The 288358-nt window shown below is 42.7% G+C and overlaps 1 protein-coding gene across 1 annotated transcript; it reads left to right on the forward strand.

The window, feature by feature from the left end:
• Positions 1–13659: 13659 nt before the first annotated feature.
• TMEM47 (transmembrane protein 47) lies at positions 13660–169629 on the forward strand. The gene is made up of 3 exons (XM_077482556.1): positions 13660–14346; positions 122960–123100; positions 156032–169629. The coding sequence occupies exons 1-3, from the start codon at positions 14130–14132 to the stop codon at positions 156208–156210; spliced, it is 537 nt and encodes a 178-aa protein (XP_077338682.1). The 5' UTR covers positions 13660–14129; the 3' UTR covers positions 156211–169629.
• Positions 169630–288358: the final 118729 nt, after the last annotated feature.

Raw genomic sequence — 288358 nt, forward strand, 5'->3', positions numbered from 1 at the left:
ATCATCAGGATTATTCTCCCGGATCTCACGAAGCAAAGGCATGTGCGAGAACTGGTCACGCTGGAGCAACCAATTCTTCGTCCATGAACTCCTCAACACCCCGTCCACGGACTGTTCTTGGGTTGAAGAATGAACTACAACACCAAGCGCAAGCAAAGCACGAACTCGACGACGAGTACGTACACGCAACATGGCTTCAAAACGGTCGGCTTGTCAGAACGAACTTAACAGAAGTCACTGAAGAACAGCAAGGCCTGTGAAGAGCGAGCTGAAAGTCAGCGAGCGCAGTAGATCGCACTGCAAAATACAGAGACGAACTGACTACACGCACTAAAAAACAGATACAAACCTCACAAGCACAAACTGAAAAGCAGTGAAAAACGTTCTGAAAAATACGAGTCTGAAAAACGCGAATCGTCTCTCTCCAAACTTCTACTAACACGAGATAAACACGAAATTAGCAGAAGGAGCCCAAAGGGTGGCGCACTTGGTATTGAACTTCCGTTTTATAGTCTCGTGGGACCTGGTGTACGTCACCGCGTACCAGACGGGCGGACTTTAGTGGGATCGTGTGTAGGCAAGTCCGTTTCCACGGAACTCTGTCGGAACTCTGTCGGAACTCCGGCGGAACTCCGGCGGAACTCCGTTGGAAATTCCTTCGGACTTAAGTCCGCTCGTGTGTACGGGGCTTAAGAGTCCGGCGGACTTAGGAAGTAGTTTTGACTCAAAATTTGGCTGGACTTGGCTTTCAGCGGACAATCTGTTTGTCAGTGTGCTAGTCTGGCAGACTAAGAATGAAGCATGCTCTGAAGCAAGTACGAGAAGGAAGCTATTGGCTACTGGCTATTGAACTGCCTTTTTCTAGTCCCGTCGTACGTGCTGTACGTCATCGCGTTAGAAATCGCTTGACTTTCGGAGTGTCCGTGTGTGGCCAAGTCCGTTCGTTATAAAGTCTGGCGGATTGTTTGCCGGACCAAGTCCGCCGGACAATTCGATCGTGTGTACGTGGCATTAATGTTCATAAACATGTGCAGGACACTTAGGGTTCCTCCATTTATATTACAATAATGCATTCACAAAATATGTGAAATTGTACCCCAAATTCAACAAGAGAAACACGTTTTTGCACGTTAAAAAAAAAAAATGGGCTACAAACATGCAGCTAAAGCTAAAAACACTTGATCTTCTTTGCTAAATTTGTCATGTGTAGGGCAGCTCATTGAACTTAACGGGCATACCTGTGTTTGAAGCACAAAAACGAGCATGCATACAACACATTACATGGTGTGAACTGAGCTAAGTATTGTTATTGCTTTAATTTTTATTTTTTTGTATGAAAAGGTTTTCTGAACCAAAAAGGTTTTGAGTTGCAGGTAACTGGCCTTGCCATCAGCATGTGTGGGTGGTTTTGTTTCAGATGATTTAACTGGATTAATAAATGCTTTCTAGTACAGCACAGCAAGGCATGTCCATCCCAACATTAAAACACAGCAACAAATAATAGTATTAAAAGTTCAATGGTTATTACCTATTCCCCTCCACATAGCTAACTCATTGAAAGCAGCTAGCATTCATTAGTCAGCCCACAATAAGCTGTCAAAAGCCTATTGATAATTTTTTTTACATACCACTGTTCCCCACACTGCTGTGTTAAATAGTCAAAAATTCACTGCTGACACTTCATTATTACTTTTCAGATCTCACTAATGCAGCTATTCAAAGTAATTATATGCAAAAGAGAAATTTCTAGCTATTCTGTGTGATGTAAGATGGACATATCTCCCATTTAAAGTTATAAGGAAATTAGCTTAAAGTGGTTGTAAACCCTTACAAACCACTTTGACCTACAGGTAAGCCTAGATTAAGGCTTACCTGTAGGTCCAAGAAATATCTCCTAAACCTATACGGTTTAGGAGATATTTGCCCGAAGACGGGCACCACTGTCTACAGCGCATGCGCAGGCGCACTAAGCGCGACATTTCCAACAACGGAGCTGCCGCGCGTGTCAGCTCCTGTGCGCATGCGTGGGAGTGACGCCATCGCGGCTCCGCCGAATGACAGTGGCAGAGCTGCGAGACCCCACCGAAAAGATGGATGCACCGCACTACAGGGGACAGTGGTGACATCGCTGGCTCCTGTGTCAGGTAAGTGACACATAATGGGCTACTATGCGATGCATAGTAGTCCATTATGCTTTGCCTTTGCAGGAAATGAAAGAGGAAGTAAACCCATCAGGGTTTACTTCCTCTTTAAATCATACATTGTATTGTGTCAGACCACTGTTTGTTTCATTTAAATGTGAACCCTATATAGTGTTGGTGGTAGGTTTTGATTGACCATATTGAAACCTGGGGACCTATTTCCATATTTGGTTCAGATTCTGAAAACCTTTTCAGACCAAACTAAAGCCATGGTCATGTAGAAGTTTTTATCACTACGGCCTCGTTTACGTGCATGTTGCCATCTGAAGAGAGATCCGTGTATGAGAGCATTTGACAGGTGGTGAAGAGGAGTTATACTGCCTCCTCATTGCCTGTTTTAACCTCTTAAAGCCTGAACTAGTGGACCGCAACTGTCTGCATTGCAGGTTCAGGGCGGCTCATTCAGTTAAATGGGTTGTATTTAGAGTTGAGCGGACACCTGGATGTTCGGGTTCGGCCAAACTTCGCAAAAAAGTTTGGGACCCGAACTTGACCCCGAACCCGAACCCCATTGAAATCAATGGGGACCCAAACTTTTGAGGACTAAAATGGCTCTAAAAAAGTAATGTAAAGGGCAGGGCTAGAGGGCTGCAGATGGCAGCAAAATGTTGTTAAGAGCATGGCAAGTGCTCTGCAAACAAATATGGATAGTGAAATAACTTAAAATAACATAAAATACATAAAAATAAAAAATAATATGCTGGAGGCCCCCTTCTCAGAAGAAGAGGTACAAGAAGTCATTAAGAACCTCATATCAGGTTCTGCTCCAGGCCCCAATGGTCTCCCTAACCCCTATTACAAGACATTTACCACCACCCTGACTCCACATTTGACAAAAATGTTTAATGAAAGACACAGGGAACCCCACTTGATCCTCACCTAAACACAGCCTACATTGCAGTAATACCGAAACCGTATAAAAACCTGCAATAAGTCAGTAATTATAGACCCATCTCCCTCATCAATAGTGACTTAAAAATCCTTATCAAACTCCTTGCAAGTCGTCTAGCTTCCCTCATTAACCAATATGTTCATAAGGATCAAGTGGTGTTCATTCCAGGCAGACAGGGCCCTGATCAGATCAGAAGAGCCATAGACATAGTCTCCATCCTCCAGACAAACTGGCCAGGAGGTCCAAAACAATTAGGCATGCTTTTATCACTGGACCTTCAAAAGGTCTTAGATTCTCCTGGCCATACATCTTTACAATCCTTGAACGTTGGCTTTGGCGATAAATTTATGGGCCTGATCCAAGCTCCTTATTCAAATCCTAAAGCCTATATTAGGCTTCAAGGCCACTACTCTAAACCAACACATATAGCCAAAGGCACCAGACAAGGCTGTCCTTTATCTCCACTAATCTTTGCAATAGCAATTGAGACACTCGCCATCTCCATTCGCCGGGGGCCCCAACATACAATGTGGCTCTCAGGTTCACAAATGCGGCCTGTTTGCAGACGACAAACACTGATGCCTAGTCACGGATTCCTATCTTAGGGAAAAAGACATATGGTAATATCCGTCCCTCTCCTTACATTCACTCCTAGGGGTCGGTGGTTAAGTTCCTCCTCTCGGATACAGCTAGCTCCCATTGGGGGTGTCCAGGGAGGAGGTACACCTCCAAGCTTTAACAGGAATACCAACCCTTCACTCTAACACTACCATGTCTGTCCAAAATTATTTTACATTTTATATCTCTGACGTGTTACACAACTCAAATCATTTTGTTGCGCTGCCTGTAACCTTTCTATGTTTTGACTGAATCAATATTCTGAATGTCACTTTCAAATGTATTATTCTTGTGATACAAAATAAAATACTTTGAATTTAAAAAATAAATAATAATCTTGACCTAGGAGGACCAGGTCCATATGGAATAGGAGGTTGAGGTGGCGGTGGATGTGGTGGTGTAGGTGGAAGCGGCGCTGGAGGAGGACAAGGTAGCCAACACTGGTTTTTGTTTTAAAATTATTTTTTTTTAAATTAGGGTACACTCCAAAAGAGAGAGAAAGATGAAAAATACAACAATGGCTGGATAAGGCCGGTGATGTGTCAAATTCTGTCCCCCGTCGGATAGTGTCCGCCCTGTACTGCACTTGCGCAGTACGGAGGACAAGGGGATTCCGAAAATCTCCAAAGACGAACAGCACCTGCACAGTGAGTCCAAGTTCAAGTCCCACCATCCAAGTGGACATAGAGTTAGAATAAAAAATAGCATAGCGAAGCGAGGCCGTGCTCGAGGCGTGGCGAGCGAAGTGAGCCCGCGAAGGGCCCTGTTACTATGTACTACCATATGTCCACTTGGATGGTGGGGCTTGAACCTGCACTCACGGCGCAGGCGCCGTTCATCTTTGGAGATTTTCGGAATCTCCTTTTCCTCTGTACTGCGCAAGCGCTGTGCCTGTGCAGTATGGGGCAGACACTATTCGATGGCCGGACAGTTTTTGTCAGAATACCGGTATACATCTCAAATCTGCACAAGGTATGGACAAGTCCTATGGGATCCATGCCTGGTTCATTTTAATGAACGTGAGCTTGTCCACATTGGCTCTGGACAGGCGGCTGTGCTTGTCTGTGATAAAACCCCCTGCCATGCTAAATACATGTTCAGATAATACACTGACTGCAGGGCAGGCCATGTGCCCAATTTGGAGACCCAGAAGTTGAAGGGGGCAGACCCGTCATTCAGTATGTGTAGGTGTGTGCACACATACTGCTCCACCATGTTGGTGAAATGCTGCCTCCTGCTAAGACGTTCCATCTCAGCTGGTGGTGCTGGTTGTTGTGGCGTGCTGACAAAGCTTTTCCACATTTCGGCCATGCTAACCCTGCCTTCTGAGGTGCTGGAGGTGCCACGGCTGCGTTGGCAACCTCTTCCTCCTCCTCTGCCTTTGCCTTGTGCTTCCACCGTGCCCCCACTCAATAAGAGTTTTTATTGAGCCCCAGAAGAAGTGTCATTGGAACGCGAAACATGTCGGGCATAATCATGGAATGCTAAATCAGCACATCATTTCAGTGAATACACATGTGAATGTTTATCCTGAACGGGTTATGTTTTATCTATTATATACTTACCATCATATTGTGCTGTATTGTGATGTTATTGCTGATATAGGTCCCATTGAATGAACAGAATCTCTGTTTATGGTTTTTAATCATTTAATTTTGCATTTTTTTGAATAAATTTATAAAAATTTGCCTATTCTATTTTGATTTATACTGGTGCCTTTAAAGTCCCCAAGTCCATCTTGTTTTGTATCTGCTGTATTCATTATGGATGGTGGCACCTTCTTTTCCCTTTGAATGATTATTTTGAGATATCCACTACCTACCACAAAGTGTTGTGAAGATATCTCCTAGTCCTCAATTTATTGTTTCAAGGACGGTATGTTGTCCTTGTAATGGAGATTCAGCAGTGTGGCCACACAGTAATCAGCACCAGTTAGAATGTGGTCAACTCGGCGGCCATTGCAGAGACACTGCAGCATGTAATCGCTCATGTGTGCCAGGCTGCCCAGAGGCAACGAAAAGCTGTCCTCTGTGGGAGGTGTATTGTCTGTGTCCTCTGTATCCCGCCAGCCACGCACCGGTGAAGGCCATGAGCTGGTCTGGGCACCACCCTGCTGTGAACATGGTTCCTCCTCATCCATCTCCTTCTCCTCATCCTCCACCTCGTCATCCTCCAGAACTGTACCCTTGCTGGACAATTGTGTACCTGGTGTTTTTTGGTGCAGGAACCCACCCTCTGAGCCACTTGTGAATGATTGCACTGAAAGCCTTGGAAATGATCCCTCTTCCTCCTCCTGTGCCACATCCTCTTCCATCATCGCCCGAAGTGTTTTATCAAGGAGGCATAGAACTGGGATAGTAACGTTGAGAACGGCGTCATTGGCACTGGCCATGTTGGTGGCATACTCAAAACAGCGCAACAAGGCACACAGGTCTCGCATGGAGGCCCAGTTATTGGTAGACAAGTAGTGCTGTTCCACAGAGTGACTCACACGTGCGTGCTGCAGCTGAAACTCCACTATCGCCTGCTGCTGCTCGCACAGTCTGGCCAGCATGTGCAAGGTGGAGTTCCACCTTGTGGACACGTCACATATGAGGCGGTGAGTGGGAAGGCCGAAGTTAGGCTGCAGCGCTGACAGGCGAGCAGCAGCAGGGTGAGTGCGCACAGACGGCCCACACTTTCTGCAGCAGCTCTGGCATATGGTGGTAATTTTTAAGGAACCTCTGGACCACCAAGTTCAGCACATGTGCCAGGCAAGGGATGTGCATCAAACCGGCTAGGCCCAGAGCTGCTACGAGATTTTGCCCATTATCACACACCACCAGGCTGGGCTTGAGGCTCACTGCCACCAACCACTCATCGGTCTGTTGTTCCATGTCCCTCCACAACTCCTGCACGGTGTGGGCTTTTTCCCCAAACAGGAAAGTTTTAAAACTGCCTGCTGTCGTTTACCCCTGGCTGTGCTGAAGTTGGTGGTGAAGGTGTTACACTGACCAGATGAGGAGGCGGTAGAGGATGAGGAAGCAGAGTAGGAGGAGTTAGCAACAGGAGGCAAACTGAAGCACCCTGCAATCCTCGTTGGTGGAAGGACATGTGCCAAACTGCTATCCGCCTCAGGCCCAGCCGCCACTGCATTTGCCCAGTGTGCTGTTAGGGAGATATAATGTCCCTGACCGTGCTTACTGGTCCACATATCGTTAGTTAGGTGGACCTTGCCATAGATGGCGTTGCGCAGTGCTCACCTGATTTTGTCCCCGACTTGGTTGTACAGGGAAGGGATGGCTCGCCTGGAAAACTAGTGGCGGCTGGGTACGATGTACTGTGGGACAGCCAATGCCATCAGGCTTTTAAAACTCTGCGTCTCCACCAGACAGAATGACAGCATTTCAAAGGCCAGGAATTTTGAAATGCTGGCATTCAGGGCCAGGGATCGTGGGTGGGTAGGGGGGTACTTCCTCTTCTGCTCCAGTGTTTGGGAGATAGAGAGCTGAACGCTTCCATGTGACATTGTGGAGATGGTTGGTGACCCAGATTGTAGTGCTGCTGGCAGATCCTCTGTTTGCGGGTTGGCAGGTGCCACTGTCACTACAGAGTTGGATGAGGAGGCAGAGACTGCAGCAGAAGAGGAAGCAGGAGGAGACCTTTCTTGATTTTTGAGGTGTCTACTCCACTGCAGCTCGTGCTTTACACTTAGATGCCTGGTCATGCAGGTTGTGCTCAGGTTGAGAACGTTTATGCCTCACTTCAGGCTCTGATTGCACAGCGTGCAAACCACTCTTGTCTTGTCATCAGCACATTGTGTGAAGAACTGCCACGCTAGGGAACTTCTTGGACCTGGCTTTGGTGTGCTCGGTCCCTTGCTGCGTTGGGCAGTAACAGGCGTACTGTCTAGGGGACAGACGCTCCGCTTTTGCACCCCGCTCCCTCTTCTGCTGTGCTGGTGGCTCTGTGGGACAACTGCAAACTACACAGGTCACCTGCATGATGATTCCATGTGGGGTCGAGGATCTCATCGTTTTCCACATCATCTTCCACCCAGTCTTCACCCCTGCCCTCCTCTGCACAACTGCGAAAGCAGCAGCAGTTGGCACCTTTTGTCCTCATCCGAGACATGCTGCAATGGTCCTCCCATGTACTCATCTTGAAACATAAGTGGTTGGGCATCAGTACACACAATCTCTTCCACTTCTGCAGTAGGGATAGGTGGATGGCCCTGAGAAACCCTGCTAACAGAGTCATCAAAAAGCAGAAGAGACTGCTGCATGATTTGGGGTTCAGACTGCTTGACTGATTTGCAAGGGGGTGAGGTGAAAGACTGATGGACATTGGCTGCAGGTGCCAACTCTGTTCTTTCAGCAGGAGACTGGGTGGAAGACAATGTGAAGGAAATGGAGGCACTGTCAGCTACCCAATCTACTATCGCCTGTATTTGTCCTGGCTTCAACATTCGTAGAGCTGCATTAGGCCCGACCAAATACCGCTGCAGGCTCTGTCGCCTACTCGCACCTGAGGAAGGTGTTTCACTTGTGCGTGTAGCTGGCACAGATCGACCATGTCCTCTCCCTGCAACAGGAGCTCCACCAGTAGCACCACGACCGGGGCCATGTCCCTTCTTTGACGTTCTCCTCATATTTCTCAAATTTAGGATCTTGCCCTAAATGGGTGTTTTTTGAATAGCAGAATAGAAGAACAGTATCTAAAGGGTGTATCTCACACCTAAAAATATTCAGGAAACACTGTTAAATATTTTTTTGGGCCCTAAATGGGTGTTTTTAGACTAGCAGAATAGAGAAACAGTATCAAAAGGGTGTATCTCACACATACAGATATGCAGAAAATGCTATTCAAAAAAATTTTTTTGCCCTAAATTATTATTTTTTTGAATAGCACAATAGAAGAACAGTATCTAAAGTATGCATCTCACACGTAGATATGCAGCAAACACTGTAAAAAAAAATTTGGCCCTATTAGAAATAGAGCAACAGTATCGAAAGGGTGTACCTCACACGTACAGATATGAAGAAAATGCTATTCAAAATTTTTTTTTTCCCCATAATTATTTTTTTTGAATAGCAAAATATTTATTTTTTGTTATATTCTTTTATATTCTATTTTTTTTCTATTATATTCCTTTATTTTCTATTCTTTTTATTCTCTTTGGAAATTCAAAAACTATTAGAAGTTGAAAACTATTCGAATTTGAAAACTTTTCGTATTCGAGTATGAAAACTATTCAAATTCGAAAAGTTTTCAAAAACTATTCGAAAACTATTTGAATTCAAATTTCGTCCAAATTTTTTTTTTTTTACTTTGGAGTCATTTAACCACTTGCTTACTGGGCACTTAAACCCCCCTCCTGCCCAGACCAATTTTCAGCTTTCAGCGCTGACGCACTTTGAATGATAATTGTGCGGCCATACAATACTGTACCCGAATGAAATTTTTATAATTTTTTTTCCCACAAATAGAGCTTTCTTTTGATGGTATTTAATTACAGCTGGGAGTTTTATTTTTTGCTAAACAAACAAAAAAAGATGCAAAAAAAAAAAAATCATGTTTAATCATTTGTTATAAAATTTTGCAAGCAGGTCATTTTTCTCCTTTATTGAAATGCGCTGATGAGGCGGCACTGGTGGGCACTGATAGGCTGCACTGGTGGGCACTGATATGCTGCACTGGTGGGCACTGATAGGCAGAGTTAAGGTGGCACTAATAGACACAGATAAGGTGGCACCGATAGGCACAGGTAAGGCAGTACTGATGGGCACAGATAAGGCGGCACTGATGGGCAAAGATGGGCACAGATAAGATGGCACTGATGGGTGGCACGGATGGGTGGCACTAAGGGGCACTGATAGGTACCACTGATAGATGGGACTGATGGGCACTGATAGGTGGCTCTGATAGGTGGCACTGCTGGGCACTGCTGGGCGGCACTGATGGGCACTGGTAGATGACACTGATGGGCACGTATATGTGGCACTGGGGTGCAGCACTGTTGTTGAGGCAGATTGTGGGCACTGATAGGTGGCACTGTGGGCACTGATGGGTGGCACTGTGGGTACTGATGGGTGGCACTGTGGGCACTGATGGGTGGCACTATGGGCACTGATGGGTGGCACTGATGGGGGGCACTTTTTTATTATTTGGGTGGCACTGGCAGGGGGCAGGTGGGCACTGATAAGCTGGCCATGATCGGGACTGATGTCCCGATCACGGCCGCCGGTGATCATCTTTTTTTTTCTCCTCGCGCTGTTAGGAAAAATAGCCGATTACCGGCTCTGTTGTGTCACATGATCAGCTGTCATTGGCTGACAGCTGATCACTTGGTAAGGGGTCGGGATCGACCCCTTGCTCCGATCCGTGATCAGGCGAGTCTCATAGACTCGCTGATCACAGAGCGTGCCGCGTGCACCCCTCAAAGTGCGCGCAGGCCGCTCGTGCACGGGACGACGTCAATAGATGTTAACATATGAAATAGAGAGGTACAAAGTAACATTGTTACTTTTATATCCACTCTGTTTAATTCATCTGCAGATCAAAGGGATGAGCTTCAATCTGCAGATTTTTCAGTTAAAGCAACTTGACATGTAAAAAATGTAAATACAATTTGTCTCTCTTTCAACCCTATTAACCCTTATTTTACCCTAAGCAGCCCCAATTGACTTCTTCCTTCAACTAGTATTTTCCTGCAGATTTTTTTGTTTATTGCTATTTTATAATTATTAGTAACCATTGATATTTGAGGGAGCTCTTTTGGTCCTGTTTCTCTTGTGGGTTACAGGAGCACACTTAGTTTTGCACTCCTGTCACCCATTTTTAGCCAACAGCAGGCTAAAGTCCACTGTTGGTTGATGTCACTCCAGACTCTGGAGGAATCTCGACTTCTATATCGGGCTCCACCCAGATGCCTAATCGACAGCTGGCTTAGCCTCTGAGCACGCTGCTGAGATTCTGAGCCAGCCGCTTTCACCACCTCCCCAGCCCAGCGCTTCAGTGAATGCTGGAGGGGCAGAGCAGTGAGCAATAATTTAGGATCGCTACATGTCAGGTAAATGTTGCCACAGGTACAAAGCATTGTAACTGAGGAATTTAAACACCCTTGATCTCCTCCTAATGTGGCTTGAGGGGCAGTTGGCAGGCTGAAAAAACACGGCTCAACGAACATTTTTGCATCCTCCCACCCAGCTGCATGTCTAAAGGGAGCCTAAAAAACGATTTCATGAAATTAGATAACAGGGCTGTTTTTTTTTTTAAAAAGGCTAATTTTTTTCTCAGTTTAGGCCGATATGTATTCTTCTACATATTTTTGGTAAAAAAATCGCAATAACCGTATATTGATTGGTTTGCACAAAAATTATAGTGTCTACAAAATAGGGGATAGATTTATGCCATTTTTATTTATTATTTTTTTACTAGTAATGGCAGCGATCTGCAATTTTTATCGGGACTGCGACATTATGGCAGACACTTCGGACTTTTGACACATTTTTGGGACCACTGGCATTTATACAGCAATCAGTGCTATAAAAATGCACAGATTACTGTAAAATGTTACAGGCAGGGGTTAACACTAGGGGGCGATCAGGGGGTTAACTGTGTTCCCTGTGTGTGTTTCTAACTGAAGGGGGACTGACCTAGAGGAAATGACAGCTCATGATTCCTAGCTATTAGGAACTCATTATCTGTCACTCCTTACAGAACAGAATGTGGATTTGTGTATTTACACACACACGTTCTGCCTCTCGTGCCCATGATCGCTAGTGGCCAGCGGCCATCGCGACCATCGGCACCCCTGCAGTGCAGTGGGCGCATGCACATACCTGCTAACCCGCTTAAAGGAGTATAGCTAAGACGGCTCGCGGTATAATGATGGCAGCTGGTCGGCAAGCGGTTAATCAGTACAATTTTCATGTGAAAATACAATACAAATACATTAAATACATCACTTCCAAATTTTTATTCTGTGGTATTAACATTTTTGTACTTTAGTAACCTCTTAATTTTCCATATGGAGACTAGTATTCCAAAAAAAAAAAAAAAACATACGGTCATTTATCTGGTAATCTCATTGTGTGTACTAGGCTTTATGCCCCATACACATGATCTGAAAATCGGATGATGGATTGTCCAACTTTTTTCGCTTGTTAGTTGCAATTAGAAATTGAATAGGTTACTAAAGTTGCAAAAATTCTCATAAAACAGAATAAAAATGTGGAAGTGATGTAATGTGTTCTGGTGTTATTGTATTGTATTTTCGGATGACAACTGTACTGATTAATCCCCCCTCTGTCTCTCAGTGCCCCCTCTCTGTCTCTTAGCCCCCCTCTGTTTCTCAGTTACCCCTCTGTCTCTCAGCCCCCCTGCTCTCTGTCTCTAAACCCCCCTCTGTCTCTCAGCCCCCTCTTTCTCTCAGCTGCCCTTCTGTCTCTCAGCCCCCCTCTCTGTCTCTCAGCCCCCCTATCTGGCTCTCAGCCCCCCTCGTTCTCTCAGTCCCCCTCTCTGTCTCTCACCCCCTCTGCTTATCCGCTTCCCCTTTGTCTCTCAGCACTCCTGCTCTCTGTCTCTCAGCCCCCTCTGTCTCTCAGCCCTCCTGTCTCTCAGCCCCCCTGTCTCTCAGTCCCCCTTCTGTCTCTCTCCCCCTTTGTCTCTCAGCCCCCCTGTGTCTCTCACCCCCATCTCTCAGCCCCCCTCTCTGTCTCTCGGCCCCCTTTGTCTCTCAGTCTTCCCCCTCTGTCTCTCAGCCCCCCTCTGTCTCTCAGCCCCCCCCTCTCTGTCTCTCAGCCCAGCGTCTGTCTCTCACCTCGCTCTCTCAGCCCCCTCTGTGTCTCAGCCCCCCTCTGTCTCTCAGCCCCCCTCTCTGTCTCTCAGCCCAGCGTCTGTCTCTCACCTCTGTCTCTCAGCCCCCTCTGTCTCTCAGCCCCCCTCTGTCTCTCAGCCCTCCCCTCTGTCTCTCAGCCCCCCTTGTCTCTCAGTCTCCCTCTGTCTCTCAGCCCCCTCTGTCTCTCAGCCCCCCTATCTCTCAGCCCCCTCTCTGTCTCTCAGCCCCTCTCTGTCTCTCAGCCACCCCCTCTCTGTCTCTCAGCCCCCTCTGTCTCTAAGCCCCCTCTCTGTCTCTAAGCCCCCTCTGTCTCTTAGCCCCCTTTGTCTCTCCCCCCATTTGCCTCTCAGTCCCCTCTCTGTCTCTCACCCCCCTCTCTGGATCTCAGCCCCCTCTGGATCTCAGCCCCCCTCTGTCTCTCAGCCCCCCTTTGTCTCTCACCCCCCATTTGCCTCTCAGCCCTCACTCTCTCTCTCACCCCCTCTGTCTCTCATCCCCCTTTGACTCGCAGCCCCCCCCCTCTGGATCTCAGCCCCGCTCTGTCTCTTAGCCCCCCTTTGTCTCTCACCCCCCATTTGCCTCTCAGCCCTCTCTCTGTCTCTCAGCCCCCCCCCTCCCTCTGTTTCTCATCCTCCCTCTGGCTCTCACCCCCCTCTGGCTCTCAGCCCCCCTCTGGCTCTCAGCTCCTCCTCTCTCTCAGCCCCATCTGTCTCTCAACCCTCTCCTCTCTCTCATCCCTCTCTCTCACCATCCCCTCACACACCCATTTCCTCCCACCTCTCTCTCTCACCCTCTCATTATATACAATAATGGGTGTGGGTGCCTTTTGGTTGGCGTGATTTTTTTTTTTTGGGGGGGGGGGGTGGGGTAGCATTTTATTCAATTAAAGTGGTCTGGGTGAAGTCCATGGTCACATTTTTGCCCCAGTGCAGCCTTGGCCATAAGGCAGATTTTTTGGAGAACGGTGATCTTGTTCAGTGTGACTTTCAGACAAGGGAAGACTTTGGTGGAGTTCAGCTTTTCAGGGAACATTCCTCCTGCACACCCCAATGAACGGCTGATTACTAGACGAGACTGGCATCTCTAAAATAAGCTACCAGGAGGAGCCCAGAGTGTTCCTATCACCCCCCGATGTGATTCCCGAGCCGGGAACATCTTCTCTCCATGTCCACGCATGTCGTTGTCGTTGTCGCCGTGCTCCCTGGCTGTCTGTCCCTCCTGCCCGTGACGTCAGCAGCTTGGCCGGTGCCCCCTTTGCAGCCAGCAGGAGGAGAGAGGGAGAGAGCCGAGGAGAAGAAGGCGAAGAAAGGAGAGGAAGGAAAGGAGGGAGGGAGGGAGTTATGCAAAGACGGAGGTCAGTGGGGAACAGTTGGCTTGTGTCCTGGAGCAGGGTGCAGCAGAAGAAGAAGCAGCAGAGGAAGGAGCCTCTCCAGCCACTTGTTCTCCCCATCGTACAGCAGGCAGCGGAGACCTACACCCCGCCTCACATCACTCACACACTTACACAAGTGTCCTGGGAGTTGGAGGCAGACGGCGGCTCGGTGTCCCCTCCAGCACCTTCCATACATCGTCTAGTAGCTGATCCTGGGAGGGGAGCATGGCTTCTTCTACCAGCGGGATGGAGGAGGTGCGCTCCTCGGTACTTACCCCTCTCAAATTGGTGGGACTTGTGTGCATCTTCCTTGCCCTGTGTCTGGACATCGGAGCCGTTCTGAGCCCAGCCTGGGTGACGGCGGACAATCAGTACTACCTGTCCCTCTGGGAGTCCTGCAAGAAAGTGGGCGAGTGGAAATGTGAGAACACCCTGCAGAGCGGTGAGACACTTGTTCCCACATCCTTGCACTCATTCCTCTCTCCACCTCATCCCCCCCATCAGCCCTGATATTCACTATTACTGGATGGGTTTGTTCCTGTGTGGGAACCAAATGTTTGCAAATAAATCCCATCACATCATCAACATCACTCTGCTGCTAGTTAAGGGTCATACCAAATACAATGTAAAACTGCTTTACCCTACCTTTGCTTACCTTCAGGTCTGGGGAACCCCTATTAACATGAATTTATTGGGGATTAGTGGGAAGAACCCCCCTTACCTTGGTTGTCAGTGGCAAGAATGCCTTTTACATTAGTTGTCAGTTGCAAGAATGCCTTTTACATTAGTTAGCACTGGGAAGAATGCCCTTTACATTGGTGGACACTGGGAATAATTTCCTTTACATTGGTGGGCACTGGGACGAATGCCCTTTACATTAGTGGGCATTGGAAAGAATATAACCTTACATCAAGGATCGGGGGAAGAATGATACCTTACACTGAGGATCAGGGGGGAAGAATGCCCTTTACATTGGTGGGCACTGGGAAGAATGCCCTTTACATTGGTGGGCACTGGGAAGAATTATACCTTACTTTGGTGGACACTGGGACGAATGCCCTTTACATTAGTGGGCACTGGGAAGAATATAACCTTACATCAAGGATCGGGGGAAGAATACCCTTTACATTGGTGGGCACTAGGAAGAATGATACCTTACACCGAGGATCAGGGGGGAGAATGCCCTTTACATTGGTGGGCACTGGAAAGAATGCCCTTTACATTGGTGGGCACTGGGAAGAATTATACCTTACTTTGGTGGACACAGGGAAGAATGCCCTTTACACTGGTGGGCACTGGGAAGAATGATACCTAACTTTAAGGACCAGGAGGAATAATGTCCTTTACATTGGTGGGCACTGGGAAGAATGATATCTTAAACTGAGGATCAGGGGAAAGCATGCCTTCTTACATTTGTAATCAGTGGGAAGAATGCCTTTTACATTGGTGGGCACTGGGAAGAATGCTCCTTACATTGTAGGTCACTGAGAATACCCCTTACATTGAGGATCAGGGGGGGGGGGATGCCCCCTTACATTGGTAGACAGTGGGGAGAATGATACCTTACACTGAGGATCAGGGGGAAGAATGGCTCATTACATTTGTGGTCAGTAGGAATAATGACCTTTACATTGGTGGGCACCGGGCATGATGCCCCTTACGTTGTAGATCACTGGGAATAATACCCCTTACATTGAGGATCAGGGGGAAGAATTCTCCTTTACATCGGTGGACAGTAGGAAGAATGCCCTTAACATTGGTGGGCACTGGAAAGAATGTTCCTTACATTGTAGGTCAGTGGCAAGAATGCCCCCTTACATTGGTGGACAGTGGGAAGAATGCCCTTAACTTTGGAGGGCACAGGAAAGAATGTCCCTTGCATTGTAGGTCACTGGAAAAAATCCCCTTATATTTTAGGCCAGGGGAAAGAATGTCCCTTACATTGTAGGTCAGTGGGAAGAATTTCCCCTACATTGAGGATCGGGGGGAAGAATGCCCCCTAACATCAAGAATCAGGGGAAGAATGCCCCCTTACATTAATTGTCAGTGGGAGGAATACCATCCCCCCTTACTTTGGTGGTCAGAGGGAAGAATGCTCCCCATGGGAATACTTTCTTTCTGTGTTTGGTGGTCAGTAGAAACAATACTCCCCTTACATTGATGGCCAGTAGGAAGAATGTCTCTTACATTGGTAGTCAGTGAGAATAATGTCTCCTTACACTGGTGGTCAATAGAAAGAATGCTCCTTAGATTAGGGGTCAGTGGGAAGAATGCATCTTACATTGGTAGCCGGAGGGAACAATATTCTTTCCATTGAGAGTCAGTGTGAAGAGGATCCCCTTACACTGGTGGTCAGTGGGAAGAATGCTTCTTACATTGGTGGTCAGTGGGGAGAATGCTTCTTACATTGGTGGTCAGTGGAAATAATGCTTCTTACATTAGTGGTCAGTGGGGAGAATGGTTCTTACATTGGTGGTCAGTGGAAAGAATGCTTCTTACATTAGTGGTCAGTGGGGAGAATGGTTCTTACATTGGTGGTCAGTGGAAAGAATGTTGCTTACATTGGTGGTCAGTGGGAAGAATCCTCCTTACATTGGTGGTCAGTGGGAAGAATGCTCCTTACATTAGTGGTCAGTGGGAAGAATGCTTTTTACATTGGTGGTCAGTGGAAAGAATGCTGCTTACATTGATGGTCAGTGGAGAGAATGCTTCTTACATTGGTGGTCAGTGGGAAGAACCCCCTTACATTAGTGATCAGTAGGAATAATGGTCTCCATACCCCAATGGACAGTGTGAAGAATATTCCCTTACAATTGTCATCAGTGAGAAGCATGTTACTCTTAAAGACAGCTAAAAAGACTGTTGGCAACCTTCCAGTGACTCTACCAAGTGGCATTGGCACTGCAACCCTGCAGACACCAGCAGGTAGAAAGGTCAGTCAGTTCAAGGAACCCCTAACAACCTCTTAAGGAACCCTATGGTTTCACAGAACCCTTGTTAAGAAGTTTTGAGAGTTTTAGCTCAGTGTGTTTTGCTTTTTAACTAAGCTTTTTTTTTAAGCTCTTTCAGATTTGAAGTTTTTCGAATTTTCTCTTTGTGCATTGAATTAATATGTTACTTGAATTACTGAAGAATATTTAGATTTTTTGAAAAATGGTCAGTGGAGAGAATGCTTCTTACATTGGTGGTCAGTGGGAAGAACCCCCTTACATTAGTGATCAGTAGGAATAATGGGTCAATCATTCAAATGAGTCAGCTGCTGTATGATTAGTAGCTTTGGATTTTTGCACATCACTGCTCTTTGCACTATGCTGTTAAAATGTACCTCTCTGGCCTTTTTAAAAAGAAAAAATTGATAACACATAGAGTAACCACTTTTAAAAAAAGTAACACATAACTGACCCGGCAATCATTTTGCATTGCACTGACAGCAGACAAAGGGTGAAATCTGAATGGTTACTATGGGTTACTGCACACCGCAGTTTTTTGCACTGCCTTGCTCAATAGTATGTGTGGGATCTAAAGTCTTGTACACACACTAAGATTATTTGACATATTTTCATCAGTTTTTTGTTTGACACTAGTCAAATGGAAAGTGAAGAGGGTTTCTCACCATCAGAAAATTTTCTGATGACAGAATTCAACGTCAGAAGTGACGTAATGTGTTGAAGTGTTTTGTATGTGTTCTTTCACTTCTGAGCATGCCTAGTCTTGCTCTTCAGATTTTTTTTTTTTTGTCAGAAAACCGTACTAATGAAAAGAAAATCAGACGTTGTGGTCACATCAGACAAAAATTTTCAAGCCTGTACATCCAGTTTTTGTTTGTCGAAAATTCGTAATCGGCTGTCAAAAGTAGCATACTAACGATCAGAAAATCGGCAGATCGTTCATCGGACAAAATTTATCTTCAGATTTTCTGACTGTATGTACAGGCCTTTAGACTGAGTGCCGACTTGCCTTTGTGTTGCTGTTTAGATACCAGTTTACTGCTGCCTGTTGTGATACATATCACATTTCCCTACAGCTTGTGCCAAGCCACAGCACCCCCTCTACTCCCTGTGTATATTGTTATCATGTATGGTTGATCTTGACGTTCTAACAATTGCCTGAAAATATTACCTATTCTACCTTAAGACCCAAAACCTCTTGATGCACAATAACAGGAGCATCAATCTGTCTATTACTTTGTGTCATCAAGTTGGATGTAAATTGATTTAAATGTCTCTTGGTGTACTGGAACCTTGTGTGCTGTCATATGTGACAGATACATATACAGCTTCTTTTTTTTCTGTTACATGGCAAACAGGGAGGTGTATTATCAGATATTTTACTGGATAGTCTTCTGTTTGCTATTCACATTCATTGTTTGTGTATTTACATACTATAAATGTTACATGAGTAAATAATCTGGGATTATTTTCTTTTGGAATTCCATGTTATGATATGTGTTTATTATTGCTAAATTCATTGGATACATAATAACTTTAAACTATGCCTACGTTCTAGTTTAGATTAGATGAATCATCATCTAGATTTAGCATATTCCCTGGTGAATTTAATGCTGCACCCAATGGCACTGCATTTGTTTGAAGCCTTTTACATGAATCCATTCAGCTGGAATACTGATGTATAAAATGACAAATCACTGATTTGTATCTCTCAGGACTGGATTGCAGGAAACACACTTTTATACAGAGGGCAATAGTATAGCAGGCTGGCAATAGTGTGTGATAGTATAGCAGGCTGGCAATAGTGTGTGATAGTATAGCAGGCTGGCATTAGTGTGTGGTGGTATAGAAGGCTGGCAATAGTGTAATAGTATAGCAGACTGGCAATAGTGTGTGATAGTATAGCAGGCTGGCAATATTGTGATAGTATAGAAGGCTGGCAATGGTGTGTGATAGTATAGCAGGCTGGCAATAGTGTGTGATAGGATAGCAGGCTGGCAATCGTGTGTGATAGTATAGCAGGCTGGCAATAGTGTGTGGTAGTATAGAAGGCTGGCAATAGTGTGATAGTATAGCAGACTGGCAATAGTGTGTGATAGTATAGCAGACTGGCAATAGTGTGTGATAGTATAGCAGGCTGGCAATAGTGTGTGATAGGATAGCAGTCTGGCAATAGTGTGTGATAGTATAGCAGGCTGGCAATAGTGTGTGGTAGTATAGAAGGCTGGCAATAGTGTGATAGTATAGCAGACTGGCAATAGTGTATGATAGTATAGAAGGCTGGCAATAGTGTGATAGTATAGCAGACTGGCAATAGTGTATGATAGTATAGAAGGCTGGCAATAGTGTGTGATAGTATAGCAGGCTGACAATAGTATGTGATAGTATAGAAGACTGGCAATAGTGTGTGATAGTATAGCAGGCTGGCAATATTGTGATAGTATAGCAGGCTGGGAATAGTGTGTGGTAGTATAGAAGGCTGGCAATAGTGTGATAGTATAGCAGACTGGCAATAGTGTGTGATAGTATAGAAGGCTGGCAATAGTGTGTGATAGTATAGCAGGCTGGCAATATTGTGATAGTATAGAAGGCTGGCAAAAGTGTGTGATAGTATAGAAGGCTGGCAATAGTATGTGATAGTATAGAAGGCTGGCAATAGTGTGTGATAGTATAGAAGGCTGGCAATAGTATGTGATAGTATAGAAGGCTGGAAATAGTGTGTGATAGTATAGAAGGCTGGCAATAGTATGTGATAGTATAGAAGGCTGGCAATAGTGTGTGATAGTATAGAAGGCTGGCAATAGTATGTGATAGTATAGAAGGCTGGAAATAGTGTGTGATAGTATAGAAGGCTGGCAATAGTATGTGATAGTATAGAAGGCTGGCAATAGTGTGTGATAGTATAGAAGGCTGGCAATAGTATGTGATAGTATAGAAGGCTGGCAATAGTGTGTGATAGTATAGAAGGCTGGCAATAGTATGTGATAGTATAGAAGGCTGGCAATAGTGTGTGATAGTATAGAAGGCTGACAATAGTATGTGATAGTATAGAAGGCTGGAAATAGTGTGTGATAGTATAGAAGGCTGGCAATAGTGTGAAAGTATAGAAGGCTGGCAAAAGTGTGTGATAGTATAGAATGCTGGCAATAGTGTGTGATATTATAGCAGGCTGGCAATAGTATGTGATAGTATAGCAGGCTGGCAATAGTGTGGTTACCAGCTCAGCATTTGCTAGGAACGTTTATTTCCCATCTATAAACTGGCAGTCATTCCCTTTATATTTTGTAACCTACTGCATCATTAGGTTTTACAAGATGCTTTTAATATGCATTATGTTCATTATGTCCAACAAAACCGAGCCGTAATAACATAGTTTTATAACTTGGCTGCTTTCGATGTTACCCCAGCCAAGCCTTATACCACCACATAAACCCCACATGTTGGTTTGCATATTTTTTCCAGTCTGCAGCTGAGTTTGTGTTCCTGAAATGTGCTCACTGCAGTTTTTACTTTGCACAGATCAATAAATGTATTTTTTTTTTTTTATTCTAGGTACAGCTTTTTTATTTATTTATTTTTTAAGTTTTTGGCATCAGCAGTCCGTTGGCTTCTGATTGTAGGCTGCTGGATGTGCAAACTTATGGGAGAAAGGCAACTTCAAAAAAAGGTCTCCGTAGCAACCGCAATCCATTATTCCAGCTCAGTGACTTTCTGCTATAATATCCATGGTTTCCAGACAAATTTTCTATATGGCTGAGAGGGGAATGAGTTTAAAAAGAAGTATTTGCATTTCTTAGCAGCTGCATTTTTAGCGTGCTTGTTGGAGTGTCTGTGTGCTCAAGACAGTATGGGAATAAGAGGCCGTGACAAAGCTTGTTGGGAATAATGCAAGGTGGCTCATGCTTATTTTAAAGCTCAATTCATGTCAGCTTTTTATGGTGGAAAACAAAAGAATAGCAGAACAATAGTCCTTTTTTCACACAGTTACGGGAGAATTGAGAACCAGATGTGATTTTTTTTTTTTTTTGGGGGGTTTCTTTCAATCCACAGGTCAATGTTTTATCATATTGGTGTTCACTTTTGCAGAAGTTTCTGAAATGAGCTCCTCTTATAACTTGTGCCTTTCAAGGTCATCACACAAACTGACTAGCAATTTCTTGAGTAAATGAATAATTATGCCTGAACAGGCTCTTTATGTTTGACATCTGTGGCTGTCTGATGGGACATAAAGGCCCGTTGTGGGACGAGGACCCCCTCCTGACACTGTTTTATTTTAGTAGTATGTGGCGAAAAAATACAGTACTATACAAAACATGCTCAGTGTATCTTTGCAAAGAAAGATTTGGGATAGCTAATCCTGACAAAGACATGCCAAATACTGCCCTTCTCTCTACTATGGTTACCACAGGATATTTCCTTTGCTTGTTTAGCTCCTCATGTGGTAGAATTGAAAGTTTCACATATTTGTTATCTGGATTCCATTCAAGTCCTTGCACAGTAATTGAAGCCTTGTGAGCTGCGTTTTAAGTAACTTGTTTTTGTTTTTTTTCATTTGGGCTTGGGAATAATGTCCTATCTCAGTTATATGAAGTTGGATTCCTGTGGCTGTACTTGGCAAAAAAGTTGATAGTCCTGGATTCAAGTAAGAATACCACAATTTCTTTGTGTGTGCATGCCTTGCCATGCTTATTATTGCTTTTTATTTTAAAACTTTATATATATATATATATATATATATATATATATATATATATATATATATATATATATATATATATATATATATATATATATATATATATATATATATATATATATATATATTATACTGTATATACACTCACAGGCCACTTTATGATGCCCTGTACACACGATCAGTTTTCCCGTCAGAATAAACTCTGAAGGTTTTTCCGACAGAGTTCCAATGGAATTCCGCTGAAACTGGCTTGCGTACACACGATCACATTAAAGGCCAATCGTCAAGAACGCGGTGACGTACAACATGTACGACGGGACTAGAAAAAGGAAGTTCAATAGCCAGTAGCCAATAGCTTCTGTTTCATACTTGCTTCAGAGCATGCGTCGTTTTTGGTCCGTCGGAACTGCATACAGACGAGCGGTTTTCCCGATAGGAATTGGTTCTGTCGGAAATATTTAGAACATGTTCTATTTCTAGGTCATTCAGAATAAAAAAAAAAAGAAAAGTCAGATGAGACATACACACGATCAGAATATACAATGAAAACCTTCCGTCTGACTTTTTCCGCTCATGTAAAGGGATGGACATGGTCAGCACTCAGCAACAATACTCAGGTAGGCTGTGGCGTTGACTGATGCTCAATTGGTACTAAGATATACTTGTTCAATTGCTTGGTAACACAAATTGCTAATCAGCCAATCACATGGTGGCAACTCAATGCATTTAGGCATCTAAACGGGGTGAAGACAACCTTCTGAAGTTCAAACCGAGCATCAGAATGGGGAAGAAAGGGGATTTAAGTGACTTTGAATGTGGCATGGTTCCTGGTGCAAGATGGGACATTCTGAGTATTTTAAAAACTGCTGATCCACTGGGATTTTCACACACAATCATCTCTAGGGTTTACAGAGAATGGTCCGAAAAAATATCCAGTGAGCCGCAGTTGCATGGAAGAAAATGCCTTGTTGATGTCAGGGGTCAAATCATTGAACCTTGAAGCACATGGGCTACAGCGGCAGAAGACCACACCGGGTGCCACTCCTGTCAGCTAAGAACAGGAAACGGAGGCTACAATTTACACAGGCTCATTAAAATTGGGCAGTAGAAGATAGGAAAAATGTTGCCTGGTCTGATGAGTCCCGATTTCAGCTGCAACATTTAGATGGTAGGGTCAGAATTTCGGGTAAACTACATGAAAGCATGCTGCCAGGTGAATGCCTGTTTTTTTTGGCCAAACAGGAATTTTCTATTGAAATACTGTGCTGGTCACATTGGGCAGGCCGTAATATCGCCAAACATGACACATTCAAGTAAATGAATCCGCGCTGCAATCGCAAGACAAACACTTGGCTTATGGTTGTCATGCAGCTTCATTTACTTGAACGGGTTGTGTTTGGTGACAGAAATTTCTGCCAAATGTGACATGTTGTATAAATTATGCAGCAGCGCAACCGTGGCAGTGTGTACTGACATGGACGCTGGTCATGTTACCTTGCAGCTTGGGAGTCAGGGGATGGTAAAACAGCTGCTCAACCACCTGTTTTTACCAGTCCCCGGCTGACTGTGTAATTGAGGCCTAAAGAGAAGCAAATCACAATGAATGGCAACATACTACAACACATATCAATCTAATATAACATGTACAGTAATGGTTTTATTATGTGTGTTATAATGCACCTTATGGTGAGAATCAGCCCTTTAAACCTTGGTCATGTTTTTATTGCTGTATGCCTTATTGTCTTGGTAACCCATGAGCCCTTCATTTCTTGTCCTGGTCTCTGAAATAAACAGTAGCGGTGTAGCCAGCAATACAAAATCTGAAAACAGTTCTCATTATTCTATACTATATTTAAAATAAACAACAAAGTCTTATTGGAGCTGGGTTTTAATACAATTGGCTAGCATGTTTCCCTTTTTCATAATGAGACAAGCTTGTCACAGCATGTGCTGAATGCATGGTGGAGAACCCGTCTATACACCAGATTTCTGCTAAAGCTGCTACAACACTTCCGAATGGGGATTTTATATCCTAGCACTACACCCTATGGAATGGTCTATTATTTTAAGATTTTCAACAAATTAAACCCTTTGGGTAGACTTCTTCTTTAATTGCTAATTGTTTTTTTTTTGTCACAGCCTTTACAGTCATTTAGTAAAACAAAAATAAAAAGAAAATAATGCTAACATTAGATCTGGCTACCTGCCAGTTTGAACAAAGAAAAAGGAGAGGGGGTCGAGCATGGCGCAGAGTTCTTTTTTTAAGTATTCTCATGTGATACTTGTTATTGACATAGCACCAAGGCAGGAGAGTTAGCAAGCAGCTGAGAAATTGTTTAATCTCAGATTTTTTCATACACTCCCAATGGTCATTGTTTTCTTATTCTGTTCAGACTATTTTAACCATTGTGTGCCTAGTTAAAGATAGGAAGAACCACTGGGAACCAAACAATATGCATTATGGTTTACAGAATTAGCAGTTCTCTAATATTTTTTCAGTAGAGCAGAATGGTTCAGCACATTTGTGCAAGAAACATAATAAGGTGAAAAGCTCAATCATGCAGATGCATGCTTAACTGAATCCGGTGGTCGTGGCCTACAGGAATCTGTATAATTCTTTGGCTGAAGTGTTGCTGCTGTCGGCCACACGTGTGCAATCAATCCTCATAGACTTCTATAGGGCGTTTAGGGGATGGCCCCATGAAAGTCAATGTGGATTGAATGTGCAGACATGGGCAGTGGCAAGAAGATATCATCTGGAGGTTGTGAAGAATGATGCTGCTCTTGGCCATTGGTTTTGAGTAAGAATGTATCAGGGGCAGGAGAGGGTGGGCTGAGTTTGTTAAGACGGTAGGCACAAAAGGTTACTGTAATTTTTGTAAAAGTACAGTTATCCCTAAAGTGGTTGTAAACCCTTACATATACCCAACTATGGGATTGGCCTCGGGTGATACACAATGATTAAACACATCCTCCTACATAAGTTATACCTGTTTATTAAGTGAATTGTCAAAAAAAGGTGCAGAGAGCTGAGGTTACACTCTACAGAGCTCAGTGAAGGGAGCTCTAAAGCCCCATACACACTATCAGATTGTCTGCTGATTTTTGTATTTTTGTCTTCAAATTCACCAAAACCATGTAGTAGAAGGGCCTGCCTGATTGCATACAAATTGAAACTCCTAAGGTTTGACCTCATATTATATGGTTTTGGTAAATCGGAAGACAAAAATCAGCAGAAAATCTGATCGTGTGTATGGGGCTTGAGAGCCAGAGGTCCCTCCCCTGACACCTTTTTTTTCCTGGTGTCAGGAAAACTTGTCAGAAGTGATGTTGATACCAGAGGAATGAAGCAGCAGCCAAAAATGACACTTAAAGGAGTTGTAAAGTCTCAGGGTTTTTCACCTAATGTATTCTATGCATTAAGGTGAAAAACCTTCTGTGCTGCAGCTACCCCGCAGAGCTCACCTTTATCTTACCTGAACCTGATCATTCCAGTGACGAGCTCAAGCCCAGAAGCTCCATCCGCTTTCACTGGCTCCCTCTGCTGTCAATCAAATCCAGTGATACGAGAATGGGGGGGGGGGAGCCGAGTCATGCTGTCTGTGTCAATAAATGCAGCACAGGACTAGGGAGCATGCCTGCATGGGTGCCCCTATGGAAACGCACTCGCCAAAGAGGAAGAGCCAGGAGCACCATCGGGGGACCCCAGAAAAGGAGGATCGGGGCTACTCTGTGCAAAACCCTTGCACAGAGCAGTTAAGTATAACATGTTATTTAAATAAATAAATAAATAAATAAAAGTTTACAATCACTTTAACGGTAGATTTACTAAAACTGGAGCATAAAAATCTGGTGCAGCTCTGCACAGAAACCATATTACAGTTTTTTTTGTCAACGCTTAATTGAACAAGCTGAAGTTAGAAGCTGATTGGCTACCATGCACAGATGCACCAGATTCTGAGTGCTCCAGTTTTAATAAATCTCCCTCACTTTGCTCTTAATGGAGACAAGTATACACTATAGAGGGATATGCTTTGTTCAGATTCCATGTCTGAGGTTTACAACCACTTTAGGGTTAAGCTAACTAACTACAGTTCTGCTCATACGTTTACATACACTGGCAGAATTTATGATTTCTGGGTAATTTTTCAAAGAATATGAATTATAGCACAAAAACTGACAACGGAAACTACCCAATTGACCCTGATCAAAAGTTTACATACCTTGGTGATTTCGGCCTAATAACATGCACACAAAGGGGTTTGAGTGGCTATTAAAGGTAACCATCCTCACCTGTGATCTGTTTGCTTGTAATTAATGTGCGTGTGTAAAAGGTCAATGTGTTTCTGGACTCCTGAAAGACCCTTACATCTTCCATCCACTGCTGCGCTGACGTTTATGGATTCTGAGTCATGCAGAAAGCAAAATAATTGTCAAAGGATCTATGGGAAAAGGTAGTTGAACTGTATAAAACAGGAAAGGGATATAAAAAGATATCAAAGGAATTGAGAATTTCAATCAGCAGTGTTCAAACTCTAGGAAGTGCAAAATGAGAGGTTCTGTTGAAACCAAACCATGCTCAGGTAGACCAACTAAAATTTCAGCCACAACTGCCAGGAAAATTGTTCTGGATGCAAAGGAAAAAACCTACAAATAACTTCAGGTGAAATATAGGACTCTCTGAAAACAAGTGGTGTGGATGTTTCAAGATGCACAATAAGGAGGCATTTGAAGAAAGATGAGCTGCATGGTCGAGTCGCCAGAAGAAAGCCATTACTACGCAAATGCCACAAAGTATCCACTTGCAATACACCAAACAGCACAGATACAAGCCTCAATCCTTCCGGCACAAAGTAATTTGGAGTGATGAGACCAAAATTTAGCTTTTTGGCCACAAACATAAACGCAAAATTTGAAGAGTCAACAAGGCTTATAATGAAAGGTACACCATTCCTACTGTGAAACACGGAGGTGGATCACTGATGTTTTGGGGATGTATGAGCTACAAAGGCACAGTAAATTTGGTCAAAATCGATGGCAAGATGAATACAGTATGTTATCAAAAAATACTGGAGGTGTTTAGTAATGTTTGTAAGATGGTTTTCTTCAATGTATAACAAACTTCACGATTGAATGGAATAACCCAAAGGAGAATGGAGTTGTCTGCAGCCCTGGACACAGTCTTGAACCCAAAGGTGTGTCCAGGATGGTAGTCAACCCATACCTCCAGTGCACAGCAGAATAAAGTGAAGGTTCTGGAGTGGCCAACTCAGTCTCCTGACTTCAATATCATTGAGCTACTCTGAAGAGATCTCAAACATGCAGTTCATGCATAACAGCTCAAGAATTTACAGAAACAGGAGGCTTTTTGCCAAGAGGAATGGGCATCTGAGAAGAAAAAAGCCTCATCCATAAATACCACAAAAGACTTCAAGCTGTCATTGATGTTAAAGGGGGTAATACATGGTATTAAGAACTGGGGTATGTAAACTTTTGATCAGGGTCCTTTATGTAGTTTCTGTTGTCATTATGATTTAAAAAAAGGAAAAACACAGTTGATTGATAATATATGGCTTCAGCCAAACACTAACCATGAGTGAAAGAAAAGTTTTTGTGTTATCATTCATATTCTCTGAAAAATGGCCAAGAAAACATGAATTCTGCCAGGGTATGTAAACTTAGGAGCACAACTGTATATACATTTATAAAGCACAGCATTCGGCTTTATACATGAGATCTAGTCTTTGTTGTCTTTGGGACTCTAAACCAGAGAGGAATCCATGAGGCCTTGCCGACCATACACCAATGCTTGATTTTTCTGAACATGATGGGCCACAATGCGTAGTGTAGTGGTGCATAACGAAGTGGGGATAGTTTATCCATTATAAAGCTTCTCCTTAGAATGCACAACATAGCAGACCTGTCCAAAGTGAAGTGTAAAATGTTTCTGCGATAACATAGCGTGTACATTGAGTGGGAATTGTTAGCGAGGGCAGCAAAATATGAGGTAACCTCACCTGCAAATTTGCATCTTTGAAAATAAATATTCACTGATTGGTAGCAAATTGCCTTATTTTCGTTATCTTTCCAAGACATTTTGTATCTGTTACCACTGCTTTTTATTAATTAATTAATTTGTTAGACTATATTGATACATTTTCTCTTTTTTCCTTGTGTCTGTTCTTTTTTTCTTTTTCAATTTATATATGTGTTTTTTTCTCTTTACCTTTTTCATTTTGTTGTTTCATTTGTTAAATTGTATTTATTTTATTATGTATTTTTATGACTTATTCATAGGTCTGCTTTTTGCCTCTTTTTTCAGCTTTAATTTTTTTTACTCTGCTTTCTTACATAAAAGTGTGAGAAGTGGACACAATTTACTGTTATCTTAGATGTCAGAGAAATGTGGCTTACTTTTTTTTTTTAAGAAAACCATGTTCATGTTTCCTGGAACAAGGATAAAAATGACACTACGGCTGAAGTTATTTCATATTTCAGTAATCGCATGGTATATGTTGCAGATACTTTGTGATTGTATGTACCTTGCTATTTTCTTGTTTTACTGTGTCCGATAACATAACCTACCTTACCTTTCTGTATTCCTTTATCCTCTGTTTTGTTATATCTGTATGTGATAAAATCCAATAAAAATCTATTGAAATAAAAAAAAAAAAATGACACTACGGCTACACCTAGTACAGATTTGGCTGAAAGAGGGAAACTGAAATCTGTTCTATTCCTCATTTAGACATCACGCACCGTCACCTAAAAGACTGAATGGAGACTTAAGGTGTGTCCCTCTGAATTAGGGTAGGCATACAAAAAAGAGGGGAGAAGGAACATTTCCCAAGTAATTCTTCAAAGAGGAACAGCCGGTATTATCAAAAAAATGTACAATTCTTTACTGGAAAATCCACATGAACACTGAGAGCTAGTAAAAATATATCTATAACATACCGACACCACATTCAATAAAACTGAAGATACAGATGGCCACCACAAGCAGACATACACTCCCCACAAATCTAATGAACTTCTAGTCCTCATAGATGGATCCCAGTGGGAACATGAATAGATATAGTCTTAGCCCTTGTACACACGGTCGGACATTCCGACAACCAAATCCGTCGGATTTTGTCCGACGGATTTTGTCCGAAACTGTTGCATACACACAGTCGGAAAAAGTTGTCAGAAAATCCGATCGTACTTAACGTAATGACATTATTTCGTTAGGAGGGGACTAAGTTCAGGCTAGTAGCCAATAGCTTTGGTCTAGGAATTTGATCTGAGCATGCGTGGCACTTTGTCCGATCGGAATTCTCTACACATGATCGGACGAAGTCCGATCGGATCATGTTGTCGGAAAATTTTAAAGCCCAGCTGGAAAACTTGGTCCGTCGGAGTATCAGTCCGATGGAGCCCACACACTGTCGGATTACCTGACAACACGGTTCTATCGGACATTGTCCATCGGAATGTCCGACTGTGTGTACAAGAGCTGAGAGCGATTTGCTCAATATCTCATAGATGCAACACCTTGAGCTTTTAACCATTCCACAGCTGGGTTAAATAGGACATATTTAAGAGCAGTTCAAAGACTTGACCCTGGTAAGGCAGATAGAAAAATAATAATGCATCTATGGCAAAAATAATAATGATATTGGAATACGGTTTCCTAATGATGTAAACAGAGCAGGAATAGACACGGCAGGAGTATTCAGGGTTCCCCCAGGTAGCAGGATGTACAGCAATTGTCCGGAAAGTTCCTGTTACATGCTCATGTTTCAAGATAATTTAAAATCTTTGAAATAAGGTTGCCAAGAGATATTGTTTTCTGGGTGATCAGCAGTTTCTCTGAGTCCCAGCACAGTTGTGATAGCATATTAAGGTAGACTCTGACAACCCCAGCTGACCTGTTATTGTGATTTAAACAAAAGCAGCTTCTTGGAATTGCTATGTGGGAATTCAGGCACACGTGAAGAGAATTTTTATGTTAGACTTAAAAAAAGAAAATTAATGGATGCATTATGCATACTGTAGTCCATTATGCATTTAGATTTCTGCAATAGGTAAATTTACTGAATTTTAGCCTGAATTCATACCTGAACCGGACCCAAAGATGCACAATGTCTTCTACTCCTATCTGTCAATCCCTCCGCTGGCTTCTGCTCACCCAACAAATTAAATTCAAAATACTAACAACTACTTACAAAGCCATCCACCACTTATCCCCCAGCTACGTCACTAGCCTAGTCTCTAAATACCAACCCATTTGTTCTCTTTGTTCCTCTCAAGACCTCCTGCTCTCTTGCTCCCCCTATTACCTCCTTCCATGCTTGCCTCCAAGACTTTTCCAGAGCCTCTCCAATCCTATGGAATGCCCTACCCCAATCTGTCTGATTATCTCCTATTCTATTAGCATTTAGGGGATCCCTGAAAACACTTCACTACAGAGAAGCCTACCCTACCCACACCTAACAACTATATTTTCATTCATCTCCATCAGCTCATCCCCAACAGTTATTGACTTTTGTTCCACTTGACCCCCCCTTCTAGATTGTAAGCTCTAATGAGCAGGGCCCTCTGATCCCTCCTGGATTGATTTTTATTGTGTTATTGCACTGCCTGCCCCATGTTGTAAAGTGATGTACAAACTGTTGGTGCTATATAAATCCTGTATAATAATAATAATATCGCACCGGACCCTTTTTCAAACCCGGGCCACAGCTGCCCCGTAGCTGTGTGAACTAGCTCCATTGAGAGCCAGTCACACTCTCCTGCCATGCGAATTGGATGTGGGGAAAACTGCATCCGATTCGCATATGTTTGAACCCGGCCTAAGAGGCCCATATCAAGATATAAGTTTGATTACATTTAATCAATATTAATGAATAGTTAACTTCTGGAGTTTAGTCCTAATTTCTTAACTGTCCTAATAAGCCATCAGTTTTGGTTGTAAAGTTGGAAATAACCATAAAATAACGATTTTGCAACCCAACAATTTATCAGTGAAAACCTCATTTATCATTTTATGCATACATAAGGCAACAGAAATGCCTTCTATTCCAAGTGGGAAACTGTTATATTTCACCTTTGAAAGTCAGAAAAGAAATGTAGTAAATTTCCAAAAGCCTCAGATTAATTAATCACATAGTCACAAGCGAGTGTGTGATCATAGAGCAGCAACAAACCCTGTAGCCTGTGGCAACACTGTGTTTTCCATTTGTGACACTTTGCAATGACAGGTTTGTAAAATATCTTCACCCTGCCAAGGCAGTAATAAGAGGACAGAACCAGGCTGTTTTATTCTGAGAAGTGGCTAAGTCAATTAAAGATACCATGTTGCTAGAGCATTCATTTCAAGAATAATCTCCCAATACATTTTTATGTGCATTTAGAACTGCATTGTGCTTGTTATTTACTTGTAAAAGCCTCCCTTGTTCTCTTAAAGTGGTTGTAAAGTATTATTTTTATTTTTTTAAATAACAAGCATGTTATACTTACCTCCACTGTGCAGCTCGTTTTGCACAGAGTGGCCCTGAACCTGCTCTTCTGGGGTCCCTCGGCGGCTGTCTCGGCTTCCCCCCGCAAGTACTTCTCATGTTCATGTGAGCTCCCTCGCATGGTGAGAAGCACTTGCGGGCGCGCTCCCGTGATACAGCCGGCGGCTATAGCCGCTCACTGTTTCACTCGGGCCACCCCTGGTGCACCGCCTCATTGGATGTGATTGACAGCAGCGTGAGCCAATGGCTGCGCTGCTTTCAATCCATCAACTCTAGCCAATCAGCGGCCAGGCTGAGTGGCGAAGAGGATGTCGGAGGCGAGCGCGGGACTTTCGAGGGGTCAGGTAAGTAAAACGGGGGGGCCGGCACTGTCAGATGTTTTTTCACCTTAATGCATAGAATGCATTAAGGTGAAAAAATATTTACCTTTACAACCCCTTTAACTTGGATGTGGTTTCAACAGCTCCAGCAGACTCAATGCTGTCACTCGGGGACCCTCTATAGGTGTATTGCCCCCACAGTCACAATAAACCTTTCCCTGCCAAAAATGTTTTTTAAATGTTGTTTATTGCATTTATATTATCAGTAAAAAATACAATGAAATTCATTTTAGTGCACACAAACACAAACTGATGTAATCCTTGCATCAACTGCAGTGAAAGGTTATTCTGAGAGGGACATAGAAGCTGTGCTAGAACACACGAGTAATTAGACACTCCTAGTAAAGTAGAGTGCTATGGTGAGGCAGGGTGGAGGGGGAACTGTGCCAGGGAATTAACTCTTTTTGGAGTGATCAAATTCTCAAAAAAGCATATTAACCACTTCAGCTCCGGACCAATAAACACCTTAAGGACCAGAGGTCTTTTTCCAATTTCGCACTGTGCTGCTTTAACTGGTAATTGCGCGGTCATGCAATATTGCACCCAAACGAAATTTGCGTCCTTTTCTTCCCACAAATAGAGCTTTCTTTTGATGGTATTTGATTGCCTCTGCGATATTTTTTTTTTGCAATATAAATGGAAAAAGAGCGAAAATTTTGAAAAAAAAAGATATTTTCTTCTTTTTGTTATAAGAAAAATCGAATAAACTAAATTTTAGTCATACATTGAGGGCAAAATTTATTCAGCCACATGTCTTTAGTAAAAAAAATGTCAATAAGCGTATATTTTTGGGTTTGCGCAAAAGTTATAGCGTCTACAAACTAGAGTACATTTTCTGGAATTTACACAGCTTTTAATTTATGACTGCCTATCTCATTTCTTGAGGTGCTAAAATGGCAGGGCAGTACAAACCCCCCCCCAAATGACCCCATTTTGGAAAGTAGACACCCCAAGGAAATTGCTGATGGGTATGTTGAGCCCATTGAATATTTATTTTTTTTGTCCTAAGGGATTGAATAATGACAAAAAATAAAATAAAAATGTTTTACAAAAAGTTGTCACTAAATGATATATTGCTCACACAGTCCATGGTTATATGTGGAATTGCACCCCAAAATATATTCCGCTACTTCTCCCGAGTATGGGGATACCACATGTGTGGGACTTTTTGGGAGTCTAGTCGCGCACGGCACCCCGAAAACCAATTACCACCTTCAGGATTTCTAAGGGTGCAAATTTTTGATTTAACTCCTCACTACCTATCACAGTTTCGAAGGCCATAAAATGCCAAAATAGCACAAAACCCCCCAAAATGACCCCATTTTGGAAAGTAGACACCCCAAGCTATTTACTGAGAGGCATGTTGAGTCCATGGAATATTTTATATTTTGCCACAAGTTGCGGGAATATTACAAACTTTTTTTTTTGCACAAAGTTGTCACTAAATGATATATTGCTCACACATGCTATAGGCATATGTGAAATGACACCCCAAAATACATTCTGCTGCTTCTCCTGAGTACGGGGATACCACATGTGTGGGACTTTTTGGGAGCCTAGCCGCGTACGGGACCCCGAAATCCAAGCACCGCCTTCAGGATTTCTAAGGGCATACATTTTTTATTTTACTCCTCACTACCTATCACTACCTATCACAGTTTTGAAGGCCATAAAATGCCAAGATGGCACAAAACCCCCCCAAATGACCCCATTTTGGAAAGTAGACACCCCAAGCTATTTGCTGAGGGCCATGTTGAGACCATTGAATATTTTTTTTTTTGTCCCAAGGGATTGAATAATGACAAAAAATAAAAAAAAAATTTTTTTTTACAAAAAGTTGTCCCTAAATGATATATTGCTCACACATGCCATGGTTATATGTGGAATTGCACCCCAAAATATATTCCGCTACTTCTCCCGAGTATGGGGATACCACATCTGTGGGACTTTTTGGGAGTCTATTCGCGCACGGCACCCCGAAAACCAATCACCACCTTCAGGATTTCTAAGGGTGCAAATTTTTGATTTAACTCCTCACTAGCTATCACAGTTTCGAAGGCCATAAAATGCCAAAATAGCACAAAACCCCCAAAATGACCCCATTTTGGAAAGTAGACACCCCAAGCTATTTACTGAGAGGCATGTTGAGTCCATGGAATATTTTATATTTTGCCAAAAGTTGCGGGAATATTACAAACTTTTTTTTTTGCACAAAGTTGTCACTAAATGATATATTGCTCACACATGCTATGGGCAGAAGTCAAATTACACCCCAAAATACATTCTGCTGCTTCTCCCGAGTATGGGGATACCACATGTGGGGGACTTTTTGGGAGCCTAGCCACGTACGGGACCCCGAAAACCAAGCACTGCCTTCCGGATTTAAATATAAAATGCTACCAAAAAAACTGTTAGCGATCGCAGGGATCAGGCCTGACTCTGCGATCGCTGCAGTTATGTGTTTAGTGTTTTGTAAGTGACAGTGATCGATCGATACTGCACTTGGGTGGGCTGGGCAGAGGGGCAAAACGCAGGTGCTAGCAGGTATCTGGGCTGATCCCGCTAACAATGCGTTTTTTTGGAACCCTAAACTGCTGGGGATGCTAGTATAGATCTGATCAGATCAGATATTGATCTGTTCAGATTTTATACCACTACGGGAGGTGTATGCTTTGCGCGTGGGTGTTAGCGGTACTGGCACTAACCTAGCGCTGCCTGGGGCGACGCAGACCCTGACCCTAAAACCTAATTGATATCACCCGCCGGGTGATCAGGGGGTTAAACCTTTATTGGGTAATAAATGGTGGGTGCCCTGATGCTATAAAAAGCAAACTAACCAGAGTCACCCGTAACACTTATACGGTGATCAGTGGTGAAAGGGTTAACTAGGGGCAATCAGGGGGTTCAAATTTTTATTAGGTAGTATATGGGGGTCCCTGGCGCTATATAAAAACCTGACGGGGAACCTAAATAACTAACTGGCTAACCAGCGTCACCAGTGACACTTATACTGTGATCGCTGGTGAAAGGGTTAACTAGGGGCAATCAGGGGGTTAAAACCATTATTGGGTAGTATATCGGGGTACCTAGCACTATAAAAACCTGGCGGTGAACCTAAAAAAATAACTAGCTACCTAGCGACAGTAGCGACACTGATGCAGCGATCAGAAAAATTATCGCTTAGTGACACTGGCAAAAGGGGGTGAAAGGGTTAACTAGGGGCAATCAGGATGTTAAAACCATTATTGGGTAGTATATCGGGGTACCTAGCGATATAAAAACCTGGCGGTGAACCTAAAAAAATAACTAGCTACCTAGCGACAGTAGCGACACTGATGCAGCGATCAGAAAAATGATCGCTTAGTGACACTGGCAAAAGGGGGTGAAAGGGTTAACTAGGGGCAATCAGGATGTTAAAACCATTATTGGGTAGTATATCGGGGTACCTAGCGCTATAAAAACCTGGCGGTGAACCTAAAAAAATAACTAGCTACCTAGCGACAGTAGCGACACTGATGCAGCGATCAGAAAAATGATCGCTTAGTGACACTGGCAAAAGGGGGTGAAAGGGTTAACTAGGGGCAATCAGGATGTTAAAACCATTATTGGGTAGTATATCGGGGTACCTAGCGCTATAAAAACCTGGCGGTGAACCTAAAAAAATAACTAGCTACCTAGCGACAGTAGCGACACTGATGTAGCGATCAGAAAAATGATCGCTTAGTGACACTGGCAAAAGGGGGTGAAAGGGTTAACTAAGGGCAATCAGGATGTTAAAACCATTATTGGGTAGTATATCAGGGTACCTAGCGCTATAAAAACCTGGTGGTGAACCTAAAAAAATAACTAGCTACCTAGCGACAGTAGCGACACTAATGCAGCGATCAGAAAAATGATCGCTTAGTGACAGTGGCAAAAGGGGGTGAAAGGGTTAACTAGGGGCAATCAGGATGTTAAAACCATTATTGGGTAGTATATCGGGGTACCTAGCGCTATAAAAACCTGGCGGTGAACCTAAAAAAATAACTAGCTACCTAGCGACAGTAGCGACACTGATGCAGCGATCAGAAAAATGATCGCTTAGTGACAGTGGCAAAAGGGGGTGAAAGGGTTAACTAGGGGCAATCAGGATGTTAAAACCATTATTGGGTAGTATATCGGGGTACCTAGCGATATAAAAACCTGGCGGTGAACCTAAAAAAATAACTAGCTACCTAGCGACACTAGGGGGGGGGGGGGGTTGTGTACCTACGTGTACCTATGTGTCAGTGTAGTGTTTTGGTGCACTTACTTTGTGTCTTCTCCTCGTAGTCCGGTCAAAAAGACCACCCCGAGGAGAATGACATCACTTCCTCCTTCCTGTGTAAACAATACACAGTGGGAGGAAGTTCGTCATTGGCCAGGAGCGATCGAGAGGGGGTGGCCAGAAACCAACAGCCATCCCCTCATCACGGATCGCTCCCGGAGGGAAACGGACCGCCGTAGCCAGCGGGAGGGGGTCCGATCGGACCCCCCACCCGCTGGAAGGCAGGCACGTACATCTACGTGCTTGTGCCTGCCTGTGCCATTCTGATGACGTAGAATGGCAATACGGCGGTCCTTAAGTGGTTAAATGTGAATAAAAATAGTTTATGGAAAAAGAAAATGCTGCATTTAAAATACTTTTTTTTTCCTGCAAAAAAGGTTTTTTTCCCAACTCTCCCTTCCACTCCCTCTAATCCATGCTACCAGATGTTAAAGCAGAGCTCCATCCAAAAGAGGAAGCTCCGCTTTGTCTGTCTCTTCCACCCCTGCTGCCACATTTGGCACCCTTTGACGGGGTGAGCAGGTAGCTGGTTTTGACAGTTCGCTGCCCCCCCCCCCCTCCTTCCCCCAGCCAGCCCATTCAAATTTCACGCTTGTGCAGTAGAAAACCAGCTATGAAGCCACAAGGCTCGTGCATCCAATAGCTGATTGAAAAATCGATTTGGGTGAGGACACTGCTGGATTCATGGACAGGTAAGTGCCCTAATGTTGAAAGTTAGCAGCTACAGTATTTGTACAAAAGGAAAAGACAGTGTACCGGCCCCTAGTACATGACCTGAAGAAGGAGACCATGCCCTCATACACGTGTTGTCATAGCGATCCTTAGCGTCTCTCATGAGCTATTCCAGCTCATGCAACAGGTGTCTGTGCAGTCAGGCCAGATTCCCTTAATACTGGAGGACCTCCACTGTGAGCGGGCAGCTTGTCGGTGGCTGTACGCCATCCCACTGGAACTATCCATCACTGCTCTCCCTGGATCCTGCCTGGTGCCCTGCGTTCCGGAGCAATACTACAGCCTTAGGCCTCATGTACACTGCTGCTGCTAAACGGACGTTTAGGAGCAGTTGGGCATTTTTTTCAACTGCTCCTGAACTCACCTCTATAGTATCTTATCAGTACATGTACACAGGTTCGTTTATAGTCGTTTCTAGGCAGTTGTTCAGAAGCTGCGTTTAGAGGCATTTCAAATGACAAATGCCGCTAAACGCAGTAACTCGCGTTAAGGTATGTTTTGTTTACAGGCGTTTTTCATTTTTGGCTATTTAAAAAAAAATATCTTTTTCAAAAGCTTCTAAATGCAAACATGGCAAAACATGCCTAAACGCAGCATGTAAACGCGGCATGTAAACGCGGCAAAATGGAAGGTTTAAACATGGGTTACTATCGGTCAAGTTAAATCGTTCAGGAGAGGTTGTAAAAAGTAAAACGTCCCGTGTACATTAAGCCTAAGGCCGCGTACACACGGGCGGATTGTCTGCCCAACTTAGTCCGCTGAACCGTGTTTCAGCGGACAATCCGCTCGTGTGTGGGCTTCAGCTGACTTTTTCAGCGGACAATCTGACGGACTTAGGCCGCGTACACACGGGCGGATTGTCTGCCCAACTTAGTCCGCTGAACCGTGTTTCTGCGGACAATCCGCTCGTGTGTGGGCTTCAGCGGACTTTTTCAGCGGACAATCTGACGGACTTAGTCTTTCGGAATTTCTGTAATTTTGTCCGTCCAAACTTGGTTTCAGCGGACAGTCCGCTCGTGTGTAGGCAAGTTGGACGGACTAAGTATGGCGCATGCTCAGAAAGGATTTACACGGCCGAAGGTTGCATTGCAGTGTATTGGACGTCGTTTTTCTAGTCCCGTCGTACGTGCTGTACACGTCATCGCGCAAGTTTTCAGCGGACTGTCTGTTCATCGTGTGTGGTCAAGTCCGTTCATTCAAAAGTTGAACGGACTGTCTGTCGGATTGTCTGACGAACTTAGTTGGGCAGACAATCCGCCTGTGTGTACGCGGCCTAACACAGACACCTTTGTTTATAGAACACAATTGGGGGTTATTTACTAAAGGAAAATCCACTTTGCACTGCAAGTGCACTAGAAAGTGCAGTCACTGTAGATCCGAGGGGGACATGCGGGGAAAATAAAAAACAGCATTTTAGCTTGCACATGATTGGATGATAAAATCAGCAGAGCTTCCACTCATTTCAGATCTACCCCTTAGATTTAGAGCGACTGCACTTCCAAGTGTACTTTCAGTGCAAAGTGGATTTGCCTTTCATTAATAACCCCCATTATGAGTGTTTAGTGAGTGTAATTTGTTACTTTTTATCTCTATCTATTAAACGGTGTTGCACTAGGAGCCGGTACGCTCCGTCTTTTACTTTGTATTTTGCAACTGTCAGTTTCCCACTGGTTGATGGAGCAAATAAGCACAGTGCATATCACACTAAGTTAACCTCTTCCTTGGTGAACTGTAGAGATTTAAAGACCATTACAATCTTATAAGATCATATATATTCTTGCTAGAACTTTGACCATTATTTTTTGCTTTTATTTTAACAACTTCATGGACTTTATCGCTATTATGGAACTTTTGTTTTAAAGCTACAGTATTTGTAGCTGCTGACTTAAAATGTATTTATTTATTTATTTGGGGGGGGTCGGGGGAGCCTAGAGCTCCTGTTTAAGTTTTCCAAGTTTTCCTACATGGTGAATCCAGTTATTCTCACTTGAGTCTGCCAAGCCAGGTCTGTTGCTTATGCTGTTTCACCTGTTAACCCTCACCAGCTGGCCCCCTTCACTTCCATTGGTTCAGAATCTGGTCTTCTGGATTATGGGAGAACCCAACGAAATGCTATGATACCATCTAGTGGCCAAATGCAGTATTTTACATTTTAAATGGATGACAGATATTTGTTGGGCATTGGAAATTAGCCTAATAACATTATTTTTGCCCTATTTGCACAGAACAAATGTACTGTACGTGTACTTTCACTGGGCAAATTGCTATACACTGTTTTAATAATTAGGCCCTGAAGTGTATTATGAACAGAATTAGCTTGAAAAAAAGGAAGAAAAGTAAAAAAAAAAAAAACGAATGTAGCAACCACATCTGGTAAGCTACAACATATTCATTTTTTGTTTATGTCCAATCTTATATGGAAGGATACTGCTATGGGCCTCCTTACCAAACAAAAGACTAAATAACAATGTTGTGGGTGGACAAAATAGTGAATACACATAAAAAGGAAGTTTAACTTTCAAGCAACTAAATTAAAATTACAAAATATATCTTTAGGTGAGTTATATTAGGTTGATTGTCAATTTATGGTACATGTCAGCTATGAAAGAAGTATGTCAGCTAGTAGTTAGAGTTTTCAAAGCAGCATGAGAGAACCTGTTCTGTAAATCAAATTCCAGGTGTCAAAAATGTACAGGTATAGAAATGACTAGAAATAAATCTGCTGTGTCCCATTTGTAAGCTGCTTATGTCCAAGACCAGTGCAAACAGATGTCTGGATAGGCTTTGTGTCAGGAGAAAGCCCTCACTTACAATGTCTGTTGCTATCTGTTATGGGTGAATTAACACTGACCACCAATGCCCCCTATTTAATGGCCTCCAGTGCAAATACCCCTATTACACTGTTGCTCAGTAAAGATGCCCCCATTACATTGGTGCTTAGTGAGGGAAAGGACCTTTAAAGGGTTTGTAAAAGTTATGCTTTTCTTTTTTCTCTTTTTTTTTTTAAATAATAAACATGTCATATTTACCTGCTCAGAGCAGCCCTGAACTTCTTCTCGGGTCCCCTGCTGGCACACACAGAGCGTGGCTCGACCCCGCCCCCTGCTCCTTCCTCACTGGCTGTGATTGACAGCAGCAGTAGCTGCTGCTGTGTCTCAGCCAATGAGGAGGCAGAGACCCTGGAGGGCTTCTGCTCTCGTGCGCATATCGGGAACAAGCTAAGGTGAATATAAGGCTGGGTGGGGGCTGAGGCAGGGAAGCTGCTTGCTGAAGGTTTTTTACTATAAAAAACCTTCAGCCTTTAGCCTTTAGAACCACTTTAACAGTGATGACCAGTGTAATGGGAAAAGGGGCCTTCATTTATTGCCTTATTTACCTGAAGCAGGTGCTCTGCTGGAAATCCTGATTCCTACAGGAAGAAAAATGTATGCTTACTGTTATAAGAGCCAGTGTATCTTTTTGTGTGTGCCATAACAGTTCAGGGACGAGTACAGACATACCCCACTTTTAAGTACACAATGGGGTTTATTTACTAAAGCTGTAAAGTGTGAAATCAGGTTCACTTCTGCATAGAAACCAATGTGCCTCTAAACTCGGCTTGTTCAATTAAGCTTTGGCAATAAAACCTGAAAGCTCATTGGTTTCTATGCAGAAGTGAGCCTGATTTGCACCTTCAAAGTGGGTTTAGTGTGAGTTTTCCCTATTCCCTTATATGAGTTTAGGAAGCAGCTTTGTCAGTAAAGGCAAACTGATGAGATACCTTACCATGTATCTATGTAAAATGAGTCAAATATATTGCAAATGTGCAGAGGTAACGCTGGCCATACACTATAGAATTTTATTGTTCAATTTTCTTTAGATTTACCTTCAACTATGTAGTGCAAGGGCCTGCCTGACTGCATACACATTGAAAGTGTTTAGGTTTGACTTCATATTATATGTTTTTGGTAAATCCAAAGGAAATGTAGATAATACAATTGTATAATGTATGGCCAGTCTTAAAAAGCAGGCAGCCCAATTAGTATTGATTTCTATAGAGTGAATTGATAGCTGTGCTTGTTTCTATTCATGGAATTAATGGTGTTATACATTGTGCTGTTATAAGCCTGTCTGGGCTCATGGTGTGTGTTACTAAGCACTTCTACATCCATGCTGATGCTGCATAGAGAAGTGCACCTTCATTTCTCTCTCATGTGTGTATCACCTTTCACAGTCTTCCACCCATGCATGCTCAAAGATGGGCTACTGTGTGTCAATTGTATTCTTGTATATAAGATGTAGAAAAGTGTGGTGATTGTTACAATAATAGCTTCAGCAGATTCTTACTCAATTTCAATTTTTTTACTTAGTAACAGGACAACAGCCTCCGAAAAACCTCACTGGCTTTTTAGATCATATGTATATAGACGCAATGTTCGAAATCCAGGTCACTGACTTTGCTTCCTTATGTGTTTGTGCAGTGGTTCATCAAATGTTGCAGATAAACACTGGTAATTTCAAAGCTTCTTCTCCGTGGAGACAGACTATAATTTCTCTAAAGATCATTAGATCACTGTGCACATGCCATACTAAAAAAAAAAAAAAAACAGCTGACGAGATTAAAATCAAGTAGACGTAACTTACATGGCTGTGTGCTGCATCTGCCTCCCCGATGATATGATAAAAAGCTGTATTATGAATGCTATATGGCTAACTCTACATTTCAGCACTCACTCTCACCAGTTAAAGGGTGCTTTAGGTTGTATTGCTGAGGGCAAGCTAATTGATTTTAATATTTTATGAGATTATATCTCATGTTTCCAAATGGACCATTGACTTTTTTCATTGCTTGCAGATTTGAATTGAATTAAAATTATATTCACTTAATTTTTACTTTCTATAGATTTTTTACCCTTTTTAACATTATGAATGCTTTTCATTAAAAGATTTACCATTCTTTAGCATATATTTGTTAGGCTAGGTTCACACATGTCTGGTGCGAGTTTCCCATCTGTTTTCATTGCGAATTTCCAAAGCAGCTGTTCCGTTGTTCAGCTGCAATTTCAGATACATTTCAGTTTTTTTCGGAGCCGGTGGCCACAGGCATCTTTAACAATAGCTGTTTGTTAAGGAGTGGGCTGGGAACTGTCCACTACATCCTTAACAACCGAAGATTCATCAGCTGTCAGTGATTTCCCTGCTTACAGCTGAATGTAAACAAAAGAATTGCCAGCAATAAACTTGAGAAAAAACAGCATGCCCCCCCCCCCCCCCAATCCATACCAGGCCCTTTGGGTCTGGTAAAGATTTTTTAGGAGAACCCCATGCCAAAGTTTAATATAAAAATTGCGTGGGGGTAGGGTTGCCACCTCATCCTTTTAACCACTTTTACCCTCTTAATGACCAGGCCATTTTTTGCAATACGGGACCGCGTCATATTTAACTGACAATTATTGTGATTACAGTGACTTTTACCGGGACTGCGGCATTGCATCGGACAGATCAGACACTTTTTACACTTTTTTGGGACCAGTGACATTATTACAGCGATAGGAGGTAAAAATAGCCACTGATTACTGTATAAATGGCACTGGCAGGGAAGGGTTTAACACTAGGGGCGATCAAGGGGTTAAGTGCTCCCTAGGGAGGTGTTTCTTTTTGTGGGGGGGAGTGTACTGACTCGGGGTACAGAGGGATCGCTGTTCCTAATGACTAGGAACAGATGATCGCTCTGTACTTCCCTGTCAGAACAGTGAACTGTTTGTTTACATTGACAAATCTACGTTTTGGTTCTCTGTGGAGCGATCGTGGGTGGCTGGCAAACATCACGGCCACCGGGCATGTGCGACTGCTGTAGCTGTTAAAGGGATTATTTATTATACACATGCTTTTTGGACATTGTTCACTTTATTCATTCATGTTTTATTTATATTTTTGCACATGAATTTATCTAAGAGCACACCGTATAATCACATTTGTTAGTCAAGGTTTGATTGTGTTCACCACACTTGAGATCTCAGGTGATCAATTTTATTGGATTTTATTGATCCAAGAAAATTGCCTCAATTTAATAGAAGACTGGATGACCACCAACTCCCTCAAACTCAACGAATCAAAGACAGAGCTTCTTATCCTACACCCAAACCATAATTCCACATCTAAAACCCCCTGGACAGTGGACACCACCTGCCATCTTTGGGCAGACCATCCCCCAAAGACCGAGGCCAAGAGTCTCGGGGTCTTTTTGGACAAATGTCAATGGATGCGCAAATGGTAGCAGTAGTCAGTGGTTCTCACCATCTGCTACGCCTACTATGCAGACTCATCCCTTTTATCCCAAAAATGACAAAGCAGTCATCAATTCACCACTGGATTACGCAAACTCGCTTCATATAGTCTTACCACAATATAAACTTGCGTGACTACAACTTATCCAAAACACGGTGGCAAGGCTAATAACGGGAAAAAAACCCTGGGAATCAATCTCCCCCTCCCTGAGGGACCTACATTGGCTAACCGTAAAGAATCGGATCACATTCAAAACCCTCTGACTCACCCACAAATGCATGCATAGAGATGCTCCTCAGTACCTAATTGAGAAAATAAATCATTACACTCCAAACCGCAGTCTTCGATCGGCCAACAAAAACCTCCTCCCCGTGCCCAAATCCCGGTACAAATCAAAGGGGGATCGGAGATTTGCTGTCCAAGGACCTGGGCTATGGAACGCTCTACCAACTAACATCCGCCTGGAAGAAAACCACCTGGCCTTTAGGAAAAAACTTAAGACCTTCCTCTTCTAGATGATGGACAACCAAGCTCCTCACAGCGACTTGAAGCGATTCAGTTCGCGTTGTGCACTATACCAATATTTCATTCATTCATTCATTTATCAGCTAATTAAGCAATTATCTAGTCACGTGGTCAACAACAAGAATTATTTATTTGAAATTTTTTCTTGTGATTATTAGCTACGATTAAGCACTGTCTATAGTGTGAAACACATCAGCTCTTCTGTCCGTTCTGCTGTGGAATGTATTTTTGATCCTGGTTTTTTAATAAAAGGCAATTTTTGGAGTGCGGCTGTCCAGAATTGTTTCCTACTTTCTATTGATATATGCATTGCCAGCACCTGTGGCTTATAAACTGGAGGAGAGGTTTCATTTTTGGTTGCCCCACCTGGAGCGGTGATATTCTCTTCCATAGCTTATAGCTATGGTGACTTGTGCAGCCGAGCCAACCTGCTGCAGTATAACTGCGACGGCTGGTCGGAAAGCAGTTAAAATTTAACATATATTATTTACACAGGTTATGAGGCTAATTTAATGCAGATAAACCACTAAGAGAGTTGAATTACCACTTTAATCAACCACAAAACCTGTGTAAGTAACGTGTTTGGTTTTGAAGGATTTGAGGTGGCAACCCTATGTAGGAGTCCCTCCAAAATCCATACCAGACCCTTATCTGAGCATGCAGACTGGCAGGCCATTGAAGGAGAGCGAAATGAGTGAGCACCCCCCCTTCTGAACCATACCAGGACACATGTGCTCGACATGGGAGGTGCTTTGGGGTAGGGGCTTCCTCCCAAAGCACCTTGTCGCCATATTGATGGGGATAGGGGCCTCTTTCCCACAACCCTGGCCAGTGGTTGTTGGGCTCTGCAGGAAGGGGGTTTATTGGAATATGGAAGCCCACTTTAACAAACGGGTCCCTAGATCCCTGCCTCCCCATGTGAATTAGTAGGATCACCTACTCATTCACTAAAAAGTGTAAAAAATAATTAAGAGCACAAAGACAGTTTCTGACAATTCCTTTATTTAAAAAAAAATAAAACATGTCCCCCAGCATCAATCATGATGAATGCCGCAGCAAACCAGAAAAAAAAAACAGCTCTGTAACAGTCTCTGACTCCCGCTATCTGCCAGCTCCACCATCTGCCAGTTCTTGTGATGTGATCGACAGGAGCATGCTGGGTGGATGACATCACAAGTGGCGGGACCATCAGTGGACGTTATCTGTTGGCCCCACTCCTTAGTTATTTAAAAGAGATGTATGATTTTTTTTTTATTAAGAATTATACTTACTTAGGTGGATGCAGCATTGCTCCAATGCTGCATCTGTTTCTGTCAACGTGACCCTCTTTTTGCTACAACTTCAGGAAAATTTTATTGATGCTATTTTGGGGTACAGTGAACACTGTTTACAGAGAGCCTACTTTGTATACAAACACCCAGCTTTAGGTCTCATGCACACTAGAGCTGCATGATTCTGGCTAAAATGAGAATCACAATTTTTTTGCTTCGAAGAAAGATCACGATTCTCTCACGATTCTTGCGGCGTAACATCTTTTACATTAAAACAAAAAAAAAAAATCAGGCTAACTTTACTTTTTTTTTTTTATTCATTGAAGTGTATTTTTTCCCAAAAATTTGAAAGACCGCTGGGAAAATACAGTGTGACATAAAATATTGCAGCAATTGACACTTTATTCCCTAGGGTCTCTGCTAAAATTTATATAATGTTTGGGGGTTTCAAGTAATTTTCTAGCAAAAAATATTGATTTTAACTTAATAAACAAGTATCAGAAAAAGATTAATGCCGCGTACACACGGGCGGATTGTATGGCGTACTTAGTCCGTCGAAACACATTTCAGCGGACAATCCGCTCGTGTGTGGGCTTCAGCGGACTTTTTCAGCGTGCAGTCCGGAGTACTAAGTATTTCGGTTTTTTCGAAATTCTGTCCGTCGTACTTTGGTTTCAGCGGACAATACGGTCGTCAGTATGCTAGTTCGACGGACTAAGAATGGCGCATGCCCAGAAAGGATTTACACGGCGGAAGGGTGCTTTGCTGTGTCTTGGACTTCCTATTTCTAGTCCCGTCGTACGTGCTGTACACGTCATTGCGCAAGCTTTCGACGGACTGTTTGTGTATCCGTGTGGGGTCAAGTCCGTTCAGTGGAAAGTACGACGGATTGTATGACGGACTAAGTACGCCATACGATCCGCTCGTGTGTACGCGGCATTAGACTCTAAGTGGTTAAACTTCCTGCATTTACACGTTGTTAAAAACTTGGCAGATTACCTGGATTTTTTCTTTACACAAAGAAGTTTATCCCTTTGATCTAAGAAGGAAGAGTTAGTTACAATGTTTCATGTTAAAAACTTGGCAGACTGCCCGGGTGTTTTCTTTTGACAGCTGAGTGAGCAGATAAGTCTCTCCACTTGTTATATGAAAGAATCGGCAAACTCTGCAATAGAGATTGTCAGGGGGGTTGGATTGAGATCACGATTTTTTAACGATTAGTTGTGCAACTCCTATGCACACTGGGCATCAAAAACAGGGATTTGATTCTTTTTCTGCATCTAAATGACCCTCCATGTTAGCCTAGGTGTCCTTGCAAACAAAAGCGTTTAGGAATTTAGAGGCAGGAGCATTTACAGGCAGAAAGAAAAACCCAGTGTTAGCGTATTCAGGAGAGGAGCATTCCATCAATAAAGCACTAAACACATGTAAACGCAACTAAACGAGTAGTAGATGAGGACTTGTTTTATGTCTTTACTGTTTGTTTTAAATATTTAAATGTTTTACATGTTTTAAATGTTAAATGCTTTCATGTGCATATTATAGACACAGGTTCACTCTAAATATTGCACATCTCAGGTTATGTTAATATTATCTTTGTCTTCAACTGTAGGGAGGAATAAATAATGTATTGATTATTGTTCTGGTATTTTTTTCCTACATTTTAAATGATAAAATTAATTAGCAAATCTTGTGATGGCTGAAATAAATATGCTAATATCGCTATGAAAATCATTGAACTGACAGTTACCTTGCCAAAATTTCTTATAAGTTCTACTGAGATTATACTGAGTAATTAATCATGGATGAATCAAGGGAAAAGGCAAGTAAAATCAATTAAAATAAAACATGATGACAACAATGTAAGTGAAATATATGCACATGTACAAAAAATTACAGAGTGCTCAAATGTCACATTCCCCCATTTAAATCACATTGTCAGAATTTATTAAGTGCTCATCCTTGTCTACTGTAAATGTTATTTAGATATCTGAAATCTCAAAACGCCCCATGGCAAGTAATAATGATGACATCCAAAATAGTATTTCCTTATTAAGCACATGTACAAACCTGTAAACAATCTTACATGTTTCGGACGTTAGTCCTTAGTCATGGCTGAGGACTAAATTCCAAAATGTGTAGGCTGTTTTACAGCTTTGTACATGTACTTAATAAAGAAATACTATTTTGGATGTCATCCTGATTGCCGATCATCCCTTTCCTTATTTTGGTACATTGGAGGTGTCAGCAGCCTCTAGGTCTGAGCATCAGGCGGAACTTTTATGTGGGAAGGTTGCAGCGCCGATACACCTGTTTTCCAAAAAGGAAAGCGAGTTTATAGATAACCAGTCAATTGCTGCAGGAAGCCATCATTTGATATTAAATTAGTGCAGCTGTACCTTTAAACAGCTGTGTGAGCTGTTACTTAGTTGTAAGATCCATGTTAGAACAGAAATGCTAGCCTTATATAAGGCTTAGGCAGAGATGTAAAGTGTTGATGTAGAGCTCACAAAACTTTAGGGTTCTTGGTGTGGGGGTGGCTTCACGTATTTTGGCCAAAATACAAACTAATGTCTACTGATTTTGCATGTTTTTGTCTTTTAGGAAAAAAGTGGAAAGATGTGATTAACCCCCCTAGCGGTAATCCCGAGTCTGGCTCGGGGTAGGAATATACTGATAGGAGCGGTAACCCCGAGCCAGACTCGGGATGGCTTCGCTCGATGCAGGGGAGGACACAGGGAGAGTTACTTACCTTGTCCCCTGGATCCAGCGATGTCCGTCGCGCTGTGTGATCGAGCTGTCCTCCGCTCGATTCACAGTGCCGAATGCCGCCGAGCTCCGTTCTCTGCGGCGTTACGGCGCACGGGAGCGGAGAACGGCGGCAAATTTAAAAATGTAAAAAGACACAAAACACACACAGCACTGTAATCTTACAGTGTAATCTTACAGATTACAGTGCTGTATTAAAAAATACACACCCCCTTTGTCCCTAGTGGTCTGTGCAGTGCCCTGCATGCACTTTTATATTATAAATACTGTTTTTTACTGCCTGGAATTTGGAGATTGTCCATAGCAACCAAAAAGTGTCAATTTTTCAGTGTTTTAGGATTTGATTACATTATTGAATAATTTTTATTATTCTTTGTTATATTATAAACTTTATCATACCCGAAATGTCTGCTAGACTCTGGTTTGAACAGATTTAAGAGAGTTATTCCTAAGAATTACAGGACTACTAAATAAAAGCCAGATTTCCGTGCAAAATAATTGTACCGCTTTCAGCACCTAATTCCAGACTGAATCATACCGCCAGGGAGGTTAAAATGCATACTAGTTGCCTGCTTAATGAATGGCATAGCAACATTTAGAGGCTTGTTTACAATTATTTTGCATACACAATTTAAGTCCCTGCTTTTTTATTTTAGTATGTTGCTAATAGGGTTGTTTGGGCATTTTTGGGACCGTGCTTTGGTAACCCACAAAAAATATTGTTTTTTATGTACAGGAGATGGACTATCTCCAGTGCTAACATTCCAGAATGTACAGGTAAGGAGGTTGGAGGGCACCATTACACCAAAATTGAAGGTACAGATTATTTTGAAATACCCATTGGTAAGGCCGCGTACACACGGGCGGACTGTCTGCCCAACTTAGTCCGCTGAACAGTGTTTCAGCAGACAATCCGCTCGTGTGTGGGCTTCAGCGGACTTTTTCAGCGGACAGTCTGACGAACAAAGTCTTACGGAATTTCCGTAAGACAGTCCGTTCAAACTTGGTTTTGTCCGTCCAAACTTGGTTTCAGCGGACAGTCCGCTCGTGTGTAGGCAAGTTGGACGGACTAAGTATGGCGCATGCTCAGAAAGGGTTTACACGGCCGAAGGTTGCATTGCAGTGTATAGGACGTCGTTTTTCTAGTCCCGTCGTACGTGCTGTACACGTCATCACGCACGCTTTCAGCGGACTGTCTGCTCATCGTGTGTGGTCAAGTCCGTTCATGCAAATTTTGAACGGACTGTCTGTCGGATTGTCTGCCGAACTTAGTTGGGCAGACAATCCGCCCGTGTGTACGCGGCCTAAGGTTGCATGATTCTGGAAGAAAATGAGACGCATGATTTTTTGTATTAAACCTTATTTTAATAAAGTTTTCAGTTAAACATACAGATTCACTTTTATAATATACATAGTAGAGATTGTTTTGCTTAGAATAAAGATCACAATTCTCTCATGATTCATGGTGAAAGATCATCTTTCACATGCAAAAAAATTGAGCTGTTTCGTTTTTTGTTTTTTTTAATTCATTGAAGTGTGGTTTTTGTCCCCAAAACTTACATTTATGACTGCTACGCAAATATAGCGTGACATAAAATATTGAAACGACCGCCATTTTATTCTCTAAGGTCTCTGCTAAAAATATATACCGTATTTATCGGCGTATAACACGCACCCCAAGTTTAGGAGGGAATTTTAAGGAAAAAAACTTTTAGGAGGGAAGTTTAAGGAAAAAAAACGTACAGTGTCATTTGCAGCCTTGTTAGTGCAGCCTTGCCCCAGTGTCCATTGCAGCCTTGTCAGTGCAGCCTTGCCCCCAGTGTCCATTGCAGCCTTGTTGCAAATAATTGAAGAACTCTGGATGGCCGCACTCCAAGATAAATTCAGATGCCTTTTATTTGTGAAGCAGAATCACACAAAAGTGGGTCACAGCAAAGCACAATAGCTAACACGTTTCACACTACCAAGAGTGCTTACTCATACAGTAGCTAACAAACATGGAAACATATGACAAATAAATATAATTCATAGTTAAACACACATTGAATTGGTTAATTGATAAATTAGCTGAACAGCTTTCTTGGATTTGGGGACTTACCTGGAGCAGTGGTTCTCTCACATTTGGATTTCTCTTTTCAAATATTTTATTGAATATAATGCAATAAAAAGACTGAAATTTGGATTTCTGAATTTGCGCGTCCATTGCAGCCTTGTCATTGCAGCCTTGGATGAATTTAAAATTGGCGCCGCCGAGATCGCCTCCGAGACTGGGCGGAGCAGAGCGAATGCCACAGAGATCACAGGGACTGGGCGGAGCCGAGATACACATAGCCGAGTGTACTTGGCTCTTCTCGGCTCCGCTCACAGTCACGCCCAGTCCCGAGGCTGAGGAGAGCTGAGTACACTCGGCTATATGTGTATCTCGGCGGCAATCGCTCCGCTCACAATCAGCGGAGATTGACGGGGATCAGCGTATAACACGCTCTCGCGATTTTCCCCTGATTTTAAGGGGAAAAAAGTGTGTGTTATATGCCAATAAATATGGTATATTATGTTTGGGGGTCCTAAGTAATTTTCTAGTAGAAAATTCTGATTTTAACTTGGAAGCAACAAGTGTTAGAAAAAGGCTTAGGGGGTTATTTACGAAAGGCAAATCCACTTTGCACTCCAAGTGCACTTGGAAGTGCAGTCGCTCTAAATCTAAGGGGTAGATCTGAAATGAGTGGCAGCTCTGCTGATTTTATCATCCAATCATGTGCAAGTTAAAATGCTGTTTTTTATTTTACTTGCATGTCCCTCTCGGATCTTTACTTTCAAGTGCACTTTAAGTGCACTTGTAGTGAAAAGTGGATTTTCCTTTAGTAAATGACCCCTTAGTCTTTAAGTAGTTTAACTGACCTAATTTACAGACCGAAGTTCATCCTTTTGATCTAAAAGAACTAAATATTACAATGTTTCCTTTTATCTCAGCACTGAGCAATGTTCATAAACGTTTGCCAGATGGTTGTTTTTGTTTTTAACAGCTTTGAGTGAGCAGAGAACGGCTCTGCACTTGTTACGTGAATGAATCGAGGACATGCTGGATTAAGATCTTAAGGGGGTTGAATCAAGATCACAATTTTTTAATGATTAGTTGTGCAGCTTTACCCATTGGTGCATTTTGCTCTATAAGAGACCCTGTCGTCATACCATTAAATTCTGAAAAAGTCTTTTCATAAGGTTATATGTATGTTTATTATTATTTATGCATGTTATTCAACTGTAAAATACTTCTGGTAATGACATCCAAAAGACCGAAGTCTACTGCTGGGTGCTGCCATCTTGTTGATGGGAACAGCCCAAGCAGACTGAGAGCTGCTATACAAGTGACACTCTCTAGCAGCCTTTCCCAATTAGGAATCCTCTAGCAGTTTTTAGGAGGTAACTTGAGGATTGAGCAATTTCTGCCTCCCAGATAAATTAAAACTAATGATCTTTTTAGCTATCGAGGGAAAGATGAATGGGGCCAAGTAGAGGGATATCCTGGACGCAAACCTACTCCAGAGTGCTCAGGACTTCAGACTGGGCCAAAGGTTTGCCTTCCAACAAGACAATGACCCTAAACACACGGCTAACATAACGAAGGAGTGGCTTCACAACAACTCCGTAACTTAAGCCTAATTGAGCATCTCTGGAGAGACTTAAAAATGACTGTCCACCAATGTTTACCATCCAACCTGACAGAACTGGTGAGAATCTGCAAGGAGGAATGGCAGATGATCCCCAAATCCAAGTGTGAAAAACTTGTTGCATCTTTCCCAAAAAGACTCATGGCTTTATTAGATCAAAAGGTGCTTCTACTAAATATTGAGCAAAGGGTCTGAATACTTAGGACCATGCGATATTTCAGTTTTTCTTTTTTTAATAAACCTGCAAAAATGTCAACAATTCTGTGTTTTTCTGTCAATATGGGGTTCTGTGTGTACATTAATGAGGGAAAAAAATGAACTTAAATGATTTTAGCAAACGGCTGCAATATAACAAAGAGTGAAAAATTTAAGGGGATCTGAATACTTTCCGTCCCCACTGTATTTGTGGAATTTATTTTTACTAGTAATGGCAGCAATAAGGGACTTATCGCGGGGCTACGACATTGCGGTGGACACACTTTTTTGGGAACTAGTGACACTAATGCAGTGATCTTTGCTAAACACGTGCACTGTCACTGTACTAATGATGCTGGCAGGGAATGGGTTAACCCCAGGGGCGATCAAAGCATTAAATGTGTGCCTAAAATGTGCTTGCTTAATGTGGGTGAGGTGCTTGTTCTATGGGAAGGCAGAGATCCGTGTTTTTGCTTTGCATTCATTTTTTGCACCAGCAAGAGCAGGTCTTTGACGGCGCACGTGTACGTGCCCCAGACCCGGAAGTGTCAGATCATGTACTAGGTACATAATCTTGTACAGAGCAGCCGTCCTGCCACAGTAAATGTACATGGGGCCACCGCTAAGCGGTTAAAGGGAATATGGTTAATATGCAATTGACGCTATAATTGTAATGTTATTCTATCAATATTTTTATATGAGAAAATGTGTGCAGGCTTGATGTCCTACATATTCATGATGACTCATCATATACAAATTTACTTTTCTCTTAAGAGGCTATCTTTCCTGCAGTAGGTGTTGTCAGCATAACTGCTAAACTAAGACTTCATGTACACTAGCAGCTCCTAAACTTAAGTTTAGGAGCTTTTGACGTTTTTTTGCCACAGCTCCTAAACTCGACTCCATGAAAGCCTATGTGTCAATGTACACATACTGTAGGCTTTTAGCAGAGTTTAGGAGCTGCTGCTGTTAGGTGAAGTTCAACCTCCCTCTAACTCCATCTCCTGAACGAAGAAGACTCGCATTCAGGTTAGGAACGTTTTGGCCGCCGGCCGGTCGCAGGAAAATACAAAATCACAGCCAAGTGTACATGAAGCCTAAATCTAAACAGACTACAAAACTTGCAATGAGTTGGTTGAACTTTGAAACACAATCACTCTACCACACTACACCACACTACCACAACAGGAGTCAACCTCCTCCAAGTACTGTGATACACTGTACCATAGTTCTTGAGAGGTCCATCAGGAGGTTGGTTTTTGCATGTTGGATTTGAAACAAGTCTATTTAAAACCATAAGTGTTTAAAACGTTTATTTTTTTTTATGTTAACACAGTTATAGATGATAAGCATTTATTTGTTCTTTTCACATTTTTAAAATCAGTGCTACAATTCTTTAAAATTGGAATGTTTCTAAATATATTTTAAAGCCTAAAGCTAGTTTTATGGTATTATGTATTTGAAAACAAAGGTTTTAAGCATTTACTCTTTCTTGCGTACAGTTATTGTGATTTCTGAGCCATTTACTAAACACTTGTATGAGTTAACATTGTTTCCCACCAAAGCTTGTAATATAAACATTTAAATTTCAGTTTCCTAACAGTGCTACCATGAAGCCAGTATAACATAACCATTTATCCTCATAGACAAAGAATGCTTTTAGAAATAAGCAGCATTGCACTGGAATGAAGGAAAATTGGCCAGGCTTTTAAAATATTTAACATCTGGTCCAGGCCACAGAATCAGCAACAATTTATGAGTGCATTTTCAAAGTAAGCAACCATGACTAAAGGAGTTTTAAAGACCCTTTACAAACTACATATGATTGAGAACACACTTCATAGTTATTGGATTTGTTCTTTCAGCTTCTGATAAATCATACACAGTGTAGAACTGGAATAAAAAGGAAACAATGAAACATATAAAACCAAGAACCGTATGACCTAGAATAAAGAAAAAGACCCGAGGGCATGGCATTTAGCTTCATTTATTGTGACTCACTGACATACAACAAAGTGTGTTAAATGCTCAGATTGACAGGAGCAGAGCATTTATTATTCCATAAACATTATAGGCTAGGATGCATGGTACTGGAAGTAGGCTTGGTCATGGTTGATTAACAAATGTCAAACTCTATGTTAAAAAAACAGCCTTCTCTTATATTTACTGTACAACATTTGTGTTGCTCCAACTGGCAATAGTGAATTGGTACAAGATTTTATATATATATATATATATATATATATATATATATATATATATATATATATATATAGTACTGTATATATATTAAGTACAAGTTTAAGGCAGGTTACAAGAAAAGCTGTAAAGTAAGAACGCTTTCGAAACTGTATATTTTAATTGTTTATTTTTATCAATTTACAAAATGCAAAGTGAGCAAACAGAAGAAAAATGTAAGTCAAGATTTGGTGTGGCTAATGATCATCAATTTCATATGTAGAATACTCAACAGGATCTAAAATTACCCTCACTCCTCAGTTGGTCCTACCACTGCACCAAAAACTAGATAAACATTCAACATTTTTGAGTCTGTCTAGGATTAGATGAAGAGACAGAATGATTTGAGGTAGTCTACATCCATAGATGATCTGTGGTTAGTTCTCCAAAATGTTTAAAACAACCTTCCTATCCGAGTTCCTTCAAAAACTGAGTGCAAGTGTACCTAGATGAATTAATACTGTTTGGAAGGCAAAGGGTGGTTACACCAAATATTGATTTGATTTGGATTTCTCTTATGTTCATTTACTTTCCATTTTGTTAATTTATAACAAACTATCAGAGCCCTTTCACACTGAGCCATGGGCAGCATTAACGGTAAAGTGCTGCTAGTTTTAGCGGCACTTTACCTCTGTTTTAGCAGTGATATTCGACTGCTAGCATGGTGCTTTTAACCCCCTAGTGGCCGAAGAAAGTGTTACTTGTGCCCGTGTTGCGCTGCTGCCTAAGTGCTTTGCAGGGGCTTCGGCAGTGGTGCCCATTCATTTCAATGGGCAGGGGCGATGGAGGAGCGGTGTATATGTGGCTCCTCCACTGCCCCAAAGATGCTGCTTAAGTTTAATATCATTTTCTTGGGTGTTCACATTCAGTGATCTTTTGTGGATGTATAAGTGAATACAGTCCCAACTGGCATCGTCTATCTCTGTATTTAGAGCGAGCTCCCAGAATGTAAGCTCAGAGCGCAGAGAAGCATATGGCTTCCCAAATATGGAGGCGTAAAGCGCTGAGATCACTTGGTTCCGGTGAGCTGAGACAGAACACAGAGATTCAAAAACTGTGGGTGCCTTGGCATAGCCCTCTCTGCTAAACTGGTTGTCCAAGTAATGCTTCAATTGTATTTAAGTCCAGAAAGGAAATGAGTCTGTATCGGACAATTCTGCAAGCTCCCTCTGACTAATGAACTAACCTCTGCGAAAGAAATGTCTCGCCTGCATCGCCTCATAGGGATAGAGAGATATTTGGTATCAGATGGCACAAAGAATCAGTCACTGTATAGTCTCTATTTGAGTATGAGTATTTTAAAATGTCAATAACCATAACATTTGTAATAATATAGGGGAAGCACCGTCGGCAGCAACAGTCTTGAGAGGAGAAGCAGGGCTCTCTAAAGAATTCGAAAACACAAAGAACAGGGAGAAGGTGCGCCAGACTAAGTGCAGCATAAAATATAAAGTATTTATTAAAATAAAAAACATATGGCCAAATGGCTACTCACAAAGTTCAGAGTGATTTAGGTTTCCAGCTTAACAAAGCTGGAAACCAATGAAAACCATTGGAAATACAGAGGTGCTGCTCCAAATCAGCTTTTGGAACACAGAGGCAAGCCTATTGTCGTCCCCCCTGTCTGCTTTTATACTCCATCAGCTCTGCAAACCCCGTGGACCGGATTGAGACATGGATACATCTCTATTTCATTTACATGCCTAAATCACTCTGACCTTTGTGAGTAGCCATTTGGCCGTATGTTTTTTATTTTAATAAATACTTTATCTTTTATACTGCACTTAGTCTGGCGCGCTTTCTCCCTGTTCTTTGTGTTTTCACCTCATAGGGCCATTTTGTTGCCAAGTAGGCCTTAGACATGCCCAGAGGGAAGTCTGGGTTACCTTTCACAGGGGTAATAGGGCACGCTCTGTCAAAGCTGGAAAGGGTTGCCCCAATAAGGGGATGTGAGTCAAGAGCAGGCGGTACATGTTCCTTATAGAACCAAGGCACTTGAGCCCAATTCAGAACCTGATATTAGGCGTTCAAGGTCTCCATCACCCACAATAAATGGACCACCCAAAAGTAGCGTTGCAGGTCAAGGAGACCAATTCCACCACTTGACTTTGGCAAAACCAACTTCACCCATCCTATTCGCACCAACTTGCTTCCCCATATAAGTGTCCTTCACATTGTTTTGTAGGTTGCAAAGAAAGAAGGTGGTAAGCGAATCTGAAGAGTCTGTACTTTATACAATAAGTGTGGAAAGACCGTCATCTTCAGGGTGGAGGCCTGTGCAAACCAGGAGATGGTGGCCACGCCCCATCATTCTAGTGTAAGAATATAGAGCAGGGGGGGAACGAGGGCATCCCTGTCTGGTCCTAGTGTGGATAGAGAAGGTGCTCGATAAGTGCCCATTAACCTTTACTTTGGCCGTCGAATTGGCATGTAAAGATTGAATATAAGCTTGCATATGTTCTCCGATCCCCAGGGCACCCAAGACAGCGTCCATATAGTCCCAGGCCACTCGATCAAATGCCTTCTCCGCATCCATTGCTAAAAAGAAACCCTTCCGCTGCTTGGAGGTAAGCCAGTGATGGAGATTCAGGGCTTTAATAGTATTATCAATGGCTTCCCTACCAGGGACAAATTCTACCTGATCTAGACCAACCCAAACCAGGACATGGTAGGATAATCGGGTTGCCAGAATTTTAGAAAATAGTTTTACATCCACATTTAAAAGGGATATCGGCCTATAGTTAGTGACATTTGCAGAGTATTTTCTTTGGGTATCACTGATTTGTAAGCTTCTAGCAAGGTTTCTGAAGGGCAGGAGGTAGTAGCCAAGGCATTGAGGGCCTTGAGGAAACCTCAGGCAAGAAGATCTGCAAAGCTTTTGTAGTATTGTGCAGAGAAGTCATCTGGTCCTGTTCTTTTGCCCGATTTTGCAGCCTTCGATGCCACCTCCCATTCCTCTAACGACAATGGACATTCTAGCGCTTTCCAATCTTCTGTAGACATGGCACAGGGACTTTAGTTGTGTAAAAAGTCCTGGATCAGTTCTATACGTGTGTCATCTGCTAGAGGGTCTAATTCACTCCCTCTGAGATTATACAGTTTACTATAAAAGCATTGGAACTGCTGCGCTTTATCCTCATTTTTTAAATGGATCAAAGCTGATGCTTCAGTCACATGGTGTACCATGGAAGCAAGGGTTAGTTTCTGCATAAATCTGGCCAAGAGCCTGCCCAGCTTATTTCCCTGTTCATAAAACAGCTTTTGAGATAAGACCTGTCATCTCGTACTTGTGAATAATTCTTCCAACAGAAGAGACCTGGTGTCTGCTAATTCTCTGGCTACCTTAACTGCCAGTGAGCCCTTATGTTGTGCTTCTAGTTCTTCTGATGCTCCCCTTTCTTCCGAGCCACTTTGGCTAGCAAGTGGCCTCTCACAAGGCCCTTATGAGCCTCCCATTGAGCCATGGGAGAGACATCTGGCATGTCTTTATGGTGAAAATAGTCGCTAATAACTTGTCTAGTTGTAGTTAAATCACTCGGATCAGTGAGAAGGGAAGCACCTAATCTCCAGATCTTAGTGGACATTTCCCTTTGACGGAAATGAAGAGTCAGTGTGACCGGGTGATGGTCAGAGAGTATCATATTTTCTATGGCGGCATCATAAAGGAAAGATAAGTCAGATTGGTGTATGAAAAGGTAATCTAATCTCGAATAGCATTTGTGCGGAGATGAGGAGAAGGTGTAGTCCTTTTCTCGAGGGTTAAGAGTTTGCAAGGTGTAATGGCGTGTGAGAAACAAAGAGCAGAGAAGGGGAACAATGAGGTACCATTAGAGGTATCAAGAAGCAGGTTCAGAGCCATATTAAACCTCCTAGAATCAGGAGGCCTGTCTGAAAGGTTGTAAGTAGAGATGGCCTTGCGGTTCGCCCGACGGTCGGTTCACAGCAAATTTTGTACAGTATATAGGGTTGTACACGTATAATATACTTTCTTTCAAATATATAAAGTATATTATGGTGCACTGCTGTCTGCTGTGCTGCTAAGTGCTGCCCGATTCTGCAGTTGTCTTTTATCAGTGTAGTGACTGAGGGACAGTTTGGTGTTCTGAGCAGGGACAGTCTGCAAATCACTAGCTACTAGGTCCACAAAGGTCCTTTTATAGGTGCACAGTATATAGGGTTGTACACGTATAATATGCTTTCTTTCAAATATAGACAGCATATTATACTTGACTGCTGTGCTGCTGAGCTGATTTCTGCCCGATTCTGCAGCTGTCTTTTATCAGTGTAGGGGCTGAGGGACAGCTTGGTGTTCTGAGCAGGGACAGTCTGCAAATCACTAGCTACTAGGTCCACAAAGGTCCTTTTAAAGACTGGTATAGGTGTACAGTATTTAGGGTTGTACACGTATAATATACTTTCTTTCAAAAATAGACAGCATATTATACTTGACTGCTGTGCTGCTGAGCTGATTGCTGCCCGATTCTGCAGCTGTCTTTTATCAGTGTAGGGACTGAGGGACAGTTTGGTGTTCTGAGCAGTGTTTCCCGGATCCCATTCAGATCCTCCATGAATACACTAATGTAGCATTCTCATATATGGGACGCCACTAAATATTTCAGTAAGCTAATCTCACCCCATTTACTTCTCCTACACCTTCTAGGCCACCTATTGTTCTCCCCAGAACTGGACTTCCCCATTGCTTTTGATAGGTGGCATCTTCACAAATTTCACTACGCCTACTTCTTTCTTAACCCGTTTATGCCGACAGAACGCATTTATGTGACCCTATTGGGTTTTGCTTTTTTCCTCGAGGCCTCATATTTGCATATCTGTGCTGGGATTGCGTGCACACAGCGTGCTCTCTGCACAGAGACCTGGGTCTCAGCAACAGCCCCGGGTCCCCATACTAATGATCAGTACTCAGAACTCACGATTCTGGGTCACCTGAATACTGTGATAGCCTCTGGTCACTGTGAAGCCTGCTCCTGTGTTTCTCTCTCTGTGAATGGAGGGGAGAGATACATTAGAAAAAAAACAACTGAGTGTAAAAAAATAATAATAATATTCATAATAAAAAATTTGTATTTGGGTCAAGTAAGGGTCAAAGGTTAGGGTCAAAGGTCATGGTCAGTATATTTTGGGTAGGATTTTCTTTTTTTAAAGCATTTTTTTAAATTAGTATCAGTGTCAGCATCAGTGTTAGTTTGTTTTAGGTAGGCAAAAAAAAGCAAAATGCACACTATTGTTTTTGGGCTGTACTAGGGGTACATACAACAACTAACATACACATATGTGGTATCACTGCGATCGGCCGGAGCAGGAAAATTAATTTTGGGTTGTTTTTTGGTAGATTATGGTAGTAACAAAAAAATATACAGCTAAATTTAAAAGAAATATTTATTTTTTTACTATTTTGGGCAAGTTTTCCTACGATAATTAAAAAAAAATCAGTAAATATCCATTACTATTTACCACCAAATAAAAGCCCAATTTGTGCTGAAAAAAATAGATATAATCCACTTGGATGCACAAAGTAGTTGTGATATGTACAGTTTTACTAATGCATGCCAATATTGGAAAATTGTGCTTAGGCATTAACATTTGTTTTACTCTTATGCCGCGTACACACGACCAGACTTTTCAACATCAAAAGTCAGATGGAACAATTCCGGCAGACCATTCGATCATGTGTGGGCTGCAGCGGACTTTTGATTTGCAAAAGTCTGACAGACTTTAGAAATGGAACATGTTTCAAATTTTTCCGCCAGAACTCCGCCGGACCCAGTTCCTACCAAGAAATCCACTCGTGTGTATGCTAGTCCGACGGACAAAAACCGAAGCGAGGGCAGCTATTGGCTACTGGCTATGAACTTCCTTATTCTAGTCCAGTCGTACGTCATCACGTTCAGATCCGTCGGACTTTGGTGTAATTGTGTGTGGCCAAGTCCGTTCATTCGGAAAGTGCGTCAGAACTCTGTCAGAACTCCTTCAGAACTCCGTCGAAAGTCTGTCGGACCTTGTCCCTCGAAAAGTCCGGTCGTGTGTACGTGGCATTAGGTGTGAAGGGTTTAATGGCTTAATGCTTATATTTCACTTCCTGCAAATAAAACACTGTCTTCCCACCCAAGATCATATGAGCCAGCTCTCTTTTTTTGAATTACTTCTATTATACGCCTCCCTCTTCCAAATTGATACCCAAATTGATATCCATCGTTTGTTTAGAACTGAATAACTCTAACAATCATGCAAATCACACTTACATTTCCAAGTGGAAAAATACCTTTGTTGCATTAAAGATAGAAAATAATAATTAATATAGCAGCTCCTACAGAATTCAAGTTTACAAAGATATTATGTATCCTAAACTAGCTATCCTACCTATTGCAGAGAGTGGTAGCTTTTTTTTCTTGCCAAAAATGTCATAAGGCTCTGTTCGCGTATTTGCATGTGTGTTTGCACAGACACATCATGGGTAGAGCAGCCATTTATTTCAAAGGGCTGCCCTGACTGAGAGAAATGCGTAGAAAGAAGTCCCTGACATTTTTTTGAAATCATGCTCTACTGCTGTGACACATGCAGTTTAGTGTGCGAAATCTTGCCAAGGTTCATGATGTGTGGGAATGCCATTAAGAATTATTTTTTGTTCAGGAAAATCATACATCATACTTGTGGTGTCATACAATCAGAACTATGAATTAATTTAATAGCTCTGGAAAATTTTCATGAAACTGATTGAATTGCAGAGATGTCAGCCTGGACACTAGGTGCCTTCTGTTGTTAAGCTCTGTTTAAATGACCTTGGGGGTTATTTACTAAAGGCAAATTCACTTTGCACTACAAGTGTACTTGGAAGTGCAGTCGCTGTAGATCTGAGGGGGACATGCAAGGAAAATAAAAAAACTGCCTTTTAGCTTGCACATGATTGGATGATAAAACCAGCAGAGCTTCCGCTCATTTCAGATCTTCCCCTCAGATCTACAGTGACTGCACTTCCAAGTGCACTTGCAGTGCACAGTGATTTTGCAAAAACAAAACAAAAAAACAGGCCTTTTAAAGTGAAAAGCCAAAGATGTTCTTTGAAATTATGCCTGCATGTCCGTATTTCTTCCTTTAGCTCAATTCTTCCAGTGTCCAGGTGGTTGTAGTATAAATGTTGCAATCAACTGTTTATGGGGTTTATTTACTAAAGGCAAATCTACTTTGCACTGCAAGTGCACTTGGAAGTAAAGTCGCTGTAGATGTGAGGGAGACATGCAAGGAAAATAAGAAAACAGCATTTTAGCTTGCACATGATTGGATGATAAAATCAGCAGAGCTTCTACTCATTTCAGATCGACCCCTTAGATTTAGAGCAGCTGCACTTCCAAGTACACTTTCAAGTGCATTTGCAGTGCAAAGTTACCTTTCGTAAAAATAACCGCCAATCTGTCATAATTGTGTGAGGTATTTGTGAATCAGAATCCATTGTCCAGTCCATGGGGTTCATTATCTTGACAAGTAAGAGAGAGAGAGCAAGAAAGAGTTTTCAATAGCCTCTTAGCTGTTAGATAGGATAGCAAAATAAATGGCATGGGTCACTTTACGTTTTGTTGCTGTAGTGAAACTATAGTGCTGATCACCTATTATGTGTAGAGAGTAGTGGCAAAACTATTGTGGAAATATTTCTGTGATTGTATTGGAGAGTGATAACTATTACCGTCTGAGAACATCATAGTGATTACTCCATACTGCATTTGCATTTTATGTTTAAATGTATAAAATGCAGAGCGGGGTGTGGACATGTAAAAGTTATTTTTTGCCTAAATGCAGAGATTGCAGCAAGGTAAAAAAAAAACAAAAAAAAAAACCTTTTACCATTACAACATCTTTAAATTTGGAAAACAATATTCAGATACATTTTAGAAGTAAGGAATGGTTTTGGAGAAAGTGGTCTGATAATTGATGCAGAAATGACACTCCTGAAAATGGAATTCAGAAATGAGAAAGTTAGCATTTCCCTGCTATGCCTGTTCCAGCATCACATCTAATAAATCATTCCCAGCAGATAGTTGGCATGAGAAGATTTCAATTTAAAGGAAACCTGTTGAGAAAGACATACCGTATATACTCGAGTATAGGCCGACCCGAATATAAGCCGAGGCCCCCAATTTACCCCCAAAAAACTGGAAAACTTATTGACTCGTGTATAAGCCGAGGGTGAGACATGGCTGTCCATCCCTGTGTGTCCGTCCATCCCTGTGTGTGTGTCCGTCCATCCATCCATCCATCCATCCCTGTGTGTGTTTCCGTCCATCCATCCCTGTGTGTGTATCCATCCATCCATCCATCCCTGTGTGTGTGTGTGTGTGTGTGTGTGTGTGTATTCATCCATCCATCCATCCCTGTGTGTGTGTGTGTGTGTGTGTGTATCCATCCATCCATCCATCCCTGTGTGTGTGTGTGTGTGTGTGTGTGTGTGTGTGTGTGTATCCATCCATCCATCCATCCGTGTGTGTGTGTGTGTGTGTGTGTGTGTGTGTGTGTGTGTGTGTGTGTGTGTGTGTGTGTGTGTGTGTCCGTGCAGCCTTGTGTGTGTGTCCAGCCTACCTGTGTCCCAAGCCTCCGTCCCGAGCCGCCGTCGTCCCGAGCCTCCTCCGTCCCGTGCCGTGCCTCCTCCGTCCCGTGCCTCCTCCGTCCCGTGCCGTGCCTCCTCCGTCCCGTGCCGTGCCTCCTCCGTGCCGTGCCTCCTCCGTCCCGTGCCTCCTCCGTCCCGTGCCGTGCCGATGGATCGCCGCTCTTCTCGGCGGCCATTCTACAATTCAAAATTCCGCCTCCGCCTGTGATAGGCGGAACACTCAATTTCCCAGCAGCCTGTGTTCCGCCTATCACGGACATCCTCTCATACTCGTCCGTAGTATGAGAATGAGCGGATGTCCGTGATAGGCGGAACACTGACTGCTGGGAAATTCAGTGTTCCGCCTATCACAGGCGGAGGCGGAGAAGGAGGCGCGGCTTTTGAATTTTAATGTCCGCCGTCTGTCTGCTCGATACGCTGATCGAGCAGTCAGACAGCGGTGACTCGAGTATAAGCCGAGGGGGCACTTTCAGCCTCAAAAAAGAGGCTGAAAATCTCGGCTTATACTCGAGTATATACGGTACAAACCTGTGCTGGCATTCTTGATCCCTTTTACAAATGCCTGATGTCAAGACAATCCTCTGGCTTCACAATTTTGTGAGTCGGTAACCAAGAAAATTTTAGTGTAAAATGATGTCAGAAATTCTGACCTGCATACTTTTTGAGAGGATTTTTGGAATGACAGCTCATGACAGGTTTACAGCCTGTAAGCTCTGTTTAAATGTCAGACTATTCCAATGCGTATTAAATCTAATAAAAGGCAAGGCCTGTTTTCTTTTTATTACAATCGTGTATATTGTATATACCGGTAGTTTAGAATGATAGAGGCAGCTAGAGTGAGCTTTTTAGAAATGTTTGGCTTTTGTATATTTTTTTTCCATTGTGATGTACTGCATATAGCACTGATTTAGTAGATGTTGATTAAATTATCACATAAACACTTAAAATATATCTACAGCCAAAACATTTTTTTTAAAGAAAGTGGAAAAATAGCTCTGGACCCTTTAGGTTTTCTCACAGGTATTGCTATCCTAAAGTATTGATCTTGATGTAAACCATGGGTCTTCAAACTATGGCCCTCCAGTTGTTCAGGAACTACAATTCCCATCATGCCTAGTCATGTCTGTGAATGTCAGAGTTTTACAATGCCTTATGGGATTTGTAGTTTCGCAAAACAGCTGCAGGGCCGTAGTTTGAGGATCCCTGATGTAAACAATCTGATTCCTGGCCAGGCAGCTTCTATTCCTCAGTGGAGCTCTTGGCTTCTAGTGTAATATAACAAAAATGGAAAATGAAGTGCCACAGCACTGCTAAGAGGCCCAGATCCATTTTTCCCCCCAAAAAGTCAAGAGGAAAATCCAAAAGGTATCCAATACAATCTGATTGTAGAGTCTCCTTTGGATCCACCTCTAATGGATCAGGTTGTTTGGATTTATTCTTATGATGCATGATGCTGTTAAGTATGTGGTGGATTGTTCAGTGATTGTGCAGTCAGATTGTATAGTGTATAGTTGTTGGCTATATCATGTTTTATTAGGTCTTGTAGAGATGGGTCACTGCACACGCTTGTAGGTGTATTGGCCTGGGTGCAATCCATGAAAAAAAGTAAAGGCATACCCCACTTTTAAGTACACAATGGGGTTTATTTACTAAAGCTGAAAAGTGCAAAATCAGGCTACTTCTGCATAGAAACCAATGAGCTTCCAGGTTATATTACCAAAGCTTAATTAAACAATCTGGGGATAGAAGCTCATTGGTTTCTATGCAGAAGTGAGCCTGATTTTGCACTTTCCAGCTTTAGTAAATAAACCCAATTGCGTACTTAAAAGCGGGGTATGCCTGCACATAGAATATGCAGTAGGTGCACTGAGTGGGACTTACAGCAGGAGGAATTTTTAAATGTAGTTTAATCACCAAATACATTGCTCAAACTACTAAATTCCTCCTGCTGTAATTTTGAATGTATTTTCATTAGGTCTATATTTTAATCAAAACGTTTTATTTTAAGTATTATTATTATTATTATTGTTTTTATACCCAACTGATGAACTAAAATAGTATGGTTTATTAATCATGTTCTCACACTTGGTTGAGGTCCTTGCATATTGGTTGTCCATTCAGTGTTACCACTTACCTGACACAAATTTTTATACTTCCAATACTATTGGCCTTTGGATATTTGGTTTTAATTATGACCCTGAGAAGAAGACATTGTATTGATACAGGACTGATATGGAGATGTCCCTGATGAAAGGGGCTCTCTTGGAACCCCGAGATATGTTGGCTACTTCTTAGATTGTTCCCCTAACTTTTATTGTAATAAAGTTGTATCTGGACTTCTTAGCAGTGGTGCGATGCTCAATTTCAATTTTTGTTGCAAAACGTTTTTTTGTTTTGTTTTTATTTTACATGGAATAGGCTGTCAGTTTAACTTTTGGATTTTGTTTTTAGAACTGTCACATTTTGGAATTTCCATCACTTTCTGTTACTCTGACATTGGCACCAGGAGGCATAGATAGGGTATATCTAACCAAGCAGAACACAGATGGCAATAAAAATCTGATAGGGGTTCTAACCCTTCCACGTTCTATAAAAAGTAATTCTGAACTATTTAACTTTTTTCTTTGCTATGTTTATATACATTTACTGTACTGTTTGCTAATATCAAATTAGGATTTTTATTTAACCAACACTTCAATTCCACGTTACCCCATAGTTAAAAAAAAAAAAAACTTGCAGTTAAAATGCCCTATACTGTAGCCTATTTATTAATGCCTAAAAAAATCGAATTAATAAAGTTAAGTTCTTAAGAGAATGTCGGCTGCTCACGATTAGCATTCAGTGCTTACCTATCTCTTAAATCAGTTACATAGACTTAAAGGTAGAACATTATCCTGTGGTTCAAGTGGTTATTTCATGCTTCTTGATAATTAAAAACACCCAACTTGAAGGCCTTTTTTTGAAAATGAAAGGCAGTAATATACCTGCATTTAATTTTCTTGTTTCCAAATAATTTGAGCAGACAAATATATATTTTAAGTGCTAGAAAACTATATAGCTTTATTATTTTTTGATCTTGTGTACATTTTGTGGATATTTTAGACTGAAAGAGACACTATTGTGGAAGTTTTGGGTATAGTTGTAACAATTCCATAGATGTAAATAAATTCCTTTTTTTGTTTTTGCATGCACACTGCTTTGTGGAACATTTTTTTAAAGATGTTTTTTGTACACTGGACAGTCTCCTGCTGTACTAGCAGGGGCGTACCTAGAGCATTTGGCACCCAGGGCCCATCCTATATCTGGCACCCCCCCCCAACTGTAAAAAAACCCACAAAAAAACACCCTCCTCTGCCAAGATCAGCGTTTTTTAATCCTGCTTTCTTTTTTAAATGGCGCTGTTGGCTACCGAGTAAACCGGAAGTGCCACTGTGCTGTCGCTTCCAGTTTTCTACATCGGAGACCTGATCAAAGGCAAATTCGGCTTTGTTCGGGTTTCTGGCCAGCTGGCTGGTGGCTCAGGTCTGCGGGTGGGATGGGAGACCTGGGCGGAGCTGTGGGGGGATGAGGACGTCCCCTCCCGCTCCTTGTAATAACAGCCGATGCTGTTCATCCATGGTAGCCAGTGACAATTGACGGGAAAGGACAGAGGTGTCAGTCACTCAGGTGTGAACAGATGCCAAATTTTTGGACAGATTGTGCCACGGTCAGGAAAGTGGAGAGCCGGACTGGAGCTGCTATGAGGGAGACATCAGAGTGAGACAGCTGACAATACAAAGTATGGCCCATACTTTGCATTATCTACTGTCCTCAGGGACAGATCTGATCCAGAGATCCCACTGTATGGCAATCTCTGGTTCGGATCTGTCCCTGAGGACAGCATTGGCATTGAGGATTTGATTCAGATTTGGGAACTGACCTGCTGACAAGGCGTGTTGCTTGCTGGACCGTGGATGGGATCTGATGGCCGCAGGGAAGATGGCAAGATGCTGCTGTGACCTGCTACTTGCTGGATGGATCTCATGGCTACAAGATGTGGGTGTAAGTCCCCCCTTTATCAGACCAGCTCATCTACTCTATACCTGGTTTGTGAACACAGCAACACCACCCCCCCTTAGCAGGTAAGCTCACAGCTCAGCTACTATAGGTGGGTGGTGGTCACACAGCAATATACAGCACACACATGGATTCTAAAACCTGTATACAGCACCCACTTGGATTCTGCAACCTGTACATAGCACACACCTGCATTCTGCAACCTGTACATAGCACATACCTGCATTCTGCAACCTGTACATAGCACACGCCTGCATTCTGCAACCTGTACATAGCACACGCCTGTATTCTGCAACCTGTACATAGCACACGCCTGCATTCTGCAACCTGTACATAGCACACACCTGCATTCTGCACCCTGTACATAGCACACACCTGCATTCTGCGCCCTGTACATAGCACATGCTTGTATTCTGCAACCTGTACATAGCAAACGCCTGCATTCTGCAACCTGTACATAGCACACGCCTGCATTCTGCAACCTGTACATACAACACGCCTGCATTCTGCAACCTGTACATAGCACACGCCTGCATTCTGCAACCTGTACATAGCACACTCCTGCATTCTGCAACCTGTACATAGCACACTCCTGCATTCTGCAACCTGTACATAGCACACGCCTGCATTCTGCAACCTGTACATAGCACACGTCTGTATTCTGCAACCTGTACATAGCACACGCCTGTATTCTGCTACCTGTATATAGCACAAATCTGGAGTCTACAACCTGTACATAGCACACGCCTGCATTCTGCAACCTGTACATAGCACACACCTGCATTCTGCAACATGTACATAGCACACGCCTGCATTCTGCAACCTGTACATAGCACACACCTGCATTCTGCACCCTGTACATAGCACGCACCTGCATTCTGCACCCTGTACATAGCACATGCTTGTATTCTGCAACCTGTACATAGCAAACGCCTGCATTCTGCAACCTGTACATAGCACACGCCTGCATTCTGCAACCTGTACATAGCACACGCCTGCATTCTGCAACCTGTACATAGCACACACCTGCATTCTGCAACCTGTACATAGCACACGCCTGTATTCTGCTACCTGTATATAGCACAAATCTGGAGTCTACAACCTGTACATAGCACAGGCCTGCATTCTGCAACCTGTACATAGCACACGCCTGTATTCTGCAACCTGTATATAGCACAAATCTGGAGTCTACAACCTGTACATAGCACACGCCTGTATTCTGCTACCTGTATATAGCACAAATCTGGAGTCTACAACCTGTACATAGCACACGCCTGTATTCTGCTACCTGTATATAGCACAAATCTGGAGTCTACAACCTGTACATAGCACACGCCTGTATTCTGCAACCCCCCCCATCAGGTCAGCTACACTATACCTACTACACAGAAACCCCCCCCCTTCCCCTTCTATGACAGACCAGCACAGTAAGGATGGCAGGACAGACACACTCCTCCAACATCTTCTCACAGCTCACACACACCCTATCACCGGCTCACCTCGGCTCTCAGCTTCAGCTAGGGGGGTTTAGACTCCAGAAGATGGTGTGGACACAATGTGTAACAGCAACCACCCCCGCGCTGAATGATGACACACTCAGTTCGGCTGCTCAGCAGTGGTGGGTGGAGCTAGCAGGTGAAAACAGAAACTAGACCATACTATTTCGCCACAGTGCTGGGGGTGTTCCAGCTCACAAAAAAACTCACAAAAAACAGAGCAGCCAGAGCCAGGGATTCCCTTCAAGATACTGTCAGACAGTGTCTGAGTGCAGAGTGAACCCCATAGCAATGCCACCCAGCCACTTACACCCCCCTCAATGTGTGGCACCTGGGGCGGAACGCCCCCCCCGTCCCCTGCTTGGTACGCCCCTGTGTACTAGTACTCTAGCTAAATTTAAAAGTGATTGTGAGTGTGTGTTTCAAATATATATTTAACTGTAAAGTCTGCAGTACTTCATAAAATATTCCACATTTGATAAGGAAGGGCCAAGAGTGAGGAGAGGAACTATTAATATACTAATTGATAGTTTATTACTGAGCCAGTGGGTAAAAAAACAAAAATATATATACTAAATAGTTCTTAAGCAGAAAAAAAAGATGTATTTATGGTATGTTTAGCCTCTCTTGTGATTCACATACTTCTGCCACACTGCAACACAGTTGTTGTTTTTTTTTAGGGCTATTTTGTAGTGACCTTTGTTAGCTGGCTGTTCACTGGATTACAAATGAGCATGATCACACTGCTACAATCTTCCCTGTGCTTAGTCCATAGCTACCTACTCCTGCCAGTCCTGATCCTTAATGGCTTAGAACCTATTACCTAACTTTCTTTTACTGATTTTTAATGTGCAGGAGATGGTAGGAATTCAATTTAAATAAATACAATGTTTCAAACAGGCATGTCAACCATGATTTAATCCACATACTGTATGTAGAATACGTAACTGAAATAAAGGGTGTTTTTTTTTGTGATTGCCTGGAATTCTTCCTTATTAAAGTAATCTTAAGTTTTAGAATGGTTCAATTGGCAGTTTTAAGATTAAGAAAAGTGCCATCTGGGCTAATTATGTTCAGAGTATTGTGAACCACTTTATTGATTTTTGAGTAAAATCTATATATTTTAATGAACAGCAATGAACCCCTACTTTTTTATTTATTTTTTATTTTAGAAATGCTGTATACTTACTTTCTTGTTTGAAGATACAGTATAAAACATCTGGAAATGTTGTATAGCAGGGAAGGGTTTTAACATCTTTCAGGCTTTTATTGCTCTTTGTGTCCCTGCTGGGGAAAGTCACCCTCTTTATTTGTCACATTGACCAATATTTTGTTGTGTTTTTAGGATAGGAAATAAAGGGAGACATCACCAATTATGTGTTCTAACCATTACTCTACTCTACTCTATTCAAAAATAAAAAATAACATTTTTAAAGGATCTGTTAAAGCTTTTTTTCCCTACAATGTGTTCTGCACTCCTGTAAACCAATCTCAGCTGAAAGAGGGCTAAAGCCCACTGTTGGCTGATGTGACTAAGCCAGTCTAGGCTCTGAAAAGATCCAGACTATAAAGTAGACATACACTCCGATGCCTAAATCAGCAGCTGGCTTAGCCTCTTAGCGATCCACTGAGAAACTGAGCCAGCTGTTCCCACCTCCACAAGCTCAGGGTTAAAGGTCAGGGTTTGGGGCAAAGGTCAATATATTTTGGGCTGGATTTTTTCTTTAAATTAGCATCAGTGTCAGTTTCAGTGTGTTTACAAACAAAAAAAAAGCAAAATGCACACTATTGTTTCTGGGTTGTATTACGGGTACAAACAACAAATAACATAAACATATGTGGTATTGCAGCAATCGTCAGGAGCAGGAGAATTTATTTTGGGTTGTTCTTTGATGGTAGGGTATGGTAGTAACAAGAAATATACAGATATTTAAAAAGTTTTCCATTGATAATAATAAATAAAAAAAAAGAAATTCTTAGTACGCCGGACTGCACGCTGAAAAAGTCAGCTGAAGCCCACACACGAGCGGACTGTCCGCTGAAATGTGTTTCGACGGACTAAGTACGCCATACAGTCCGCTCGTGTGTACGCGGCATAACAATAACTTACAAAGCCATCCACAATTTGGCCCCCAGCTACATTACTAACCTGGACTGAAAATACCAACCAAATCATTCTCTTCGTTCCTCCCAAGGTTCCTCCTGCTCTCTAGTTTCCTTGTCACCTCATCCCATGGTTGCCTCCAGGACTTCTCCCGAGCCTCTCCCAACTCTGGAATGCTCTTCCCCAATCTGTCCGACTATCTCCTACTTTGTTCAGTTTCAGACGATCCCTGAAAACTCATCTTTTCAATGAGGCCTATCTGGTCCCCATCTAACAACTGTACATTTATTTTCTCCATCAGTCACATCCCCCACAGTTATTACCTCTTGTATCTCTTGACACCCCCTATTAGATTGTAAGCTCTAATGAGCAAGGCTCTCTGATTCCTATTGTATAAAGTATATTGTAGTAGTTCTGTCTACCCCCAAGTTGTAAAGCATTGTGTAAACTGTGTGAGCTATATACATCCTGTAAAATAATAATAATGAAATAAGTAAATAGGCAATTGTGCTTTTCACATAAATAAAGTGAATCTTTACACAATTTATTTTGTGAACATTCTCAGCACCTTTAGTAAATAGGCTTCTTTGAATGTAGTTACCAGTGACCCATGTGGTGTATAAGGCATTAATCCTGCATGCTTTTAACCATTTTTAAACCTAATAAAGTAAAAGCAAACAAAATACTGTGCAAATATAGTTGGAGGAATGACAGAGAAATAAGATGTAACATTAACTAATGAAGAATTGGTACATGGAATGGGCAACTTAAACACAGGTGGAGTTTAACCTCTTGCTGACCCCCGCCGTTAGTTGACGGTGGCAGAATGGCTCCCTTAAACGAATCGCCATAGCTGTACGGTGGCTGCTTTAAGGGGTATAGGGGGTGCGCGTGCCTGCTGCGTCACTGAGAAGCTGATGTCATGATGTCTGCCGGGCACCCGCGATTGCTCCTGACACACCCGGATGGGGATGTGTGTATGTGTGTGTAAACACACACACATCCCCATTCTGGCAGGGGAGAGGAGTCAGCTCATGTGTTCCTAGCATATAGGAACAATGATCGGTCTCCTCCTCCAAGCAGTCCCACCCCCCCTACAGTTAGAACACATTAAGGGAACATATTTAACCCCTTGATCGCCCCCTTGTGTTAACCACTTCCCTGCCAATTACAATTATACAGTAATCAGTGGCTATTTTTAGCTCTGGTCACTTTATAAATGTCAGTGGTCCCAAAAAAGTGTCAAAAGTGTCCGATCTGTCTGCCGCAATGTCGCAGATCGCTGCCATTTCTAGTAAAAAAAAGTGAAATAAAAATGGCATAAATCTATCCCCTATTTTGTAGCAATAACTTTTTGCAAACCAATCAATCAATCAATATACACTTATTGCGCTTTTTATTTCAACAAAAATATGTAGAAGAAAATATTGGCCTAAAATGAGGAAGAACTTTTTTTTTTTAATTTTGGGATATTTACTATAGCAAAAAGTAAATAATTTGGTGTTTTTTTTCAAAATTGTCTGTATTTTTTTGTTTATAGCACAAAAAATAAAAACTGCAGAGGTGATCAAATACCACTAAAAGAAATCTCTATTTATGGGAAAAAAAGAACATGAATTTTGTTTGGGTACAGCGTTGCACGACCGCGCAATTGTCAGTTAAAGCGATGCAGTGCCGTATTGCAAAAAAATGGCCCGGTCAGGAAGGTGGTAAATTCTTCGGGGGCTGAAGTGGTTAAAGAGGAATTCCCTACCCAGTATTTCTACGGGGCTGGAACATGAAAAAAAGTATTCTACTAAATGTGTGTATTATTTGAGTGAAGGCCCTCTTTTAATTTAACATGTGCATTTATGGGTTAGGTTAGCAATTCCTGGACAAGTGTATTTATTTTTGAGGTTGTAAAGGCAGAGAGAATAGAAACATATCATGTTGTCTGCTCTGTTCAAGATATAATGAACTTGAATGTGGAGACTGAATCAAAGCTTTTTTTCTAGGCTCCCCATACCTTGTGCAGGGGCTTATAAAAGACTGAGAGGAAGCTACTAAAAGCCTAGAAGGGCAGGAGCCAGGAGCCAGGAGCCTCTGCACATAGTTTAAAGCTATGGACTACTGATCCAAAAAAAAACAACACAAATTAGTAGTTTTTTTTTTAGCTATTTGGAATTCATCATACACAAAATAGAACTTTGTCTCTCAAATGGTAAATTTTGACCTTACCCATCGTACTGTATCTATTATTCATATCATGAATGCATTGTACACACGACCAGTTTTCCCATCGGAATAAACAATGACATTTTTTCCAACGGAATTCCGACAGAATTCCGCGGAAGCTGTCTTGCTTACACAGGATCACACCACATTCCGACCGTCAAGAAGGCGGTGATGTACAACACGTACGACGGGACTAGAAAAAGGAAGTAGAATAGCCAGTACCCAATAGCTTCTGTCTCATACTTGCTTCAGAGCATGCGTCGTTTTTGGTATGTTGGGACAGCATACAGACGAGCGGTTTTCCCGATAGGAATTTGTTCTTTCGGAAAAATATAGAACATGTTCTCTTTCTAGGTCCGTCAGAATTTTTGAAAAAGTCTGATGGGGCATACACACGATGAAAAGCTCCCGTCTGACTTTTTCTGTCGGAAATTCCGACCGTGTGTACGGAGCATGAGGCTAGAATTAACGCCTTTACCCGAATCTGAAAAAAAAACTCACATTGAATGGGACTTTATAAGGAAACTTTAAAGCAATAATACATTTTCCATTTTATTTTGTTTAAAAATATATTTTTTTTTTATTTTGAATACTTAATTAAAAAGATTTTTTCATTAAAAATCTTTTTGCATGAGTTTCTATTTTATATATAATACAACCTATATAGCCTGGGCTAGTGCCTTAGTTATACTAGATTGTACATAACATATATCATGTATGAGACAGACAGTGGTATTCCCCAGCCTCTTGCGATCATACTCCACCACCATGGAGCACAGTTGATGGTTTCAGAAGTTGGGGAAATCCAACACGTTTTAATAAATTCAAACAATATCTCCCTCAGGGACTGTATACCACTCTGTAATAGAAACATCTTATTTTAGAGCCATTTTAACATATACAGTTAATTCCATATCATCCATCATGTAGGAAGAAAAGACTTACATAGTATTTCTATCTTGACTAGGGTGTCTATTCCATAGGCATATTGTACCCATGCAGCACTAAAAGCAATACACAAGGAATGCCAAGTCATCCAGTTCATGTGAGTCACCACTGCCAAAAAGGGGGAGCTGAAAACAAACATATGTTTATGATCACCCATAGGGTCATGTAAAAAAGGCAATCTATGGGGAGAATTAAATAAAATCCCCCGTGTCCTCCATACTCACATCAAAAAATAATTTATCAGGCTGAATTTGTCACTCAGACTATCCAAAGAAAAGGCAGTCATCCCTCTGCATGGTTGTTGTCCTCCGCTGGAGACCTCCACGGACTTCCATCCACTATCCACCAATAATGGGGAGGAATTGCAGCCGTATCACTTCCGGCCTCTTCAGATACCATCCAACGACACGGAAAGTTGGCTCCTCCCTATCTCAAACCAGGAGCAATACGCATCGCTGCACATGCTCCACCAGGTGCAAAAGCTCCCATGGCTTGAAGGTGGGGTTGATGCAGTGCGACGATATCTCATGGGGCCTTACCATGCCGGTTGTAATTGCCATCAAATCAGTACTGCAGTAACCATGCCTTGTGCAGAAAAAACACTCCAGTCATTACAGTTACAATGTTAATCTTAACCTCCTCGCGCCCGCCCTATAGCCGAATTACGGCCGTAGAGCAGGCGCGTTCGTTCGGGCGGTCGTCCCTGGACGGCCTGATGTTTACTTCCGCAATGCGCGCCGCCGCGGGCGCGCATCGCGGAAGTTCTGTGTTCGCCGTGTCCCCCGGGGACAGGCAAACACAGATCGCTGTAAACGGCCAATCACAGCGGCCGTTTACAGCGTGATCGGCGTGTCCAATGGGAGATGATCTCATATGTAAACATATGAGATCATCTCGCAGCACCGCTCTCCTTCCTCGCACAGACAGTGCAAGAGGGGAGAGATGAACGGCTGCAGCGGCAGCCGTTCTGATTCTGGAAAAAAAAAAAATTAAAAAAATGAAATAAAAAGTGCCATCCGCCCCCAGCAGTGCCATCCGCCCCCAGCAGTGCCATCCGCCCCCAGCAGTGCTATCTGCCCCAGTGCCATCCACCCCAGTGCTACCTGCCCCCAGTGCCATCCACCCCAGTGCTACCTGCCCCCAGTGCCATCCACCCCAGTGCTACCTGCCCCTAGTGCCATCCACCCCAGTGCTACCTGCCCCCAGTGCCATCCACCCCAGTGCTACCTGCCCCCAGTGCCATCCACCCCAGTGCTACCTGCCCCCAGTGCCATCCACCCCAGTGCCACCTGCCGTCAGTGCCACCTGCCCCCAGTGCCACCTGCCCCCAGTGCCACCTGCCGTCAGTGCCACCTGCCGTCAGTGCCACGTGTCATCAGTGCCACATAGTGCCATCTGTCATCAGTGCCACGTATCAGTGCCATTTGTCATCAGTGCCACCTGTCAGTGTCACGTGCCATCTGTTGTCAGTGTCACGTGTCATCAATGCCACTTATCAGTGCCATCTGTCATCAGTGTCACGCGTCATCGGTGCCATGTATTAGTGCCATCTGTCATCGGTGGCACATATTAGTGCCACGTATTAGTGCCATCTGTCATCGGTGCCACGTTTCAGTGCCACGTGTCATCAGTGCCACGTATTAGTGCCACGTGTCATCAGTGCCACGTATAAGTGCCACGCGTCATCAGTGCCACATATTAGTGCCATCTGTCATCAGTGCCACATATTAGTGCCATCTGTCATCAGTGCCACCTGTCATCATTGCCACGTATCAGTGCCATCTGTCATCAGTGTCACGTGTCATTGTCCTGGTGCTTCAAAAGTGTAATAAATAGTCAACAAGTTAGATGTGTAACTTATGTTCCTAGAACACATGATGGCGCTACCTGCATGTTGGGCCTCTCTATGTGGCCAGGCTGTGAAAAAGTCCCACACATGTGGTATTGTAATACTCAGGAGGAGTAGCAGAATTTTTTGGGGGGTGTCATTTGTGGTATACACATGCCACGTGAGAGAAATAACCTATTACAATGACAATTTTGTGGAGAAAAAAAAAAAATGAAAAATCTTAATTTTGCAAAGAATTGTGGGAAAAAAATGACAACATCAAAAAGCTCACCATGCCTCTTACTAAATACCTTGGAATGTCTACTTTCCAAAAAGGGGTCATTTGGGGGGTATTTGTACTTTCCTGACTTGTTCGGGTCACAAGAAGCGAGATAGGCCACCAGTACATCAGATGTGATCAATTTTGTGCGATTCGCACCACAGCTTGTAGACTCTCTAACTTTCACAAAGACCAAATAATATCCACTAATTTGGGTTATTTTTACCAAAGACATGTAGCAGTATAAATTGTGACCAAAATTTATGAAGAAAAATTAATAATTTGCATAATTCTGTCACAGAAACAAAGAAATATGCGTTTTTTTTCAAAATTTTCGGTCTTTTTTCATTTATAGCGCAAAAAATAAAAACCCCAGAGGTGATCAAATACCACCAAAAGAAAGCTCTATTTGTGGGAAAAAAAGGACAAAAAATTCATTTGGGTACAGTGTTGCATGACTGAGTAATTGTCATTCAAATTGTGAGAGCACCGAAAGCTGAAAATTGGTCTGGGCAGGAAGGTGTTTAAGTGCCCTGTAAGCAAGTGGTTAAACCTACATCATGTTTGCATTGCAAAGCAATAGCAATTTTAAGTATATACTACAAGAGTAAATAACCCAACAAGCATTACATTGTTTTGTACATCAAAAAAAAGGAACCCTACAGGGATAGGGTGAACCTATGGAGATGTTGATATTCTCAATACAGGGTTCAGATGGAAGTTAAATAATCCATCAGTTGTTCATCTCTAGATCGGTCTAGAAAACCCTCCAAAAAGGGCCTGAAGCTTTCTGCTTGAGTCCTGGAGGAGATGTGGCATTCAGAGATCTGATTCAGCATACTTTGCCCTGGAGCAGCGCCTTATTCCAATCTCCATCTCTCATTGGAATGTGTACTCTACTTCTAGACTAGAAACATGCCATCTTGTCTGTGCTGTTCAAGATATAATGAACTTGAATGAACTTGAATATGGAGACTCAAAGATTTTGCTCTAGGCTCCACATACCACGTGCAGGGGCTTAAAAAGACTGTGAGAAAGCTACTAAAAGCCTGGAAAGGCAGGAGCCAGGAGCCTCTGAACACTGTTTAAAGCTATAGACTACTGATCCAAACAAAAAACATAAATTAGTACTTTTTTGATCTATTTGAAAATCATTGTACTTAAAATAGAACTTTGTCTCTCAAATGCTAAATTTGACCTTACCCGTAGTATTTATCATTCATATCAGTGAGGCTTGAATAAAAGCCTTTACTCTTAGCTCCATGTGTAATTGTGTATAGGTTTAATGGTGTAACAACTAACATGTAATGGTTGCAGGTAACTGGTAACAGCAGTTCTTTAAAGTGGATGTAAACCCAATTTTATTTAAAGCGGGAGTCCGCCGGGAGTCCGCGTTTTTTTTTTTTTAAAAGCCAACAGCTACAAATACTGCAGCTGCTGACTTTTAAAATAGTGACACTTACCTGTCCAGCATGCCCGCGATGTCGGCACCCGAAGCCGATCTCTCGATCGTCTCTCGGGTGCTGCCGCCGCCATCTTGGGTATGGGAAATAGGAAGTGGAGCCTTTCGGCTTCATTTCCCGGCTCCCTACTGCGCATGCGCGAGTCGCGCTGCGCAATAAGGATGGACCCGCTGCCTCTGGGATCTGTGTGTTTCCCAGCAGGCAGCGGGGGACTTTCGGAAAGGGGCGTAATCTACGCCCCTTTCCGCAGAGAGCTATCCCGGAAGTGGGTGCAGATACCTGTACTGTACAGGTACCTGCACCCCCCTCCCCTCTGAAAGGTGCCAATTGTGGCGCCAGAGGGGGGGAGAATTCCAATGAGTGGAAGGTCCACTTTAGGGTGGACCTCCGCTTAAATTTTTTATTATTATGTCATAATGTAGAGTATAAGATTTCCTATCATTTGAGCCCAGTCTTGCCACAAAGAGTTCAGCTCTGAGCAATCCTCTTTTATTGTTCAGTGAGATAAATTTTGACAAACAGAGAAAAACTTTGTCAAATCCTCCCCCTTGCTGTGAGTAACAGGTGATTTACATATCTCGTGCACTACCCTAAGAGACATGCATTATTTTTTAATTCCCTCCCACTCCTTTCTTCTGCTGCTCTGAAAGGATTGGCTGTTCCACACCTCAGCATGATTTGGCATGCTGAACTCATGTGGAGACTTTTCTGGGTTTTGACTGGATGTTTGTGATCATAGCAGAAGTTCAGTGTAAGAAATACACAGTAGAAAATGCATGTTGATAAGGGGAGTGTAGAGGTGTAGAGGTGGGTGGGGAGTCTACTGACATCACGACTGCACCCACTGAGCCCTGAAAAACAGACACACCCACAAAATCTTCAGTTTTTCGGGTCTCATAGCAGACAGAGGGGAGACATTTGACAGATAAGTATACATGCAGGAGGCATGTATATCCTTCTAGATAACCAATATTGCAGTAGTTTAGAAAGGATGAGAGTGGGTTTACATCCACTTTAAGAAGGCTATGTTTCATTTTCTTCTACAAAAGGTAAAATACTTTTGTTACATTTTTTATAAGAAACAATAAGCTGGACAGTTGAACCAGCAGTGGAACATCCCCATAATATTTTTATGTAGCAACTGACATACAGATTATTACATTTGGAAGTTACTTATTTCCAGTGTGTAAAACTTATTATTTAACTATATATATATCAGATTTTCTGATACATGAGTACACACATACCTTGCCCAAGGGCAGTGGTCTCCTGCCACTTGCTCAGTATGTTTGACTTAATGAAGGTGTTGACAAATTTTCCTTTGCAATGTGTAGAATATTACTTATCTTACACCCACTGCTTGAGTCTCCAGTCTTTGCTCTCCTTCACTTTTGTCTCAGGGACACACTCGCAGCATAGCGGTTGCTGGATTTAGCCAAAAAAATGGAGCACAGGGTGCAGGCATCTAACACACCCTGAAGTGTCAGATGCCAAGATTCTCCAGCTGGTTTTATAAGGAGCCAAAATCAGAGGCATGGGCAGCAGGACACATATGAGTATTTTTCCTCTTCTTTTGTACATTGCTTTTTCTTTTTTTGGATGACAGAGTTTCTTTAATTAACCGGTTCCCGACCAGCGCACGACGATGTACGTCGACAGAATGGCACGGGCAGACATATTGGCGTATGGTCCCGCGCTGGTCGGGACCCCCGTGAGTCCGGTCGCGGGACCCGCGGACTCGATCGCCGCGGGCATCCCCGCGATCGTCTCACGGGACGGCTGAATGGAGGAAATGCCGTGTAAACAGCATTTCTCCATTCTGTCTAGCAACTAGTGACGCTGATCTCTGCTCCATGTGATTGGAGCAGAGATCAGTGTTCACTAAATGAAAGCCCAACCCCCCCACAGTTAGTGACACACCCCTAGGAACACTTAACCCCTACACTGCCACCCACTGGTTAACCCCTTCACTGCCAGTGTCATTTACACAGGAATCACTGCATTTATATAGCAATGATTACTGTATAAATGACAATGGTCCCAAAAATGGGTCAAAAATGTCCGATGGGTCCCCCACAATGTCGCAGTCACAATAAAAATCGCTGATCGCCGCCATTACTAGTAAAAAAAATAATAATAAAAAATGATTAATAAAAATGCTATAAAACTATCCCTATTTTGTAAACGCTATAACTTTTGCGCAAACCAATCAATAATCGCTTATTGCAATTTTTTTTACCAAAAATATGTAGAAGAATATGTATCGGCCTAAACTGAGGGAAAAAATGTTTTTTTATATATTTTTGGGGGATATTTATTATAACAAAAAGTAAAAAATAATGTGTTTTTTTCAAAATTGTCGCTCTATTTTTGTTTATAGCGCAAAAAATAAAAACCGCAGGGGTGATCAAATGCCACCAAAAGAAAGCTCTATTTGTGGGAAAAAAAGGACGTCAATTTTGTTTGGGAGCCACGTCCGCGCAATTGTCCGTTAAAGCGACGCAGTGCCGAATCGCAAAAAGTGGTCTGGTCTTTGACCAGCAAAATGGTCCAGTCTGTAAGTGGTTAAATAAATATGTGTTTTTTTATACTTCTAGCTAGTGTTTCTCAAAGTTTTCTCAGTCACGACAGCCTTTGAGCATCACGAGTCTCCCTATTCTAAAATGTAAAAAAAACTATACTTACAGGTGCATCTCATAAAATTAGCATATCATCAAATTTTTTTTATTTCTTTAACCACTTGAGACCCGCGCTATAGCCAAATGACGGCTACAGCGCAGATCTCCTTTTCCGGGACTACGTCTATTGACGTAGTCCCGTGCACGAGCGGCCTGCGCGCCTCCTGAGGGGCGCGCGCGGCGCGCTCTGCGATCAGCGAGTCTACGAGACTCGCCTGATCACCGATCCGTGCAAGGGGTTGATCCCGACCCCTTATCACGTGATCAGCTGTCAGCCAATGACAGCTGATCATGTGATATAACGGAGCCGGTAATCGGCTATTATTCCTCCTCACGCTGACAGCGCGAGGAGAAAAAAAAAAAGCCGATCACCGGCGGCCGTGATCGGGACTTCAGTCCCGATCACGGCCAGCCCTGCCAGTGCCCACCTGCCCCCTGCTTTGCCTGCCTGAATTAAAAATGTGTCCCCCCTGTCAGTGCCACCCAGCAGTGCCCATAGTGCCACCCAGCAGTGCCCACAGTGCCACCCAGCAGTGCCCACAGTGCCACCCAGCAGTGCCACCCAGCAGTGCCCACAGTGCCACCCAGCAGTGCCCACAGTCTGCCTCAACAAAGGTGCTGCACCCCAGTGCCACATATCCTTGCCCAGCAGTGCCGCCCATCAGTGCCCAGCAGTGCCACCTATCAGAGCCACCTATCAGTGCCACCTATCAGTGCCCATCAGTCCCATCTATCAATGGTACCTATCAGTGCCCCTTAGTGCCACCCATCCGTGCCACCCATCTGTGCCACCCATCCGTGCCATCTTATCTGTGTCCGTCTTTGCCCATCAGTGCCGCCTTATCTGTGCCCATCGGTGCCGCCTTATCTGTGCCTATTAGTGCTGCCTTAACTATGCCTATCAGTGCCCACCAGTGCAGCCTATCAGTGCCCACCAATGCAACCTATCAGTGCCCACCAGTGCAGCCTATCAGTGCCCACCAGTGCAGCCTATCAGTGCCGCCTCATCAGCGCACTTCAATGAAGGAGAAAAATGACCTGTTTGCAAAATTTTATAACAAACTATTAAACATGATTTATTTTTATTTTTTTGCATCTTTTTTTGTTTGTTTAGCAAAAAATAAAACTCCCAGCTGTGATTAAATACCACCAAAAGAAAGCTCTATTTGTGGGAAAAAAATGATAAAAATTTCATTTGGGTACAGTGTTGTATGCCCGCGCAATTGTCATTCAAAGTGCATCAGCGCTGAAAGCTGAAAATTGGTCTGGGACTGAGGGGGGTTTAAGTGCCCAGTAAGCAAGTGGTTAATTCAATTCAAAAAGTGAAACTTATATATTTTACATGGATGTGTTACACACAGAGAGATATATTTCAATCATTTCTTTCTTTTAATTTTTATTAATATAGCTTACAGCTAGTGAAAACCCAAAATTCAGTATCTCAGAAAATTAAAATATTACATAAGACCAATAATAAAAAAAAAAAGGATTTTAATACAGAAATGTTGGCTTACTGAAAAGTATGTATTTGTACAGTATAGTATGCACTCAATACTTGGTCAGGGCTCCTTTTGCACGAATTACTGCATCAAGGTGTTGTGATAAATCAGTGCAGTATGTCACCTCCGTGACACCAGCCACTTGTCTGCAATTTCTCCCACTGGGGGAGCTTACAGTACCATCCTCCTAGCCCCTTCCCTAATCACATGGTACAGGGTGCTGTGATCTGCCCAGGTACCATGTGATAGCAGTGGGACAATCACAGCATAGGAAACACAGCTGTTATGAATTAATTAATTCATAACAGTTTTGGTGACATTGTGATCACCTGACTGCTTAGCCATGGAAAAGAAGTTGAAGTGAAAGGGAAGAAGTAGCTGTTCAGACCTTGAGGAAGCTTGCTGCAGGAAAATTGTGTGCATATCGGTGTTAAAAATAATATTTTGTACATGCTTCAGTTTTGTAAACAAGCAGTTCATATGGCTAACAAAAACGATGTACCTCAACATACTTCAAGATAAAGATTTTATGTTTTTTTTTTTTTTTTAAATCTTATTTTTCTATCTCTCTTTGTGAGACACCTGAATTTAGTATAGACCAGATGCTCAAAAGCAGTCTAGCTGAGGTGTAGGCAATAACAACTGAAAGATTTTACAGATGTTGACAGCATACTACCAGGATATCTGAAGAGATTATTCCCAACATAACCCAAATTAGGCAAATAGTAAGACTTCTTGGTGCGATGCCCAAATTTAAGATTCTGTAACTGAGAACAATAGATAGAAAAGGATAGGGGGACAGCATGAAAAGAAGGACTACGTAGAACCAAATTCTCTAACAATCTCCATCTCAACAAACCATGAAAGAGGTGAATTGGACAAAATATGCTATGGTGTACACAAGGAGTGTAATGATGGGACCCTCATTTTACAATGAATTTAGAGAGTCTAGGGCAGGGGTGTCAAACTGGCAGCCCTCCAGCTGTTGCAAAACAACGTACCATAATGGCTCTGCCATGCTTGTAACTGTCAGTATTACAATCCCTCATGGGACTTGAGTTTCGCAACAGCTGGAGGGCCACTAGTTTGACACCTGTGGTCTAGGGGGATACCAGTAGAGTCACAGTGGAGATACCAGTAGAAGGCACTATGGTACATATAATGTTCAGTGCTATAGGTTGGGTCCCATACTGTTGGAGATTACCAATGAGTCAGGCTCGTACAAGGTAAGGAACTGGTCCTTGTTGATACTGCAAGTCACAGGATCCTTCATAATAAGGAAAGGGCTAAAGAAAGTCAAGCACAGCAAGCGGTGCAACTATCCATGATGGAAATGGAACCCCCTGAGGAGAAGACTGTGGGATCAGTAGTAGGAATCAGAGATCCCATGGTGCAAAGAACACAAACAAACCAGGCAAGATTCCTAGTAATGTGCAGCAATACCAAAGGAAACGGCTAAAAGATGTGCTAGCTCCAGGAGTATACAGTGGAAGTTACAAGGTGAAGCTGAGCATCCAAACTGCTAGGAGATAAACCACTCAGGCATCCAGTAGGATTAAAATACAGCCTGGCATGGCAAAAGTGGGGGCTCACCTTCATGCAAACAACTGAACAGATGAGACAGAGAACTTTTGACCTAAAGATCTGCTGCTTGAGTGGGAGTTAGAAATGATCATTTATGACTATAGTAACAGATGAAGAATGGAGCTGTTCTGACCCATCCACAGATCACCTGCATTGAGGTGGTATGCACTCTGGTCACCAGAGATATTGGGAATGATATTGCTAAAGAGACACCTTCCCTTAACCACTTCAGCCCCGGACCATTTTGCTGGTTTAAGACCGGGCCACTTTTTGCGATTCGGCACTGCGTCGCTTTAACTGACAATTGCATGGTCGTGCGACGTGGCTCCCAAACAAAATTGACGTCCTTTTTTTCCCACAAATAGAGCTTTCTTTTGGTGGTATTTGAGCACCCCTGAGGTTTTTATTTTTTCGCTATAAACAAAAATAGAGCGACAATTTTGAAAAAAACGCATTATTTTTTACTTTTTGTTATAATAAATATCCCCCCAAAAATATATATACATTTTTTTCCCTCAATCTAGGCCGATACGTATTCTTCTACATATTTTTGGTAAAAAAAATCGCAATAAGCGATTATTGATTGGTTTGCGCAAAAGTTATAGCATTTACAATAGAGGGGATAGTTTTATTGCATTTTTATTTTTATTTTTTACTAGTAATGGTGGCGATCAGCGATTTTTATTGTAACTGCGACATTGTGGCGGACACATTTTGTAAGGTTGCCATGTCAAATATTGTATGACCTCAAATCATCATTGTAAGCTAACCATGAGTTATGGTGTCAGTCTATAACATCAAATTGCAGCAAGCCAACCACTTTCATGGGATTCTGTCTCAGGTTGCTTACTTTTATTTACTGGTCATTTATATTTTTGGTGGAGTAATGCTTTTATTATGCAACCTAATAGAATGTCTCTTGGGTTATTTTTGTGCTTTCTGCATCTTGTGAAATTGGTCATTCCTTTTGCTTACAAAACAAAAATAGCTTTGGAAGGAGATGGACTTCAAATTACATATTTATTGCAATGCAATATCTTAGCATTCAGAATGTTAATCTTTTATTAGTTACTGAATGTTTTACTATGTTTGCAGAATTCTTGCATATTCAATGAATCTTCATACCAACTAGGAAAATGTATACCTGCAGAAACTAATTTCAGTAAAAATAATAATTTTTGTCAATATATCATTATGCTAGTTCAGATTTAATAGTCATTTAGCAAATTAATATGCACCATTTTCCCGCTTAACTTATTATCAAATATTTAAAATAAAATAACTTTTGCATAAATAAACATTATAACATTTTAGCATCTCATTGAGCGTTGACATACTGTTTAAAACAGCTTTATTAGATTCCAGTTTTGTGATCAAATTTTCTAATATAAAGCAACATTGTATAACATATTTACAGGGAATTTTTAGTCTTTTAAACATATTATACTGCAGATAGATTGATGATAAGCTTAAAGAGAACCTGCAACGTGGAAGCTGTGTCTGAAAAAGGTAAGCAATGGGGAAAGGACTAGTCACCAGGGTTTCCTGTTGGCTCCCTGCAGCAGAATGTTTTCATGATTTACCATGTCTTGTTTTGCACTGTGTCTCTGTGTGGAGGTAGCCATCTTATTGGTGTAGCAGGGCTTTGCTTCCTCGTGTCAGAGCTTCCCTCTTGAAGACTGGTGGTCTAATATTCAAAAATTAGTAGGAGGAGGGCAGGAAGCAGATTTGCACAATGGAAATAGCAGAACAAGTGAGATCCTTGCACTACAGTTATTTAGGTACAGCTTCCCCTCCAACAAGAATAGTGAGCAGCACGGTAGTTACATCACCAAGCAGTCAGGGGCACAGTGCTTTTGATGTTCTTACACCAAAGCTTTAAGCTTGTACTGCCATTCTAAGCAAATATATATATTTTTGTAAATACCTTGTATTTAGCATTGTATATGAAGACTCACATATTTTCTGACATACAACTTGCAGATGCTGTGCCTTTTTCAGCTGTGCAGTTTTATGACTGTGTTTTTCTTTCTTCTTATCTCAGTCTGCAGCTAGTGTTTGGATTTACTTTTTTTTTTACTTTAACATTATAGGCTTTCCTGGCTGTCCGTTTTGAGTGATGAAGCACTGATGTACTTAACCACTTAAAGTGGTTGTTAGCCAACTCATTTAACTTCATATAATCCTGTTTGTTTGCTAATGATAGGTGCTCCTGTCTGTGTTTTAAAGAAAAAAAATGCTGGCTATACCTGATTTCAGAGCACCTCTGGGCGCTCACATGACCGACACAAATTTAATTTTTTCAGCAGCCTATAGGCCATTGGGAGCATTTTTTTTTTTACATTTTACTACTATTTTGGGCTAGCAGCATTTTGTTCTCACCCAGGTGGGTTGTTTCTTTTTTGAGTGCAGCTGCAATATATTACATTCTTGGATTTGGGTTTAATACCACCTTAATTTAACATACTTTGAGTATGATGAACATTGTGCTGAATAAACTCTAAGGCCGCGTACACACGCGCGGACTGTTCGCCCAACTTTGTCCGTCAAACAGTTTCGGCAAACAGTCCGCTCAAAATTAGCATGGACGGACATGGCCACACACGACGGACGAACAGTTTGCTGAAACCGTGCGCGATGACGTGAACGGCACGTACGACGGGACGAAAAATACGACGTCCTATACACTGCATTATAACTTTCGGCATGTAAATCCTTTCTGAGCATGCGCGGAACTTAGTTTGACCAACAAGCCTACACACGAGCGGACTGTTCGCTGAAACAAGGTTTCAGCGGACAGTTTTTCGGAAATTCCGTAAAACCTTGTTCGTCAAACTGTCCGCTGAAACTGTCCGCTGAAACTGTCCGCTGAAACTGTCCGCTGAAAGCCCACACACGAGCGGACTGTCCGCCCAAACACTGTTCAGCGGACAAAGTTGGGCGAACAGTCCGCTCGTGTGTGGGCTTTCAGCGGACAGTTTCAGCGAACAGTCCGCTGAACAAGGTTTTTCGGAAATTCCGAAAAACTGTCCGCTGAAACTTTGTTTCAGCGAACAGTCCCCTCGTGTGTAGGCTTGTTCGGCAAACTAAGTTCCGCGCATGCTCAGAAAGGATTTACACGCCGAAAGTTATAATGCAGTGTATAGGACGTCGTATTTTTCGTCCCGTCGTACGTGCCGTTCACGTCATCGCGCACGGTTTCAGCAAACTGTTCGTCCGTCGTGTGTGGCCATGTCCGTCCATGCTAATTTTGAGCGGACTGTTTGCAGAAACTGTTTGACGGACAAAGTTGGGCGAACAGTCCCCGCGTGTGTACGCGGCCTTACTCTGTGATGGTACTTCTTGAAATTGCTGTAAAAGCCTTCAATTACATTTAAATAGTGAAAAGGGCTCATAGGCCCACAGAGCATTAATGGAAGTCAAAACGAGAAGGTTAAATTATTAAGATTTCCATGACATTTAAAATCATATTTCCAACAGTTACGTCTGATTCTTTCACATACTGATGATTGCTGAACTTGTCACAACTCTCGCTTTGGTTCTATTATACAAAAAGTTGTCCCCCCCTTTGATTTTCCCTGAGTTTATTGTAGCTCAGGGCTGTACTATTACAATTCTCAACACCACAAAAGAACTGATTGTCCTTAGACACCCTCGTAATTACTTCACCATACTTTCATGAAATGACACAATTTAAAGAGTAACTCCACTTTTGTTGAAAAAAAAATATCCCCCTCTGGGTGATCTACAGTATGTACATTGCAAAAAATGTAACACACTTTCTTACATATTCCTACCTTTTCTTTTTCTGAAGAAATCACAGTTTGTCTGTGCCCATGTGGAAATCTAATAAGAGTGGTTTCTTAATTAACAATCAGCTGCTGCACTTGCAGGACTCTAATGAGAAAAAATGTTAGGATCTGAATTCCTATTAGGAGTATCTCACTAAAAATTATATTTTTGTTGCAGGGGATGCCTGAAATTGGACTTGTATGTTATTGTAGACTTATGGAAAAATTTGTGAGCCAATCACACAAGCAGGAAATTAGGTTTCTGGGTGGCGTTCTGTACACATTCTGTGTAGAGAACACCTCCAGGTATAAATACTGCATTGCATTTTACTGAAAATTTACACTGCTGCAATATGACTTGTGTCACAATTGTATATGATATATATATACCGTATATATATATATATATATATATATATATATATATATACTTTTTGCTCTTTTTTTTTCCTATGAAAGTGAAGTTACCGTTTAATAAATATTGCCAGGATATTAGTCACAATTACTACAAAAAACTAAAACAAAACACAGTTACACATATACACATTTAATTATTTTTAAAGATCGCTGACACTGTGGACTCTGTAATTACATGTCTTATCTTTAGTGTTTCATAATATTAAATTCCTATAATTGATTGCACACCATCTAAGGTTTCAAATTAGGCTTTCTGGGATTGCTACTGCTACATGTAGGACAGACTTTAAATGTATTACATTTAAAAGGTAATTTTATTGTCCCATTTAAATCATGGTTTCTCTGGAACAATAAGGACAATCATTATTATATCCTGCTTTCCCAAAAAGTCAGTAGCTAGAATGTCTTGGAATGGTAGATGATCTTTGCTGCTGGAAGTATTATCATTGAAAGCTATAACAAAGAAAATGAAATAAAAAACAGAGCACAACAAACACTGCCAGTAAAACTGTACCTTGCCATTTCAGTGTTCAATAAACACCTTACAGTATTTATTGAGGATGGTCCCTGTTTTAGGGATGCTGGTCATAGGAATCTGGGAGCCCACCTAATGACCTTCTTTGCCCATGCAGGTCCTGCTCTGCAACCAGGTATTGCTAAGTGGACACTACATATAAAAAGAGACCAGGGACCTGTCTTTGAAGGCTTTGCTACCCTAGAACATTGAAGCTAATTCTATCAGCATTATTGTTTTGTATTGACGCTCTAAAGAATGTAATTCACCAAATCTCTAAAATGTCCCTTATCTTTGCGCTTATGTGCAGGATTGTGTGATTGGAGTTTTGTCTGCTGAACCTGCTTGTACAAAGCTTCTTTTACGCAGGCCTTTTGTTGGTGAATGTGTATTTGGGGAATTCCTTGATAAATTAATCAAGGAAGTCATTGGGAGGAAAGTACTCCTACCTGGTAACAAAAAGCCTAAGTCTTCTACTCCTACCGCTACTACCTCAACTCAGCAAAAGGGACATTTTCTCTCTTCCCAGACATCAACTTCCAAACCATGGCTGAACATCACCTTTCTTCACAACCTATGTAATCTCAAGTCCACTAAGCGTGCTGAGAAGCCCTTCTCACAATGAAGGGGATTATTCATTGTTTGGAATGCAGGGACATCTGTTTTCACCAGTCTGGAGCCTGGGCATATCAGACCTCTGGGTCCAATCTGGGATTTTAAAGAGGTATAAAATACACTTTCTATGTTGGACCCCTCCCCATATTTTTGCCTTCCAATCTGCCAGCTTCAGACCAAAAGAAAGCAGATTACTGACCACCTTGAACCAACTTCAGGCACAAAGAATGTTTACACCAATTCCTTCAGAAGACATTTTTCAAAGTTCCAAAATCAGATGGGTGCATTTGCCCCGTACTGGACCAAAAATCTCTAAACATATTTCTTTGTGTAGCAAAATTTCAGATGAATCAACAAGATCTGTCATTGCTTACCTCAGACAAGGAGAATTTTTGGCATCAGTAGGCTTACAAGATGGATACCTACACACTCCCATCTTCCCCTAACATCAATGCTTTCTTTGTTTTGCTATGGGAGATGTTTCTAATTTGTAGCACTATCTTTTGGCGGGGTAATCAAGTCTCCAAAGTCTTCGCTTCAGCCCTCACACTGTAATAGAATTTTCCTGTGATTTGTTCTGAATTGTGTCTCTGTGTGGAGGTGGCCCTATTGGTAAAGGCAGGACTTTGCCCTTCTCATACCAGAACCTCTAGCAAGGAGAACACTGAACAGCATAGTAGTGACATCAACAAATCTCACTGCAAATCTGGAGACACTGTCTAGCAGTCAGAGGCAGCAATCTTAGGGTCCTTTCACACGGGTGTTCAGTTTTTTAGTTCAGTTCAGCCACTTTTTTTTTGGTAAAAAAAAGGATACTTATGTAAATTTTTACATCCGTTTTTCATCCGTTTTTTACAAAAACACCATCCAAGAGGCTTGCTGGTCAGACATGAAAGGAGGGTGCCATGAGCCATGTGGGGGATGATTAAAGCCCGGTGGAAGAAGGTGGTATTCAGCCCGCTGCCTGCAGGCTTGTTGTCGCACTCCGCTAGTGTCCTTGATGGAACCTGCAGATTTCTGAGGGACACTGTGGTGACTACTGTGATGTTTGGAGCCAGTAGCGGGAGATAACCAGGCTAGGCTGTGGGTGGTAAGGTGTGACAGCTGCTGTGAGAAGATGAAACCGAGGAGCCAATCAAAGCCGATGGATCTGGGCACACTGGATGATGTTGGTGCCGCGCAAGAGGTGAGTGGAACAGGAAGCCTGTACGGTGTGGTGGACTGCAAGCTGACTGTTTTCTGAAGCCTTCTCAAGTTTCTACAACATTTTGCAGTTCTTGTTCATCTTCCCACAGTGCAAAAGCTAAAATTTCATATGTTCTTTCTGGCTTTTACCCATAGAGTGCTGCTTTGTAGTTTGTTCCCTGGTTAGTTCTCAGAGAACAAATGTACATGCAGTTTTGTTGGATTGCTAGCTATGCGTTGTTTTTTACAAATACACCCCTTTTTACATGATACTTATAATTTCTTTTGAGGCAACAAAAATGTTTTAAAATGAGGAAAAGGACAGATGTGAATGTCTTTCAGCTATCAGTTTGCATGTAGCGTGGTTTGTGTGTGGTTGTAGATAACCGTATAAATATGCATTTTGTGGTTCCTAAGTAATTAGATGTAACGTTCAGGCTTCTTGCCAAGAAAACATAATTGTGATCTTTAATGTAGTGCTTTTTTATCAAAAGTAGCACAACTGAATTTCTGATGCTAATAAAAAATAGTATCCCTTTTTTTAATCACGTTATGAGATAAGGAGCAGAGAAGCCATTTGCTTTTCTAACACTGCATTCAGCAATAGTTTTTTTTGGATTTGTGATAGATGGCAGGCATGAATATGGAGAACTACAATCATATATACCTACCGGTTTGCATTCAGTTGCCCATTATTGCTGTAAATTGGCAAACAAATGGTTTGTAAAATAGCATACAAAATAGATATCTGTCCATTTCTACCTAAAACTTTCTTTCGAACAGTGAGAAAGGATTACAAGAATAGGTTACTTTTCGGACAGCTTTCAACCACGTATTTGTTTTGCCCCTCTCTGCTGACCTAGCAGATTTCAAACTCCCCTTTGCAAATGCAAAGGGGAGATCTACAAAGATCCAATATCTGCAGCTTCTTGTGTTTTTTGACATCCAGCACCACATGTCCTCTCTCCCTGGCTGTTCAATCACTCTTGCTATCCACTGTGAGGTATCTGAATGCTTCTAGCTGTGCATTGCAAGTCTTCACTATGAATGATAGACATTGCACACCATGCACAGCAGTCATGTTGAATTGCTGTCACTGAAAAAGTGTTATGATGCTGTTGACATCAGAGACTGTAGGATATGTTATAACCATTTGTGAAGGAATAGTCATTAACTACTTCCTGTTGATATTTTTTTTTCTCAAACTGAACTACATTTTTAAAATGTTTTATTGGTTTTACAATGCTTCACCGTCAACCTTTGCATAAATGTATACTTGCCTTGGTCAGGGGTTACAATCTTTTAAAGTAAACCCACTGTCATTCTTTCTAAACTACTGCTATTGCAATATTGGTTATCTAGAAGGATATACATGCCTCCTGCATGTATACTTATCTGTCAAATGTCTCTTCTCTGTCTGCTATGAGACCCAAAAAACTGCAGATTTTGTGAGTGGGTCTGTTTCCCAGGGCTCAGTGGGTGGACTTGTGATGTCAGTAGACTCCCCCCTTCCTGTACACTCCCCTTATCAACATGCATTTTCTCCTGTGTATTTCTCACACTGAACTTCTGCTATGATCACTAACATCCAGTCAAAACCCAGAAAAGTCTCCAAATGACTTCAGCATGCCAAATCATGCTGAGGTGTGGAACAGCCAATCCTTGCAGAGCTGCTGAAGAAAGGAGTGGGGGTGGGAATTAAAAAAATAATGCATGTCTTAGGCTAGTGCATGACCATATGTAAATCACCTGTCAATCACAGCAAGGGGGGAGAATGGACAGAGATTTCACAGTTTGTCCATTTTATTTCACTGAAAAAAGATATGAGGATTGCTCAGAACTGGATTAACTCTTTGTGGCAAGACTGGGCACAGATGATCTGAAATCCCATACTCTATATTGTGCCAGACAAAAAAAAAATAAAAAAAATGGGTTTACAGCCACTTTAAGCTTTTAGCTGACAAGGGCTTTATTATATTTTCTCTATAAAAGTTGAGTTTCATATTAAGGTGTATGTTTAAAAAAAAATTAAAAGTGTGTAATAGGTGGTAATAACACTTTTCACCACTTACCATGGTGATAAGTTCCTAGTAAGGTAAAAATGTAGGTAATACTAAAAGACAGGGAATATCTCATTCCTTCTCTTCACTGTGTATTCTTGCTGATAAGAAAAGAGAAAAAGAGAAAGTAATAGGAATGTACCTGTTTAATAAATTGCAAAGGGTTCTGTTGACTATAAGTTTCAGCAAATACTCTCCGTACAGCCTTAAGCGACATACACATTTGCTTGTCTGTACCGCGTTATTGAGTATGATGTCGCAAGTTGATTGTTTCATTGTTTTGCATACTTTGTTATACCTAAACCCTTTCAACAATGTACTGTGTAACCTGTCTGTGAAATGATAATAAAAACTTTTTGAAAGAAATAAATTGCAAAGGGCATAAAAGTGGCAAATCAATGTGATAAGTATCGACAAAAGCCTCTAGATTCATCACCAAGTCAGATTTGATGACACAGTTTTTTTGGCAAAATAGTGAGAAAAAAGCCAGGAAGTTACCATTTTACACATTCGTAAGTATACCCACAGGATTGCTCAGGCTTTTCTTTATTAATTATAGGACTAGCTGCATAGCTGCACCAGGAAGGACACATGACAAATTCACTTTTGTGAGTGGCAAATATTTTGCCATTTGCAACTGTAGCACCAAATTCACAAATACCCTTTTCACATGGACACCACCATCCAGAGGTGGGCTGGAACTCTGAGACCCACAGGGTGAAAGAGGGCTTTTTTCCACGCAGGAAATTCTCTGTGCTATAAGTAAAATTGAACACACCGCAGCCAAAAAACTAAAATATTTTGAGGTGCACAATGCATGTGTTAGCAACACTAGGGTGCACAGTGGCAATAATTGTGATAATGTTGCAGTGAAATTTTGGCTTGGTGGGAGAAGAGTGCATGGATCTAGTGCAATATCACTCAAAATGTTTATGAGATAAAAAGCAGCTTTGAACCACGGACTGGACATACTTTTCCAGAGGAGACAGTCACTTGGCCAGCTGTACACCTGCAGACAGGAAAACAGTACAGGGAAGAGATGGCACACATCTGTAGCTGTATCTGTACACTCCATGTGGGAGCAGAGGAATGCAGTATTCCAGCCTACTCCCATCAGACAATTGTCAGATTTTCTGAGCGTGTGTACACAAATCAAATCATTATTATTCAACCAAAAAATAAAATAAAAGCCTCATGCATGTGCCCTGTTTCTTAATATAGAGGGTCAACAATGCCAAGAGTTGGTGAAAGCAGGAGTCCGTTCCCCGGAGATAAATCCAAAAAACATCTGGATTATTCTTCTAGAGCTCCCACAGCAAAGGCATATGACATAATTGGTCACGATTAATAAAGCAACCAATTTTTGGTCCAAGAACTCCTCCTCCTGTTCCTGGATTGGACTTGGGTCAAAGCAATAACTCCAAGGCCAATAATAAATAACACCTTATCTCCTCTGATTCCGCAACACATCTGGTTGAAGAACGGCCGTTCAGAAACAAGCTGAAAGGTACGAAATTAAAACCACAAACTGAAAAGCACTAAATGAAAAGCACAAAATGAAAAGCACAAATTAAGACTCCCCAGACTTCTACTAACAAAAAAATTAGCAGAAGGAGCCCAAAGGGTGGAGCTAAAGAGCTGAAAATCCACATAGAATGTCACTATGTTCGTGTTTGTTGGCCAACAATTCCTTGCCGTTTGTATGCAAGACAAAATCCAGGCACATGCCTTTGGACAAAAATCTGAGGTTTTGATCGTGTATATGAGGCTTAAGAGTACAGATAATATTTTTATTTATTAAAAAAAGAAAAATAGGATCATTGACAACTCCCGCATTACGCGGATCAGAAACCGTCTCACCAATTAGGTGGGGTCCTTAAAACAGAAACAGATACATGTCAAAGATGACCACTTACAAAAGGACGTTTTAATTTATGACCATCAGTGGTGTTTTATTGAGTAATGGAAAATCATTATTGTACAACAATGTAAAGTGATAAATAGACTGCTAGGCCATTAGCCAGCAACCCTCCAAAAAAAAAAAAAAATTTAAATTGAGACAACATTGTCACAACATTAAAATAGCACACAGCTGAGCTCAGAGCCATGCAGACAGGAGCCAATCATTCGCCATGCATTCAGCAAAGCCTCACAAGTGCAGGATAATAACTATAGTGTCTTAGCAGGTGGGTCTTGGCAAGCCCCCATGGGCTGATTTTGTGTATTCAATCCAATCTTTATTGGCTAGTCAACGCTATGGACACACAATATTGAGAGGTCACAGTGTCACTCTTGCCGATGATTAGTCTATATTTATGGCTTATAGATAATATGGGATTGGGGACATACTGAAAAAATCCTGTAATTGATGGAATTTTGAGACCTTCTGGTCGCTTCTCAGGTAAATGGATAAAGGTAGTCCCACTCCAGGGGGTTTAACAGTCTGATCATGATTTTGCTATCACAACATTTCAATATACTAAGAGATAGCATCACCCTGGCATAGACATACAAGCATGACAGTTCCAAAAGGTGAATTCCAACCGAGACAGCATTGTGGTGATAAAGTAGTTAGTCGTATGTAGTGCTACAGGTTGGAAGAAAGTGCATGCATGGGGCATGCACTGGTAGTGTTCCTAACAAATCTACTTTTCTAGAGTAAATTTGACCATGTGTTATAGCATATTGCAGGTTTGTTTTAATTGGGTAAATGCATTTTTGCAGCCTATTGAACTAGTATAGCATTTTCATGATGCATCCCAGCACCCTTGCCTTCTAAAAAAATTCAAGCACCATCACCATTTTTAACAATATTTTAAATTAGCAATGCATGAAGTGAACTGAAATACTGTAGTATATCTGTATAATGTATTTATCATTTGTTTTCTGTTACTAAAACTTTGAGGTATCCTAATTATTTTGCTGTTGCTTTAATCTCCCTAGAGGTATTCCGAGTGTGGCTTGGGGTGAATTTTCAGTACCAAAAGAGGTAACTCCCGAGCCACACTTGGAATCGCATCACAGGATCCAGGCAAAGTCACTTACCTTGTCCCCAAGATCCTGCGATGTCCTCCCGCTGTGTCCTCCGCTCGATCTATCACAGTGCCAGGCTCCATTCCCTGTGAGCATCACGACGCACGGGGACGGAGCATGGCGCCAAATTCAAAAAGTTAAAAACACATTACACGTATAGTACACTGTAATCTTACAGATTACATTACCGTATCAAATTATTTCACATCCCCTTTGTCTCTAGTGGTTTTTCCAGTGCCCTGCATGCATATTTATATTATATATACACTGTTCTTTCTGCCTGGAAACTGGAGATTGTCCATAACAACCAAAAAGTCACCCTTTACATCAAAAGTGGTTTTAGACCAGCTAGAAAACAGCGATAATAAATTACATCTTTACATAGTTACATAGTAGGTGAGGATGAAAAAAAGACACAAGTCTATCAAGTCCAATCTATGTGTGTGATTATATATCAATATTACATTGTATACCCCTGTATGTTGTGGTCGTTCAGGTGCTTATCTAATAGTTTCTTGAAACTATCAATGCCCCTCGCTGAGACCACCACCTGTGGAAGGGAATTCCACATCCTTGTCGCTCTTACAGTAAAGAACCTTCTACGTAGTTTAAGATTAAACCTCTTTTCTTCTCATTTTAATGAGTGGCCACGAGTCTTGTTAAACTCCCTTTTGCGAAAAAGTTTTATCCCTATTGTGGGGTCACCAGTACGGTATTTGTACATTGAAATCATATATCCTCTCAAGTGTCTCTTCTCCAATAAGTTCAGTGCTTGCAACCTTTCCTCATAACTAATATCCTCCAGACCCGATATTAGAATCACTTGCAGAATTGAGCTTAAATCATGGGGAGATCCATCATCAAACACTGAAAGTAACGACAGCGACAATTCTGCAACTGAGCATATTTCAGTGTTTTTGATTTGATTACATTATTGAATATTTTTTATTCTTCTTATATTATTATTTTCTATAATTATTTATAGTTATTTATTATATTATAATTTATGATTTCGTGTTTCAAACTTTATTACACCCGGGATGTCTACTAGACTCTTGTTTGGACAGATTTAAGTGTGTTATTACTAAGAATTACAGGCCTACAATATATGCGAAACATTGTACCACTTTGAGCATCAAAAATTTGACATAATCATACGGCCAGGGAGGTTAATGAATGCTTGTAATATGAAAGCCCTTTTCACCTAGGCCTAAACTCCGTGAGAGGAATTAATCAACCCAGGAGCATACAGAATCTGGAGCAATTATGCTTGACAAACAATGTTTCTATCTTTAATGTTAGAGAAAATTGAGTACTGTCCGTGATCCTTTTTTTTACTTTCAATCAATTTTTATTTTTGAAAAGGCACTTACAAATATGCAAACTTAATTTTAAACAGTTTACAGAAGAGTAGGCCTTCTGCCATATGTGAACAAGACAGCAGTCAACAGTCGACATAACGAAGGTGTGTACACATCAAAGTGGTGAACCATATATAGCTCTGTGACCGGCTAATGAAAAAAGAAGAAAAAAAAAGAAGAAAAAACAAAACCAAGGGAGTGTTGTAGGGCTCTGACCCGAACCGAGACTGGTGCATTAATCTGATGAGCTGGACACCCCTATCAGGATCTAACTGTGTCAGGAGAGAGAGGAAGACCCCCAAAACCCCTGACCCTCACGAGCTGGCCACCCCTGCACAGTCTCGGGACGGGACGGGAGATCTCCTATTGAGAGCCCGGTCTGAGCTTGGTTTATGTTGGTCACAGACCTATCTGTATTCAACTTAAGAAAGTGATAGAAGAGAAAGGAAAGAGAGAAGAAAGGAGGGGAGTGGACAGAGGGAAAGGGATGGGGAAGCGTCTGAGATCAGCATGGATAGATGACGTAATGATATGCCACTTGCTGAGTAGGAGGCCGTCAGGGCCATTTTAGGGCTTAGAGTCATAGAGTGTGCGGGGAGGCACTCCCAGCACAAGAGAGATGCCAACATAGCTGGCCAAAGGCCCCCAAACCCTGCAGAATTTTGTGGAGGTATCCATCAAAATGCTGGTCATTTTCTCCTGCGTCACGATCCACGATATCTTCCTCTTAACTGCTAGGAAAGAAGGTCTGGGTTGTTTCCATGCCGCTGCTATTGTAATTGTTGTGCCCAGGAGCATAAAGTGGATCAATATCTGAGCTTCCCTGAGCAGTGAGGGGGCTTGAGCGTTGAGCAGAGCTACCTCTGGTGATCTGGGGAGCTGGCAGCCCGTGACCCTGTGTATCATATTAAAGATTTTTCTCCAAAAGTGCGGAGCCTGGGGCATTCCCACCAAGTGTGGGCCATGGATCCCAGGAGTTGGCATCCTCTGAAGCACATTGGGTTTGCCGTAGAGTAAATTGCAGCCAATTTGGTAGGGGTGAGGTACCATCTTGTTAACAATTTAACACTGGCCTCTATGAGGGAAGTGCTCTGGACCCCTTAAAAGGATCGAGAGAAAGCAGTATGCCAGGTTTCCAGGCTGAGGTTGAGTTGGAGGTCCGCCTCCCAGGCTTACATATAAGGGGTTTTGTCTGTCGGGCGAGTGAGGATTACCGAAATGCTGCCCCTCTGCTCCTTAGCCTGTCCGCACCATAATTCATAACCGGTAAATGCGGGCGGGAGGGGCTTTTCTTTCCAGATTGATTGAATGAACTGAGAAATTTGGTGAAAGCGGAACCTTTCCCTGTCAGTGAGCTCCAGGTGTTCGATGCAGTAGGTGAGAGTGAGCGGGCCCTTGGAGGGGAAATAGTGCCCTATCCGGTATAGCCCCTTGTCCAGGCACCATTTGAAGGCTGATATATTTAGGCCAGGTGGGAAGTCTGGGTTGTGAAAAAGGTGAGCTAGGGGGCGTATTGCTGAGAGGGGATTTGGAAGAAGGAGTAGGGAGTCCCATAGGGAGCATGAATGGGAGAGGGTGGGAGAGAGGATGGGCGGTCTAGTTTTAGGGGGGCACCATAATATGAAGTCCAATGTATAGGAGGGGGTGGCTTTTTTGTATTTAAAGTAGATCAGGGACAGTTGGGATAAGCGGGCTGCTAGGAAGTATTTGTGTATGTTGGGGAGACCCAACCCTCCCCTGCACCTGTGGAGGAAAAGTATGTTCTGTGAGAAGCGGTAACCCTCATAGGCCCATATATATTTTAGTATCTTACTTTGTAGGGAACGCATATGATCCTTCCACACTGGGATAGGGAGTGCTCGAAAAAAATAAAGAAGTTTGGGGAGAAGGGTCATTTTAATAGAATTGATCCGGCCCAGCCAGGATAACTCGTGTTTGGACCATGAATTAAGGTTGGTCTCCAATTGCCTGAGGAGTTTGGGGTAATTTTGTGCGTAGAGCGTCTCTATCTTAGCTGTCAATGAAATACCTAAGTATTTGATGGACGTGTCACTCCATTTGAATTGGAAAGATTGTTGTAGCGTGGAGACCAATTGTGGGGGAAGGGATACATTGAGAGCCTGAGATTTAGAATAGTTGACTTTTAGTCCTGAGATTTTGGCAAATTCATCTAGAACTCTACATAGGTTGGGGAGCGAAGTAATGGGAGATCAGGAAGAGGAGGATGTCATCGGCAAAAAGCCCGCATTTATGTGCTTGGTCGCCACATTGTCCCCCCTAATGTCAGGGTTATGTCGTATAGCTATCGCTAAGGTTTCAATGGCTATAGCGAAAATGAGGGGGGATAAGAGACACCCTTGTCTGGTGCCCCTCGTGATGGGTATAGGTTTGGAGTAGTATCCTCGAAGTCTTTTTTGGGCCTTAGGATGGGAGTAGAGGGCGCGAAGGAGGCCAAGGAAGCGAGCCCCAAATCCCCACCTTTCAAAAAGTTGGAAGATGTACTGCCAGGAGACTGAATCAAAGGCCTTCTGAATATCTAGGGATAAGAGGAAACCTAGTTGTCACCCTTCCAACTTAGATTGCAAAATCTAGACAATATCAATCACCAGTCTAATTTGATCAGGTCCCTGTCTACCGGGTATGAACCCGACTTGATCTTTTTGGACGTACTGCCCAATGAAGGATGCCAGCCTATTGGCCGTGACCTTAGTAAGAATTTTAAGATCGTTATTTATGAGTGATATGGGCCTGTAGTTACTGACATCTTCCAAGTTCTTGTCTGGTTTAGGTAAAACTGTGATAAAAGCTGTGTTTAGGTGGGGATCTAGGGGGCCTCCAGTGGTTTTATGATTGCAGAAACTAGTTAAATAGGGGGCTAGGGTGTTGGCAAAGGCTTTGTAGTATGGTATTTATTGAAAGTCCATTGGGTCCTGGAGCGGATCCCTTTTTGAGATCTTTAATGACTCCCAGTATTTCTTTCACCGTGAAGGGTGATTCCATCTTTTGTTTGTGGGTGTCAGACAGAGAGGGTATAGGGAGGCCCTCCAGGAACTGAGGGATACTGTTTGCGCTGGGGGGTTTGGACTGCTGTATAGGACAGAGTAGAATTCCTGGAATGTGTCCAGGACTTTTAACGGGTTGTACGTGGGGGCTGACCCGTGGACCTGATTTTGGGCAGAGTGTTAAATTTAATTCTGGGGGACAATCTGTTGGCTAGAAGTGTGCCTATTTTGTTTGCCTGCGTGTAAAATTTATGACCATCTGACAGACTTTTCGGCTTTAGTGGTTAGGGCTAGATTGAGTTCTAGTCTCGCCTTGTCAAGAAGAGCAATGGGGACACGGCGAGGATCTGTCTTGTGCAGGGCCCTAAGAGAGGAGTACTCTTTATCTAGCTTAGAAATGTCCACTTGCCTTTCGCAATTGATGTGTGTGGCCACCTGGATGAGCTTGCCCCTAATGTATGCTTTGTGCACTGCCCAAAGCGTTTTTGGGGATATATCTTCCATATTGTTGAGGGAGAAATATTCCTGTAAGGCCTTATCTAGATGAACAACCCTCGTTGGGTCGGAAAATAGCGATTCGTTCAGTCTCCAGTGTCCAATGGGGCCACCCTTGGAGCCAGAAAGGATTGTCACTACTGGAGCCACAAGGATTGAGACTACTGTATCTTTAATGTGAGCTTTAGTGATCTGGGGTAAAAGTGGGGTGGGGACTAGGAAGTGATCAATCCTAGCGTAGGACTGGTGGGGTGAGAAAAAATGGGTATAGTCCCTTTTCGAGGGATTGAGCTCCCTCCATGCATCTGACAGGCCGTAGGAGTGGAGCAATTTGGCTATGCGCAGGCTCATTTTGGTGGGGCGAGTCAATCGCGAATGTAGAGGTGATGATTTGTCAAGGCCCTGATCAAAGTGTTGGAGTCTCCTCCAAGGATGACTTTCCCTTCTAAAAGAGGGGCCAGGGTGTGCAAGAGGGAGTCAAAGAACTTGGCTTGTCCCGTATTGTCCCCAAACGTGCCCTTCACCAGGAGAAACCTGCCCTCTGGATCTGCCAGTTCGGAGGTCTTGACAAATTTGCAGGTCTTGGCTATCACTATGGCAAATCCTTTGGTTTTTGTGTCAGCGCTAGCTAAATAAAATTGAGGGAAGTGGGGGTGTAGGAATTTGGGGCTATACCAGGATGGGAAATGAGTCTCCTGCAGTAGTAGGATGTCTAATTTAAGAGACTTATAGAATTCTAAGACTTTCCTCCGTTTGGCTCTGAATATTGTGTGAGGCCACCTGGAGACTAATCTCTGGACTGTCAGCCATGGAGCAGAGGGGAAACCCAGCATCTTGAGCAGCCCCCACTTATCCGAAGGAGAACAGGGATCCGGGCAGCAGTAGGGAGATTTACCACGTGTTTCGTCAGAGTGGAGGGTTGCTTCACATCGGGGTGACGTCTAGTTCCTGAGTAGAGAAAGCGCATTAGGCACAATAATGGAGATAAAATCTTTCGGTATGAAGAGGGGGAGAAGAAGATCAGGATAGAAAAAAGAAGGTCTCCAGAAAGGGAAAGAATGGGTTCGGAGGAGGAGAGGCCCCCCGAAGCCCATTAAGAGCAAAGTATCGGCGTCTGACCCATGTAGGGGTCGACCGCCCAACCCTCGGGCGCCCGAAGGAGGCTAAGGATGGGGGAGATACGCTGGGGTTCCCTCGCAGAACCAGGTAACCCATGAGGGGTAAAACCTCAACAGATGAATATACTTGTAGAGTGAACAGTATGGTAACACAAATGCTTATATAAAAGGTAAAATATGAGAAAGAGCTATCAAACACAAAAAAAACAAGGAAAAAAAACAGCCAGGGTCCCTTAAGATGAAGATCATCCAGGCTATACAGACCCTCACATTAACAGCAGAGCGTTCGTTAGGGAAAGCTGGGACATTGTACTGGGGAGGTGTGGGGCCTGCTGCAGCCCAAGGCTGGGGATAATGTGAAGTTAACCATCAGGGAAGCTACGTAAATCGGGGTATTACCAACAGCAAACCTGAGCTAACCCAGGGCATATTGATCCTGGAAGATGTTGGGAGCCGAGTCAGTGTGAGGATCTACCCCCCCCCCCCATGTTAGGGGGACAGACCTCAGGAGGTGATCACAAAAGAGAGGAAAGCAGTCAAGGCTTGAGCTCGCTTCAGGAGAGTGTGCATTGTCCTTGACCTTCTTAGCTCTTCCTGATGTCCACAGAGGGGATTGCAGGCTGGTAGGCGTTGGTCTTTTGTTGGAGCTGTGCCCTGAGTTAGATGTATCCAGCTCAGCTTCCTGGGCGATGATTTTCAGGCGAAGGAGTAGTTTCTCCCCCTCATGGAAGGTTTAAAAAGCGTAGTGCTTTCCATTATCAGCAAACTTGACCGCAAATGGGAAGGCCCATTTATTATTTATGTCTCTCAGTGTCAGCGTGTGTAGGAGGGGATCATGAAGGGGGAAAGGTCCACAAATATTTGCACATGGTGGCCCTGGCAGAGCACTTTTTGAGTAGACCTGGTGCGTTTCATTACTTCCTCCTTAACAGAGTAATGATGGGGCTTGGCTATCACATCTCTCGGGGTGCCGTCTCACCTGGGAGGTCCAAGAGCTCTTTGGGCCCTGTCTAGTTCCAAGTGCGGGGTTGGGATGTCAGGTATTAGCTGCGTGATGAGGTCTTGAACTGCACTGGCTACATCTGTCACCACCTCAGGAAGGCCGCAAATTCTTATGCTGTACCTCCGCGACCTATTTTCAAGGTCGTCGATGCGGGCCATAGCCAGGTCAAGTTGTTCTTGCACCGTGTAGATGTGCCTGGAATTCTGGTTGGTTAGGGCTATGGTGTCCTCCATTTTGTGTTCGATCGTTTCAATCCGTGATCCAAATTAATGAAGTCAGCTTTTAGTTCCCCTGTAATTTTCAGCGCTGTTTGCGATAGGCCTTACTCCAATAGCTCAGAGAATTTGTGGAATAAAGCATCCATGTGTGATACTGGGTCTCTGAAGGAGCCATCCTGTGAGGGAAGTCCAGCATGGGCTACAGAGTGAGGCCCTATAGGAGATGGTAAAAAGTCCTGCAGTGTTCTTTCCAGCAGAGATTCAGTGGATACCAGGGAAGGTGTGGTGTCCGGGGAGGGCTCTCTGCGACTGCCCGGAGTAGCGTGGACAGGAGTGTGGGCTGGCTCTGACCTGTAGTCCCCCAGGCCTTTGGAGCATTGTTCCTGTAACTTGGGCTGTGCTGTAGCGCCCATCTTGGATTTTCCCCCCTGCTCCTATCGATTCAAAAATCGGCCCTAGATTTCTCTTGGCCGGTCCCCCGTTCATCCAGTACTATGCCCGGGGGTGTCAGGGAGCCATCAGAGTGGTTTAGGGCCGAATAAATTACTGTGTCATGCGCTGTGGGTCCCGGTGTTCCGCGAGGCAGCGGAGCTCTAGATGATCGCGGCCATCTTGCGAGCCCCGTGCATGCGCACTCCTCCTGTGATCCTTTTTTTTTATTTGCACTAACATACAATTTTTCAGGACAAGTTTTCGGGGTATGTCCCCTTCTTCAAGGTCCAAGCAGTACTGAATATGGCTACAATCACATCACAAGTATCTTTAATGTTCAAAGATTTACTAAACAAGCTGACAATAGAAGCTGTTTGGTTGCCATGTACAGCTACTCCACATTCTGGCTGCTCCAAATTTTGTGCAAGCCCCATCACTGTATTTAAAAAAAAAAATCTCTGTGGAAGAATGAAGAAGAATGAAGCCTCCTAAATGTAGTAATTTAGAATATAATAGTACACAATTCTGCTGCACTTTTCTTCTCACTACTGCTTGGGGAGATGACTTTTGTAATTTAACTCACTTACACCATCTACAAGGGCATTTCAGCAGATGGATAATAAGATCACGCTGTTACATAAAAAAGCACTTTGTAATTGTACCTCTGTAATTGTGCACCTTTTATAGACATCAGCACCTTTTGGCAAGATTGAACTGTAAAGCTTGCTGAGAGTTTTTTTTCCAAGGTAACACTTCAACAATGCTTTTGCTTTACATTTGTCACCATATAAAAAGAAGAGGTAACATGATGAAAATATATTGTGTTCATTGCAGACTGCTGAATACAGACAATATCATTTACTTCATATTTTTCTTCTGTTTGTGCAAGAATTGTTTGCCTCATTTTGCATATGCCAGCCAGAGAATGTTCCCATTCCTTTATTGCTACAGCCTTTCTTCAGCAGATAACTTAGCACATTTACATCATCTGCTCTTGTTTATGACGTGGAAAGCATGTAGTAAAATGCAATAAAGTGAAATCTAATCAACATCACGTAAACCAATTATCAGAATCTTCGCAAATTGCATTCTGCTAGAAAGAAGCTTTAGGGTACATCAGATGAGCTGTTCCTTTATGTGCTGTAGTATAAAAGACAGATGTGAGAATGAATGGAAAGTGAGTGCACAGAATTCTGGAAAACCCTTCAGATAATATGTGTCTAGGACAACGTACATTAACGTGTACTCCGGAGGATCATATCCCATTAAATTACAAATAACATAAAAAGTTGGCATATGCCCTCTTTTTTATAGGCACATTATATCGTCATAATCCTGGAAAATGCTTTTATCAGAAAAGTTAACCTTTGTTTAAAAGCTTTCTGAATGCATCTGTCATTATATATTGCAATATTTTTTCTCTAAATGCCATTATATCTATTTTAAATTAGAATTCCAGGCAGACCCCTAAATACACAGTTTCCCAGTTGAAATACAGGTGCACTGTCTTGTCAAAGGAGCTAGTCATGTAAGTCAGATCCTCTATCAGATCTCACAGCTGTCATACTGCTGTCTGCATTGAAATGGACAGAGAATGACCAGCAGCACACTGACAAGATAATCCAGAAGTCTTAAAAGATAAGTTCACCTCTCCAGCAGTGAACCTATCCCTCCCCCCTCCTCCCCCGTGACAGCAGGTGGGGGGTCTTCTCCCTGCATCCACTGCAAAATTTAGAAACAGTGTGGCCGTGCAGGGCTCCACCCACATTCAACCCTATCATACACTAAAAAAGATCTGTCAATAAATGAACTACAGCTACAGTCTGCCATTGAGGCAGGTGGCTTGTAGTTGTCAATGAACTGCAAGGGCACTAATAAACACTCTCACAGTTCATTGATTCTTCCTACAGTTCAGTAATCGTCTGCTCGTACAGTGATTGTAAAGTATATTTTTTTAAATATCAAACATGTTATACTTACCTGCTCTGTTCAGCAGAATTGCACAGAGTGGCCTGATCCTCCTCCTCTTGAGTCCCTCGCCAATGCTTTTGGCTCCTCCTCTTCTAGGTGTGCCACTTCCTATTGTGGCACACCTGCAGGCTCGATCCCAAGCTGCACTGCCTACATACATAGACACTGATAGCACAGCTCTGCCCTCTACTCCCCCAACACAGGATTTGAGTGACAGAAGTGGGGGCCACTGGTTCCTGCTGCCTCAGCAAAGCCTGTGAGAGAGAGCTGCTAGAGGTAAGTGTGGGGGTGGGGAGGAGGGGAGTTGCTTAATACAGGGAATGCATTAAGGTAAAAAAATGTTTAGGCTTTAGAACCACTGGAATGGCTCACAGTGCTAACCGTTCCTCTCTCAATATGATGATACTGGGCAGGAGACCACACTAACCTAAAATAAATATCATTAAGGCTTCATGCATTCAACCACAAATGACTGTATAGCATGCATTACGGAAATATTATTACTAGGAGTGGCACATGCAGCATAGAGCTGAGGCCAGTCAGCCAGTACAAATCAATGGCAGGAGGCTGCAATACACATATATGTGTGAGTTCAAGTGCTAGTGGTTACATCTGTACACAATTGTATACACCTTCCCTTAACACAGACTGCTTGTGTTTGAGGAAGCACCCATAAACATATAGTAGCTCAGATTCATGTATATTTGCTAATATCAGTGTATAACTTCTGCCTGCCATTTATTTTTTACAGACTGACTAGCAGTGACTAGCAGTGGTTATACACTGTACCTGTCAATCCCAGCAAGAAAAATGGCTGTATTGCTTGACATGTATAGCCATGTACATGAAGCCTTTGGTAATTTTATTATACTTTTTGAATGTATTGTATTTAGGGTTGCCACCTGCCCGGGATTCCCCTGGACAGTTCAGGTTTGGAATAATGCATCCGGGTTTCAGACTCCCTGAAACCCGGACTTATTATTCCAACTAGACTATGGCCTCCCAGCAAGGTTGCTGGCTGCAGTTGTCTAAGCTGAGAATGTCTGCTGCAATCTTTCATGCTGCCCAAAGCCAGCACTAAAAATCCCCCCCACACACACAGACAGGAGAGGAGTGAGGGCTTGATCTGCACCTCTTCCTCTCCTCCCCCACCCCTCCTGAGAAAAGGAAATTTGGGGTCGGATATTTGAAGTCCAGCACCCTATCTGTGACTGAAGTCTCCCCTCTTCTCTCTCCTGCCTCTGAGTATACTAAGGTAAATCAGGGTTCTCAGAGCCCCCCTTACATCAGAGTTCCCCTTTACAACAGAGTTCTCAGGGTTCCCAGAGCATCCCTCGTGTTAGAGTGCCTAGAGTTCTCCCTTACATCAGAGTCTGAAGAGTCCCCCCCTACAGTGAAAGGGAACTCTGCGAGTTCTGATGTAAAAGGTGAACTCTGTCGACTCTGATGTAAAGGGAGGTTCTTGTTATTAACCTTATATGATTAGAAATGTTATTTATTTGTAAAATAGATGTATAAAAAAAAAAATTGCTGTGCGCCGCTAAAGTGTTTGGGTTTGATTGCATATCTGTTTTTTTAATTTTCTGTCTGTAGTTCAATTCAAGGTGCACAATTTTTTTTTTTGCTCCTGAATCTATTTAAAAAATGTGTGAATCTTAAGTGAATGTTGTGTGACTCTTGCAAAAAAACATTGATAAATAGACCCCCGTGTGTTATCTCTGTAATTTCTGTAGTGATCTCTTGCACTGGATATCAGTCTATACATCAAGCCACAAATTCATTTGTATTCCATTATACCAAATATAAGCGGGTTTGATTTTTCAGTCGGAATAGATGGGGAAGTTATGACATGTGGAGTGTAACTGGGGGTGTAGGTGGAAATTTGGTGGTAGAACTCTCAGCTCTTTCGTTAATGAGCTTTGTCGTCCCTAATACATTGTATTTTGCCAAATTGTGGTTAAAAAAAACATAATGTGGCTTTGTTTATTATTGAACATTTGGGGAGGAGACAAAATCCAAATCTTTTACTTGCAGGCCGATGAGTGCAGTGAAAATACCTAGAGCCGTACTATGACTTTGTGTTCAGAGTTCATTTGTTTACTATTTTGTCTACTACTCCTTTTAGGCATAAAGAATTCCACATAGTACTAAATTGCCTAACTTTATTTGAGCTTTTTCCCATGTCTACGAAGATTGGAACTTTAATATTCACATACATTTGTAATACCAGTTTGTTGGTATAGTTTTTTAACTTTTTCAACTTTTTTTTTTTTAACTTAAGATCCATAAGAGCATAATTATTGATCATATGTATCATAAAAATATTTGCTGTAGGTAATGTGCTTGAGTAATAGTAGGACGATAAAGCATTTCAGATAATGTCTTTGCCGTGTCTGGAGATATAATAGAATTCATTGATCTTTGTTTTCAGCAGAATGATTGAACGATAGAGCATGATGAAGTATGAATGTTTAATGCTCTATATGGCATTCATAACTTAGCCATGGACTATTGGTGTTGCTTAACAGTTTTTTAGGTCTTCTTTTTTCTAATATGGAATACATCAATAAATTACAGTGCAATTAAATATATGGATAAACACAAAATACGATGCTTGTGGCTTTGTATGTATATCATGTGCATGTTCACAAAACAAGCTAAATATAAAATATATATTATTATGATACTTAATTTAATAATCCATAATTAAATCTCTGTACACATTTAAAATCCTTAGACACAATTGGCTATTTTAAGAAATGCTCAAACATAACGTTTTCAAAGTGCTTAGGCACAATGAACTCCAGGCAATAAATAGATACAATATATATAAGAAAAATGTTTTACCTGCCATAGAAATTGTATTTATGTCCAGCTAGTCCTGAGGTTAATACATTACTGCCACACACAGCACAATTCTCTCTGGAATGGCAGAAGGCCTGCTTTTTCTTTGTTGCAGTTAAAGCACATCTAAACCCAAGAACAAAAATTGATAGTATTTGTACATTATACTAGTATACTGTACTGAGCTTAGCTTCTACCCTGGGAAAGGGAGTGGGCTAGGACTACATAACACTGTGTTAGGACTACCTAACACCTCATGTTCATTTCCCTAACAGGGGAAGGTCTTTTGTAGCCCATGGACAACTGATGCTAACTGATGGTAACAGATGCTAACAGTCCAGGAGCAGATAAAATGCTTTAAATTTTATATTATATATATTATACCTAAGGCAAAATACTCACAAAAGCCCAAACAGTCTGAAGCCCGCAAGGTCCCCGGCTGACACTGATATCCTCTCTTAAGCTTTTTCTGGGTGCGTCTTGATTGACTGGCATGAGATGGCTTTACTCTAGTGCATATGCATGCAGGAGTACAGTCACCCTGGCATCAAGGTAGTGTGCTAGAATCGCTGCCACTCTAAGACAGGTAGTGTGTTAGGACTACATAACACTGTGTTATGACTACATAACACCTCCCTTTCCTTTCCATAACAAGGGAAGGTCTTTTGTAGACCATGGACAACTAATGTTAACTGATGCTAACAGTTCAAAAGCAGATAACACACGTTAAATGTTATATTTAAAGCTATACTAAAGTCAAAATACTACCTATGCCCAAACAGTCTGATGCCCGCAAGGTTCCTGGCTGGCACTGATATCCTCTCTTAAGCTTTTTCCGGGTGCATCTTGATTGGCTGGCATGAGATGACATTACTCTAGCGCATGTGCAGGAGTGCAGTCATCCTGGCATCAAGGTAGTGTGCCGGAATGTAGCATGCATAGCTCAGTGTACATTCTAGAGAGGTTTACATACAGTTAGGTAAGTGTATTTTATTGCACAAGATACATTGCATGTCTCTTGTGCAAAAAAAAGCCTGCCTTTTCACAGTTTTTTTTTACTTTTTGCCTATAGTTTCACTTTAACAGATGAAAAGGGCTCAAATAAGAGAATTGTATTATTAGAGTTTACATACAAAATAAAGTTGCTGTAGATCCGAGGGGGACATGCAAGGAAAATAAAAAAACTGCATTTTAGCTTGCACATGATTGGATGATAAAATCAGCAGAGCTTCCACTCATTTCAGATCTACTCCTTTGATTTAGAGAGACTGCATTTCCAAGTGCACTTGCAGTGCAAAGTGGATTTGCCTTTCATAAATAACCCCCTAAGTTACGCTTACAGGTCTTGACCCTTCCCCAGCCTGTGACTGGACTGTGAAATGAGAAGCAGAAGACTTATGAGCCCATCTCTCTGTCACTCTGCTTTCTTCTTCTAGCAATGTGTTTCATGTTAGCGTATTAGCTGTGCAGTAAAACTGATTGGCCCTGTGTTCTGTTTCTCCCTATTAGAGTCTGGTGTTTGCTGTACAAGGGATTGCAAGAGGCTGACACCAAGTCAGACTCAGGTACTTACACTGCTTGTACTAAAAAATATAATTAATGATGTATTAAAGAATATAGAGCTGAATTAATTTGTGTCTTTCGTATCTGCCAGGAGGTTAGCTTTAAAAATGCTCAATTTAGCAATGTATAATTGCTAAAGAACCATTACCACATTTCAAAACATTCACTTAGGATTTTGTGGGCTATGTGTGAATCTGTGTAATAATTAGCAAAACATATTACGGAACTTTTGATTAATCTGATGTAAAACACTTTCACTAATATATAATGAAATATGTTTTTTTTCAATAGTCACATATGACAAGAAAATCTGTCTAGTGCTGACTGAGTTACCGACTTGTTACAAAGTGTTTGAATGTGGCAGACACAAAACAGAATAAATATCCTCAGCTGTAGACTGTAGTGCTAACAATTTAGAACTGAATACTCGGGGAGTTCTGAAATGGCAAAGCATGAAGCCCCATGCACACAGGGTGATTAGTATTTGGTGGAGGTGGAGGGCACAGGCCCCCTCTCCAGCCCTGCTGATGGCATCCTATCACATTTTATAAAAGGCTAGCAGCAGCTGTGGATGGACTGTGCACCTAGAGGTAAACATGAATACATTTGGAGCTTCTGTCCCTGGGCACATACTGCCCTAAGCATTCATGCCACTGTTAGTTAGTTTCTGTGGAAATTAACTCAGAAAGCTGTGCCAATAAACAGCAAGAAGAGGGCAAAGGACTAGTCACAACTGTCGGGTTTCTCCCAGCACATGATTTTACCCATTACTAACACACACTGGGGGTTATTTACGAAAGGCAAATCCACTTTGCACTGCTAGTGCACTTGAAAGTGCAGTCGCTGTAAATCTAAGGGGTAGATCTGAAATGAGGAGAAGCTCTGCTGATTTTATCATCCAATCATGTGCAAGCTAAAATGCTGTTTTTTATTTTCCTTGAATGTCCCCCTCAGATCTACAGCGACTGCACTTCCAAGTGCAATTTCAGTACCAAGTGAATTTTCCTTTAGTAAATCACCCCCACTGTGTCTCTGTGTGGAGGTAGCCATCTTACTAAAGACAGGCTTTGCTTCCTGATGTCAGAGCATCTAGCAAGGAGAACAGTGATATCACCAAATCTCCTGAGACAAGCAGTCAGAGACAGCAGTGTCTTAGGTCTCACACTGCAGATATACAACTATGAGACAGTTGGCATGGGATTGCCTTGGCATTTGCAGATACCAGAAAGTGCACTACTATTTTTCACCAAAATAAGGCATCTTATTCAGAGTATAGCTTAGACACAATTAACTTTTCCAGATGTTCCTTATAACATAGCAGATCTTTACTATTTGAGTTCAGGGGGGCGTATAACTTTTCTCAGGTTTTTATTGCTATCAGTGTTTCCCCGTTGAAGAGATTTACCTTGCTTCCTGCTAGAACAGGAAGTCGAGAGAGAATATTTCCAACAGGGAGACAGAAATATGTTTTTAGCATAGTCAGGAACTTTTGACAAAGTTTTTATTGTTCTCTGTGCCTCCCTGTTCTAGTGACAAATGCAATCTGTATTTCTTCTATCAGCAGGACAGGAAGTATAGGACCCCCCCCCCCCCCCCCCAATGTGACCACAGATAGGAACTTATGTCTGACAGAGATTTTACAGCCCAGCTCGAGGAATTAGAAGAAAAGTTACCTTGCAGTGCCCCCCTCACAATTCAGGGTTTAAATGCTTATTATGTCTAGGGGGTAGAGGAACAAGCATTTTTGTTATCTTATCCCCCGCTCTGGTGCTGCCCTCTTCTCCCAGAAGCTGTGGTTTGTGGGTGATCCCTTGGTGGCATCATGTACAATGTAGGGCTTCTAACCCTGCATTGTATGTGGAGAAGCAAGCATGCAAGCACGTCTGTGAGTAACTTAGAGTGGAGGCTGTGGGGGGTGGTTGGTCACACTTCAGGAGGGACCCTGCTGGAGCATAGAGTACCAACAACCAATTCCAGCTCCCCTAGAAAAAATGATAATTTATCCCTTGCAGTGTGGGGGGGGGGGGCTCACTGCAACAGTTTTTTTTTTCATTGTGCTCTGAGCTGGCCTCTAACTCTCCCACACTCTATCCAAAGCTTTAAAAATGGGTGGAGTTAGGCTTTAAGGTGGCCCTAACAGCTGAAACTCTGTAAGACCAGAAACCCCCTTGGAATATTTCCTCAGGCTTGTATATCCATATGTGGCTCCATTTCTCTCCATTTTCAAAAAGTGGCTGTAAAGCTGCTGGATAACTTTTACAATATCACCAACAGCCTCCTTCTAAATGGAATCAAACTCATATGCTGCTGTTACTCTAAGTCAGCCTTTATCAGCAGTTTACCACCAAGAAACCCGTGAAGTAATTGAATAGGTGTCATACTGCTGGCAGTGACCCAGAACTATGCAGGTACCATCAAATGAAAGGTGAACCAGCCACAGCTCAAGAAACCCCTAGCAACCACTAGAAAAACCCTGGCTGAGAATGGATACTTTAGACAGATTTAAAAGACAATAAAAAATACCTCCTCTTCTCAGGGTTCTCCGTGGGCACTCCTGGCCCCTGCTATTTTTTGAGTGCCCCCAAAGAAAACAGCTATCTGTGTCCATAAGACACACAAAACGGGGCTTGGCAGCAGTGGGAGCCAATGGCCAATGAGAAGTCAGCCTCTCTCATGCACATCGCTGGATCACAATTGGGCTTAGAGAGTATTGGGGGTGATGTTGGGGAGCTATATACTAAAGGTTATTTACCTTTGTGCATAGAATGCATGATGGTAAAAAAAAACCTTCATCCTTTAGAACCACTTTAACCACTTCAGCCCCGGAAGGTTTTACCCCCTTAATGAACAGGATATTTTTTGTGATACAGCACTGCGTTATTTTAACTGACAGTTGTGCAGTCGTGCAACACTGTACCCAAATAAAATGTGTGTCCTTTTTTTCCCACAACTAGAGATGTTTTTTGGTGGTATTTGATCACCTCTGCAGTTTTAATTTTTTGCTCTATAAATCCCAATAAGTGTATATTGATTGGTTTGTGCAAAAGTTTTAGCTTCTACAAGCTACGGGTCATTTTTATGGCATTTTTATTTATTTAAGTTTTTACTAGTAATGGTGGCAGTCAGTGATTTTTTGTAGGACTGAGACATTGCGGCGGACAAATCAGACACATAACTGACACTTTTGACACTTTTTTGGGGACCATTGACATTATTACAGTGTTCAGTGCTAAAAATATGCACTGTTATTGTATTAATGACACTGGCAGGGAAGGGGTTAACATCAGGGGCGATCAAAGGGTTAAGTGTGCTCCTAGCTGGTGCTTGCTAACTGTGTGGAGGATGATCTGACTGGATGGAGATAGAGATCTTAGCAGGAACACAAGATCTCCATCTTCATCCATGTCAGATTGCCCTTCTGCCTCTCTGGGGAAGGATTTCAGGAAGCCCGTTGGACATTGTGTCCACCAGACCCACTGATTGGCATCCCCTGTGTCCAACACACACCACCCAGTGACTATTGAACAACATTGCGTACAGGTAAGTGATTTCACGCAATAGAGTCGACCTGCCACAGTAATGATGTGGTAGGCGCTTGACAAGTGGTTAAATGTTTTTTTCATGCAGTGAAAATATTTGAATTGACCTGGAATCAGACACTGCAGTCTAGGTCCAGGAAAACCTGAGTCTAGAGGTATAAGTTTGAATTATGCTGCACATTAGACATTTAGTATCAAAAAATATTGGCGAGAAAATTTTTGATTTGAAGCTGAATAGTACAACAAAACTTGTTTTGTTATTTTACTGTATCTTTTAATGTGCTAGTCATTTGTATCTAGTAAACTTTTCCTGGAGTTCTGTTTTAATTGAGAGTGGCAATGTTACCATACTTAGTTGACAGAAGGCTACTTTAACACAACCGTAAAAAAAAAAAAAAAAATTTACAAGCATTTTTGTTCTATAAATCTGAATGCAGCTGCATTGTTTTTAATAGAGACATTCATACAAGTGTGTAAACATACACTTCGTACAGATCCATAAGGCTCCATTCACACATGTGTGACTTGTCATGCAACTTTGGACATCAAAGTTTCATGACAAGTTGTCCCCCATGTTTTCCAATGATAATCATTAATTTATACAGGCATACCCCACTTTTAAGTATACGATGGGGTTTATTTACTAAAGCTGGAAAGTGCAAAATCAGGCTCACTTCTGCATAAAAACCAACGAGTTTCGAAACCCCAGATTGTTCACTTAAGCTTTGGTAATAAAACCTGAAAGCTCATTGGTTTCTATGCAGAAGTGAGCCTGATTTTTCACTTTCCAGCTTTAGTAAATAAACCCCATTGTGTACTTAAAAGTGGGGTATGCCTCTATGCAATTTAAAGTTGCAGTAACTTCAGAGTAGTTCATGCAATACTTTGGTCTGACTTTCATGCAATTTGAGGGCCATAGTCTTCAGTGTTAACCCTCAGAAGTTGCATGAGAGTTGTACCTGAATGTTATTGATGAAACTTGTGTGCAACAGTTGTCCATTATCACTGGTCAAAGCCAAAGTCATATCCAAGTTGCAACCATCCAAAGTTGTGTCAAAATTGCATCAAAGTTCCACCAAAGTTGCTTTCCAAAATTGGTGCAACTTTGAAATCGTGTGAATGGAGCCTAAAACAAAATCCAAAAATCTGCATCTGAGGACATAAGTGTTTCAGATACAAGTATTCAAAAAATAAATAAAATAAAGCAGGACAATTTTATGTAAGTATTTACTTAACGTTACGCAAAAAAATTTGTGCAAGAAAAAACATTTGTAATAAGATCAGTAACATTTTTACGCCCATGTGAATGTAGCCTAAAAACTGGGCATGTACACTGTTTATGAAATAGTAAAAATAGTTTTGATATTTAAAGACTGCTGTTATGTTTACTTTGTTACCGAACTACAAAATAAACAATGTGATTCTAGGTTGTCATGGAACAGTTCCCAAATGATATTGAAGAAACATAAGTATGAGCATAGGTCAAATAAGCTAAGAGTTTGCTATTACAGGAAATGCTTGTTTATCTGTTTTCCTTGGTCTTAGATAAATGAATTGGACTGGCATCAGCCGTGAACAGGACTTCACCCATTAAAGTCATGTCAGTATGTGCTGTAAGTTGGAAGATTCAAAGCCCCATCATATTCAAAATTCAGCATGAGTAAAAGCTAAATTGGAATATGTAGTTAATGTCACAGGCACTGTTAACAAAAATATCACCTATTTATTCCCTCATCATCTAAATGTAAAACAAAATGGCATGAATGATTGCACTTAATTACATGCAATCACCCAAAGCTAAAAAGAGGCATACAACACTTTTTTTCTGAAATACTGCACCGCTCAAACCACATTTCTAAAGATACAGTGGGCATGCTCTGTGCCAGTAATGGGCAGTTTTACCTCACTCTCATCATCAATATTTATATTATATCGTTTGCTGGAACGCTAAGCCCACAAGCAGTTTCCTATAACATAAACTAGTATGCATTCTGGAGTCATTTGCCACATAGATGGCATTTCCATCTTACCAAACATGGTAACATTTATTATTTCATATACCGTGACTGTTGAAATTGCACAATGTGGTATTTGAAAGCAGACTGTCATTATTTTTATGGTTTCTCATGAAAAATCCTGTAGTGTATGGGGATTGTTAAAAGCAGCCTTTAACACTTCACTTATACATGTAGTTTTTTTTTTTTTCTCTTTCATTGTTCCATGTGAAAAGAAGATAATGCGTCTGCTGTTTTGTTTTGTGCTCGCTATAACTCATGCATGCACCAGTTGTCCAAGGCTGCCAGGATTGCATTTCTGCTTAAAATTGATTTACTTCTGTTCAGAGCGAAATTGGCATAGTTTACATGGTAAATTCTTTCCCAGGAATGAGCTCTAATAGTTGTCATTTTTCTGCTCTGCCATACTGAAAATTGGAACTGTACAATAATTGTTCTGGGTTTTCTACTCCTGCAGCACTGTGTAAACCAACATTTTGTGCTGTATATGTTTGTGCCAGGGTTGCATGCTAGATTTCAGATTTCCATTTGTTACTACTATCATTATTATTATTGTTACTATTATTATTATTATTATTTTTATTATTAAAGAGGAAGTAAACTCTCCCACTCTGATGCTTCTTTTCATTTAGTCTATTATAATAAGCAATTATCAGACTATAGCCACTGTAATCCAGCCCAAATCGCATATTACTTACTTTTTAAAGAAACTTTAAAAAACTTGTTTCCAGGGGTTAGGCAGCGCCATCTTAAGTATTGTTTTCTGAGTCCACAGTGGAGTGTATTTCTGCCCTTACATTGAGCACTTCCTGTACTGTTAACCAAGCCTCCTTCTCAGTCCAACGTTTCTATGGCAACCCTGCTTCCCTGTTCATAGCTTACTTGTTTATTTCATAGTATTTACTTGTGCCGATGTCTAATGTTTGCCTTTGTCAGACTTATCAGCTTCAGCTGATAAGACTGCAGTAATGGCCACGTTTAGACTGTATGTGAGGTCACATGGTGTGTAGGAGGAAGCTCTGAGTGATTAGCAGATCAGTAGTGTGCCATAGGAAGTCCTGATAACAGATAGATAAGCACATAGAGAGTGTGCCGTAAATCAGGGGAGATCTGGGCATACTCAGTGACTTCCTTCTACAGAACAACAAGGATTACAACAATACTAAGTAAGGAGATATCTACAAGCAGTGTTCATTAGGGTTTTTTATGCTGATTTACATGGGACAAGGTTGTGGGGGAGGGTTTACAACCACTTTAACAAGATTCAAAAAATACTATCATTAAAAAGTGATTATGTTTGATGGCATGAATGAAATACATATTTGACATCACTCGTTTAAAGAGGAACTGCAGTCTGCTCACATAATTTGTAAAAAAAAACATCTTTGCCATTCTGAAGCTTCCCTCCAACCACTTTGCATATTATTTTATATATACTGTGTATTCTGTACTTATCAAATACGATGCAGAAATCACCCTCCACTGAGTCTGGCTGCAATCATTTTAACTGTGAACAGCTGAAGCTGCTGCCTGTTCATTTCCTGGATTTACACAGACATACAGAGGCACACCTCCAGCTCTGCAGCTCTCATTGGCCATCTTATGACTCGCCCCCCCTCCCTTCCTGGCAAACTCTTATGAGTGTTTGAGAGAGAGAGCTGTGCATGATGTCATAAGCCTAGGATTTTTTCCAGACAAGAAACAGGAAGTGGGCTGTATAAGGTATTCACTGGCAGAAAAAAAATGTTTTACTATCCAAAGTTAAAACAACAGGGGTAGACAATTTAACAGATGGAAAGATGAAAAACATGAATGAAGTTTTGCTTTAAGAAGCAATAGTACCCAGGTGATATTTCAGTGAGAGCTGACGTTTTATGGCTAACTACTTGGAGATTTCTACCTCAGTTCCTCATCTGTTCTTACCCACCATGAAGTTTTGGGTATTGCATACCTCCCAACTTTTGAACTTGAGAATGAGGAACACTTGGGGGGATAAAGGAGTGTGGCTAAAAGTATGCTTTATCTGCTTTGTCTGAGCCTACCTTAAAGGATAAGTTCACCCTTTTACAAAAAAATAATAATTTTTCAAGTAAAAAAATGTGCATTTATTATTTTTGTTGTTGTAGGAGCCTGTAAATCATTGCATTACATTCTGTACACTGACAGGAAGAATCAATGAACCAACACTGCTCTTTGCAATGGTGTGGTAGTTGATTGAGTATTCCAAGGTGACAGCTGCAAAAACTTCCGGGACTTGTAGTTTCCCATTCACAGAGGACTGTAAATAAATGAAGTGGCCGGGGAGGTGGAGCCCTACATTGCCACATTAGTTTCAAAGAGTAACAGTGGGCACCCGGATAAGATGCCCACCCGCTTTCACTCTGGGGCAGGGAGTGGCTACCCTAAATATGGGTGGAACATGTAACATATTCTAAAAATTGAACTTATCTTTTATAGAAGAATTTCATAAAACTAGTCAGGGATTGTATAGCAACAAGTAACTGCTGAGACAATGAAAACTTTGGTGAGAAGTATATAATATATATATATATATATATATATATATATATATATATATATATATATATATATATATATATATATTGTATATAGTGCAGGAGTGTGTAAGGCAGAGCACATGGGGTTGGTGCTGCAGTCAGTATTGGGTTTAGGATACATAACACAGACTGCAGGGGTTCAGGGTGTGTAATGCAATGTGTTTAAAGATCTGGAGTATGTAATGTATTGCTGTAGTCAGTACTGGGTTTAGGAGTGCATGACACACAGAGAGTATGGTCCAGGAGTACATAATGCACAGAATACAGGGGATAGGAGTATTGTCCACAGAATGCAATGGTCATGAGTGTGTACATCATAGTAAGAAGTGCAAAATAAAATAGTGTATGAGTCAGGGGTAACACACAGTGTATGAGGAGAGTGCAAAATTCCTTCCTCATGCAATGCTCTCCTCACACTTTACCCTTTCAGCAAAAAAACCCAATCCCTCTCCTCCAAAAAAATAAATAAAAATCCAGCACTAATTTGAACGCTCACCTCCCCTCGAACAAATCCTTCTCGTGCACATAAATCTTCTTCCCCCTTCCTCAGCACAAGTCCTCCTCAACCCTCCTCAATTCCCAGTTCCAGCACAATTCCCCCTTCTTCCCTACCATTTATCCCCACTGCCCTCAGTTCCCCCTCACATCACAAATCCTCCCCGCTTCCAGCACAAAGCCACCCCACCCGCCACCCCAGCACAAACCCTTCTTCTCCATCATCAAAACCCTCCAGGACAAATCTCCCTCCCAGCTAAAAATCCCCCTCCCCACTTTCAGCACAGATCCTCTCCCCCAAGTCCTCCCTTCCATCACATCCTTCCCCCCATCCTGGGTCAAATCCTCTCCCCCTTATCCTATTCAGGCCAAATCCTCTTTCCCCCATGCCAACACATGTCCTCACCCCAGTTTTATCACAAATCCTTGAAGTGATACTTATAAACTTGCCTGCCTCACCTTTCTCCACATGCCCCCTTCCCTGCAAGTCTCATGCATGTTGTATATCTACTACAGACCTCAGATCAGCAAGACTCAGGCAGAGCGGTGTGCCTACCCCTCCTCCTGTCTGTGTACCAGAAAACATCACAGCCAAAGAGGAGGTGGCGAGTTCAGATGCTCTGCACTGTGTGTGTGAGCAGGGAGAGATGCCGGCTGCTCGCACAACCATGTCCACTGCAGCATATTTTCACCCAGTAGTGCAAGCAGGCAATGGGGTGCAGCATTGTTGCTACCCCATTACAGAAAGCTGCATTAGGTGGACTTTAATGGCAGGCTCAACATGTAAGAAAGCAGTGTGTAAACATACAGTATTGGCAGACAAAATATCATTAACAGAGGACCAGCTGATTAATAGTAATATTTAAATCCATGTGGAACATTCATGTGGGAAGAAATACAGACTTTCAGCAATGTTCATGTGGGTGGGAATACACAGTCTTTCAGCTTCAAAATGGCCAGAACTGTAAAGGCAAAAAAGGTTCACCAAACTACAAAACACATCAGGTTTGTAATACCTGTGTTGTATCAAAAGTCAGAAATACACTTTCAGTGTGCTGGGTTTTTAAAATCTTTGCTGAATTCTACCCAGTTGCAAAGAGTTTGCAGAAAAATTAGCAATTCATGTTGTTGACACTATGACCAATGAGAATGCCTCCTATATGTACCTTTACAAGGCACGTTTAGGAGATTAGGCCGTGGGGATTTTCACAGCGGGTGATTGCAGGACTCAAGGTCAGCGGGACTGGGGTGGATGGGGAGGGGGTCCTGTGTAAGTTCACCCTAACATATTTTCTGTAAAGGTGAACTCACCCTTTAAAGTTTTTCCTAGAACAGGAGGTAAGGGGAAATATTCCAATGGGGGACACCTGTTCTCTGGAAAACTGCCTTAGCCCTTGTACACATGGTCGGAGAATCCGTTGGAATGTGTCCTATCGGACCGTGTCGTCGGATAATCCGACTGTGTGTGGTATGCATCGGACTGATTCCGTCTGAATATCCGTCTGAATATCCGTCGGACCCAATTTTCCAACATGTTGGAAATATTTCCCGACCAACTGGGCCGATCGGACATACTCCGATCATGTGTAGAGAATTTTGATCGGACCAAGTGCCACGCATGCTCAGATCAAATTCCTACATCAAAGCTATTGGCTACTAGCCTGAACGTAGTCCCATCGTAACGAAATTACGTCATCACGTTCTGAAAGATCGGATTTTTCGCCAACTTTGTCCGACCGTGTGTATGCAACAGTTTCGGACAAGATCCGACGGACAAAATCCGAAGGGCAAAATCCGACGGATTTGGTTGTGGAAATCTCCGACCGTGTGTACAGGGGCTAAGAGGGGAGTTTTCCTCACTTTGGGAGATTTCCTTTAACTTTCTGTTGCATCTGGGACAGAATGTGAAGGTACATTTTCCCAATGGTACACTGGTGGCAAAAAAAAAAATACCTGGCATGGGTTCTAATCCTCCACTTCTCTCACAAAATTACTTTTGCAATTACTAAGTCTAGCCAAATTGCAAACTGTTACAGTATGTTGTGTTTGATAGCCATAGTTAATTGTATTTAGTAAGAGGGCAAACCCAAAAACAAAAATGGAGAATATTGCAGTTTGCCAATTCTTAGTTGTGGTGTCTGCATTCGTTTTTATTTTTTAGGCCTTTTCCCTTTATTTCTCCTGGTGATCCTGCCTGTAACACATTTCCTATCCTTGGGTGTCTGCATTCCGGATGAAATAGTAATGAGGCATCTTTGGACAACAGCATTGTCAGTCCCAGGAGAGGGTAGTATTAGGCCGCGTACACACGGGCAGACTGTTCGCCCAACTTTGTCCGCTGAACAGTGTTTGGGCGGACAGTCCGCTCGTGTGTGGGCTTTCAGCGGACAGTTTCAGCGGACAGTTGGACGGACAAGGTTTTTCGGAATTTCCGAAAAACTGTCCGCTGAAACCTTGTTTCAGCGAACAGCCCGCTCGTGTGTAGGCTTGTTCGTCAAACAAAGTTGCGCGCATGCTCAGAAAGGATTTTCACGCCGAAAGCTATAATGCAGTGTATAGGACGTCGTATTTTTCGTCCCGTCGTACGTGCCGTTCACGTCATCGCGCACGGTTTCAGCAAACTGTTCGTCCGTCGTGTGTGGCCATGTCCGTCCATGCTAAGTTTGAGCGGACTGTTTGCCGAAACTGTTGGACGGACAAAGTTGGGCGAACAGTCCGCGCGTGTGTACGCGGCCTTAGACTAGCAGATTTGATTAACAATTTGAAGTTGAACATCAGATTTGACAGCAGGACTGAACTCTGGACTTGACTAAATAGTTCAAGCAGAATTCTATCTAATGCTTTATAAGCAGTTAGAGCAACAACTTTTTCTTTTGGGTACACATGTCAGTTTTAAATGGTTTGTCTCACTCCCTGCTACTTTGACTGGACAGATTGGCTTGTTAAAGTAAGTTGAAAAATAACAAACTTACTGGCTGGATTACCAGGTGAAAATAAAGAAAAACAGCCTAAAAAAAACAGCCACCACATCTAAGCATTGGTAAGCTGCAATGTAATGTTTTTGTTTTTGGGTTTAATACCACTTTAATTTCCCAGAAAACTGTCATCTATACCTTTTGAGTTAATAGATCCTGTCATGAATACAAATTCCTCTTTTCATCTTGATGTTTTACATGATGTATATCAAACTAATTTATTGATTAGCTGTAAAATGTGCATGTAGCTCTCATATGTATTTTACATATGTATTTTTATATTGATGTGGACTTTGGTATCATTGCAATATGACATTATGTTCAGAATAAGATTATGTGGTTGATTTACTAAAGGCAAATAGATTGTCCACCTTCCAAGTGCAATTGCCCTCATTTTCACCAGAGCTTAGTAAATGTGGTAAACATACAGTTGTGCTCATAAGTTTACATACCCTGGCAGAATTTATGATTTCTTGGCCATTTTTCAGAGAATATGAATGATCACAAACACTTTTCTTTCACTCATGGTTAGTGTTTGGCTGAAGCCATATATTATCAATCAACTGTGTTTACTCTTTTTAAATCATAATGACAACAGAAACTACCCAAATGACACTGATCAAAAGTTTACACACCCCAGTTCTTAATACTGTGTATTGTCCCCTTTAACATCAATGTCAGCTTGAAGTCTTTTGTGGTATTTGTGGATGAGGCTCTTTATCTCCTCTGATGGTAAAGCTGCCCATTCCTCTTGGCAAAAAGCCTCCAGTTCCTGTAAATTCTTGGGCTGTCTTGCATGAACTGCACTTTTGAGATCTCCCTTGAGTGGCTTAATGATATTGAGGTCACAAGACTGAGATGGCTACTTTAGAACCTTCACTTTATTCTGCTGTAGCCAATGACAGATCGACTTGGCCTTGTGTTTTGAATCATTCTCATGTTGAAATGTCCAAGTACGTCCCATGCACAGCTTCCTGGCAAATGTTCCTCCTGTATATTTTGATAACATACTGCATTCATCTTGCCAACAATTTTGACCAAATTTGCTGTGCCTTTGTAGCTCACACATCCCACAGCACAAAACATCAGCGATCCACCTCTGTACCTTTCATCATAGGCCTTGTTGACTCCTCTCCAAATGTAGTATTTATTGTTGTAGCCAAAAAGCTAAATTGTGGTCTAATCACTCCAAATGACTTTGTGCCAGAATTTGAGGCTTTTCTCTGTGCTGTTTGGCATATCGTAAGTGGGATACTTTGCAGCATTTGCGTAGGAATGTCTTTCTTCTGGTGACTGGACCATGTAGCACATTTTTCGTCAAGTGCCTCCCTATTGAGCATCTTGAAACAGCCACACCACGTTTTCAGGGAGTCCTGTATTTCACCTGAAGTTATTTGTGGGTTTTTCTTTGCACCCCGAACAATTTTCCTGGCAGTTGTGGCTGAAACTTTAGTTGGTCTACCTGACCGTGGTTTCGTTTCAGCTAAACTCCTCATTTTCCACTTCTTGATTAGAGTTTCAACAATACTGATTGGCATTTTACATTCCTTGGATATCTTTTTATATCCCTTTCCTGTTTTATACAGTTCAACTACCTTTTCCCGCAGATCCTTTGACAATTATTTTGCTTTCCATATTACTCAGAATCCAGAAACATTGGTGCAGCACTGGATGAAAGATGCAAGAGTCTGTCAGGAGTCCAGAAATGCATCAACCTTTTATACACACACACACTAATTACAAGCAAACAGATCACAAGTGAGGATGGTTACCTTTAATAGCCATGCAAACCTCTGTGTGTCAACTTGTGTGCATGTTATCAGGCCAAAATCACCAGGGTATGTAAACTTTTGATCAGGGTCATTTGGGTAGTTTCTGCTCTCATTATGACTTAAAAAGAGTAAACACAGTTGATTGATAATACATGACTTCAGTCAAACACTAACCATGAATGAAATAAATGTTATTGTGTTATCATTCATATTCTGTGTACACCCCAAAGCTCAAACACATGAGTGTGCATGTGTGTGTGTGTGTGTGTGTGTGTGTGTATATATATATATATATATACAGTATCTCACAGAAGTGAATACACCCCTCACATTTTTGTAATTTCTTTATTATATCTTTTCATGTGACAGCTGACAGCACTGAAGAAATTACACTTTGATACAATGTAAAGTAGCGAGTGTACAGCTTGTATAGCAGTGTAAATTTGCTGTCCCCTCAAAATAACTCAACACACAGCCATTAATGTCTAAACTGCTGGCAACAAAGTGAGTACACCCCTAAGTCAAAATGTTCAAATTGGGCCCAAAGTGTCAATATTTTGTATGGCCCTCATTTTCCAGCACCGCATTAACCCTAATGGGCATGGGATTCACCAGAGTTTCACAGGTTGTCACTGGAGTCCTCTTCCACTCAATGACGACATCATAGAGCTGGTGGATGTTAGGGACGTTGAGCTCCCCCACCTTCTATTTGAGGATGCCCCACAGATACTCAATAGGGTTTAGTTCTGGAGACATGCTTGGCCAGTCCATCACCTTTACCCTCAATATATCTATATATATCTATATATATATATATATATATATATATATTGATAGATATACACACACACACTCTTATGGCAGAGATCAGTGGGAGGTCTTTCCAATCTCATTGCCAGCACACAGAATGCTAATGCACATGGAGGGTATGCATTAGTGTGTGCCCAGGCACACCCAGCACACCCCATGTGCACACCTATGGTGGTAAAGTTCTGCTGATTTCCATCATCTAGTCGTGTCTTTTTTAATTTACTGTACACCTGATTAGGTATGCTTTACAAAGTGAAGATTATCCACATTCACTAAGATATGGAAAAAATGAATGGAACTGCACTTGAAAAGTGCACAGTCTATTTGTTTTAAGTAAGTCAACACCTAGGTATTTTAGGTCCTTTGAGTTTTGTATCAATGTAAACTAAAAGATCACTATAGATAGCATTATAGCCTGGGGCCATTTGGACACTGGTTTAGATATTGATTCTTGTAGCTAGAAGCGATCATGCACAAGTGCATGATAATGTCATGGTTTGGAAAATGACACACAATGAATGAAGTCCCAGTTCAGTCAACCTGCCCACTCCTTTAATTTTATTTAAGGTTAGACAGAAAACTGGAAGTGTTTGAGTGTCAGTCAGCCTATTAGTAGTAGATAAGAGTGGGCAACTGCCACTAGAAGAGGATTTAAACCAATTTGTTAAGGGGGGGGGGGGTTGGGGGTTGGGGAAAGGTTGCAGATGGGAACTCTGTGACTGTTGTATAAACATTGTAAATAACATGTGCACATATTTGTTTTTTTACTTATTTCCTATCAGAAATTTAGGTATACTGTACCTAGGGATATAGCAAGTGAAGATTGAATAACTACACTTTTACAGCTAAAATGTTCCCCACTCTTCAGTTTCAGAAAATTGACATGCATATGAAAAGTAACAGTATACATTAAAAAAAGCACAAAGCTGAATGTAGAGATTAAAAATAACTATTTTTTTGTAACTATGCTGTTTTTACTAACTTGCACATTTTATTTTCTATTTCAGATTGGCAGATTGCAACACTCGCTTTACTACTGGGTGGAGCAGCCATCATTCTCATTGCATTCCTGGTTGGTCTAATTTCCATATGTGTGGGATCTCGCCGGCGGTTCTACAGGCCCGTGGCGGTCATGTTGTTTGCAGCAGGTAATTTTGTCTTATTGTTACAGGTGCAGAAGCCTCCCATTCTAACATTTAAACTTGAAAGTATCTTATATACTTGGATCTGTTATCGGTAGCCCCATGCAGACAGAACTGTCACTGAAATGACACTCTGTGTTATAGAAAACCAAAAATCTGAAACAAAAATATAATCAGTGCAATATTATACTAAATGCAAGTGAAAATACAAATAAAATATTCAGTGCAACTCAATATTGAACTATTGCCAATATTGAAATATTGAATATATCATGATTGCTGCCAGCACCTTTCAGAGTGTATCCACATGTGAAAAGTACAATACTAATAAACAAAATATAGTGTAGCGCAACCAGTGAAGCAATAAATCATTTCCATATAATGTAAAAATTTCACCTGCTGACCTGCTGAAGGAGCTAGTTAGAGAGCATAACATGTACAGGTGTAAAGTGGTGCCATTCAAGACTTTTTTTCATTTTATATCAACGTGGAAAGTTGATGATATGCATGTTTTTCACATACCTACAGGAATATTTTAACCCTTTAAAATCCACATTTTTCAATGAGTTAGCGTGACTCAAAATGTGCGCTACCAAACGCTGGAGCAGAATTTTAAAGGGTTAATCCCTGTGTATAGTTTTAATAAATATAAGCACTAATGCACTACACCTGAACCATCCCATGTGCAAGGGGTCTTATAGGTAGGCCTTCCTCTAAAAGCTTTCTAGTTCAGAAAACTGCTAAGGACGGCTATACACTGTTCGAAACTCGGCCGGTTCAGCAGGAACCGGCCAAGATTCGAACCGTTAGTGGGCAGGCTGAATGTACCAAGTCGATCGGTTGATCAACTTGGGTACAACCAGCCTGCCAGATTTGCTTGCGATTATAGGTAGCAGCTGCTAGAACCTGCTCCCATCCCCATCCCCAATACCCTCCCACAGGGAGAATACAATTGTTGATTTCCCTATAAGCACTGTCTGTGTTGATGGGGACATTTGCACCACATATGGCCAGCCTAAGTCTAATGCCGTGTACACGCGATCATAATTCTCATCAGAAAAAGCTCTGAAGGTTTTCCCGATGGAATTCCGATGGAATTCGGCTCAAGCTGTTTTGCCTACACACGGCCACACCAAATTCCAATGTTTATAACGCGGTGACGTGCAACACGTACGACGCGACTAGAAAAAGGAAGTTCAATAGCCAGGAGCCAATAGCTTCTGTCTCGTAGTTGAATCTGAGCATGCAGGATTTTTGGCATGTCAGAATTGCATACACACGATCGGAATTACCGATAGAAAGTTTCTCCGTCTGGAAAATTGAGAACATGCTATCAATTTTGGCTGGCGGGAATTCGGACAGCTAAATTCCAATAGTGCATACACACAGTCGCATTTTCCGATGAAAAGCTCTCATCTGTCTTTTTCTGGCCGGAATTCCGATCGCGTGCACGCGGCATAAGTGCATTTTACTCTTAGGTAGGGATAATTAAATAGTTTTATCCAAATTTTTACATCAACAGAACATATAGTATTTGTGGATGGATATCTTTTTTGGGTAAATGAAATTTTGGTGATGATATAACTGTGTATGCGATGTGTGAATCCCCTTTGACAATTTCTGTCTGGGAAATAGTTTGAATTTTCTATTTTTTTATTTAACAATATACATACATTTGTGTGTGTGTGTGTGTGTGTTATAATTCAAAAGGAGTGGTGACATTGTATAAATGGAATATGGGAAATTAACTATTTTTATATACTAAGTTCTAAATAATGAGAACATTTACTTGTGAAAAGTGTCTTGGCAACAATGGCATAAAACATAAAGAGAACGACAGCCATATTGGTAAATTACAAACTATAAATCGGAAGTTCAATTTGGCAGTGCAATAAATTCCTTATATCAACCACAAATTTCACATTTTAGCCCACCAAGCATTGCTCCTTACTAAACCTATCCCACACGGAGCAAACATACTGCATATGCTATCTTTTCTTTTTCAATCTCTCCTCCAAGTTATTGTACAGTATAATGGAGTATTGTCAATGTTTTTCCTTTGATTTCTGCTATCTGATGACAGAATGCCTGCAACTCCATAGGGCACAGTTTCTTTATTTTCCCTCCTTTCCCTTGGGTTTCTCTGTACTAACACTGACAAAATTATTTGTGGCAGGCCAGGGGTTGGGGATGGCTTTATCCTGCTCATACACAGGCTTTAACTTTGTACAGCAGGGATATGCAATTAGCGGAGATCCAGCTGTTGCAGAACTACAAGTCCCATGAGGCATAGCAAGACTCTGAAAGCCACAAGCATGACACCCAGAGGCAGAGGCATGATGGGACTTGTAGTTTTGCAACAGCTGAAGGTCCGCTAATTGCATATCACTGCTGTAGAGTATACCTTTAGCATAAAAGAGAACTCAAATGCCCCGTACACACAAGTCTGAAAAATCTTGGTTTTGGTTTTTCTGACGGAATTCCACTCAAGCTTGGCTTGCATACACACGGTCACACAAAAGTTTGCTGAACTTTCGACTGTCAAGAATGCGGTGACGTAAAACACTATGGTGAGCCAAGAAAATTAAGTTCAATGCTTCCGTGCATGCGTCAAATTGTTTCCAAGCATGCGTAGGAATTTTGCGCATTGGAATTGGTACAGACAATTGGAATTTCTGATCAGAATTTTTTCTGACTGAAAAATTGAGAACCGGCTCTCAATCTTTTGCTGGAAGGAATTCGGCCAGCAAAAGTCCGATGGAGCATACACACGGTCACATTTTCCGACCAAAAGCTCTCATCTGTCTTTTTCTGGCCGAATTTCTGATTGTGTGTATGGGGCTTACTTCTCAAGTACTGCAAAGCAATATGTGAATGGAAGATTTGACAGGTGCTTTATCAAAGACATGATTGCTCTGCCCTCTGCTGGGAAAAGCAGTGGCAACCGCTTTGGTATAGCCTACTCAGCAGTGCTAAAAAAAAAAAAAAAAACTGGAAAGCCAAACACCTTCAATCCTTACTTGGTTGTGTTTTGGCTAATGCAGCTCTCATATAATTTGTAGATGGATACTCACACATGAATAGCTATGAGTGGGGCCAGTCATTTATTGCAAATAAGAAATATTTGCAATAAATGACTGGCCCCACATTTGTTTCCTGCGATCTTTAAACTTTGGAAGCACTGCAAACAAAATGCAATGCTACCACAGTTGCACCTGAAAAAGATTGGCAGATTAGTTGCTTTTAGAACCATGGAGCCTGCTTAATGCATTCTCATTGCAGACAAAGCAGCTCAAACCCAGATCCTGCTGCATTGTGCATTTAATTGCATGTGGTTGAGTATTGATGCCTGCAAAGTGCAGTGTTTAGTAAGCAGATCCTTTCTTTATGAGCTCTAAATGCGATGCTTAAAAATGAGTGATTTGTTATATAGTTGTATATAACCCATTGAAGTGGATTATGGGAAAAATAAAGAAATTGCTTATGACCAAAATGTTATGAACTATATTTTTCCATGGTGTTAGAACTAGAGGCAATTTTATGTTAGAATCAGCCTCATATAACCCAGCCCTGTAAAAAAAAAAAAAAAAAAAAGCTGCCGCTCACCATCTGCATTTTGTAAGGTTTCATATACATGTCTCTTGAAAATGACTTTGCTATAGCTGACAGCATTTCTCATTTTATATTCACATATTTTCTGCTTTTGTTGTTCCTCCTTCAACCACTTGAGACAGAAAAAAATGAATTTGTAAGTGTGAGCCCTTGAAGCAACAATGCCTGGGAAAACTGCAGCTAAAAATAGCTCTTTGCTAACTCACAAAGAGCATCTCTTCTCTTTCATAGTCGGTAGCAGGATATTCCATGTATTAATGGCACTTACCTGGCCTGTGTTGCCTGGACAACAGACACTGAATTGTGCTCTAAACCATTTCCTACTGAAGCATCAAGAGATACTTATCCGCTAAGAGGCAAGCACACACCATTTTCCATATTTGTCAAAGATGCTCATATATAGGAATGTCATTTAGGAATGATATTATGGTATAGTACCCAGCAATACGGGTTTGATCAGTTTTGGGTCCTTACCATACATATCATTTTCACTTTATATATCCTGATCAAAGTAAAAACAGGCCATCCCACAATCCCATCTGCTTACGTACAACCTCTAACTTTCTTTTAGGATTCAAATGCATTTAGAAGCTGTCTAGGAAATCTAATCCTTCCAGTGATTTATTAGTTGTCTCTGAGAATTCATTACCATCAATTTTGATTGCCTGGAAAAGCTTAAGCACACGCAATGGGGGGTTATTTACGAAAGGCAAATCTACTTTGCACTGCAAGTGCACTTGGAAGTGCAGTCGCTCTAAATCTAATGCCGCGTACACACGACCGGACTTTTCAGCAGAAAAGGTCAGATGGAATCATTTCATTGGATATTCCGATCGTGTGTGGGCTTCATCTGACTTTTTCTTTCGAAAATTCTGACGGACCTAGAAATAGAACATGTTTTAAATCTTTCCGACGGAATCAATTCCTATCGGGAAAAGCGTTCATCTGTATGCTGTTCCGGCGGACCAAAAATGATGCAAGGGCAGCTATTGGCTATTTAACTTCCTTTTTCTAGTCCCATCGTACGTGTTGTCACCACGTCTAAACGATCGAACTTTGGTGTGATCGTGTGTATGCAAGTCCGTTTCAGCGGAACTCAGTCGGAACTCCGTCAGAAAAACCACCATGGCGCGTACACACAACCGGACTTTCCTGCAGACTAGGTCTGACGGAATCAGTCTATCGGACAATCCGATCGTGTGTGGGCTAATCTGATCGTTTTTCACATTAAAAATCCGACAGACCTAGAAATAGAACATGTTTCAAATCTGTCCGACAGAAAACCTGAAAACCGTTCGTCTGTATGCTGGTCCGATGGACCAAATACGACGCAAGGGAAGCTATTGGCTACTGGCTATTGAACTTCCTTTTCTAGTCCCGTCTTACGTCATCACATTCAAAATGAAGGGACTTTCGAACGGACTTAGTCCTAGTCTGCTGGAAAGTCCGGTCGTGTGTACGCAGCATTAGAGTTTTTCTGACGGAAAAACCGGTTGTGTGTACGCGGCATAAGGGATAGATCTGAAATGAGTGGAAGCTCTGCTGATTTTATCATCCAATCATGTGGAAGCTAAAATGCTGTTTTTTTTTTTCCTTGAATATCCCCCTCGGATCTACAGTGACTTTACTTCCAAGTGCACTTGCAGTGCAAAAGTGGATTTGCCTTTAGTAAATAACCCCCAATGTTTGATTATTTAGTAGAATTTTTTTTCCACACTACAAACACACACACATTTTCACATACAGTGGTTAACATATTCATAGTTGATGTCTAATAGTAGTTCTAGGAAATATTTTAAAGCATATATAAAACCAAAAAATGATATGCAATATGCTTCAGCTTGCCAGTCTTTAGATATGGGGGGTTATTTACTAAATGCAACTCCACTTTGCACTACAAGTGCACTTGGAAGTGCAGTTGCTGCAGATCCGAGGGGGACATTCAAGGAAAATAAAAAACAAACCCCATGGCATCATATGGTTACCATGCTTATTTACCATTCTGTGCCTATAAAGGAATGCTGTTGTCACTCTAGGAAAGAACATGTATTCGGATTACAGAACACCACCCTCTTTCCTCTTCATCATAAGGGAGAGGCAAGAGGGCACAGCTCAGAAGATATCTGTCAAGATCAACAGGTGTTTTTTTCACTTGAAGAATAGATTTAACAAAACACTTTTAATGGTATTGTTATGAGACCAAAAAGGAACACACAGGAGAAGATCATTCTTATGCTTTACATATACACTATATTACTAAAAGTATTGGGACGCCTGCCTTTACACACACATGAATTTAATGGCATTCCAGTCTTAGTCTATAAGTTTCAATATTTAGTTGGCCCACCCTTTGCAGCTATAATAGCTTCAACTCTTCTGGGAAGGCTGTCCACAAGTTTTAGGAGTGTTTCTATGGGAATGTCTGAACATTTTTCCACAAGCGCATTTGTAAGGTCAGGCACTGATGTGGATGAGAAGGCCTGGCTCGCAGTCTGCACTCTAATTCATCCTAAAGGTGTTCTATCAGGTTGAGGTCAGAACTCTGTGCAGTCCAGTCATGTTCCTCCACCCTAAACTCACTTATCCGTGTCTTTATGGACCTTGCTGTGTGCCCACTGTCCCACTATTTAACTAATAAAATTATAATTGGCCAATTATTAAAAACCCAACCATTACAGCTACAGGTAGGTTGTGTGAGACTTCCTCCAAAAAAAAAAGGGGGGAACAAATAGTTATGTATACCCCGGGGGGGGGCACAGTCTAGATGAACTAGGTCAAAAAATGAAAGCCTCTCCTCCATATCGATGTTCAAGATTAGATAATTATAAGTAACTGAATGTTTTTCAGAACTCCTTGAAAAATCCTTCAGTAGGATGTGTTCTGGGGCCAATATGTGGATGGATGTCATTTAAAGTTCATTAACCCCCCCTAGCGGTAATCCCGAGTCTGGCTCGGGGTAGGAATATACTGATAGGAGCGGTAACCCCGAGCCAGACTCGGGATGGCTTCGCTGGATGCAGGGGAGGACACAGGGAGAGTTACTCACCTTGTCCCCTGGATACACACGCTGTGTGATCGAGCCATCCTGCGCTCGATTCACAGTGCCGAATGCCGCTGAGCTCCGTTCCCTGCGGCGTTACGGCGCACGGGAGCGGAGAATGGCGGCAAATTCAAAAAAGTAAAAACACACAAAACACACACAGCACTGTAATCTTACAGATTACAGTGCTGTATTAAAATATACACACCCCCTTTGTCCCTAGTGGTCTGTGCAATGCCCTGCATGCACTTTTATATTATAAATACTGTTTTTTACTGCCTGGAATTTGGAGATTGTCCATAGCAACCAAAAAGTGTAAATTTTTCAGTGTTTTTGTATTTGATTACATTATTCAATAATTTTTATTATTCTTTATTATATTATAAACTTTATCATACCTGGGATGTCTGCTAGACTCTGGTTTGAACAGATTTAAGAGCGTTATTCCTAAGAATTACAGGACTACAAAATAAAAGCCAGATTTCGTGCAAAATAATTGTACCGCTTTCAGCACCTAATTCCAGACTGAATCATACCGCCAGGGAGGTTAAGGGATCCTCCAATGGAATATAGAGTAAGACCAACCTACATATGTGTTGACGGGCCACTACATGTGGCTGAATAGCATTTAAAGTCCGTCAGGGTGTCCTTTAACCACTTGCTTACTGGGCACTTAAACACCCTTCCTGCCCAGACCAATTTTCAGCTTTCGGTGCTCTCACACTTTGAATGACAATTACTCAGTCATGCAACACTGTACCCAAATGAATTTTGTGTCCTTTTTTTCCCACAAATAGAGCTTTCTTTTGGTGGTATTTGATCACCTCTGGGGTTTTTATTTTTTGCGCTATAAATGAAAAAAGACCGAAAATTTTGAAAAAAAACGCATATTTCTTTGTTTCTGTGACAGAATTATGCAAATTATTAATTTTTCTTCATAAATTTTGGCCACAATTTATACTGCTACATATCTTTGGTAAAAATAACCCAAATTAGTGGATATTATTTGGTCTTTGTGAAAGTTAGAGAGTCTACAAGCTGTGGTGCGAATCGCACAAAATTGATCACATCTGATGTACTGGTGGCCTATCTCGCTTCTTGTGACCCGAACAAGTCAGGAAAGTACAAATACCCCCCAAATGACCCCTTTTTGGAAAGTAGACATTCCAAGGTATTTAGTAAGAGGCATGGTGAGCTTTTTGATGTTGTCATTTTTTTCCCACAATTCTTTGCAAAATGAAGATTTTTCATTTTCTTTATTTTTCTCCACAAAATTGTCATTGTAATAGGTTATTTCTCTCACGTGGCATGTGTATACCACAAATGACACCCCCCAAAAAATTCTGCTACTCCTCCTGAGTATTACAATACCACATGTGTGGGACTTTTTCACAGCCTGGCCACATAGAGAGGCCCAACATGCAGGGAGCGCCATCACGTGTTCTAGAAGCATAAATTACACATCTAACTTGTTGACTATTTATTACACTTTTGAAGCACCAGGACAATGACACGTGACACTGATGACAGATGGCACTGATACGTGGCAATGATGACACTTATACGTGGCACTGATGACACGTGGCACTGATGACAGATGACACTAATATGTGGCACTGATGACACGTGCCACTAATACGTGGCACTGATGACACGTGGCACTAATACGTGGCACTGATGACACGTGGCACTAATATGTGGCACTGATGACACGTGGCACTAATACGTGGCACTGATGACATGTGGCACTAATACGTGGCACTAATACGTGCCACCGGTGACAGATGGCACTAATACGTGGCACCAATGACGCGTGACACTGATGACAGATGGCACTGATAAGTGACATTGATGACACGTGACACTGACAACAGATGGCACGTGACACTGACAGGTGGCACTGATGACAAATGGCACTGATACGTGACACTGATGACAGATGGCACTAATACGTGGCACTGATGACAGATGGCACTATGTGGCACTAATAACACGTGGCACTGATGACAGATGCCACTTATACGTGGCACTGATGACAGATGGCACTGGGGACAAATGGCACTGACAACAAGTGGCACTGGGGACAGATAGCACTGCGGGCAGGTGGCACTGGGGTGGGGTGGATTGCACTGGGGTGGATGGCACTGGGGTGGATGGCACTGGGGCGGATGGCACTGGGGCAGGATGGCACTGGGGCAGGATGGCACTGGGGGAGATGGCACTGGGGCGGATGGCACTGGGGCAGGATGGCACTGGGGCAGGATGGCACTGGGGGGGCATGGCACTGGGGGGGGGGTGGCACTGGGGGAGGATGGCTCTGGGGGAGGATGGCACTTTTTTTTAAACTTCTTTTTTACTTTTTTTTTTTTTTTTCTTTTGTACACTGACGGCTGCTGCAGCCGTTCTTCTCTCCCCTCTCACATGCTGTCTGTGTGAGGAGGGAGAGCGGCGCTGAGAGATGATCTCATATGTTTACATATGAGATCATCTCCCATTGGACACGCCGATCACGCTGTAAACGGCCGCTGTGATTGGACGTTTACAGCGATCTGTGTTTGCCTGTCCCCGGGGGACACGGCAAACACAGAACTTCCGCGATGCGCGCCCGCGGCGGCGCGCATTGCGGAAGTAAACACCAGGCCATCCAGGGACGGCCAGGCGAGGGAAGCCGCCCGCCCTAAGGCCGTCATTCGGCTATAGGGCGGGCGGGAAGCGGTTAATGAAATGTGTTGTAATCCCATATATATTATATTATATTATATTATATATTATCACATATATCAGGCTATTTTGCTGGGTCTCTTACATATACAGGTGCATCCCATAAAATTAGAATATCATCAAAACTTTTTTTTTTTTTTTAGTAATTCAATAAAAAAAAAATGAAACTCATATATTTTATATAGATGCTTTACACACAAAGTAATATATTTAAAGCATTTATTTCTTTTCAGTTTGATGATTTTGGCTTACAGCTAGTTAAAACCCCAAATTCAGTATCTCAGAAAATCAGAATATTACATAAGACCAATAAAAAAAGGATTTTTAATATAGAAATGTTGACTTACTGAAAAATATGTCCATGTACAGTATAGTATGTACTCAATACTTGGACCAGTGACGGTGTGTCCATTAAGGGCGCTTTGGTCACGCCCCCTCTGTCACGCCACCCCCCTATATGTATAGCACAAATCTATCCATGGCCGCTGTAGCCATAGGCTCTAATAGGCTTTAAAAAAGGTGGACTCGGAGCTCAGAGCATTGAGCTCGGAGCCCACCCAAGTGTGTTAGAAAAGCAAATTAATATTTGCTTTTCTAACACTGAACCACCTCACTGTCAATCAGAAAGCATGGGTCTAATACCCTTCACCTGATTTACTGAAGGCACAGGCATCCTATTGGATGCCTAGCGAAATGGAAGAAGAGACAAACGGGAACCATGGAGGACACAGGAGATATCTCCTGACTCACTGCATGTCCCACAACTCGCCGCCATCACCCACTGCCTGACCCACCACCAGGATGGGGTAAGTGCCGGTCAGGCAGGGAATGGGCAGGAGGCACAGAGGCTGCATATTATGGGCACAGAGGTTGCATATGTTGGGCACAGAGGCTGCATTTTATGGATGCAGTGGCTACATATGATGGGCACAGAGTCTGCATTTTATGGGCGCAGTGGCTGCATATGATGGGCACAGTGGTTGCATATGATGGCACAGTGAGGCTGCAATTGATGGTTTTTTTTCAGTATTTTACTGAATTTTTCAGTTTGTTTACCCCCCCAAACATTTTGAGCACCAGCCACCACTGACCGGACGGGGCTCTTTTTGCTGGCCAATCAAGCACAGTGATACCATGATCATTAAACCAGGTACTGGTACTGTTGGCAGCGTGGGCAGGTGCCAAGTCCTGCTGGAAAAAAAAATCAGTATCTCCATGAAGCTGGTCAACAGAGGGAAGTATGAAGTGCTCTAGAATTTCCTAGTAGAGGGTTGTGCTGACATAGAACTTGATAAAACACAGTAGACCAACGCCAGCAGATGGCATGGCTTCCCAAATCATCACTGACTGTGTAAGATTTTGCATTTTATTTGGAAATCAAGGTCCCAGAGTCTGCAGGAAGAGGGGAGAAGCACAGAATCCAAGTTGCATGAGGTCCAGTGTGAAGTTTACACAGTCAGTGATGATTTGGGGAGCCATGGCATCTACTGGTGTTGGAGGAGAGAGTGCCCCCCCTCCTGAACCATACCAGGCAACATGTCCTCAACATGGGGAACTCGGGGACATCAAGCTCATCCCTACCTCAAAGCAGGGCATGTTGGTGGGGACAAGGGCCCCACCCCCACAACCCTTGCCTGGTGGTTGTGGGGGTCTGCAGGTGGGAGGCTTATCGGAATTTGGAAGCACTCTTTAACAAGGGAGCCCCCAGATCCCGCCCCCCATTGGTATGGGATACATTCTACCTAAACCCATTCACCAAAAAAGTATCAAAAAAGTTGAAATGACAAATCCTTTATTAAAAAATAAAAAATAAAAAAATCCTTCTATAGATTGTAACATTTTGTTGACCTGCAACAAAAACTAAATCTTTATGATCGATCAGCACTACATGATGGTGTATGGTATCATTTTTATATTCTAAGGAGGAAGGAGAAAGCCAAGGAGACAGACAGCCAACCATAAATGATAATATTGCTTTACCACTGCATCTATAAAAGCACTACACAAGGCTAATTAAGCTTTATTTTAGCACAAGATGTGTTCTTAAAAGTAGATGGTTTAGGCTGCTTCCTGCCAAAAAGAAGCAGACATTAAAAGTAGGCCATATGCTAACTTATAAAATCATGCTTTTCAAAGAGAAAAAAAAAATCACGATCAATAGCCTACTAACGCACATTTAAAATTTTGCATAATCATTTATTGTTCATTTAAAATATTTCTATGACCAATCGCATCAAAGTAAGACCCCTGTTATTACTATTTACTGCTAGATTACAATTCATTAGGTACATAGATCTAGCAGGGTGCTACAGTGGTGTAGTGGGTATCCCTTTTGCCTATCAGTAAAAAGGATTGCTGGTTCAAATCCCAGCACTACATGCCTGGAGTTTGCATGTTCTCCCTGTGCCTGCGTGGGTTTTCTCCAGGTACTCCGGTTTCCTCCCACACTCCAAAGACATGCTGGTAGGTTAATTGGCTTCTGTCTAAATTGACCCTAGTATATATGAATGTGAGTTAGGGACCTTAGATTGTAAGCTCCTTGAGAGTAGGGACTGATGTGAATGTATATGTAAAGCGTTGTCTAAATTGACAGCACTATATAAGTATCTGCAATAATAATAATAGTATTATGTAAGAAGTTCTCTTGCCTTGAGAACAGACTGAATTTCTTGTGGCATATATTCAGCAAGGGGGGTGGAAATGCTCCTTAGGAAATTTGGTCTATGCTGACTTGACAGCATTATGTAGTTTCTTCAAATTGTCAGTGATTCATTCATGCTTTAAACCTTCCATGCCACTTCATCTAAATGTACCCCATTGGATTAAACACAGATACCTGGACTGTGTAGGCCCTTTGGTTCACACTAAAATCTTAGTCATATTTGTGGAATTGGACTGAAATTATGTGTGCTTTCTGAAAGGGCATATCATCCTACTGAGCGTAACCTCTGAAAAATAGATTGACTGTGACTCTGAAAAGGTACATATGGACAGCAGCAACACTTAGGTAGACTGTAATATTCAAATGATGCTCAGTTAGTTTTAAGGTGCCTATGAGAACAGTGTTGCATCGATTGACCAACACAAACAAACTGTTACATTCACACAATACAACATGGCTTCATGAATTATGTTGTGTATATTAGATTCTAAAGCCTTGTACACACAAACAGATTTTCCGATGGGAAATGTGTGATGACAGGCTGTTGGCAGAAAATCCGACTGTTTGTACGCTCAATCGGACAATTGTTGTCATATTTTCCATGGACAAATGTTTGATGGCAGGCTTTAAAATTTTCCACGGACAAATGTCTGTTGTCGGATTTTCCAAGTATGTGTACACAAGTCCGTCGGACAAAAGTCCAAAGTACAAACACGCATGTTCAGAAGCAAGGATGAGCCAGAAGCAGTCGGTCTTGTAAACTAGTGTTCTTAATGGAGAATTAACATTTGTGACGTGGCAAATTATGAAATCTCCAAATGCAGCGCACATTCTCTTCTTCTTTAATGGGATAATAATGAAGTTGCTTTGCTGGTGATACTGATGAAGTTATTGCAAACAAATTTTCAAAGGCTTTTTTTTTCTAGTGATATCAAGAATAATATTACTATGCTTGTTCATTTTTTATTTTTTTGGTGCAAGTTACCATAACACCATTATCCCATAGTTTTTAAGATCAAATATACAGCTATCTTGGTGTCCCTTGTTAATTTTACATTGTATTTTTAAAAATGTAACTGCCTACTCCCAAACTGTCATTTGAAGTAAAACACATAGCCAAGTATTGCACAATTGTTTTATCGTGCATTAAAAAAAGAAAACAAATAAAATTAGACATGCTATCTGCCAATAGAACTTAACCAAAAAGTGCATTCTATGCATCCAAAAACATAGACAATATACCAAATCAAACCATTATTCAACCAAAATTTTAAATAAAAGCCTCATGCATGTGTCCTGCTTATTAATATAAGGGGTCAACAATGTCAAGGGTTGGTGAAAGCAGGGGTCTGTCATCCATAGATAATTACAAAAATCATTATTCTCCTGGAGCTCCCGCAGCAAAGGCATATGACATGTCACGATTAATAAAGCAACCAATTTTTGGTCCAAGAAATCTTCCTCCTTCTGTTCCTGGACTGGACTTGGGTCAAAGCAATAACTCCAAGGCCAATAATAAATAACCGTTATCTCCTCCGCAACATGTCTGGTTGACGAACAGCCGTTCCGAAACAAACTGAAAAACGTAAAATGAAAAGCACAAACTAAAAAGCGCAAACTGAAAAGCACAAAATGAAAGGCGCAAAATGAAAAGCACAAAATGAAAAGCACGAATCAACACTCACCAAACTTCTACTAACAGGAAATTAGCATAAGGAGCCAACGTGTGGTGCTAAAGAGCTGAAAAATTAGTACGTCACTACATTCGGGTTTGTTGGCTGACAATTGTGTGCTGTTTGTATGCAAGACAAGTTTCGGGCCAATGCCCTCCAGACAAAAGTCTGAGGTTTTGTCTGTGGAAAATCCGACCGCATGTACGAGGTTTAACTCTACTATTTGCTTAGCCAAGCAGAAAACATAAATTGACCATGTAATGTTTTCAAAGTCTTCAGTAGCCCAGTTTTGCTCATCCAAAGTTCACATTAAAACTATTTTTATGATCTTAGTTGATTTAGTAGAATCTGCTATGAACTTGTATATATTGCCTTCCCTACCTCATAGCATTTGGGTATCCATAGATACAGAAGCACAGCTTATATTCTTTCAATTTAGCAGAAATATACTGTGTCCCTGCTGGCTAAAATAGGTTCTTGTCTACCCTGTACTCACAAAAAAGAGAGAGAATCAATTATTTTCCTAAAGGACTTACTTGCCTAAAGTGTAACTGCACCTTCAGTTGTCATTGATCCTCTATTTTTACCTACCTTGGGCAGTTTACAGCTGTTTATTAATATGAGCTTTTATTATTTTCACTTATAAATTGGTGAGACGTGCCTATGGGTAGCATGGTGTCCTTATAAGTTATTTCTACATGTAAAGCCTTAAGGGCATCTTCCCATCTAAACAAAACAAGCTCCGTTTTTACTTTTTGTGGTGACCTAAAGTAAAGAACATACAGTATCTTTGCACATATTAATACATTTAGCTAAGTAACTATTTTCTTTTAACTGAGGCCCCCGAGCATCCTTATTTATTTAGTTCTTACAATTATAGGATATATTTTTATTGTCTTTTGTTCACAACTTGTGGCTATATTGCTGCTGAAAATATTCAATAACAGTTACACATTGTCAGTTATTACACTGTGAAAAGATTTAAAATGTTTTTGTTCATAATTATTTTCTTTTACCCAGTCAGCTGAAAAATACTTGGTGGATAGTTATTCCAAGTTTGTGTTAAGTGAAACAATCTAAGTTTGTGTTAAGTGGGAAGCCAGTTGTTCAATATTTGGGCCTGAGGGCCACCCACAAAATAAGCTCTGTCAACCATATTCCCAACATGTTTGTGGCCAGATGAGCTTCCTGGTAAGTCAGTACCTTGTTAAGTTCTTTGCTTCTCTTTGGATAGATAAAGTTATGAGGCTGAACATTCTGTTGCCCAAAAATGCATTTTTTTCTCTGTCACAATGCTTTCAGCTGCAACCAACAGTGACAGTGTACCATACCAAATGGCCACTAGTAAAGTAGCAAAAATATATGATATTTATAAATCATTTTAAGGTGCATTAGGCCTTTGCTCCCTGGACATTTTGTCATGAGTCAGATTAAAGCGGCAGTAAACTTTCAATTAAGAATATATTTCCTGCTTCAATGTAATATCATAATGTGCTAGCATGCACCGCATTGAATACAACTTTTGGATGGCCAAGCCACAATGGCTTCACTGGCCGTCACAAAGAGCTCTGAAGGGACAGCATGGAGTATGCCGTCCCTTAAGAGTGAATGTGCCGGTGACGTCTACAGCTGCAGAAACAGCGAATATCTCCTAAACAGTGCAAGTTTAGGACATGTTCCTTGTACCTACTGGTAAGCTTTATTATAAGCTTACCTGTAGGTACCCATGTTCAAACTGTGTTTACTTCAACTTTAATGCTAAAATGAAATTCACCAAAAAACATTTCCATTTCATTCTTGTGTAGAGAAAAGTAACAGTTTTAAACGTAACATTTCAGGAGGATATATCCCCCTCTGCTCTGTTCAACCAATGCTGAATATGTAATGTAACTATATGCTTTTATCCCTCCCCCTTCCCAATTAAACCAGACTTGTTGCTTTGCCCCGAATGGACAAAACTGTTTTGTTTTAATCAATCATCGGGTGTTCACCTGTTCACTGTACAGAAATTATTATGGGGCAATAGTGGGAAATTCGAGCACTGCAGAATGCCCCATAATGCATTGTGAGTTTGCAGTGCATTTCTGTATGATGATTGGCCAAATCATGCACCTGACTTGCATGCTTTGGCCAGTCACGGCGTGCTCTGCTGAGAGAGCCATAATTGGCCAAAGGTAGGATGCCTTTGGCCAATCATGACTCAAGGGGACTAAGTCCACGCCCCACACTATATAAGGATTCTTACAGAGCAGCTGTGTATAGTGTGTGGATGAGATACATTAGATTAGGTAGGCAGGTTAGTTAGTGGCAGTGTATTTGATATATATATATATATATATATATATATATATACTCTGCATTTAGCGTATACTTGATATTCAGTGTATATGCTATATTCAGTCAATGCAGGCATTGTAGTTTATATAACACAGTGTATTTTAAAAAAAATGGCGTGGCCCCTTCAGGTCTGGATTTTAAAGGGAACCTGGTGCCAAAATAAAAAAAATGGCATGGGGGTCCCCCCTAAATCCATATCAGGCTCTTTAGGTCTGGTATAGATTTTAAAGGGAACCACGCACCAAATTAAAAAAAAATGCGTGGGGGTCTCCCCAAAATCCATACAAGACCCTTATTTGAGCATTCAACCTGACAGTCCACAGGAAAGGGGGGGTGAGAGAGCACATCCTACTGAGCTGTACCAGGCCACATGCCCTCAACATTGGGAGGGTACTTTGGGGCCCCAAAGCACCTTGTCCCCATCTTGATGGGGACAAGGGCCTCATCCCCACAGTCCTTGCCCAGTGGCTGTGGGGGTCTTCGGGAGGGGGGCTTATTGGAATCTGGAAGCCCCCGTTAACAAGGGGGGCCTCAGATCCAGCCCCCATGTGAATAAGCATGGGGTACATTGTACCCCTACTCATTCAACAAAAAAGTGTCAAAAAGTAAAAACGACAGCAGACAGTTTTTGACAATTCCTTTATTAATAAGAAAAAGTGTCCCGCGATGTAAATCCATCTTCAATCACGGGACTGATGGTCCCGAAAAAAAAAAGAAACTGAAGAACTCTGCCTCCATGGGAGGCATCCTGCCAGCTGCAGTCTTTTTGTGGTGACAGCTGTTATATTGGCAAGGGCGGGGCCATCCGTTAATGTAACCGGGTGACCCAGCCCTCTTCTGACATCACCGCGGGACACTTTAAAAAAAAAAAGGAATTGTCAAACACTGTTGTCTTTTTTACTTTTTTGACACTTTTTTTGGTGAATGGGTAGGGGTACAAAGTCAAAGGGGCTTCCAGATTCCAATAAGCCCCCACCCGTAGACCCCCACAACCACCAGGCAGACCCCAAAGCACCTTCCCCATGTTGAGGGCATGTGGCCTGGTACGGTTCAGGAGGAGGGGGGCACTCCCTTGTCCCCCCCTTTTCCTGCAGCCTGCCAGGTTGCATTCTCAGATAAGGGTCTGGTATGGATTTTGGGGGAAACCCCATGCCATTTTTTTTAAATTTTGGCGTGGAGTTCCCCTTAATATCCATACCAGACCCGAAGGGCCTGCTAATGGACTGGGGGAGAACCCCACTCCGTTATTTTTAGAAATTACATTTTGCTGCGTTACTGTTATAAACATGGGGAAATGCGCTACTTTATAAGTAGACTAAGGGGACCACCAGGCATGATATTTAAAGGAATATTTCATTTTTATTGTTTCACTCTGTGCATTCTCAAAATCACTGCTCCTGAAAAAACTGATGTTTTTACAACTTTTTTTGCATTCATATATGTCCCCTGGGGCAGGACCGGGTCCCCAAATGCTTTTTGTATGTTCACATAATTTTATTTTTCTGTTTGCATGTTCTGGAGCGGACCGAACCAGGGGGGGGGGGTGTTCATCTAATTTAAAAAAAATTGGCGTGGGTTCCCCCTCTGAAAGCATACCAGGCTCCCCCACCCCAAAGCACCTTGTCCCCATGTTGATGAGGACAAGGGCCTCTTCCCGACAACCCTGGCATTTGGTTGTTGAGGTCTGCGGGTGGGGGGCTTATCGGAATCCGGGAGCCCCCTTTAATAAGGGGGCCCCCGGATCCCGGCCCCCCACCCTATGAGAAAGAGTATGGGGTACAATGTACCCCTACCCATTCACCTGTGAAAAAAAATGTAAAAAAAAAACACAACACAGGATTAAAATAGTTTATTGCACAGCTCCGGGGGTCTTCTTCCATCTTGGGGGGTCTTCTCACCGGACTCCTCCGCTATCTTCTGCTAGCTCTTTTACTAGCGGAGGAGCCCGGCATTCTTCTTTGCCTTTGCCGCCCTCTTCTTCCGACTTCGGGGGTCTTGTCCCCCTCTTCGGTTCTTCTTGCCAGGCCACCGCGCCTTCTTCTAGCTCTTTTACAAGCGGTGGCCCGGTCTTCCGTCGCCGCCGCCGTCTTCTGTTCTTCTCTTCTGGAGATGTTGCCTCGTCGATGTCTCCGCATGCCGCATGCCGCGTGTTCTGTCATAGTGAGCGGAGACAGCAACGAGGCAACATCTCCAGAAGAGAAGAACAGAAGACGGCGGCGGCAGCGGCGACAGAAGACCGGGCCACCGCTTGTAAAAGAGCTAGAAGAAGGTGCGGTGGCCCGGCAAGAAGAACTGAAGAGGGGGACAAGACCCCCGAAGTCGGAAGAAGAGGGCGGCGGTGGCGGCAAAGAATGCCGGGCTCCTCCGCTAGTAAAAGAGCTAGCAGAAGATAGCGGAGGAGTCAGTCGAGAAGACCCCCCAAGACGGAAGAAGACCCCCGGAGCTGTGCAATAAACTATTTTAACCCTTGTGTGTTGTGTTTCCGATAAACCCCCCCGCCCGCAGATCCCGACAACCAACAGCCAGGGTTGTCGGGAAGAGGTCCTTGTCCTCATCAACATGGGGACAAGGTGCTTTGGGGTGGGTGGGCCGTGCAGCCTTCCCTTCCCCAAGGCACCCTCCCATGTTGAGGGCACGCGGCCTGGTATGGCTCAGGAGGGGGGGGTAGCGTGCTCGGATAAGGGTCTGGTATGGATCTGGGGTGGTCCCGAAGCCATTTTTTCAGCATAAGGGGGGTTCCCCTTAAAATCCATACCAGACCTAAGGGCTAAGGGATTTTTTTTCATAAATTTGGCGTGGACTTCCCTCTTGAGAGCTGATAATTCTGTCAGAGTCACCTCCGTATAGATGGAGATCCGACTTGGAGGCAACCTCCATTGAAATCAATGGGTACCGGTCGCCTACAAGTCGGATTGAAGTACCACAGGAACCTTTTCTGAAATTGGAGCGACTTCAGTAGTGTGCATTAAGACGGCTCTCATTCACTTGCATTGATTTTTACATGTAGCGCGACTTGAGGCGACTAGGGGCGACCTGAAGTCGGATCTGAGTTGCCCCTGTGTGAACGGACCCTCAGTGTTTAATTTATCCAAATGAACAAATACCATATTGTACATTTGTGGTTTCATATTTCTCCTGTTGTTAAAATCTTTTTTAGGCCTTATTTTAGAATAATTATTGTAATTGTATTTTATTCCCAAATGCAGTCCAGATAATATGTTTAGAAGAAAGATCTATGTGATTTGCAGTGTGACAGGATATAGGTAATACTCATTATTCTTTCCTTTTTGCAAGTCAGTGGGGGGTGAAACATCTTCAATTATTCCTTGAGCAAGCTAGTAGTAGTCTTATGTACTTTTGATTAGTTTCATTTGATATAAGTCTCTGCAGGTGCACACAGATAGTGGATCAATCTTTAAACAGCATTAATTATTTACTTGGCAATCAAGCTTTCAAATCTTAATTTTGCTTAATGGGTCTATCTAGCATATCTAATACCTAAAACTTTTTATGCACAGTCACATCAAGGAGAGTATAGTCATACATCATTCTATGCAGCCTTAGATTTCAAACAAATTTACTGTTTTTGTTTTAAGTATATCATCTTAAAATTATTGTAGTATCAAAAATGGGACTTTTGAGGCATACCATTCTTGTAGTTAAAATGCACAGTTTTATTACTTCACGTTAAAATATAAAGATATTACGCAAACACATTCCCATATTGCAATCTGTGATCAAAAAAGGCTTAAATTCATATAGTTGCATAGTAGGTGAGGTTGAAAAAAGACAAAAGTCCATCAAGTTCAACCTATGTGTGTGATTATATATCAATATTACATTGTATATCCCTGTATGTTGTGGTCATTCGGGTACTTATCTAATAGTTTTTTTTAAACTATCGATGCTCCTCACTGAAAAAAACACATGTGGAAGTGAATTTCACATCCTTGCCGCTCTTACAGTAAAGAACCTTCTACGTAGTCTAAGGTTAAACCTCTTTTCTTCTAATCTTAATGAGTGGCCACGTGTCTTAATAAACTCCTTTCTAAGGACACATTTGTTCCCTACTGTGGGGTCACCAGTATGGTATTTGTAAATTAAAATTAAAAATATCCCTTCTCAAGCATCTCTTCTCCAGAGAGAATAAGTTCAGTGCTCATAACCTTTCTAATATCCTCCAGTCCCTGTATTAGCTTTGTTGCCCACTCTGTACTCACTCCATTTCCTGTACATACTTCCTGAGGACTGGTGCCCAGAACTGGACAGCATACTCCAGGTGAGGCCGGACCAAAGTCTTGTATGATATATCTTGTCCACATATGATAATCAAGACGCTCAACATGTTTCCTGGACTTAGTCCACTTCTTCAGGAGCCAATTATACAACATTTGTACAGCATACAATCTTGATATTGTGATGAAGTGCCTTCATTATTTAGTCTATCCCGTTTGGATAATTCCCACTTCATTCAAAATGGTACTGACTTATGCAGACTGAAATATATATTGCTAATCACAGGAAGAAATACGATGGAAATAGAACATATACATATTAAATCATCCAATATCCAAAAGTTAATTGACCTGAAAGTGCCAGTCCTTTATATGGGATCTTTAAAACCAAAGACAAAACCTCAACTCTCAATGCTGGCTCATGCCAATTTAATGTGTAATAAACAGGCTGTTTATATCTTTCTAAAACTGCCTTGTGCAGCTTGCCTAGTGGTACATCAAATCTCAGGTCAGGACAGGGAGAAGAGAGAAAATTTACTGATTTTGTTTTAAGTATAAATGATGCATATTTAAAGAGAAAGCCCATATTCTGGACACATTATTTTCTCTTCTTTTGTTTCCACATGTTTCTGATTGGGTTTGAAAAAGAAAAAAAGTGCACCTCTGTGCTTCCACCCCTTCACCCTGCATAACATAGCTGAAATAGTTGTAACTGCAGGGGGATATAGCCCAACCAAAGTCTGCCCTGTTTGCAAAATAAAATAAAAAAAGGATATCACACAGTGTGTCCATATAATCACTGTTGAAACACTTAAAAGTTCTTTGGCCAGTAGACCTGGAACCTATTGGTTTGTGCCTTTTTATATACATTTCTTAATGAAAATTACTGAAAAAATGTAAATGCTTAAAGTTCAACTCTTGGTATGATCTGTTTTGTGATTTAGGTATGCATGTTTCCTACCTGAGGGACTACTGGGGAGGTTTACAATCACTGTAGTAGTCATCACTTCTTCTAGGTGCTGTGTCAAGTGGCTTCCACTCTACACACTGACCACAGGGGCCACTCATTTGGCACTGCCCTCATTCACAGTATGCCTTGTATTTTTGTTTCAATGTTTTCTGATCGGATGAGAATGAGATCATGATGTCACCACCCCTCCTTTCCACCTCATCTAATCAGAGAATACCTTCTATTCATTAAAAAAAGTAATTGTGTAAATAGTGGCTTTGCCAAAGGAGTAACCACTTGTCGTCAGTGTGCAGATTGGAACATGCTCAAAATAGGACCCAGAAGATCTCTGTTATCACTGTAGTACTACAATAACTACAGTTATTGCCAGCTTCACCAGCGGCAACATGGCTGGTTGATGTACAGCCGTTAAGAAACAGAAAAGTGTGAATTGAAAAGTGCGAAATGAAAAGCATGAATCAGCACTCACCAAACTTCTACTAACACGAAATTAGCAGAAGGAGCACAAAGGGTGGCGCCTGACAATTGAACTTTTTTGGCTCATAGTACGTCTAGTACATCACCATGTTTGTGTTTGTTGGCCAACAATTGTGTACCGTTTGTATGCAAGACAAAATCCATTTTAACTTGTAAACAACAAATGTCAGAAATAGGCTTGGTCCTTAAGTGGTTAAATTGAATTATACCTTTTTATTTTTGATGAATAACATCCCTTGCGATAACATGGGCCATGGCAGGTCCCCTTTTTTGTCTAATAGACCCCAGATCTCTCCTTTGGCCTTCAAAGTGTTTGATCAAATTGGAGATCGGTTTGATTAGATGCTGTACAATCTGATAATGGCTTCTAAATAAACAAATCTTTGTCGCTTCCATTTTCTGACACCAAAGAAGAAGGGCAGGAACTGTTCTAGGGAATGGGACCTGTCCAGTCGCATCTGTACTGGCCTCCCTAATGGGATAGGAGAGCCTGGTAAAGGCAGCGGAAGAAGGGTTTACCCCTTCTGCCACCTACAAAAAGCAATTCAGTTTACCTGAAAAAAACAATAGCAGGATCTGCAACCATGATCCTGGTGTAACCACTTGGAAAGGAAAAGGGGTAAAGAAACTGTTATGAAATATTATGGAAGCTGACATTTCTGAACTTGCCTTTTAAGAATGTTAGTTGCCTTGGTGGCTAAGCCACTGGCCTGAATTAGGTATGGGGATAAAGAATTTTGACAAAATCCCTTTGCTTACTCAAGTTCTGTGACTCAAAAGTATTTAACAGAGAAGTATGTTTTTTTTTTTTTTTAGTTTCATACTTACCTATGTGGATGCAGCATCAGACCGATGCTGTATCTGTCCCCCACCGTCTCTGCACTGAGAACCGAGCCAGTGAACACCGCCGATGGCTCAGTTCCCACAGATCCCAGAGAGAAGTGCTTCTGGCTGTCAGTCAGCATCTTTCCTCATCCACGCTCATGAAGCTATGCCTCAACTGTTGGAAGTGGTGTCAGCAGAGAGCAGACTTCAGACTGCTCTCCGCTGAAAACGGATCACAGGAGTGCAAAACGATTTGCACTCCTGTGACCCAGAGGAAAAACCCAGCCTAAAATGCTCAAGCTGGATTTCTCCTTTAGGTCAGACTCTTTTGCAAACTAACTTTATAATAGTGCTCTGGGTAAAAAACAAAAACAAAAAACAATTGGGTCCCTATCTATTCATCTTACATTTTGTTAAAAGTTGATTGAATTACTAACATATATTCCCCACCTGTTTTATACCCTAAAAGAACCACCACACCCCAAATGGAGGCATTGCACACAGTTGCAGGGTAGTTGTGGCACAGCCCTATTAACTTTAATAGGTGCATTTAGTGGTGGTACTGGCCACCAGATTTGACAAGGGGTTCATTTTTGACATGCCCACAAAGCAAAACGTCATGGCTGTGGCATGCGTACAATCCTGAGTGGCTGCATGTCTTTGTTTAGGTGGACTGTGAGGGGTGCCAGGAAAACCATGCCTCAGCTACCTGCTTTTACCACCACCCTGGCTGTACATCCGAATGAGCCTTTAAATTATGTATTTACCTGTAATCGAACAGAAAGCGCTTGAAGCTAAAAATGCATGATCATGTTATAGTTTCATGGTTCTCTCTGCCATCAGCTTTCAGAGATCTACACATTGCTGCACAATCTAGACAAGCTGAAGTACTTTTTAATATTCATTAAGTATAAATGTTTTATTTTCCAAGATAGAACATGCTTACAGTACTACTAAAACCTTCTGAGCTGTTGCTTTATTGTAACTATTACTTTATTGTAGCAAAATGTAAATTGAAGTGCGACACCACTGCTAAAAGGTCCAGATACAACTTTATTCCAATAAAAGCTAGGGGGACAATCCAAAGAGTAACCAGTGTTTTACGGCCTGAGGTTGAAAACAGATGAATGGACTAGAAGTGAACTAGACCTTTAGGCCGCGTACACACGGGCGGACTGTCTGCCGAAACTAAGTTCGTCAAACAGTCCGCTCAAACTTTTGAATGAACGAACTTGCCCACACACGGCACTTTTTGAGCGGACTAAGTTCGTCGTACTAAGTCCGCGCAACTTTTGAAATGAACGGACTCGCCCACACACGAGGAGGACAGCCCGCTCATTTCGAGCGCGTGTCAAGGTAGGCGGGGCCCGCGACGGAGACGTCGCGGGCTCCGCCGCCTGGAATGGACTTAAAGGGGAACTCCAACGCCGAAAAAAATCGGCGTGGGGGTTCACCCAAAGTCCACAACAGACCCTTGTCCGAGCACGCTACCCGGCCGGCCAGGAAAGGGGGGCGAGCGAGCGCGCCCCCCCTCCTGAGCCGTACCAGGCCGCGTGCCCTCAACATGGGGGGTGCCTTGGGGAAGGGGGGGCCGCGCGGCCCCCCCACCCCAAAGCACCTTGTCCCCATGTTGATGAGGACAAGGGCCTCTTCCCGACAACCCTGGCCGTTGGTTGTCGGAGTCTGCGGGCGGGGGGCTTATCGGAATCCGGGAGCCCCCTTTAATAAGGGGGCCCCCGGATACCGGCCCCCCACCCTATGTGAATGAGTATGGGGTACAATGTACCCCTACCCATTCACCTGTAAAATAAAAGTACCCAAAAAAAAACACAACACACGAGATAAAATATTTTATTGCACAGCTCCGGGGGTCTTCCGTCTTCGGGGGTCTTCTCGCCGGACTCCTCCACTATCTTCTTGTAGCTCTTTTGCTAGCGGAGGAGTCCGGCTTTCTTCCTCCCCGCCGCCGGCCTCTTCTCCCGACTTCGGGGGTCTTGTCCCCCTCTTCGGTTCTTCTGCCGGGCCACCGCGCCTTCTTATAGCTCTTTTACAGGCGGTGGCCCGGTCTTCTGTCGCCGCCGTCGCCTTCCGTTCTTCTTCTTCTTCTTCTTCTTCTTCTTCTCCAGGAGATGTTGACACGTCACTCTCTCCGGCCGGAATGCCAGAGCCGCGCTGCGCGGCCACTTATATAGTGACAATGGGGCGGTGTCACATGGTATATGTCACATGGGTTGGTCACATGGTGACCCCGCCCCCTTACGATGTCATAGTCCCCATGTGACATCAACCCATGTGACCAACCTATGTGACATATACCATGTGACACCGCCCCATTGTCACTATATAAGTGGCCGCACAGCGCTGCTCTGGCATTCCGGCCGGAGAGAGCGACGTGTCAACATCTCCTGGAGAAGAAGAAGAAGAAGAACGGAAGGCGACGGCGACAGCGGCGACAGAAGACCGGGCCACCGCCTGCAAAAGAGCTATAAGAAGGCGCGGTGGCCCGGGAGAAGAACCCGAAGAGGGGGACAAGACCCCCGAAGTCGGGAGAAGAGGCCGGCGGCGGGGAGGAAGAAAGCCGGACTCCTCCGCTAGCAAAAGAGCTACAAGAAGATAGCGGAGGAGTCCGGCGAGAAGACCCCCGAAGACGGAAGACCCACGGAGCTGTGCAATAAAATATTTTATCTCGTGTGTTGTGTTTTTTTTTGGGTACTTTTATTTTACAGGTGAATGGGTAGGGGTACATTGTACCCCATACTCATTCACATAGGGTGGGGGGCCGGTATCCGGGGGCCCCCTTATTAAAGGGGGCTCCCGGATTCCGATAAGCCCCCCGCCCGCAGACCCCAACAACCAACGGCCAGGGTTGTCGGGAAGAGGCCCCTGTCCTCATCAACATGGGGACAAGGTGCTTTGGGGTGGGGGGGCCGCGTGGCCCCCCCTTCCCCAAGGCACCCCCCATGTTGAGGGCACGCGGCCTGGTACGGCTCAGGAGGGGGGGCGCGCTCGCTCGCCCCCCTTTCCTGGCCGGCCGGGTAGCGTGCTCGGACAAGGGTCTGTTGTGGACTTTGGGGGGACCCCCACGCCGATTTTTTTCGGCGTTGGAGTTCCCCTTTAAGTCCATACCAGGCGGCGGAGCCCGCGACGTCTCCTTCGCAGGCCCCGCCTACCTGGAGACGCGCTCGAAATGAGCAGACTTTTCTCCGGGCGGGAACAGTCCGCTCATTTCGAAAGTACAGCGGACTGGCCCACACACGGGCGGACTGTCCGCTGAAACCAAGTTTCAGCGAACAGTTTTACGGAAATTCCATAAGACTTTGTTCGTCAAACAGTCCGCTGAAACTGTCCGCTGAAGCCCACACACGAGCGGACTGTCCGCTGAAACACTGTTCAGCGGACAAAGTTGGGCGAACAGTCCGCCCGTGTGTACGCGGCCTAAATGGTATTTCTTCTAGTGTGATTACAAATACAAGTCTTGTCAGCAGCTGCTTTGGCAGCATTTTGCTTTATTGTCATAGGTGTTGTCATGGAATCGAGGTGTCATATGCAAGAGAGAATGGCAATGTGTAGAAGAACCAACATTATTTATATAGAATATATATATAAAGCAGATACCACACAAGCTGTGATATTAATTGTAGACTTTTGTCTTTAAAGTTTTTTTTTTTTATTTAAGCTGATCTACTAAAGATGTTAAGAATCTTCACTCTATAAATTGTAGCTGTGTTCACTTTGAATGCCCATTGATGTGCAGATGAAATAAATAAAAAAAACAAGAATTTGCTTTTCATAGTGGATAACTAAAGTGAATCTTCAGTTAGTGTATTGAGTGACGATTCCCAACACGAACCACTTAGATGACTGTATAACTTAAATATACAGTGGCAAGGTAACACTGCTGCATTGGATCACATACCTAGTACGTGATCCGACACTTCTGTGATGGGGGCGCTTATGAGCACCGCCGACGGCCTGCTCCTGCTGTGATTATACAGCTCAGAGGCAGAACTTCCTATGTAAACAAGGGAGATCGCCGTTCTGTCAGTAGGGAAGGCACGGATCCTGTTATCCTGCAAAGCAGGGTCATGGATCCATGCCTTCCTCTAGTAAAAGCACCTCCCACACTGATAAAAAAAACTGGCTAGGCACACATGTCCCTGATGTTAACCCCTTTCCAGGCTGTGTTATTAGTACAGAGATGCATATTTTTAGCAATGATTGCTGTATTAGTGTCACTGGTCCACAAGTGTCAGTTAGTGTCTGACTGTCCGCCATAATTTTGCAGTTCTGCTATAAGTCGATGATTGCTGCCATTACTAGTTAAAAAAATAACATCCCACAGTTTGTAGATGCTATAACTTTTGCGCAAACCAATCAATATAAGCTTATTGGGATTTTTTTACCAAAAATACAGTATCTCACAAAAGTAAGTATACCCATCACATTTTTGTAAATATTTTATTATATCTTTTAATGTGACAACACTAAAGAAATTACACTTTGCTACAATGTAAAATAGTGTGTGTAAATTTGCTGTCCCCTCAAAATAACTCAACGCACAGCCATTAATGTCTAAACCGCAAGCTGCTTGCTGTGGTGGCACCCAGCAGGAGGGAGGGTTCAAAATCGCCATTGAGGAACCCGAGAAGAGGAAGAGCTGGGCTTTTCTGTGCAAAACCAATGCACAGAGCAGGTAAGTATAATATTTTTGTTATTTTTAAATTTTAAAAAAATTAGGCTTTAGTAAAAAAATATAATAAGGACATTTTTAATGTATCATTGTATGTTTAACATTGCATGATTGCCTAATGTTTCCTGTCCCATTTCTCACAATATTAAAATGTCAAACAGCACCACAGTAAGAAGAGATATTTACATTTATGTATATTAGATGGTAAATATCTATATTTAATGTAGGTATTTAGTTCAATTTTGAATGAATACCTAGTTTGATAATAAACCAGATATATTTGGTGCAATGATTGCTAGCATTACCCTTTATCTAATAACATGCTGGAGATGTTTGAAATTCATACCACGTCTGTAGTTCAATGTTTTGTGCTGTTCTTGAAGGAAACTTTGAGAAACTGCGTTATATCAAGAAGACAATTCACTAAATTGATTGTCTGGTAGGCCTACCACCCTCTCCTATAAAATATCAGTTATACTCATATAAACTGCTTTTGCATTTTAATAGAAGTCTGTGTATTGTTTCTGAAAACCAAATGTGTTGTAATTACCATTTTTTTTTCCTAAATGTATACCTCAGGGATAATCTTCTCAAATAATACATTTTTTGGCACAGCAAAGGAGTGTAGGCTTTTAAAGCCTCATTATGTTAAAGTAGACCTTAAATAACCTAAAGATGAATTCCAGCTATGGATATTTTAGACGTAGTTACATTGACCCAGCTCAATTATATATTATAACTGGCTGATGCCCCGGAAAGCTGTAATTCACTGAAGTAGACACGGCTATTCCAGGGATCTCCCCTTACTTCTGGGTCCTGTGCGGAGTGGTTACCCTGATGCATTCTGAACACAGAAGGTTGGCCACTCAGCATGGGTGCCATTCAGAGAATGCTTTGCATTTTCTTAATGAATGCAAAGTGTTTTCTGATTGATTGGGGTGGCGATTGTGACATCACTGCCCTGCCTCTCCACTTGGTTCAATCAGAGAACATTTTGCATTCATTTTTATAAAGTATTATATGCTGATTGATATCTGAACAAAGATGGAGCGGGTGTTCCTGGTACAAAGGAAAGTAAAGGTAATATCATAATGAGTTATCTGATCTCTAGGAGAGGTAATAAGGATTTGTAAGGTTTACAGTTACATATTATTTGCATGTAGTCACATAATATCTATGCTATCTATTTATCATACTATCTCTCCACTCCTCAACTCACCCCCTCAATCTCCTCACATATCTCTAACTTACTGAATGACATACAGTATCAGTATGGATGTCACACCACTTCCTTCCCCCCCGTGACTTCACCATTAATATCAACAACACAACCATTGGTCCCTCCACTCATGTCAGAGTCCTGGGTGTAATCCTTGAATCTGACCTCTCCTTCAGCCCCCATATCCAATCACTGGCTAAATCCTGCCGCCTTCACCTCCACAACATCTCCAGAATTTGACCCTTCCTGACTAATGACACCACTAAGCAACTTATTCACGCCTTGATTATTTCCCGCCTTGACTACTGCAACTCTCTCCTTAATGGCCTACCCTTAAGCAGGCTATCCCCCCTTCAGTCTACTATGAATGCTGCTGCTAGACTAATACACCTCACTAATCGTTCCGTGACTGCTACTCCTCTCTGCCAATCCCTTCACTGGCTTCCCCTACCCCACCGTGTAAAATTAAAAATGCTAACCATAACATACAAAGCAATCCACAACCTTGCCCCCATCTACATCACCAACCTCATCTGCAGATATCGCCCAAATCGTCCCCTCCGCTCCTCCGACGACCTCCTGCTTTCTAGCTCCCTTGTTACCTCCTCTCATGTTCGCCTTCAAGACTTCTCCAGAGCCTCTCTCATCCTCTGGAACTCCCTGCCCCAGTCTGTCCACTCAGCCCCTACCCTGTCCACCTTTAAGAGTTCCGTGAAAACTCATTTATTCAGGGAAGCCCATCCCACACCCACCTAACTGTCCCTGAGCTGCTCCCATCAAATCATTCTCTGCAGCTATTACTTTTTGTACCACCACCCCCTCCCTTTAGAATGTAAGCTCTATGAGCAGGGCCCTCCTGTACCTTTTGTATTGTACTGTAATTTTGCTGTCTCCCCTATACATTGTAAAGTGCTGCGTAAACTGTTGGCGCTATATAAATCATTAATAATAATAATAATAATAATAATATAAATAAATACAGTATATCTCACCTTCGTTTACATTAACAAAGTGTTAGTATTTAGAGAGCTGCTGTGATCCTAAACTGTATATGGTCGTTTCAGAGTCTGATCAGGTAGTTCATTCTGGGAAAACTCTAGTTTACTGTGAAGACTTTCAAAAGTACATAGATGGTGCTCTACTGTCTACTGTAGTTTGTGTTGAAAAACTTTCACTATAAAGACTGTAAGAAGCTCAGCCTGCATGTTCTTTGCCGGTACCTGCTCATATTTAGATGACTGAATATCATCTTTATGACTGCTTCATTTATAAAATAAGCTATGCAGCTGACAATTGTAGTGTAACATATGCTTTATGCTCTTTGATCTTTTATTCATTTAATTATTTTTTTGACGCTGGAAGTGGCAATAAAAATATCCCCAAGCATAGATGTATGGTTTAAAAAATGTAACAGATTTTGTGAGAAGCACATGCAAAGTCATGGTTGAACTGAAAAAAATAATTTTGTTGGTCAGAAGAAATCATAGCCCCGTGACTGTCACAAGTTAAGATAAATCTCCATTATTTACATTTTTAACATTTTCTGCTCAGTTGGACAAAGACAGGGCTAATCTGTTTCTTTCATGATTTTTTTCCTCTTATTTCAGCTAGATAGACCTTTAGATTTAAATGGAATGTTTACAGAAATAATTTAAAAGTACTGTACTTACTGTTAGCTACAAGCATACACTGTATCAAGGCTATACAGCCCATGTAATTTTACTGTAGAAAATGAACTGTTAACAAAACAGGAAAACAATACTAGGAAAATCCAACTGCAACAATTTAAAAACCATTACTACAGCCAATGAAATGGCATTAAGTAGATCTAGTTAGATAATTACTAGGGGCACTTCTCCGGCTCTGAGTAGGATAATCAGATAAGGAGCCTTGCACTTTGGGATCGGGCAGGCCTATTCCTTTAGGAAGTCCGTTTTTGCATATTAGATTAGGGGTGCTGCATGTTCTTCTGACAGCTGCATTACATTGCCTTACAATGTGCTGGCACATTGTAGTGTCCTGAAATATGTGAAGGGTGTTTTTTTTTATTACTTTTTTAGCACATTTTTTAAATGAAACACTTATGGTATGAGTAGGATAGGGCACATACAACAACAGGTTTTTCACATGAAAACAATCATTCTCCTGGTACAATAACTCTTTACCATCTAGGGCGCTTGTATATAGGCTGTGGTTTGCATCTGAGCTACTTTTCTTAATACGTGTGATGAAGAAGCAACACAAAGCAGCTCCACACAGCTTAGAAGTAGCTCAATGCAACATAGAAGCAGCATGAAGAAACTCCTTGTGCAGACTAATAGGCATATCGGCATAATTGAATTGCAAGTCAAAGCAACCCAGAAGCACCTAAAAACAGACTGCATTTGAGTCCGATATCCATTAGGAGTTGGGACAGTGCTTTAGCCCCAGAGACTGCGGACATAATTTGTGCCATGTACCATTCTAAAGTAGAATGCTCATGTCTTGTGTGAATTCATTTTTATGATTTTGGGCCCAATCTAGTATTTAGTGAGTGGTCACCAAAATCTACCCTAAAGAAGCCAGTCTCCTAGTAATTTCAAATATACTTTAAACGTTATGTTAAAATAAGAATGAGTTGATTTCGATCATATGTAAATGCCACACTTCCTTTTCTGCTCATACTGTGCCATTTAAAAATGTTGGTTTATATTTGGTCACTAAGGGAAATGTAAATGCAAATACTTATGAACTTTAACAAAGCTAGAAATGGTAGGTGCATTGATAAGTGTGGTCTAAGGAGATTATTTTAATACCTGTTACTTCAGTAAATGAATAAAAAAAACTGAGAGGCAGGGATATGATCTTTTATAATGCAGTATTAAATGAAAATCATATGTCAACACAGGGGGCTGTCCCGTAATTTTTTAATACTGTTTTAATCCACATTGCCTTGCTGAGTTTAACAAATCATTGACAGTGCAAGTTATATAAGCCATAAAGTGTCTCTTTTGCTAAAACTGGTTCCACTACAGACTACAGAATATTAAGGCTTCTGAACTGTGTTACTGTTATGCTTTTACACTTCACTTGAATCAGCTTTCAGTTGTATATGTTGCCTTAAAAAAAGTTGTTTTGTTGTAAATTCATTGTTCCTTCAAAAAGACTTTACTACTGTGTACAATATTTTATGTAGAAGATGTTCCTGAGCATCACCACCAGTCACAAAAAAATGGATCTTACTGATGTTTACAATTTTTTTTTAGATATGTTCTTTAGCATCACCTTTAGGTTATGCAATAGGTTAAAAAATCACTATCAGCTCTAAAAAGGTTGATGATAAAGAATTATTTGTTTATTGCTGATTCTTTATTCTGTTTTTAAAGTTTAAAGCCCCCAAAACTGTGATAACATTTTTGGTTGACATCAGTGAGTTGATTCAGCCAGTGACTTTAGGTGAGGCTTTGTAATTGATTTACTAAAAGCAAATGGGTTTTTCCATTTGAAAGCGATTTTTCACTTTTCAAGAGAATTTTACCTTAGCTTAGTGAATGGTGGTAAGGCTATGCTGGCGTCAATCATCCAATCATGTACGAGCAAAAGTACTGTTTATTTTATTTTTTTCCTTGTATACAGTTAGAGACTATGAAAAGTGAACAGCTAATTTTGCTTTAGTAATCAACTTTAGATCTCTTACAACTCTCTGCACTGCCTCCCTCCATTGTAGTTGCAGTGAAAAGCAATGAGTGACTCTGATGGACCAAATCTTAAAAAGCAAAACAAATATATCCTATATTAGTAGGATTATTGAAGTAAAGGTACTGTATTACAATTTCATTACTGTCTGTTATTTTAAGTGTTATTTTCAACACTTTTGCAATAAATGACTTTTTAGGGATTCATCCAGCTGGGTTCTGAACATTAAAACATTAAAGTGGAGGGCCACCCTAAAAAAAAAAAAAAAAAAAAAACATAAAAACAATCCTTTAAATAAATTAAAAAACATTATTTTTTTTTAATTTACCAGAAATGTCTGTTGCTAGGCAGATCACCCTAATCTGCCTCTTCCTATTCCGTGGTGATCTTCAGTCTTCTCCTCCTTGCGGAGTCTTCTGGGGAATGGGGCGCGCTGTGTTCTGGGAACTGTGTGTGCCTTATTCACAAAGCACTGCGTGTCTCGCGCATGTGCAGTAGGAAACGGGGAGTGAAGCCGCAAGGCTAGTACAAATGGCGGCGCCGGAACCCGAGAGCCGAGGGACGGGTTTGCATCGGGCGGCCGACATCACGGGCACCCTGGATAGGTAAGTGTGCTTATTAAAAGTCAGCAGCTACAGTGTTTGTAGCTGCTGACTTTTAAAAAAAAAATCTTCAGGTGGCCCTCCTCTTTAAGCTAAGTTAAAAATAAATTGTATTGCACTCAATTTTATTTTGCATATGCAAATATGTAATGTAAGTGCTTCTTGAATCTAATTGCTTTTTTATTATTTTTTTTTTCAGTTGTTCTTCAGGTCTGTGGTCTTGTGTTGTATCCAATCAAGTTTATTGAGACTGTCACTCTAAAGATATACCACGAGTTCAACTGGGGCTATGGATTAGCATGGGGTGCAACAATATTTTCATTTGGAGGTGCCATACTTTACTGCCTGAACCCAAAAAACTATGAGGACTACTACTAGGTGTGTGAGAGGAAACAAAACAATAGTTTACTCCAGTTTTTTATCTCCCTTTTCTAGAAGACATGTGGAGCATTAAGTAACCTGCTCAGTTGATTTCCCTTTGACTTTCGGCTGCCAGTAATATAACCAGCTTTACATTCATCCTAAGGAAAAACACTGAAAAAAAAGAATAACTATTTGAGGATACCAATAACTCCATAGCTAATTGATGCAATCTGCTACAATATTAACTTGTTTCTTCAGCAGAAGTAACAAAACTTCAAAAGTGTAATTATAAACTGTACAATGAAATTAGTACTGAAATGGATGCCAAATTCCTGGAATTTCACAGATGAAGAATTCTTAAGAAATGTACCCCATACCAGACTGCCGAGGTCATCATGCTACAGGACCAGGTCCTGAAGAAACAAGATGCTGTGAAATTACTCTTGGAAGAATAATAGCCAATGGACATGGTTGTTCACATTAGAATCATTTACAAAAATAACACAAGGGTTTTCTTCACCAAGAAAGGGTAACTTAGCAGTAAACCATAGCTCAGCCACATTTTTGAACACCCATGGAATATGCCCTTTACTAGAGGCTACACATTCACCTTTGCTTGAAATACTAAAAATGGACATTTGTTTTCCATGAAAATAAAAGAAAAATAGGTTTGTGGGTTTCTTTTCAACTGAGTACCTTAGCTAGGCTATAGCTAAGCCTAAAAAAGATAGCTAGTATGTTGTTAGATTTTCGAGTAACTATTTTTTGAAGAAGGCTATGTATTTGGTATATTGTGTAGAATAAATGTTAATATAAATTGTCACTTCTCTGAATTAATATATAGCAGTATTCATAATGAATGCAGAATTGTATTACTACATTCTGTGACCAAACTTTGTGTGCACTGCTTATTGTCTCCAGAAATTTAGTTTGGCTAACCATAGCATGACTATTAGATTCATGACCATTAGATATATCAATTTCATATTTACATATTGTTAAACATACAGTATATGCTGCTAACTTTAGAATGAGAAGACATGATGCCTAAGGTAATATGCTTTTAATGCTGTAGGTTGCCAGAGAATAGGGATATGGTCTGAATTAGTCACATTTATAAGTAACTTTCAACTTAAATAGATTGAAACATGTGCTGTTGCATGTGTGCACCACCATCCATGACTAAATGCACTGATAGCTTTAAGTATGAAGGAAGCTATTTTTTTGAATGGCAACATATTATTATGTTATTCGTTACTTACATCTAGCCCCTTCTTTTTCCTAACAAACTTATCTGTTTTATCCCATCTTACTATGTTATGGCCTCCTAAGCTGTACTGTGCATGCAATCAGTAATATTCAATAATGTAACAATGGCTATGCTAAAAGCATTGTAACTGTAAAAATCCTCTTAGTCATATTAGCATCCAAAATCACAGATTTACATAATAAAGAAGTAGAAGCAACAAAAGGTTGAAGAGCAAGGTAGGATTATGTTCCTGTTGGTTCTGGGACCTAGTTGCAACAAGGGATGTGACACTACTTCTGAATGCCATTTTTTCCCTTTAGATTGGGGGACACATCTCCAGTGGTGGGTCAATGTCTAACGATTTGGACCTCTGTGAAGCAGCTGCTTTGTGGTTGGGAAGAAGCAGCACTTCAAACTTCTAAATGTGACATTGCTTTAGGTTTTGAAACTCACTAAAAACAATGGACTTCGACTTGAGTTGCATCATGCAGAAATAGGCTGTGCAGCTGTAAGCATTCTTTTTTCCTTTTTAGAGCCACTAAACATGTAAAAGGTGATGATTCAAGGTGCCCCCATTTCACTGTTATAGGGAATTTTCACTTGAGACTTGTAATTGAATGAATCAAATGATTTAAATGTAGGCAGTTAAACTGAATTTGGTTAATTTAGCTCTTCCTTTATTATTTTTTTAAATATAAAATGCAATTAAAGGTATCTAGGCTTTGGCAAAATAGTCAGGCTATTGTATTATAATTCTCAAGAAAACATATATTTTAATATCAGAATATATCTGTGATTTTAACAAAATGGTAAATCATTTTGTACTAGGACTGCCATAGGCAAAGGGTTTAGGTTATACTATAACTAATAGATAATTTGATTAATATATATTTGAATGTTGGCATATTTAATTACATAATCCGCAGATATGAAAAAATGCCAATATAAGATATGTCAACTGAAATTTCAGATGTACTTATGGTTGTAGATCTATTACAGTAGTCTTTGGTGTAGTGGAGCAGTGCAGGATTAGATATGAATGAAATGTTACATATGCTGACATGAGTGTGTACTGAAGGTCAAGCATCTCAGTATTTTTATATAAATGCCCTTTGCCTTTTATTTAAAATGTTATTGATTCTGCTAAAGTTGTCTAAATTGAGTGACATGATATTACTGGGGTGCCACCTACTTTTTCAGCAATGCTTGACATAGAAATTGACAGCAGATCAGGTTGGGAGCTTTTCAACTGGTAGTGTATTATTCCCCCAAGAGAAAAGTGACACCATTGGATTCTGCTATGTACATCTAGGCTTGCCTGTTAGATAGAGGAAAAAGCTTAGGTGGCCACTGATTGTAGTATATTAATCAGCATTCTAAACTAATGGGTACCTTTCAAAATTGACATTATTTTTAGTATATAACATGTTTGATGCAACATTGAAGTATGATGTGCCTTTTATGTGTGAGCTTCTAGAGAATCATTTATATTACAGGTCTGTCCAAATATTATCAAGAGTTATATTTCTGAGATATTGTAAAAGTTGTGTAGCACAAATTATATAGTCTTAGGAAAGCCTGAGCAAACCAATCTCTGCACTGTGTCATTGGCCTAGAGGGCACGGAGGATAAAAGTAAGTGTAAAAGCATCTAAGAAAAAAGATACTTTAAATCCACATATACAGTGCCTTGCAAAAGTATTCACCCTCCTTGGCTTTTTACCTATTTTTTACATTACAGCCTTTAGTTCAATGTTTTTTTTTTTTTATCTGAATTATATGTGATGGCTCAGAGCACAAAAGTCTAAGTTGGTGAAGTAAAATTAGAAAAATATATACATAAAACATTTTTTCAGAAATAAAAAACTGATAATTGGCATGTGCGTATGTATTCACCCCCTTTGTTATGAAGCCCATAAAAAGCTCTGGTGCAACCAATTGCCTTCAGAAGTCACATAATTAGTGAACTGATTTCCATCTGTGTGCAATCCAAGTGACACATGATCTGTCATTACATATATACACATGTTTTTGAAAGGCCCCAGAGGCTGCAACGCCTAAGCAAGAGGCACCACTAACCAAATACTGCCATGAAGATCAAGTAATCTCTCCAAACAAGTAAGGGATAATGTTGTTGAGAAGTACAAGTCAGGGTTAGGTTATAAAAAATATCTAAATCTTTGATGATCCCTAGGAGCACCAAATCTACCATAACCAAATGAAAAGAACATCGCACAACAGCAAACCTGCCAAGAGATGGCTGCACACCAAAACTCATGGACCGGACAAGGAGGGCATTAATCAGAGAAGCAGCACAGAGACCAAAGGTAACCTTGGAGGAGCTGCAGAGTTCCACAGCAGAGACTGGAGTATCTGTACCTAGGACGACAATAAGCCGTACACTCTATAGAGTTGGGCTTTAAGGCAGAGTGGCCAGAAGAAAGCCATTACTTTTAGCAAAAAACAAAATGGCATATTTTGAGTTTGCGAAAAGGCATATGGGAGAATCCCAAAATGTATGGAGGAAGGTGCTCTGATCTGATGAGACTAAAATGTAACTTTTTGGCCATCAAAGAAAATGCTATTTCTGGCGCTAACCCAATATATCACATCACCCAAAGAACACCATCCCCACAGTGAAACATTTTGGTGGCAGCACCATGCTGTGGGGATGTTTTTCAGCAGTCGGGCCTGGGAAACTGGTCAGGGTTGAGGGAAAGATGGATGGTGCTAAATACGGGAATATTCTGGAGCAAAACCTATACCACTCTGTGATTTGAGGTTAAAACGGAGGTTCACCTTCCAGCAGGACAATGACCCCAAACACACTGCTAAAGCAACACTTGAGGGGTTTAAGGGGAAACATGTAAATGTTTTGGAATGGCCTAGTCAAAGCCCAGACCTCAATCCAATAGAAAATGTGTGGTCAGACTTAAAGATTGCTGTTTATAAGTGCAAACCATCCAACTTGAAGGAGCTGGAGAAGTTTTGCTAGGAATGGGCAAAAATCTCAGTGGTATGATGTGGCAAGCTCATAGAGACTTATTCAAAGCGACTTGGAGCTGTGATAGCCACAAAAGGTGGCTCTACAAAGTATTGACTTTAGGGGGGTGAATAGTTATGCACATTGACTTTTTCTGTTATTTTGTCCTATTTGCTGTTTGCTTCACACAAAAAAAAAAACATCTTCAAAGTTGTGTGCATGTTCTGTAAATGAAATGATGAAAACCCTCAAACAATCCATGTTTATTCCAGGTTGTGAGGCAACAAAACACGAAAAATGCCAAGGGGGTGAATAATTTTGCAAGGCACTGTACATAGGAATTTTTATAATACACAGGGAATGAAAGTGGAAATAATAGTGGATGCAGCTAATACAGTCTTACTGTAAGCATACTTAAAGGGCCATTGACATTTGTAAACCACTATTTTTACATTTCCTTACGTTAAATAGTACATTGAAATTAAATTTAATCCATTTAGGACCCTGTTTTGTGAAGCGCCAAGCTTATGCAATATTTTGGTTGCTTGACACACCCCAAAATTGTTCAAGGGTTCTAAGCTTTCAATGATTTTGATAGAACCTGTCTTCCTTTCTATGATTTCAGATAAATGTGTTTCCTAGCAATCAGATTTGCCTTCTAATTTAAGTAATTTGCTGAAATAATAAAATGCAGTTTTGGCTGCTAAGGATAATACAGACAAATCTTGTTGAAACACGTTGATAAATTAGGACTAATATTCTTTTGTTTTCTGTTAATACATAGATGTATATTTTCATATATGAAAATACTAATCTGACGAATAGCCTAAAAAGTATCAATAAATTAATGAATATTTAGCACTAACAATATAGCCAAATCTTTTTTTTTAGGCAGTTTGCATTATATTGCACCAGACTTGTAAATGCTTTCCAGTATATAAGCACAGAAGTTTTTTTTATTTTTGATAATACTGTTATGCAGTATGCAATAATATTTAAGTTAAAGATAGAGAAAAAATAGATATAAATGTGTATAAAAAGAAAGATACAGCAACATGCTTTCATGCTTTCTGTTTATTGCTTTGAATTTAAATTTGTATCTGTAATGAAAACTTAGCAGAAGTTGCATTTTAATGTGAAAATACTGCAAAATTTATTTTTTACTAAATGTTAACGATGTTGAGTTATATACATAGGGGCAGAATAGCTCCAAATAAAAAATATGTTCCAACAACGGTCATCTTAGGAACTATTGGTTTTGCAGATATGGCCAAGATTTCAGTTTAAAATAGGGAGAGGGAGTCAAAGGATGGTAGAACAGCTTAAAAAAACTCTCATTCTTTGTGCATAAAACATTTTATATGTTCCTAATGTATCTACCATAAACAGAAGTCAGATAAATATAGGGAGAACTGCAGATCACTCTACCTTTCTCTCACTTTTTGATTGTTAATTTGTAGCAGGGTCATTGAGGATGAAGAATATAAACCCCCTCTTTTTTGTCTACTATGTTTCTATGTTGATGCATTGGATAGAGAAAACGTTTAACGTGTATGTCTTGGCACAATAAAAAAATAAATAAAAATGCAGCACATCTGTATAATATATACACATTTCCATGTGCATCGGGTTTTTAAAAATATTGCAAGTGCATGAAAATACCGTGACATATGTGAATGAGCTCCTAACTTCCTGTTTGACCTGACAACATAGTGGGGGTTATTTACAAAAAAATGGAGAGTGAAAAATCTAGTGTAACTGCATAGAAACCAATCAGCTTCCAGGTTTTATGGCCAAAGCTTAATTGAACAAGCTGAAGTTAGAAGCTGATTGGCTACCATGCACAACTACACCAGATTATGAGTACACCAGTTTTAGTAAAACTACCCCTGCTGCACAAAATTCCAAGCAGTGCTTCCAGCTGTGCCTAGTCCCCTTATGCTGAACTACAGAGAACTGTCTCTTCACTTCCATAACATAAGGAGTTGATCTTCTGTAGGCTATCAAAAGAGAATTGGACAGGGCTGATAACACAGCTTGGGATTTCAGTGCAGCAGAGGAAGGATGAACAGGAGATTAGGACCTCTGTGAATTCCTTGCAAGATTAATTGTTTGTCTGCTTTTTCCTACTTGCAGTATTTAGTGGGGGAATGTGCATGTATTGCAGAGATGTACAGCCTACAGTAAAGATTGACTTAGATGTTAAGTCAGTAATTGGAACTGTATGCGAGTTCTCATTTTGGGATAGTATTAGATTAAAGGGGGTGGAAAACTTTGTGTTTTTTCACCTTAATGCATCATATGCATTAAGGTGAAAAAACACCTGCCAATGACCGACCCCCAGTCAATTTTACTTACCTGAGCCCTGGAACTTGACCCGGCGGGATGCTTTGTCTCACGGGGGGTTCTTGATTGGATAGATTGATAGCAGTGCAACCATTGGCTCCCACTGCTGTCAATCCAATCCAATGATGTGGGCGTCGGGGGCGGGGCTGAGTCATACATTCTATGTCCATGGATGCCGAATGTTGGACTTGGGAGTGCGCTCGCAAGTCAACCCCCACAGGAGAGCGCTTCTCCTAGGGGGTTATCTGATGTGGGGAGGAGCCACAAGAGCCATCAAGGGATCCCAGAAGAGGATGTTCGGGGCCACTCTGTGCAAAATGAGCTGCACAGTGGAGGTAAGTATGATATGTTTGTTATTTAAAAAAAAAAACCCTTACAATTTTAATTTTAAAACCCAACTCCAAGCAGAGCCATTTTTATGTTTTTTTAATCTTTAATGCTAACATTAATTCTGTCATTTTTATTGCTTCATGAGCTCTCTAAGTATAGCACAGATTATTATGCTGCAATTTGTGAATAGGAAAGCAGAGGGAGGGGGTGGAGTACAATAACCAAACTGGTGTCATTTATGAACAATCCTTTAACTGCTTAAGGACCGCCTCCTGCACATTTACGTCGGCAGAATGGCAGGGCTAGGCACAATCACGTACCTGTACGTGGCTCTCTAATTGCCCAGCCGTGGGTCGCACACTCCGTGACCGTGGCTGCGGGACAAGCGGACCTGATTGCTGCTGGTGTCCCGCGATCGGGTCACAGAGCTGAAGAACGAGGAGAGTTATATGTAAACAAACCTCTCCCCATGCTTCCTAGTGTGCTGTCACCGATCGTCTGTTCCCTGTTATAGGGAAAGATGATCAGTGATGTCACATGCCAAGCCACGCCCTCCAACAGTAAAAAAACACACACACGTCACACTTAACTCCTCCCCTGCCCCCTAGTGGTTAACTCCTTCACTGCCAGTGTCATTTACATAGGAATCAGTGCATTTAAATAGCACTGATTGCTGTATAAATAACAATGGTCCTAAAAATGTGTCAAAAATGTCTGATGTGTCCGCCATAATGTCGCAGTCACAATAAAAATCGCTGAATGCCGCCATTACTAGTAAAAAAAAAATTATAATAAAAATGCTATAAAACTATCCCCTATTTTGTAAACGCTATAACTTTTGCGCAAACCAATCAATAATTGCTAATTGTGATTTTTTTTACCAAAAATATGTAGAAGAATACGTATCAGCCTAAACTGAGGAAAAAAAATTATATATTTTTTGGGGATATTTATTATAGCAAAAATGAAAAAATATTGCATTTTTTCCAAAATTGTCGCTCTATTTTTGTTTATAGCGCAAAAAATAAAAACCGCAGATGTGATCAAATACCAGCAAAAGAAAGCTCTATTTGTGGGAAAAAAAAGGATGGCAATTTTGTTTGGGAGCCACGTCGCACGACCGTGCAATTGCCAGTTAAAGCAACGCAGTGCCAAATCGCAAAAAGGGCCTGGTCCTTTGGCTGCAAATTGGTCCAGGGCTTAAGTGGTTAACGCAGTCTAGTGCCGGAAGTGCTATTCATTCTGCACATATTGGCAGCTCTCAGCAGAGCTTAGAAAGCTCCTGAAGTAATAAAATATGGCAGTATTAATGTGGAATTTTAAGTAAAAAAAATAATAAATAAAAATAGTTATGCCTGGATTCTATCTTTAACTGTAGTATGCCCAGGTCAGATAATCTCAATACAGGCCACTGATTAGAAAATAACAATTCATTTTTTCCTTGTTCCTCTCACTTTATCTCATGTTATGTAAATCAGGCCTAAAATAAAGAGGCTTATTACACAATTTTTAGTGTGGGCAGCTCACTCACTATTCTGTCTAATGTCAATCACACAATCGCTGTACTTACTGTAACTTCACTACTGGAATGACACAAGTGTTCTTTGAACTATTGTTGCTTGCCTTTTAAATCCCCTAAACTTGTACTCCAGTTAAAATTGTGTACTTTTATTACTCACATTTTTACATTTTTGTTAGAGCCTGCAAACCAGTAATACAGCATCTGAATTAAGTAGCCAAATTGTAGAAACATAAATACACTCTTAAGTGTTTGTTAACCCAAAAAAATAGACATCCTGGTCCCTTAAAGCAGATTAAACAGCAAAGTGCATGTGCTGTGTAATCTGCCCCTCTCTAAAATGTAAAATAAACTTGGCTGATCCTGCCACTTCCTGTATTCCCCACTCTGCAGTGACCACGCAAATCAGGGCTGCTGAGCCCTGACCACCATGGTCAGCAAACATCCCTTCATCATCCGCAGCCCTGCTCTCAGTTCTCCTCTCACCCCCTACTCCCTGCCTGTCAGCTCTGTGTTCTGTGTCTCTGGCTCTTAGTAGAAATACAATTTTATAAATGGTCACTGCCAGCCCCTCTATTATAGTTAGGCATAACACACTGCATTTTATAAAATCGAAGGCTTGTAAATAATGATTTAGCATGATCTTCAGGCCGGTCACTTGACTCTTGGCCAGATTCCAGGGCTACTGCAGGAGGGACTGAGAGGCCATGTAACCTCCCAGCGAACATCAGAGGGAGATCTCAGCCCCTCCTGCAGAAGCCATGTATCAGAGCTGTACAGCAGCCGTGAGTCAAATGGCTGGCCTGAAGATTTAAATCGGTATTTACAAGCCTCGTTTTTATAATAGACTAATATAGTGTGTGCTATGCCTGCCTATAATAGAGGGGCTGGCAGTGATTTGTATATATGGGTTAACAAACACTTTAAATATAAAAAATAAATTAGATGCTCAATCCTGAAATAGTAATTTACCTCATCAACGAAAACCAAACAAAATCTTTTAAATATCATGTAAAGCACTTTAAATGGAATTACAGCAAAAACAAATCTTGACCTGAAATCAATTGTTCTTGTAAATCTCTGTATACAACACTAAAAACAGCTATTACTGTGACATGTTTTCTGGAGTAATTAACCAGAATATAAGGAATTGTATGCAATGCTAAGTGCATTCTGGGACACTATTGTAATTTAAAGAGGTGATCAGGTTGACAAGTAGACATAAAGCTTTCTTTTCTGTTAGATATTGCAAGTATATATGCTTTTTTTTTTCATTTTAACAAAGACTTTTTTTTCAAATATATTGCAGTTTCTAGTTTTTTTATTCAACACAATTAAAGATAATATTTTACTCTATGTAGCAAATAAGGAACAGCGCACACACAAATATCTGCATTCCCTTTGACTAAAGCTGATCTTACAAACACACATTGACAATCTACAGTAAAAGCTAAACTGCAAAATATATCACATTAAAGCTGGCCATACACTAGTAGAATTTAGTTTAAAATATTTCATTTTAGGACATTTGTTTGATTTTGTAATTGCTGGTGGGATCAAAATGACATTCACGATAAAAAGATTTAAAGGAGCAGGATGGAACATATTTTGGAAAGAATGAGTTTCTAACAGTGAATGTAGTTTTCATTTGGGAAGGTCTGTTCACTCCAAATTGAATGTTAAAAGCAAATGTTTTTGATGCACTTTCTAAAAACAATCGTCAGGCCATCAAATGTACCAATAGAAATATCCATACTAGTTTGTGACCTGCTTAAATCACATGTGATCTACCATTTAGAAGTGTGTATGATGCATGCTGGGAAACACATGCTTAAAGGAGAAGTCCAGCCTAAGCACGTTTGGCTGGGCTTCTCCTATGGATAACAGGAGTGCAATTCATTTGGCAGTCCTGTGACCTGTCATCCTGTGACATCACAGAAATCAGTCCAGGCGCTGTGTCATCCCGACAATGGGAGTCTGGATCCACCAGGTGCCTGGACTGACACCCGTCTCAGGCTCTCAACTCAGAGCCTGAGATGTCCACTCCCCACCCCCTCCACAGCTCAGCACTCCAGTGAGCATGGAGGAGCAGAGCGGAGAGAGAGAGCTGATTGACAGCAAGCAGCTCTCTGCTCAGGGAGCTGTGAGAACCGAGCCATCGGTGGTGTTCGACTGCTCGGTTCTCAGTGTAGAGGCGCCAGGGAACAGATGCAACACCGGACCGATGCTGCATCCACCAAGGTAATTATGATGGAGAAAAACAAACAAACCCATACTTCTCCTTTAAATAAAGTTCTTAGAAGCCCATTGGGGCTAGATTGATTGACTGAGGTAGTAAGATTGCTTGCTTGTCCCTTTAACAGTACTATGCTCATGCAAATATATAAACATATCATGCAAGTGCAGGCTAGCAAACATTTTTGGAATCAAACGGACATTTTTTATTTATTTTTAGCAGTTCAAATTTAATGTTGGATATTTTTTGTATGTGTAAGTAAGAAGAAAATACATATCAGCTTCTCTTATTTAATTATAATTAACCACTTTTATTATTTTACCTATGAAAAAATTACTATATATATATATATATATATAACAAAAGTGTTTGTTTTCCTTTCTAATTTTCAATATCTGACATATTGTGCATTTTGATTATACATACATTAATGCTGATAGCTCTGTTATGCCACCTAAAATATACCTATATGATCAGAGAGCAATATATTTGTATATATATATATATATATATATATATATATATATATATATATATTCTTTATAGAGTAAAACAAATAAAAACATATTAAAAGGAGCATTAAATAATACCCAATATACACATGGAGGAGTCTATAGTCTCAGTTCCATAGCCCATAGTCTTAGTACTACTTTCCAGGGCGTGCACATGTATTGTATGCATTAAGTATTGCTGTTTCTTTTCTAATGCGTCAGTGACATTCAGTGGGTAGAAGAGCAGATGTACATTCATCCAGTTTAAAATCAGTGGAATAGGCACTGCTCATTGAAACAAAATTATGTAACAAAACATTTTTTATTTTTTTTTGTAATTTAAGTCTACTGCACGTATGTAAACCTGTCATAAACTTAGCCATTCATACTAATCGTAACATGAAGAAAATGTATAAATGCAGTTATTCTAAGTGAAAATTATTTATTATAAACAAACATTTAGTAGATTCAGAGATGTATGCAGCTAAAATTCCCAACTTCTGAAAATGGAAGGTTCCAGTCCTTGCTTCTCTCAAGCCTCCTTACTTTTCATTTGTAATGCTAAAATACCAATATACAGGCTTGAGGGGACACAGTCGGATTCATTTTTTATAGGAAAAAATTATATTTGCATATATATTTAGCTACCAATATCTCTGGCTCTGCTGATCATTTTAAAATGCATTTTATATGCATTTTTTTCACTAGAAGATTTGTTTTATGACACTTTTTTGGTGACAGGCTTATTTTACAAATATGTTTATTTTAAATGATGTAAATTAAATAATTTATTTTGAATTCATTTCATAAAGGTTCCAAAATGTTTGTGTTTTAAAGCTACTTGATACTAGAATGAAGATTTTTTTTTTTTGTTCTGGTAATGATCAATAATAAAATATAAGTAGGGCCTATTCACACTTGCCCATTTTGATGCTACAAAACTTGCATTTTTGCTGCATGATAATGTATGACAAATAAAAATCCCATTCTTTGTTATGTGCTTCCATGCTGCGTGCACACAGAACAATAGCTAACTTTAACCCTTTATTTGTTAACTAATCATCTAGAGTAAGCGATTCCAGACTTCGAACTACCATAGAAGGTCTTGCATGTAGTTTCTACAGCAAGCAAGCATCAATTGCCAGCAAGGTAGAATGAACATTTTTACTTTGCTATCAGTATAATTTTGAGGGCTGTTCACATGGTGAATACTGATAGGTACCACCCACATCAAGGGTTCCTAACACACATATACATACACATATCCAGGCATAGGTAGATTTATTATTTTTATAATGTTGATTTGTGTAGCTGAAATGTCCATTTTATTGTATCATATATTTTTTTTTACTGTTTACTGTTTGCACATTAATTTTCACTTAAGTATGTTGAAAAAGCTATTATGAGATTAGGAAGCGTTAGCTATATAATACAAGAAGGCAGAGGTGCATATATTTTGTTATATAAAAAAAACACTAAAATGCTTATAGCACTATTGTATATCATTATTCAGTATAAAAAACAGCATCACATGTAGCTGGTACATACAGTATATTCCGTTTTCTGATAAATGGTACTTACAATGAGAAATTATAAACTGGCGTTAGTTATCTTTTCAAATATTTTTATTGTCTCTAATTGTATTATTTCAAACAGTAAATCATTTTTAAAATAGAACTGTTTCTTTGCATTGATGAAGCCTATACTGTATGCAAAAAAAGGTGTCGATAAAGCTCCCTTCTGTGTTTTTCTGGACAGTTCATTCTCTGTAGGTTCTTAATTAGATGAGCTGTATACTTACTTGTAGCTTTACCAGTTGGTGTGCTTATTAACCCTGTCCTTGTTCTAAATCACAACGTATTTAGTTTGTAAACACCTTGCTTTATTATTTCAGTTATTTTAAACAATAAACCCAGTGCTAGGAGGGCAAAGCATTTTGATTTTTAAGGCATAACATGTTTATATGCCAATATAACATATAATAATTCGATTCAAACTCTTGCACAAATATTTTAAAGTTGGCAATTGCAATTTAAAAATGATTATAAAGAGAATTATCTGTTTGAAATAAAGCATACATACATATATAATATTAAATAAGCAATGAACTGACCGGTAAGTAAAACCCGATCTTATAACTAGCAATGTAATTTATTCAGACTGTATTTTTGTACAGAACAGTATACACTAACCTATTGACTCTGTGTTTTCTCGATAATGCCTAATACTGTGCCTAGAGATTTAATTTCTGTCTACAAAATAAAATATATTTGAAGCTGTGCATTCTTTTTTTTTATTCTGTTCATTGAACATTTTTTCACTTTAAACCATGCCTATAGATGATAAAGCAGACTGCTCTACATTTAAAAAGGAATTCCACTGTCAAAAATAAAAATAACATAACATTGTTAAAAATTATTTTCAATTTCAGTCTTCATTTTCTAAAACTCTCAAAAAATTCAAAGCAATATGGCAACTTTCAGGCGTTCTGAACACATTTGGTGTACAGAATGTGCACAAAAACTGTATTTCTTGCTTATGTGATTGGCTTGCTGATTTCATCAGATCTACAGTAAGATAAAAGTAAAATTAGGTATCCTCTGCAATAAGTGCTTCTTTTTTGGTGAAGTACTCTATAAGGGTTAACTACTGGATGCAGACAATGCAACTTCCCTCATTGTAACCAGTGGCGGCTGGTATTTTTTTGGGGGGCAAACAATGCAACCACAGCCACCCCACCCAGTTGGTGGGGTCACCCACGGGTCTCACTTCCTGATTGACCCGGGAGGAGAATCAGTGTGACAATAGCGAATATTCATTCACTTTGGTCACACAACTGGGTGAACTGTGACCAAAGCTCACCCTTTTTTGAAGCCTATTAGAGCCTCTGGCTCTAATCACATGCTTCAAAAAAAAGAAACCCCATTGGAATCCATGCATCCGGCACCCACATGTAGATTAGGGACCGGATGCATGGATAGGGGGGCGGTGCTCCTGCAACCTGCATTACAGGCCATCACTGATTAGACATTTAAATGTAATCACTAGAGCAGGACATAGGAGCGCTAGTTGTTTATTATGAATGCAGACCCTAAGATTCAATAATCAGTCTAGAAAGGTCAGATCAGAAAAAGGAAGGATTCTTCAACACAGTTTGTTAAAATCCTTGCAATGCATTTAGATCTTTTTTTTTTTAATTTTCTCAGCAAAAATGTAATTACACTTTAAAGTTAAAATTAGTTAAAAGGATAAAAAAATAGTGATCAGTGCTTGTTTTACATTTTTAACATTTAAAAACATTTTTAAACACTAAATACATATTGGTGAAAAAATAATGCTATTGTCTTCCTGCTTTTCTGTACGTATTTACTAAGAGTAGCAATCTTTTTGCATTCCGCAGTGTGTATTGACAGAGCTTTTTAAATTATATTTACCCCACAATTGAATCTCTGGCTAAAGCATTACCATTAACCAATACTTTATCCAGAGAACAGAATTAAAATACATTTTTTATCTATATTTTCCAAAATGTATAGGTGTTACAAAAAATTGTGTTGCCTTCTTGAAATCTTTCTATTCCTCCTTGCCATTAGTAGTAGAACCACTGGACTTTACTGCATTGCTAGCCAATGCATTTTAAAGTCATTACTGCCACATACATACTATCAAAGAAAAAAGTGGAAAAGAGAGACATACATAAATAGAATACATAAGTACAAAACACATTTAACCAAATAGTATATACATAGTGAGCTGACCCATCTGAACCCCTAGTGGCCAGACCCAAGTAACTAGAATGCGAACAGAGAGACAAATCAGAATACTATGGGAACGTGTGTAAGACTGTAATATGTTACGCACGTTCCCATAGTATTCTGGTTTGTCTCTCTCTGTTTGCATTCTAGTTGCTTGGGTCTGGCCACTAGGGGTTCAGATGGGTCAGCTCACTATGTATATATTATGTTATTAAATGTGTTTTGTACTTATGTATTATATTTATGTATGTCTCTCTTTTTATGCTTTTTTCTTTGATAGTCAATGTTAAACGCTCCTGAAGAAGTGCAACGTGCGCGCAACATGTAGCGCAAATTTTCTTATTTGAACATCTTTCTACCGCTTCCCTGTTATTAACCCCCCTAGCGGTAATCCTGAGTCTGGCTCGGGTTGGGATTTTACTGACAGGAGCGGTAACCCCGAGCCAGACTCGGGATCGCATCGCTGGATGCAGGGGAGGACACAGGGAGAGTTAGTTACCTTGTCCCCTGGATCCAGTGATGTCCTCCGCGCTGTCTGATCGAGTTGTCCTCCGCTCGATTCACAGTGCCGAGTGGCGCTGAGCTCCGTTCCCTGCGACGTTACGGCAAATTCAAAAAAGTAAAAACGCACAAAACACACACAGCACTGTAATCTTACAGCACTAACTATGTTTCTATTTTTGTTCAATTTATGTGAATTTTCTTAACTATTAACCCTTACCTTGTAAAACAACTAATTCGGTTTAAAATAGAAATGAAAAACAAGACATTTTTATATATATATATAAAAATATATATAAATACCCCTTTCCTTTTATATAAGTGATCACATTCCCTCTGTTCTCAGCTGCATAAGAGCTGGGGGAGAAGAAACAGATGCATACTGATCTTCCCCATGAAAGGATGTGCAGACGGGGAATGTCAGGACAACTCTGTCATTGGAGGAGAGCACGCTGAGTTTGCAGCATAGCTAAAGAACCGATCGTGCTTTGCTCTCCTGCTCAGTGTGGTCCGTTTTTAATAGGAAATCAGAGGGACTGGCAGGAACACCATGGATTTCACATAAAGGAACCAATACAAATAAAACAGGATACTTTCTCATACAAGCACATGGTACAGCAGGCATATTTCAGGAATATGAAATGCTGGGTTTACAAATGCTTTAACCACTTGCCGATCGCCGCACGACAATGTACGTCCTATTTTTGAAGAGGGATATCTCGGTAACGGCAGCAGCTGCTGCCACAACCGAGATATCCATCTCTTCAGGCGGCAGTCGGCTGTACAATAACGGTGGTCTCCGCGGTGGATTTGCCGCGAGATCACCACTATCGGCGGCGGGAAAGGTGCCACCCCCCCTCCTGCCGCCCTCCCGCACCTTCCGCCGCTTACCGGAGCCGTCGGTAGCGGCGGAGGTGATCGGGTCCTCTTCCTAGCTGGGCATAGAGACAAGTGAGGCTAAGATGGCCCCCACTCGTCTCTATACCATAGGAGGGCGGAAGCGACGTCAAAACGTCACTTCCGCCCATACCTCTTAAAGGTATATTTTTTTTAAATGTCATTTTTTCTTTTTTTTTTTTTGCATTGTAGCCCAAATATGAGATCTGAGGACTTTTTGACCCCAGATCTCATATTTAAGAGGACCTGTCATGCTTTTTTCTATTACAAGGGATGTTTACATTCCTTGTAATAGGAATAAAAGTGATCCATTTTTTTTTTTTAAACAGTGTAAAAATAAATAAAATCAATTAAAATAAATAAGAAAAAAAAAAGTTTTTTAAAAACACCCCGTCACGACGAGCTTGTGCACAGAAGCGAGTGCATACGTGAGTAGCGCCCGCATATGAAAACAGTGGTCAAACCACACATGTGAGGTATCGCTGTGATCGGTAGAGCGAGAGCAATAATTCTAGCCCTAGACCTCCTCTGTAACGCAAAAAATGCAACCTATAGAATTTTTTAAATGTCGCTTATGGAGATTTTTGAGGCTAAAAGTTTGACGTCATTCCACGAGCAGGCGCAATTTTGAAGCGTGACATGTTGGGTATCAATTTACTCGGCGTACCATTATCTTTCACAATATAAAAATTGGGCTAATTTTACTGTTGTCTTATTTTTTTATTCAAAAAAGTGAATTTTTTCCAAAATAAGTGCACTTGTAAGACCGCTGCGCAAATACGGTGTGAAAAAAAGTATTTCAATGACCGCCATTTTATTCTCTAGGGTGTTAGAAAAAAAACAATATAAAATGTTTGGGGGTTCTAAGTAATTTTCTAGCAAAAAAAACTGTTTTAAACACGTAAACACCAAGTCTGAAAAAGAGGCCTGGTCCTTAAGTGGTTAAAGCGGAGGTCCACCCTAAAGTGGACCTTCCGCTCATCGGAACCCTCCCCCCTCCGGCGCCACAATTGGCACCTTTCAGGGGGGAGGGGGGTACAGATACCTGTACAGTACAGGTATCTGCACCCACTTCCGGTATAGCTCTCTGCGGAAAGGGGCGTATATCACGCCCCTTTCCGCAAGTCCCGCCCCTTTCCGCAAGTGCCCCGCTGCCTGCTGGGAAAACACACAGATCCCAGAGGCAGCGGGGACCGTCCTTATTGTGCAGCGCGGCTCGCGCATGCACAGTAGGGAACCGGGAAATGAAGCCGAAAGGCTCCATTTCCTGATTCCCATACCCAAGATGGCGGCGGGAGCACCCGAGAAATGATCTACAGATCGGCTTCGGGTGCCGACATCGCGGGAGCGCTGGACAGGTAAGTGTCACTATTTTAAAAGTCAGCAGCTGCAGTATTTGTAGCTGTTGGCTTTTAAAAAAAAACGCGGAGTCCCGGCGGACTCCCGCTTTAATGAGGCATATATTGGAATGCCCATATTATTAGTTAAGCTGGTGTTTCATAGCACAAAATTGGTAATTTGCACATTTCCCAGCTTTTTATCAGTGCATTTTTTTTAGGAACACTGTAGGACATGTGAAGTTTCTTATAGAAGATCATTTTGTAGCTGCTTGTTCTTGTTGCTTTTACATCAGATGGTTACAACAATACAACCTGTTCTGTGTGCATAAAAGTGTGAGCTTTCATTTGCTGATCTCTTGCTGTGAGCTCATGGCATGTTCAGCAATGTAATGTTATCTAGAGGATTGGTGATTTACTTGGCGCTTATAATTCACTATGCAACTGTACTGTACACATTTTTTTTTTAAGCAACATTAATTTTTATCTTCTATCTAGATACATAATATTATTAGTAATATGGTATAACACCATTGCAGCTAATACTGTTGAATTCACATTTAGTAAAGTTAGAAAGCACAGAAAAATAAAATAAAAAATCAGTATTTGGCTTTATTTTGTTTTCATCATATTGTAAATATGAGAGCATACCCTCATTGTTTGTGCCTGGATATAGGATGATATTTTAGTGCTGTTGCAGTTTAACCACTTGCCGACCGCCGCACGACGATATACGTCGGCAGAATGGCACGGGCAGGCATATGGGCGTATATATAAGTCCCTGCCTGCCCGCGGGTGGGGGGCCCGATCGGGCCCCCCCCCGGTGCCTGCGGCGGTCGGCATTTCTTCGAGAGCGATCCGGGATGAGGGGGCGGCCATTCATTCATGGCCACCCCCTCGCGATCGCTCTCGACGAATGGAAATCCCCCGTGACATCACTTCCTCTCCTGTAATGTAAACACAGGAGAGGAAGTGATGTATTCTCTCCTCCGTGTCGGTATTTTCCGTTCCGACACGGAGGAGAGCGGATCGGTGAGTTGCACCAACACTCTACACACACAGTAGAACATGCCAGGCACACTCACACCCCCCCTTTACCCCCCGATCACCCCCCCAATTACCCCTGCCCCCCAGTCACAGTGACACCAATGTCATTTTTTTTTTTTTTTTTTTTTTTTTTTGCATTGGTGTCATTTGTGACTGTAATAACTGTTAGGGCAGTTAGAGTTAGCCCCCTTTAGTTCTAATGTACCCCACTAACCCCCCCAATAAAGGTTTAACCCCGTGATCACCCCCCGTCGCCAGTGTCACTAAGGCTGGGTTCACATTGCAGCGGTTTATGAGAACGAATGTGATTCGCACCGCACTGCAGTGCAAATCACATCCGATCTCTGTGCGATTCGAGTTCAGCCATTCGCCGCACCCGCCGCACCCGCCACACCCGCCGCAAATTCGCACGGGACCCTTTTTTTGGCCCGCAGCAGAATCGGATCGCATGGGTGTTCACACCATGCGATCCGAGTTTGCAGATCGCACTGCGATATGCGAACTGATCTGGGGGTGTCAGTAACATTTCACTGACACTCCCAGCAGTTCGCATAGGGCAGTGTGAACTGCCGCCGGGAGGCATGCGATGCGGGAACCCGCCGCGGATTCGCGGCGTTTCCGCATCGCTCCAGTGTGAACCCAGCCTAATAAGCGATCATTTTTCTGATCGCCGTATTAGTGTCACAGGTGACGCTAGTTAGGCAGGTAGGTATTTAGGTTCGCCGCAGCTTTTTATAGCGCCAGGGACCCCCATATACTACCGCATAAAGCCCCCTGATTGCCCCCTAGTTAACCCTTTCACCAGTGATCACCATATAACTGTTACAGGTGACGCTGGTTGGTTAGTTATTTTTTTATAGTTTCAGGGCACCCGCCATTTATTACCTAATAAAGGTTTAACCCCCTGATCACCCGGCGGGTGTCATTTGTGACTAATAACTGTTAGGGCAGTTAGGGTTAGCCCCCTTTAGTTCTAAGGTACCCCCCTAACCCCCCCAATAAAGGTTTAACCCCGTGATCACCCCCCGTCGCCAGTGTCACTAAGGCTGGGTTCAGATTGCAGCGGTTTGAGAACGGATGTGATTCGCACCGCACTGCAGTGCAAATCACATCCGATCTCTGTGCGATTCGAGTTCAGCCATTCGCCGCACCCGCCACACCCGCCGCACCCGCCGCAAATTCGCACGGGACCCTTTTTTTGGCCCGCAGCAGAATCGGATCGCATGGGTGTTCACACCATGCGATCCGAGTTTGCAGATCGCACTGCGATATGCGAACTGATCTGGGGGTGTCAGTAACATTTCACTGACACTCCCAGCAGTTCGCATAGGGCAGTGTGAACTGCCGCCGGGAGGCATGCGATGCGGGAACCCGCCGCGCATTCGTGGCGTTCCCGCATCGCTCCAGTGTGAACCCAGCCTAATAAGCGATCGTTTTTCTGATCGCTGTATTAGTGTCACAGGTGACGCTAGTTAGGCAAGTAGGTATTTAGGTTCGCCGCAGCTTTTTATAGCGCCAGGGACCCCCATATACTACCGCATAAAGCCCCCTGATTGCCCCCTAGTTAACCCTTTCACCAGTGATCACCATATAACTGTTACAGGTGACGCTGGTTGGTTAGTTATTTTTTTATAGTTTCAGGGCACCCGCCATTTATTACCTAGTCTCACTAGTGTACCCCTAAATTTAGGGGTGTCTACTTTCCAAAATGGGGTCATTTGGGGGGGGTTTGTGCCATCTTGGCATTTTATGGCCTTCAAAACTGTAACGCCCTTAGAAAGCCTGAAGGCGGTGCTTGGTTTTCGGGGCCCCGTACGCGGCTAGGCTCCCAAAAAGTCCCACATATGTGGTATCCCCGTACTCAGGAGAAGCAGCAGAATTTATTTTGGGGTGTCATTTCACATATGCCCATGGCATGCGTGAGCAATATATCATTTAGTGACAACTTTGTGAAAAAAAAAAAAAGAAAAAAAAAGTTTGTAATTTTCCCGCAACTTGTGGCAAAATATAAAATATTCCATGGACTCAACATGCCTCTCAGCAAATAGCTTGGGGTGTCTACTTTCTAAAATGGGGTCATTTGTGGGGGTTTTGTGCCATCTTGGCATTTTATGGCCTTCAAAACTGTAATAGGTAGTGAGGAGTGAAGTCAAATATTTACGCCCTTAGAAAGCCTGAAGGCGGTGCTTGGTTTTCGGGGCCCCGTACGCGGCTAGGCTCCCAAAAAGTCCCACATATGTGGTATCCCCGTACTCAGGAGAAGCAGCAGAATTTATTTTGGGGTGTCATTTCACATATGCCCATGGCATGTGTGAGCAATATATCATTTAGTGACAACTTTGTGAAAAAAAAAAAAAAAAAAAGTTTGTAATTTTCCCGCAACTTGTGGCAAAATATAAAATATTCCATGAACTCAACATGCCTCTCAGCAAATAGCTTGGGGTGTCTACTTTCTAAAATGGGGTCATTTGTGGGGGTTTTGTGCCATCTTGGCATTTTATGGCCTTCAAAACTGTAATAGGTAGTGAGAAGTGAACTCAAAAATTTACGCCCTTAGAAAGCCTGAAGGCGGTGCTTGGTTTTCGGGGCCCCGTACGCGGCTAGGCTCCCAAAAAGTCCCACATATGTGGTATCCCCGTACTCAGGAGAAGCAGCAGAATTTATTTTGGGGTGTCATTTCACATACGCCCATAGCATGTGTGAGCAATATATCATTTAGTGACAACTTTGTGTAAAAAAAAAAAAAAAATTTTTTTTTTGTCATTATTCAATCGCTTGAGGCAAAAAAATAAAATATTCAATGGGCTCAACATGCCTCTTATCAATTTCCTTAGGGGGTCTACTTTCCAAAATGGGGTCATTTGGGGGGGTTTTGTACTGCCCTGCCATTTTAGCACCTCAAGAAATGAGATAGGCAGTCGTAAACTAAAAGCTGCGTAAATTCCAGAAAACGTACCTTAGTTTGTAGATGTGACAACTTTTGCGCAAACCAATAAATATACAATTATTGACTTTTTTTTTACCAAAGACATGTGGCTGAATACATTTTGGCCTAAATGTATGACTAAAATTGAGTTTATTGGATTTTTCTAATAACAAAAAGTAGAAAATATCATTTTTTTTCAAAATTTGCGGTCTTTTTACGTTTATATCGCAAAAAATAAAAATCGCAGAGGCAATCAAATACCATCAAAAGAAAGCTCTATTTGTGGGAAGAAAAGGACGCAAATTTTGTTTGGGTACAACATTGCATGACCGCGCAATTACCAGTTAAAGCAGCGCAGTGCCAAAGTGTAAAAAGACCTCTGGTCATTTACCAGCAAAATGGTCCGGTCTGAAAGTGGTTAAATGACAGTTGCGTGGTCATGCAATGCTGTACCCAAATACAATTTTTATAATTTTCTTCCCACAAACTGAACTTTCTATTGGTGGTATTTAACCACCACTGGAGTTTTTTGTTTTTTTTACTTAATTTTTTTTAAAAGACCAACATTTTTGAAAAAAAAAGTTTTTCTTTGTGCTATCATTTTTTTTCTCCTTCACTGATGGGCACTGATGTGGCTGCACTGCAGAGCACTGAGGAGGCAGCGCTGATGTGCACTGATGAGATGGCCCTGATAAGGTGGCACTGATGGGCACTGATGAGGAGGTACTAATATGCAGCACTGATATGTGACACTGATAGGCGGTACTGATATGCAGCACTGATAGGCACTGATATGCAGCACTGATGGGCACTAACAGGTGGCACCGATGGGCACTGATAGGTGGCAATGATGGGTACTGATAGATGGCAATGATGGCTGCACTGATGAGGAGGCCCTGACAGTCATTATTGATGGGCACAAATGCCAGATTGTTATACTATCTCCGTACTATCCTGTTGAAAATTTTAGCCCTCAGCTCTTCAATCGTATAAATGGCTGACTGTAAAGCTACTCCTCACATCATAAACTATATCCAGCAAGGAACTGCTCTCCTTCAAACATGGCCGATCTGCTCTGAACTCTTACAGCAGAAGGCAGGACATGCCACACTATCCCTTCATTCTCCTTTACCAACAGGCTGTTCAGTAACTAACACATTTTCTGGTCCCAGCGATCAACATGGTGTGTTTGGGCTAATTTTCCTACTTCTCTACAAGGGAGTTGTTACTAACCAACTGAATAGGCATAGCTGCTTGGTTGACTCCCCTTTCCCTCTTAGTCCTAGAGAATACTCAACATCCATCTCTTATCTCTCCTAGCGTCCAATTGCTCTAACTCCAATACCCTAGTATACTTTTGATAAACTGTGTTTGTAGCAGAGTCTGGCTGCTGGAGGAGACGTAACTCCAACCATGGTGACCTGATGTGTGTCATGGTCACCCATGAAAGTATGCTTAAAAGAGGGCATACCCTAAGTATACCTAAGTATACCCTAAGTATGGAATGTGGAAAAAATGGGGAATGTGTGGGAGGGAACCCGGAAATGCTAGCCGACTAGTATGCAGGGGAGAAGGGGGGATTATAAGGCCCCAACTCCTACTACAAATACAGGCTAGCCAATAGCCTGCCTTCTAACTTGTAGTCAGAGTTTGGATACTTTAGGAGATGTAACGCCAACCATGGCGACTTGAGGTGTGCCATGGCCGCCCATGAGAGTAAGCTTAAAATCTTAACATGCGAGATAAACTGACTGGAAGTAAGAGCCGTGTAGGGAAGGGAAGCAATGGGCTATCCAGAGGGGAGAGCTGATCCAAGACTTCAATTGGACACCAGACAGAGTTGGTTTTGTAATAATTGATCACAAAACCCTGCGCTGACTTCTGCTTCTTGTTGGGGAGTTGAAGTGCAAAATGACCAGGTAACCTAGTAAGACTACCTTTGAGGAGTATGGATGTGTTAAAGAGGAAGTAAACTCTACCACTCTGATGCTTCTTTTCATTTAGTCCATTATAATAAGTAATTATAAAAGTATAGCCACTGTAATCCAGCCCAAATCACATATTACTCACTGTTTAAATAAACTTTAAACATCCTGTTTCCAGGGGTTAGGCAGCACCATCTTAAGTATTGTTTTCTGAGTCCACAGTGGTGTGTATTTCCGCCCTTACATTGAGCACTTCCTGTACTGTTAACCAAACCTCCTTTTCAATCCAACGTTTCTATGGCAACCCTGCTTCCCTTTTCATTTACTTGTGCTGATTACCTAGTGTCTGTATGAGTCCTATCAGCTTCAGCTGATAAGACTACAGTTATTTCTGTCCCATGCCCTGCTTTACACTGTATGTGAGGTCACATGGTCACATGGTGTGTAGAAGGAAGCTCTGAGGGATTAGCAGCCTCCTGGGAGTTCAGTGCTGTGTGCCGTAGGAAGTCCTGATAACAGATAGATAAGACAGAGAGTGTGCTGTAAATCAGGGGAGATCTGGGCATGCTCAGTGACGTCATTCTAAAGAACAAAAAGGATTACAACAATACTAAGCAAGTAAGGAGATATCTACAAGCAGTGTTCATTAGTGTTTTTTATGCTGATTTACATGGGACAAAGGTGTGGGGGAAGGTTTACAACCACTTTAAGTCCAGCTTGGGATATCTCCCCAGATCTGAGGAAACCAAAGTAATTAAGGAAGACAGCCGTCTTGAGGACCAAGCTGGGACCCACCCCAAAGGGTGAAAGGGACAACAAATCTGCTAGTTCACAGAACAACTGACCGGAGATAGGCAAACATGCCACCATTATGCCGCGTACACACGAGCGGACTGTATGGCGTACTTAGTTCGTCATACAATTCGATGGACAGTCCGTCGTACTTTCCACTGAACGGACTTGACCACACACGGATGCACAAACAGTCCGTCGAAAGCTTGCGCGATGACGTGTACAGCACGTACGACGGGACTAGAAATAGGAAGTCCAAGACACAGCAAAGCACCCTTCCGTCGTGTAAATCCTTTCTGGGCATGCGCCATTCTTAGTCCGTCGAACTAGCATACTGACGACCGTACTGTCCGCTGAAACCAAAGTACGACGGACAGAATTTTGAAAAAACCGAAATACTTAGTACGCCGGACTGTGCGCTGAAAAAGTCCGCTGAAGCCCACACACGAGCGGATTGTCCGCTGAAATGTGTTTCGACGGACTAAGTATGCCATACAGTCCGCTCGTGTGTACGCGGCATTAGCTTCCCCTGTTTTCTGGATACCTTTGAGCATGGCTATGATAGGATGAGCTGCAAAAAAGGACAGTCTGTCAGGATGGAGAAGTGAGAAAAAGTGCTGAATACCTGAAAGGTATAGCTTAATGATGTTAAATGACAGTGACAACTTGTCATGACAATAGGCCATGAAAGTCATCATATACTTAACATCACCCACCCAGTTTCAGGGATAGAGGGATGTGAAGCCACAGAAACACCCCCACGCTGTCTTGTTTGCCCTGAGAATGTTTCTTGACAGTGACGCATTCACCAGGATGGACGCCTGCACCCTGAGTGCATCTAATCCAATGTAAGCAGGGCAAAAGGTGGAACCCGCTTGTCCACCTGATCTGCTTCTGGATGCTGCTGGAAGGAACGCAGGAAATCAGAACAAGATAAGGCATCGGCAGCCACATTATAGACCCCACTTATGAACTCCCCCTGGAAATGAAAATTATACCTGTCCAACCATGTCAACCTGCGCATGAAAGACATTATCGGGAGAGACCCGGATCTACCTTTATTGATAATCTCAGCAGTGGCCACGTTATCAGTGAAGAAACCACTGTATGCCCAGACCAAGTGGGTCCCCAGGCTACAGCTGCAGCCATATTGGATAAATATCAAAAAGTGCAGATGTCTGCGCAAACCTGGGAATGTCCGACAACTCCAGGGGCCAAGGGCCTACTATCCATTGACACCCAAAAACAGCTGAAAAACCTACTGAGGCAGCAGAATACGAAAAAACTCTGGGAGGCAAGGTCGTAGGTGGATGTATGAACATAGAGATCCTATTCCAATCACACAAGAACTGATCCCACATCAGCAGATCTCCCCAAGCATTGGCCTGCAATTGTACCACAGAATCGGCACCCTGGTAGAAAGGAAGGAGAGCCAAAAGCCTAGACACAAATTACCTGCCATGAGCAATACTCCTCAGGGCAAAGTTGAGCATGCCTAATGTTGACTGCAAATCTTTCTTGGAGCACAGCGGGTACCTGAAGAGACTGTGTATGATATCTCGAATCCTTACCAACTTATCCTGAGGCAGACTTGAGATCATGCAGACAGTGTCTAAGTTGATACCTAAAAATGTAATCACAGTGGATGGCCCATCAATCTTATGGGCAGCTAAGGGGACATTTAGATCCATGAACAAATCAGTAAGTGTCACAAGGTCTCGGGGAGGCCGAGCCGGGCTTTTTAATAACAATAAGTCATCCAAGTAATGAATGACCTTGCCACACCCTATCTGAGAAGACAAAACCCAATAGAGAGCTAAGGCAAATGTATTAAAGAGCCAAGGACTGCTCTTGGAGCCAAAGGTCAGTTCCGTGGCAGAGTAATATTGCTACCACCATTTGAACCCATGACATTGCCAGAGAGACGGTTTGATGGGGAGAAGTTTTTAAGGCATCTGAAATATCTGCTTTAGACAACCATGTGCCCTTACCTGTCTGTAAAATATGCTGAATGCCAGCATGTGTGAAATGTTCCAGTCTGTGGAAAAAAACAACTAAATATAGTCAGCCCAACCACCAACCGACCACCAACCCTAGCCCTCAACTATACAAAAATGGTGAGTGGTGCTGAAAGGAAATAAAACAGCGCATGAGTCACTGTAATGACCACGATCCCCTGCATGAGTGTAGAGTGAGCCCGAGTAACCTGCCACGCTGAGACAGGCAATTACACTCAGGGCTTGGTACCTACAGACCGAGGTAGGCAAAAAATAGGAATGTACGTCACGTGCAACGTATGATGTCCAGGTGAGAAGATTGCAAATTACAATCATTAAAAACTAAACCTCAGCCTGCAAGGATCTGTACACGTGACAGATCCTGGTATGTAATGCCAGTGAGATTCCTGACCTGAGGGGCCTGGTGCAGGTGAGACTGTCAGCTAACCCAGAGCAACCCCATGTTCTGGCTCAGTGGTACCCCCTGCCCGTGGGTGACAGGTAGCTAATGAAACCCTAATACAATGCTGCAGCAGACCCTGAAAGAACAACAAATACTGGTCCCCACAACACAGAGTTGGGACCCCCTGAACGGAGATCCTCTGTACGCCTCCTCCCCCTCCTCCTGAGTCATGACACCCGGCCCCAAACCTACCTTAACCAGACTGCTGCAACCTTTGTTTAAAAAACACATGTAGTGACTAGGGATGAGCCAAACACCCCCCAGTTCGGTTTGCACCAGAACCTGCGAACGGACCGAAAATTTGCGGAAACTTTAGAACCCCGTTAAAGTCTATGGGACTCGAACATTCAAAATCAAAAGTGCTAATTTTAAAGGCTAATCTGCAAGTTATTGTCCTAAAAAGGGTTTGACGACCCGGGTCCTGCCCCAGGGGACATGTATCAATGCAATTTTTTTTTAAAAAATGACAGTTTTTTTCGGGACCAGTGATTTTAATGATGCTTAAAGTGAAAAAAAAGTTAAATATTCCTTTAAATATCATACCTGGGGGGTGTCTATAGTATGCCTGTAAAGTGGCACGTGTTTCACCGCGCTTAGAACAGTCCCTGTGCAAAATTACATTTTAAAGGAATAAAAGTCATTTAAAACTGCTAGCGGCTTTAATGTAATGTCTGTTCCCAGTAATATGGATGAAAATCAGTGAGACAAACAGCATGGGTACCCCCCCAGTCCATTACCAGGCCCTTTGGGTCTAGTATGGATATTAAGGGGAACCCAAATGAAAAAAAGGAAAAGCGTGGGGCCCCCAGGCCCTATATACCCTGAACAGTACTCTGAGCAGTATACAGGCGGTGCAAACAAGACATGGACTGTAGGTTTGTTGTTAAGTAGAATCTGTCTGTAATTTTGAACTGGTACATTTTTAAAGTGTAGCTCCAGTCAAAAAATCTGTTTTCAAGCTTTTTGGAAAACATAAGGAAGGGTCATCACCCCTGTAACATTTTTTTTTGCTGTCTGAGCACCTCTTCAGAAGATTTCACCTCACTTTCTGTCCCAATGACAAATGTTTTTTGAAAATTTGGGGTTTTTAGTGAAACAAGGATTGGTGATAAAGCATCAGTAGAGAGGAGACACGTTTTTTCCCATATCAACTCTTACAGGGGAGAATTTCCCTTCCTAGTGGTAGATTTCATCTCACTTCCTGTTGTCTCCTTCCATTTGCAAGTATGAGACATTTGTAAGTTGGATGTTTGAAAGTAGGGCCTGCCCTATATGCTCTCCAGAAATTTGGACCTAAAGTGTTGGTGTTTCCACAACACTGTAAGCCCTCAAAGTTACTCTTGGTGGGCGCTTGAACACCCTGCTGTGAACTATTATATCAAGAATTGTAATTACATGCCATTGTTGAACAGCGGTAGAAAAATTGGGCCTTTGGTGGTGGTGGTGTTGCCACAACACTATAACACCTCACAGATACCCTGTTGAACGGGGGAAGAAAAATTGGGCCTTTGGTGGTGGTGGTGGTGGGGGTGTTGCCACAACACTATAAGCTCTCATAGTTACTCTTGGTGGGCTCAGGAATGGGCCCTGCTGTGAAATATTAGATCAAGAATTGTAATTACATGTCCCAGTTGAACAGGGGCAGAAAAATTGGGCCTTCAGCACTGGTGCCATAACACTGCAACACCTCACAGAAACTCTAGTTGGAGCACAGGAATGAGCCCTTCTGCAAAGTATTGCATCAAAAATTATAATTACATGCCCCTGTTAAACGGGGGGGTGAAAAAATTGGGCCTTAGGCACTGGTGCTTTTGCCACAACACTGCAACCACTCACAGATATTGTAGTTAAGCACAGTAACGAACCCTCCTGCAAAATATTGCAACAAAAATTGTAATTACATGCCCCTGTTAAACAGGGGCTGAAAAATTGGGCCTTAGCTACTGGTGCTGGTGCCACAACACTGCAACCCCTCACATATATTGTAGTTGAGCATAGCAATGAATCCTCCTGCAAAATATTGCATCAAAAATTGTAATTACATGCCCCTGTTAAACAGGGGCTGAAAAATTGGGCCTTAGGCACTGGTGGCGGCACCCAGAACCAAAAATGTTCTTACAAGCTATCAGCATGATCATTGAGGAGGAAGAGGGTAGTCACTTAGCATCGGGTGCTTGGTAGCTGGTGGTAATCCAAGACTGATTCATTTTTATGAAGGTCAGTCGATAGACCGAGTCAGTGGACAGGCGCACCCCGTGATCAGTTACAAAGCCTCCAGCAGCACTGAATGTGCGTTCTGAAAGAATGCTGGATGCAGGACAGGCCAGTAGCTCAATTGCATACTGTACAAGCTCTGGCCAGTGATCCATCCTCAAGACCCAGTAACCCCGGGGATTTTCGGTGGGAAAGGTGTCCAAGTATGATCTTGCCCCTAGGTATTCCTGCACCATGTAAATCAGATGCTGGTGATGGTTGCTGTGATAGCTATAATTTCCATCCCTGATAATTTGGAATAAAAAGAGAAATTTGGGAATTTATATGAGGCACACTGCTACATAACATAATTAGAGCAAATCAATGTAAACATGACTGCAAGATTGCTGTCCTTCTTGGGCACCCCTTCTCTCTGGGCTCACGTTACTGCCTTCCTCTAGCTGGGTACCATCATCAGAGCCTTCAAAACGCTGGGCATCCCCCTGTGGTCAAACAGTTCGGGGGACTCCTCAGGAGGACATGGTGGGGAAGGAGTGACTAATGCCATTGAGCCGAGAGAAGAGGCCACGTTGGCAACTGCTTTGCCAGATAAGTACCCTGAGCCTGGGTGAGAGAGGATGAGAAGGATGAGGACGGCTTGGTTATCTACTCTACCAAGTCTTCAGCATGTTGCGGCTCAACATGACCAGCTGCAGAAAAAAAGGGTGAGTATGTCCCACGGCTACGTGCTGATGAGGATGCACCATGTCCATGACCAGCACTGTTGCCTCTAGACACAGAGCCTGATTGCCCTCTTTTATTGGCTTGTGACTGTCTGCCTCTCCTTGTTGGCCTTCCAGACATACTAATGGCCTGCAGGGAGATGTAGCTTCACAAAGCTGGGATATATATCTATCTATCTATATATATCTATATATATATATATATATATATATATATATATATATATATATATACTGATTATAATGCAGCTAGTGGAATCAACTGCCTTCTTGTAGTATTATTAATATGAGAACACTGGCAATTTTATTCAGGTAAAGCTTTAGGTGCACACTGTGCAAAGGACATTAAAACAAAATACTGCAGCTCCTGCCTGTATTTGTATGAGAACACCAGCAATTTTATTCAGGTAAAACTTTAGGTGCACACTGTGCAAAGGACACTAAAGCAAAATACTGCAGCTCCCTGTCTGTATTTGTATGAGAACACCGGCAATTGTATTCAGGTAAAGCTTTAGGTGCACACTGTGCAAATGACACAAAGAAACTAAATACTGCAGCTCCCTGCCTGTATTTGTATGAGAATGCCAGCAATTATATTCAGGTAAAGCTTTAAGTGCACACTGTGCAAATGACACTAAAACAAAATACTGCGGCTCCTGCCTGTATTTGTATGAGAACACCGGAAATTGTATTCAGTTAAAGTGTTACCTGAGAACTCCGGCAATTGTATTCAGGTAAAGCTTTACCTGAATGCAATTGCCGATGTTCTCATACAAATACAGGCAGGAGCTGCAGTATTTTGTTTTAGTGTCCTTTTGCACATTGTGCAAAGCACACTAAAACAAACGACTGCAGCTCTCTGCCTGTATTTGTATGAGATCGCTGACAAATGTATTCAGGTAAAGCTTTAGGTGCACACTGTGCAAAGGACACTAAAACAAAATACTGCAGCTCCTGCCTGTATTTGTACGAGAACGCCGACAGTTGCATTAAGGTAACACTTTAGGTGCACACTGTGCAACGGAAACTAAAACCAATTACTGCAGCTCCCTGCCTGTATTTGTATTAGAACGCTGGCAATTGCATTAAGGTAAAGCTTTAGGTGCACACTGTACTTAGGACACAGTACACTAAGTGAAAATAGTGCAGCTCCCTGCCTGTCAGTATATTATGAAGAGAATAACAGGAACGGATCTAGCTAAATTGAATACAGTGTATAAATATATATACAACACACCTGGGATACATATATATCCTCTACACACTGTAACTGAAGCTAACTGACTCGCCTGCCTATTCTATCTAACTTAAATGACACTGTCTCTCTGTCTATCTCTCGCCGCCACCGCAACACACTACACAAGGCCGCCATGCAGGTGGCCTTATATAGTATGGGGGGTGTACTAAACCCCCTGAGACATAATTGGCCAAAGCCACCCTGGCTTTGTCCAATCATGGCTCTCCGTTTTTTCTGTGCTGTGATTGGCCAAAGCATGCAGGTCATAGTGCATGCTTGGCCAATCAGCAGCCAGCAATGCACTGGGATGCCGCAGTGAATTATGGGCCATGACGCGCCACTCGAACTTGGCACAAATGGCCCATAACGTTTGGAATTTGTCGAACGGGCGAACAGACGAAGCTCATCCCTAGTAGTGACACTCGATAACCGAGCCGACCCACTGAAGAGAGAGCAGGGAACGAGAGGAGCATCCTCATTGAAGCTAGGCCCGCCTGCTGATACCCGGAAAAGCTGTCACCTGTGATGCGGAATAAAGCAGGCTGTGAGACCTGAGCCATCCACGCTGACAGGCCACCAGGAAATATACAGAGCCACAGATACAATGGAGCAGCTCATCCACAGGGTTTAGCCAGAGACACAGTTTACCCAGAACTGAAAATGACACGTCGACTGCTCTCCTAACCCGGAAATATGCAGGGGAGGAGTTGAGATTATAAGGCCCGGACTCCACCTACAAATACAGGCTAGCCAATGGCCAGCCTTCTAACTTATCTCCCTGTTCATGCCTAATACCATAGATGACTGTCACAATCCCTAATATGAAAGGCATGCTACCCATTCTGACATCCTTAGTCCATCCAGCCACAGCAAGTGTATCAAAACGTGTGTTCTATTATTGAGGTATCGCATAAGCTTGTTTATCCACGTTGATCACTGTCATTTCAACCTTGATCATTCGCAGAGCTGATAACATATACATCTCAATCCCAGGTACATAAGTACCACCCTCAAATACCAGGCCCCAGATGGTGGAGTCTGAATTTTATTGCTGCATAGAATGAGCTCAGCAGCGAGAGTACGGTCATAGAGGTACTGTCAGTACCAGCAATACATGTATGTGCAGGACTGCCCCCCACTCCACTCTGCTGATTAGACCCTTGGAAGGTTGACTGTTGATAGGATGGAAGATTGTTAATGGTATAGCATTTATCGAGATACCTACTAAATATTTTGCCGCGTACACACGTAGCGGACTATCTGGCGGACTTAGTCTGGCGGACTTCCCGCTGGACTGTCCACCGGACTTTCCGAACGAGCTACTTGCCCACACACAGCACTTTTTCAGCGGACTAATACGGCGTACTAAGTCCGCCGGACTATCCGCCGTACTTTTGAAATGAATGGACTCGCCCACACACGTGGAGGAAAGTCCGCTCATTTTGAGCGCGTATCCAGGTAGCCGGGGCCAGCGAAGGAGGTGTTGCTGGCCCCGTCACCTGCTATGGACTTAAAGGGGAACCCCTACGCCGAAAAATCGGCATAGGGGTCCCCCCTAGGTCCACATCAGACCCTTGTCCGAGCACGCTACCTGGCCGGCCAGGAAAGGGGGTGGGGATGAGCGAGCCCCCCCCCCCTGAGCCGTGCCAGGCCGTGTGCCCTCAACATGGGGGGTGCCTTGGGGAAGGGGGGGCCGCACGGGGGTCTTCCATCTTCGAGGGTCTTCTCGCCAGACTCCTCCGCTATCTTCTGCTAGCTCTTTTACTAGCAGAGGAGCCCGGCTTTCTTCTTCGCCACCAACCTCTTCTTCCGACTTCGGGGGTCCTGTCCCCCTCTTCGGTTCTTCTTGCCTGGCCACCGCGCCTTCTTCTAGCTCTTTTACAGGCGGTCTTCTGTCGCCGCTGTCGTCGTCTTCTGTTCTTCTGTTCTCTTCTTCTCTTCTTTTCTTCTCTTCAGATGTTGCCTCGTCGATGTCTCCGCTCACAATGACTGGGACGCGGCGCGCGGCGACTTATATAGGGACATCACCGGATGATGTTCCCGCCCATTATGATGTCCCCGCCCATTATGATGTCACAGTCCCAGCATCATCATCAACATGGGGACAAGGTGCTTTGGGGTGGGGGGGCCGCGAGGCCCCCCCTTCCCCAAGGCACCCCCCATGTTGAGGGCACACGGCCTGGTACGGGAAAAGTCCGTTCATTTCAAAAGTATGGCGGACTGGCACACATACGGCCGTATTGTCCGCCGAAATGTCTGGCAGACAGATTGGAGTGCAAAACTACTTTCTTAGTCCGTCGTACTTTTGGGTAAAAAAAGTCCGCCGGAGGCTACACAGGGGCGGATTGTCCGGCCGACATGAGTTTGCCGGGCTTTTCCACCGGACTGTTTGATCGCGTGTACACGGCATTTTATGCACTCTCTTATGTTCAGTGTTTATATGATTATATTTTGTTCTTTCAAACAAAGTTATGATTGAGAACACCATATTTTAAGGACTCAATTCCCCTAGGTGATGCAGACCCCCCCCCCCCCCCCCCCCCAACCAGCCAGTTTGCTTTCTGATCAAAGCTTTTCCTCACATTGAGAGAATTACTCCCAACCCAATCTCCCTTAAACCACTTTTATAACCCCTTTGCTCCCATAGCCGCTGGGACATCTGGTTGAGTGGCGCAATAAACCCTGGGCAACAGAGCTCATCCTGCCTTCCTGAAATACATACTTTATTGTATATTTGCTATTTTCTATATGTCTCACCATGTAAGCTAGAGCAGACTAGCGGACATGCCTGCTGTACAATCAAAATGCACAATTGCAAAAACCATATGAGGGCCTCAGGTGACATTTTATTTGGTCCCTGTGCAAGACCATAGAATCCCTGACAATCTAAAGCTAACCTGATGAGACATTGGACTTTTGTAGACAGTCCTCTCCCAGTAGTGAAACTAGTTTTGCCTATCCACTTTATGACAAAGAAACGGTTACATTTCAGGTAATGCCTTGCTATGAACAGTCATAACCGTGAGAGCAGGAATCCTATATAATAGAAAACCTAAGTTGCACACCATGGTAGCACAGCTAGCTTCTTTATTGCAGATAGTATGGAAACTCGAAGAGACTCATAAACACACACTAACCCAAAAAGGCAATGAGGAGTTGCTTCAGGCTTGTGCCAGGTTGGCAGATGAATTAAACCAAAAAACTAAACTTAAATTTGTACTCTCAAAAAACTCTTTTACGAGCAAGGAAACAAAAGTGGTAAACTCCTAGACAGAGCCCTACAAGCTAGAAAAGAGGTGTCCACAATTCACCAAATACAAACCCCACAAGGCCAAAACCGTATATTGTGATGCAATATTCAGACTTATATAACCTGCCCCCTGCCCAATGCCTGTCCAACTACTCCAGACCCCAAACAGAAATCATACAAGATTTCCTTGTGCAATATAGCCTCAAACCTATCTCCTGTGAGAAAGCCTGTTTAATAGACAGTCTTTTGACCTATGATGAACTTAAAATGGCAGCTAAACAACTGAAGTCATTGAAAAGCCCAGGACCACATGGGTACACGACAATCTACTATAAAACTTTCCTAGACGTCCTCGCCCAATCTTTTCTCCATGCTTTCAACTCTCTCTCAAAACCAGGCATTAACATGAATAACCTCTCTGAGGCACATAGCTCAGTGATCCCAAAAGTGGGAAAAGACCCCAACCTAGTGACTAATTATTAGACATTATTTCATCCGAATTTCTGTGATTTTCGTGTTTGTTTTAAAACAATAATGAATGTGCAGAATCCAAAATCCGAAAGATCCGAAATAAAGAATATGCTTTATTTTCGTATCCATTATATTTTCATATTGTTGCGAAAATAGTTTGATATAGATAGAAGATTTGACATGACAGTGACAATAGCGATCTGTGTCTATTGAACCTGCGGTTGAATGTGCCTAACCTACCTCTATTAGTCCAAGATTATTCCACATAGAGAGAAAAGATTCAACATTATAGAGATATGAAGATTCAATGAATCAGCTAAAAACATACAATCGCCATAAGGGGACATTCACGGTCAAATTCTCCGCTCATAGACTATAGAAGAATTCTAATATCTAATTTTAATATCTAAATTCTAAATTCTAATATCTAATTTTAATTATTACTAGTCAAACAACATTAGAAATCTACTATAACTTGTGGTCGGAGCATTTGACTGGAAATGTACGATCATGGCATTGTACAGTTTAGCTGCTTCATTGAATCTTCTTAGAACATCCGACAGACACCATAAGCCTTCAATTGACAGATTCAACCTTAATTAATTTGGATTTTCAGACGAATGCATTTTTTTTACAAAACAAAATGAATAAAAACTAATTTTGAGAGTAACTAAATACATTTATTTTTCAGATGAAACGAAATTCCGAAACAAAATATTTAAGTGTGCACTTTTACTAATTATCGCCCAATTTCCTTGCTTAATGTAGACCTAAAAATATTTGCCAAACTATTAGCCAATTACCTCGTGCCAATTAACAACACTCTGCCAAAGATCAGGTGGGTTTTATCCCAGGTAGGGAAGCAAAGGATAACACCATTAAAGCAATCAATATACATCATTGGCTCACCACCTCGAAAAAAATAAAGCCTATTTCTTTCCCTTGATGCAGAGAAGGCATTCGACAGGCTGGCCTGGGACTACCTAACAGCGTTGTTACAGAGGTTAGGAATGCAGACTCGCATGTTACATTTCATTATGGCTCGCTATGTGGCACCTTCAGCTAAAGTTCAGGTTAATGGCCTCCTGTCGAACGCCTTCTCATTCACAATGGTACAAGAGGTGTCCTCTATCCCCACTACTGTTCATTCTTAAACTTTAACCCTGTGTTAGACACCTCTGGATAAATGAAAACATAAAAGGGATAACGACTGCAAAACATCAATACAAATTGGCAGCCTTTGCGAACGATGTCCTGCTTTTTCTCTCCGAGCCACATATCACACAACCCAACCTTATACAAGACTTTTGCCTCTTTCATTTCATCTCTAACTTAAATCAACTTTAACAACTCACACACTCTAAATGTTACCTTACCAACGCCACTGGTCGAACATTGTAAAAATAATTACCCTTTCACTTGGCAATCAGAGGCAATTACTTACTTAGGTATACAACTGTCAACATGTTTATCGGAACTAAATGCTAAAAACTATTTACCCTTTCTACCGACCATAACAGAGGATCCTTAAAAATGGCATAACCCATATTCTTCTGGTTTGGGAGAGCGGCAATACTCAAAATTAATGTTCTCCCACATCTGCTTTATATCCTTCGGGCAGTGCCGATAGAACTACCTTCAACATTCCTATGCACTTACCAGAAAATCTGTGCAATATTTTTGTGGGGTAATGCCCATGCATTAGCTATGCCCAACTAACCCTACCTAAACAAAAAGGGGGCCTAGGTCTCCCAGACCTAGGTAAATACATACTGAGCATAGCTCATAAATCTTTGGGATATTTTTGTACATCCATTGCCGCTTTTCTTCTGACCAGGTAATATCCACTACTTGGTAATATCCACTACTACACCACTCTGGTTGAACTGGAGGGACTGGTGTCTTTATTCAACCTTACTATGTAACTATGAGTATACCATTTAGCCAGAATAATTAACTGACATGCGCATGATAAAGTGAAGGACTGGGTAAAGATGGAAGCCTTGTTCTTGGTTATCCCTCTGAAAGCCACTTCATGGCTGGCAATACATTGACTCTCCACTTCTTTTAGAAGACCACACCGGCTTATTAAATCAACCATTGCTTGTTTCCATAAAGCGTGCGCCAAAACCAAAATCTCTTCAATAGAGGGCCCCCTAACACTGTTGCTGATGAACCAAGACTTTCAGCCTGGGATGTTCCCTGGCTTTCTAGCAGGAGCAGATCCAAACGATATGCTACTGGCACACCGCTTCTTTAATGCCGGAGCAATATTTGATAGCCACCACTTGACTTTCCAATGGCCAGACACTCAACTTCACTACTTCTTTCTAACCCCAGGCTCAACCACAAACATATCCCAGCCACTCACTCCATTTGACAACATATACTCAAAGCCTACCCGTCAACAAAACATAATTTCTACAATCTATGGTCACCTTGGAGAACATACACCACTGAATGCATCGAAAACATGTCACGCCTGGGATGCAGACTTATCAGTCAACATACCTCCAGAAGGGTGGGAACGTATTTTCCATACTACCCACAAGGGTTCAGTAAATGTCTCAATTCAAGAAACTAATTACAAACTTTTGTCCAGATGGTACAGGACCCCAGCACTGCTACATAAGTTTGACCATACACGTCCCAACAGATGCTGGAGATGTTAGCAGGAAGTAGGCATGCTTTTGCATATATGCTGGAAAAGCCCACTGCTCCAACTTTTTTGGCCTGAAATGCACTCAACCATCCTCCAAGTCACAACCGATATCCTAGAGTACTCGCCAGCCCAATACCTGGCACACTACACCTCACTCCCCCTCAAGGGTTATCACAAATCACTTGCAATGCACATGGTAAACACAGCCAAGTCATACATACCAGTGTATGGAACTTGCTATGTGCCTTCTTTAACAGAATGGTTCACACGCATCAAAAAAGTAGCAGAGATGAAGGAACTGATACACATTGCTAAGGAATCCCTGTATACCTCCTATACCCCATCTCCTGCTCCCTCCTAGACGCATGATTGCCCAGTGTTCAACTGCCATTCATCTGCCATATAAGTTTTTGATTATGGGGTGTTTGTAACATTGATTTTGTATATGTTGTTTATTACTAAATAAAACTTGTTTGGAAAAAAAAAGAGACTGTAAATGAAATTACATAAGAAAAGCGTACGTCTACATAAGTCCTGCACACATATGTAAACAGTGTTTTGACCAGACATGTGAGGTATCAATGCAAACACCAGAGAGAGAAAGAGAGCAATTATTATAGTGCCAGACCTCCTGTGTAAATCTAATCTTAAAGAGACCTGTAATTTTACTATGCCATGACATGGGGCTATCATTCCCCTATGTGATAAAAATAAAAGTAAGTGTAAAAAACAAAACAAAAAACATATAATAAATAATATAACATATAATACATAAAACAAATTGTAATTATCCCCACTCCCATATACATGCACAGATGTACATAAACACATGCACTGGGTGCACCTATATATGACAATGGCAATGGCAGTATGCATATTTGGTATTGCCATGTACACTAGAGTGAGAAGTAATAATCTTAGGAACATCATCCATTTGGTTAAATTTAACTACTTCCCACCTGCCCAGAGTAGTTGTACTGCAGGTGGGCGTCAGCTACAGGTTTTCTTCCAGGTTTGCACCCACCCCCCTGCTGACTGGTGCTATGATTGGACACAGCACAAGTTTGGAAGCTGATTTCAGCCAATGATTTTATCTGAAGTCAGTTGATCAGCTGTGGCCAATCACACACACAAAAACACAAAACTCTGTGTACAGGGAACAGCGATCTAGATGTTTCCATTGCCTGCAAATCAGGAAGAAAAAGACAGATACTTAAGTAAAAGCAGCACGCATTACACATTGTTAGGCGCACAGTTGACCTAGATTGCCCCTAGATGCTAACCCCTTCCCAGCCAATGTCATTAGTACAGTGTCCGTGTACAGAATTATCACTGATCACTGCATTAGTGTCACTAGCTTTTTCAGTGTCAGTTAGTGACCCTCCCAGTTAGTGTCTCTTAGTGCCAGATTGCCCATCACCCTATAACAGTCACATTATAAGTCGCTGATCACCACCATCACAGTATAGCCAATAGCTGCAGAAATTTCAGTATATATATATATATATATATATATATATATCATAGTTTGTATAACTTTCGCACAAATAAATTGATATACACTTATTGAGATTATTTTTAACAAAGACATATAGCAGAATACAATTGGTCTAAATTTATAAAGAAATTTGATTTGTTTTATTTATTTTTTGTATGTTTTATAACAGAAAGTAGAAAAAACTTTTTTTTTTTCAAAACATTTGTTCTTTTTTCATTTATGTTGCAGAAAATAAAAATAAAAACTCAATGGAGATAAAATACCACCAAAAGAAAGCTCTATTTGTGTAAAAAAAATATATAAATTAAATTTGCATACAATGTTGCATGACCATGCAATTGACAGTTAAAGTGCTGAACAGAAAAAAATGTTCAGGTCATCAAGGACGTAAAACCTTCTGAAGGTCAAGTGGTTAAACTGATGACCTGTAGAGGCTTTTAAAGGATTTCTTATAAAAAAATTTGGGACAGACGTTTGTTGCCATTTCACAGTCAAGGGGCTATCAGTTTTCTATGTGATAGAAATAACGTTAAGTGTAAACAAAAATGTAGTGCATGAAAGTAAATTAAAAAAAAATACAAAAAATATTAAAGCCTTCTGCCTCTCTTACACACATACATAAGTAAATAAACACAAATGTTGGGTGCACCTAATTAAGTACTGGAGAGCAATAACTTTAGGACAATCGTTTAGGGTTAACTCTAAAATGATGACCTGTAAAGGCTTTTAAAGCATCAGCTATAAACAATTTTGAGTACAAAACTTTGCCGCTGTTTCGGAAGTTTGTGAAATTTTAATGATTGACATGTTTGACATCTCTTTACTTGATGTAATCTCATATTTTATATTTTACCAGAAATTGGGTAATAGATTGCATTTGTGTGCACTAAAACTTAAATATGTATTTGATAAACATGTGCACTCATATCATGTGACATTAAAAGATTGCAACTACCATCATTTTATTTTCCAGGGTCTCGGTTTCCAGAAAATATATAATGTCCCAGTGGAAGACTTTAACCACTTGAGATCCGCGCTATAGCCAAATGACGGCTACAGCGCGGATCTCCTTTTCCGGGACGACGTCAATAGACGTAGTCCCGTGTACGAGCGGCCTGCGCGCCCCCTGAGGGGTGCGCGCGGCGCGCTCTGTGATCGGCGAGTCCATGAGACTCGCCTGATCACCGATCCGTGCAAGGGGTTGATCCCGACCCCTTATCACGTGATCAGCTGTCAGTCAATGATAGCTGATCATGTGATATAACGGAGCCGGTAATCGGCTATTATTCCTCCTCGCGCTGACAGCGCGAGGAGAAAAAAAAAAAGCAGATCACCGGCGGCCGTGATCGGGACATCAGTCCCGATCACGGCCAGCCCTGCTAGTGCCCACCTGCCCCCTGCCAGTGCCCACCTGCCCCCTGCAGTGCCACACTTATTAAAAGTAAGTGCCCCCGTCAGTGCCACCCAGCAGTGCCCATAGTGCCACCCAGCAGTGCCCACAGTGCCACCCAGCAGTGCCCACAGTGCCACCCAGCAGTGCCACCCACAGTGCCACCCAGCAGTGCCCACAATCTGCCTCAAAGGTGCTGCACCCCAGTGCCACATATCCGTGCCCATCAGTGTCATCTACCAGTGCCCATCAGTGCCGCCCATCAGTGCCCAGCAGTGCCACCTATCAGAGCTACCTATCAGTGCCCATCAGTCCCATCTATCAGTGGTACCTATCAGTGCCCATCCGTGCCACCCATCCGTGCCATCTTATCTGTGCCCATCTTTGCCCATCAGTGCCGCCTTATCTGTGCCCATCGGTGCCGCCTTATCTGTGCCTATTAGTGCCACCTTAACTATGCCTATCAGTGCCCACCAGTGCAGCCTATCAGTGCCCACCAATGCAGCCTATCAGTGCCCACTCAGTGCCCACCAATGCAGCCCATCAGTGCCCACCAGTGCAGCCTATCAGTGCCGCCTAATCAGCGCACTTCAATGAAGGAGAAAAATTACCTGTTTGCAAAATTTTATAACAAACTTTCAAAACATGATTTTTTTTTTTGCATCATTTTTTGTTTGTTTAGCAAAAAATAAAACTCCGAGCTGTAACTAAATACCACCAAAAGAAAGCTCTATTTGTGGGAAAAAAAATGATAAAAATTTCATTTGGGTACAGTGTTGTATGCCCGCGTAATTGTCATTCAAAATGCATCAGCGCTGAAAGCTGAAAATTGGTCTGGGACTGAGGGGGGTTTAAGTGCCCAGTAAGCAAGTGGTTAAACCATATTTCTGCTCCCCATATTGCTTTTCTTTTAATTATCTTGTGATTTTTTATTCGTATCACCAGTTGTTTGGTGTTTTTTTAATGCTTGAAATACAATTTTTTCAATAAACTTTTTTTTTCACATTTTAGTCTTTATTCAAAGGGTAGAGAAACATGGAGCACAACAATTAGCTGGTAGAATGAACATATCATTAAAAAAAAAGGACCCGAGCGGCAACGGGTGAGATATACATCATGCTCAATTGATACATTAACCTATGGAGCTACGGAAGAGGAATATCCAGTATCACAGCGTTGTCCAAGCTATTCTCTCCCCTGCTCCACAGTAAGAAGCCTCCCCCGCTACGGCTTCTCCCCTGCTGTACCGTAAAGGCCAAAGGCCTTCCCCAAGGCTATAACTGATATAGCATTCTGCCCCATAAATCCCACCCCGGTTTTCAAAATTTTATATAGAGAAAATAGTAAGGGCGTGGAGGACACTCCAACGTTCTATCCAGGTCCGGACCTTTAAAAGAGAAAGGAGGGAAAAAATAAGAGAAAAAGACAAGAATTAGTAAGAAAATAAGACACAGAAAGATGGGGAAGGAGGGGTGTGGAGATAAGAGAGGAAGAAGGGAGGGGAGGGGATAAGGAAATTAATGAAGGGGGGGTTAGGGCGGGGATGGGGTCCACAGAAGCCGAGCATCCCCCCTGTATCAAGCACCAACCATCAGGCGCCCAGTCCATCAACAGAAGCATGTCCGCCCCTACCAAGATTCACGCCAGGGAAATATTCTCCACCACTCAAGGCATCTCCTTCCAAAAGGGTCTTGCCTTCCCTAGAAAATATGAATATGTTCCATCCCGACCATGTCTTAGTAAATTTTTCATTCTGGCCCCTGTTTGTTAGAATTAAATCCTCCATTTTCTTAATGTCCTCGACTTTTCTAAGCCACATACCAATTGTCTGTGGTTGCGTGTTCTTCCATCTAGGTGCCAGATCAAAGAAGTTTTATATTTCTTTTGGGAAATATTCGTGGCATGGAGCAAAAAAAAGGTAGGGTCATCCGGAACAGGAAAATCAGTAAACTTAGAGATCGTTCCCCTAACCGTCTTCCAGAATCACTTCAGAAGAGGGCAGGACCAAAAGACGTGGAGAAGCGTCCCCTCTTCCCTCCGACCTCTCCAACATCTGTCTGACAATGTCGGAAAGATCCGGTGCAACCTCGCCGGGGTATTGTACCATCTGGTTACAATCTTGAAGTTAGTCTCCTGTGTTCTTGTACAGATGGAAGATTTGTGTGTAAAATGTAGGATATTTTGTTTTTGACGTGTCGAAAACCTGCACCGTGCGTCTCTCTCCCAAGCCCCAAGACAGCTCAGACTACTATCATCCGGTGACGTAATCAATAACTGATATGTGACGGACAGTGCATGGGGCATGGCGCCTCCCTCCGAGCAGTAGGCTTCATAGGAGGTCAAGCTTTGATTGAATTTATCAGGGGGGGTCAGGGACTGCAGAAAGTGGTTTAGTTGAGATGCTTTTCAAAAGTCTAATTTGTACGGACACTCTGGATCCATAAGGTCAGTAGTAGTTGCCCATTTTCCCCCCTTAAAAAAATGGGAAGCCTGGAAGATCCCAGACCTCCTAAGGGAACAAAACGCTGAGTCTGTGACTCCAGAAGAAAACTCCGGGGTCCCCAGAATCGGGCGGAGCAGGGAAAACTGCGATACCAGCCTGGCGCTCAGGAAGAGAGACGCGCAAATGCGTGAGGTTACCCCTACGATAGGATGGCTTTTCACACTGCTTGGTAATTGGTTGTGGCACCATGGGGCTCTGATCAGTGCTATCCCATTTTGGGCCTGCTCCAACTGGGTCCACAGTTTGGTAGTTTGGTGTCTGTTCCAATCAGTCTGGTCAGATGTATGGCCTGATAGTATCTACGAAGGTCAGGTATCGGTAATCCCCCTTGGAGTTTCGGTCGGGTCAGCTGGCGATAGTTAAGTCGCGGTCGTTTGTGTGCCCATATAAATTCAGATAATATTGCTCTGGCCTGTAAAAAGTAGTGAGAGGGGATGTGAATCGGCAAAGCCTGCATAAGATAGAGACATTTAGGGAGGATGCACATCTTAACGATGTTGCACCTGCCCAACCACGAGTGCAATCCCTTGTTCCACTTGGCAAGCAGGGTACGTATTGTCAACATTAAAGGAGGGAAATTTAAGACAAAGACTTGGGATACAGATGAAGGGATAAACGTTCCTAGATATTTCAGGGCTGTATGAGTCCACTTGAATTTAAACTCCAAATGGAGCGTTGCCTGAAGACGCGGGGGGAGACCTATGCCCATAGCTTACGATTTATGGAAATACATTTTCATATTCGAGAGGTTGCCATATTCCCTAAATTCTTGCATCAAATTGGGAAGAGAAACCGTGGGGTTGGTCAAGGAAAATAATATGTCGTCTGCATATGCGGCTATTTTATATTGTGTGTCTCCTACTGGGATTCCTGTAATATTCGGGTTAGCTCGCACCTTGCGCAGGAAAGGCTCCAGCGACAGGGCGAAAAGGAGGGGGGACAGTGGGCATCCCTGGCGAGTGCCATTGCGTATCTCAAAGGGTTCAGACAGGACCCCATTGACCCGAACCCGGGCCAACGGGTGGGAATAAAGGGAGCCAATCCAATTCATTAGCCTCTCGCCAAAACCCACACGCCTCAAAACAGAAGTCATAAAACTCCAATTCACCCTGTCGAAGGCCTTCTCCGCGTCTGTACCCAGGAAAACACAGGGGGTCTTGGATTTATTGGCTATGTGCAAAAGGTTAAGAACCCTAACCGTATTATCTCTCGCTTCCCTGGTGGGTACAAAACCCACCTGGTCTAAGTGGATCAAAGACGGGAGAAGGCCCTGTATCCTGGATGCCAGTAATTTTGTGAATATCTTAAGATCCGCGTTGAGTAGCGAGATTGGTCTATAGCTACCACATTGCGAGGGATCCTTCCCCTATTTAGGGAGCACTGTGATGTGGGCTAGCATGGATTCTCTTGTAAATGTCTGTGTGGTTCCCATTAAGTTGAAGAATTTAAGCATAAAATTCCCCAGTGACGGCAGCAACATTTTATAATATTGGGCCGTGAACCCATCTGGTCCCGGGGCCTTCCCATTCTTCACCGCCCCCACCGCCGCCTGTAATTTCTGCTGGGTGATAGGTTCTTCCAGAGCCCTAACTCACTTCCTCTGGTAATTTGGGCATGGCAGATTCGTCTAAATAGTCCTCAATATGGGTGTGTGAAAGGGAGGGTTTCTGTAAGTTAGATAAAGACCCATAAAATTCCTTAAATTCCCCCGCTACACCGTAGCTTTCCGGTTGTGTGAAGTCACAATATGAGGAACGTAGTTCGCAAGCGCCTGGTATTTCAAGGTTTGGGCTAGGATTCTACCGCACTTATTGCCGGATTTGTATGAAATTCGTCGACACTTATGTAGGGACGCCTTGGTCCGGAATTGGATTAAGTCGGTAATTTTCATCCGCAGAAGCCTGAGTTCCATTTCGCCCGCCGGGGTCTGGATATGTTTATGTCTGGCCTCGGCTAGATGTAGGTCATGAAGTAATGCCATCACCTGTGCAGTACGTCACTTTTTGATGTGCGCCCCATGCTTGATCAGCACCCCGCGTATGACCGCCCTATGGGCCTCCCACACTACCCCCGGGCTACTGTCAGGGGTGTCATTAATAACAAAATAATGCTCCAATTCCCCGACCACATCTTGGAGCACCTCCGTGTCCTGTAACAGGCTTTCATTAAACTTCCACATCCTGGCCTTTGCTGTGTGGTTGTCAGTCAGAGAGTAGGAGATTAGGATGGGGGCATGGTCAGACCACGTGATTGGTTCAATAGAGGAGTTCCTAAGGGCATGTAATTGATCGTGAGGGATGAAAAAGTAATCAATCCTGGAATAATGTCTATGGGGATCAGAGTAAAACGAATAGTCCCTCTCCGATGGGTGGAGTAGCCTCCACGCATCAATCAACTGTGCTCTGTGTATGGACCGTGCAATACGATGCCTGACACTAGGGGCGACAGAGGAGTGCCCTGAGGATGTGTCCTCCGTGGGTATCAGCGGGATGTTAAAATCCCCTCCAACTATCAATTGTCCTGAAACAAACGTCTGTAGAGTAGTCAGTGTCTGGGAAATAAAGCAATCCTGGCTAGAGTTAGGGGCGTATATGTTTGCAAATGTAACCTCTACTCCCCCAACAGTGCCCCTAAGGAACAGGGATCTGCCCTCCTGATCCATTTTTACTTCTAAACATTTCCAGGGAACATGTCGAGCTATGGGAATGGAGACACCCCTGGACTTAGTAGCCCCATTGGTGGAGTGATACACAGTTGGGTAAAAATTGTTCCGCAAGAAGGGCAGGTTGCCACTCTTAAAATGGGTCTCCTGAATCAGAGCTAGGCCTACTTTAAGCCGGCGTAGATCCTGTAAGAGCATGCGCCTCTTTTCTGGGATATTTAACCCCCTCGCATTCAGGGAAAGGATTTTTACTGCCTCCATGGACCCCGGGAGAGAGACCAGAGGAAATGGTTGGGAGAGGGATGGGAAGGGGGTTACAGGGAAAGCAGGGAAGTGGAAAGAAGTTGAGAGAAGAGAAGCAGAGAAAAAGACTGAGAAAGGATAGAAAGGAGAAACGGAAATCCGCTGATTCTCAGAAGGAGAACAACGCGGTTCTAAATTTACAGCACAATAGTGCTTATGCGCTCACCAGTATAAGACTGGTAATCGAGTGCAGTCCTATGTGGGGTTGTGGAGAGGAATAAGGGGTTGGGTGGTGGGTGAGGCTACCCACCCACCCCCCACCCCCCACCCAGCCTGTGACAGGTTATGATAAGTGGACTGTGTGACAGCAACAATACCGTAAATATACAATATATAACAAATACAAATTCTTAACAGATAAAAACAGCAGTATGAGTATCAACCGGGTTTACAAACACTGGGCCGGACATCTCCAGACCCACAGAGATAACCAAGATACCCTGAGAGTATTCCCATAACATGGGAGGGGATCTGGCAACCTTCCCCCCAACCCCCTCCCCCAGGGGAGAGAGAAAAAAGAGAAACATCGGAAGCTGTGAGCAACCATCTCCCAGATCCCCCATCCCCCCGCCCTCAGAAGGCCTCCCCCGAGGGAGAGACCGCTCTTGTCCCAGGAGGTGGCAGTCCCTGTTCTCCCGTCCAGTACCAGGTATGAAGGCAACTTCAGAAAGAAAGCGTCTGCCTGGGAATAAAGTAAAAAAAAATAAAAAAGAAAGAAAAGAAGCAAAACAAGTTCCTTCCCAGTCCCCCATACAGTGGCATACTGTCCCATCTGAAATAAGTAAGCAGCGGAAGTTCCTCCGGGGGTCAAGCACACCTGTGGAAAGTGGACAGGACAGTTATCAGGCAGAGGCAAGTTCCATGAGAACAAGTAGGAGAGGGGGAGTAAACCCCCCACGTTAGTAACACCATGGGGCGATGTGGAGGGGGGGCAACGGGGGCAGGTGAAGAGAAAACAACCATGGGGGAGAGAAGGGAGTGGGAAACATTAATACCGATCCGTCCGGCTCAATAACCAAAGTAGACATGGTCGAAGGCAATTACAACTCACGTGACCCCTCCGCCGACCTCGTCCGCGAACGCCTCTGAGCCCTGTACGGGCGTTGAGGAAGATGGGCCTGGTGGGGTGCGCCACCCTAACGGGACACTCGGTGTGGAATGGCCTCCAGCCAATTAGGGACGGCCACCGGATCGACCCCTAAAAAGGTGAAAAACGCTGGCAAATCCTCTGGGGAGCGCAGGGTGAAAGAACAATTGTCCCTCCTAAACGTAACTGCCAGGGGATAACCCCAGAGGTATGTGCATCCTCAACGTCTGGCTATTTCCAAGGCAGGTTTCAGCATTGCCCTCCTCTGGAGTGTAGCTCTGGAAAGGTCCAGTAGAACCTTTACCGCCGCTCCATCAAAGTTCACTTCGCCATGTTCCCAGGCCTTCCTGAGGATCAATTACTTCTGGGAGTACCTGAGGAGCCTACATAGCACATCCCGGGGTCTCTCCGGATCCGTTGACTTGGGTCCCAGGGTACGGTGTACGCGATCCAATTCCACCGGCGGTGCAGGGGTAATGTCCATGATTTTGTGAAAAATTGCCACCACTGTCGCCTCCAAATCTTCCGCTCCCGTGGCTTCTGGTAACCTCCGCAGCCGCAAATTATTGCGGCGGCTGCGGTCTTCCAAATCCTCCGTGTGGAGCTGTAAGTCTATGGTTGCAGCCTGTTGAATAGTCCGCCCCTGCTCCAGCTCTACCACCAGCTGCGTTAGGGATTGCAGTGTCGCCGCCACCTTAGCCGACAAAGCCTGGATGTCTCCCCTTACCTCCTGGATGTCGCGGGCATGGGCCTCCTCCACCCGCGTTATAAGAGATTCAATGTCCGCCTTGGAAGGGAGGGCTTCGAAGTCCGCTCTGGTAGGTAAGGCCTGTAAAATCCTCCGTAGATCATCAGGCAGGACGGGCAGTGTTTGCGGCAGGCCGGCCATCCCAGCCTGTGGGAGACTCGAGGGTTCCATAGCCGGATCCACAGCCGTGGGTAGGGTAGGGGATACTGGCTCGGCAGGTAAGGGCCTCTCTGCAATGCAAGACTCACGTGGCGTCCCCGCAATGGCACCGGGTGGTGTGCTAATCGGGTCCTGTAGGTAGCGGTGGATAGGCCCTGGCAATACGCTCGAGCGGGCGCCGCCGGCAGATGATCGAGTTCTGTGTCATTTAGTGGGGCACATACCGCTCGGTACGGCCACAGTAGCTGTCCGTTATAGCTGGGTAAGGTGTGGGGGACCGGAGCTCTTACAAGACGCGTCCTCCTTCGGCCATTACTAAGCCATGCCCCTTTTCAATAAACTTTCATTGCTTGACCTACTGTCAGAAACCATGAATCAGACCGAGACAGAAGTAAAATTAAATCACACTCGTTTATTAAATAAAAATAAAAAGATAAATAGAGAAAGCATAGTCAAAGCATAGCCAGAGTCCTGTAACCAGATCGAGTAATCAGCCAGTCCAGAGTTCAATAACCAGATCGGGTAATCAGCCAGCCCAGAAGTCAGGGATCCAAGTGGAGCAACAGCAAGCAGGATAAGGAGCCAGAAGGGATGTCAGCAATCCAGTCTATGAAAAGAGCTGCAGGAGATGGTTTCTTGTGATGTGACCAAGGCGAAGGCAGATATGAAGTGAGCTGGACAGCTTTAAGTAGGCAGGTCAGACGAGCTGGATAAGGAACAGCTGGTATCTGTGGAGAGAGATGGGAGCTGGAAATTATCTGGCAGCTGAGCAGCCAGCCCAGAGAAGGAAGGGCTAAGCCAGCCCTGACACCTACACGATGTGGAGAGCCTCCATGTGTTTTTCCTTTTTATGGTTTGGCCATTGCTGAGTTATCTCAGACCAACCCTGGAAACCCGGAGTCCCAGGCTGCTGATCCACCCGCAAGTTGGAACCATGGACCTCTGATGGTAGTGGACAAGGTTTGGATCCATTTGGAGAGGGATAGGATTCAGCTGGATGCCTAGTGGCCTTGGCTACCACAGCTGTTTTGAGCTCATAAGACGCATTGCCGTAGGGTAGATGTGTCCAACATACATGGTAAGAGTACCCATCCTCTGTTTGATACGCTATAACAGTTTGATGCAAGACTGACAGTGTTTTCGGATGCTGCTTGACTAGACCCTCTGGATTTGAATATATACCAGTGGACATTCATTTATATTGTTTGATCTTTTATTCATTATATATTTTTTTCACATTTCTGTTTACACTAATTCTAAGTGTTGTACCTTAGCGCTGCACTTTATATTTACATTTGCATTGAATTTGGTTTATTTGTGTGTCAGCAGCTTCACTGTGTTCACTCACAGATTGGGTATACACAAATATCTTTTCACATTTTGTTTTACACGTCGCTTTTTTGGGTTTAGCGCAGTGTTTTCACCTTTTATTTACATATAATGTTTGGTTGTGTTAACTCATGTTAAACAGCTTCAGTAGCAAACTAAAGAGGAGCTTATCCTCATCTCTCCCTTATATTCGTTTAAATACTCTTACCTATTTGTCAAGGCTATCTTTATCAAACATGCAAGTACTTAGCTTTGCTGCATGATGAATACCATGTTTCCATTTTTTTTTATTACATCATGTGGGACCAACTGTTTCTTCTGGGTTCTTGCAGATGGTGAGAGTAGAGGAGGGGAGTGGAGAGGACTAAAGCATGTTACACAGTAAATATGGGTGTAATGTGTAACATGCTCCAAAAGTGAACCTCCTTTAAGGAAGTTTCTGGTGGCTTGGTGCAATAAGCTTTACATTGCTGATAAGGGTTGCAGAAGCTCCTTTTACTATCCTGGACCCGTTTTTGTGGCTAAAAAGGATCCTTTTGCCCTTTTTTAAAACACGGTCAAAGGGAAAGTGAAATTAAAGGCAAAGTTCTCAATTTTGAAAAAAAAAAATACAAAATGCACACATTTCCGCCCCCAATTATTTTCAATTAGCAGTCATTTTTACAGAAGAGTCTGCAGAGCATTGCACCTGTGATCAACAGAATGTCGGACTCCTGAAGACATATGCTGCAGCTTTGTGCCCTTACCTTCATAGGGGTTTTCAATTGCAAAGCTGGAGGAAGTATGAATGAACTTCAAGGGCACTCATCAGCATACTGGCAGATGGGACTTGTAATTTCTTCATTTACAGATTCCTGTGAATGAATGATGTGGTTGTGTGGGCTGATCCCCACACAGCAGGGCTGCTTTTGAAATGTGACCGCTAGTGCAGGGAGAGGATTCCCTGTCTGCTGTCACTGAGACTGGGGGGGGGGGGGGGCTTTCTTATACATACCCTCCAAAAATACAAAAAAGGGACAATGATCACTTTTTTTTTAACTATATATCTTTATTTATTTTTTACAAAATACAAAATATACAAATTTCACAGCCATTTTGCTCTCTTTAAGTGCAATATTGAGAAGGGGGTTCTAGATTCCCCCTCTCTGAACAGCTATATTAACCCAGCATTCATTCACTTGCCCCTAATCTACCATCTCGCATCCCACATTATCATACTACCACTGCATCCATCCCTAAGCGCAATACTTATCCTAGGTCTCAACTATCGGATCTAGCCTTACCCTTATTACCCTATACCTCTGAGCTACCGCTTCTCTTTCCACAACTTCCAAATCTTATCATGTTTATTATACATTCCTCATTTGATGTATATCGACCTTTCCTTAAGGATTACTATGTCCATATTTTGTTCCCATTCCCAACAGGTTGGGGGGCAGGAGATTGCCACCTCTGGGCAATAAGTCTCCTAGCCTGGAAGAGGCATCTCAATATTGCTATCTGGGTATCTCCCGGTTTACTCTCTCCCTCTATCCACCCCAGTAAGCATAATCTGGGATCCATATCTATTTGAGTTTAAAACACTCGGGCAGTAATGTCCACCACCTCTCTCCAATATCGGAATAGCTTTGGACATCTCCAAAACATATGAATGAGATTCCCTCCTGATCTTCCACATCTAGGGCACATGTCGTCTTTCCTCCGCCCAAACCAAATGAGTTTTTGTGGCGTGTAGTAGACCCTATACAACAGAAAAAGGTGTGACATCTTCTGGGGTGGGGAGAGTGATACCAATGGGGCTAGTTCAAGAATCCTTTCCCATTGCAATTCCAATATGTCTCCAATATCACTCTCCCATGTCCTCCTATAGGGCCTAGTTTGCTTACTTTTCCGGCTTCCTTTATGAATACTTGAATATATTTTAGATATTAAGCCTTTCCGTGCGTCGGCCTTAATAATCTTCTGTAATACAGGCATAGTACTCCATTCTATTACTTTCCCCTTAAATTGTACTATCAGGGTGTGCCTCACCTGTAAGTACCCAAAGAATGACTGCTTAGGGAGTTCAAATTGAACTCGCAGGTCCTGGAAGGGTCTCAAGTTCCTCTCATGAAAAATCTGTGAGAGAAACTTCAGGCCTTTCTCTCCAATTCTCTAATTGGGCCTAGTTTCTGTACTTCACCCAGCTTATCATTATCCCACAGAGGGGAGTATTCAGAAATTCCTCTGTAGCCCAAAGTTTTCCTTGCCACTTCCCAGACTTTTGCCATCAACTCAAGGGTAGGGGCCCCCTCAAGAATGCTGCTGTTCTTCGATATTGCCTTGAGCGGAGGAGCTGGCCCCTGGACTCCCTGTGCATACCTCACGCTGTGGATGAAGAAACCCCCTGGAGAGGCGGTGAGAGGCGAATCTGTTATTATTGTTTGACACTACTGTGATATTAATCTAGTTGGTTGCCCTTTTTTGGATTTCTAGAAGTGGGGCTGCATTACGTGGAGGCATAGGACTTTAATGTTATTCACCATTTGGACTGTCCTGTCTGTATGCCTTCATGCATATACATGCTCATGTGCCCACATGTTTATCTTTTCTTTGTTGCTGAGATAGCCTGGCTGTGGCAATAGTAAATAGAGGTGGACTGCTGGAGCTTCACATTTTTTTTTTTCTCCCTTCCCTTTTTTTTTCTTTTTTTTCCCTGTAAAGGGATATATTCAATCTGCTAAGCAAGATAGCCATGTCTAGGAAAAGACTGCCTGAAGAGCATTTACCCCACAAGGGGTCTCAAGTCACTCGCTATGCAAAGGATAAAACTAATCAAATTGCCTCAGCTGCAGTCACTAAATTTGAGCCATATGCACATTCAGGGTCTGCCTCACCTACCAAAACGAGTTCTCAGCAATTAATTTCACAGAATAAAGAGCACAAAAATTCCTCTGCAGACAGAAAGAGCCAAGGGTGTATCTCTTCTAACCCTCCTACCCCATTGGTCGCTAAATCTGGAGGTAAAAAGGGCTCGGGGGAGGTAAAACTTTAACTGCTATCATAAATACAGAAGCAACCATTACATCAGCCAGCACCTATATACCTGTGCCTACTATCTTGGAGGGAGAGCCCACACTACGAGAGATACTGAATGCGATTAAGGAATGTAAAGACTCAATTTCTAGTTTTCACAGTCAGTTAAGGTGTATTAAGGAGGAACTATTTCTATGTGACAAGATTTGAGCAGGACTGTATTAAGGACTTCCGATCTTGAAGAATGTGTAAGCTTAGGCGAGGATGAGTTGAGCCCTGTGAAGCATGAAATCGAATCGCTTAAAAACATAACCAATACTCAAGTCACTAAGTTGAATGAGATGGAAAACAGGAACCATAGAAATAATATTAGAATGATAGGCCTCCCCGAGCACAGCGAGGGTACCAATGTAATAATTTTTTTAGAGGGGTACTTCCGGGAGATCTTTGGGGCTACTTTCTTTAGTCCCTTATTCGCGATAGAACGAGTACACTGAACTCCCACAAAACCCCATCATATGGGGGACCACCCTAGGCCGATAATAATGAAAATCCTCAACTATAATGACAAAGTGACTTTATTGCAAAGGGCCAGGGAGGTGGGGGACATTAGGTTCAAGGGGACCAGGGTCTCCCTCTACCCTGACTTTTCGCCTGATCTTCAGTGACATAGAGCCAAATTTATTCTAGTTAAGCATAGTATGATAAAGTATAAGGTAGATTATGCTATCCTGTATCCGGCTCGCTTGAGGGTGTCAGCAGTCGGTAGGGCTTTTTTCTTTAATTCACCGACGGAGGCAGTCCAATGGCTAGAAGAAAACAAAAAGGAGCTATAAATTTATATAATCGGAATGCTGGAGTTAAATACGTGATTATTTATATTTTGCTTATATTTTGTAGGGCGTGTATGCTGGGTAGGGGTATTGTACATAATATATTTGCATGATTATTGCACTTATAAAAGGAGCAGGGGGGGTTGAATAGCAAAGGGTGGAGGTAAAAACAAATGAATGAAGGTATGTGTGCTAGGGGGCAATCAAGCTCCCTATTTTGGGTTTAGTTTGTGCTTAGGGCACTAAGAATGATATTTGTAAGCAAGTGGTGGGAGGGCTGCAAGAAGGTCACGGGTGTACCCCTAGGGGGAAGCCCTGATGGGCAAGATTGGAGGGAGATGGGAGGGTGGGATGTTGCAGGATTAGGGTTGAAAATAATGAACCGACACGTATATACACGAGACTAAAGATTCACTTTTCGGGAGGAGATATGAGGGGGTATCACATATATGGTCGTAAGAATATAAGACAAGGAGGTGGGAGCGGTACGTTTGTGAATTTGAGGAAAAGGAAAATCTTTATTTTCTTCTTTTTTTTCTTTTTGATTTGGCCGATTATATGATTTTAAGACTGGATGCAGGCTAAAACAATTAGTGTAATGTCATGGAATGTGCATGGTTTGGGAGATCCGGTTAAGAGAGCTGTAGTATTGTCATCATTGGAGGGGAAAGGGCCCGGACTGTTATGTTTACAGGAGACACATATGACCGGCGAGATGGTCCCGCTGCTCCATGGTCGAAAATTCCAAACCCAATTCCGTATTTTCATCATACTCAAGAGGGGTGAGCATCCTGATTGATAGGGAAGTCTTGTTTTTCTGTTAAAAGAGCTGTATAGATATTATGGGTCATTACATTTTTATACATTGTTTAATTGAAAATAAGCCATACGTGATAGCAAATATCTTTGCTCCACCCCCATTTAAACTAGAGATCCTACATGAATTAACATCATTTATAATAGATAAACCCAGAATTCCAGTGATAGCAGTAAAGATTTTAATGATGTTTTGAATAGGTCCCTGGATAGATTTCCAACAGTAAATCGCCCAAGGGCTGGGGAAGAGACTAAATTAGCTCGCTTCCTCCATGAAGTGGGACTATCCGACTCGTGGCGTACACGGCACTCGTTGGAAAGACAATATTCCTGTTTCTCAACTTCCTTTTCCACCCTATCTAGACTTGATATGGCCCTAGTCAATAGTGAGGCCTTGGCTTTGAGTGGTAATGTAGAATATGGTCCAAGGGGGATATCAGACCACTCCCCTCTAACGCTGACGGTCACTGGGAAAAAGCTTCACTTTAGAGAATGGAAAATGTATCCCTCATGGTTGGAGATGATAAATGACCCTGAGGGATTAATGATTGAATTGAAAGAGTTTATACATTAATATAACATTATAAACATTAATACTGGTACGGCATCGGCGGGAGTGGTCTGGGACTCTTTAAAAGCTTTTCTCAGAGGGCTCCTTATTCAGCAAATTGCAAGAACTAAAGCTAGGATGAAGGAATGGGAGGAGGATGTTAAAAATGTATTTTGCTAATCCTGAGGAATTTACTGGTGTTGATGTTTTTGTCCTCTTTTTTTCCTTTGTAAAATTCACGAATGTTTTTGATTGTAATATATATTTGTATTAAATAATAAAAAGGTTAATAATAAAAAAAAGATTTATACATCTGTTTACCAAAAAGACTCCTCCTGTCTTGCCCTTCACTCTCTTTTTCGCATCCCCCCATGTGTTGTAGCTGAGCTGCCAGGAAGTAGCTATGAAAATATGGAAGAGCTACCCCTCCCTCGTTATTTGGGAGTTGCAGTGTACTAAGGCTAATACGCGATGGCCCTCCCTTCCAAATAAGCTCCCTCAGTATACTATCTACTTTATGGAACCATGTTTTATGGATCTATATTGGAGAATTATGAAGAATGTAAAGGCATTGTGGCAGAAGTATAATTTTTATTAAGCTACATCGGCCTGCCACAGATAGTGGGAGTTTTTTTCCAGATTTTAGTTTTAGCTTTAAATCTATTTAACAAGAGGACCAAGTTATTGGTAGTAAATTGTTTAGGATCACTAGAAATATTTATACCCAGATATTGTATTTGGTTAACTATTTGTAATTGGTCTACCTCTTGAGGCAAAGGTGAATCTAGTGGATCGATAGGCATCAAAGCAGATTTCTCCCAGTTGATCTTCAAACCTGAAAAATGTCCAAATGTCTTAATTTCTTAATTTCATGGTCTTCCTCAGTGAATTCTGTGTGTCACTGAGCAATAGTAGAAGATTGTCTGCAAATAGTATTACTTTTTCTTCTTCTTCTCCTCATTTAAAACCTTTTGTCTCTGGGGAAGATCTCAGGGATAATGCCAAAGGCTTGATAGCGATGGCAAAAAGAAGGGGGGCACCCCTGTCTCGTTCCCCTCATCACCCAAAACCTAGCACAATGTTCATTGTTCACTTTTACCCTCGCCCCAGGAGACCCATAAAGTAACCTTACCCAGTTGACAAAGTTTGGTCCAATCTGGAATTCTCTCGGGGTTCTCCAGAGATACTTCCATTCAAAGGTATCAAAGGCCTTGGCGGCATCCAGAGAAAGGGTGGCCCTATGGCCGTCCTCATCTGTAGGAATTTGAAGGTTCAAAAACAGTCGTCTAATATTATCGCTAGTAGACCTGCCGGGAATAAAACCCGATTGGTCGGGGTGAACCAGCTTGTGTATGACTCTGTTTAGTCTAGCCGCCAAGACCTTTGCTAAAACCTTTATGTCTGAGTTAAGTAAAGAGATAGGTCTATATGAGGCAGGGTTAAGTGGGTCTTTATTTTCTTTAGGGATAACTATTATAGTGGACTCCATCATAGATGGGGGGAGCCCTCCCTTCACCACCGAGGCGTTAAACATCTTTAGCAGTTCGAGGAGGAGCACCTCACCATAATGACGGTAAACTTCAATTGGGAGACCATCCGTTCCCGGGGATTTCATACCCTCCATTTAACGCATGGTCCGCTGCAACTCCTCGTGGGTGACAGGGCCGTCAAGAGCAGCCCTGTCCTCCTCTGAGAGACAGGGGACCGCCAGGTCATAGAAAAAACTATTCATTTATTCTTCATTATCCTCTTGTTTGGACCAATAAAAATCCTCATAGTATATTTTAAATCTATCTACTATATCCGGAGTGTATGAGGATGTCTTACCCTCACTGATAGTAATCATCGGTACAACTGATGATGTTGCATTGGTTCTAGCTAAGTGAGCCAGCATCCTACTTACACTTTCCACCTCCCCAAAAGTAATTTGCTTCTGAAAAATGTGTTTATGCTCAACTTTACCTAAAATTATTAGCCGGTAGGCCTTGTGAATTTTTGATACACCAAAACGTACTCCCTTATACACCGTGTATCACCACTGCGCTCACTTTAACACACCTGAATCCCTACACCTAAGCCGCTACTTGTACAAGAAAAATTCAGTGTCAATGCAATACCCTTTTTCCTTAAACGAAGAAAAAATGCAAAAAACAGAGGACTCAAATATGCGATTGAGTCACAAATCACATGCAAATCTATGTCATCTAGTGTAAAATGCACAGTATAGAAAATTAAACATGCATTCTAGTGAATTTCTTAACCAACCCAGATATACAGTGATAGAGAAAATGTATGTAAAATATAAATACATAAATTCCTCAAAATGAATACAGTGTCCTTTTCTCTATTACACCCAAAAATCAATCCAAGTGAAAACATTTTTTATGGTTTAAAGTCCATAAGTGATAGTCCACAAAAAGAGTGATGATCTGTGTCTTTTAAATTATACAAATCTTGCAATTAATTCCTTCACCACACCTCAGTGTCCGTGACTTCCCCAATGTGATTAAACTCACCAGCTGAAAAGCCTCACATTTTCGTGTTTGGCTGAAATGGCTTTTTACCCTCTAACCAGGGTTTTAAATAGGAGATCACCAGGCTTGTAGTCCCCACAATCCCTATACTTTCCTTGGCAGTTCAGACAAATACATCCATGCAAATAAAAAGAGAGATTGCCTCCAATAGCGTAATAAAGTTTAAAAACTCTTTAATCTCACTTAAAGAATCTCACTCCAATGCACTCACATGAACTTCAAAAATGATTTGTCAAACAGAATTGCACTTCACATCATTCTTCAAAACGTTTAAAACTTTATGCTGGAGCGTGGATGGTTGCGGAGGACCCAGGTTCTATGAAGTGGCCAAATTACTTCTCACCCTTCCTTGTCACCACTCTCGCTGTATTATTTTAAAAGGCAGAGTGTGCAGCGTCCTGTGTCCTTCCTTTCCGCTCCCACCGTCCACCGATCACCCTGCAGTGCTCAGCGCTCTATGACAATATTACATGTTCACCAGATAGCCACGCCCGACATGTTTCGTCATTAACCTGACTTATTCATCGGTTTGGCTTTCTGGATGGGCGAACTTCCTTTTATTCATCCAGGCTTTACAACAATGGGCGGGTATTCATTAGCCATACATGCACATTTCCTGTGTCCCCACTGCATCAATGCGCCAGCATTCACATTAAAAAAATAGTAATAATAGTCCCGGGTCTCATCTCTCAATAATTACACCTATCTGTCTTAAATAGCGCAATCGCCCAGTCCCTCCACATTGCATTGAAGTAACTGGAGCATTAGCCAGCTTTCTATTTTTTCAATTTTTTTCAAGGTGGATATTAGGGATGAGCCGAACACCCCCCGGTTCGGTTCGCACCAGAACTTGCGAACGACCCCCGCGTTCGGTACGAACGTTAGAACCCCATTGAAGTCTATGGGACTCGAACGTTCGAATTGGAAAGTGCTAATTTTAACAGCTAATATGCAAGATAGTGTCCTAAAAAGGGTTTGGGGACCTGCCTCCTGCCTCAGGGGACATGGGTCACTGCAAAAAAAGTTTTAAAAACTGCCGTTTTGGCGGGAATGACGATTAAAGTGAAAAAAAAAAGTGAAATATTCCTTTAAATATGGTGCGTGGGGGGTGTCTGTAGTATGCCTGTGAAGGGCCACGTGTTTCCCGTGTTTAGAACAGTCCCTGCACAAAATGACATTAAACGGAAATAACACCATTTAAAACTGCTTGCGGTTTTAATGTTATATCTGGTTCCTGCAATATGGTTGAAAATCATTGAGAAACATGGCATGGGTAGCCCTCCCTGCCCATTACCAGCCTATTTGGGTCTTGTACGCATATTAAGGGGAACCCCGTACCCATATTAAAAAAAGGAAATGCGTGTGGCCCCCAGGCCCTATATACTCAGAACAGCAGTATACAGGCGGTGCAAACAAGACAGGGACTGTGTAGGTTTGTTGTGTTAAGTTGAATCTGTTTGTCATTTTCAACCGGTACATTTTTAAAGTGTAGCTCCAGTCAAAAAATCTTTAAGCTTTTTGGAAAACATAGGGAAGGGTTATCACCCCTGTATAATTTGTTTTGTCGTCCATCTTTTTTCATCTCACTTGCTGCTGTCTCCTTGCGTTTGCAAGTAGGAGATGTTTGTAAGTTGGATGTTTGAAAGTAGGGGCCTGCCCTATATTATAGCGGTATGTACTGGGTACAGAGCACGCAGACAGCACGCACTATCTCCTAACACTACTGACTGCAAGCTCTATTATTAACCACTTGTTAGCCCAATGTTTGCATAAAGTGAAAGATGAAGTTATGCTGAGTAAATAGATATCAAACATGTCACTCTTCAAAATTGCACATGCCCGTGGAATGGCGCCAAACGTCGCTACTTAAAAAATCCCCATAGGCGACGCTTTAATTTTTTTTTTACTGGTTTCATGTTTTGAGTTGCAGAGGAGGTCTAGGACTAGAATTATTGCTCTCGCTCTAACATTCTCGGCGATACCTCACATGTGTGGCACATGCGAGCACATGGGGACATGGGCGCTTTAATTTTAATTTTATTTTTTTATTGTTCATTTTACTTTATTTATGTTAGTTTGACATTTTTTTCCCCAAAAATATATTTTTGATCACTTTTATTCCTATTACAAGAAATGTAAACATCCCTTGTAATAGGAATATGGGGTGACAGGTCCTCTTTACAGTGAAATCTGGGGAGTCAATATGACCCCACATCTCACCTCTAGGCTGGGAAGCCTGAAATAAAAAATAAAAAAAAGATTCTGGCTTTGATCGTACTGGCGAGTTGGTAGAAGCACCGGAGGGCGGTGAGGGGTGGGGGGCGTCTATGGCTGGGTATTTCAGGGTATCACCGAGTATGGCTGGGTATCTCTGAGTATGGCTGGGTATGGCAATTTATGGCAGGGTATTACAGAGTATTGGCGGGGTACTACAGAGTAATAGCAGGGTACTGCAGAGTATTGGGGGGTACTACAGAGTAATGGCAGGGTACTGCAGAGTATTGGGGGTACTGCAGAGTAATGGCAGGGTACTGCACTGCAGAGTAATGGCAGGGTACTGCAGAGTATTGGGGGTACTGCAGAGTAATGGCAGGGTACTGCAGAGTATTGGGGGTACTGCAGAGTAATGGCAGGGTACTGCACTGCAGAGTAATGGCAGGGTACTGCAGAGTATTGGGGGTACTGCAGAGTAATGGCGGGTACTGCAGAGTAATGGCGGGTACTGCAGAGTATTGGGGGGTACTGCAGAGTAATGGGGGTTACTGCAGAGTAATGGGGGGTACTGCAGAGTAATGGCAGGGTACTGCACTGCAGAGTAATGGCAGGGTACTGCAGAGTATTGGGGGTACTGCAGAGTAATGGCAGGGTACTGCAGAGTATTGGGGGTACTGCAGAGTAATGGCAGGGTACTGCACTGCAGAGTAATGGCAGGGTACTGCAGAGTATTGGGGGTACTGCAGAGTAATGGCGGGTACTGCAGAGTAATGGCGGGTACTGCAGAGTATTGGGGGGTACTGCAGAGTAATGGGGGTTACTGCAGAGTAATGGGGGGTACTGCAGAGTAATGGCAGGGTACTGCACTGCAGAGTAATGGCAGGGTACTGCAGAGTATTGGGGGTACTGCAGAGTAATGGCAGGGTACTGCAGAGTATTGGGGGTACTGCAGAGTAATGGCAGGGTACTGCACTGCAGAGTAATGGCAGGGTACTGCAGAGTATTGGGGGTACTGCAGAGTAATGGCGGGTACTGCAGAGTAATGGCGGGTACTGCAGAGTATTGGGGGGTACTGCAGAGTAATGGGGGTTACTGCAGAGTAATGGGGGGTACTGCAGAGTAATGGCAGGGTACTGCACTGCAGAGTAATGGCAGGGTACTGCACTGCAGAGTAATGGCGGGGTACTGCAGAGTAATGGCAGGGTACTGCAGAGTATGCACTGGTATTGCAGAGTATTGGCAGGGAATTGAGGGGTTAAATTCGGTGAGCAGCGATGTGGGCACTGCAGATGCAGCCCACATCGCTGCTGACACCGATCTCTTTCCCCTCCGCTGTACCGATCGGTACAGAGAGGGGAGGGAGGAACAGGCGTCATAACATGACGCCGGTTTGTTTCCAAGTGATCACTCCGTCATTTGACGGAGCAATCACGTGGTAAACGGCCGCTATGAGCGGCCGTTTACCGCGATCCGTGATGCGACCCGGCGGTCACGGATGCTCTCGAGTGCGCACATCTCGGGGCACGCGAGAGCAGAATTCTGGGAGGCCGTTAATTAACGGCCTCTCAGAGTTAAACAACCGCCCTGAAGCCGTTAATCGGCAATGGGCAGTTGTTAAGTGGTTAAAGCTAGATCACTAGCTATATAGGTGAGGTGAATATAGTGGTGTATACTGCAGTCAGGGCACAGACAACAACCACTACACAGCAGCAAGATAGGAAATCAGCCAAAAACGATTGGTCTGTACTGTGTTGAAGGTACACAGAACACCCACTGCTTCAGATGCTAAGTAACACACTACACGAAGCCGCCTCAAAGGCGGCCTTATATAGTGTGGGGCGTGCACTACACAGCCTGAGCTATGATTGGCCACAGGCAGGATGCCTGTGGCCAATCATGGCTCTCCTCGATGCCGGCGCTGCGATTGGCCAAGCATGCGGGGTCACAGTGCATGCTTGGCCAATCATGGGGCAGCAATGCACTGCGCCACCGCAGTGCATTGTGGTCCGCGCGCGCGTCACTCGAATTTTGCCGCGAACGGCCCAAACGTTCGGAATTCGCCGAACGGCCGAACAGCCAATGTTCGAGTCGAACGTACGTTCGACTCGAACACGAAGCTCATCCCTAGTGGATATCAATGATTGTAATCTGTGGAGACAACCGTCATTCACAAACTGATCTCCATCGATTCCTGCAATGGCGAGTTACCGCAACCACTTTTCCACCCTATATCTCACTCCTATTAAGAAGTATATTGATGATAGAAACAAAGGAAAAACAGACTTGGATTGCATCCCTACTCTCTCACAGGATACAAATAAGCATATTGCAATAAAATCGCTACCACGCATTATTAGCACCAGGTGACAACTAGCCCTGTTAATCACTTACAAAACTGCTGGAATAAAAATACCCATTATTTTGATTTTGATGAAAAAAATTAGTAAGTAAAAATGTGAATACAAATACAAACAAGAAAAAAATGTAATAAATATAAAAGAAAGTGAATACACAAATAAATACAAAAATAAAAAATAACAAAATAAAAATAAAAATAAAATAAAATAAAAATAAACATAAAAATAAAAATAAACAATAAAAATAAAATAAGCACTAAAGTGAATAATAAATAAATATAAATTACTGAGTGTACAAGTTACACTCTATCCCCTATATTTGGAGCACATCTATAGATACATTTTGGTTATCTTGGTAGTACTCCCCGGTAGGCCTGTTGTGCTTCTGTCCAAATTCTAAAATTCCCAGGTGTCGGATCGCTAATATATTTTTCTTCTAGAACTGCGACTTTACCTGCTGCCCTTTTCTCCCCTCCCTTTGAATCCCTTTTAATTTTAGATTTACTGGATCAATGGACCACGGAGGATAGCCTAAGGCCGCGTACACACGGGCGGACTGTTCGCTCAACTTTGTCCGCTGAACAGTGTTTCAGCGGACAGTCCGCTCGTGTGTGGGGCTTCAGCGGACAGTTTCAGCGGACAGTTTGACGAACAAAGTTTTTCGGAAATTCCGAAAAACTGTCCGCTGAAACTTGGTTTGAGCGGACAGTCCGCCCGTGTGTAGGCCACTTTCGAAATGAGCAAACTGTTCCCGCTCGGAGGAAAGTTTGCTCATTTCGAGCGCGTGTGCAGGTAGGCGGGGCCCGCGAAGGAGACGTCGCGGGCCCCGCCGCCTGGTATGGACTTAAAGGGGAACCCCAACGCCGAAAAAAAACGGCGTGGGGGTCCCCCCAAAGTCCACAACAGACCCTTGTCCGAGCACGCTACCCGGCCGGCCAGGAAAGGGGGGCGAGCGAGCGCGCCCCCCCTCCCGAGCCGTACCAGGCCGCGTGCCCTCAACATGGGGGGTGCCTTGGGGAAGGGGGGGCCGCGCGGCCCCCCCACCCCAAAGCACCTTGTCCCCATGTTGATGAGGACAAGGGCCTCTTCCCGACAACCCTGGCCGTTGGTTGTCGGGGTCTGCGGGCGGGGGGCTTATCGGAATCCGGGAGCCCCCTTTAATAAGGGGGCCCCCGGATACCGGCCCCCCACCCTATGTAAATGAGTATGGGGTACAATGTACCCCTACCCATTCACCTGTAAAATAAAAGTACCCAAAAAAAAAACACAACACACGAGATAAAATATTTTATTGCACAGCTCCGGGGGTCTTCCGTCTTCGGGGTTCTTCTCGCCGGACTCCTCCGCTATCTTCTTGTAGCTCTTTTGCTAGCGGAGGAGTCCGGCTTTCTTCCTCCCCGCCGCCGGCCTCTTCTCCCGACTTCGGGGGTCTTGTCCCCCTCTTCGGTTCTTCTGCCGGGCCACCGCGCCTTCTTATAGCTCTTTTGCAGGCGGTGGCCCGGTCTTCTGTCGCCGCTGTCGTCGCCGCCGCCTTCCGTTCTTCTTCTTCTTCTTCTTCTTCTTCTTCATCTTCTTGTTCTTCTTCTCCAGGAGATGTTGACACGTCGCTCTCTCCGGCCGGAATGCCAGAGCCGCGCTGTGCGGCCACTTATATAGTGACAATGGGGCGGTGTCACATGGTATATGTCACATGGGTTGGTCACATGGTGACCCCGCCCCCTTACGATGTCATTGTCCCCATGTGACATCAACCCATGTGACCAACCCATGTGACATATACCATGTGACACCGCCCCATTGTCACTATATAAGTGGCCGCACAGCGCGGCTCTGGCATTCCGGCCGGAGAGAGCGACGTGTCAACATCTCCTGGAGAAGAAGAACAAGAAGATGAAGAAGAATAAGAAGAAGAAGAACGGAAGGCGGCGGCGACGACAGCGGCGACAGAAGACCGGGCCACCGCCTGCAAAAGAGCTATAAGAAGGCGCGGTGGCCCGGGAGAAGAACCCGAAGAGGGGGACAAGACCCCCGAAGTCGGGAGAAGAGGCCGGCGGCGGGGAGGAAGAAAGCCGGACTCCTCCGCTAGCAAAAGAGCTACAAGAAGATAGCGGAGGAGTCCGGCGAGAAGACCCCCGAAGACGGAAGACCCCCGGAGCTGTGCAATAAAATATTTTATCTCGTGTGTTGTGTTTTTTTTTGGGGTACTTTTATTTTACAGGTGAATGGGTAGGGGTACATTGTACCCCATACTCATTCACATAGGGTGGGGGGCCGGTATCCGGGGGCCCCCTTATTAAAGGGGGCTCCCGGATTCCGATAAGCCCCCCGCCCGCAGACCCCGACAACCAACGGCCAGGGTTGTCGGGAAGAGGCCCTTGTCCTCATCAACATGGGGACAAGGTGCTTTGGGGTGGGGGGGCCGCGCGGCCCCCCCTTCCCCAAGGCACCCCCCATGTTGAGGGCACGCGGCCTGGTACGGCTCGGGAGGGGGGGGCGCGCTCGCTCGCCCCCCTTTCCTGGCCGGCCGGGTAGCGTGCTCGGACAAGGGTCTGTTGTGGACTTTGGGGGGGGCCCCCACGCCAATTTTTTTCGGCGTTGGGGTTCCCCTTTAAGTACATTCCAGGCGGCGGAGCCCGCGACGTCTCCGTCACGGGCCCCGCCTACCTGCACACGCGCTCGAAATGAGCGGACTGTTGCCTCGTGTGGGGGCGAGTCCGTTCATTTCAAAAGTTGCGCGGACTTAGTACGACGAACAAAGTTTGCCGTATTTGTCCGCTCAAAAAGTGCCGTGTGTGGGCGTGTTCGTTCATTCAAAAGTTTGAGCGGACTGTTTGACGAACTTAGTTTCGGCAGACAGTCCCCGCGTGTGTACGCGGCCTTAGTTGTATCTAGGGATGAGCCGAACACCCCCCGGTTCGGTTCGCACCAGAACTTTCGAACGGACCCCACGTTCGTTACGAACGTTAGAACCCCATTGAAGTCTAAGGGACTCGAACGTTCGAAATGGAAAGTGCTAATTTTAACGGCTAATATGCAAGATACTGTCCTAAAAAGGGTTTAGAGACCTGGCTCCTGCCCCAGGGGACATGGGTCAATGCAAAAAAAAGTTTTAAAAACGGCCGTTTTTGCGGGAGCACTGATTTTAATGACGATTAAAGTGAAAAAAAAAGTGAAATATTCCTTTAAATATGGTGCCTGTGGGGTGTCTGTAGTATGCCTGTGAAGTGCCACGTGCTTCCCGTGTTTAGAACAGTCCCTGCACAAAATGACATTTAACGGAAATAACACCATTTAAAACTGCTTGCGGTTTTAATGTTATATCTGGTTCCTGCAATATGGTTGAAAATCATTCAGAAAAATGGCATGGGTAGCCCTCCCTGCCCATTACCACCCTATTTGGGTCTTGTACGCATATTAAGGGGAACCCTGTACCCATATTAAAAAAAGGAAATGCGTGTGGCCCCCAGGCCCTATATACTCAGAACAGCAGTATACAGGCGGTGCAAACAAGACAGGGACTGTGTAGGTTTGTTGTGTTAAGTTGAATCTGTTTGTAATTTTCAACTGGTACATTTTTAAAGTGTAGCTCCAGTCAAAAAAACTATTTTTAAGCTTTTTGGAAAACATAGGGAAGGGTTATCACCCCTGTATAATTTGTTTTGTCGTCCATCTTTTTTCATCTCACTTGCTGCTGTCTCCTTGCGTTTGCAAGTAGGAGATGTTTGTAAGTTGGATGTTTGAAAGTAGGGGCCTGCCCTATATGCTCTGCAGAAATGGCTGAACAAGGTGTTGGTTTTGCCACAACATTGTAAGCCCTCAAAGTGACTCTTGGTGGGCGCTGGAGCGCCCTGCTGTGAACGATTATATCAAGAATTGTAATTACATGCCATTGTTGAACAGTGGTAGAAAAATTGACCTTTGGTGGTTGTGGTGCTGGTGCCACAACACTATAAGTCCTCACCGTTACTCTGGGTGGGCACAGGAAGGGGCCCTCCTGTGAAATATTATATCAATAATTGTAATTACATGTCCCTGTTAAACAGGGGCAGAAAAATTTGGCCTTAGGCACTGCTGCTGGTGCCACCACACTGCAACCTCTTCCATATACTCTAGTTTTTTTGCTGGAATTAGCCCTGCTGCAAAGCATTGCATCAAAAATTGTACTTAAACGCCCCTGTTAAACAGGGGCAGAAAAATTGGGCCTTAGGCACTGGTGCTGGTGCCACCACACTGCAACCTCTGCCATATACCGTATATACTCGAGTATAGGCCGACCCGAGTATAAGCCGAGGCCCCCAATTTACCCCCAAAAAACTGGGAAACCTATTGACTCGTGTATAAGCCGAGGGTGAGATATGCCTGTCCATCCCTGTGTGTGTGTGTCCATCCATCCATCCATCCCTGTGTGTGTGTGTGTCCATCCATCCCTGTGTGTGTGTGTGTCCATCCATCCATCCATCCCTGTGTGTGTGTGTGTCCATCCATCCATCCATCCCTGTGTGTGTGTGTGTGTCCATCCATCCATCCCTGTGTGTGTGTCCATCCATCCATCCCTGTGTGTGTGTGTGTGTGTGTGTGTGTGTGTGTGTGTGTGTGTGTGTGTGTGTGTGTGTGTGTGTGTGTGGCCTTGTGTGTCCAGCCTACCTGTGTCCCGAGCCTCCGTCCGGTCCCGAGCCTCCGTCCGGTCCCGTCCCGTCCCGAGCCTCCGTCCGGTCCCGTCCCGTCCCGAGCCTCCGTCCGGTCCCGTCCCGTCCCGAGACTCCGTCCGGTCCCGTCCCGTCCCGAGCCGAGCCTCCGTCCGGTCCCGTCCCAGGATCACCGCTCTTCGTCGGCGCCCATTCCCCTGTTCAAATGCCGCGCCTCCCTGTCTGTGATAGGCGGAACACAATTTCCCAGCAGTCTGTGTTCCGCCTATCACGGACATCCTCTTATCCTCGTCCGTAGTATGAGGATGAGCGGATGTCCGTGATAGGCGGAACACAGACTGCTGGGAAATTGTGTTCCGCCTATCACAGACAGGGAGGCGCGGCTTTTGAAAGTTAGAATGGCCGCTGTCTGTCTGCTCGACACGCTGTTCGGGCAGACAGACGGCGATGACTCGAGTATAAGCCGAGGGGGGCACTTTCAGCCTCAAGAAAGAGGCTGAAAATCTCGGCTTATACTCGAGTATATACGGTACTCTAGTTTTATTGCAGGAATTAGCCCTGCTGCAAAGCATTGCATCAAAAATTGTACTTAAAAGCCCCTGTTAAACAGGGGCAGAAAAATTGGGCCTTAGGCACTGGTGCTGGTGCCACCACACTGCAGCCTCTGCCATATACTCTAGTTTTATTGCAGGAATTAGCCCTGCTGCAAAGCATTGCATCAAAAATTGTAATTAAACGCCCCTGTTAAACATGGGCAGAAAAATTGGGCCTTAGGCACTGGTGCTGGTGCCACCACACTGCAACCTCTGCCATATACTCTAGTTTTATTGCAGGAATTAGCCCTGCTGCAAAGCATTGCATCAAAAATTGTAATTAAATGCCCCTGTTAAACAGGGGCAGAAAAATTGGGCTGCTGGCATCACCCAGAACCAAAAATGTTCTTCCAACATATCAGCGGAGGAGGAAGAGGATAGACAATCAACATAACAGGACAGTCACTCAGCATCAGCATAGGCAGTCTTGAAGGGATGTGGTATTTCAAAAAAAATTATTCGGTTACATCAGCTTCAGGTGCTTGGTAGCTGTGGGTGATCCAAGACTGATTCATCTTGATGAAGGTCATTCGATCAACTGATTCGGTGGACAGGTGCACCCTGTGATCGGTAACAAAGCCACCAGCAGCACTGAAGGTGCGTTCCGAAAGAACGCTGGATGCAGGACAGGCCAGTAGCTCAATTGCATACTGTGCAAGCTCTGGCCAGTGATCCATCCTCAAGACCCAGTAAGCCAGAGGATTTTCGGTGGGAAAGGTGTCCAAGTCTGACCTTGCCCCTAGGTATTCCTGCACCATGTAAATCAGATGCTGGCGATGGGTGCTGGAACCAATCATACCTTGGGGCTGCGGACTAAAAAATTGTCTGAAAGCATCAGTCAGACGGCCACCTTCTCCACCGCTCCTTCTGACCGATGCCTCAGCAACACGTTGTCCAGGACCAGGAGTTTGTAACCTCCCAGTCTCTGGGAACGCATTGCACAGAGCTTTCTGCAAGGCCTCCCGGAGATGTCTCATCCTCTGCTCCCTCTGCGATGGCAAGATAAGGTCGGCAACCTTACCCTTGTACCGTGGATCAAGGAGAGTGGCCAGCCAGTAATGGTCCCTCTCCTTGATCCGAAGAATACGAGGATCCTTCCGCAGGCTTTGCAGGATCAGGGAGGCCATGCAGCGTAGGTTAGCTGAGGCATTCGGTCCGGAGTCCTCTGGGTCACTAAGGACAACATGATCCGCAGCTACCTCCTCCCAGCCACGTACAAGTCCACGTGTTTCTTGGGACTGTAAATCATCCCTATAAGACTGCTGCTGCTGCTGCTGATGCTGAGTGCCAGCCTCCACCTTCATGCTGACACAATCATCCTCCTCCTCCTCTTCCTCCTCCTCATCCTCTTCCTGTGTGATGGGTGGCACAGCAGGAACACTGTCTGGATAAAGGGGGCCTTGAGAGGCAAGGAAGTCCTCCTCTTCCTGCCTCTGTTCTGCCTCAAGTGCCCTGTCCATTATTCCACGCAGCGTATGCTCCAAGAGGTGGACAAGAGGTACAGTGTCACTGATGCATGCACTGTCACTGCTCACCATCCTTGTGGCCTCCTCAAACGGTGACAGGACAGTGCATGCATCCCTGATCATGCCCCACTGGCGTGGTGAGAAAAAACCAAGCTCCCCTGACCCTGTCCTGGTGCCGTAGTCGCACAGGTACTCATTGATGGCCCTCTGCTGCGTGTGCAGCCGCTGCAGCATGGCCAATGTTGAGTTCCATCTGGTGGGCATGTCACATATAAGGCGGTTCTTGGGCAGGTTCAACTCCTTTTGGAGCTCAGCCAGCCAAGCACAGGCATTAAATGATCGGCGGAAATGCCCACAGACTTTCCTGGCCTGCTTCAGGACATCCTGTAAGCCGGGGTACCTGCCCAAGAACCGCTGCACCACCAGGTTAAGGACGTGAGCTACACAGGGCACATGGGTCAGTTGTCTCTGTCGGAGGGCGGAGAGGAGGTTGGTGCCATTGTCGCAAACCACCATTCCTGGCTTAAGCTGGCATGGTGTCAACCACCTCTCGGCCTGCCCCTGCAGAGCTGACAAAACATCCGCCCCAGTGTGGCTCCTGTCCCCCAAACAAACCAGCGCAAGCACGGCATGGCATCGTTTTGCCTGCGTACTTGCGTAGCCCCTGCAACGCCTACGGAGCACCGCTGGTTCTGAGGACAGAGCACTGGAAGAGGCCATGGAGGAAGAAGAAGAGGAGGGGGTGGAGGAGAGAGGTGTGTCACAACCAATAGTAGCATTTTGGAGGCGTGGTGACGGAACAACCTCCAACACTACTGCACCTTGTCCTGCATCCTTTCCAGCAGCCAGAAGAGTGACCCAATGGGCCGTGAAAGACAGGTAACGTCCCTGTCCATGCCTGCTGGACCATGAGTCAGCGGTAATATGCACCTTACCGCTGACCGCCCTGTCCAGCGAGGCAAGGACATTGCCTTCCACATGCCGCTAGAGAGCCGGAATCGCCTTCCGTTAGAAAAAGTGGCGTTTGGGGACCTGCCACTGAGGAACCGCACATTATACAAACTCACGGAAGGGGGCCGAGTCTACCAACTGAAAAGGCAGCAGTTGAAGTGCTAGCAATTTAGCCAAGCTAGCATTCAACCGCTGGGCATGTGGATGGCTGGGAGTAAACTTCTTCCGCCGGTCCAGCAGCTGGGGCAGGGACATTTGCCTGCTATAATCGGACGTGGGTGTACCGCTAGCAGAGTTCCCGGAAGCACTTGGCTGTGACACACCTAATTCTACACCTTCATTCCTCTCAGAGCAGGTTTCAGAGAGGACTGAAGGTCTAGTGGGGTTGGAGATGCCAGCTGACGAGGAGCAAGGAGAGGTCCGCTTTGATCTTTGGTGTGGGTCTTTGAGGTACGCTTGCCAACGAGCTGCATGGCAGGTCAACATATGTCTGGTCAAGCATGTGGTGCCCAAGCGGCTGATGTTTTGGCCACGTGAGATACGCTTGAGACATATGTTGCAAATAGCAGCGGTGCGATCTGATGCACTCGTCTCAAAAAAGGCCCACACCAAAGAACTTTTAGAATAACGCGCAGAGGCAGCGCTCTGCAGAGGCGGAGCTCTGCGGTGTGATTTAGTCGGTGTGCTGCCCCTAAGCTGGCCCCTGGAGGGCATCCTGCCTCGTTGGACATGTGCCTCCTCCTCCTCCTCCTCCTCCCTCCTTCCAGGCACCCACGTGGAGTCAGTGCCCTCATCATCCCCTCCCTCTTCATCGCTGTAGCAAACCTGGCAGTATGCTGCAGCTTGTGGAACATGACTGCCAGATTGCTGTCCTTCTTGAGCATCCCCTCTCGCTGCGCTCACGCTACTGCCTTCCTCTAGCTGAGTGTCATCATCAGAGCCCACCAAACACTGGGCATCCTCCTGGAGCATGTACCCAACACTGTGCTCAAAGAGTTCAGGAGACTCCTCAGGAGGACGTGGTGGGTCTAGGGAAGGAGTCACTGATGATGACATTGAGAGGAGGGAAGACGATGCGTTGGCAGCTGCTTTGCGACTACCCTTAGACTGGGTGAGAGAGGATGAGGAGGATGAAGAGGGCTTGGTCATCCACTCTACCAAGTCGTTGGCATGTTGCGGTTCAACATGTCCAGCTGCCGAAAAGAAAGACAAGCATGTCCCATGGCCACGTGCTGATGACAATGCACCGCGTCCACGACCAGCACTGTTGTCTCTAGACACAGAGCCTGCTTGCCCTCTTTTATCGGCTCGCGCCTGTCTGCCTCTCCTTGCTGGACTTCCAGACATGGTAATGGCCTGAAGGGAGTTGGGTAAAACAGCAGTTGGGTAGTTTATATTGTGCTGGAGGCACACACAACTTCCAATAACTCCTGCAGATGGCAATTGGGCTCAAATAGAGAACAGCTATGTAGGTGGATTATAGCGGTATGTACTGGGTACAGAGCACGCAGACAGCACGCACTATCTCCTAACACTACTGACTGCAAGCTCTATTATTAACGATAGATCACTAGCTATATAGGTTAGGTGAATATCGCGGTGAATACTGCGGTCAGGGCACGCAGACAATAACCAGAAAACAGCAGAGATAAAGGGGTATATACAGATGTATACTGTGCTGTGCTGGAGGCACACACAACTTCCAATAACTCCTGCAGATGGCAATTGGGCTCAAATAGAGAACAGCTATGTAGGTGGATTATAGCGGTATGTACTGGGTACAGAGCACGCAGACAGCACGCACTATCTCCTAACACTACTGACTGCAAGCTCTATTATTAAAGATATATAAATATAGTGAAGTGAATAGTGAATATAGTGGTGTATACTGCGGTCAGGGCACAGACAATAACCACTACACAACAGCAAGATAGGAAATCAGATCAAAAAACGATCGGTGTGTACTGTGTTGAAGGTACACAGAACACCCACTGCTTCAGATGCTAACACACTACACGAGGCCGCCTCAATGGCGGCCTTATATAGTGTGGGGCGTGCACTACACAGCCTCAGCTATGATTGGCCACAGGCATCCTGCCTGCGGCCAATCATGGCTCTCCTCGCTGCTGGCGCTGCGATTGGCCAAGCATGCGGGGTCACAGTGCATGCTTGGCCAATCATGAGCCAGCAATGCACTGCGCCATCGCAGTGCATTGTGGGCCGTGAGCGCCATGCGAATTTTGACGCGAACGGACCAAGTGTTCGGATTTCGCCGAACGGACGAACAGCCAATGTTCGAGTCGAACGAACGTTCGACTCGAACACGAAGCTCATCCCTAGTTGTATCCCATACTGTCCCCTGGGAGGCCAAACCAGTATTCAAGTGTATACATTCTTTTAATGCCATTAATATTTCATGAGGTTCACCTATGAGTTTCAGCTAGGCAGGACTGATTCTCCAATCCCGATAGTTACTTCTAGCCCTAATATCTAGTGAAGCTATTAGTGGTGAGTGATCTGAGAGTCCTCTTGGCTTATAGCTAAGGTTATTTATCATAGGAATCACCTCGTCATTACCTAACATCATGTCAATCCTTGAAAGTGTAGAGTGCGTGCTGGAAAAGCAAGAGTAACTCCGAGATCTAGGGTTTCTCAACCGCCAGATGTCTTTCAGACCTATCTCACCCATAAAACGGGGTAGGCGGTCCTCTAATACCCTCTCTGGTGGCTCCCCTGTGGGAGCCTGTCTGGTGATTGGGCCATAACTGCATTAAAATCACCCACTACCAAGACAGGGAGTCCCGGCTTATCCAGCAGAAACTCCACCAGTACAAAAAGGGTCTCAATGTGAAAGGGGGGAGAAAAATACATATTGGCCAATATAAACGTTCTATTTTCTATTTTACAATGTATAAAAACATACTGGCCCTGGTCATCAATCTTGCTTTGGATACAATTAAACGTAATCCCTGATCTAATAAAAATACTCACTCCTCTGGAAAAGGACGTATGGATCGAATGAAACTGCTGTGGGAACTCTCCCCATTCCAATTGGGGAATAGATACCCCAGTAAGATGGGTCTCCTGAAGACATAGAATTGTGGCCCCATATATTTTAGCCATTGACAATACTGCAGCTTTTTTCCCTAAGTTCCCCAATCCCCTAGTGTTCCAGGAGAATATAGAAATACTCTATTTATTAACTAATACTTCTCTATTCATAGTGATTCTAGATACGGTACTAACTAATTACGTGACTTTGTGCATTATCCTTTTACGCCTTAGTGCATCTTCTTATCCTTACTTTGTTGCGAATAGTAACGTGCTTTCTTAGTGGCCAAACATGGTTTGTAAAAATTAATTTTATATTGAGTGTAGACCTTACAATCCTCCCTATACCATATATACATACTATACCCTACCACCTCTACAAACTTAACCCTACCCTCACACGCTCCACTTATCATAAACCCATCTCTCAGTACCTCACTTGGTTTAACCGGGGGCCTTCTAATGTGACCTAACCATGCAAACCTTGTTCGAGACCTTACCAATGTAAATTAATTTACTGTTCTGATTTTTTTGTAAGTGTCTAACGAACGAAAGATCTTCTTGTATAGTTTTCAGTTGGATGTTCATTTCAGAAAGAGAAGATCTACAAGAGTTAATCACCTCGAACACCTCCTTAAGAGTAGGTTAAGAGTAGGTTCTGGGTTTTGTGCTCCGGGTCCTGCCATTAGACCCAGGGCCCCCTCCACTAATTGGCCCTGGGACCTCCCCACAGGGTCACCCGCTTCCCCCTGCGGTAGTTGATGGCCCTGCCCTTGACTTTTCCTACCGCCCATAGACCCAGCCTGCCTGATATGGTGGGCCTGTTGGTTTTGTAGAGTATATTTGGGGGATGTCTAACCTGACGCCTGGCCTGGGGTATGGGCAAATTTTTCCAGTTTTACTGCTGCTTGGCTTGCTTGACTAGTTTTTGTGGAGCATTGAGACAGCATGGTTTTACACAACAAAGTGCCAGATACAGAATATACAACTGCTTATAGCCCTTTGTAATTTTTTGCCACCCCTAATAAGAGGAATACTGATGTATGATTTTCATAACACAAAAAGTTGATATATATAGGAGATAAAAGAAGGAGGAGGAGGGAGCAATACAGGCAACAGTTCAAGTAACAGCACATACGGTCAAGCCCTCCTCCTTACTTTAGGAATGTCCCCCTATAAACAAGCACAATTGTTTTCCATCTGTTTCTTCATATAGTATAAAAAGATATAGGTAAAAAAGAGCATTATAGGTATCTCTCACCAAGCCCAAATGAATAATATATTTTGCGTGCGGCTTACTGTAGGCAGCTTCAGACGTCTTGGGCTGTGCTGTTTGTCAGTTACTGTCATTACTCAGCAGAATTGAAAAGGGGCACACATATCCCCTCTGAAGCAGAGTTTTGCTGTTTATAGGAGTGGGGGTAGGAATAGGGGAAACCCTCTCACGGTTCTCCCTCTGGCTGGACAGGCTGGGGAGGCTGGATCGATTCACAGCCAGTCGCTCTCCCTGGCGGCCGACTCTACCGCCGTCAAGAGGGGGGAGGAGAGGACCTCTCACTTCTCTCCCTGCCCCCTCTGTCTCTGGTGCTCCCTTGCCCGATCGGTGGCTCGTCCAACCCTCCTGCTACATGCAATGGGCGCAGTCCACATACCCCCGTCCAGAGCTCACTCTCGGCGTGGGATCATCAGGCTAGCAGCCGAGTAGGTCCCGGCATCATCAGTTCACCGGAGGTGGAGGGGAGGGGGGCGAGAAGACACTGAGCACACCTCTCACTCCTCGCTCGCTGTCGCCAGCACCTGCATCCGGTCACGCCCCCCCCGACCTCAAAAAATCGATCACTTTTTAATGAACATTTTTCACAAGCATTCAGCCAATAGAATTAGGATAGAGAAAACTGTCTGCAGTGAATTCATTTAACCAAAATCATTCTGATCATTTATTCTGATGCTGCTTTCAGGTACTGGTTTCCTGCTCACTGTCGCCACCAAATGGCTGGTAAAGCATTATATACAAGAGGTTGCTTGCTTTGGATTGATTGTCTTTGCCCGATTTACCTTGCATTACCGTTCTTAGTTTGTTTTCAGTTCTTTTTGTCTTTTAGCTGTTTGCATCATATTTTTGTGTATGTTATTGTCATTTTACATGTCCAATTACTGAATATTTGTTATTATTTCCCTCAGTATTTAATATTTGCAATTGCCTCTAATATCTTTCAAAGTTTCTGGTAACAAACCTGGTTTTAAATATTATAAGAAAATTCTCCTGGTGCAATTTGTTATCTGTTCATTATGATAAGAATGGCACTTTGCAGAAAACAACTCACAGAACAATTATTTATGTGAATATATGTTCAACAAAACATCAAGCCATATTACATGGCAGTTTTCTTATGTTGCTGCAGATTGTTATTTACTTAAACAGCTGTCTCTTGGAAAAATGAAATCCAGTTTCATTAGCTAGAAAAATACAGCAAAGTACTTAGAAAATCCAGGTACTATTAAATCAAACAAATATGCAGTATTTACCAGTTGGCATATTGCAAGCAAAGCAAAGCAAAGGAAAAGGCAACTTTGTGGCCTGTGAAATGAGAAAAGCAAACCTTGAAACAGAAAACAAAAGAATGGTGGTCATCTATTGACCATACAGTATAAAGAAATCATTAAATCAGATCTCTTTTTTAATACTGTGCAAGAAGCAGAACAATGGAAGTGCAGTACTTATATCAACCTTATCCAAACCAAGAGTCAAACTTTACTAGTCTGATTAGAGTCAAACTAATCTCTGTCCCAAACCCAGCCATTTCAAAAACAAGATCACACAATGATGAGATATCCAGTGTCCAGCTTTCTGGTCCTCTTTTTACCTATCTCAGCACACTTTCAGCATCACATACAACACCACCTCCTACACTGCTCGTACTCTTTCTTTTGGGCTACTCCAAGGCCCTTGGTTCCCTCTTATTCTTTCTATACACCACTTCCCTGAGCCAGTTGATTGCCTCCAGTGGCTTCCAATACCATCTATATGCTGTCACACTGCAATGCATGAACATGAACTGAACAGATACTTTTACATGGTAAGCTATATAGTGCTTGGCTTTAAGGTACTTACATAAAGGGTTCACTAGGTGGACACAAAGGGAACTAAACAATAAAAGTAATATGAAAAATCCATGTTGACTGAGAGAGTCCGTGAGGAAACATAGGTAAACAGGCGTGCATCCCCAGATAAGCCATTGGCTCACATTCAGAAGAAACACCCTGATGTCTACACCAGCAGAAATGTAGTGTCTAAAAAAAACCAGAGAGAAACAAAGTGGGATTAATAAATGCTTTAAGGTTGATATACAGACACAAACAATGTGCTGTGGTAGCAAAACAAAGGCACAGATTGCCAAGAGTCACCTTCTATTCTAGAGTACATTATCTTTCAATTAGGGATGGGTGAATGGTTTGGCCCGTGCATAAGTTTGGGCCAAACTTTTATTGTTTGGATATTCTGCGAACACTGAACAATATGCGGTGTTCGGGGCAAATTAGAAAGTTTCCGGAACACTGTTAAAGTCTATAGGACACTAACATGGAAAATCAAAAGTGCTAATTTTAAAGGCTTATATGCACGTTATTGTCTTAAAAAGTGTTTGGGGACCCAGGTCCTGTTCTAGGGGACATGTATCAATGCAAAAATATTTTTTAAAAACTGAAGTTTTTTCAGGAGCAGTGATTTTTTTTAATGCTTAAAGTGAAACAATAAAAATTAAATATTCCTTTACATACCCTGCCTGGGGGGTGTCTATAGTATGCCTGTAAAGTGGCACATTTTTCCCGTGTTTAGAACAGTACCACTGCAAAATGAAATTTCTAAAGGAAAAATTGTCATTTAAAACTAATTGCGACTGTAATGAATTGGCGGGTCTCGGCAATATACAGTTCCTTGCGAAAGTATTCGCCCCCCTTGAACTTTTCAACCTTTTGCCACATTTCAGGCTTCAAACATAAAGATATAAAATTTTTATTTTTTGTGAAGAATCACCAACAAGTGGGACACAATTGTGAAGTGGAACGAAATCTATTGGATTTTTGAAACTTTTTTAACTAATAAAAAAATGAAAAGTGGGGCGTGCAAAATTATTCGGCCCCCTTGTGTTAATACTTTGTAGAGCCACCTTTTGCTGCGATTACAGCTGCAAGTCACTTGGGGTATGTCTCTATCAGTTTTGCACATCGAGAGACTGAAATTCTTGCCCATTCTTCCTTGCAAAACAGCTCGAGCTCAGTGAGGTTGGATGGAGAGCGTTTGTGAACAGCAGTTTTCAGCTCTTTCCACAGATTCTCGATTGGATTCAGGTCTGGTCTTTGACTTGGCCATTCTAACACCTGGATACGTTTATTTGTGAACCATTCCTTTGTAGATTTTGCTGTATGTTTGGGATCATTGTCTTGTTGGAAGATTAATCTCCGTCCCAGTTTCAGATCTTTTGCAGACTCCAACAGGTTTTCATCCAGAATGGTCCTGTATTTGGCTGCATCCCTCTTCCACTCAATTTTAACCATCTTCCATGTCCCTGCTGAAGAAAAGCGGGCCCAAACATGATGCTGCCACCACCATGTTTGATAGTGGGGATGGTGTGTTGAGGGTGATGAGCTGTGTTGCTTTTACGCCAAACATATCGTTTTGCATTGTGGGCAAAAAGTTTGATTTTGGTTTCATCTGACCAGAGCACCTTCTTCCACATGTTTGGTGTGTCTCCCAGGTGGCTTGTGGCAAACTTTAGATGAGACTTTTTATGGATATCTTTGAGAAATGGCTTTCTTCTTGCCACTCTTCCATAAAGGCCAGATTTGTGCAGTGTACGACTGATTGTTGTCCTATGGACAGACTCTCCCACCTCAGCTGTTCATCCAGAGTGATCATGGGCCTCTTGGCTGCATCTCTGATCAGTCTTCTCCTTGTCTGAGCTGAAAGTTTAGAGGGACGGCCAGGTCTTGGTAGATTTGCAGTGGTCTGATACTCCTTCCATTTCAAAATGATCACTTGCACAGTGCTCCTTGGGATGTTTAAAGCTTGGGAAATCGTTTTGTATCCAAATCCGGCTTTAAACTTCTCCACAACAGTATTATGGCCCTGCCTGGAGTGTTCCTTGGTCTTCATGATGCTCTCTGCGCTTTCAACAGAACCCTGAGACTATCACAGAGCAGGTGCATTTATACAGAGACTTGATTACACACAGGTGGATTCTATTTATCACCATCAGTCATTTAGGACAACATTGCATCATTCAGAGATCCTCGCTGAACTTCTGGAGTGAGTTTGCTGCACTGAAAGTAAAGGTGCCGAATAATTTTGCACGCACCACTTTTCAGTTTTTTATTTGCTAAAAAAGTTTAAAATATCCAATAGATTTCGTTCCACTTCACAATTGTGTCCCACTTGTTGGTGATTCTTCCCAAAAAAATAAAATGTTATTTCTTTATGTTTGAAGCCTGAAATGTGGCAAAAGGTTGAAAAGTTCAAGGGGGGTGAATACTTTCGCAAGGCACTGTAGATAAAACTCATTGAAAAAAAGAGCATGGGATCCCTCCCAGTCCATTATGAATATTAAGGGGAACCCCGAACCAAAATTTTTAAAAAAATGGTGTAGGGGTCCCCCCAAAATACATACCAGACCCTTTAGGTCTGGTATGGATTTTAAGGGGAACCCTGCTTCAAAATTAAAAAAAAAGGCTTAGGGGTTCCCCCAAAATCAGAAGGAGGCGGGTCACCAGTTTTAATAGGACCTGTCCCCAAGCTGTGTCTTGTCGTTTTTTTTACATTTTTACACTTTTTTTGTGACACTTCATTTGTACCCCATTACCATTTCACACAGGGGGAGGCCAGGATCTGGGGGTCCCCTTGTTAAAGGAGGCTTCCAGATTCCGATAAGCCCCCCCGCCCGCAGACCCACACAACCACCAGGCAAGGGTTGTGGGGATGAGGCCCTTGTCCCCATAAACATGGGACAAGGTGCTTTGGGGGCACCCTCCTCATGTTGAGGGCATGTAGCCTGGTACGGTTCAGGAGGGTGGGCACTCTCTCATCCCCCCCTTTTCCTGCAGCCTGCCAGGTTACGTGCTCGGATAAGGGTCTGGTATGGATTGTTGGGGGACCCCTACACCATTTTTTTTTATTTTGGCGCAGGGTTCCCCTTAAAATCCATACTAGACCTGAAGGGATTTTGGGGGAACCCATTCCATTTTTAAAAAAACTTGGCACGGGGTTCCCCTTAATTTCCATATCAGACCCAAACGGCCTAGTATGGATTTTAGGGGGACCCCCACACAATTGTTTTGTAACTTTTTTACATTTTTGTTTGGGGTTCCCCTTAATATTCATACCAGACCCAAAGGGCCTGGTAATGGACTAGAGGGATCCCATGCTCTTTTTTATCTATATTGCCGAGATCTGACAATTCATTACAGCCGCGATTAATTTTAAATGACAATTTTTCCTTTAGGCCGCGTACACACGGGCGGACTGTTCGCCCAACCTTGTCCGCTGAACAGTGTTTGGGCGGACAGTCCGCTCGTGTGTGGGCTTTCAGCGGACAGTTTCAGCGGACAGTTTGACGGACAAAGTCTTTCGGAAATTCCGAAAAACTGTCCGCTGAAACTGTGTTTGAGCGGACAGTCCGCCCGTGTGTAGGCTACTTTCGAAATGAGCAAACTGTTCCCGCTCGGAGGGAAGTCTGCTCATTTCGAGGTAGGCGGGGCCCGCGACGGAGACGTCGCGGGCTCCGCCGCCTGGAATGGGCTTAAAGGGGAACCCCAACGCCGAAAAAAATCGGCGTGGGGGTTCCCCCAAAGTCCACAACAGACCCTTGTCCGAGCACGCTACCCGGCCGGCCAGGAAAGGGGGGCGAGCGAGCGCGCCCCCCCTCCTGAGCCGTACCAGGCCGCGTGCCCTCAACATGGGGGGTGCCTTGGGGAAGGGGGGGCCGCGCGGCCCCCCCACCCCAAAGCACCTTGTCCCCATGTTGATGAGGACAAGGGCCTCTTCCCGACAACCCTGGCCGTTGGTTGTCGGGGTCTGCGGGCGGGGGGCTTATCGGAATCCGGGAGCCCCCTTTAAGAAGGGGGCCCCCGGATACCGGCCCCCCACCCTATGTGAATGAGTATGGGGTACAATGTACCCCTACCCATTCACCTGTGAAATAAAGTACAAAAAAAAACACAACACAGAGAAAAAATATTTTATTGCACAGCTCCGGGGGTCTTCCGTCTTCGGGGGTCTTCTCGCCGGACTCCTCCGCTATCTTCGTGTAGCTCTTTTACTAGCGGAGGAGTCCGGCTTTCTTCCTCCCCGCCGCCGGCCTCTTCTCCCGACTTCGGGGGTCTTGTCCCCCTCTTCGGTTCTTCTGCCGGGCCACCGCGCCTTCTTGTAGCTCTTTTACAGGCGGTGGCCCGGTCTTCTGTCGCCGCCGTCACCGCCGCCGCCTTCCGTTCTTCTGTCGCCGCCTTCCGTTCTTGTTCTTCTTCTTGTTCTTCTTCTTCTTCTCCAGGAGATGTTGACACGTCGCTCTCTCCGGCCGGAATGCCAGAGCCGCGCTGTGCGGTCACTTATATAGTGACAATGGGGCGGTGTCACATGGTATATGTCACATGGGTTGGTCACATGGTGACCCCGCCCCCTTACGATGTCATAGTCCCCATGTGACATCAACCCATGTGACCAACCCATGTGACATATACCATGTGACACCGCCCCATTGTCACTATATAAGTGACCGCACAGCGCGGCTCTGGCATTCCGGCCCCCCGCCCGCAGACCCCGACAACCAACGGCCAGGGTTGTCGGGAAGAGGCCCTTGTCCTCATCAACATGGGGACAAGGTGCTTTGGGGTGGGGGGGCCGCGCGGCCCCCCCTTCCCCAAGGCACCCCCCATGTTGAGGGCACGCGGCCTGGTACGGCTCAGGAGGGGGGGCGCGCTCGCTCGCCCCCCTTTCCTGGCCGGCCGGGTAGCGTGCTCGGACAAGGGTCTGTTGTGGACTTTGGGGGAACCCCCACGCCGATTTTTTTCGGCGTTGGGGTTCCCCTTTAAGCCCATTCCAGGCGGCGGAGCCCGCGACGTCTCCTTTGCGGGCCCCGCCTACCTGCACACGCGCTCGAAATGGGCGGATTTGCCTCCGCCTTACGTGGGCGAGTCCGTTCATTTCAAAAGTTGAGCGAACTGTTTGGCAAACAGTTCGCTGAAACAGTCCGCTCGTGTGTGGGCAAGTCCGCTCATGCAAATTTTGAGCGGACTGTTTGCCGAAACTGTTTGACAAACAAAGTTGGGCGAACAGTCCGCCCGTGTGTACGCGGCCTTAGAAATTGAATTTTGCTGTGGTACTGTTTTAAACACGGGAAAAATGTACCACTTTACAAGCATACTATAGACATCCCCCAGCCTTGATATTTAAAGGAATATTTCATTTTTATTGTTTTACTTTAAGCATTAAAAAAATAACTAAGCCCAAGGCTGCGAAACCTCCCTTCTAGGATGTAGCGCCATGGAGATGAGCTCCCCCCACTTTCTCCCAGTACTCTGAGGGTGGGTGATAACTCTGTTTTATACAACACCTTGAAAAGATTCTGAGGGACTCTAGGGTCCTTGAGGACTTTAGGGACTTTAAGGCCTCTCTATATCAGATGACAAGAGAGACGGCAGGTCCCTGTATATTTGAGTGGCAATATAAAACAGTAAAAATCATACAGACACATAAGAGTGCATCGTTCAGGCGATCAGTTATTGGTGCTTTACCTGGCTAGAACTTCCCCCCTTCCCCCTTTTTTTTTTCTTCCCCTCCCTCTCCCTTTATCTGTATTTGGGGATTTTTCCATATTTTTCCATATTTCCCCTATTGGTTCAGGGTACAGGGGAAAAGAGGGTATCAGATAAAATGAGAGGGAGGCTGGCAAAGGGAGGAAACCCTCCCAAAGTAACCTCTAGTCCTGGGACTATCAAGAAATATATGACAACCAAAAATGGTAAAGACAGTCATAGTAAACAGATGGGGTGTCAGGGAAATGGCCGTAGGAGAACGGGCTATAGTGTCAGTTGTCAGGGAGCCATCAGGAGAAGGGCTCTAGGACCCAGAATCTCTGGCAGGAGAAGGACTTTAGGACCCAGTATCTCTACCAGTAGGTCACATGTGCCTATATAAGGAAGTCTGCTGGTGTCTGCAGTTGCTGGTTTGGCAGTCTTCCTGTGTTCCTGAACCTCTGTGAAAGTACTATTTGGATTCCTGTTGTGACCAGGCTTGTTCCTGACCTGTCTGATCTGCTCTTCTGGTTTTGACCCCCTGGCTTGCTTTACCGACTTGCTGTCTTCTCCTATACCTGATCCCGGCTAGTATCACAAACTTCGCTACAGTTACCTGTTCCTGCCTGCTTCCTGATACCAGACCTTTGATTTGTCCCCGCTTCTGCAACTTGCCTCATCCTCCTGCTGGATCTACTGTGTTTGACCCCTGGCCTGGCTTCCACTACTGCTCCTTACGCACACCTTGCCAAGTATTACAGAGGATTCTTATAGACTTTAACTCTGCTGTGCTTTCTGCATTACCTGGTGTCCTTCAGGTGCCCACCAGCTCTTATCTCCGGAATCCATCTGGCAACCTGTGCTTCTCTGGGCACTACACCCTCTGTACCCAACTTCAGGGGTGTACTGCACTCAGCCGCAAGGGGAGCCCTCTCGGCATTTCGGCCTCCAACCAGGTACGTGACATGGGGGCTAAAAGTAAAACCTCTGGAGGGGAGAGAAGATCCCAAGCAGGCACTAATATTCCATCACAAAATGCAGATGCGTATGCCAAGGACTCTGGTCCTGAAAGAAGACAGGACAAGCACCTACCAACAAAAGACGAGATGGCCAAGATGTTTGCTAGGTTGGAAGAATCCATACAGGGGAAATTAGTGACCATGCATGAGGACATGAATCACATCCTCAAAAGAGTGGAGGAGGTAGAGGAAAAAGTGGAATCACAGTCAGCAGGCATGCTAGAGTTTAAAGAACAGCTAGAAGAGTTGCAGAGAGAACAAAAACGTCTTCAATATAAATTGAAAGACCAGGAGAATCGCAGTAGGAGGAAAAACTTGAGGATCAGAGGGCTTCCAGACATACTATGCAAGGATTTACAAGAAAAAATTGATACAATTTTTTCACTGTTGGGAATGTAGGAATAACCAAAATTAAATATGAGAGAATACACAGGATCAGAAAACCAGCAGAAATGTCAGCTGAAATACCTAGAGATGTGATTGTAAGATTTCACAATTATAAGGACAAAGAGATGATTTGCACGAACTTAAAAACAACCCCAGCCAAATATGAGGAGTCTCCCTTACAGATTTTTTCCGATTTAGCACCAGCAACACTTAGAAGGAAAAAAATGTTGAAACCCCTACTGGAAGAACTACAAGAAAACAACTTACAGTACTTTTGGGGACTCCCCGTCTGCCTTATTGGTAAGAAAGAGGGGAGATCGGCAACTTTAAGATTTCCAGAAGATACAAATAGGAAGAAAGTATAAGTGAAACAAAAACAAAATAATATAATACAAAACCATGGAACATAACAAGTAGATGCCATATATACATAATTTACAATGAAGTGAACAATACATATTACATACATATAATTGTAAAGATGGTCATAGAATCATAGGACTTTAATATTAAGGATACAACATAATGCACACAGGTTGTGATGTCACTGGCTATGATATACCTGCAATTTCGAACAGGCACCTACATAACTGATATAGTTATGGGACTACAATATTGAGAATACAGCATAATACAAAAAGGTTGTGATATCATTGAAAATAGCATACCTGCGATTTCAAGCAGGGGGTTATAGATTTAATCCATACCCCCCTGAGACAAAACCTGGAAGGAAGGGTTTAAAATGAAATGCCTCATTGAGGCCAAGTGGTGAAGTAGCCTGTAAATTAAATATCCATCTCAACTCGCATTGTAGGAGACATTTATTAAAATTGCCACCCCTGGAGTTAAAATTTATGTAGTCAAGTGCCAAAAAATTTACTTTGTGGATGGATTCTGAATGGACCAATGCAATGTGGCGGCCAATGGGTACATAAGGGTTATGTTTACGTATAGTAGATAGATGTTGGTATATACATTTCAAGAATCTGTTTATGGTCTTCCTGACATAGTAACACCCACATTCACAAGTGAGTAGGTACACTATGCCAGGAGTCCTGCAATGTACATGGTGTTTGGGGCAAAATCTATGTCCACTGGGCATGTGTCTACGCCTATCCATGTATTGGCAGTAGCCACATCCATCACATGCAAAAATTCCCAAGGTTTTACATGTATCGCCTTTGATGGATTTATATTCACTTGCTACCAGTTTGTCGCCCGCAGAGGGGGCCCTCCTGTAGGCGACAGCTGGCGAGTCAGAGACAAAAGGGGCAAGCAGAAGGTCCATAGTTAGAAGGTGGCAGTACTTATTTAGGATATGCCTAACTTGTTTATGCTGTGTCGAGTAGGTAGTAAAGATTCTGGTAATATTGACATTCGAAGGTTGTTTATGTGCACATAGTAATTCTCGACAAGATACATTAAGTGTCTTTCTATAGGCTCTCTTGAGACAAGTGCTGGAATATCCCCTTTCCAAGAGTCTAACCCTGTCAGTGTCAGCCTCATTTTTTAAACTGACATAATCTGAGCAGTTACGGCGACCCCTCTAGTATTGACTGTAGGGGATTGATGCAAGTAAAGGTTCTGGGTGAAAACTTGATGCGTGTAATAGCGAATTCCCTGTTGTGGGTTTACGGTATAGCTTGTTAGAGGGGCCACCATCTATCTGTTTTCTAACGAGATCATCTAAGAAGGCAATCTCAGTTGTACTGTGTGACATAGTAAAACTTAAGTTGAATTAATTGATATTGATGCAAGCTATAAATTTATGTAAAAGATAATCCAATCCATTCCAGATGAGAAACACGTCATCTATGTGATGGTACCATGCGAGTATGTGGCCCAAATACATAGATGTTGAGTCATTAGTAAGCAGTGAACATTCCCACTCCACACGATGGGACACAGCATGTCCCCATCACCACCCCCTGCACCTGGAGGTAGTGGGAACCATCAAAGCAAAAGGCATTGTGATGAAGTATAAATTCAAGAGATGTTAGAATAAAGTTCCTTATGTTGTATCCTTAATATTTGTCAGGGCTGGGATCAGCCCTTCCTTCTCAGAGCTGGCTCAACTCTCGGCTAATTGCCAGCTTATATCTCTCTACAGTTACTCAGCTTTTGATGCTATACTTCTTGTCAATCCTGCCTACTTATGCTATTCAGCCAAGTGGATCTCTGCCTTCACCTTGGTTAACATCACAAAGAACATCTCCTGCGTTCCTGTTTAAAGACTTGCTTTGCTGACATCCCTTCTGGCTCCAGATCCTGCTTGTTAGCTGCCATTGTTCTCTTGGTCCATTGGGTGAAGCACGATGTGTTCTCTGGGTCGCCCTGCTCTCATACCACCTGGTGGGTAGGCTCCACCTGTGCATGGCCAATAGATGACAGGGGATCCTCCCCGCCTCCACACCTGGCCTTATGTGCAGAGAGGAGCTCCTACCTGTCCCTGCTGTGTGTTTGACACAGAAGGGGATCTTTCTTTGTTCGTCAGTGACAGGTTGGCGTGTGACACCAACATGCCCCCAAGAACGGGGCTGTGCTGCGCACCCCCACGTCAGAGAATCAACTTGTATCTGGCTCCATCTGCAATTTATGCAGCAATTGGCACCAGATATCCAGCACCACCCCCTTTGAGGACTGGCTCCCTCATTAGGCTGCTCCCTATTTATAATGCTAACACACAGCTGGCATGTCTCGGTTCAAGCACGGCCAATATGTTGTGTGCACTCTCACTAGTGTATTGAAAGGTAATGTACTCTATAATAGAAGGCAACTCCTAGCAATTTGTGCCTTTGTTTTGTTACCACAGCACATTGTTTGTGCCTGTGTATCAACCTTAAAACATTTATTAATCCTACTTTGTTTCTCTCTGGCTTTTTCTTGTGGATTTGAGCCAACGGCTTATCCTGGGATACACGCCTGTTCACATATGTTTCCACTTGGACTCTCTCAGCCAACGTGGAATTTTCATATTGCTTTTATTATTTATTTCCCTTTATGTCCACCCAGTGAACCCTTCATGTAAGTACCTTAAAGCCAAGCACTATATAACTTACCATGTACAATTATCTGTTCAGTATAAGTTCATGCATTGCAGTGTGACTACTATGTAACTATATCTATATTTCAGATAAAAATAAAGTCACCCAAATGTAAATCTTCCCTGATGAAGGAAAATATATACCAATAATTTCTGAAACATGTTGGGTTACATGCTATTAAATCTTCACGGACTGACCTTAGCTTGACTCTGACAGTACCTGGATTATTCTCCTTGGGTTTGACATAAATATTAGTTGAACCTACAAGTGTTTTTTTTACCACTACTTTTCCTTTATACTGTCTTATGAAATTTACAGATGCAGCAATTTACAATTTGGATGAAATGTTTAGCACTGGGGAACACTTTTTGAAAGATAGGTTGTGCATTTTATATACAAATATATAGATCAGACCAAAATGGGGATAAATGTGGATGAAAGAGGGAAATAGGGACTTTGTTCCAAATCAGGGATGGTTCCTCAAAATCAGGAACAGTTGGGAGCTATGGATACTGTATTTTCCTTGTTTGGGAATTACATCTATGAAATTAAAGCTGCAATGAAAGTTAGTCTGTCCACCTTTTAATACACACTGCTAGGTTAGTTTGGCATACTGTACAAAAAAATCAAGGAGGGAGGTGATTTTGCTTACGGTACTTTATTCTCCTAGTTTGAGAATGACTGGGACATCTATGATATAAAGGACATCCTCTGACATTGGAAGTTTTATTACCTCCCTCCCAGTTGCCATGCCTGTAAAATCAACATATAAGTTTGTTAACCTCTTGTCTGATTAAAGCTTAACTCCAGGTAAATTGAAAGAGTCCCCTTGTAGTGTGGCTATGCCTGCACTGCAAGGGTTAACTACTTATTTAGGTCTATGGGGCATGGAACAGTAGATTTACTTACCCAACCCTCTCCTCCTAAACTGGTCTCTGCAATGTCTTCTCTCCCATGCACCAACAGTTTAAGTCATCAAGATCAATATAGAATTCATTGTCTATACTCCTGCACTGCCTGTCAGGATTCTGAGGGACAGTGCACTGCAGAAGAATGGGGGAGAACTGACTGTCAAGGGTGCAGAGGATCAGGTAAGCAAAAATGCTTTTACTTTCCTCTAGGCCTAAATGAGCAGAGAACCCTTGCAGTGTGGGTGCAGCTCCACTGCAAGGAAGAATTTACAATTTCTTGGAGTTGGGCTTTAACAGTCATCCTATCAGGAAGTTAAGGGCGGGTTTTGTTGATTGAAAAGACCTACAAAGTATTCTAGGTTCAATTTAAGAATCAAATGAAATCTATCATTGCTGTGATCAGGGGGCGTTTCGCTTGCTAGTGACTGCTCAAACTCTCCAGAACTGAGTCCAAACTAAAGAAATGTATTTTGGGAAAATTTTGAATACTTATGATATAAAAAGGAAATTATAGATGAAATACTGTATATACTGTGAAATCATAAAACTATAGTGCACTTTTTTAAATGTTAAACCCATACAGATCACTTGATATAAAAATGTTATTTGGTCTCTTCAAAAGGATCCAGTAGTTTTTAGCTTGCTTTTTAACTTTGCACAGTCACTAGTGGTGTCTTACGGCGTGTAAGAGAAAATTTAATGTTAGTAATCACTATCCAAGTCTAAGTACATTCCTAAAATGACTCTTGATGCCTGAAGTCTATGAGCTGTGGATTTCTGGCAGAGCTGTCGATCATTGCAGTAAATGACAGGTTTGTTAGTCTGAGAAGCTGAAAATGGTTTACAGTTTAACAAAATGGTCATTAAATGTAGGGATGACTGGCTTCCCCTTGAAAATTGCAGTATATGTTACCCTTGGAAACAACAAATAGATTTTCATTTTAATGTGGTTTAAAAAGAGTGATGCACAGTCATTTTAAAACTGAGAGAATGAGAAAATTACTGCTCAGAACATCTACATAGCTTGTTATTAATGCATAATGGAGGAACATTATTAAACCTTCTCAGGACTTCATACCTAATGAAGCATAGCATCACAGGGTATGCTTGTTTGCTGTTTGAACTTTCAAAAGCTGAATAAAAAATGTTGTGTTCATATACACAATGGTTTTCAGTATCCTTAAATGCTTGACCTTATGACCAAGGCCATTTTTTGCTATTCAGCCATGTGCTTTTTTAACTGGTAATTGCTTGGTCATGCAGCACTGTAAGCAAATGAACTTTATATTTTTTGTTCACACAAATAGAACTTTCTTTTGGTGGTATTTTATCACCACAGTTTTATTTATGTTTTTGCTCTATAAAAACAAAAAATTACATTTTTGAAATTTTGAAAAAATAAATATTTTCTTCTTTCTATTATATATATTATATAATATTAATTGTGTATATTAACTGGTTTGTACGAAAATTATAGTGTGTACAAACCTGATGTACTGATGGCCTATCTCATTTTTTTTGAGGACTTAAAATGCCAAGACAGTACAAATACCCACAAAATAACCCCTTTTTTGGAAAGTAGACAGTCTGAAGAATTTAGTAAGAAGCATGGGAAGTACCGTATTTATCAGTGTATAACACGTGCCAGTGTATAACACGCACCCCAAGTTTAGGAGGGAATTTTAAGGAAAAAAAATTAAATGCCCATCAATGCAGCCTTATCAGTGTCATTTGCAGCCGTGTCATGCAGCCTGTCCATCATTGCAGCCTTGTCATGCAGCCTGTCCATCATTGCAGCCTTGTCATGCAGCCTGTCCATCATTGCAGCCTTGTTATGCAGCCTGTCTATCATTGCAGCCTTGTCATGCTGCCTGTCCATCATTGCAGCCTTGTCATGCAGCCTGTCCATCATTGCAGCCTGTCTATCATTGCAGCCTTGTAATGCAGCCTTGTGCATCGTTGTCCCCTTGTCAGTGTTAATTTCAGATTTTATTTTTAAAAATGGCGCTGCCGAGAAGTCCTGTGTATCTCAGCGGCGCCGGGTAGTTTTCTCGGCCTACGTTGGCCCTTCTCACGGTTTTCGTCCACCTTCGGCCTTTCTCGGCTGCTTTGGGCCTCTTTTGGCCTTTCTCGTCAGCTTTCGGCTGCTCTCAGCCTTTCTCGACAGTTTTCAGCCGCCAAGAAGGGCCGAAGGCAGCTGAAAGCCGTGAAAATGGCCGAAGGTGGCCTAAAGCAGCAAGAAGGGCCGAAGGGGACTAAAAGCCACCCAGAGGCTCAAAAATTGTGCAGGATCGGCGTATAACATGCACCCGCTATTTTCCCCTGATTTTAAGGTGAAAAAAGTGAGTGTTATACGCCGATAAACACTGTATTTTGAAGTTGTAATTTTGTGTGATCACTGTAACAGAAATGTTTTGAACTCTCATGGATTGGTTGCAATCATAACAGCTGTGATTGGCCCACAGCTATCACATGACAGAGTGGCTGTAATTGGCCCAGGGACCATGTGATAGCTGTGGGCCAATCACAGCATCACAATACTAAGCACAGCTGTTATGGATGAAACACATTCATAGCAGTTGTGTCTACATTGTGATCATGTTATTGCATAGCGATCACATGATACTGCAGCCGCTTCAAGCAGCTGGGAACTGGGAGCCTCAATCCGCTATGTGCGATAGACATAGCGGTCACAAGAGCAACATGCTGCACACCCCAGGGGGCGAGCCAGTGCACATATGTGCTAAGCAAAATACAAGTACGTTGCCTGGCTTGTATCTTCCTCCCATTTACAGTAAAACTTCTGTAGGTGGGCGGCAAGTGGTAATATGTTGCTCTGTAGCATCAAATACTTTTTTAGTAAATAAGTATGTAATAAAATACATAAGAGTTCTTCTAAATCAAACCGAAAACCAACCGTTGCAGCTTACCATTCCAATTGCTAGATGTGGTGGCTGCATAAGTTTTCTTCACCTGTTGATCTGGCCAGTAATACACCTTCTGTATTAGTGAGACACAACTCTGGAGGAATGAGAACAGGAGGCACAATGGACAGCAGCATTGATGGTCGGGGGGGGGGGGGTTAGTGATAACGGTATTATCATATTTAGACATTTAGATATACTAACAAATGGAAGCCAAACTGCAGCTCACACCTTATAATCAGTTACAGAAACTTAGTTTTTTCCCTTTGCGATAAAGGTTTCACATGAATAAATGAAACTGATCATTTTAATCACCCTTTCCAGTGTTACGTGGATTGACTCATCCATGTAAACTGATACATTCTGCTGGAGCGCTTTTTCTTTTGAAAAACAACGGACTTACTGGCCATATCACCAAATTAAAACAGAAAAAAGGAAACTAATGCAGCCATCACATCTAATGCCGCGTACACACGACCGGACTTTCCGACAGACTAGGTCCAACGGTCTTCCAGACGGATTTTCGACGGAGTTCCGACTGACTTTCCGAGTGAACTTGACCACACACGAATGGACTTAGTCCGTTCGAGAGTTAGAAAGTCCGGGACTAAACAAGCAAGTTAAATAGCCAGTAGCCAATAGCTTCCCTTGTGTTGTCAGCACACAGACAAACGGTTTTCACGATTTTAGTCCGTCGGAATTGAGTCCTTCGGATATATTTGAAACATGTTCTATTTCTAGGTCCATCAGATTTATTTTTCAAAAAACTATTGGACTAGCCCACACACGATCGGATTGTCCGATGGACTAATCCCTTCGGATCTAGTTTCCTGGAAAGTCCGGTCATGTGTACGCGGCATAAGAGTTGGTAAGCTGCCATATAATAAATGTTTGCTTTTGAGTTTAACCACTTAAGCCCCGGTCCAATTGTCAGCCTAAGGACTGATGCAGGTTTCCGTTACATCAGAGGGGGCGGGGTCACCCACACGTCACTGGGGAACCCCTGGCTTCCCTCTCCAGCGTCAGAGGGGCGGGGTCAGGTGACGGGTGGCCCCGCCCTCCCAATATAAGAAACGTCAGCGCTGTGCTCTCTGCAGTGTCTCCGGAGAGGAGACAGAAGAAGGATGTATGGACAGCGCTGGACTGAGAGATTCCCCCGTCGCTGGATATGATCATCCATCGCTGGACCCCGGAGATCCGTCGCTGGATAGCAAGAGTGGATTAGCACCGCTGGAATCTTTTTTTTTTTTTTTTTCATTTTTAATAAAGGAATTTTTCAAAAGTGTGTTTGTCTTATTTAACCATTTTGACACTTTCTTTGTGAAATGGTAGGGGTACTTTTGTACCCCCTTACCATTTCAAACAGGGGGGGGCGGGATCTGGGGGTCCCCTTGTTAAAGGGGGCTTCCAGATTCTGATAAGCCCCCCGCCCGCAGACCCTCACAACCAACGGCCAGGGTTGTGAGGATGAGGCCCTTGTCCTTATCAACATGGGGACAAGGTGCTTTGAGGGGTCACAGACCCCCAAAGCATCCTCCCAATGTTGAGGGTATGTGGCCTGGTACGGTTCAGGAGGGAGGGGGGGCCGCTCTCTCGTCCCCCCTCTTTTCCTGCGGCCTGCCAGGTTGCGTGCTCGGATAAAGGGTCTGATATGGATTTTTAGGGGGACCCCCACGTCAATTTTTTTTAAAAATTTGATGCGGGGTTCCCCTTAATATCCATATCAGACCTGAAGGGTCTGGTATGGATATTTGGGGGGACCCCCACGTCAATTTTTTTTTAAAATTTGACACGGGGTTCCCCTTAATATCCATGTCAGACCTGAAGGGCCTGGTAATTGAATTTAGGGGAACCCCCACGCTTTTTTTTTTTTTTTTTTTTTTTTAATCAATGAATGAATGAATTGTCGGTTAATACAGAGAACACTCATTGAGTGTTCTCTGTATTACGGAGACCCGACAATTTAGCCACAAGTGATTTTAAAGGACTTTTTTTCCTGCACAAATGACACTTTGTGCAGCGACAGTTCTAAGCACCAGAAACATGCGCCCCTTCACAGGCATACTATAGATACCCCCCAGCTATGAAATTTAAAGGAATATTACACTTTTATTGTTTCACTCTAATCATTATTAAAATCACTGCTCCTGAAAAAACGGACGTTTTTAAAACTTTTTTTTGCATTGATCCATGTCCCCTGGGGCAGGACCCGGGTCCCCAAACACTTTTTAGGACAGTAATCTGCATATTACCCTTTAAAATGAGCACTTTAGATTTCTCCCATAGACTTGTATAGGGTGTTCCGGCTTTTCGAATTTGCTGCGAACAGCCCAAATTGTTCACTGTTTGCTGAACAGGCGAACAGGCAATGTTCGAGTAGAACATGAGTTCGACTCGAACTCGAAGCTCATCCCTAGTTGTCACTAAATGATATATTGCTCTCACATGCTATGGGCATAAGTGAAATTACTGCTGGGGACGCTAGTATAGATCTGATCAGATCAGATATTGATCTGTGCAGATACTATACCCCTACGGGAGGTGTATGCTTTGCACGTGGGTGTTAGCGGTACTGGCACTAACCTAGCGCTGCCTGGGGCGACGCAGACCCTGACCCTAAAACCTAATTGAAATCACCCGCCGGGTGATCAGGGGGTTAAACCTTTATTGGGTAATAAATGGTGGGGGCCCTGATGCTATAAAAAGCAAACTAACTAACCAGAGTCACCCGTAACACTTATACGGTGATCACTGGTGAAAGGGTTAACTAGGGGCAATCAGGGGGTTAAAATCTTTATTAGGTAGTATATGGGTATTCCTGACACTATATAAAAACCTGACGGGGAACCTAAATAACTAACTGGCTAACCAGCATCACCAGTGACACTTATACGGTGATCGCTGGTGAAAGGGTTAACTCTAGGGGCAATCAGGGGGTTAAAATATTTATTAGGTAGTATATGGGGGTACCTAACGCTATAAAAACCTGGTGGTGAACATAAAAAATAACTAGCTACCTAGCGGCACCAGTGACACTAATGCAGCGATCAGAAACACGATTGCTTAGTGACACTGGCAAAAGGGGGTGAAAGGGTTACCTGGGGGCAATCAGGGGGTTAAACCTTTATTAGGTAGTATATGGGGGTCACGGACGCTATGTAAAAACCTGACGGGGAACCTAAATAACTAAATAACTAACTGGCTATCCAGCATCAATAGTGACACTTATACGGTGATCGCTGGTGAAAGGGTTAACTCTAGGGACAATCAGGGGGTTAAAACCTTTATTGGGTAGTATATGGGGGGACCTAATGCTATAAAAACCTGGCGGTGAACCTAAAAAAATAACTAGCTACCTAGTGGCACCAGTGACACTAATGCAGCGATCAGAAAAAACGATTGCTTAGTGACACTGGCAAAAGGGGGTGAAAGGGTTAACTCTAGGGGCAATCAGGGGGTTAAACCTTTATTAGGGGGTAAGGGGCTACCCTGGACCTAACACTAACTGCCCTGACAGTTTTTACTGTCACAACTGACACTAAATGCAGTGATCAGTAAATAAATGATTACTGCAATCAGTGACACTGTGACTGGGAGGGGGGGGGGGGGGGCTGGGGGGGATCGGGGGGTAGCGATCAGGGGGCGATCGGGGGGGTGATCGGGGGTGATTTGTGTGCCTATGTGTACCTATGTGTCAGTGTAGTGTTGGTGCACTTACTATCTCTGCTCTCCTCGCAGTCCGGTCAAAAAGACCGCCCCGAGGAGAGTGACATCACTTCCTCCCTGCCTGTGTTTACACTACACAGGCGGGGGAAGCTTCTCATTCACCAGGAGCGATTGAGAGGGGATGGCCAGAAACCAACAGCCATCTCCGCATCCCAGATAGCTCCTTAAGCGAAACGGACCGCCGGAGCCAGCGGGAGGGGGTCCGATCGGACCCCCCACCCGCTGGAAGGCAAGCACGTACATGTACGTGCTTGTGCCTGTTGGGGCCATTGTGCCGACTTACATCTCCATGCGGCGGTCTTAAGTGATTAATACTGCTTTAAGCAGTGTACCCAAATAAAGCCTTTTATATTTTTTATAAAAAATATAATAATATTTTGGTAGGCAAGTTAGTTAATACATACTGCCATCGCTAAATTTTGCCATTGCATCGTAGCATCAATAAACTCTAGACACAAAGGGGTTAAAATACATAGAAACCCTAACTGAAAGACATTTAGTGTGCATTGTTCATCATATATATATATATATATATATATATATATATATATATATATATATATATATATATATATATATATATATATATATATATATATATATATATATATATATATATAGATATATATATATATATAGATATATATATATAGATATATATATATATCTATATATATATATATATATATATATATATATATATATATATACACATTATTTTTTTATTTTTTTTCATATTTGGCTTTTTTTATTCTTGGAGTTTCAGCCAGTTCCTATCTACATTCAAACATTCCAGAGCAGGTTTCCTGATGGTTACAGAAGTGGATCACGCTTATATAATAGTATGTGTTGAAACAGTCACTTGTATGCCGCGTACACACGGTCGAACTGTTTGACGTACTTAGTCCGTCATACAATCCGACGGACAATCCGTCGTACTTTCCACTGAACGGACTTGACCACACACGGATACACAAACAGTCCGTCGAAAGCTTGCGCAATGACGTGTACAGCACGTACGACGGGACTAGAAATAGGAAGTCCAAGACACAGCAAAGCACCCTTCCGCCGTGTAAATCCTTTCTGGGCATGCGCCATTCTTAGTCTGTCGAACTAGCATACTGACGACCGTATTGTCCGCTGAAACCAAAGTACGACGGACAGATTTTTGGAAAAACCGAAAATCTTAGTACTCCGGACTGCACGCTGAAAAAGTCCGCTGAAGCCCACACTCGAGCGGATTGTCCGCTGAAATGTGTTTCAACTGACTAAGTACGTCAAACAGTTCGACCGTGTGTACGCGGCAGTAGTCTCCATTAAAATTCTGGTCAAATTTGTTTATTGGTTTTAAGTTACAAATACGTTACATAGTAGGTGAGGTTTAAAAAAGACACAAGTTCATCAAGTCCAACCTATGTGTGTGATTATATGTCAGTATTACATTGTATATCCCTATATGTTGTGCAATACTCAGGTACTCACAATACACAGGTACTCACTATACACAGGTGCTCCCAATATACAGGTACTCTCTATACACAGGTACTCACTATACACAGGTACTCAGAATACACAGGTACTCACTATACACATTTACTCTCAATACACAGGTACTCATAATACACAGGTACTCACAATATGAAGGTACTCACCATACCCAGGTACTCACTATTCCCAGGTACCCACAAGACTCAGAATACTCACACAATACTCAAGTACTCAAAATACTCACACATTACACAGGTACTCAACAATACACAGCTCCTCAACAGTTACTCAGTCACATAGCAGCACACAGATACTCAGCCACACTCAGGAACTCAGTCACCTGTCACAGTCTCCTATAGGGTTAGCCAACACCTTTAGTCTCCCCTGGTCAACCTGTTCCCACTGCTTCTCTGACTGCCTATTACACATACCCCCCTCTGGTCTGTGGTTTCACTTACCCACAGCACTCCCTGACACTCCTGGTCTCCGGTCCTGCTACCCGGTTTCTGGTCCTACTGATTTACCACCTGCCAGCTTCTTGTGTCCGACTCAATGGGTATCACAGCCCTGGTCACCCCTGCTGGTTGCCAAAATGCACCCCCTGCTGGGGTGGGGAGGTGTCTCTGTCCATAGTTACCCAAACTCAGCTCCCGACACTCAGCTCCCCAAACCACGCTGCTACTGCGTGCAGTATCTTCCCAGCAATGCACTTCCGCATTTCCACAAACAATGCAACGACACCACCTCTTAGCAATCTCTGCAAAGTGAAACAAAACAAACAGCAGCATTATAGATACAAGGAACAGTACATCGAGGGACAGAATTTTGCCCCATCAGGGCACAAAATAGTCATACAAAGCTACATGTAACAAAAACAAGTATTTTGCAAGCTGGCAAAGCTAACAAAAATCTTACTATGGAGCAGGCCAATGGAGTGTGTACCTCTAAGAGCAAATAAGTCTGAAAATGCCATGTTAAGTAGGAACCAGCAACAATACTAACAAACATGTAGAGTAGTGGAGTACCATTTCTGTATCACAAAAGTAGTAGTGGAGAGCAAAAACATAGGGATAAGGGCAGAGAAAGGGGAGAGAGAGGATAGGATAGTTCTCCAGGGGCAGAGAGTCTACATTTATGCAGCAGGCCAAAAACTAGAAGATAAGAAAAGGTTTTACAACAGTATTGAGTCATCAAAGCTCTATCAGAGTTATATGTGTCAAAGATAAATGCAGGAGCAAAATTGGGAGACAAAGAGAGATAGTTGTCACCTTATAGCAGGAAGTGCCTGAACATAATACCTCATGACAAGATTGTGAGATGTTACTTTAACCACTTGCCGACTGTATAACTTACAAGGTGGTGGCAAGGTGGCAATGCAGCGTGAGATCAGGTACCCAGTATGTGATTTGACACTTCTGGGTAGGGGGTGCGAATGCGTGCCACTGGCGGCCTGCTTCCAATTTGATTATACACAACTCTGTGGTTACTGTGGACTCGATGTTCGCTGGCACCCACCGATCATCCAGCACAGAGATAGAAATGCAGAGGAAAGAAGGCATGGATCCTGTGTCTCTAAAAACAGCACTTTGCAAACTGTAAAACTGCAAGGGTCATTTACCTGTTAAGATGCCAATGCCAATGCCAAAGTTTATATGTAGGGAAAGCCAAACTTGGATTTTGGAGAAGAGCTTCTAGACCTATAAACAGCATGTCCAATGTCAATCTTTTAGGACGTCATGTAAGAGATTGCCACCAAGGTCAACCTCCTCATATACTCTTCACTATCCTTGATCGGGTACATCCTGATAATAGAGGTGGTGATTGAAACAAGCTTTTGCTCCAACGTGAGGTACATTGGATTGTCAAACTAAATGCCACCTCCTTTCCAGACCTCAATACACAATTAAGTTATCATCCTTTCTTAGAAGGATTTGCCTCAGGAGGAGGGGGGAAAGAATAAATCCATCTAGTGACTCACTCCCTCTTGAAAGCCAGTATAGTAAAAAGCCTCTCCTTTTTTGCTCTTTTTATGTAATAGGCATTGTCCTCTGTATATGATATCTGGAATGACTTAATTTTGTCATGTTCTTGAATTTATAGTTAATCTGCTTTATCCCTTTTGAAACCACATGTAAGTCAAGTATGCATGCATCATGATGTCTTTTATGTACATGCCTAAAATTTTCTTGTTTGAAGGTAACCATGTTTAATTATACCCAAGGGTTTCCTCTTTTTCCGGTTGTTGTATCTCTTGGCTTTCAGGTTCCCCACCCGGTGCATGGAGGCTCGTCACCCTCCTCTAGGGGTGGGCCTTCATTTTTATGGGGATGGGTGAACGATCTGAGAGGGTCCCAACTTGGTTTGGGGCCTTCCCATTTTTGTTTGCCCTTGCCCTTATTTGCACCGCTGAACACCTTTTGCAGGACACCCTCCCAGCCCCAATTTTTTATGGGGTGTTCTTTGGTCACGCCGTGCAAATCTTGCTCTGAGTTTCCCCATGTGGGTCCTACGTAAAAAATTTTTTTTCCAGCAATTGTTTTCTACTATTGCTTTTTTGCTTCCCATTTAGATTAAAAAGATTGGTTTGGCAGTCTTAGTATTAATATATATGTTTCAATCTCACAAGATTCCTTTTCCATCTTTAGATGCAGATAATTAGCTCCGATCATGTGACCAAGTCTCATAATGTGACCGTCATCACGTTCGTCATGTGGCCTGCCGCAATGACGTGGCACGTCATTGCGTTTTAAACTGAGCATGCGCCAGCACCCCTACATAATCCAGGTAGGTGCAACTGTTTCATGCGATTGCTACTTTCCGGTACCATTCTCTCATTAAGGCACAGTTCCTCCTTCATTCTAATGATGCTATGATTAACTTGCCATGTGTTTTTTTCCTCTCTTTTATGAGAGATAGAAAAAAGTCTTATAATTTATAAGGGCACTGTTAGATGTATGCAACATATTTCTGCTCTGCTCCTTTTCTTTTGTGAAAATATTTATTTATACTTTTTCATTTATAGGACTTTTTCCCTTAACACAATACAGCTATACATCAACCTATGCTTTTTCCTCCCCCATTGAGAGGACCTACTTCATTTATGTATTTATTTTTTGGGGGATCCTTGTGGGGGACCATCTATGCCTCGAGCATCTTTCCACATGGGAAATCATTTTCCCATTTGGATTTTTTGCCTCTATACTATATACTATACTATATATTGGTTTTACCTTCAATCATCAAAGTAAAATTTTCATGAAATAATATTGGTATGTACATTTTTAGCCATGATGTTTTCCATGCTCGACATTGTTTGTCTTTTTTAATTTCTGTAAGTTTGGTTTTGATTTGTTTCTCTGTTTCAGAGTGTTTCCAACCATTGTCTCCTTTATGCCCCGAAGAAGGGATTTACTTCAAATATCCCGAAACGCATTGAGTTACAGGAGAAGTGCTGTATTGTTTTTGATCATATAGGACACATGAAGATTATATACTATTACTTTGTACACCACTGTCATGTTTATTTATGATAGGGTTTTTATGTAATAAATTTTTCTAAATATTTGTAATTTTTTTTCAAAAGTTCTCCCTTAAAGTTCCTTTTAGTACTGGGGGTACGTACCTTTTTGCATATGATTCAATGGGACAGTGGCAACAATAAATTAAGTTTCACCTCCATAATGGTTCTTCCTTAAGAATATAAAGAGGAAAATTTTGTCCTTCAAGTAGGAATTTTGAAAGGTAGATTTTTGGAAAAAGGATACTTTCTTGAAGTATTGTCTAGAAAGATAATATTCACGAGTGTTGACTCAAAATAAAAGTTCTCTTGTCTCTGTTAAACTTAAAAAACAGCTTGTAGTCAGCAAGTGCGCATGTGCGGGAGCTCCAAGATGGACGCTTGTTTCCGGAGCTCCGCATCGCCCCGGGCCCGCCGGAACACACAGCACCCAGCACAGACCAGCGGTCCGCTCCTCTGGCAGTGGCGGGCATAGGGGAGACACCTGGACACCCCCTTGCATGCCCGGAACGAAAGCCAGACGTGACCCCGGGCCGCAATTCACCCAGGATCGGCAGACAGGGTGTACCAAGATGGCCACCGTCACACAGTCACGGCGAGGAGTCCTGAGCAGAGGCAAGTAATCCTCCCAGCCACCCTAACCTACTCCCAAGTGACCCAGGGAACCTCACGCCCCCCACCCAAGTCCTTCTCCGACCTCCACGCAGTTTCTTCTTCTGGCACACACAATGGAGGATTACTCCCTCTCCCCCATGGGGCCTAACCTGTCCCACCAGCACGCTATTCCAGCCCCAGGCTTTCAGGCCCACGACCAGGCCGCTCCGCAGCAGGATCTATTCCTCAAATTGTTAGAGTTACTGGAAAGAGGGCTAGCCAATACTGCTGATAAAATCACTAGTGAACTTAAATCTGACTTCACCAACTTAGGCTCCAGAATGGAAGCCATTGAGCATAAACTGGACTTAACGGTCGCATGGACCAATCAAAATGCAGCACACATCCAAATGCTTCAGGACCAGCTAGATGTAGCTCTCTCAAGGATCAATGACCTCAAGAACCGATCCAGGAGATACAACTTTAGAATCCACGGCCTCCCTGAATCGGTTACCGATACCCATCAAGCAGTGCAGGGCCTGCTCAAAGAGCTGATACCCAACATAACTCCACATCGACTGGAGCTGGACAGAGCCCATAGAGCCCTTGGGGCCCCCAGGAAGGACGGTTCCCTGAGAGACATTATCATCAAACCACATTTCTACAATGTAAAAGAGGAGGTCATGCGACAGGCTCGCTCAATATCGAAAGTTCTGTGCCTGGGACACCAGATACAAATTTTCACGGATCTCTCACCCACTACCATCCAGAAAAGGAGATCTCTAAAACCACTGCTTTCAGATCTAACGCAACAAGACATCAAGTACAGATGGGCCTTCCCATTCGCGGTCAAATTCTCTATCCCAGGTAGACCTTTTCCACTTTACCTGAGGGGGAAAAGCTTCTCTTACGTCTCAAATTGATATCCCAAGAAGCCCCTATGGACTGCAATAACGTTCAGCCGACTTCCTCCAAACGCCCGACCTCAACAAGCCCGGTCTCTCCCCTCTGGGACAATGGAAGGTTCAAGAAATCCAAAGATGGAAGACCCCCCTAAAATAAACGACTTCGCCTTGTTATCCTTTGCCCTTCTCTGGGCGCCTTCCTCGACGACCAATAGAATCGGCGATCCATCCTGTTGAAGGAACTTGTTGCTCCCAACCACTGTTGCCAATTTGTTCACTGGCCTTTTACAGATGCTCATCGATATTACACTGCTCCGGAGGAGACCGACGAGATGAAGAATATGTTATGGAGTCTCCCAAACATCTGCATTCCCACGAATGGGAACATTCCTGACACAGAAAATGTTCCTCTTTTTTTTTTGTGCAGGAACTTACTGTTCTTAAACTGCTCCAAAGTTGAGCCCAATCTCGGTGGACATACCGGGACGCTTAGGTAGCCTGAGCGGCTCCATTTCCCCGCCGTTCCAGAGGCAGGTGAGTCCCCTTGGCGCAGCCCAGAGCGTCGTCCCAGGCGCATTCCCTGAGACAGAGCCCTGGGAGACGCAGAGGTGGACGTGGTTGACGATTTGCTGTGGTTGTATTCTACTATATACAAATATTATGGCGCTCATAAAAACAGCCATCCGCCTACCGCTTTTTTCAAGAACTTGAAAAAACTTTATATATACAGTATAAAGAATAATATTAAGAAGTAAGTGACAATACTGTGAGTATAAAAAAAAGTGCAAACAAAAATAGTGTTAAAATTCCAAATAACTAATTAGTTGCACGTGGCGCTATTACCTGTGTACCTTTCAGTAAACGTGCCCTCACCTCCTCAGTGATCCTATCTCAGATCATAAATTGTGTGATCAGTAACAAAATATATAAATATTTATCACTCAGTGAATACCCAAATTTGCATTTAGATTACATATACAGTGAAAAATATAATGAAAAATATAATATACAGTGAAGAATATAATATAAACAAATGTGAATATAGTCCATCCACCAAACAATATTTAAAGAATCTCCAGATTACAGAAAGTCTTTCTATAAATGCGTGAAAAAAGTATCCAGTGTTCAGATTCCTTTTTACAAGTGACTCCTTCACCACACCATCCGTGATTTATGCTCCCCCCTTCGTGAAACCACTCACCGACTGCTAAGCCTATTGGACGGGCGCCCAATATTGGGGATAGGGTTGTAAAAAAGGTTCTGGACCCTCCTAAGCGAGTTACCATCTCAGGTGAACTGAAAGGTTTCTATGCATGTAGGAGGTGCATATGTTGTAGAACTGTACACCAGATAAACAGGGGAATCACCTCAATAACTAACAGTGAGGGTGAATCATTTGAAATCAAGGAATTCATGACATGCAATATGTCTCATATTGTATACCTGCTATGGTGCCCCTGTAATTTACTATATGTAGGACGTACAAAGAGATTATTGAGAGTGCGTATCTCAGAACATTTGACTAATATCCGAAAGGGTTACCAGTATCATAGCGTGTCATTACATTTTAAGGAACACCATCAACAAAATCCCGATCTACTACAGTTTTGTGGAATAGATCATGTTCATCCCTCTTGGAGGGGCTCTAATCGTGTAAGAGATCTGTCGCAGAGGGAGACCAAGTGGATCTTCTTGTTGAGGAGCCTTTATCCAAGAGGTATGAACATAGAGCTGGACCTTAACTGCTATATTAGTGACTTGTAGTCAAGCAATTATGGACAGTAACAGTGTTGTTCTAGTGGGGGAAATCAGCCCCCTTAGTAGAAACATCCTGTATGAGGCGGTAAGGTTAGTGATTTCTCAAGGGTTATAGAGGGAAGATAGGCTGCAACTCCGATATGGAAATGCACAGGAGGTTACCAATCACGGATCTCTAAAATAAGTTTTTATATGAGTTCACATCTGTAGACAGATGCGAAGTTATTGATGGGGGAGCCCTGTTAATATTTTGAGGGTGCCAATTCTGTCTCTGTTTAGGGCAATAGTAATAGGATCTCCTTTTATGCGATTTTAGATTTTTAAGAATTTTTATTTGGAGTTATGCTTATATGTTAGTTCACCTGCAATATAGGTGTTGTCTTTGAGATATATGCATTTCCATTTGAATTTAATTAGATTTGCATTTGTAATACTTCAATATAGTAATGAATACGTGTACTTATTAGCTAGTTGAAGATGTATGATAACCATTATTGCAACCATTATTGTAAACGTTGGCGCATTGATGACACGGCGACAGAGTATTGCACCAGTCTATAGTTATGTATACACTGGATTGCACGCTGTGTGGAGGCACGGTTACTAAATGTAATATTAGTTGACTGAATATAATGCGCTATGTAGAAGGATACCGTTTGCTTAAATGGAGAGACACCACTGATGGGTATTGACATCACTAGAGGTAGTACGCTAAGGGCTCCACATTTTCTCGATGATTGAATGTGGAGACACGGAATCCAATACTTTACTATTGTGGAGATGGGGACACTCAGTCTCGATCTCGGCGCACGCGAGATCTATCAGTACGCAGCGTATGTAAAGTATTGAGACCGGAGCGGAACTTATAAAGCATCGAATGCAATATCTAAGATCGAATGTTTTGACGCACATGATAAATCTCGACGCACGCTCCGGAGACTGCAGCGAACTCTCAAATCGAATGCCTGTTATTATACACCAGTTTTCGAAATGGGGATATCGAATGCTGTAATTTGAGCATGCGCAAATCAGGGATTTGCTTTCGGCGCGTGTTGTGGACGTTAGTACACACTCCATTAATATGGGAGTGACAGAGGGAAAGCCAAGGACGTTGATTCGACGATGGGGGAATATAAGGTGGGATGCTGGACCAGATAGCCAATCCCATGATTAAGTCTGATATGACGAAACATGTCGGGGGGGTGGCTATCTGGTGAATATTGAGCTGACATACACGGAGCTGGGAAGGAGGCACAGGACTAAGAGGACTGAATCATTTGACTTGAAGGCGCCCTTTTTCGAACAGACCTGCTGTGTGGGACCAGGCGGGACGCACGAGGAGGGGTGAGATTAAGCGATTCAGTACCGCATCTAATGAGTCCGCCGTGACCACCAATGCCCCGACGTATTCAGAATAGTATTGTGGAGTGAAGTTGTGAAGCGAGTCTTTTTACTCTTTTGAAGTGATTTTGCTTTTTTAAGTTCATGTGAGTGCATAAGGAGTGAGATTTTTTAAAACATTAAAGAGTGATTGCAGTATTACACTATTGGGGTCTCCCTCTGTGATTTCTCTTTGAGGTATATATATATACAATGAAGTGCGTAAGTGGAGAAGTTCCAATCGGATGTGCTGGGGTCTGAATTTCATCTTGAGAGATTTTTTTGAAAGCCCTTGAGCCTCACACGAGAGTGTAAGGCTTAGCAGTCGGTGAGTGTTTTCACGAAGGGGGGAGCATAAATCACGGATGGTGTGGTGAAGGAGTCACTTGTAAAAAGGAATCTGAACACTGGATACTTTTTTCACGCATTTATAGAAAGACTTTCTGTAATCTGGAGATTCTTTAAATATTGTTTGGTGGATGGACTATATTCACATTTGTTTATATTATATTCTTCACTGTATATTATATTTTTCATTATATTTTTCACTGTATATGTAATCTAAATGCAAATTTGGGTATTCACTGAGTGATAAATATTTATATATTTTGTTACTGATCACACAATTTATGATCTGAGATAGGATCACTGAGGAGGTGAGGGCACATTTACTGAAAGGTACACAGGTAATAGCGCCACGTGCAACTAATTAGTTATTTGGAATTTTAACACTATTTTTGTTTGCACTTTTTTTTATTTGACAGTTTATGGTAAGTGGCCGCTAAGGTATAAAATATTGGGTTAACCATAGCGCTGTGACGATACACTAGGTAAAGGGTTTGTGGAGTGTGTATCTTTAAAATAACAATACTGTGAGTATAATCAGATCACTATAATGTACATGGAAAATGAACGGGGGGGGGGGGGGAGAGAGAGGGACAGAAAAAATCCTTTCCTCAACAAAGTCTTTTTTCTGAAAAGGAAGGAGTTATTTTTTCTCTGGGGGGTAAAACAACAGTCCAAAAACGGCAGCCATCCAGTGGAAACTGAAACCGGTTCCCAATTGACACTGTAAAGAAAAGAGAAAGAGGTGCCTCTGGGTGTAGACTGTAAAAGTTATATTTAATAAGCATGTGGTTGAAAACACTCACATAGCGTAGTAAATTATCAAGTGATGTATAGATTCCATTAACGGAGGGGAGAAGAACCTCAATGTGTGGTCATCCAAATCCCTTGCGCTGAGGAGTCCTATCCGCATGAGTCCGCTCCTGGGGGCTGTGTTGATATGCAGAGGTGGCCGATGTAAACAGCGCGTGTTCGTCCGAGGCGTGGAACGCACGAGGGACTCTAGGCGACGGGAGATTACGTCACAGAGGATGCAACGCGTTTCCTGAGCTGGCAATACCGTAGATGACAGGGCGGCTGCGCTCCTTTGTCAAGCTAGCCATTCGGAATCAAGGCGGAGATATAAATACCAGAGAGGGGAATGAGGGGGAGGGGACACAAGACCAATATACATGCGAAAATAAGACAGAAACACACAAGCTTATGCATGAAGCCATAACAAATGGATTGCAATATGAGAGAAAGAGAGACCCAGAAACATAATGGGAAAAGATAAATAAAAAATGGGAGAAAAATTATGTAAGAAAAATATATATGTGAATGTATATCTGACAGAAAAAGAAAATGAAAAGGGAATATATAGGTATGAATGATTATAGAGTGAGGAATTCTACGGAGGCAAAAATAAAAAAAATAAACAAAATTAGAAACAAATGAGAAAAAGAGGGGGTAAATAGGGAAAAGGAGGAAGAATTAAGAAGTAATGAAAAATAATATGTAGTGATAATTGGTGGAATAAAAAATAATAATACAAATAATTGAAAAAAAAATCTCCCTTATACCTGGGATTCGGGCTTAACAAACAGGTAATGGTACTCGTCCCTCAGCAATTCACTAAATTCTCCTGCCCCAGCTTTGCGCTGGCCTCCTCTCCACCCCAGTGGCATCTCCTTACTCCTCTTTCCTCCTATTCTTCTTATTTTTTCCTTTCTTTCCCCTCTCTCGCAGGCCTTTTGCAAGCTCTTTATATCCACGGTTTACATTGAACAACCTCCCCAACTAGGGGGGGACCCGTTGTCTAAAGGTAGTTAGGAATTAACTCTACTTTGATTCCCGCTTCTGAAGTTAGATGTGGCCACAAGACAGTTTCACGATTTTTGTTCTCTCCTTGTACTGCTGCTTTGTGGTCCAGGGTTTTTTGTTTTTTTTCAGCATACAGTTTTGGGAGGGGTTGGAGAGTCGGTCTCGGTGCACAGCAAGTTCCCCTAAAGGGGTGCCCAGACTGCCCTCTGTGCTCTCTCATAGTTCCCTTCAGAAAGGGCGGAGCTATATAGGCCACGCAATCCAAATAATGTAGAGTTTACAACCCAGGTATAAGACTGTATCATATATACTTGTTCTCTGTATCCTGTTGGTACATCAAGAATGATCCTGCTTTCGCTTATACCTGTAATGGTCTCATTCTAACTGTTAATTTTTGAAAATATAATAAAAATCTTTGAAAGTAAAAAAACAGCTTATAGAATAACAGTCATCAAACCCATATGAATGGGCTTTCCTTACCACGTTCTCTAGCCAACATCGATGGGTTGTGAATGGGCTGAGTAAATATACCGTACATAAAGAAACAAATGCCCCTGTGCTCGAAAAGTTGCCGCGGGTTAATTGAAGAAGGGGGGATTCCTCACAACTTACACCACTGCATTGGCTGTGCTGCCACTCTTAACAGGTCAGGGGGAACCCAGGAGTAACTCTAAAAGAAAACAAGGACAGAGGGCGCACCAGCCTTGCGCATTACCTTTGTAACACAGAAATGTATTAAAAATAAAGTAGTGTACTTATAAACGAGTAATAAAATCAAGCGAATATGACAGAGTCCATCAACGGCCTTATCCAATAGGATCTGTTGGCCAGTAGACTTTAGTGGGATGAGAGTAGTCCAAAATTACTGATGCGTTTCATAGCTCTGAGGAATAAGAGTCACCCTCGAAATGCATCAGTTCATTTTGGACTGCTCTCATCCCACTCAAGTCTACTGGCCAGCGAATCCTATTGGATAAGGCTGTTGACGGATTCTGCCATATTCGCTTGATTGTATTACTCATTTGTGAGTATACTACTTTATTTTTAATACATTTCTGTGTTACGAAGGTAATGTGCAAGGCTGGCGTGCCCTCTGTCCTTGTTTTCTTTTTGTGCTGAGAAAATATTGGAATATTCTAAAAGAGGACAGTGTACTTGGACCTACCCTTCCAGAGCATCCACAGGTTATTTTTAAAAAAGCTTCCTGCCATGAGTGGAATTTTTACATGAAATCTTACCATACTTGGAGACTCAATGTAGAATGGGAAATGTAAATTTCTTCATTAAAAACAGTTGAACAGTTGGCACTGTTTCATTTAGTCTCTTTATGTTTGTTCTGCTGCTTAATATACCATTCGCCATTTATTAATAACCATTCGCAATGTATCTAGTTGAGGTCCATCAATTGGATATTTTGTGCCCATATGTTGTGGATAAATAGGTTATATTTTAGTATTACAATGTATTTTACAAAAACGATTTAATCCTTCATGTTTGATTCGCATCATGTGTTCACATCATCTGGTTCTATTAATCAGATATTTTGTGTTTACATTTCAGGGATGAATGGTTTTTATCTTAGGCCTTGTAAAACACGGTCGGAGATTCCGATAACCAAATCCGTCGGAGTTTTTCCAACGGATTAATTCCAGAAGAGGTCCGGAAGTGATGTTGCATACACACGGTCGGACTAAGTTGTCGGAAAATCCGATTGTACATAACGTGATGACGTTATTTCGCTAGGCGGGATTACTTTCAGGCTAGTAGCCAATAGCTTTGGTCTAGAAATTTGATCTGAGCATGCGTGGCACTTTGTCCGTCGGTGTAGGCTACACATGATCGGAGTATGTCCAATCGAAGCATTTTGGAAGTTGTAAAGTTGGAAAGTTGGAAAGTTGGTCCGTCGGATATTCCGACGGAAACAGTCCGATGCAGACCACACACAGTCGGAATATCTGACAAGACGGTCCGATAGGAAACATTCCGTTGGAATCTCCGACCGTGTGTACAAGGGCTAAGATTAATCAGTTTTGTCAATATTAGGTCTTTGGTCTCTAATACGTTTATTTAGCTGTTAAATATGTAGTTATATGTAGTTATGTGCTCTTTAGTTCTCACTTAAAATGTTTTTAGGTTTATTCTATGTTTTATATTTTTGTGCATAGTTCCCCCCCCTTTTTTTTTTTTTTTGGTGAGTATATTGATTAAGGGTTGTACTGGAGTTTACATTTTTAAAATATATGCATATAAATGTTTAATTTTTTTAATATATATATGCATGTGTGACATATATGCATTTGTATTTTATTTCATTTCTTATATTTTAATTCATCATTGAGCAGCATATTTGTAAAATGTAATTTTTTAGTTTACGTTTTTTTTCTAGACAATAATTCAACTAGATTTAATATATGTAGTTGTAATTTTATATGTGATCCACTAGATGGCAACAATGTGTACTGCACGCATGCAAAAGATAATGTATATGTTTTTTTCCCCTTTTTTTATTTCTTTTGTCTTTTTCATAGTGCAGGCATTGCTAAACCTGCCTGGAGATTTTGAATGAAGGGATTTGGAGATTTGTGATGTTGAATCATTGCAAGCAGACACCCTTTTGCTCATCTAGAAACATGGAAGTAGTTTTGAATCTACTTCCTGTGTCACCCCTTTTTTTATAAGCCTTTGGCTGGCGTCTCCATTTCTCAGTAGACAAAAGTTGTGTGGAAACGCGTCGGATCGGAGAGTACTTGCAACGCAATTCTATATAGTTGGCAGACTGACACTGCCACTAGAGATATCATTCATGCTGAATTTTTTTAAGTTCATCTATATATTTAAAAAAAAAGATGGCTGATTTACACTATGAGGCTTCTCTCTTTTCATATATGATCTTTGAACACATGGATCTCATCCCTCAAAGTGTATCAAGACATGCTGTTTGAAATCTCCACACCTGTGATCATCCTAGCATAAGTTTCCTTGATCTCTGTAATAGGGATCCATCAGATCTGGTAAGAGGTCACTCTCTTTTCTTATGGGTGGAACACTTTGCCGTTTTTCTTGAAAACTGGTAGCCATGAATACCATTTTCACTTGTCACACCCTTTATTAAGTGTATGGGTTTTCTTATGGACTTGAACTTTTTCAATTTAACCTAATTTTTTTACACACTGGAATTTCTTGCAATTTTTTGCACGTTGACATTTTGAATAATGCATTTTTTATGGCATCTATTATTTGCATCACTAAGTTGCTATCATAATGTTCACACACACACACACACACACACACACACACACACACACACACACACACACACACACACACACACACACACACACACACACACACACACACACACACACACACACACACACACACACACACACACACACACACACACACACACACTTTATGTTTGAATACTTAAGTAGATATCTTGTTTATTCACTGTATTTTGTTCATTATCACATCAGTTCACTATTTAAAGGAACAGCACACCATTAGCCATTTCTATTACTTTATCCCTTCCAAGATTTGAGTTTCAGCAATTCCATACCAGACTAGCACAGAGATTATTTTTACTTATTAAGGAACACAGTTAACCCTTTTATGGTCCCTGATGTTTAATCCCTTCCCAGCCAGTGTCCTTAGTACAGTGACAATGAATATTTTTAGCAATGATAACTGTATTATTGTCACTGGTCCCCAAAAATTGTCAATTGTGTCAGTGTCCGACTGTCCACTGCAATATCACAGTCCCACTATAAGTTGCTGAACGCCACCATAACTAGTAAAAAAAATAAAATAATGTATTAATAAACATATCCCATAGTTTGTAGACGCTATAACTTTTTCACAAACCAATAAATATACACTTATTGGTGTAAAGAATGATAGCATGATAGACTCCATTTTGTTCAAGATTTTATGTTTTAAAGGAAAATTTAAATTATCACATATGAGCTTAAGTTGAAACCCACACATGTTTAACCACTTAACAACCGGTGCATAGCCAAATGACGGCTACAGGGCGGTTGTTTAACTCTGGGAGGACTCTGGGGCGCGCACTCGAGAGCATCCGTGACCGCCGGGTCCACAGGACCCAGCGCATTACGGATCACGGTAAACGGCCACTCATCCCGGCCGTTTACCACGTGATCGATCCGTCAAATGACGGAGCAATCACTTGTAAACAAACCGGCGTCATGTTATGACGCCGGTTCCTTCCTCCCCCTCTCTGTACCGATCGGTACAGCGGAGGGGGAAGAGATCGGTGTCAGCAGGGCTGTGGGCTGCATCTGCAGTGCCCACATCGCTGCTCACCGAAATGTAACCCCTCAATTCCCTGCCATTACTCGGCAATACTCTGCAATACTCTGCAATACCCTGCAATACCCTGCAATACCCTGCAACTCTCTGCAATACCCTGCAACACTCTGCAATGCTTTGCAACACCCGCCAATACCCTGCAACACTCTGCAATGCTCTGCAACACCCGCCAATACCCTGCAACACTCTGCAATGCTCTGCAACACCCGCCAATACCCTGCAACACTCTGCAATGCTCTGCAACACCCGCCAATACCCTGCAACACTCTGCAATGCTCTGCAACACCCGCCAATACCCTGCAACACTCTGCAATGCTCTGTAACACCCGCCAATACCCTGCAATGCTCTGCAACGCAATACTCTGCAATGCCATACTCTGAGATACCCAGCCATACTCGGAGATACCCAGCCATACCCAGCCATAGTCGGTAATACCCTGCAATACCCAGCCATAGACATCCCCCCCCCGCCGCCCTCCGGTGCTTCTACCGACTCGCCAATACAATCAAAGCCAGAATCTTTTTTTTTTTTCAGGCTTCCCAGCTTAGAGGTGAGATGCGGGGTCTTATTGACCCCATATCTCACTGTAAAGAGGACCTTTTACATTTCTTGTAATAGGAATAAAAGGGATCAAAAAAAATATTTTTGGGGAAAAAAATGTCAAACTAAAATAAATAAAGTAAAATGAACAATAACATTTTTTTTTTTTTTTAAAGCGCCCCTGTCCCCATGTGCTCGCATGCAGAAGCGAACGCATATGTAAGTCCCGCCCACATATGAAAACGGTGTTCAAACCACACATGTGAGGTATCGCTGCGAATGTTAGAGCGAGAGCAATAATTCTAGCCCTAGACCTCCTCTGTAACTCAAAACATATAACCAGTAAAAAAAAATTAAATCATTGCCTATGGGGATTTTTAAGTAGCGACGTTTGGCGCCATTCCACGAGCGTGTGCAATTTTGAAGAGTGACATGTTAGGTATCTATTTACTCAGCGTAACTTCATCTTTCACATTATGCAAAAATTGGGCTAATTTTACTGTGTTTTTTTTTTTAAGCACAAAACTGAAAAATTGCTGGTCAAATACCGTGCGAGATCAAAAGTTGCAACGACCACCATTGAATTCTCCAGGGTGTTTGCTAAAAAAAAAATATATATATATATATATATATTTATATATATAATGTTTTGGGATTCTATGTAATTTTCTAGCAAATAAATGATGATTTTTACATGTAGAAGAGAAATGTCAGAATTGTCCTGGGTGCTCCAGAACGACTGATGGCGCTCCCTGCATGTTGGGCCTCTGTATGTGGCCACACTGTGTAAAAGTCTCACACATGTGGTATCGCTGTACTCGGGAGTAATAGCAGAATGTGTTTTGGGGTGTAATTTGTGGTATGCATATGCTGTGTGTGAGAAATAAACTGATAATATGACAATTTTGTGAAAAAAAAAAAGTAAAAAAAGTCTTGATTTTGCAAGGAATTGTGGGGAAAAATTACGACTTCAAAAAACTCATCATGCCTCTTACTAAATACCTTGGAATGTCTTCTTTCCAAAAAGGGGTCATTTGGGGGGTATTTGTACTTTTCTGGCATGTTAGGGTCTCAAGAATTGAAATAGGCCATCAGTGCTTCAGGTGTGATCAATTTTCAGATATTGGCACCATAGCTTGTGGACTCTATAACTTTCACAAAGACCAAATAATATCCACCAATTTGTACTTATTTTTACCAAAGATATGTAGTAGTATAAATTTTGGCCAAAATTTATGAAGAAAAAATTACTAATCTGCTAAATTTTATAACATAAACAAACAAAAATTCTTTTTTTTACAGAATTTTCTGTATTTTTTCTTTTATAGCACAAAAAATAAAAAAACGAGCAGTGATTAAATACCACCAAAAGAAAGCTCCATTTGTGTGAAAAAAAGGACAAAAAATTCATATAGGTCCAGTGTTGCATGACTGAGTAATTGTCATTCAAAATGTGAGAGCACCGAAAGCTGAAAATTGGTCTGGTTATTAAGGGTGTTTAAGTGCCCAGTGGTCAAGTGGTTAAGCTGTTATCTATAGAAATGTTCTCATGGTTATTTTTAAATGTATATATAGCAAGACTGTGGAGTTTGGCCTAGCTTAGGCTTGCATTTGTTTTAGATAAGATAAGAACATCTGTTCAAGAATACATATACTCTTCTAGTAAAAATGATGTGGATGGCACCAGCTAATAAGTAAAATATTGACTGAAGCTATTTCTTCTTTACACATATAAAGCTTAGTAAAGTCCTCCCTTGTTCTCCCTAGACATGTATAAATTTGCTCCATTTTCAGTGAGTAAAGGAAATATCTGTAAGTCCTTGTACACACGGTCGGAGAATCCGTCGGAATGTGTCCTATCGGACCGTTTTGTCAGATATTCCGACTGTGTGTGTTATGCATCGGACTGTTTCCGTCGGAATATCCATCGGGCCAAATTTTCCAACTTGCTGGAAATATTTTCTGACAAACTGGTCCGATCGGACATACTCCGATCATGTGTAGCCTACTCCGACGGACAAAGTGCCATGCATGCTCACATTCAAATTCCGACACGGAAGTGCTCGTTCAGGTAAAACTACTGCTCGTAAGCGATATAGCACATTTGTCACGCTGCAATGTTAAAAATTCTTCCATGAAGCGCATTCTCTTGTTCTTTACAATGCTGCAAGAAGGAACGTCTTTTGATGCTCATAGTCACACACACTTCTCCCGAACGTATTTCATGACTCTTTTTTAACCATTTCGGCAGTACAATTTTAGTTTGTGTCACATCTACACAATTTTAAATTTTGTTTATTCTTTTTTGGATTTTTTTTGTTATTATTTCCTAAAAATCTCCTTTAAAGACAGTTTGCTAATTTCTCCTTTTTTTGGGGTATTTTTTGTGTGTAAACTTACCACAACAACATTATTGTATTTTTTATCTTTGGTTTTTCGTTTTTAAACTACAGGAGGTTGTTTAGTGTTGGTACCCCTTGTTATTCATTTCACTTTGTATTTTTGAAATGTACCTGCCTGCTCACAAATAAACTGGCCTTTTGGAAGGAAAACACATACACAAGTATTTCATCAAACAAAAAAAACCTTTATTTTGGTCGCAATAAAATAAAAAGAGGAACCCAGCGCTGGAGAAACTTGTTACTTTGGTGCAGCCTTTGGCCCCCAGGGCAGACATGAACAAATTAGAATAATAAAAATTGGTGGCCTGAGGAGTACATATCTCAGGGAGAGAAGTCGGGTCCAGAAGTCCTAGAGAACAGCAAATTCAGATGCCATTTATGTCCCCAGGATGTGGTTCTTCAAGAGGCTGCATCTTCTGGCAGACCAGACTGAACCCAGGCCATCACTCTCTCGTCTTTCTTAGGCACTTCCCACCAGGCATCCTTCGAGGCTGTGGCTGGGCTCCTGTAGTTGGGGCAGGAGGAGGAGGGCGTTGGTCGACCTCCTGGCTGCCACTTGCCACAGCCCCCCCCCGACTGAGGTCTTCCTGTGTATGAAAAGGGGACATAGTTTTAGTTTTTTGCTCATCAATCACACCATTTTGTGCTCCTGGCTTTTGCAAATTGAATGTTACCAAATAGAAAAGACTATCATTCTGAGCCCAGCATTTTCTTTCCCGTCCCAATCATTTTTGGTCACTACTGTCTCTTGATATGTAAGCCACTTTGTTAAATCACAACTTACTGATCAATAAGAACATCTAGTTAACATCATTAAATGTAACACAAGAAATATGTTCAACAATGCAATACCTGTCTCAAGGCGGGCCCCACCACATGTTGCTGCCTGGAAGGCCCAGGTTGGACGTTGGAAGCCTCAGCTGGGGGTGAAGGATGCCTTGAAGGAAGACTGGAGAGTGGTGGCCTGAGTGGTGGCCTGGGTACCCCCTGGTCTACCAGAAAATGCAGCCTCTCAAAGTAAACCATCCTGGGGTAATAAACGACATATGGATCTCCTGCTCTCAAGGACTCCAGGTGCTTCTTTCTCTCCCTCAGATATGTAAGCTTCATGGCCCCAATTTTCCTATTCAGATAGGCCATGTCTGCCGTGGGGACCATGATCCGCACCAAAGAAAGAAGTTTCTCCAGCGCTGCTTTCCTCTTTCTTATGTCATCGTAAAACTTGTTGTGGAACTGCCACAGGCAGGGCATCTCCTTGTATAGTTTGAGGAATAGCCCCATAAAATTTGGGTTTTTGAATGGATCCATATTGTCTGCAAGACACAACACAAGACAAACAAATACTAATAATGCCATTAAAAACCCTACTAATCTTGTCCCAACATCAGCCTAGATAGAAGCAGTCTAGTCTAGTGATGCACCAAGTTAAAAATGTTACCTTCGTTTGCACGATCATCGCGTCCGCGCCTCACTCTCTTCCCAGATCGTACGGACGATACACCCGTATTGTGTTTTATATACAGTGCGCATGCGTGAAACTCCGCCCACCCCTGAAGTTCCCGGCGCAGTGGGGAGAGCACATGGCGGAGAGAACGCAGGTGCGCACTAATAATAGTTCCACTAACGAGGAGGAGGGGGAGGAAAGCCCGGAGCCTGAAACGTCCCGATCCAGGAAGAGAAGATTTAAGGCCTCAAATATGTCTTTTGGAGAGATGTTGGAGATGGTGGACATATTGAACAGGACCGACTATGATGGGAAGTATGAACCTTACCCAAACCCAAATATCAGAAAAGCCAAGATCATGACTAAAGTTGTGAAGAGTCTTCACAAGAATTTTGGGGTACGCCGATCCAAGGACCAACTGAGAAAACGCTGGTCAGACCTGAAACTGAGGGAGCACGAGCAGTACATAAGGATCAAGCGTGTTCTTAAAAAAAGTAAGTAGTTGTCGTGTGTTCATATGATTATTCTTGCTTGCATACTGCTCCATGTGCTTTTATTTCATGTTGTGCATTTTAAAATGGCCACTTTCAAGTTCATGGTTTCATTCGTTCGTAAGAAACTTCGTTCTGCAGGTAAGTATTCCAGCTTAACAAAGTGTCCACAATAATGTTCTGACCTTGAAGCTCGGCCAAAAGAAACAATTGTACAACACTTCCAAACAATGTTTCATATTCCTAATTCTGCCCTCTGTGTGCTAATTATTTTTTTTTTTCCATTCTCATAGGGGAGAGAAGACTCGGCAAGTATGAGGACACCAGGGACCACACCCCTCCCAAAGAAGGCCAAATTCAAAAACCAGAAACAGAGGAGCAGGAGCAGGAGCAAGAGGAGGAGGAGGAAGGAGAGATCGTTGAGGTTGGGCAAATTGTCACCACGACAGGTGAGTGTCGGAGACCACAGCTTCCGGTAAGCTCATCAATGTATATCACCATATTTTTATTACATGGTGTGTTTTTTTGCTTTGTTTTGTAGGTGATGTGGAAGAAGATTCCCGTTTTACCAGTGAAAGTGCCCAGATCCTGATTGGGAAGATAATGGGGTGCAATCGGGATTTGGAAAATATACAGCAAAACATAAATGATGTTAAAAATAAAATGAAGAACATCATTGATGTTTTAGGGAGAGTGTGAAACAGAAAAAACTAGATAGGGTTTTATTTTTCATATTTTAAAACAACTTTTGTATTTATCGAAATTAGAAATTTGGAAGATGCACAGAGTGTGTAAACATGTACTATCTCCCATCATGGGGGATCAATGTATGTGTTTTGTGTAAAGTGGCTGAGATGAAGGGGTTGCAGCCCCAAAGCATGTACATTGATCCCCCATGATGGGAGATAGCACATGTTGACACACTGTGTGCATCTTCCAAATTTGGATTATTCAGGGGGTCACACCCCATGTGATGAAGGCAATATCAGCCCAGTTTTACATACTCATGTCTGATATTGTCTTCACTTTTCAAAGTTGAACTTTGTAAGTTCCTGTGTTCTTTATTTTATGGTTTGATACATGCCTGTTTACACAAAAACACCAAGTAAACCAAATTTTGATTAAACTCTGTTTTTGATACACACAATTTCTTGGTTTGTTGTAAAATCCTTTTCTAAACGCACATGTGAATGTGCTTGGATTAAAAAGTTTAATTATCAACAATGTGTGGCTTCCTTTTTCATTGCGCCAAAAATGTATTTGTAGTAAAATTTTAGTTTGTGCTGAGAAGGAGTGTGATTTACTAAAGGCAACTCCACTTTGCACTCTAAGTGCAGTTTCAGGTGTACTTTTGCAGTGCACTTGTAGTGCATAGTGGATGTGCCTTTAGTAAAAAACACCCACAGTGAGGTGTAAATTTGGACAATCATGCCATTTTCCTGCCATTGTGCTGAAAATGAGTACGATTTTGGTCAGTAATTCACTGCATACATTAGTTACAAAAACAAGGTGTGTGTGTGTAGCAGACCCACAACATAATAAGATTATCTGAAGAAGAGACTGTCCCCTCATCTCGCTCTGAACTTGGGTTTGCACTGTTGTTGAAAAAGGCACAACTTGAAAAAAACTGGCAAAGTGGGAGACCACAGTCTGCCATTCCTGTGGCGTTGAAGGACACTGTGTAGTGAAACAAGACCAAAAATTTGTAATTTGACAAATCAACATTGCAAGCAGATTAGACACCAACATTTTTGGTCAAAATTAGTATAACATGTTGGGAACTGAGTATTTAAAGCCTAAAGTCTAAGGTCCCCTTATGAGAGTCATCACCCCACCACCCCCCCCCCCCATCTGATGGGCCCTTGCTAAAAAATGAGGGGGGGGTGCTTTGGACAGGTAACCCTCTCCACTTGATTGAGAGCTGAATGCCTAAATAATGTGTGATACTTTGGGAAGCCCCTCCTTAGTTACACTATTGGCAGCCCACCGGACAGGTAAGAAGTGTCATAATCCCAAAAAGAAAACAAAATGGAAGCACATTTTGACATTCTGCTATTACATATCCAGATAATTAATAGGTTAAAAAACTAAATAAAAATAGCATTTGAAAGTATTGAGGCAGACCCTTGCACTACATGCTTAGGTGAATTCATCCATAAATGGGATCATCAAAAAGGTAGGTATAGTGTGTATTGGGTTTGGTAAAGTCATCAGATAGAGGATTGCTATCAGCTGAGCTAGCAGTTGGGGGGAGGGGGGATCCTAATGAGTTTGGCACAACCCCAAAAATTAAAAAAATGTGACTCTGCATGAATTGAAGCACACACATCACATTTATAGACATTATAGAGGGTGTTTAGGGGAAAGCAATACTATGGAGATGACAAAAGACATTGGTAAGTGACTAGACTATAGTTTTATAGGCCAAGAAGAGCATGGTGGGGAAGCTAGTGAGGCAAATATGCCTGAGGACAAAGGGGCAGAGTATATGAATTAGAGCATATTGCAATGATGGTAATTAGGGAATGAGGAAAGAAATGCAAGACATTAGCAATCATGAAATACATAGAATATGATGTTTAAGGAGAAAACTTAGCTTCATATAGTCCTTCTGCAGGATCTGAATGATGGCAGAACAGGTCTCTGGAATAATTATCCCCAGAGCCTGGGGGGAGATGCCTGTAGAAAACTTGAGGTCCTGAAGGCTTCTCCCTGTCGCCAAGTAGCGCAACGTGGCGACGAGCCTCTGCTCCGGAGTGGTGGCACAAACGCCTCCTCTCCCTGTTCATGGACCGGTCTTGTGTCAAAGTAAGATCCCCAACACGAAGCCCCTGCACAGCACAAACTCTACGACGAGTACGTAGACGAAACATGGTTTCAAAACGGTTGGCTCATCAGAATGGAGAACAGAAAGCACCGATAAACAGCAAGGCCTGAAAGAACAACCTGAATAGCAGAAGCAAGCAGACAATAAGAAATGCCCTTAAAAGCGTACTATACCAAGATATAGTCCACAATGAGAAACAAATATTTACTGGCTGCATGCACTGATTATCAGATACGCAAAGACAAGCACAAACTGAAGAGCAGTAGCGATCTGAATCACTAATCTGAAAAGCGCAAATCGTCTCTCACCAAACTTCTTCTAACAAGAGATCAGCAGAAGGAGCCCAAAGGGTGCCGGACGTGGTGCTGAACTTCCCTTTTCTAGTCCCGCCATACACGGCTTACGTCACCGCGTTCTTGGCAACCGGAAATTCCAACAACTTGGTCCGACCGTGTGTATGCAACAGTTTCGGACAAAATCCGTAGGACAAAATCCAACGGATTTGGTTGTCAGAATGTCCGACCATGTGTACAAGGGCTAAGTGAACATTGAAAACGTCTCTTGTGTCATATTATTGATATCTCTGGGCCTGGGGGTCTACGGAAGTCTTCTTGCATTACCTGAACCTACCTGGGTGGTCTTATAAGCCGAAATTCCCTAGAAACTGGGGTATAAACGGCTACCAGCGGCACACAGGGCTCCATTTCACTCACCACACCTGGCAAATCGAGCGGGGCACCTCCGCGGACCATGATCGGCAAACGAAAGGGGTCATCAAAGCCACATCAGCTAACGGATTACTTTACCCAGCCAAGACATGGAGGTAGGGAAAATGGCGCCAGTCCCTCACCCACACAGACTCACAGAGACCCAGCACCACAGCGCACAGCAACCTCATCCCCCAAAACTAATGAGACTTATGGCAGCCAGCACTCCCTCTCCTCCCCCTCACCATCAGGGAGACCAGCCAAAGCTAAATTAAAGCTGGATGGTGCCGGATGCAGTCCCACACTGAGCCCTGTAATAGACTCAGGTGAGGACATCAGGGAGCTTCATGATTCAATCACTACTTTCTCCACTATGAACCAGCCGGTCATGGACACTGTTCTCAAGGACATGCTTGTCTCTCTGAGAAGCATGTTGCAAGCAGATATGATGAACTGCATGCACAAATTTAGTGGGGAGTTAAGTGCAATGGAGGCATGGAGCATATTGAAAGCAAGATGGGGGAGTATGCCTCCACCAATAATGAGCTGGTGGACGCAAATGAGGAACAGGAGGAAGAAACAACATGGATTAAAAACAAAATAGCTGACATTGAGGACAGGTCCAGAAGGAATAACCTTAAAACAAGGGGGATCCCTGAGTCGGTACAACCTTCAGACCTGCGAACGTATGTGGTCAAGCTATTTACCTCCCTTCTGCCAGACCTCTCTGATGTAGAAGTCACCACTGATAGAATACATTGCTTACCAAAACCATCATACCATCCTGAAAAAGTCCCCAGAGATGTAATTCTATGCATGCATTTTTTCTATGTAAAGGAACAATTAATGCAAACAATGCGAAAGAATTATCACATTCCACCCCAACACCAAAATTTGCAGTTCTACACTGATCTTTCCCGGCACATGCTGCAAAAAAGGAGAAACCTAAACACCATCACAAAAGTGCTTAGGAACCACAACATCTCCTACCGTTGGGGGTACCCGACGAAAATTACCATACAAATCACCAAACAAGACCAAACGTATGTGATGGACTCTCTGGACAAAGGTATATCACTGCTGAAAGAGTGGAAAATCCTTCCAGACCCCAAGGGTGACAACAAGGATACCACCAACCAACGTACGACCACCCCAGACTGGAAAACGGTAACGCAAATAAATGCAAAATCACATAGTTGAACCCTATGACCAAACAGGAGTCAATACGTATCCCTCTGAGAGGTACCGGGACAGCCTCTAGGCTTGAACTTATCCCCTAAACAGCTTGAGCAGCAGTTAGTTGCACACGGGTAACACTCAATTGAACCATATGGAAGACTTTTCCCATATGGCTCTTGTTACACTGTACGCAATGTTAACATGTTATATTTTTGATGTTTGGTTGTATTTTTCTTTTCTACCCTCTACTACCTTTTTTTTATGTTTGGAGTTACACAGCTACCCCTCAAGTTTCCAACTTGTCACAACAGAGCTTCTGCATCACAAGGACACCAAGCAGCACCAGAATGCGAGAGGAGGAACTTTTCACAAATTCGGCTATTCTTCTAAGGTCACAGTGAGTACTTACACCACCAAACAGTCATCTATCTACCAGAAAAGCCCACAAGAAGGAGCTCTTCTCTCAATTAAATTCATATACAAACCTAATTCAACACACCTAACAATACCTCCTCATGGCTATCCACTTCCTGTCTATTAACACCAAAGGGCTTAATCACCCAGTGAAAAGAAATTCCTTATGGCAGGAAGCATTGGCAAACAAGTCTGACATTATATGTGCCCAATGCATTTCTGTGGCACGTCTGCTCCAGTGTGCAGACATAAGAGCTTTACACACACTTTTTTTGCTAATGCAGAATCCAAAACCAGAGGAGTAATGATCACTATAAAGGACACTGTAGCATTTAGGTCACACGCAGAGTTTGTGGATCCCCATGGACGCTACCTGATCTTGATTTGTGACATCAACCAGGTCACATACACCATTGTTAACGTATACGCTCCAAACCAACATCAGGTTCCCTTTCTCCACAAACTCCTGAAAAAGATAAATACCGACAGGAAGGGTTTCTGGTGATTTGTGGCGACTTCAACATAATTCCTGATCCAACTATGGACACAACCACAAAAGCGATGAGGCAAAATAAATCACTCCAAGGAACCCTACATAAGGAAGGCCTATATGATGTGTGGCACTGCTTACACGCTGGAGAAAGAGATTTTAATTCTTTTTCCACTCCATATCGCGTTTACACAAGAATCTACTTATTTCTTGTGGATCAGTAAACCCTAACCAATACTGTATCATCAAATATTAACGAAATTTCATGGTCAGACCACGCCTCTATAACTCTTTCCATAGCGGATGCCTCCACAGTTAACTCGGTTCTTTTATGGAGAGCGAATTCCTTTCTTATGCAACAACCAGAAGTCAAACAATCTATCGAGAATCACATGCAGTATTTTTTTTCTATTAATGAACCCTCTGTACAAAATCATTTCACTTTATGGAATGCTCATAAGGTATACATCAGAGGGGTTTTCATTAAATTGGGGGCCAGGGCGAAGAGGCAGTGGCTAAGGAAACTAAAGGATATTACAGACGAAATTTTTATCTTAGAAAACAAAAACAAAAAACAATCTTCCCCCTCAATCTCCAATAGACTAACCCAACTGAAATACGATCTCAGACTCCTTCTTCTTGAGGAGTTTGAGAAACACACCAAAAATCTGAAAATTACATATTACGTACATGGAAATATGGCTGGAAAGCTCTTAGCTCATCAACTAAAATGTCATAGAAATAAATCCAAAATCCCCTACATTCTACATCCCAAAAAAAAATGCATCATCCACAGGATATAGCGGATGAGTTTAGCACTTACTATGGCTCCCTCTATAACCTAAAAGATGATGTTGAAACGGCTCAACCCACTACTACAGTGATAAACAACTTCTTAGAACAGATCTTTACCGATTCTATCTCCACAGCATGGTAGACACTCTAAACGTACCTTTTACCATAGAAGAAGTTCACAAAACTATAAAATCGCTGCCTGCTAATAAGTCCCCTGGCCCAGACGGTTTCATAGAGGAATATTACCAAACATACAAAGTCCTCTTATCTCCCCATCTGAAAAATGTGTTCAACACAGCCATGGACTCTTCCTCTTTCCCACCTGAAGTGCTAAATGCCTTAATAGTGACTCTACCCAAGCCAGAGAAAGAACCGAACACTCCAGCTAACTTCCGGCTTATTTCAATTCTAAACACAGATTTGAAACTACTGTATATGCCAAAATTATAGCCAACCGACTGATAAGTATTCTACCCCATTTAATATATCCCGACCAGACTGGGTTCACTAGAGGGCATCAGACCTTATTCATATTGCCAAGACCCAGCAAAGGCCTTCTCTACTCCAAACACTGGATGCAGAGAAGGCCTTTGATAGAGTACATTAGATCCCGTCAAGGTATCAAAGGTTTTACAGTTTCTAATTCTGACCTATTTGCTGATGACATTATGTTGATGCTTACAGACCCTGAAAATTCCCTGGCTTCGGTACATGAGACGTTACAAATGTTCAATAAACTCTCCTACTATAAAGTAAATGAAGGGAAATCTTACATTTTGGGAATGGACATACATACATGTTTACAAAAATAGCTCAGTTCACAGTTTCCATACACATGGAGCAAGAGGGGGATCTAATATCTGGGAATTACCTCAACCGCTTCCACCAAAGACCTATTTACAACCAACTATGCCAACTTGAGTTCTATGACTTTCGAAGCTCCGAGAATTAGCTCCAAGAAGAAGACAGAGCTATTATGGTCAGGGTGACTAGCAGCTTTCAAAATGGTAATATTACCTCAACTAATATATCTATTTAGATCACTCCCCATTCCAGTTCTCAATAATTATTTTTCTAAACTTCAATCCATTGTAAACAGATTTTTATGGAAAGGGAAAAAAGCTAGATGGGCCTTCAAAAATTCATTAACATCTAGGAAAGTGGGAGGAGTGGGAATCTTGATCAAGGACTACTATAACGCCTCAATTCTGGCACAACTGCGAACATGGTTCCCCAACTCGTCAACTACCAGATGGCAAGAATTAGAAGAAAGCCAAACTCCAAACAACAATCTCTATGATTATTTACTAGTAAGCACATCTAACCCTACCCACGCCACATCTCTAGCCCCATCAATGATAGCTTCACTACAAGCTTGGAAAATGTTGTTAACACAAAATCATGCCTCCCATACTTCACCACTACCAATCCCTATCACTAGCCTGTCAGGACTTATACCAGACATATATATAGAACATTGGATGGAAAAAGGCATCAAGCATATAGAGGACCTCATGATAGGACCCACAATGAAATCATTTAGAGCACTACAAATTGAATTTGGCTTAGGAGACTCTGAACACTATAGATACCTCCAAATAAATCATCTCCTTCGAACCAACTCTCCATTTAATATACAACTTCCCTGGCAAATAACACAACACTTTACTAAAACTTCAACTAATATAAGAGGAATTTCCCTCTTTTACAACACCTAAAATGACAATCTGACATTCAACAAATCCTCCCACATCGAGGCCTGGGAACAAGAGCTGGGAGAAATTTACACTCCAGAACAATGGCAACAAGCACTTCAAACTACATATGCGTCCACCAAATGCATTAATCTATGGGAACTGACACAAAAAGTACTACTTCGTTGGTACTTAACCCCACAAAAGATTTCCAAATTTGACACTAAAGTTTCCCCACTATGTTGGAGGAAATGTAACCACACGGGGACCCGATATCATATACTCCGGGAATGCCCGAACATTCGCAAACTATGGGATAACGTATCCCACATCTTATTAAGCACCAGACTAACGATCACAAGACACTGGAAAAATCAGGAACCACCAATAATGAAAGAAATAATACTGACCACCATGCATGCTACCTATGAAATTATGTTTGCTTCATCCCAGGGCAAGTTTCAAAAATCGCACGAACGATGGAAACTGTGGACTGACTGGTATAAACTGAAAAAATCGGAGTACTGTTGATGAACCGCAAAATTTTCAAATTTTTAGGGAGCTGTGTACACATACGTTTTATTTCATTTCAAGTATTATTTACTAACTGCACTTTTTTTTATCCCTTCTTTTTTCTTATCATTTCTTTAATGTTTGAATTATACTATAATATGGTGGAACAATCGCATATGTTCACTCAAAGCAACAATTATACATTTATACATCTATTTCAATGGGTGAATTGCCACACATTACATAGTGAAACCATTATTGGTGCGTTGGGGGGGATACTGGGTCTTCTCTCCTGAGACAAAGTGAGTACCCAGTAGGGGTGTCCGGAGGGGGCCCACCCTCTCACGTACTGACATGGGTAAAACATGAATATTGTTATGAGATAATTTACTAACCAACCAATCGATTAATGTACTGTATAAGTGCCTTTACCTCTACAATGTTATTAATGGATATTGTTGATATGTTCCTTATCATACTTATGGTATTTCCTATTTTCTGTACCTATTTCTTGATAAAGTTCAATAAAAAACTGTTGAAAGTAAAAGCAAAATCATCTGAGGGTAAGTATATTTTGTCTCTGATTAAAGCTTTTTAGACCCATAAATTAGTAGGGGATAAGAACCACGCCAGAGGTTAATATTGGAGGGTTTTTGGGAAATCCACAAAGATAAGCATTACTGCATACACATATATAGAAAAATTTATTTTGGGAAGGAATATGAGGAGGTTAATGAGGAGATAGACTCCGGTGACCCCAAAATCTTTTGCTTTTTCTTTTTGTCGCATAGAAGTTATAAGATAATCTCTTGTGTGGATCAGAAGACTGAGTGGTAAAACAGTCGGCTCCCACTGTGAATATGGGTCATAAACAAGGTAAAGAAGAGCCTCCCCCTCTTCCCAACCCAGGAGAAATGTGTAAAGATTTTGTAGCCAGAATTTGTGGTACTAATTATGAATTTATAGTCCCATGGGTTTCAAATTTAGTGAGATGGACCAAAACCAAACACAGTGTAGACCCCTTTTCCCGGGATGGTAGTAACAATGATTTTCACATGGACATGATAAAAGGATTGTGTTTATGAGATAAGAGAACTTTCCCTTGGTACCCCAGGGATCCTCAATGGGATATGGATTATATGGAAAAGGGAGGAGAGAACTGGTTAAAATACGCCCCATATTGGTTTCAGAGGGACAGTAAGAAACAGAAAAAGCCCACCAAATGTTTAAGTAAGGAAGATTATGACCAGAAACAGAGAAGAATCTGATAAAAAGAGAGTTGTCCCTGATCCAACAGCCCCACCCCTGCCAATAGTCAGTCATCCTCCACCCACATATGTACATGTCTATCCGAGTTTAACAAAGAAGATATTGATCTTCTGGCTGGACATTATGCAACCAGACATCGGCAGGTCCATCCCACTCCACAAACACAACAGCAGATATTTCCTGTTCCACAACAAAATAGAGAGCACCTACAGAGGCAAGACGAGAGAGCCCAAGTCGAGGTAGCTGAACCAGAAGAAGATCAGGGAGCTACAGGAGGGGTAGTTTCACCACCTGGCCAAGAGCAGGAGGAAGAACAGAAAGACGCTAATAGTAACACTACTATAGTAACACTAATCTTCAAGCATCTTTTATGACCATTGTTAATGAAATGTTGAAAAAAGTAATAGACATTGAGGACATTGACAGGATAGTAAATAATTGGCACAAACCCACCGTCTCTGCAGGAGGCACTTTAACTTACTTAAAAAAGACCTGTAAGGGTAGAAATGACACACAGGAAAACATGCGTCTTATCATTGATGGCATCATAGGACACACCAGTTCCTGGAGCTGGGCAAATGTTCCAAGTATAAACACTATTGACACTAGAAACGCGGGAACATATGGGTTAAACACAGTACCAGGTAGGAACACCATGTGGACGGAATTAGAGACTGAAATGATGAGAGTATTTAAAAATAAAAGTTCCCTCCCTACCGCCATAGCATGCAAACAAAAGTCAGCAGAGACTGTACTTGAGTTCTGGAAAAGGTTTCATGAAAATTGGACAACAGAAGCTAGATTAGCTACAACTACTGATGTGAGAGCTTTGTTTATTCAAACTTATATGAATAATATAAAACCCCAGTTCGCCTTGGAGGTCAAACAGATGATATCGGAATGGACCACACAGATGATTGACCAATTTCAGGAAACTTTAATACAGAAAGAAGCAGCAGGGTGTTTCGATGTAATAAAAGAGAAAGCAGTGAGTACCCACTATTAGGGTGGAGTGCGAATCCAGCCTCCCCAATATAATGGTGGACAATGGGACAGTGGAAACAGAGGCAGAGAAAGAGGAAAAAAAAGAGGGAGAGGGCATAGTTTTTCCAGACCACCCCAGCAGTTCCGCACATGTTGTTTTAACTGTGGACAGGAGGGGCACTGGAGAAATCAATGTCCTTATGAATGGAATAACCCAAATACTCATATACTGAAATGAAACTGCCCGGAAGGTAGTATCCCAGCATTTCCCTTGATCTCACACTCTTACAATGAGCAACCAATTGTGACCCTATATGTTAAATATAGGCCTTTTCCATTTTTAACCGATTCAGGGGCAACTCGGAGCACCCTCAGTGAGGACTACTACAGAGGTGAGACCAAAATTGCTGAACCTTCTATGGGAATTAATGGGATACTTACCAAATCATACAAAACACCGCCTTTACCAGTAAGTGATGTTGAAAGGTTATATGTTGAAAGGGAAGGTGCAACAGTCTTGCATTATTGTTTCAGGATTATACAAAAATGTCCTGTGAAGAGATTTGTCCTTGGGAAGAGATTTGATGGGAAGATTGGGTATAACACTGAAAATTACCACTGAAGGAGGGGTCTTCGTACACTCCAAGGTAATACCAATATATTACACTGAGGATAGTGATCTCCCTCCACCAGATGATCTGGTATGGCTCCTTGGATGTAGGTCCTATTTCTTGTACCCCATACAAGGCAGCTTTAAAATCATGGGCACAGCCGGTTTATAACAAACAATACCCCATTTCAAAAGAAAAAGAGGAAGGAGTTGCTCCAATGGTAGAATTGTTCCTGCAGCAAGGAATTCTTAAAGAGACACTGTCATCCTACAACACCCACATTAACCCAGTAAAGCTCTTACAGGTTTGTACAAGACCTCAGAGCTATAAACAACCTAGTGATACCCATCACTCCCATAGTGCCTGACGTGCCATCACTCCTAACCTCCATACCATCCGATGCAGAGTGTTTTTCGGTCATTGACCATTGTAATGCATTTTTTTTCAGTTTGTTGACGAAGAGACACAGCCTATCTTTGCATTTAATTTCAAAAATCGCCAACTGACGTGGCGTAGAATGCCCCAGGGTTATGTAGACTCCCCTGTAGTATACACAGTGGCCGTCCAAGCAACCCTGTGGTCCTGGACACCCCGCCATGGTTCCGTCCATCTTCAATATGTTGATGATTTGTTGTTGTGTAGTCCAAGCCAGAAAGCATGTAAAAATGATGGTTTATATCTGTTACATTGGTTAGCAGACAATGGTCACAAGGTTTCTAAGAAAAAGATACAATGGTGTCAGGAAACTGTTAAATACCTTGGTTTTGTACTCTCCAAAGGAGAAATGAAAATCAGTCACAAAAGAGCTGTGACTCTCGTGGATCTGCCCCACCCACTTACTAAGAAGGACATGCTATCCTTTCTTGGTATGATTGGTTACTGACGCCAATGGATACCTGATTGTTCCTTCTATGATAATCTCCGGAGGCAAGCCACAGGTACCGACATGCTAGATTGTGTGAAATGGAATGATGAAATTTACAATGCTTTTGTGTATCTTAAAACTGCAATGGTCACAGCCCCTGGACTTGGACTACATTAATATGGGAAAATGTTTCACTTGTTTGCAAGGGACTGCTGTACAACTTTGGCGGGGGTCCTGGCCCAGGAGCACGGGGGCAAACTCCACCCTATTGCATTTTCTTCAAAGGTTGTGCCTTTTTTAATTTTCCTTTAAAACACTGAACTCTTTGAGCACAGTGTTGGGTACATGCTCCAGGAGGATGCCCAGTGTTTTGTGGGCTCTGATGATGACACTCAGCTAGAGGAAGGCAGTAGCGTGAGCGCAGAGAGAGGGGATGCTCAAGAAGGACAGCAATCTGGCAGTCATGTTCCACAAGCTGCAGCATACTGCAAGGTTTGCTACAGCGATGAAGAGGGAGGGGATGATGAGGGCACTGACTCCACGTGGGTGCCTGGAAGGAGAGAAGAGGAGGAGGAGGAGGAGGAGGAGGAGGAGGAGGAGGCACATGTCCAACGAGGCAGGATGCCCTCCGGGGGCCAGCTTAGGGGCAGCACACCAACTGAATCACACCGCAGAGCTCCGCCTGTGCAGGGCGCTGCCTCTGCGCGTTATTCTAAAAGTTCTTTGGTGTGGGCCTTTTTTGAGACGAGTGCATCAGATCGCACTGCTGCTATTTGCAACATATGTCTCAAGCGTATCTCGCGTGGCCAAAACATCAGCCGCTTGGGCACCACATGCTTGACCAGACATATGTTGACCTGCCATGCAGCTCGTTGGCAAGCATACCTCAAAGACCCACACCAAAGAACAAAGCAGACCTCTCCTTGCTCCTCATCAGCTGGCATCTCCAACCCCACTAGACCTTCAGTCCTCTCTGAAACCTGCTCTGAGAGGAATGAAGGTGTAGAATTAGGTGTGTCACAGCCAAGTGCTTGCGGGAACTCTGCTAGCGGTACACCCACATCCGATTATAGCAGGCAAATGTCCCTGCCCCAGCTGCTGGACCGGCGAAAGAAGTTCACTCCCAGCCATCCACATGCCCAGCGGTTGAATGCTAGCTTGGCTAAATTGCTAGCACTTCAACTGCTGCCTTTTCAGTTGGTAGACTCGACCCCCTTCCGTGAGTTTGTACAATGTGCGGTTCCTCAGTGGCAGGTCCCCAAACGCCACTTTTTCTCACGGAAGGCGATTCCGGCTCTCTACCGGCATGTGGAAGGCAATGTCCTTGCCTCGATGGACAGGGCGGTCAGCGGTAATGTGCATATTACCGCTGACTCATGGTCCAGCAGGCATGGACAGGGACGTTACCTGTCTTTCACGGCCCATTGGGTCACTCTTCTGGCTGCTGGGAAGGATGCAGGACAAGGTGCAGTAGTGTTGGAGGTTGTTACGCCACCACGCCTCCAAAATGCTACTATTGGTTGTGACACACCTCTCTCCTCCACCCCCTCCTCTTCTTCTTCCTCCATGGCCTCTTCCAGTGCTCTGTCCTCAGAATCAGCGGTGCTTCGTAGGCGTTCCAGGGGTTACGCAAGTACGCAGGCAAAACGATGCCATGCCATGCTTGCGCTGGTTTGTTTGGGGGACAGGAGCCACACTGGGGCGGATGTTTTGTCAGTTCTGCAGGGGCAGGCCGAGAGGTGGTTGACGCCACGCCAGCTTAAGCCAGGAATGGTGGTTTGTGACAATGGCACCAACCTCTTCTCCGCCCTCCGACAGGGACAACTGACCCATGTGCCCTGTGTAGCTCATGTCCTTAACCTGGTGGTGCAGCGGTTCTTGGGCAGGTACCCCGGCTTACAGGATGTCCTGAAGCAGGCCAGGAAAGTCTGTGTGCATTTCCGCCGATCATTTAATGCCTGTGCTCGGCTGGCTGAGCTCCAAAAGGAGTTGAACCTGCCCAAGAACCGCCTTATATGTGACATGCCCACCAGATGGAACTCAACGTTGGCCATGCTGCAGTGGCTGCACACGCAGCAGAGGGCCATCAATGAGTACCTGTGCGACTACGGCACCAGGACAGGGTCAGAGGAGCTCGGTTTTTTCTCACCACGCCAGTGGGGCATGATCAGGGATGCATGCACTGTCCTGTCACCGTTTGAGGAGGCCACAAGGATGGTGAGCAGTGACAGTGCATGCATCAGTGACACTGTACCTCTTGTCCACCTCTTGGAGCATACGCTGCGTGGAATAATGGACAGGGCACTTGAGGCAGAACAGAGGCAGGAAGAGGAGGACTTCCTTGCCTCTCAAGGCCCCCTTTATCCAGACAGTGTTCCTGCTGTGCCACCCATCACACAGGAAGAGGATGAGGAGGAGGAAGAGGAGGAGGAGGATGATTGTGTCAGCATGGAGGTGGAGGCTGGCACTCAGCATCAGCAGCAGCAGCAGCAGCAGTCTTGTAGGGAAGATTTACAGTCCCAAGAAAAACGTGGACTTGTACGTGGCTGGGAGGAGGTAGCTGCGGATCATGTTGTCCTTAGTGACCCAGAGGACTCCGGACCGAATGCCTCAGCTAACCTACGCTGCATGGCCTCCCTGATCCTGCAAAGCCTGCAGAAGGATCCTCATATTCTTCGAATCAAGGAGAGGGACCATTACTGGCTGGCCACTCTCCTTGATCCACGGTACAAGGGTAAGGTTGCCGACCTTATCTTGCCATCGCAGAGGGAGCAGAGGATGAGACATCTTCGGGAGGCCTTGCAGAAAGGTCTGTGCAACGCGTTCCCAGAGACTGGGAGGTTACAAACTCCTGGTCCTGGACAACGTGTTGCTGAGGCATCGGTCAGAAGGAGCGGTGGAGAAGGTGGCCGTCTGACTGATGCTTTCAGACATTTTTTTAGTCCGCAGCCCCAAGGTATAATCGGTTCCAGCACCCATCGCCAGGGTCTGATTTACATGGTGCAGGAATACCTAGGGGCAAGGTCAGACTTGGACACCTTTCCCACCGAAAATCCTCTGGCTTACTGGGTCTTGAGGATGGATCACTGGCCAGAGCTTGCACAGTATGCAATTGAGCTACTGGCCTGTCCTGCATCCAGCGTTCTTTCGGAACGCACCTTCAGTGCTGCTGGTGGCTTTGTTACCGATCACAGGGTGTGCCTGTCCACCGAATCAGTTGATCGACTGACCTTCATCAAGATGAATCAGTCTTGGGTCACCCACAGCTACCAAGCACCTGAAGCTGATGTAACAGAATAATTTGTTTTGAAATATCACATCCCTTCAAGACTGCCTATGCTGATGGTGATTGACTGTCCTGTTATGTTGATTGTCTATCCTCTTCCTCCTCCACTGATATGTTGGAAGAACATTTCTGGTTCTGGGTGATGCCATCAGCCCAATTTTTCTGCCCCTGTTTAACAGGGGCGTTTAAGTACAATTTTTGATGCAATGCTTTGCAGCAGGGCTAATTCCTGCAATCAAACAAGAGTATATGGGAGAGGTTGCAGTGTCGTGGCACCAGCACCAGTGCCTAAGGCCCAATTTTTCTGCCCCTGTTTAACAGGGGCGTTTAAGTACGATTTTTGATGCAATGCTTTGCAGCAGGGCTAATTCCTGCAATAAAACAAGAGTATATGGCAGAGGTTGCAGTGTGATGGCACCAGCACCAGTGCCTAAGGCCCAATTTTTCTGCCCCTGTTTAACAGGGGCGTTTAATTACAATTTTTGATGCAATGCTTTGCAGCAGGGCTAATTCCTGCAATAAAACTAGAGTATATGGAAGAGGTTGCAGTGTGGTGGCACCAGCACCAGTGCCTAAGGCCCAATTTTTCTGCCCCTGTTTAACAGGGGCGTTTAATTACAATTTTTGATGCAATGCTTTGCAGCAGGGCTAATTCCTGCAATAAAACAAGAGTATATGGCAGAGGTTGCAGTGTGGTGGCACCAGCACCAGTGCCTAAGGCCCAATTTTTCTGCCCCTGTTTAACAGGGGCGTTTAATTACAATTTTTGATGCAATGCTTTGCAGCAGGGCTAATTCCTGCAATAAAACTAGAGTATATGGCAGAGGTTGCAGTGTGATGGCACCAGCACCAGTGCCTAAGGCCCAATTTTTCTGCCCCTGTTAAACAGGGGCGTTTAAGTACAATTTTTGATGCAATGCTTTGCAGCAGGGCTAATTCCTGCAATAAAACTAGAGTATATGGGAGAGGTTGCAGTATCGTGGCACCAGCACCAGTGCCTAAGGCCTAATTTTTCTGCCCCTGTTTAACAGGGGCGTTTAATTACAATTTTTGATGCAATGCTTTGCAGCAGGGCTAATTCCTGCAATAAAACTAGAGTATATGGCAGAGGTTGCAGTGTGATGGCACCAGCACCAGTGCCTAAGGCCCAATTTTTCTGCCCCTGTTTAACAGGGGCGTTTAAGTACAATTTTTGATGCAATGCTTTTTAGCAGGGCTAATTCCTGCAATAAAACTAGAGTATATGGCAGAGGTTGCAGTGTGGTGGCACCAGCACCAGTGCCTAAGGCCAAATTTTTCTGCCCCTGTTTAACAGGGACATGTAATTACAATTCTTGATATAATATTTCACAGGAGGGCCCCTTCCTGTGCCCACCCAGAGTAACAGTGAGGACTTATAGTGTTGTGGCACCAGCACCACAACCACCAAAGGTCAATTTTTCTACCACTGTTCAACAATGGCATGTAATTACAATTCTTGATATAATCATTCACAGCAGGGCACTCCAGCGCCCACCAAGAGTCACTTTGAGGGATTACAATGTTGTGGCAAAACCAACACCTTGTTCCGCCATTTCTGCAGAGCATATAGGGCAGGCCCCTACTTTCAAACATCCAATTTACAAACATCTCCTACTTGCAAACGGAAGGAGACAACAGCAAGTGAGATGAAAAAAGATGGACGACAAAACAAATTATACAGGGGTGATAACCCTTCCCTATGTTTTCCAAAAAGCTTAAAAATAGTTTTTTTGACTGGAGCTACACTTTAAAAATGTACCAGTTGAAAATTACAAACAGATTCAACTTAACACAACAAACGTACACAGTCCCTGTCTTGTTTGCACCGCCTGTATACTGCTGTTCTGAGTATATAGGGCCTGGGGGCCACACGCATTTCCTTTTTTAAATATGGGTACAGGGTTCCCCTTAATATGCGTACAAGACCCAAATAGGCTGGTAATGGGCAGGGAGGGCTACCCATGCCATTTTTCTCAATGATTTTCAACCATATTGCAGGAACCAGATATAACATTAAAACCGCAAGCAGTTTTAAATGGTGTTATTTCCGTTTAATGTAATTTTGTGCAGGGACTGTTTTAAACACGGGAAACACGTGACACTTCACAGGCATACTACAGACACCCCCCAGGCACCATATTTAAAGGAATATTTCACTTTTTTTTTCACTTTAATCATCATTAAAATCCGTGCTCCCGCTAAAACGGCCATTTTTAAAAACATTTTAGGCATTGACCCATGTCCCCTGGGGCAGGAGCCAGGTCCCCAAACCCTTTTTAGGACAGTATCTTGCATATTAGCTGTTAAAATTAGCACTTTTAATTTCGAACGTTCGAGTCCCATAGACTTCAATGGGGTTCTAACGTTCGTACGAATTTGGGGTCCGTTCGAAAGTTCTGGTGCGAACCGAACCAGGGGGTGTTCGGCTCATCCCTAGCTGCTATCTATAGAAATGTTCTCATGGTTATTTTTACATGTATATATAGCAAGACTGTGGAGTTTGACCTAGCTTAGGCTTGCATTGGTTTTAGATAGGATAATAGCATCTGTTCAAGAATACATATACTCTTCTAGTAAAAATTTGAAAAATGATCTGCATTTGGACCCACCCACATCGACTCCCAGAACTGCTACAAGCGACTCCCATAGCCTGCCCTGAAAC

This window comes from Lithobates pipiens, unplaced genomic scaffold, assembly GCF_037356315.1.
Source record: "Lithobates pipiens isolate NorthernLeopardFrog02 unplaced genomic scaffold, aLitPip1_a1.2 Scaffold_16, whole genome shotgun sequence".
Taxonomy (NCBI): Eukaryota; Metazoa; Chordata; class Amphibia; order Anura; family Ranidae; genus Lithobates; species Lithobates pipiens.

Bases quoted from the DNA above. Each gene is read 5' to 3' on its own strand.
- TMEM47 (XM_077482556.1), top strand. From the start codon at position 14,130: ATGGCTTCTTCTACCAGCGGGATGGAGGAGGTGCGCTCCTCGGTACTT. The intron at 14,347-122,959 runs GTGAGACACTTG...TTTCTATTTCAG, and splicing joins TGAGAACACCCTGCAGAGCG to ATTGGCAGATTGCAACACTC. The intron at 123,101-156,031 runs GTAATTTTGTCT...TTTTTTTTTCAG, and splicing joins GGTCATGTTGTTTGCAGCAG to TTGTTCTTCAGGTCTGTGGT.